The sequence below is a fragment of the Coptis chinensis genome, chromosome 1 (genome assembly GCF_015680905.1).
Source record: "Coptis chinensis isolate HL-2020 chromosome 1, ASM1568090v1, whole genome shotgun sequence".
Taxonomy (NCBI): Eukaryota; Viridiplantae; Streptophyta; class Magnoliopsida; order Ranunculales; family Ranunculaceae; genus Coptis; species Coptis chinensis.
This window is the reverse complement of record NC_141456.1, coordinates 2,067,593-2,330,822: the sequence shown is the minus strand read 5'-3', so window position 1 is coordinate 2,330,822 and position 263,230 is coordinate 2,067,593. Positions and strand designations below refer to the sequence as shown.

Here is a 263,230-nt window from a genome sequence, read left to right as displayed (position 1 = left end):
GAAAAGAAAGCTCATCAGGCCAGAATATTTCAGGCCTATAGAGGAGGGTGTAATAGTAGGTAAATCTGATGGGGAATCAAAGCTGTCTTATCTTTTCAGACGAAATACTATTCTTTCCCATCATCTCAAAAAATTTCAATGTAGCTCGTTTTCATCATGTCATTCGTAGGTTTGGCAGCAGCAAATGGGCTAGCTAACCAAGTACTTAACGAGTTTTAACTTTTAAGACGGTGCCGACTTTTGAAAATCAAAACATTAAGTTTCACAGCTAAGACTACGGCTGAGTCCTATATTCTTATTCTTTTTCTCTCTCTTCGGATTCTAATATATCTTTGTTTAGTCTTTTTGTGAAACTGTCTGAAAATACCTGTAAAAATATCGCTGAAACGTCTATCTGTCTCCTCTGTCCCTATTCAAAGATCATCATCTCCTGCAGACGTTTCAGAACACTCCAAAGCAAGGGTCTAGTTTGTAATTAAGCATCAACATTAGAAGACAAGACTTAATTGATTGTGTTGTTTGTTGTACAATGCATTCCACGTCATCAAAGATTCATAAAAACCTAAGTGTTTTTATGTTTACACAATTCAAAAACACATTATTCAATATTGGCAAACCAATTTAAAACAAATTGGTAAGTAGCATAATTCTAAATTTGTATATATATATATTGAGAGTAATTTTCATGGACAAAAATGCTGAAAAAGTAACTATTAATAACACTTTTTTATTTTTGTAACTCACAAAGACCGGGTAGATGAAAGGTCAAGTATACTCTTGACGCGAAATAAAAACGGATCGGATAAATGAAATGTCAAGTATACCCCTAACGCAAAATAATTAACATTTCGCCCGAATTTAAATGAGTATTTAGTATGAACATTGAATGTTCCTCTTTGGATATGAGCGTTGTATTTAACATTCAATGTCCATAATCTTTGGATATGAACATTCATGTTTTCATGAACATTCAATGTTCAATAACATATGAACATTGATTGGATATGAACATTCAATGTTCAATCTTTGGGTATGAATATTGATTGGGTATGAACATTGAATGTTCACAGTCCATTTTGGTATGAACATTCATACATCAATATATTGTATAAGGTACATTCACCTATTTGAATATGAACAATCATTGTTATATGCTGCCAGGTATGAACACTCATTGTTCATAGTAAAATGACAAAAAAAGTAAAATCTGAAAATATTTATTTTAAATCCGGATCATTTGTCCTTGAGGGTTATTTTCACGGAAGGATATAGCTGACATTTAAAAAAAATGTAAAAAAGCGAGGCCAACTTATTTTGTCCTTGAGAGTTACTAATTTTGAAATAGTGAGTTCGTGAGTTATTTTTCTCCAAAATTTGTCCTTGTGAGATACTCATAAAAAACCGTGTCCTATAGACTTCATTTTTCCCAAAATTGACCATTGGACCAATTTCTTGTTCTATATATTATTGCATGACTTTAGATATAAAATATGGGATTATAATCTCAGCGTGCCCCTCACGTGTGGTTGAATCTTGAACCTAACGTGTAAACAATTTTTAAACGGATGGTGTTTTGCTAAGAAATATAGGGCCTTTTGACTATGGATTTTTGAAGTTTTGACTATGGATTTGTGTTTAGAAATTGCATATGTGAATTTGTTGGTGTGGTGTGCAAAAATATTGGACTCCATACAAATTATATTGTTGAGTGCATTGGTGGACCCAGTATATAGGCAGGGTATTCAAGTGAATACCCAAGTTTCTCTCAAAAAAAAAAAAAAAAAGTAGGCTTAAATGTTTAATATTTAACTTAATCCATTAGTATTTAGCCAAAAAAATAAATTGGTTCATTAGTTAATGATTTTTAACATTTTGGATTATGGACTCTGTAAAGACTGTAACGTAGACCAAGTCCACACTTTTACTTTTACTCTAATGAATAATTCATTTTGTTTTTTTTCTAGTAAATTTCTCAAATATTTTTGATTTCTCAATTACTTTCTCTATTATTTTGACATTTTCTCAGATTCATTTATCAAACCATCTCGAATTCTCAATTCAATTTCTCGCGGGTATCATTTTGCTTTTTGAAATCATCTGTTTATACTCGTTAATTTTTATGTATTTATTTATTTTACATAACACTAAAAAAAAATCATTGTTGAATTTCCGACTTAGCTTGAATACCCTCGACGAAACTCCTGGATCCGCCACTAGCCGAGTGTTTCGCAATTTTAGAAAATATGGAAATATGCTTGCAAAGAGATTGGAAATAGTTGTGGGTAGAATTTGACTCGGCAGCTACCATAACATGACTTCGGTAGGTCGCAAATTCCACGGTGGACGCAACAAAGATGAGAAATTTGTAAGAAATGTCTAAAAGCTACTATAAGTTAACTCCAACTTCGAGAGAATCTAATTTCACAGCAGATCAAGTGGCTAAACATTAAGTGAGCACAGTTTTTCTTGACAACCCCCTATAGATCACCAAATTGGAGGTCCATGAGCAAATATATTATAGAATCGATCTTTAAGCACCACATGTACTTTCGTATCCCCCACCACATTTTCATTAATACAAAATTTACTTGGGCTGGAGAAATAGTCTAATCTGATAACATGATGAATATGAGCATTCAACATAAAACTGAATGGTGATAAATGGATCAGCCCTACGATTTTATGTATTTGATATTTTGATCGCCAAAGCTTTAGACATCAACAAATTTGGGATAGGTGGAATCATAGAAGGAAGTATCACAATAGGGGGATTTAATGAACCCCGAAATGCCAATATATATCTTCAATAAATCGCTTGCTGTGTCGATATTTTACATATAGGCATATGTAATAATCAATGATATATCACGATATACTATAAAATATCAACAATTATTAAATATCATGATATGCATTAAAATATCAACATGTAAAAAAAACAATTAGATCCAACGAATCTTAAAATTCTTTAGAAGAATTTACTTTAAAAAAAATGATAAATTATAAGAAAGTGATTGATTCAAAGGAATTCAAATTAAGAAAAACTAAAAACTAAAATGAAGAAAAATAAAGTTTTTAATGATTAGCATATGTGAATCGATTGATCCGAATTTTTTGAAAGGAAGATAAAAATGAATAAATTCTATTGAATCTAATAATATCATAAAAAGGGGGGAAATGAAATATGAGAATGGGAATATGGGGTTCAATGAAATATTATCTCTTTATCAACAAACCTTAAATCCTATCATTATCAAACCAAAAATACAAACTCCAACTTTAAAAATACGAGTATATGAGTTGGGGGTTTTGAACCTTTGAGGTGAAAATGTTGATAAAGAATAAAGTTTGATGAGTTTTTTCAAGTAACTGTGTGGGATAAAAAGTCGGTAACTATTGTAATATTTATAAAATATCCATATATCCTGATTATATCGCGATATTTGGGGATGTTGTTGACGATAATTACACTTGAATAATTTGAATGTATCAAATTGATATCTTGGATATTATTATATTTTTTTTCTAAAACACTTGGTATATATTACGATATTTTGTACTATGGGTGGAATAATCTAAACACTCTTCCTTAGCATGACACACTAGAAATAAGCCTGGGTGAATATTTATTATATATATATTTTTGTGCAACTTCACTTGGTAAGAATTAAATCTGAAAACCTCTTAGAAACTTGAACTCTGATACTAAGTGTTCATTATTTTGAACGGAATATTGGAATTCTATTCAATATTTCGGTTTTTCAAAAAACCATAAAAAACAGTACAGAGTCGAAATATTAATAACTAGGGTATGTCCGTGCCTATGGCCCACAAAATCTCGACGCGCCTACGGCACTACCCCGACAACTCATCGCGCCAACAAAGCCAACCCAATTGCCAATTATCCATAAGCCCAATAACATCAATTGGGTTAGCCAATTGTGCAATATCATGTCAAATTTGGAGGCCCAACAGTTTATAAGCCTTGTCGCAATTGTTGACTTTTGACTGATTTTTGATAGATTCTATGGCATTGATTGCACCTAACAAAATTGCACAAACCCTTTAAACACTCTGATTTGCCAAGTCATATTTTGGTGAGAATGATTACCTATTATTGGATCGGGTTTTTTTGGGCTTCACACTTAGGACAGGGATCGGGTCGGGTTCGGGACGGATATGACTATATCCGAATCCGAATAATTTCATAGTATCCGAACCCGAACCCAATTATATATGAACCCGACTGACCCGATCGGATAACACTAAAAATTCAAAAAAAACAAAAAAAAAAATATCCGAATCCGAACCTGAATACATAAACGGATATAAAAATAAACTCGAACCCAATATATTCAATAGTCGGGCCAAATCGAATTTGGGTCTACCCGACCCGATTCCATGCCCTATCCACACTTTCCTATTTTGTTAGATAACTTACGAAATTAGTCGAAATTCCAAATATAACATGGATAGAAATATTATGAATTTCAGTTTTTGAATTTATCAGAATTCCGATAATTCTGAAATCCCAAACTATGGATACAATGTCAAATTGCCAATTTATCTATAAATTTGAGCTCGAGAAATTGACAATTTGACACATACTACTACTGTCTGTCGATCATTGGACATATATGATATATCAATGCAATTTATTATCTAAAATAAATAAATAATAATGCAATCTTGATTTTGTATTGATACAACATATTCACGTTCAACCGAATTTCCGAGATGCTCTATCAATGTTGCACTGAACTTTTAGTATAACGATTATCTAGAGACGCAACATTAATGGTTGAAAATTGGGTTCAAACAAACAACGTACGTACACAATTGACATTTTGTCATGTCCAAAAAATGAATGTACCTATATAAAATATATATAAAATTAAGTTCCTTCTCCATACGTGATTAATCAGACACAAGAGATGTTTTGCATAATTAATTTATGAAATTGGTTTCCGTAATGTCACGTATTGGTAATTGGTCTGGATATATGGCAGCCGGCAGGTGCAACTCTTGAAATCTAGAACCAGTGTGATTTGGAATTTTGGATATTAGTGCCGTTGAGGTTTTCCATTGATTTAGCAGTTTAATTAGGGATCTTCTCCTGATCAAACAAGTCCACGATCAAATTGTACTTGGAATCCAACAACAAGATATAGCCAAATTCAAACCGCATGCATGCAGCTGTATTTTGGTAGCTGTGAAAGGTTGAAAGATCATGATTTCAAGTGTTAAATTAGCACTGTAATGGCAAGTTATGTATGCGACGACTAATGAACAGAGATTTCATCGGTCTGGGCAAAGGTTTTAAGTTTTAACAGCGAAAACGGCTTAATGTCAGGAGAAAAAGACCGTACGATATGATGGGACTTAACAACAGAAGAAGAAGAATGCCCAAAGTTAAACTCACAAACCTTCTTTTTGCCCCCCATATCCAAACCACGTAAGATTTGAGAAGACAGCGTACAGTACTACCTAGATTAATTAAGCTGCACGTATATCTACGAACTAACAGTGTCTCTTTCTATAGTTGAGGCAAAATCGTCCTTGTAGTCGATGACAATAGTTGTGATCTAAGTATCCAACTAGTGACTTCTTAAGTCAAGATTATTTTTTTGATGGGTAAGTTAGATATACTAGTTAACTGGTACTTGTCTAGACCATGTGTGCGGTAAGCTGGTCAGTGACAATCTCACAATTGTTTATAAAATAGAAAGCAATAAATCCAGAGAAAAATGTCTAAATTTTACTGTACAAATAGACAGTTTTATCCTTTTATTTATTACATAATATTTTTTTAATAGTGATCGTAACAATTAAAATTATATAAAAATATAATTAGAAAATACCACTGTTCACCAAATCATTTTCTTTAAAGTAATAAGATTAAAAAGATAAAAAAAGAGAAGAAAATACAAAAGAATTGATGAGTATTTGAACCCCCCAAAACTCAAATACAAGTTTTCTCTCAATAGTGGACATCCAAACAGGTGGATCCAGGATTCAAGAGCTCTTTCAAATTGAGCGTTAGATCACCCAAGCTAGTAGAATTGTAGACCCAAACACCTTTGTGAAATTTCCCAAAACATTTTGATTTAACAGATTGGAAAATGGTAGGAGACATACCCAAACGGTCAAACAAATTAAACATCGAGATTTCTTCAATTCTTCACATGCCTTTAGCCGTTTGGGACAATATTTATTTTTCTCAACCCCTCAAAATTTTCGTTATGTATGCATAGGTTTTTCCCTAGACTGTTCTATAGGCTATAGGATATAGTTCGGGATTTCAGAATTATAGGAATTCTAACAATCTAAAAACTGAAATTTATAATATTTCAACTCATATTATATTTGAAATTTTAACTAATTTTGAAATTATCAATATTTCAACTCTATATTGTTTTTTTCCAGTTTTTTAAAAACCAAAATATTAAATAGAATTCCGATATTCCCTTCGGAATAATAAACCCACATCCCACACCTCCATACCTGTTTTGTAAAGAGTCTGGTTCCTCTATAACCGGGTACAGAGATTTTGATCTCTGTACCACACACACGTACATTTCGTATCTCGGTGCACACACACATCTTGGATTCGGTCAACGGCGAGATAACACGGTTACAAAGATGATCTCTGTACCCAATTGTAGAGATCTCGAGTCCTTTGTAAAACGAACATCCTGCAATTTTGACTGGAGTCTCCTTCTCAGGACCGCTTTGAAAGTGCATTCTAAATTTCTTAGGTATTTGTTATTGACAGACTCCATATTGTGTTGTGCATTTGTGCTAAAAGGTTTAGTTATGTTTCCTTTTTTTCTTAATTTTTTTTTCCATACATCTCGTTATTGCCCTCCATATTTGCAAGTTTTGACCAACTGACCAAAAATTTCATCTTTGCTTTACGTTACGTTTTCTGCTTTCAACATTTTAGTTTGGGATAACACCAAAATACTAATACAACGTCTCACCAGATTTGTCTCCTGGCATGTTGTGAGTTCTCATAGTTTCCTTAACATGAAAACACTACCCATTGTCCCATTTCATTGTATCTTTTAGTTTGTAATAAAATGTAAAAAAAATGCCAAAATATTTGTCTTATGTGAGAGCATTAACGAGAGAAGGAGAGAGAGTGGCAGAAGAGGACAGTTGGAAAGGAATGATGAAAATTCCAGACAGAAGGAATGATGATTGATGAGTCAAAACAAAAACTCAAATAAAATTCAAAGAAAAAACAAAAGAAAAGAGCTTCGAGGACGCCGGTTTTTTTGGCGTGTGAGCAGAAGCACCAGCGGTACAGGAGGAACTGCAGCAGCAGCCCACTGCCTCGGGGACCGCGTTTTAATAGTGAAGATCCCTATCGCATCCATTCATCATCTTTTGTTTTCTGCTCTTTAATCCTTTATCCTTGTATTTCTCCTAAATTCAGTACAAGTCCTTTAACAGTGTCATGATTCCGAGCACAGTCTAAAAATCTCAACTCTAAATGCCCTCAATACATGGCGATATGTGTCCATCGAGGAATAATGGTGTTACTTTATTGTGTCGGTATCTTCAGCATGGCGATATTAATCAGAACGTTTAATCCTTGAATGTGTATGCATCATGAATGGCACATGAAAATGACATGTATGTTTTTTTCACTTGTCCATGGAGGACAACGTATAGAAGTAAATCGAGCAAAAGTGGTCCTATTGGCCTGTGTCTATCGGCTCTTATTGAAATGGGCATTGGCACCTTGGCAGTAAGATATTCTTTTAAGTAGATAGAGAGAGTGAGTAAAAGTCAACATTCTCATTCTGTCAAACTCCACAAACTACTGTTTCCCTAGTTGTACCTGTACCTGTTTTCAATTTACAAGTTAAGAAAGGGCGAGGGAGGGGTGAAAATTAATTATAAATCCGGTTGAGCACTCTATATATGGCCTTAGAGAATGAAGTTGTGAGCCCAAGTAGCGTCGTCACACTTGCAATTTACAAAATAGTACGCGATACTTGCATGGCTGCATTCATTTTCTCACAGTTGTACACTTCCACCACCATTGCTCAATCCTGCAAGGCGGAATGCTTCAACCTTGTTTTCAACATAAAGGATTTAAGTAATAGTCGGCAATACGTAGGTACATATGGCAAGTTGGCAACCACCAAACACAGAATTTGGAGAAAGATAAAAGAAAACATTATTTGGTTAGAGGCAACCATACGTAATCTCTTCATAATTTTGATCCTTTCCCAAGGTCTCTCTTTGACTATGCTTTGGCTAAAACTCCAGAAATATGTAGATGAGGTAGAGTTGTAGAAATTCATTTTATATTATCAAATGTGTCTTTCAATTAGGGCGTACGAGACGAGAAAGTCATTGTTTTAGGTGGGGGTTCACGTATGGATTAAGTCAAAGACGAGCTCTCTGCTATCATTTGGTCATCATTATTCACTAAATCAAATATATTATACATGGCATCACACCAAACACGTTGATTTAAATTTAAATCATGTCACAAGCTTGTCTGTGTGTATACAAGCGAGTTTGAATTTTTAGAAGGATTACAAATTGAGCAAATCAGGCTCGGCATGTTTCTGGCTCGTACATGAAAAGTATATTAGCTGAGCAAGAAATATTTAAAGGTCCGGTTACCGACCACCTAGAAATGATGCAGGCACATTTCGGTACCATTTGATGGTAGACAGTAGACACTAGAAATATACAGGCTCAACGCCCCAGCCTACTCCCTCGAAGATCTTATGGCATCACAAGCTCACACGACTCCCTCCAGAATCTTGTGGTACCATAACTCTTATTTTTATAATTTTATTCATTCTATATGTTACGGGTAAGGGGCACATGCCCTTGTAGACAAAAATGAGGGAGTTGATCACTTGATTGACACTAATAACATTGACTAAGACGTCTCTCATTAAATTATCCAACGACTATCATTCTCTTGTCTAAGAGAATGAAGAGATCTTCTCCAGTCTCTATTACCAAAGGCCTATATTAAATTCTTATGAGGGGCCTCTTCCTTGACATTTCTCACATGTTAAGAGTTAGTAGGTGAAAAGGCCTCATTCTCAGAGAAATAATTCTTCTTTAAGCGGATTCTGTGTGCTATAATCTTCTGCACGCAATTGTACACGCTATGCTATTCCACGCAACATGAGCGCATCAGTTTGAGTTATCAAAAAGCTCCCCCACCTTGATGAAAAAGCTTTTGAATTCTTGGAAAATATCTTAAAAGTTCAACAATGCAAAATCATGCAATGCACCTAGAAGTTTTACAACAGTGCTTTGAACCTTCTGGATGTAATAAGCTAGAACCTCTTCTTTTTTCAAATCATTCTAGAACATCAATATCGACAAAAACACTCAATCGCCAATAAAATGAGATGGATTATTTTTCCACTACGTATTGACTGACGGGATAGATCAATTTTTCCACACGTTATAACTCTCTGTAAATTTCGATTTTACTTCCTCCACATCGTTTTTATGGGGGAAAGACGAACAAGCACTTGTAAATTGTCATTTAACTCTGCGAAAAGCCAAAACAGACAACCACATGTAAACGTGTTCCATTCCCACCTTAACTGAAATTTTCTAGACACAGTTTCCGCCCTTTGGCCAAATTACTTGTGTCAATCCACTTTAAAATTTTGTTGTTATTTTGGACAAAAAACATTTTCAGGGCATGCAAATTAGCAAGGAATAAACAGATTGACTTCGAAGAAAATACTAGTCAAGACAACCTCTAAAAGCAATCTTAATGCTCCAAAATTGTATTATAAAAGAAAGCAGGTACAAAAAGTTGCAATAATTAGATTTCAAGACCATTGCTAGGCTTAGATGGTCCACTATTCCTGCTACTCATTCTATGGCAACATTACGTGCCTCTGCTTCCATATCAATGTCAACATTAATGCAGCAAATTCCCTTAAGAAATCTTTTCAAAGTTGAATGTGTTCAACACAAAGAAGCATAAGTTATTTGAGTCCGAGCATATAATATATCCATATGCATGAGTAAGTTTATTCAAATATTTGAGCAGAAAGTTGTAGAAGCAAAAGACAACAGCAAAAGAAATTCTGTACCAAATAATCCAAAATACAAACCATTCAGATAATAACCACAGTGCTGGAAACACAGACCAGACGCTTCCTCAGTTTCGGTTGTATATCCCAAGCTTCCTGTTGAGATTATATACAAACAGATTGAGGACCGAAAAGGCAACCTTAAAGTCCATTATATACAAACAAATAACTATGACTATCTAAAATAAATAAGAATCCAGGACACTACTGCCTAAATATTATGGGCTCACAAGTCCCAAAAGTATGTGTACTAGCAAGGCTGTGGTTTCTAGGTCAGGTATAAAACAGATTTAGCCATTTTAATAACGACAGTTTGGTGATGGGAGTTACTCCCAACTTTCTTCGTTTCAAGAAATAATGTACATCATTGATAGCGAAGATGGCTAAAAAGTCAAGAAGAAGAAACATTCCAAAGCAAATGTTGCAATTTTGTTGAATCAGGCACTGACTGAGAGAGTTAACAACCTGTCAGTACCTAATGGAGAACCTTGCATGGTTCCAATTATTTTATAGACTTTGACAACATTCATAATAAATCACGTAGGTGACTGAACCACACAAATAGATAAACACCTTGTACCACACATTGTAAGAACAAGTTGTCAAGTGACCTCCCACAACACCTTGTTTTCTCCATCCACGTTTCTGACCTCTCCTACAAAATTTTCCATCCTAAACATATTACAAGCATCTTACACAATTCTGAGAACATGTACACTGACAAGCATTTGTACAGTTAATGACGCAAAGATATTAAAATCTGTCTTGTCCTGCTCATCTGCGGAGTCATCACAAGGTCTTCATTTGGGTATAGGCATACAGGGCAGCTGTTTCGGAAACTGAATGACAATGAGACCATGGGTTGTCCTTCATTATGTTGTTTAGTCGTAAGTACGTCTTACAAGAGATCACCAACAACGCAAGACAAAGACGGGGAGAATTTCAATTACTGGATTCATGATCTTTTAGGGAGTATCCACCCTCCTAGGGTAAGATGAACAAAAATGTAAAAGCATACAACAAGAACGAGAACTTGATAAACTAAAAAAAAACGACAAATGGAGTCAACGAGAAGAATTTAACAGGGTTCAGCGATATTGCTTCCGTCCTCAGAATGCACCAATTTCACTATGAATTAAAGATGAAATCTTACACTTTGGTCTGTCTCTCCCACTCTAAACCAATTTCCTTATTGAAACCAAGCACACTAACACTCTTAAAATCACTCTAATTCTTTCTACCCAAATTGTACACTCTCCAATTCTCCAAATGAAAAGAGCCCAACTTATCAAAATAGTAAAGAGACTAGTTTAAAAAAATGAAGTTGAGAGAATGAGAATAAACTAGTTCTCATCTCTTATTTATATTAGTGACAAATCCTAGTGGGCTCACTTATATAAACGTGAGGCCCAGATACACATAAAAGCGAAGTAAATACATAATACTAAAAATACTCTCTTACACTCCCCCTCAAGCTGGAGCATATATATAAATCATACCCAACTTGTTACAAAACGAGGAAAACATATTCCTGCTCAAGGCTTTGGTAAGAATATCACCAAGCTGATTAGACGACGACAAGCACGGTGTGACAATCCTCTTAGACATAACCAAATCATGAATATAATGGCAGTCCACTTCAATATGCTTTGTCCGCTCATGGAAGACTGGATTACTAACAATGAAGATGGTAGCTTGGTTATCACAGTACATGGTCATAGGCTTGGAGGAAGAAACACCCATCTCAGATAGTAATAATTGTATCCAAACCATCTTAGCTGACGTATGGGCCATAGCACGGTACTAAACCTCAGCACTAGAACGTGGAACGTGCAACAACAGACTGCTTCTTACTACGCCAAGTTACTAAATTACCTCCAACAAACGTACAATAACCGGATGTAGACTGTCTATCAGATCTACTACCAGTCCAATCTGCATCGGAAAAGCCAACAACTGATAATGACAATGACGGGCGATAAAGCAAGCCACGACCAGGAGAATGCTTCAAGTAGCGAAGGATGCGACAAACTAAATCCCAGTGAGGTTGTCAAGGTGCATGCATAAACCGACTGACGATTCCAACAGCAAAAAAATATATGGTCGAGTGACAGTAAGATAAATTAGCTTGCCAACCAATCGACAATAGCGACCGGGATCTTCAAATATACTACCTGAAGTGGCATCTAACTTGGTAATAGGATCCATAGGAGTATCAACGGGTCTATAACCGAGCATACCGGTCTCACTTAGCAAATCAAGGACATACTTTCTTTGTGATAAACTAAGGCCTTGGTGAGAACGAGCTACCTCAATGCCAAGAAAGTAGCGAAGAGAACCCAAGTCCTTTGTGTGAAAATGTTTACTAAGATGAGATTTTAATTGGGCAATGCCGGAGGAATCACTTCCAGAGATAATGATATCGTCGACGTAAACAATGAGAACTATAACACCATGTGAACTTGTGAAGATTGTCTAACAAATACAGAGTGGTCTAACGAGGAGCGTTGGAACCCAAAGGTAACAACCACAGAACTAAACTTATCAAACCATGCTCGGGGAGACTGTTTTAGGCCATAAATAGCTTTCTTAAGATGACATACCATTCCTGGACGACCAGATACAATGTAATCAGGAGGTTACTCCATATAAACTTCTTGTAAGTCCCCATGCAAAAAACATTCTTTACATCTAGTTGATATAAGGGCCATCCCAAACAAACAACAACATATAAAAGAATCCGAACAAAATTCAGTCGAGCAACGAGAGAAAAAGTCTCAAAATAGTCAACTCCATACACTTGGGTAAACCCTTTAGCTACTAACCGTGCCTTTAGACACTCAACAGTCCCATCTGGATGGTATTTAACTGTGTACACCCATCGACATCCCACAAACTGTTTTCCATTGGGTAAAAATGTCAACTCCCAAGTACAATTTTGTTGCAAGGCCTTAATTTCCTCAGTCATAACTTGTTTCCAACCCGGAGAAGATAATACATGCTTATAAGAAGAGAGAACATAAACAACAGAGAAAGCCATTGCAAACGACCGAAACGCAGGAGTAAGTTTATCATAACAAACAAAATTAGCGACAGGATGAGTGGTACAAGATCTGGTACCTTTCCTATGAGCAATAGGAAGATCAATGGAAGGATCCTCATGAGTGGAAGGCATTGATGTCGGGGGCACTTGAGGTTGAAGCTCTGAATGAGTGGTACCCTTTCGAAGAGCAATAGGGCGATCAACAGAATGCACAGATGCCGAGAACACTTGAGGTGGATGAACCTGAGTTGCTTTTGGACGACGGTTATACACCTTAATCTCCTTGTTTGATGAAGTTTTAGACTGCCCTTGACTACTAGATAAGGGCGAGGGATCGGATGTGGGAACCTGAATAGGATCAGATGGAAGGACAACTAATGGAGACTCCCCCTTTACTAGTAGCAATCAGATCAGGTGTAAATGATTGTTCTGATAGTGAAAAAAAAGATGTTGACTCAAAGAATGTAACATCTGCACAAACATAGTATCGACGACAAGCGGGAGAGTAACAACGATATCCTTTCTGGGTACGTGAGTAACCAAGAAACACACATTTGACTGCACGAGGAGAGAGTTTATCTTGGCCAAGACCCAATACATGAACAAAAGCGACGCACCCAAACACTCTTGGTGGAAGTGAAAATGGCAACACATTAAAATGTAACAATGAAAAAAGTGTTTTTCCGGTTAAAATGGAGGATGGCATACGGTTGATTAAATAAACAGCTGTGAGAACTGTATCTGCCCAGTATGGCTTAGGCATGTGCATGTGAAACATAAGAGTACGGGCGATGTCAAGGATATGGCGATGCTTGCGCTCTGCCACACCATTCTGTTGTGAGGTATGGGCGTAAGTAGTCTGATGAATTATACCATTATCAGCACAAAAAGTTTGGACGATATCTTGGGTACACTCATGAGCATTGTCTGAACGAATAACACGGATAGAAATACCATCTTGCAAAGAAATTTCCTTACAAAAAGTTAAAAGCACACGTGGTAGTTCAGAACAATCTTTAAGTAAATAAATCCATGTCATACAGGAATAATCATCAACAAAGATAACAAAGTATGAAAAACCAGACAAGCTTTTAATTCGACTCGGACCCCAAATATCCCTGTGAACCACATAAAAAAGACACAACTTATGACGCTCGACACGACTAGGAAATGAACTACGGTGGTGTTTCCCTAATTGACACGCTTCACATTCTAGTTTATAATTAGAACTCAGATTAGGAACAGCTTGACGCAACTTCGACAATGACGGATGTCCTAAGCAATAATGCAGTTGGAGAGGAGAAATACTAGCAGCAATGGCAGAGTGAGAAGATGGGTGATTTTGATTAAGATAGTATAGACCGTTCCTCTCATGCCCTGAAGCAATCATCTTCTTCGTCTAAAGGTCCTAAAAAAACACAAGAATTAGGAGAGAAGGTTACCGAACAATTCAAGACTTTCGTAAACTGACTAACTGATAATAGATTGAATGAGAACTTGGGAACTTGGGAACTAATAATGCAGATGACAAAGACAAGGCACCAATATTACAAACATCACCTCGACCAGAAACTTGACGGGTAGATCCATCAGCTAAAACAATACTAGACTTACAAGGGTGAAATGAAGAGAGTAGAGAAGGGGTACCCGTCATATGAGAGATGGCACCTGAGTCAATGACCCAAGAGGAAGAAGAATGAGCAATTAGCCCAACCGGATTACCTAAATTGGCATGTGTGGTAGTGTGGGTAGATGATGAGGCAGGGGTCATAGCTTGTAATGAACGCAATAACTGATTAAACTCCTCGCGGGTGACATGAGATGAGGACCCATTACAAGTGAGAGGATGACTAGTGGAGTCTAACTGCCTGGTTGGCCCAGGCAAGTTTCCCCCATTTGTCCCAACAATACTCCTCACTTCCTCAGTGTGATTAAATCTACCATAATGTGTACACTGTGAGTCACGATCTCCACTGGACCCACGACCTCCATAACTAGAAGTACAATCTCCACCCCCAAAATTGCGGCCTGTACCACGATCTCCACGGCCTGAACCATGACCTCCCTCAACTCAACCAGAAACAAGGGCAGAAGACTCGGTAGGGATAGTGCTAGTGGTGTTAGATACCACTCCCGTAGCACGTAGAACACGAGAGTATGCAATAGAAGCACTAGGTAGGCTTTCACCAGCCAGAATCTGCGTTTTAATCGCAGCAAAATCAGGACCCAAACCAGATAAAAACAATGCTGTCTAAAATTCTTCCCTTTGCTTCTTCAATATGTTAATATCAGTAGATAATGGCTGATACACTTGGAGTTTCTCCATCATTCCTTTCAACAAACTATAATACTCACTGACTGATTTATCCCCTCTTTTAGTGGAGAACATTTTCTCAACAAATCATAAACATGAGAGACATTCTACTCTTGCCCATACATCTCCTTTACGGAATTCCAAATTGCCTTAGCAGTCTTCATATACATAACATTTGCAGAGACGGATGGCTCCATACTGTTCCACAACCAAGTCATGACTGTAGAATTTTGACTTTGCCAATCCTCATATTTGGCATCTTGGGCAGGAGGTGGATCTTCAGACAAAACCTTTAATTTTTTTCTTTGCAGTTAAAAACACACTAACAGCATTTGCCCACATATGATAGTTTCTATCACTGTTTAACTTAACAGTGGTGATCTGAGCACCAAAGCTATCACTAAAAGTGATCTCAGGGCCGGCTCAACCCCCTAGCAAAATAGGCAGCTGCTTAGGGCCCCGCAGCCCAAGGGGCCCCAATATAATTCAGCCCAATGCTTTCTTTTCAGCCTACAATCGTTTTTCTGGCCCTTATTTAAGGGTTAGATAACGTACATTGGAATCTATGAAATAACTTTAGATAACCATTTGTTTCCCTCGCTTCTCAAATGTTTCTCTCGCGTTCTCTGACCAAAAAAATTCCTCGCATCTATTGGCATTTGGCGTTCTCTGACCAAAAAAATCCTCGCATCCATTGGCATTTGGCGTTCTCTGACCAAAAAAATTCCTCGCATCCATTGGCATTTGAACTTTGCCTAGGGCCCCTGACTGTCTTGAGCCGCCCCTGAGTGATCTGGTTAGCCGTGAAGCCACTATCCAAGTAATAAGTCGCAAACACCAAAGCAACTGACTAGCAAAAATAACAAACTGAAACAACAAAACAAGAGCAGCAAACTTATTTAACCCTAACAAACTTATTCTATTCATCGCAATAATTATTGTCCAATTCTCATCTAATCAAGACCATCAAAACCCTAGAAACAAAAATAAACAAAATTGACTAACCAGATGGAGCATCAAGTATTAGCAGTAGAAGGAATGAGAGGAATTCCAGCACCTTGTTTCTGCAACATAAGTTTCTCTTCTTGGGCCTCACGAATTTTTTCATCATCAACATACGTTCCATAACGAGTTCATATTCACACTTTTCATAAACATGACGTTCGTCTTCACACTTCCACGGAAGGAAAAATTCCTTGGATCTACATTTGTTAAGTGGGATTAAAAGGTGGGCACATTGGTCTCGGTATGGAATTGGTACTTTTGCTTCCACCATTTCTTCTTGTGTTGCTATCATTTTCTTTGATGATCCTTCTACCTCCATTTCTCTTCTAACGATTTCTTTTTTTTTTTCTTTTTTTTTTTGGAAGGAGAAATTGGGTTTTAACTGTACTAGGCCCAATAATGGATTAATTGGGCCTGTATTTTGGGCTTTATTATGAAAAATTTATAAAATCCGATTAAAATGAAAAGGAACTTAAGAGCATATCTATAGGTGGTGGTAGTATACTCTTCATATTTGAATAATGCGAATGAAGAAGTTGGTCAAATTTCGATTACTCTAGGTGGTCGTAAATTCAACCCAACCACATTACATTAGCACTAGCCGCGACGATAGATTGTAATGTCGCCCGATGTATAATTTGAAAACAACCCACGCGACATTAGGAGTAGCGCGCAAGTGAAAAAAAAAAAAACTGCGACATTAGGAGTGGCGCGATGACGGCAGGTAACGGGCGCCACAGCTTGGTCAAAGTCAAAAAGTTGTGGGGCTTACATTTGCAATGGTGCATTACATTACTAATGTCGCGCCGCATCCCAATCCAAATTGTCAAAATTTGCAAACAAGGTGAATCGTTTCACAAGAGAGTTGAATTCCGGCGATTTCTTCAAATTTGAATCGTCCACCTACCTAGATGTTCTAAATTTTAAACATTCGTATTACAAACCCAACACAAAAACATAAAAAACCCAATTAATAGGACAAGTTAACATAAAGGTCCAGTTGCTGGCTAAAATAGATGGTGGTGTTCTTCTTGGCTCCCTCCCATTTTTGTTGCTGCTGCTTGTTCTCTCATCTCTCTTGGCTTAGATAATTTAAATAAATAAAACCACCTAGCATCTAGCCTGGTTGAAAACTGTGATTAGTTAATAGCAACCAATCAATCAAATTTCATAAATAACAAAGAAAAGAATTGTCGCGAGAAAGACGAGAAGAGCAGCGTGGGATTTGGTGGTCACTGATCACAAGAAAGCCCCAAAACATTGGGACAGAGTATTTTGGCATTGTAAGAATTGGGACAGCCATTTGGTCCGTCTCTCCCTTGTAACATCGGTCAACAAACCCAAAATCGAGTTTGTAGTTCAAAGCAATTAGAATCTAGTCGAGCTTTATTTCTACTAGAGTTGAGTATGAAGTACGAACATACTAAAACTCGACTGACTCGACTCGACTTGACAACCAGCTATAGTGGATAGTGGAGACCAACGTTAGTGTCCCACGGGAAGACAATAGAGCAAAACAATGAAGAAGAAGCTACTGATTGTCGAGTATTAGCTGGAAGTAGGGCTGGAAATTGTACAGGATGCGACCTAAATCCGACCATATCTGAATCCATTTTAATGGATATGGTTTTTATGTTTGTAACTAGCATCCAACTGGAATATCCGAAAACCCGAAATATTTTAACAATATTTATATTTTGATGCCTAAAAATTAATTTATATTTTACGTTTATATATGAAAATCAATAAAATAGTATATTTTTTAATAGATATGAATATCCAAAATCCGACCCGAATCCAGATAGATCCAAATATGGTAAAGAATTTTAAGTGAGAATTCGACCCGAACCCGCTCTATTTCCAGCCCTACCTGGTAGGGCTGGTCATCGAGCAAGTCGAGTCGAGCTTTAGCGAGTTCGAGTCGAGCACGTGTGTCTCTCAAGTCGAGCTCAAATTCTTTCGAGCCGAGCTCGAGTTAGCTCATCAAGTATCCAAGTAGCTCTCGAGTCTGGATCTTGATGGTTTAGAACTATATGTTCGAACTCCATCACAAGTTTTCAATATTTATTTGATTTGTTTTGTTCATAAGTTTGAATTCGAACATATTCTAGATACAAATGAGCAAAAATAGATATATAATACTTACTAAATATCAAAATAATATGCAGAGACAATCTCACGATATACGAGAGTGTGATTACAATTCACTGAAATAACAATGAACCTCTATCTAACAAGTATTATAAGGTGAACACATTATCGTTGCAATCAATATGTGATAAGCTATTAAAATTCAACACACTATTATAACAATTATCCTGTGTTTTAACAAAATTATCTAAAATATGAGTAGTTTCGAGTAGCTCGCGAGCTACTTGATTTCGAGCTCGAGCTGTAAAACGTGCTCATATTTGACTAATATTTTAAAATGAGCGAGCTCGAGCCGAGCCCAAAACGAGTCGAGCACCGAGTTGCTCACGAGCATCGAGCCTGATGACCAGCCCTACTACCTGGAACATCTATATCTGCAATATTGGGCCCAGTCTAAACAAACGCCCACAATGACGATATATTCAACAGTTATGGTTCAAAATATCCGCGACATTTTAAAAACATCAAATTTGACATTCCGGCTGTGGAATGTGCGCGCCCCAATTACTGAAACAGAAGATTCATGGACACTGTCCAAGAAGAAGAAGAAGAACGCCTGCAAACATTTTTAAAATGGGCAACGAACTTGGGAATCACTGATTCCCCTAACTCTTCTTCTTCTTCATGTTTGGGTCAATCTCTTTACGTTTCACACTTTCCAGACGCAGGAGGGTACGTCCATTTTTCTCTATGTCAATGCTATTAGTTGTTCTGTTTAACCTTGTGTGTATTATTCTTCTTCGCAGAAGAGGTTTAAGTGCTGCTCGTGATCTTAGAAAAAATGAAGTGATTTTAAGAGTGCCTAAGTCTGCTCTACTGACTAGAGAAAGTCTTACTGCAAATGATCACAAACTTACTCGTTGCGTCCAAAGACATACCCGTCTTTCATCTACTCAGGTAACTGTGTTTTATTTTTTAATTGTTACTAATTTTGTAACCTGAATTTGAATGTCCAAACAAATGCAGATATTGAGTGTGTGTTTATTAGCTGAAATGAGTAAAGGGAAGACTTCTTGGTGGTATCCTTATTTAACGCAATTGCCTCGCCATTACGATACACTAGCGAGCTTTACGGAGTTTGAGACTCGAGCTTTACAAGTATGTTTTATGATTCTGGTTTGGCTGCTAGTTTTTAGCTATGAAATGTCCTTTAATGTGTAAGCTTCTGTTAGGTGGATGGCGCAATTTGGGCTACGGAAAGGGCGATATCAAAGGCTGAATTAGATTGGGAACAAGTGCTTCCTCTTATGAGAGAACTAGAGCTCAGACCTCAACTTTTGACTCTTAAGTCATGGCTATGGGCATCTGCAACTGTGAGTGTTTTTACCTCTCTTTTACTTCCTATACATTATCATATAGTTGTGTCTAAAGTATTTGATGTGTTTGAACAATTAGAAAGATTTCACCATTTTGTTTTGGTTTTTTGGAAAAGTTCTTCTATTTTAGGTAAAGTCATTGGATTTCATTTCATTTGCTTTAACAAGATCATGATCATATTGAGATTGACTCTTCATTGCATTTAGGATCATTACAACATATTCCATCCGATTGGACGGCGTATTCTGTAGGATACCCAGCATTTATGTCTGTTTCAGATGGGAAGAATTCCAAATTCTAGTTGTCTCTAAAGATTGGTAAAACAGTAGATCTTTTACCGATCATTTTTTTCTCTCTTAGTAAGCATGCATGCAGTGATGAGTAGTTATGTGGCATTTTCCTTCTCTTGTTTATAGCTTGTGATAACTAAAGATCAGTAATTCACTAGATACTTTTCCTTTGAAGGTATCTTCTCGTACAATGCATGTTCCCTGGGATGATGCTGGGTGCTTATGCCCTGTAGGTGACTTCTTTAATTATGCTGCACCTGGCGAGGACTCATGTTGCTCAGAAGATGTAGAAACCTTAGGTTATCCCATGCAAAACAATTCACTGTGTCAAGATAAGGAAGATGTCAAGCAACTTGATGGGCGGTTGACAGATGCGGGTTTTGAGGAGGATGTTGATGCATATTGCTTCTATGCAAGGGTAGATTATTGGAAAGGAGAGCAGGTGCATTTTAACATCCTTCACCTTCTCATATTTGAATTTTGGACTTTTGTCTCGTGAAAGAAAAAAAAGAGTTGGCTATCTTGACACATTGATGCTTCCCATCTTGTAACTCATGTGGTCTTGATCTCTACATAATTTTGCAGGTTCTTTTGAGTTATGGAACATACACAAATCTGGAGCTCCTTGAGCACTATGGATTTCACTTAAATGTGAATCCTAATGAGAAGGCCTTCCTTCCATTGGAATCAGACATCCATTCTAATTCATGGCCAAAGGATTCCTTGTATATCCAGTGGGATGGGAGGCCGTCATTTGCTCTTCTGTCTGCTTTACGCTTGTGGGCTACCCCACAAAACCAAAGAAAGTCTATTACCCACCTTGCTTATTCAGGATTGCAACTCTCAGCAGAGAATGAGATTGTTGTCATGAAATGGTTGGTGACAAACTGCAACACTTTTTTGGATAGATTGCCAAGCTCAATTGAACAAGATGTTTTGCTGCTAGACTCCATTGACAGTATGTATGATTGTCCTGTTCACGAGGTTGAGCAGATTTTGTTGGCTTGTGGGGATGAGTTGGGTGCTTTCTTTGAAGGCAACAAGATGCAGAAGAAATGCAATGCTCTCAAGTTCCCTTTGTCAATGAAGGCCAGAAGGTCTATAGAGCGATGGAAATTGGCAGTTCAGTGGAGGCTCAGGTACAAGCAAATCCTTGTTAGTTGTGTATCTGATTGTGAAGAAATTATCAAGAATATTTCTTCTCAAAATCTTTCATCAGAGAAAACTTATCGGACGTGATTTATTATGTACTATAAGGCACAACAAGCCTTGTGTGAGTGCGGGCATGTGTGATGTCCTAAGAGTTCAGCATATTTCATCTTTTTGCTTGCAACCAACATAGTACAGTAACTGGTAAACCCAAGCCTCTTAAAGTATCATAGAGGAAGGAAATGTATGAGCAGAATTGCCCTATACGAGAGTTATTCCATGGAAAGTGTCTGGATGATCGACTGCAATGGGTTGCGCATGAAATGGCAACACCATTCCATGCTTTTACGAGCAGTTGTTTTAATAAGTGTATTCATCAAACTATACTGATAATCTTATGTCTCTGTCCTGAAGCCAGAACGCGGTTTAACTTCTCAATAATACCCTTTGTAATCCAGGCCTCACGAATCAATTTCACAATACGTTGGGTTGGGATTAGTAGATCAACTTTTAACCCTTTACTTGGATATCGAGCATTTACCTTTGGCCACAACTGGGTTGGGCTTGTCTGGTCCTGAGTTTGCATCTTAATCAAGTGAGCGGAGTGAACGTTCTGGGTAGAGGGGGGTGTAAAAATGTGTTTGGTTGGTTTATGTCTTCTCTTCTCTTCATTCCCTCTCCCTTTTCGTCTCTCCTTTTCCCTCTCCACGCACTCTCAATCTCCACTCCTTCTCCGTTCGCGCCCCACTGCTTAGCAGTATACTAGTAAATATTTGTGGAAGCGGTGACCTATCCATTTGTTTTGAATTTTGAGTTTCAATGGAGCGTAAAAACCAGACAAGCTCATAGATGACAAATAAACAAAATTATGGACTACACTATCTAGTTAAGATCAAGTAACTATATATCTAAAATGCTGTAAAAGGAGAGTGCATTTTCAGTTGATATCACCGTTTACAAAAACAAGAAAATTCCAAGATATATGATTGATTTTAGTGTTGTCTTAAAAATTGGACACAGTGGTGGCAAATCCATGGTAAAAAACGGTGGAAGCTATCAAACTACACTATATGACTATAAAACCAGGACTACCTGAACGTTTTGGCGGGTAATACTACAGAAACAAAAGCATAACAAAGAAGCAACGAATAATAGCTGTTGTTCCGCAAATACATTTTCCCATTTTAGAAATTTCAAAAGTTGGGAACAGAAAGTATCTCGTTGATGAATTCCTTTCTTGATTTCTTTAATGTGCTTTCTCCTCTTCTTATTGCTTTCACAACAACAAAGTTTGGATTCCATTTTCATCCCATGATATCTTTTCCAAGCTGTTCTATCAAAGGGTAAGCAACACCTTTTTAACTCTATAAATACTCATCCTCATTTGACACAAACATATCAAAGTTTTTATCATTAATGACTTCTACATTGTCGTTTAAACGATCAGATTCTATTGCTGATAGCATGCCCGAAGGGTTGAGGCAGAGCCGGTACCATATGAAGCGATGCTTCGCAAGGTATGCTTGAAGGTTAAATATAATTTTGTTTTGTTTGAACTAGTTTTGGTTTCTCATTGAAGTGACATTTGAAAAACAGATTTGTCGAGAAGGGGAAATGGTTGATGAAAAGGAAAGATATAATGGAGGAACTTGAGAGGTCGATTGAGGACAAAGCCGAGCGAACTAAAGTAGTGGAGAGTGTACTTGGTTACATCCTGTCTTCGACTCAGGTGCTTATAATCATATATTTTTACTCTGTCAATATTCTTTATATACTCGGAAAATGTCGCTAATGTGAAGAAATCGTTTATTTAAAACTCGCAGGAGGCAGCCGTTGTTCCTCCTTATATTGCGTTTTCAGTACGACCCAATCCTGGATTCTGGGAATATGTTAAGGTGTGCGCCGATGATTTGAAAGTAGAGGGCATTACCGTTACGGAGTACTTGAAATTCAAAGATACAATATATGATGAGAAATGGTATTTTTTTTTCAATATTATATTTATCAATTTGAGTACTTGAGTTGAGGCTAATGTGATGGTTGATGGAACTTCTTATGGTTTCGTTTAAAATGAAATATGTTTTCTATTATTCTTTGTTATCATTAATTAATATTTTGTAAATTTAGATGTGGTTTAGCTTAAGGCAGATGTAAGAGTGCATGTTAACATTAAAGATTCTCAGGGCGAGAGATGAAAATGCACTGGAAGTAGACTTTGGAGCATTTGATGTTTCATTGCCTCGTTTGGCTTTGTCTTCGTCAATTGGAAATGGAGTCAGCTATATCTCTAAGTTCATGTCCTCGAAACTGAACAGGGACTCGGAGAGTGCCAAACCTTTGCTAGACTACTTACTTGCCCTTAATCATGTTGGAGAGGTATTTACTTCTGAAATCCAACTATGAACTAGATGATGATTCTCCTATGAAGTACAAATGATTGTGTCTCCATTTCAATTTGAATAATTATCCATTTCTTGGTATTTGAATTTACAGAGTCTTATGATCAATGAGACTCTCAGTACCATTGACAAGCTTCAGGCCGCACTGATTGTGGCAGATGTATACCTCAGTTCACTCCCAAAAGATACACCGTATCAGAACTTCGAGCAAAGGTGAGTATTTTCACTATGTTTCACTGTATATATTATTGTCAAGCAGGCGTCCTTACACCCTTACTTTTGTTGCCCTGTTGTCGCATATATGCAGGTTCACGGAGTGGGGTTTGGATAAAGGATGGGGGGATAATGCAGAAACTGTTAAGGAAACAATGGGATCACTCTCAGAGGTACTCCAAGCACCGGATCCACTGAATATCGAGAAATTCTTTAGCAGGCTTCCGACTACATTCAACATTGTCATCTTCTCCATACATGGCTACTTCGGGCAAGCAGATGTCCTTGGCTTGCCTGATACTGGTGGTCAGGTATGTTTAAGTCTAGTAGTTTATTAGTAGTAGTTAATAATCTTCCATTGGGTAAGTTGAAATGTGCCATGAAAACAGGTTGTCTATATTTTGGATCAAGTGAGGGCAATGGAGGAGGAATTACTATTCAGGATTAAGAAGCAGGGGTTGAGTGTGAAGCCTCAAATTCTTGTGGTAAGTTGAATACTTACAGAAAAGGCCATCTGACTTCTATAAGGATTCAGTTGATCAAATGAATATGTTCTGTTTTCAACAGGTTACAAGACTGATACCAGATGCTCGGGGGACTAAATGCAATCAGGAGTTGGAGCCTGTTCTCTATACTAAGCATTCCCATATCCTCCGTGTCCCATTTAAGACAGAGAATGGCATCCTTCGCCAGTGGGTTTCTCGTTTTGATATCTACCCCTATCTTGAGAGGTTTACTCAGGCATGTGATCTGTTTTACTAGTCAGAATGACACTCATCTTCAGCTTTGCTTCACTGAAATAATTATGTCAATGTTTTATTAATCCATGACTGTTTTTATCTTAATTTCTTAGGATGCCACTGCCAAAATTCTTGAACACATGGATGGGAAACCTAATCTGATCATTGGGAACTACACTGATGGAAACCTGGTAGCATCTTTAATGGCAAGCAGACTCGGAATAACTCAGGTTTGTTCATTCTCAATACAACTTATTAGTGCTACATATATCTGTTTATTCGGTTCTTACCAATCTGCTACTGTCCAAATCTAGGGAACGATTGCACATGCTTTAGAGAAGACAAAGTATGAAGACTCAGATGCCAAATGGAAGGAATTGGATCCAAAGTATCACTTCTCTTGCCAATTCACAGCTGATATGATTTCAATGAATGCCACCGATTTCATTATCACAAGCACATACCAAGAAATTGCAGGAAGGTTAGTCACTAAAGCACATTTCAGAATTTATATAATGTTCAGATATCTCATTCTACGTGGTGCCTTTTTGTGTTTGAAAACTCATGCATCTGAGTTCGCAATCTTCAAATCATGTTGAAGGTTGCTTGTGATAATGTTACTTAAATGCTTTTGTCTGCAGCAAGGAAAGGCCTGGACAGTACGAGAGCCATACCGCATTCACATTACCAGGCCTATCTCGAGTCGTCTCTGGCATCGATGTCTTTGATCCTAAGTTCAACATTGCTGCACCTGGTGCCGACCAAACTGTTTATTTTCCCTACACACAGAAACAGAAGCGATTAACCTCATTTCATCCTGCCATTGAAGAATTACTCTACAATAAACAGGACAACAGCGAGCACATGTGAGTCCTTAATTTTGTGCTTGATTATGTATTCCACTTGTATATCTTTAAATTTCTAAAATATAAACTGGAATGTTCTTGGAACAGGGGATTTCTCACAGACAGGAAGAAACCTATCATCTTTTCGATGGCAAGACTTGATACAGTGAAGAATATTTCAGGACTAACTGAGTGGTATGGAAAGAATAAACGTCTGAGAAGTTTGGTTAATCTTGTTGTTGTTGCTGGTTTCTTTGACCCGGCTAAATCAAAAGATAGAGAAGAAATAGCTGAGATAAAAAAAATGCATAGCCTGATAGAGAAATACCAACTTAAGGGTCAAATTAGATGGATAGCAGCTCAGAATGACAGATATCGAAATGGAGAACTCTACCGCTGTATGGCAGATACAAAGGGAGCTTTTGTGCAGCCTGCTCTATATGAAGCATTCGGTCTTACAGTCATCGAGGCAATGAATTGTGGTTTACCAACCTTTGCAACTAATCAAGGAGGTCCTGCTGAAATCATTGTTGATGGGGTCTCAGGATTTCATATAGATCCCAACAATGGAGACGAAGCCAGCAACAAGATAGCTGATTTCTTTGAGAAGTGCAAGGAGGACCCAGAACACTGGAACAAAATGTCCATGGAGGGTCTGAGACGTATTTACGAATGGTAATCTACAATCCTCTCTCTAGTTCATATCTTTGTATCCAGTACTACTATTTCTTAAATCAAAGCGGTGCGGTATTGGATTCTGTGTGTATCCAATGCTATTAATATACAGCTAACAAGAAACAAGGTATGAGCATATGAGCTCTGGAACTTGATAAAATAACTCATAAGCTATTACGAAAAGAAAAAATTGATAAAATCTTATAAAAATTTTAATTTTCTTCTTCTGAATCTTATATTTCATTACTTAAATGGGCACGTTTTTCAGCTATACTTGGAAGATCTACGCAAACAAAGTGTTGAACATGGGATCTATTTACAGCTTCCAGAAACAGCTGTATAAAGATCAGAAGCAAGCCAAACAAAGATACATTCAAACTTTGTACAATCTCCAATTCAGGAGCTTGGTTAGTTTCTTGAACTGCACTATAAGATGGACTAAGATTTAATTATTTAAAGCAACTCTTGGTAATTGCTTATTTTTCCTTGCATAAATTTGCAGGCAAAGAATGTGCCAGTCCCAACTGAGGTAACTAAGGAATTGGTTTCTCCTCAGCCAACACTAAAACCTCAGCCAACACAAAGGCATGTTATGTAACTCTTTTCTAGTGCCATTATCATACTGATGGTTATTTCCTCTTATTAATTCTGATACTAATTTGTTTACTTCTTTTCTTTTTCTATGTAAATCCAGACGCACACAATCACGATTGCAAAGGTAATTTTGTGTAGCCAATTTTTTGTTAGTAATAGAAAGGTTTTACTTCAATTTTAATTGGATTGTCACTTATTTAAACCATTTAATTTATTCTTAGGCTGTTCGGTTAAATTCCCCAGGCATGGAGGTCCAGATGAGGATGCTTCCACTCAAACAGACCTGACACCCAGCCATGAGGGAGGTCAAGAGGAGATGGAGCTGCATTTCTCAGAGACTAGTTTCACTTGGAATTCCTGGTTCATATTGTTTCTTTGTCTTTCGTTGCTTATTTATGCAACTGTGAAATTGTATTATGTGTAAAGCTGGGCTGAGTGGCTGATTTGATGATGTTAAATAAAATGCCGAGTGGCTGGGTTGTAAAAGTGTTTCATTATAAGAAAGAAAATGGAAGATTTATATGATTCAAGGAGCATATCTTTATGCTATGGGAACTATTATGGTTTGGTTTGGCTGCCTGAAGATTTAAAGTTTCTTCCTAGAAGGCAAGAAATGACCCCAAAGTAAATCTGTGTAAAGTCACCTGGCTGGTTTCTTTCAGCCTGTAACCTGCCAAAATTGCAATGTGCAAGACTTGTGAATTGAAAGTTACTAATTTTTCATATTTAAGCAGAGTGAATTGAAATTGGCAGTCTAGACAGCCATTTTAACTTTTATATATCTTTGGTGTTAAGTAAGAAAATGGGCATAGTACCTAGGCATCAATTCTCGCCGGATTTATTGAGAATAGACAAATTAATTTGGAAAGGTGATGTGAATATTCATTACTCGTCTCTTTCATTCCGCCCTGGCCATGAGGCAAAGCAACCCAAGCGTTAGTTTCGGCCACGAAACCAAAACAAAAAACAAAGGCCACTATTATTATGATGACACAAAACTATAATAAGGAGGTATTTGGATTATATTTATTTATTGTCAATAGGAGTGAAAAAACTTTTTTTTTAAAAAATAAACATATTTGGTCTCTATTTTTGTAGAAAATAGTTTTTCATTCAAAAAACAAGTTTTATGATAAATAGCAAAAACTTGTTTTTCAAATTAAAAAACATTTTTCACTTTCTCATCAAGCTCCAAAATATCAATATATGCTATGATATTTCGAGAAATATCACGAAATTTACTAGTTTGATAAAATAATTTTTAAGAAAAAATCTCAGTCAAACATGTTTATTTAAAATTTGTTAATTATTTTTCCAGAAAAATACTTTTTGAGAAAAACTATTTTTTTTTTAAATGAGATCTAAACACCCACTAAACCTTATAATAAAGAGTTCAGTTAGGACATCTCCAATAGAGGGTGTAAATCGTATAGAGTGTAAAATTTACACTCAAAATATCAAAAAACTTTTTCCAATAGAGGTGATATACCGTAGATAATAGAGTATTAGTTGATAGAGGAGGTGAGGAATTCTCTATGTCGCTATCAGTTGATAAATAACTCGGGCAACACTTTAACCAACGTCCGAACAAAAAAAATTTCGAACGTCACTTTAAGTAACGTCCCCGTCTAATTCTAAAGTAATTTTTTAACTCGGACGTCACTTTAAGTGATGTCCGAGTCTAAAATCCAATTTTTTTTACACTTCTCCATTAGGGAGTATAGAGTGAGGATATTTATAAAGCTATATCTGATAGTATTGATTAGAGTAAAAATCCTAATGGCATCTACGTGGAGTGTAGGTGGAGGTGTAAAATCCTAATGGCATCTACCGTCCCTTCCATTGGAGATCCCTTTCGGTGCGACTTATTTAGGATTTTTTTTTTGGATTATATTGAATAACACAAGTAAAAAAAAATTAATAACATTAACGCATATAGGACATATTCTATTGTTTTGATTTATGCTACCAAAATATTAGGGCCCGCACTAGTTCCATGGGCAGCTTTTGTTTAGGTCCATTATTATCTCCTGTCACCGCGGGCCGTTCCGGGTCTTGACAAACTATCCAAGAGAATCAATTAATAGTTTTGATTGTAACTTTGAAAACGACAGTGTTGTTTCAATTCTGCTATTGATTTTGATTTAAAAGTTAGAATTACCTCTTATAAGTTACAAAGGGAAAGAACATCTATTGCCTTTTTGGATTTTCATATCCGACTAATTATTGTTTATTCTATCTTTCTTTCACTTGAAAAACACTATTTGTTTTTGGGAAAGATAATTTAAAAAAAAAAAAAAAAAAAAAAAAAGGAAGAAATGCAACCACACTTCCAAGAAAAGAAGACAATATTTCAAAACATGTGTGCTTTTCTGAACCGGATTAATATTCTTGATTCTTTGTGAGGGTACCATCTAATCATTTAAATTATCAAACATCACCTAAATTGTCTGATTGTCCTGCAGCGTGAAGTAGGGGTGGGAATTTGGCCCTAACGACCCTAACCCAGCCCTGACCGACCCGACCCTAAGCCCTATAAAGCCCACAAACAACTAAAAGCCCTCTCACAGTTTAGAGGCAGTAGGGCCGCCCTAATGCCTTCTAAGGCGGCGGGGGTTAAGAACTAAGGTTCAAACATAGGCCCAACCCTAACCAAGCCCTAGTTATAATTTCACTATAAAATACACAACTAAAACTATCCAACTCCTTATTACATATTTTCAATTAAAATAACACTGCCCTTTCTGAATTTATCACTTACCGTATGGAGTCTAATAACTTGTCTTATATCATAAAACTTGTAAACCTAATTGTTTATATCTCACAACTCACGTCACTTCCCACACTCTCCCCCTCGCCTAACCTAGTGTAAGAACAATAATGAGCAGACCTGGCACTAAAATTTAATGAAAAATAGGTTGACGTCGGTAAAACTCATTCCATACTCTTATTTGTCTTTGTGTTATTCAATATTAAATGTAATTTTGGTGAGATTTGAGTCTGAAAATAACGGGTTTATGTCGATGAAAGCTCATTCCAAAATGTGTCTTGCATTTTAATTGTAATTTTTCAAATATAAATATGAGTCTCTATGTCTTGATTTATTAGATTGTGGATATCGATTTTAAATTGTTGAACTTATCGAGAATTATTACTTAGATTGGTTGTTATTCAAATTTCAAAGTGGTGGGACTTTGAGTTTGCAAATCTTTGAATTTTTTTGTATATAAATGAGTTTTAAAACCGACGCAAGAAAAGAAAAAAAATATATATAATATATAGGCCGATCCGCCCCTAAACCTGATTAAAGAGGGCTTAGGGTAGGGTCGGGGAAATTTTAGACTTTATGACCCCCAGGCCGCCCTATGGGGGACTTTAGGGCCCGACCCTAATAATTGAAAGACTTTAAATGTTTAGGGCCGGGCTAGCCCGACCCGGTCCATTGCCTACCCCTAATATGAAGCAGGACGGGACATTCCTAGGCTCCTAGCCTAACTAAATTGTGAGTCCCACTAACTTTATTCTTTGTGCTTTAACGCAACAACCTCGGCTACTGTCTTGTTATGAATTATGAATTATCTTTAGATTAAACCAGTTTAGGGGCTATTTGTTTTTTTAGGTTAAGTTATAAGAGGGTCTTATAAGACCATGTGTTATAAGATGGTCTTATAAAGTGGTTTGTTTTTCATTTTAAGTTCCTCTTATAAGCACTTGTAAAAATAGAAAAAACAAATACATTACATCCTATAGATGGTTATTTGACAAATATAACCTTGTTTTACATCACATTTAACTTGAATAGATTAATTTGAAACAAGCGTATAGTTTGATTTTCGGTTTAAATCAATTTTGATAATTAGAATATCGATTTTAGGAAACTATTTTAATTGGCGGCAATGGTGGTAGTGGTCTTAATAGCACGGTAGTGGTGATAGTAGAAGTGATGATATTGGTCTTAATAGTACGGTGGTGGTGGTAGTAATAGAAGTGGTGGATGTCTTAATAGCATAGTGGTGGTGGTGGTGATATTTTTAATAGTACGGTGATAGTGGTGGTGGTGGTGGTGATAGTCTTAATAGTACGGTAGTAGTGGTGGTGGAGGTGATGATGGTGGTGGTAGTGGCGACAGTGGTGGTGATAGTGGAAGTGGTGGTGGTAGTGGTGATGATAGTATTAATAGTACGGTGGTAGTGGTGGTAGATGTGATGATGGTGGTGGTGGTGGTAGCCAGTGGTGGTTAGGACAATGGAGTTATTTAGAAAAAAGATAATGAAAAGGGAAAAAGAGAGAAATGATGCTAGGGGTATATGGAAGGTGGTGTTTGAGTCATTTTTCAAGTTATAAGATTTATAGAATTGAAGTAGATCCAATTTTGGTACTTATAGAATTGGAGCCTTTTATAAGACATTTCTAGTAGAATGCCTCTTATAAGAGGCAAAAAACAAACAAAAAAAATGTCCAAAATTATTGGGTCACATCTTATAAGAGGTTATAAGACCTTGAGGTCTTATAAGAGGCAAAAACAAATGGCCCTTAATGTATTAGTCCTCTATATTAGCAAATATGTGGTTTTTGACTTGTCTAACAGTTTGATTTTCCATAAAAACAAAAACATGTGATCACAGTGGGCTTCATAGATAGCTGTCCATGTATTATTATTTTTTTGTTTCTTTTTGAATTTTTTTTTAAGTCACCACGACTTGATCCCACGACCAAACTAGCTAATAGTTAACCATGTATTATGCATAATAGTATGAAGTTGAACGTGATGAGCTAAATAATTGACTGAGTATCCTTAATCCCATGACCAAACTAGCTAATAGTCAACCATTTTACTATGCATAATAGTATGAAATTCAACGTGATGGCTGAATAATTCACTGAGTATCCTTGATTCGGTTCGATATTGAATGCTCCGCAACTCTACCGAGCTAGAGCCTAATAAATCAAGGAAAAATCGTTCAGTCATGACTCATGACTTTCGTTAATTTGTTATTTTTCTATATTTAGAAGCAAAAAACATATAAATTAATATGATCAGATTATTTAAAACTTCAGCTGTTTCTTTTTCCGAGGAATTTTAAGGCATTTGATGCATCTAGTATTTTCCAAAACTTGAGTCATGGTCAAATTATATAAATACTGTTTCTTCTTAAGCATGGTCAAATTTGGCATTTTTTTGTCGTTCCTTCGAGGCTTCGACAGTATAATTGAAAAAGGTGGAAAGCAGGGTGGATTGGAGACATTTGAGAACGCGTTTGATAAAATTATAAAGTGGGCCACACGGTCACATAACAGTTCTCTATATAAATGCAGCATCCTTCTATTCCACTTTCATCACCAAGCGTTATCACTAATTAGAACTTGAAATTATTCTCTACATCTTTCTCATCTATTACTTATTTTTTCCCTTGAGTTACAACCATGGTTCTTTCGAAGGCAGCTTCAGAATCTGATGTTTCCATTCATTCCACTTTTGCTTCAAGATATGTTAGAACTAGTCTGCCAAGGTAAGATCTATATATACATCTCTTATTGTCATATTTCGTATTGTCATATTTCTATGGCTTAGAGGCATATTAACAATGGTTGTAATATGTTTTTTTAGGTACAAGATGCCAGATAATTCGATCCCAAAGGAAGCAGCCTACCAGATCATCAACGATGAGTTGATGTTGGATGGAAATCCAAGGCTTAATTTAGCGTCGTTTGTGACAACTTGGATGGAACCGGAGTGCGATAAACTTATGATGTCTTCCATCAACAAGAATTACGTTGACATGGATGAATACCCTGTTACCACTGAGCTCCAGGTAATTACACCTATCTCATTTGATATGGAAAATAAATTGTGTACACTACCACAGCCACAAGTGTTTTCATGGCTTCAATATTACCTTCCCTAGGATAACAAAGTAAGTATTAAGGTTTACATGATCTAATTTTAAAATGCACATATTATGAGAATATACTGGATTATGATACGATAAGATTTGATTAAATTGGTGCCTCTCATTGCGTCCAGGAATAGAATTCTCCTTATATATATATATCAATCATAGATATTTCAACAAAAGATATGTTTAGAGATAGTACAAAATATCTATATTTCAACAAAAGATATATAAATATTACAATATGTTTAGAGATATATAAGATTGTAAATATTTACGATATTTCAACGATATTTTGTAATATTTTGTGATATTTTGATATATTTGATGATATTTTGTGTAGATAATAATTTTATTTAATATTTATTATTATATATATAAAAAATATCCATAATATTTATGATATTTATCGATATTTTATATATATCTACGATATTTACATATGAAACAATGTCAAATATCTCCAAAGAGAAAAATATATTTACGATACATATCTATAAATCAGAAATCAATATTTTGTCATATCTTGATATTTTGTAGTATGTATACAACTACTATACTAAAAGTGAAGCTTAAATTAAGAAACGGAAAACTGAATTTGACAGATAAGATGAGGCGTCATTACCACAAGAGAATGATAGGCTGCTTCTGTTCTGACTTATGTAAAAAGCTTGGTATAAGAGTTGAGATGTGGATCTAATATTTCAACTTGTCAGTTGTTACTTTATTAATGGGTTGGTTGCACGGTTGCACGTAGCTGTTGGAGTCTTTGATACTTACAGCTTTATATGAACCATGTATGAAATTCTATTAAAGATAATTACCTAATTAGGTTTCATTTTTGCTGAGATTTTTGCATATACTTTATAAGTCAAGACTCTAAAACGAAATTTTGCCATATGCTGAACTGGCGGCAATTTGTAGCGAAAAACATTTTAGGTCCGTGTTTGGACCTCCAAAGTTTCAATGAAAAATAGCTCCAACTATCCCGAGAATATCTTTATAGGGATGAGAGTCTGCGAACTGTTGGATGTGTGATCCATTGGTCTGAAAACAAAAAAAATGAGAAGATGTTGTATTTTTAAACCATTGGATCACACATTGATCGCGGACCTCGTCTCTATGAGAACATTCTTGGGGTAGACAACCTCATTGATTGATTTTAGCCAGTAATTGGATTTTGGAACTAGTGGGTCAGTGGGTACGTTGTGGTGGGCCTGTCCACTGTCCACTGTCCCTTTTAATAAGTGGCAATGGCCATTAGAAAGAATACATACACCACAAATTCATAATTGTGGTAACCAGTACTTCTAAGTTCTAAATATTGACCTGAAAGTGTGGAAGGGAAGCATAGATATTGTGGACGGAGATGTAAACGGTCGCGTACCTAGTACCTACAAAGGGCTTTTATCAACTTTCATTTCATGGTTTGGTCCACTGGTCCCTTGTCGGCTTGTCCCTACCGAGCTTGAAGAATTGTAATCACCTAAAGACCAAAATAATTTCGTCAGTCACCTTTTATTTACCTATTTTCCTTCAATCAATGACCGAGAAAGAAGGAAGAGACATACATGAATAACATATAGGACTACGTATGTGCCTGATCAAGAGACATACATAAAATGTATACGGGGAAGGTTTATTTGCAATGTTCTGAGTGAACAAATTATTATTTGTTATTCATTGAATCTCGGATAAACCAGAACTTGGACTAAGCATTATTGATATATTGTTAGAGGATAAGAGTAGGTATGCTAATGCTATACATGTAGGAAAATTTGTCAATCACCTTTTCTTTACCTATTTTCCTTCAATCATTGACCGAGAAAGAAGGAAGAAGAATACCGATTTGACAATTGTCTTGAATAACCATATAGGACTATGTATGTGCCTGATCAAGAGACACACATCGAATGTATACGAGGAAGGTTTATTTGCAATGTCCTGAGTGAGCAGCGCAAGCAAGATTTACATCGAACAAATTATTATTTGTTATTTATGGAATCTCTTTGGATAAACCAAAACACCAGGACTCAGGAGTTAAGTAATTATAGTTGGACTAAGCATTATTGCCATATTGTTAGACGATAAGAGTAGGTATGCTAATGCTATAGCTTCCCACGTAGAAGGCAGATATATTATGCACTTTGACACTGACCTCCCTAGTTTTTAACCGAATCTCTGGCTCTCTGCTAATTATTTTTTGCTTCAAGATTAAAGAATTGACCCTGAGGCCAGAGCTATACATCTTTTTTCGGCTTTTATGTTTTAATGTCATGATCAAAGATTTACTGTAAAAGAATATGCAGAACAGCAAGCCAGCACCTCACATCACTTATGGATGGGATATTAATATATTTAACATCATTATAGCCATAAACACCCTCAGCCTTTGTCGGCCACAAAAAAAAAACCGATAGTGAGTTGAGAATAATTAAAAGGTCGATAATTAAAAACTAAGAAAACTAGTGTGATATTGATAGGCAGCTGCTAAGGGACTTTTGCTGATTGCATTATTAGGTTAAGTCCAATGGTGCGGAAAAACACTAAATATCACAAAAATTTTAATTTAATGGTGTGTCAAAATGCTAATCCGCCAACGTTATTCAAGTCTACACGCCAGTATGAGTGGCGGGTAGAAGAAATCTAATTCACACGCCACATTGTGTGGCGGATAGATTTTTTTTTTAAATCTTTTTTCCCACAGGCCTTTGGAAAAGGGGAGAGTGGAGAGTCCAAAAAAAATAAAATTCCTTCCTATACGCCATTGGTATTGGCTACTGTCAAAAAAACCATCGGTTTTGGAAATGCACCATCGGTTTTGGAAACGCAACGCTAACCCGCTATCACTATCCAGTGTACTATTGTAGTTTCGTGGGATAGCGCACCAAACCATTAGACTTAGCCTTAAAGGAATAACGCCAAGGGCTGAAATAGAAAGCAACCTTTTCTTTGCCCCTAATTTAAGAAAACTCAACTATATGCACTTTGGGTTTATTCAGGATTAGTCAAGCTTGAAATGATTGCAAAAACGATAGTTGCGATAAACAAAAATACAGGTTAAACCGATTAAGATGCTAATTTTGATTCCTTCATATTTGTTTTCAATCAACACAGAACCGATGCGTAAACATGATAGCCCATCTATTCAATGCTCCACTTGGAGACTCCGAGACAGCAGTTGGAGTAGGGACGGTAGGGTCATCAGAGGCCATAATGTTGGCTGGATTAGCATTCAAAAGGAAGTGGCAAAACAAGAGAAGGGCTGAGGGCAAACCCGTTGACAAGCCTAATATCGTCACTGGAGCCAACGTTCAGGTATGCATTTGGGCTTTTTTCTCTAGTATTTCTTCAGCCTTCTATTGCTGTCCAAGTTGTGTTGGGCTGGGTTCTCTAAATGGGCTTACTCCAGAACGACTAGAGTAAAATAAGCCCGTTTGACGTAATAATCAGAATCGAACCCAGCCCAATTACGTTAGCAATTCCGTGCGACCGTGCACCTATAATTGTATTCAAGGTGATATTGTTTAATCCTCCACATGTGATGTGATGGTATGCAGGTTTGTTGGGAGAAATTTGCTAGGTACTTCGAGGTGGAGCTGAAGGAAGTTAAATTGAGAGATGACTACTACGTAATGGACCCAGTGAAAGCAGTGGAAATGGTGGACGAGAACACCATCTGTGTTGCGGCAATCCTGGGTTCAACTCTCAATGGAGAATTCGAGGATGTTAAACTATTAAACGACCTCTTGGTCGAAAAGAACAAGGAAACTGGGTACGTAAGACTTATCATTAGTTCATTACTAACTTTATGTTCCCATTATTTGATCACGTTTCATATGCATGGCCCATATGGCCATACATCCTATATAGGATTTTAGTGTAGTTGAACTAAGTTCGGCTTAGTTAGCTGGTGAACATGATATCATAACCTTATTCAATCTTTCATGTTAATTCATTCTTTCCTTCTAATTTATGCAGATGGGATACTCCCATTCATGTCGATGCTGCTAGCGGTGGATTCATCGCACCATTTATTTACCCAGAACTGGAATGGGATTTTAGATTGCCATTAGTTAAGAGCATCAATGTTAGTGGCCACAAATATGGACTAGTTTATGCTGGGATCGGGTGGGTTATCTGGAGGAGCAAAGAAGATTTGCCTGACGAACTCATTTTCCATATTAACTACTTGGGGGCTGATCAACCTACCTTCACCCTCAATTTCTCTAAAGGTACTTTCAAGAACGTCTAACACTATTTGATTGTGCTAATTGAAATGCATGACCTTAGCTCTTGAGGATTATTATGACTTAAGGCAATTAACGATTATATTCGTTACTTAAATTACAGGTTCGAGTCAAGTTATTGCCCAGTACTATCAACTTATTCGTTTGGGTTATGAGGTAAATCCAATTACCTGATCTGTCTATATATAGAACAATCGCATTAATGCATTAGCAATACCATGTAATAATGAGTAAATACCAAACTAGAATCATTAAAGTTCTAATTCATGTTTCTCGTTTCAGGGATACCGAAACATAATGGAAAACTGTAGAGAAAATGCAATGGTACTAAGGAAAGGATTGGAGAAGACGGGACGATTTAACATAGTCTCTAAGGACGAAGGGGTGCCACTAGTGGCCTTCTCTCTCAAGGACCATAGTCGCCATGACGAGTTTGAGGTGGCAGACATGCTCCGTCGATTTGGGTGGATCGTTCCAGCCTACACAATGCCAGCAGATGCACAGCATGTCACAGTGTTGCGTGTTGTTATTCGAGAAGACTTTTCTCATACCTTAGCCGAGCGCCTTGTGAATGACATTGAAAAGGTTCTACTAGAACTCGATCACCATCCCGCCAAGATTCAAGCGGTAACGAGCGCTGCTATTTTCAGTGACGAGAAGATAGGGGGCAATGGAACTACCGTTAAGAAGACTGCTCTGGAGACTCAAAGGGAGATCACTGATGCCTGGAAAAAGTTTGTCATGGACAGGAAGAAGACCACCAAAGTGTGCTAAAGTATCTTGTTCAGTTTATTTGATGGATTATTGCTTAATATTTTCGTTCCTCTAGTTATATCTAGACATATGAAGGTCATTTAAAGAGTATTGTTTTGTGGTGATTCAAGAAAAATACAGTTTAATACCATGTACTGGAAAATAGAATTTTCTCCAAGTTTTTTTTTCCCGATAACATTCTTCCTCTATGTTTTCACTATAGGGATAATCTTTAGATATATTCAAATAGAATTATCTTAAACTCGATCTAGCTTGTATAATAATTTTTTTAGATTTATAGTGATTTAGCGGCAAATTTTCGAATCAGAATATATTTTTATTGAAAATAAATCGAAATACGTTAATAAGTAGCGATTATGGTGGATAAGTACGTAGTCGGAAACTAAGGAATCAAATTGAGATAACCTCTTCACTTTGTAGTTTAGGATATTAATCCGTAATTTTTTTTGAAATAAATTATCTTAAACTCAATCTAGCTAAAAGGTTAGATAATAGTTTTATTAGATTTATGGTGATTTAATGCGGTAAATCATCACCGGGCGTCGTAATCCTACATTACTACTAATGCCCGCACAAAATCACTAAAACAAATTGATTGTTTCCATATCCCCGAAAGAATACTCACCCTAGAGTTCTACTCCCAAAGTTGAAAAATTTTGTCACATCACATGAGCGTGTCCTACGGGAATTAGACGGGTTGTTGTCGTTATATTAAATTATTCTAAAATTATTATTAAGAACTATGCGTAGTTATGAGATATAAAAATTATATTAATTACTCATTAAAATTTCTTTTGGAATTAACAAAATTGCACTCTCTAAAAAAAAGCATCAAACCTCGATAAAACTCATTAACTTCTTTTTATTGTTAGGTTTAACAATTGAAGTTTGATTGAAGTTTTGTAAGAATCCCCAATGTGGCGAAGATAATATTGAAGCTACTTGAATAACAAGACATTCTTAATCACAATAAAACCAAATTGGGGCATTCAATGATTCTCTGGAAAATAAATTTATAGAAATCATTCAAAAGAATTATGATAAACATTACTTAAAATGCAAAACTATATATGTCGAGACATTTATTCTCCCTATATATAATACAAATATGTTTTAGGGTTATTAGTTCAATGCATTTGCATCAAGTTTATGATTTTCCATTAATTATTCTTTGAAGTTAGTTTAATGTAGTACATTGCATCCAGTTTCCAATTTTTTTATTAATTATTCTTTGAGGTTAGTTCAATGCAGTTGCATCAAGTTTCCGATTTTCCGTTAATTATTATTTGAGGTTAGTTCAGTGCAATTGCATCAACTTTATGATTTCTCGTTAGTTATTCATTAAGGTTAATTCAGTACAGTTGCATCCAGTTTTCGATGTTTCGTTAATTATTATTTGAGATTAGTTCATTGCATTTGCATCCAGGTTCTAATATCTCGTTAATTACTCTTTGAGGTTAGTTCAATACATCTGCATCCAGTTTCTGATTTCCCGTTAATTGTTTTTCTATGTTAGTTCGATAATTTATAATTTCTATACAGTTTGCATACATGTTAGAGTCTATTTTTATAAACTAACTTTCGTTTTGGGTTCCTAATTACTCGCAATTACTCATGTGATAATGCTAAAAAAGTGGACATTTATGCTTTGAAGGTCAGTGCGATGTAGTTACATTTGACTTTTGATTTCCAGTTAACTATTTTTTGAGATTATTTCAATGCATTTGCATCCAATTTCTGATTTCCCGTTAGTTAATCTCTGATTTTAGTTTAATGCAGTTGCATCCAGTTTTTGGTTTTCCGTTAATTATTCTATGAGGTTAGTTCAATGCAGTTGCATCCAATTTCCGATTTTATGTTAATTGTTCTTTGAGGTTAGTTCAATACATTTGCATCAAGTTTCCAATTTCTTGTTAATTATTTTTTGAGGTTAGTTCAATGCAATTATATCAAATTTATAATTTTCCGTTAATTATTCATTTGGGTTAGTTCAGTGCAGTTTCATCAATTTTTCAATGTTTCATTAATTAGTCTTTGAGATTAGTTCATTGCATTTGGATCCAGTTTCCGATTTCCCATTAATAACTCTTTAAGGTTAGTTCAATACATCTGCATCTAGTTTATGATTATTTATGCTTTTAGGTTAGTTCAATGCAATTATATCCGGTTTCTGATTTTCCGTTAATTATTCTTTGAGATTATTTCAATGCATTTGCATTTAGTTTTGATTTCTTACCAATTATTCTATGAGGTTAGTTCAATGCAGTTGCATTCAATTTTTGATTTTATGTTAATTATTTTTTGAGTTTAGTTCAATGCATTTGCATATAGTTTCCAGTTTTCCATTAATTATTATTTGAGGTTTGTTTGATGTATTTGTATATCATTTTCGATTTCCCGTTAAATATTTTTAAAGGATTTGCATCCAATTTTTAATTTCCCGTTAGTTATTATCTGATGTTAGTTTAATGCAATTGCATTCAGTTTTCGATTTCTAGTTAATTACTTTTTGAATTTAGTTTATTGCATTTGCATAAAGTTTCCAATTTCCGTTAATTACTCTTTAAGCTCAGTTATGTATTTGAATCCAGTTTTTGATTTCCTTTTAATTATCTAATGTGGTGTGTACTATCAATTTCTACTGATCCATATGTAGTGTTCTTGCAAACATAACATAAAAAGTAAATTATGCTTGATTTACAATGTGGGAGCATCGAAGATTATCTAGTTCCCGATTTTCCATTAATTATTGTTTAAATTATGCATGACTCACTATGTGGAATCTTCTAAGATTATCTACAAACGGGTGTTGTTATATTAATTATTCTGAAAAATATTTGCAAATATGCATAACTATTATATATTAATATTATATTGATCACTCAACTAAATTTCTTATAACGTGAAAATCTCACTCTCCACTAAAAAAAAGAACTCACCTTTGATAAAACTCTTCAATTTCATTTTGTTGTTTAATAATAGAAGTTTGATTGAAGTTTTGTGAGATTGCCTAATAAAGTGAAGTTCATATATATTGAAGTTACTTGAATAGCAAGGAGTTCCCAATCATATGGAAAGAGATAAGATAAACTATTTTAAATGCAAAACTATACTTATCGAGACATTCCCACAACATATAACCCAATTATATTTTGAGGTTAGTTTAATGCATTTTCATCCAGTTTTTGATTTTCCGTTATTTATATTTTGAGGTTAATTCAATGCAGTTGCATCCAATTTTCAATTTCCGTTATTTATTTTTTGAGATCAGTTCAATACAGTTGCATCCAGTTTCTGATTTCTTGTTAATTATTCTTTTCGGTTAGTTCAATACATTTGTATCCAATTTCCAATTTCCTATTAATTGTTCTTTGAGATCAGTTCAATGCATTTGCATCCAGTTTATGATTTTCCGTTGATTATTCTTTGAGATTAGTTTAATGCAATGCATCCAGTTTCCGATTTCTCGTTTATTATTTGATAAAGTTGCATTTGCATCTAGTTTCGATTTTTTGTTAATTATTATTTGAGGTTAGTTCAATGAATTTGCATCCAATTTTCGATTTTCCGTTAATTATTTTTTGAGGTCAGTTCAATGCATTTGCATCCAGTTTATTTTTTGAGATTAGTTCAGTGCAGTTGCATCTGATTTCCGATTTCCAATTATTTTTTAAGATTAGTTCTGCACATTTGCATCATGTTTCCAATTTATAATTAATTTTTCTTTAAGGTTAGTTCAATGCAGTTGCAATCAATTTCCAATTTCCCGTCAATTTAATCTTTGAGGGTTAACTCAATGCATTTGCATCCAGTTTCTGATTTTTCGACAATTTTTTTTTATGTTAGTTTGATGTATTTGCATCCAAGTTTTGATCTTTGAGGTTAGTTTAATGCAGTTGTATCCATATTCCAATTTTCTATTAATTACTTTTTAAGATTAGTTTAATGTTTGCATTTGCATTCGGTTTCCGATTTCCGATTTCCCATTAAATATTATTAGAGGTTAATTCGATGCATTTGCATCTAGTTTTCGATTCCTCATTAATTGTTTTTTGACGTTAGTTTCATTCAGTATTATATATTTTTTAAAATATTTGTCATTATTGCTTTGCCGTTATTTTATTTTTTTCATTTTATATTATATATTTTGTGATGTTATTTTTTGTATAATTGTTTTTAACTATGTTTTGAGATCGTGTTAAGGATATATTCGAAATAAGTCAGTGTTTTATCATAGACACTAAAATTGTATGATTTGTAATAGGGAATTAGTTTATACAAATCACCTATTTTTTAGCAATTTTTTTTTATTTGATCAAATATATAAGAATTAGAACACTAAAAGTATTTGATTAGTAATAGGAAATTACATTTTACAAATCACCTATTTTTAGTATTTTTTTTTATTTGATCAAATTTAAATAATTGGAAATACACTCAAACTCTCTAAATATAAGAATTAGAAATACACTCAAACTCTCCAAAGAGGGTCCATGTACGTAGGATTGTAGGATATTAGAAAAGACTATATTTCATATTAGAATGCCACATAGGAGAGAAAAAAAAACTAACTCTCATATTAGAGTGCCACATCGGAGAGAGAAAATCCTCCATTAGAGGTCTCTGCTTTAGTATATAGATAGTAGATTATAGTTGTACTCTCTTGGTTTGAGCCTTCACACTCCAATATTTGTAAAACTCTTTGGCTAATTACGAAAAAGTAGGAAACAATAAAATTAGACAAATAAGAAATTTCCAACTTTGGGGCTCGACTTTTATACTATTTTTCTTTCCTTGATTTTCAAGATGGTTAAGATGTCAAAGTTAAGAGAGTATCTTTTTTTTTACCAAGGCAAGCAGCAAAGTACTTTTCAAGACAAAAAAAAACATGTTCTAAGCTAGGCTATCCTATGTTTAAGGCCCTTCTAAGAGAATATGATTTGAAAGAACTCATAGAACTCTATAATCTTCATCAGTAGATTTAAGGGAAGGCATGTCCCACAACAAAAGTAGCAAGTAAGAACTTTTCTCCATGCCCTTATGCTACAACGTGAAATAGACTACATATGTACATAAATTAATACTGGATATTTAGCCAAAAAAAAATAAAAATAAAAAAATACTGGAGGAGACAAAAAAAATCCTCTACTGAGGGTTTGATTACCAAGATATCAAATCACGACAACAACAAACATTCTGCAGTAGTAGTCTTATGGAAAACATGTTGAATTGTACATATGCCTACATGGGATGATGAAAAACCCCATTTCATATACAAAACACAAATTGTGGTTCAAGAGGCCAGTGACGATTCATCATCTGCATTTTCAACCTCTGTAGTTTCTACACTCTTCTCTTCCATAATAAATCCATCCCTGAACCTATCGTTTAATTTGTCTACTCATCTGACTTCCAAGGATGTTCCCCCAGTACTCTAATCATGTCCTCTTGGTGTAAAACCTCCTTCTCCAGCAACACCTCAGCAATCTGAGCCACATGCTCTTTATGCTCGCTCCTCTATTAGTCTACATCAATAAGAAACCATTGAAAAGAAAATTTCACTGAAAAACTTTTATGAAGTTTTCAATCCTCTTTAGTTTTCTTTAAGAGGAGATGGTTGATTGGGCTGATTGCTTTTACATGACCATTGACTTTTTCGGATTTCGCATTGGCTGATTGCTTTTATGAAATAACGTTTATCACAGAGATAGGATTTGGTTGAATTTCATGAGTAATCACCTCCCTGAATGTTCCATGTGCTTTTTAAAAATATTTATTATGAACGTATCCTACAACCATTGAGCTCCAAGAAATCGCATCTTGGTATGTAATATCTTCAAAGACAGAAGCAACATATTGAATTGAATCACATTTGGTGTAAACAGATACAAGAGCATTTCTAATCCTTCTTTCATAATCCAATATGTTCCTGTAGGAGTAGCCATGGATTTTTGTATCATTTCTCTACAATTATCAAGCTAAACTAAAGATATTGCTGGCAAGGAGGACACTTGCTAAGGTTACGACATTCGGCTTCAAGCCCATATCCAACATGTCAATGAAAATGCTCACGACATTAGTAGACATAGTATATTGAGCAAGAGAAGAAACAACCCCACTATATATAACTACATCTGTGTTTAACTTGGCATGCTTCATGTCCCGTATGAGATGTATGCTATCCTAAAAAAAAATCGTTTTGGGCATAACTACAAATTAGAGCATTCCACACCTTATTTTCTCTTCGGGCTTGAGATTTTTAGCACTAAATGTTGGTCTTCTCCTCTTATAGAAGGCATCACAAGTACACATAATTTGGTTCTAAAATTTAGTTAATAGTGAAAATGATTCATGTTTGTCATCTTTACCGCTGGCCATGACTTTGCATTTGATGGGATTTGCTTGCTATGGTTTGAACATGTTTAATGATAGTTTGGGATATCTAAATAGGGCTAACAATATATTGTCAAAGTTAGAATCAGAACCCACCCTTGACTTGCTTCAGCATGAGCTAGCAGCTTAAATGAATACCACGACTTAGTGTGCCTGATAGGAAATTAGCTAAAGATATTGAATAATAAAAACACACGTTTATGTTGCATTGTTGACTAGTAAAGAGGTTTTGCCACATTGTTTATAGACATTGGAAATACATAAAGCTCAATAAGGAGATGATGATTCAGTTGAGGTTGTCCATTTATGTGTCTTCTTAAAGTTGTATATAAGAATCGGGGACTGAGTGCTAATGTGCAGAAATTGACGTTGTTAAGTTGGGGAGGTTTTATGACGCCATTAGTATAATTCTTATTAGCAAAACACATGAGGAGAGTATGGCTAGAGTCTAGAGCTATGACACTTATTGCTACTTTAGAGTCCCTTTATAACCACAAAAAGTTTCGAGCTTCTAAAAAGTGTCATACAAAGGGTTTGATTTATTTGGAGTGGTTTACTTACATGGTTTTAATCATACTAATATTTGTGCTGCAAGACATTGAATTAACCTAAAAAAATAATTAAGTAAAAAATTATAAAATGGATTCAAATGCATTTAACTAATATCAAAGAATAATTAACTGAAAATCGAAAACTGGATGCAACTACACTGAAATAACCTAAAAAAAAAAATTAACGGAAAATCGGAAACTGGATGCAAATTCATTGAACTATGTAACCTCAAAGAATAATTAACATAAAATCGAAAACTGGATGGAATTGTAGTAAACCTCAAAAAATAATTAATGAGAATTTGGAAATTGTATGTAAATGCATTGAACTAACGTGAAATAATAATTAATGGAAAATCGGAAACTGGATGCAAATGCATTGAACTAACCTAATTAACGGAAAATCGGAAACTGGATGCAAACACAACGAACTAACCTCAGAGAACAATTAACGGGAAATCGAAAACTGGATGCAACTGCATTGAACTAACATAATTAATGAAAAATCGAAAACTGGATGCAAACGCAACAAACTAACCTTAGAGAACAATTAACGGAAATCGAAAACTGTAAGCAAACACATTAAACTAACATCAAAGAATAATTAACAAAAAATCGAAAACTTGAAGAAACTATATTTAACTAACCTCAAAAAATAATTAACGGGAACTCGGTATCTATATGCAAATGCAATGAATTAACCTCAAATAATAATTAAAGGAAAATCGGGAACTAGATGCCATTGTATTGAATTAATTTCAAAATATTACTCACATGAAATAAGAAATTTGATGCAACTGCATTGAACTAACTTCAAATAATATTTATCGGGCAATCGAAAACTGGATGCAAATGCATTTAACTAACCTCAAAAATTAATTAACGTGAAATCGAAAACTGGATGCAAATGTATTGAACTAATCTCTAAAAATAATTAATTGGAAACCGGGTTTGATTTGGTCGCAAATGTATTGAACTAAACTCAAAGAATAATTAAAGAGAATCAATAATTGGATGAAATTGCATGAAACTATTTTTTTTTTTTTTGCATAGAACTAACCTCAAATAATAATTAACGAGAAATCGAAAACTAGATGCAAATGCATTGAACTAACCACAAAAAATATATAATAGAAAATTTGAAATTGATTGCAACTGCATTGAACCAAACTCAAATAATAAATAATGTAAATTATGAAACTAGACGCAACTGCACTGAACTAAGCTAAAAAAATAATTAACGAAAAATCGGTTTGGATGCAAATGAATTGAACTAACCTCAAAGAATAATTAATGAGAAATCGGAAATTGGATGTAATTCAAGTGTATCAAACTAACCTCAAAGAAAGTCAAAATTGGATGCAAATGCATTGAACTAACCTCGAATAATAATTTACGGGAAAGCAAAAACTGGAGGCAAATGCATTGAATTAACCTAAAAAAATAAATAACGGGAAATCATATTTCTTAAAGAATAATTAACGGAAAATCAGAAATTGGATGAAACTGTATGGAACTAACCTTTTTTTTTTCTTGTATAGAACTAACCCCAAATAATAATTAACGTTAAATTGAAAACTGGATGCAAAGCATCGAATTAACCACAAATAGCAATTAACAAGAAATTGAAAACTGGATGTAAATGCATTGAACTAACCTCAAAGAATAATTAATAGGACATCAGAAACTGAATGCAAGTGTATTGGACTAACCTCAAAGAATAATTAACGGAAAATTGAAAATTAGACACAACTGCATTGTACTAACCTTAGAGAATAATAAGTAACCTAGAAATCGTGATTGGATTCAAATTCATTAAACTAACCTCAAATAATAATTAACGGAAAATTAGATACTAGATGCAAACACAATGAATTAATCTCAAGGAATAATTAACGGGAAGTCAGAATCCTGATGCAAATGAAACGAACAAACATCAAAAAATAATTAGTGAGAAATCGAAAACGGAATACTAATGCGTTAAACTAACCACAAAGAATAATTAATTAACGAGAAATTGAAAATTAGATACAAATACATTGAAATAACCTCAAATAATAGTTAACAAGAAATCGAAAACTGGGTGCAAATTCTTTGAATTAACCCTAAAGAATAATTAAAAGAAAATCAGAAACTCGATGCAACTGCACTAACTTAACCTAAAAAATAATTAACATAAAATCGGAAACTGGATGCAAGTATGCAACTGCATTGAATTAATCTAAAAAATAATCAACGGAAAATCGGAAACTAGATGCAATTGCGTTTAGCTAAACTCAAAGAATAATCAACATGAAACCAGAAACTGTATGCAATTGCATTGACCTAACTCTCAAAGAATAACTAATGATAAATTAGGAACTGGAAGCAATTGCATTAAACTAACCTAAAAAAAATCACCGGGAATTCTCATAAATTGGATGCAAATGCATTGAATGAACTAACCCTATTTATTTATTATTATTATTTGCATGAAACTAACCTAAAAAATAGTTAATGTGAAGTCGGAAACTGGATGCAAATACATCGAACTAACCTCAAAGAATAATTAACGTGAAATCGAAACTGGAGGCAAATACATTGAATTAACCGAAAAGAATAATTAACGGAAATCGAAAACTGGATGCAACTGCATTGAACTAACTCAAAGTATAATTAAGGAAAAATTAGAATGGATGCAAATGCATTGAACTAACCTCAATGAATAATTAACAGAAAATTAAAAAATTGGATACAATTGCATTGGACTAACCTAAAAACATAGTTGTATTATATGTAGTTGAAATGCTCGACAAGTATAGTTTTGCATTTAAAATAGTGTTTATCATATCTATTTTCGTATGACTGGGAATGATTTGGTATTCAAGTAGCTTAAGTATGATTTTCACTTTATTTGACATTCTAACAAAATTTTAATCAAACTTCTATTATTTAACAACAAATAGAAATCGAACGGTTTTATAAAGGTTGTGTTCTATCTTTTTATGGAGCATGGGGTTTTAAAGTTATAAGAAATTTGGATGTGTGATCAATATAACATTTATATATTATAACTCTGCAAAGTTACAAATATTTTTCAGAATAATTTAATATAGCGGCACCCGTTTGTAGAATGGGTTCGAAAGCTAGTATTTCTGATAGTTAACACTACATTTTAAGAGTTTTATTGTTAAGATTCAAGGGCTGCTATCATGGCTTTTGGCACCTCAAAACTACCATGGGAAGTGCGACCATGGTGGGAAAGGTGTAAGTCGAAGGTAAGCTATGTGGTGGTATCAAGTGCTTGGCGTAAAGTCAACTTTGCCGCTGCTCAAGCTGCAAGTCATTGCCTAATAATGGAGAATCAAGTGGTATATATAGGCAAACCCAATTGGATCTCCAAATGGAAATTTCCTTATGTCTATTATAGATATGAAACAGGTTAATTAGAAAACATGCTCTCCTAATGAAGCTAACCTCTTGTAACACTTATTTCATACTAGTATTTTGGGCACGCTCTATGAGCGTGAAATTGAGAGTTGCACAATCAACCAAACTATGAAAGCAAGCCCACCAAAAGCCCAATCCATGTGGCAATGTTGATTTAAAAAAATTGCAACCGAATCTCAGTCAAAATAAGCCAACCAACCAAATTGCAACCGATGTGCCTGTTTTTTTCGCATTTATTTTATGCTACTTATCCGAAACTGAAATCAATCGGGTTAATAAAAAAACTCCGATTCCAAAATTCAAATTTGAATTGATCATAAAAAATTTAATTCCCGACCCGATTTGTTGCTCTAGATGTAAAGAGATCCCACTAACTAATTTAGACTAAATGTGTTAAATTTGTCGGAATAAAAAAATGAAATAATTTCCGAATTTTAAAACATATTGGAATTTTATGGAATTGTCGAAATTTAATTGTCTTCTGGCGTGCGTGATGCGACTGTTTTTTTTTTTTTTTTTGCACTTACTTTATACTACCTATCCGAAACCGAAATCAATCGGGATAATAAAAAAACCCGATTCCAAAATTCAAATTTGAATCGAACATAAAAATCTAATTTCCTGGCCCGATTTGTTGCTCTAGATGTAAAAAGGTCCCACTAAGGGCACTAACACACTAATTTAGACTAAATGTGTTCGGGATAAAAAAAATAAAAAATAAAAAATAAGTTCTAAATTTTAAAGTATATTGAAATTTTGTGTGGAATTTCGATGGAATTGTAATGAAATTTGAAGGATGAGAAAGAGAGAGATGAGATAATGAGGATAAAAAATGAAGAGATGAAATGAGATGAGATATTAAGGAGAGAGAGAGATTAGAGATATGAGATATTGAGGAGAAATAGTGAAGAAAAGAGAGATAATAAGATGTGATAATAAAAGAAAATGAGAAAGAAAACGAAAGCCCTTTTCCAAACACAAATATTACAGCTCATGCCATTTGTTTGTTTTATTTTTTTATTTTGTCTTTTGGGAAAATGGTAAAGATAAATTAGAAAAATGATGTTAACGATATGAGATATAATATGTTTACGTTTTAATCCTTCCATACCATCTATTATTACACCCTTTTGTTTTTAGAATATTTGAAATAATCGAAAATTATTAGGAGAAAAATTGGAATTAAAAAATCCAATTGACCGGACAAAATATGTAATTACAGCAATAAAATAAGGACAAAAAAGGCAAATAAAATTAATGACGTGATGAAAAATTACTGTAGAATTGGACGTTTTCTTTAAAGAAGTTAGATGAATACGAATTGCTAACTTCGGTGTCACATCATTCCGTTGAAGATTTTGAGATTGCATAAAGAAAAGAGTACAAGCCCAACATAAACAAATAAAGCCCACATAATAGCCTACAGGCCTAAAAGAGGATTGCAATGGTGTACAGGCCCAAATTCGGAATCAGCGCACAGGGCCCAACGAGACTATTTTTTTTTTCGATACAGGGCCAAATGAGACTAAAGCCCAACTAAAGATAAAATATTAGCAGTGGAGGCCCAATGTTTAAGCTGCAGGTGAATTGTATAAAAAATTATCCAATAACTTCAGAGGGCTGACAAAGCATCCATCCGTGTGAAATACATTAGAAAAGAACGCTGTGTTCATTAAAAATCTCATAAACCTAAATTTTGGTGAATAGGGAATATGAGTAGTTGAGAACAAAACAACAAACTATCATAAGTTCAAAACACAGTCCGCTTTGCACCGTGCACTGATTCAGGGATTACATTCCAATTTGTCAAGAAAATAACAAGAAACAACCACCATCTAGTATGCTCTTAGCAACTACTCCTTCAAAGAGTTGGACCACCCAAACTCCAAATTACAATAGCAGGTACGAGTATCGACGTATATGACCGTGTAGATCATACATCTACACCCCAAAAACTTTTTTTGCCATAAATGATTTTTGAGGTATTTTGACTCGAAATTGAAGTACATTGATGATGAATGAATCCAATAGTTACAACTTACAAGTAGGGGTGTGTACGGGTCAGGTTTGGGGCTAAACCAACTACCAAACCGACTCTATCAATTTATATGTTACACTAACCATATCGAACTGACTATGTTATAGTAACTGAACTAAATCGAACCGAACCGATTGAGTTACAATTTGATTGATATTAACCGAACCGGACCAGTTATCACATGTTCTTAAATTAATTATGTATGTATATTCTAATATATCATATATAACGGGTCAGGTTTGGAATTAAATGGACAACCGAACCCACTCTACCAGTTTTCACATATTCTTAACCGAGCCGAGCCGAGCTGACCTAACTGATAAGCATAACCAACCCAAAATTGATCGGTTTAGTTCGGTTCGGTATGTTTTATGCACCCCCTAGTTGCAAGGTACGACTTAAAACTTACACACAATGTTTTGGAGTGGTTAATTATGGAACACAACTACGTAAGTGAGACGTGGCATACAATAGTAGGGTTGTCGGTATGAATCTTTAATTCTTGTGTCCTGCTCTTTATTGTATTCGTCTCAAAATTGTGTTTGTAATATGGGTTGAAAATTGGAATCACTAATGTATAGATTGAGAAGAAATTTTAACTGTGGATGATTTTGGAAAGTTGGAATGGAAAATTTTAAAATTGTTTAAAATCAGTTTTTAAATTTTTTTTTTTCTTTCCTTTCCTAAAAAATATAGAAAAAACCATTTCCATAATAGTTTTGTTTCCGCATGTAATTGGTTAAAAACAAACAACAAAAAACTAGGAAAAGGATTTCCTCGCAAAGGAGATTTGAGGGGATGATTTTCGTGAAAATACGGAAATAAGGAATATAGAAAAAAGATAGATAATAGTGGTAATTGGTTAAAAAGAGTAGGAAGGAGCGCAAGGAGATTTGAGGGTGTTGTGAGGAGGAAGAAAATAGAAAAAGGCTCTTGTTCAACACTCACAAATTGATTTATTTCATAGTATCTTGGTAAATTTAATAAAAACTTTATATTTCACGATTCATCACGATAAATTTCCGATAAGAGGAGTTTCTCATATTAGATTACTAGGGGCTTAGGGGCATTAAATCCTAATATTTCACAGCCAGTTAGCTTGAAAACCGATATATATTGTGATATATTCAGATGTCTCGCGGCATTTTGTACTGTGATTACAAGTCAAGAACACTACTGTTAAATTCCCTGGGCACATCGGAGTCATATTTTGTAGTGTGGGACAATCCTGGTAGCCTTTGTCTCCCTACCATTGACCAAATTACGTAACTGTATGTTTTGTAACATCCACCCAAGTGAAGGTGGGCATGGAGTCATCTGTTATAAGGAGACCAGCATTACATGCTAAGAACCTTTATCACACCTTATATATAGGTGAAGCTTTCTAGCCAATAATGCATGATACCTATACGCAAGGGTTCCCACACATTCCAAAATCCATTGGAGTTCCAGAAGACACAAACATATATATACGGCAAATCCCCTTTTCCATGAAAAGACGACTCACTCTATGAACTTGTCCCACTGATATATATGTCTACTCCTTTTCTTACCCTTTATCTCTCTATTTTCCATCGTCTAATCTAATCATTAGTTTTGTTTTTTGTTTTGTTTTGTTTTGTTTTTTTTTAATATAGAAATTTTATTGATAATGATAACAAATTTTACAAATAATTAGGACAAACGTGCAACAAGCTGCGCCGCAAGTCTTTTCTGAATAGCAAATCATATCCTCCTAAAGACAAACTCGTTAGAACCAATTGTCATTATGTTGCAGTCCATAACTTTATGCAATCTCTTAAGGAGCTCAACAAACTGTTGTGCAAAGAAACCAAAAGTATCAAAACTGAACGGAATGAAATAATGCTGGTTAGCTCTACAAGCTTCCTTGTGTTTCTCAATTTTCCCTGCTGCTGCTCTATTAGTTGCTTCTCCCACCTCAAAGACTCCATTCCCAAGCCCTACCAACAGGGGCGGATGCAGGATTCAACAAATGGGGCTACTAAACACTAATTCTCACTATTTTTTTTTTTTTTGAGTGAACAGTTACCACTGTACTTTTGGGTTTTGAGCAAAGTTAGGGGGGGGGCTACAGTCCGGGTCAGCCAACTCATAGATCCGCCCCTGCCTACCAACGACGAGGCTCCAGTTACATCAACACATGCATGTCTCCCCTCAGACCAACTGTAGATCAATACATCTGCAGACCGAAGTGTCGATTTTTCCTCATTTGGATTAGTGAGAAAATTCATGGAGCCTCATTCTTTACTTGTACCCTAGCCCTCCAAAATGCATCACATAAAATATCTCTTACATGATCATGTCGGTATTTGAAACCTGGAAAATGTCTATAATGTGCTGCATGGTTCCCGAAAGCATCTAGTCTACTCTTTTTGCAAACAGGGCATAGACCACCATCAGAGTACAAAGGAATCATGAGACGGTACCGGAGAATAGAACGATACTCCACCGGCGACATACGCCGTCAAAGTCTCTCCATCGGAATAGCAAGTAGAAAATTATTTGTGTGTTATGACTGCAAGCATCTAATAATAACTACTTTCTAACAAGCAGATAATACAAACTCCCTCTCAAGACCAGCAATAATCTTACCATAGAACGCTTCTCGCCAAAACTTTTTGTGGTTTTGAGGGGACGGTAGCAATCACAGCCATAGAACTGAGGTCAAAATCAGGTAGACAAAGACTCAATGCACTGCTAGCAACATAAAAAATCTCATCCAAAGGCACTAAGCCACAACTCTTAATAATGTAGTTCTGAATCTCAGAAGTTTGACAATAGGAGGCCACAAAAGCAAAAGTAGAGATATCAGTGGCACAATAAATGCTTAACCCACCAAAACATAATGGGAGTGTCGATAAACGCTATTGCAAACCACCGTAGTCAGGACCATCAGAAACCACAATACCCTGGAGAACACTGCGGAGATGTCGATCAAAAGTCTTAGCTACCTCTCTAAAAAGGGATGGTGGACAAGTACGAATTGCAAATAACAACTTATAGAGCCTAGCACAAGCACGTAAGAGAGCTAACTCACACAATGGATCTTCCAATATAGCTAAACTGTCCATCAAAGTCACAACCTTTTCAACATACTTGCGAGCAAGGTCCATGACAAAGGATGAATCAGCGCTAATCCGCACCTCCAAGCAACTTGACTCCCTGTTGAGGACGGGACAAATCTGAAGGAAAGAGACCAGGAGTGGAGTGATGTTGATCCAGTGACGGCCAAAATATCTCAGTTTTAGCCACATTAAGAACCAGCCCGCAAGAAGGTCCTTCTTCCTGAATCATATCCAAAGCGGTCGCTACCTGTTATGTATCTCTGATCAGACTTATCAGAGTCTCATCATCTAGATACCAAGCCTGTAGCAATAACTGACAACTGGACTGGATCTGTAAAATTAGGGGATGCAACACCAAGTTTTTCAACCACAGAATCGTCAAGAATGTCGTTTTGGTACTAGAAAAAACCTTCAACAGAAACAGATTCTCCTTGCTTTGACAACATGGAATGAGCCTGGTGGGATGTTTCATCTCTTAATGTCTGTGTAATAGAGCCTCATTCAATCCAACCACCCCAGAGATCTGTCCCCTCTCAGAATGTGCGTCGATGCTTGCAGAAAGTTGCTGATGGATATTTTGTTGCAGCGTTAAAAGTGTTGTCATCATCAGGAGTTGCCTCCAATACTGCGTAGACTATATGTGCATTAGAGGAGAAACACCTGATGCGACAACCACCTGTAAGACCAACTGTTCATTTTGCTGAGCCCCCTTTAGTGGTAGAGAGAGACGCCCTATTTGTCATGTATTAGGTCATTTCCGAAAGGTACTTCTTGTGGTCGTGATGGTCTTCGAGCTCAGCATTTGTTGGATTCCATGAGTGGTGTTGCATGCAGCAGCTATATCGTCTGATTTGCTAGATGCATTGACCCCTGTGGTGAATCTTTGGTTACAGGGACGATGTCTACAGCCGTTAGCGGAATTCATTGCGAGTGCTCCACTTACTCCACTTCTCAAGCCAGATAATAATATCCGTCTTATAGCTGTGGGGATGGTTTGGCGTCGTCTGGTTTCCAAGATTGCAATAAAAAGAGTTTCCAAAGATGTGGTAGGATACTTATAGGATTTTCAGTATGGGGTTGGTATTTCTGGTGGAGCAGAAGCGATTTTGCACGCTGTCAACCGCATAGTGTATGTTAACAGCGACAATACCTCTCTTTTGATGCTGCTTGTAGATTTTCATAATGCTTTTAACATGGTTGATTGAACTACCATGTTAAGAGAGATTCATATCCGTTGCCCAGCTATTGCCCCTTGGGTCGAGTACTTGTATTGTCAACCTGTGATGTTATATTTGGGGGATGGCTATATATGGTCTGCTACTGGGGTCCAGCAAGGCGATCCTTTGGGTCCTCACCAGAAAAAGCCAAACGACAAGCACGTGGTATACTTTTCACAGTATGAAAAGGTATACGGAATGCACTATCAAGTAACGTCTCATCAAGATGCGAAACAATACCAAGCAGATTAGGGGTATCACCGTCACCCCTATGTGTCGTGAGTGTAAGATCTGTAGTGTTGGGCTTAGGGGGCGGCTGTGGTATGCCTACAATGACACATACGGGTTCTCCACTCTCCATCAAAACAGGTGGTTCTATGGTATCATCTGGATGACGACATGGTATACCAAGTGCATGGATGCAAAGACAAATGCCAGAAATCCATTTATCTAAGAACTTTAGGGAGTTCTCTAGTGACAAATATAGTTCACGATCATCCTTAATTTCATTTCGTACCCTTTCGATACTCAACTGGCAATCCAAGTGTTGTTTATCGAAATGTGTGAAAATATAGGGAACAGTAAACCCATTACCGTTCACCCCATTATTAGAGTATCCGTGACGATCCCAGAAAGGACAATGAACACGCTTTTTAGAGGGTGGGGCACATAACCCCGAAGAAGTAATTGAGAGGTGAGACCTTTCTTCTCTCTCATAGCCAAATTCCGTCGGCAGCTGAACAATTCCCCAAACATACACATCTAAAACCTCAAAACCCGTCGAACAAAACCCAAAACATCCAATACAAACAAATCTCAAAACTAGTCAAAACAAATCCGAACCCATCCAAAACCAAATCTCCTCGAAAGTTCAGATTTTTTTTTAATCACACAAGTGTGGTGATTAAAACTTAAAGGGTCTCAGGTGGCGGGTTTTGGTTTTGGGGGTATGTTTTTGGAAGTTGGTGGTCGGGTTTTATGAGAGTCGGTGGTTGAAGGATGGTGGTCAGTGGTTGAAGGAGATAATGGCCGGGTTTATTGAGGGGAGATGATGGTTGGGTTTAGGGGGAGAGACGGTGGTTGAGAAGAAGGTGGTGGCTGTAGGCAGTGAATACAGACGGTGGTCGGGTTGTTTTTGGATATGGGGATTAAGGGTGGCGGTGGTGGTGGCAGCAGTGCAGTTACAAGGTCGGGGGTATTATGGGGGCGGCGGTGGGAGGTGGTGACGAGGGTGTAGGCAGCACGAGTGGTGCTGCAAGTTTTGGGGGAAGAAGAAGGTCGGGGAAGAAGAAGGCGGGGGTAGTAGCGAAAGTTTTTTTTTTTCATAATGATAACGAGTTTTACAAATAATTAGTACAAACCTGTAACAAGCTGCTATAAATTATTTCTGAATAGCAAATTATATCCATCTAAAAACAAACTCATTAGACCCAGCTGTCATAACGTTACTGTCCATAACTTTCTGAAGTCTTTGGAGGAGCTCAACAGACTGTTGTCCCAATAACCCAAACGTGTCGAAACTGAACGGAATAAAATAATGCTGATTAGCCATTCAAACTTCCTCGTGCTTCTCTATCTTCTCTGTTGCTGCTCTCTTAGCTGCTCCTCCCACCTCAAAATCACCATTCCCCAGCCCTACCAATGAAGAGACTCCAGTTACATCAACACATGCATCTTGTAATTTTATTATTATTATTATTATTTTCGGTAATAGTACATATAACTAAGGTTGTTAATTCATAATATCTAACTACTTTAAAGAGACTGGTTCGGTGAACAGTGAATCTTTCTAATTATATCCCCATCCGGTTTCAAATATTATTATCATTGTTTTAAAGATAATTGTATAATAATATATATGAGGGAGGGGTAAAACCGCCCATTTGTACGCGTCTCCCTTGATTTATCACATTGTCCTTAAATTTACAAACAATTACGAGATTGCCATTGATCGAAAATTATATTTTTGTGCTGCCGGTCCAAACCAACTGATCGCACACGTGGCGTAGACATATGCCAGTTAACTAGTTTATTTTAATGGGTTATTTTGACTTGCTCCCACCCACCCAAAATTAAGGGAAATTAGACTTGCCCCCTGACTAACTCACCGTCATCTCGTGGTCAAGGCAGTTGAAATGTCTTAAATACCCTTTTTATTGAAAAATTACCAAAATGACAGTGAGGGCAAGTCTAATTCCCTTGAATTTAGGGGGGCAAGTCTAATTCTGTTTTCAAATTTTGGGGGGGGGGGGGGGCGGGGGCAAGTCAAAGTAACCCTTTAAACTAGAAAATGTACATGGCACATGTCAAAATCTAATTACCCACATCCAATGACTCACAGAACTCATTGGTAATTAAGCCCGAAACCTTGAGTTCATTACTAGAGATTATTCAATTGTAATGGCGATTTGGGTGGGGGGCATGTCTAATAACACATATAACAGTGATATACATGACATGTGTCAAAATCTAATTACTCACACCCAACGACTCACATCACTCATTGGTAATTAAGTCCTAATGGAGATTATTCAATTGTAATGGCGATTTGGGGGGTATGTCTAATAACACATATAACTGGGGGCATGTCTAATTTCTAACTTAAGATTTAGTTTTTAATTGTTTTTTCTTGCTACTTACACCCCTTCTTGTCGACATTTGTCTAATGTATTAAATATTTGTGACCGTTAGATTAGATAGGACGAGATGTCGATATGTGTCTCTTTCTTTCTCAAACATGAAAATGTGTCTTGAATTACAAGACCAATATGTCATTTTGACTTGCCCCTATTTGAAAACAGAATTAGACTTGCCCCTCAGACTAACTCACCGTCATAGGGGGCATGTCTAATTTCTAACTTAAGATTTATTTTTTAATTGTTTTTTCTTACTACTTACACCCCTTCTTGTTGACACTTGTCTAATGTATTTAATGTTTGTGACTGTTAGATTAGATAGGACGAGATGTCGACACGTGTCTCTTTCTTTCTCAAACATGAAAATGTGTCTTGAATTGAATTGCAAGACCAATATGTAATTTTGACTTGCTCTTCTATTTGAAAACGGAATTGGACTTGCCTCCCAGACTAACTCACCGTCATTTTGGTAATTTTTCAATGAAAAGGATATTGAAGACATTTCAACTGCCTTGACCACGAGATGACGGTCAATGACAGTTGACTATAACGGTGAGTTAGTATGGGGGTAACTCTAATTCCCTTGAAATTGGGGGGCCTGAAATTGAGGACAAGTCTAATGCCGTTTTCAAATGGGGCAAGTCAAAATAACCCTATTTTAATTTAAGTTGTTTTCACTTCCTAATGTGTAATATTAATGACGTGCGGCATCTTATCAAACTAAATGAGTACTCAAACTAAATTATATATACGGATACATCTTATCATGTTGTTGGCTTGTTGCTTTAAAAGCATACACTTACAAGTTTACAACAAAGTGCGTAGTTGTTCTTTTTGGAAGGAAGCAATGAAGCATAAGGTGAGGCATGTGAGGTGTTGATTGTCCTAGGAGAAAAACAAACAAAAATGTAGTTAAACAAAGCATGTGATTGCCTTCCCAGCTGTTTAGATGTCCATTTATTATCACTGCGCAGCATTTGATGTAGTCTTGTAGATAGTCTAATACTCTAATAGTCCATGATCTATCCATACAACTGTTGAGGACATGCAAGATTAGGGTACAATTATCTTGATGATTTGGCCGCTAGAGCACTTAGCAGGGCAAGAAGCAAAAATATATTTGAATTTTTTTACAATGGGGCAAACATCAAAAGATATTTGATTGATCAAAATTGTTAGGACATTTAGAAATTTAAAATTATTATAATTTTTTTGTATATATGGTCTCCTAACTATTTTAAACATTGTCACAAAAAAATTTAAAAAAAAAAAAAATCTAAACTTATCAAATATAATATAAAAAATCGTGAAAATGAAAAAATTAGCCAAATCTAAACTTTAAAAATGCCATAACAATCATCAATTTTATTTACGTGTGCTATTTAAATATATGTCCTTAGAATCCCTCTCTATGTTAATTAGGCTTAACAGATGAAGTATATATCGTTTTGCATGTGTGTGCAAGTGTGCAACTTTATAACTCAATTTGAGTGTATGTATGCAGGTCACACAGTGGATTGACCTATGGTTTAACCCACCCTCAACATGCATGGCCTATTGAAACTGATATGGACTGAGTTTTGCTTCTATCTATATAGACACATATGGCTAGAAAGATGCAATGTCTTATATACCAAATTGCTTTAGCTTAACATGTTTAAAATGCAGTTGCTAGTTAACAAGTTATTTTAGTCTCCACACCACTATGCAGGAAAACCTTCCACTGATGCACTGACAGACCAAGTTATTACTTCACACATATGGACTCCACCAACTACCAACTTTCTCAAACTCAACGCTGATGCTTCCTTCATACCAGGAAAACAATTAGTTATGGTTATGTACTTAGAAATTCTAATGGTGAACTTGTTGTTGCAAGACTTGGGCATGAAAGAGATCTCACAACAGAAGATGCCGAAAGCAAAAGAATGCTCCGAGGAATCAAATGGAGTAATGAAACTAGAAATTGAAACTGACTGAAGAATAACACTTTTTTGAAGAAGGGAAATGCAAACATCTCATGGACTTCTCAAACCTACCTAAATGACGCACTATCTATATTGCATGTCATTACTAGACAAAGTTTGTATTAAGTGGGTCAGTAAGACATGAAACAAAACTGCTTACACCATAGCTGTTTTTGGTAAACTTTGGGATATAGGGTTTAGGGACATTCTGCAAGAGGATTGAGTATTTGAGTATCTGTAAATAACTCCTCTGTAAATGTTCTTTTTAATGTATGATTGATGATGATGATGATGAAAAAAAAAACGTGTGGAACTCTGAATATGAACAAATTCATTTCATTCTGAGTGATGAATGCAAGAGAATAAGTCAAGTTTGGCTATTGCCTAGGATTAATTAGGTGGGAAGCACAAGTACTCAACAGTCAACATTGCCTGACATTGTTTACGATTTAAGTTTGGCAGTATCACATTGCGGTCATTGCCCATGCTCAGCGGTCTCGATCACATAGCTTGCCTAGAATCCTAGAGTCCTATACCACTCAATTGCGTCACTGACTCATTTGCAGAGCTTATAGAATTTTAGATGGTTGACAAATTGCCAATTAAGTTGGGACTAATCTAAAATAATTGCAAATCAAGTATCAAGCATTAGAGTTTGGACTAACTTGCTTCCTTTAAAGAACATGTAGCTCGTACAGACGTTTCAAACTACGCATTACTAATTAGTTAATCATAAGGTTGGTGTATCTTTTCCCTTATTAAGTTGAAATCTACTATGTTCAAATTCTATCGATCTTCATAATTGTCATTAGCGAAAAAAAAAAATCTTCACAAGTTGTCTCACAAAAGAAAGGCTCAATGATTGATACAAAATAATTGACTGATGAAAATGTGAAGAAATAATGAAATTGATAATAATTTGTGGCAGGACAGGACAAAATATAATAAATTACAGAATAAAATGAGGAAAACGCCTAGTTTGTTAGGTTGTTACATGAGTTAATTCTAATTTACTTTTGTGAAGTACATTGTAGAACAAATCTATATATTTCTAGAGTCCTTCCTACTAGTGAAGTAATAATCACAAAAATTTATTTGGTTGGTTTCTCCTGTCCGTTTTCATTCTTGGTCCTTCTTCTCTCTAGTATTGGAATAAGCAAACTAAGCACACGTGTGAGTTTAATATTTAAAAAATGAGAACCTGTCTGTCATTTGTGGATCCACGAAACACGATAAAAATTGTAGGGAATGGAAGAACGGATTCACTAAAACGGAAAGAAAAAGTAACACAAATTCCCCCCACACACTCTCATTAGTCATTCCTCATTTCTCTCTCTCTCTCTTTTTAAACACTGCAAAAGCTGCAGAACACACAGGAATCAATAATACATTAACATTAGTTCTCAGTTCTAACACATTCTCTGTTACTTAGTAAAACATTTGTCTGTTTCTCTCTGCTTCACTTGTCTGCTGTTTTTGCTCTTCTACTTGTGTTTGTTTTCTTTAAAAACACAAGACAAGTAGAAGAAAGAGCAAACAAACAAAATGGTTGAAGTTTCCTTAAAAAAACCACCAATGGGAACTCCTTCAGAGAGAAGAGTGGAACAGGTTTCATCTTTTTCATGTTTTACATAATGCCCATCTTCTCAATTTTACTTACTCTTGTTTATTCCAAGTTTTGTTATTTATATCTTATGTGTATATCTGTGGGATTTTCATTTTAATATTTTCGTTTGAGTCATGCATTACTATAAATCTGTTAAAGTTTGTAGTTTCATGAAGATTGTTTGACTAAATTTTCAGTAATTTTAGTACATTGTAGAATGCAGGTGATGATGGTTGTAATTGCTGCAAAATTTTGATTGAAACTTTATCATTTTATAAGTAACCCAGTGGCCTGAACACCTAGCAAGACAACTGAAACATTTTGATTGCGTACTACACTTTAATGACAACTGACAAGCACTTCCCCGACTGAAGATAGAGCTCTAATTTGAAGAAACAGAGAGGTTGAAGAGTTATAGCTCTATAGGTTTGCCTAAAAGAACATGAATTGCAGTATGATTGAATAGTTTTGGTTGTACATGTGCAATATTGCTGTTAGAAACCGATAGGAGATGTTTTTAATTGTAAAAGCTTAACATTCACCGATTTGCGTAGGCGATCGTGGCCTTGAAGAAAGGTGCACAACTTTTGAAGTATAGACGAAGAGGGAAGCCTAAGTTCTGCCCTTTTCGGGTATCCACGGTATGTTAATAATATAAGAGGAGATGATGTGGATGAGTACTTTCTCTTCTTTGAAAAACAGTTTATGTTTCTTCACATATGTTAAACTAATTTTGTCTAGGATTTCAGGATGAAAAGCTTTTAATATGGTATTCTGGAAAGGATGAAAAGCACTTGATGTTGGACTCAATTACAAAGATTATTCCAGGAACCGTATGTCAACGTTTATTCATGTGAAAGTGGTTTAAAATTAACTGGCTATGCTGAAACTCTCAACTGCTTCACAGTTTACATAATTGTTGTATACTAACATGTGCGACGTTCCACACTGTAGGTAAATTTTCAGAGGCAGCCTGAACCTGGAAAGGAGAGTCAATCTTTCTCAATCATTTCCGCAAATGGTGAACGCTCACTTGATTTGGTAACTTTTTTTTGTGTTCCTGCTTATGTTTCAGGCTTCACCATTCAGACTTTTGACTACACCACATTTTTATTTGGAATTGTGGCTCTACTTTCTTCTTTCTCTTGTAGTTTGACCATATCTCTCTGTTTTTATCTGTTAGATATGCAAGGATGAGGCACAAGCTGAATCTTGGTTGGTTGGCTTGAGAGCTGTGGTCTCCAAGTCCCACGTTCATAAGTCATATGCTACTATGAGAAGTTGCAGAGGTGCAAAAAGCTGCATCAATAGCCCAGTGGGTTATAGCCGAAGAAAGCGTAATCTAGGACTTTCCGAGGATTTGACAAAGCTACCACAGGTTGATATTGCAACATTTCTTCTTGTTCATACAAAAAGAACTTCCCTTCTCAACAAAAACTTAATGATTACCTGTTTTTCTACATGTTACCTACAGTGTGTGATGTTCCACACTGTAGGTAAACTTCCCTTCACTATGGTTTTTATTATGAACCTGTTTTCTGTTTGTTTCATCATAATGATTGCCTAATCTCTCAATTCTAACTTTTAAGGTGCAAAGCTTGTGTGGTAGTCCTCCCCGATTACTTGCACAGGGATGTGTTTCAGATGGTTTATCATGTTCCTCTGATAGTTTGTATACATCAGGAAGAAAAGCTTTTTCACGCATACAAACTGTAAGAGATATGGTTATCCCACAGTTAAGCCTTTGGGAACCAGAAGATCTCGAGAAGAAGAAAGAAACATTTGCTATCTCAGAATGTCAAACGGATTTTCTTTTCCCCGCAAGTCGTGGACTTCCTGTTGTTGAAGAAAATGATGTTCTGAGGGACGTGTTCATGTGGGGAGAAGGGATAGAAGCGGGAAAGTTAAGATGTGGGGATCAAACTGGTGATCCTAACGATACATGGATTGATGCTTTATCACCCAAATTACTAGAATCTACTGCACTGTTAGATATAAAAAACATTTCCTTTGGAGGAAAACATGCTGCCTTAGTTACAAGACAGGGAGAAGTCTTTTCATGGGGAGAAGAGAATGGAGGAAGGCTTGGGCATAAAATTAATATGGACTTGTCATGCCCGAAACTTGTTGAATCCCTGAATGGGATCCATATGGAATCTGTTTCCTGTGGTGAATATCACACGTGTGCTGTGACATTTGATGGTGAGCTTTACACGTGGGGTGACAGTGGTCGTGGTGCTGGTCTGGGTGATCTAAGAAATAAATGTCAGTGGTTGCCACATAAAGTTTTGGGTCCTCTTGACGGTATACATGTTTCTGGTGTTGCTTGTGGAGAGTGGCATACAGCAGTTGTATCCTCATCCGGACAGTTGTTTACTTATGGGGAAGGAACATTTGGAGTCCTAGGGCATGGAAATGTTAAAAGTATGTATCAAGCAAAAGAAGTTGACTCTCTAAAAGGATTAAGGGTAAAGTCAGTTGCATGTGGCCCATGGCACACTGCCGCTATAGTGGATGTCATGGTTAATCATACAAATGAAAATGCTTTTAGTGGAAAATTGTTTACATGGGGTGATGGAGATGAAGGAAAGCTTGGGCATGTGGATCGGGAAAGTAAACTTTTTCCAACATGTGTTGCACGACTTGTTAAACATGATTTTGTTCAAGTGTCTTGTGGGAAAATGCTGACTGTTGGGCTCACAAGTACAGGTAATGTATGTACTATGGGAAGTGCAGTTCATGGGCAACTTGGGAATCCACAGGCTGAAGATAAATCATTAGCATATGTTGAAGGGAAACTTACAGGGGAATTCGTTAAGAATATATCATCTGGTTCATCTCATATAGCTGCCTTGACATCAAGGGGCAAAGTGTATACTTGGGGAAAGGGTGCCAATGGTCAGCTAGGTCTGGGAGACATTAAAGATAGAAACTCTCCAACTTTAGTAGAGGCTGTAAGAGATAGGCAGGTGGAGAGTGTTGCTTGTGGATCCAGTTTCACTGCTGCAATTTGTTTACACAAGTCCATCTTTTCTAGTGATCAATCAAGTTGTAGTGGATGTAAAATGGTTTTTGGATTTACCAGGAAGAAACGCAACTGCTATAACTGCGGGTTTTTGTTCTGCCGTGCTTGTAGCAGTAAGAAGGTTCTGAATGCGTCATTAGCTCCGAACAAAAGCAAGCCCTGTCACGTGTGTGATACATGCTTTAATAAATTGACAAAATATTCAGATTCACATTGGCTAATAAAGAATGAAGAACCATGTCCAAGACAGCCCTTGATATCACGGAACTCATTTCCAGATTTAAAAATACAAAGAGGAGAAGCAGCACTTACCCAAAGTTTGTTATTTTCTCCCAAACTATCTAGCCATGAAGTAACCAAAATCATTGGAGAAGGAGAACAGACCTTGAACAAGGAACGAAGAAAGCAGCAAACACTAGACCATGTCTTGCCTTTGTCAAGCAGACCAACTTGGGGGCAGGTTCAATGCCCTGTGCTATTTAGTACAAGTGGACTGTCCAAATCTGAGCCATATGCAATTTTTCCTGTGGCTGAACAACATAATTTTCCTGGATTTAATATTGAAGATTCTCATACCATGAGTTCTGCTGAAGGCTCCGCAGAACCAGATAATTTGCTAACTACAGAAGTTCAAAGATTGCAAGTTGAGGTAATTACCGATGCTTATTTAGTGAAGATGTCTTGAGGAAAAGTAACACAATCAATGTCAACCCTTAGGAACTCCTGACATATACACATCATTTCTCGCTTCTGCTATTACCATCAAACTGTATGCATTTTCAGGTAATGTCATTGCATATGAAGAAAACAAAATATTGGGCTTCTTGCAACTTGTCGAAATCCGTTGCTTGTATAGTCCTGTAGGATGCCCACGCTGTTGCTTTATTACGATAAAGATGTCCAATAATGTTGGCTTACACTGTTTTAACCTGCTATGAAAGGCTTTACATTGTATTTTGCATATGTTAAAGGAGATATATCATTAGAGATCACCTTCAATTTTCAAATGGTCTTACTTTTCCAAAATCATATTATTTACGCTTGTCTCTCCAGTTTCCTAATTGATCATTCTACATTACCTCTCTTCTAGTTCTTGATTTTAAGAGTATCATTTGTCTATGTATACAGGCTAAAAGCCTTGAAAAGCAATGCCAAATGAAAAGTGAGAGACTCCAACAGTACGAACAAAGAATCGAGGAGACATGGTCATTTGCAAGGGAGGAAGCCACTAAATCTAAAATGGCAAAGGAGATCATAAAGGCCTTGACAATAAGAGTACCTCCTCCTCATTTGTTTTAATAAATAAGCTTGTGGATTGAGATTTTCATTAATAGTAATTCTCATTGTTTACCACTTACAACCATTAACGCTATGAATTGAGTTTAAGTTGGGAAAAGATTTATCTGAGGATTTTCAATGCATGGCATTCTGAAAAGTCTTACCAAAAAAATGTTATCAGCTTTGTTTTACCTGCGAATTAGTGTCACATAGCATACTTTCTTGATCCAACTGACTCTAATAATGGTTGACCAACTCTGCTGAATCTGCATGTTGTATCCACATTAGAGGACCCCTAGGTGGCCATGTTGCATGGATCAATAGATCATGAGGAAGCTGTTGCACAACTTTAAGATTCCACGCCTCTATTTTCTCTAGGAATACTATTTTTTTGGTAGATATTAATAATTGTTTCTCTCAGATTGTGTTTTCTTCCCTTTCCATTTCATGTTTTACTTTTGGCAATACTGTTTTCTTCTTCTTCTTCTTCTTTTGGTTTTTAAAGTTATATATAAGGAATGTTATACATTTTATATAGAAAAGTCATGTAAGTAAAACTTCTTGAAGTGGTTCTATGGGTTTCCTTCCAAGTTGATCGTATTAAATTCATGCCGGCCTCAATGGCCAAACCTGTTGGCCATGTAACATACTTCTGAGCGATTGCGGTTAGAGTGGTCTTTTTACACGGTTGAAACAAATTATTGGTATCTGTAGACTTGTTCATGAAGGCCATGATGATAATTGATAAACTGGTAATCCAACCAGACATGTTCCTTCATGACTTGATTGTTTAAATCTGGTTTTCCATTTTTATGGCAGTAAACTATGATAAAATTTATACTATGCATCAATTGTGGATTTGTAGTGCAAACCTTGAATTGAATTGTCTAACCATTTATTATTACTATTATTTTGTGGTATAGCTATATGCTTTGGCTGAGAAACATTCTTCTCTGAAAGAAGCAAATGGCACCACTAAACCTGCTGAGGAACTTGACTTGTATCTACCTGAAATCACACCAATCTCAACATGCACTGCTTTAGATGATGTGAATCCCACGCTTTCTAGTGCCCGACTTTCACCTGAAGCTGCTGAACCTGATCATAGGCAACTAAATGATTCATGTACCTTACCTATCCCATTTGATGGTCCAATATCACATACATATGCAAGAGACCTTCATAACGGGGGTGCTAGAATGTCAGATAAGTCACCTGTAGCAGAAGCAGATTTTGAACAAAATGTTGCCAAGACATTGAAATCAGAATGGGCAGAGCAAGATGAGCCAGGTGTATACCTCACATTTATGACTTTGCCTAATGGAGGGAGGGGCCTTAAACGCGTTAGATTCAGGTATTTTCTGCTCTAAATATACTTTTTCATTTCAGTGGTGTATCTCTATATATCACACTAAACACATCAAAGGTGATCCAAACGGTTCAATAGCAAGGTACAAAGTTACGTGATCGTTTTTTTTTTTTTTTTTCCCAATTCCTAACTAATTAGAGTTTCTGCAAACAGAAAACTAGGTCATGCGGTTGATTTTTTATTTTTTCCATTGCAGTCGAAAGCGGTTCAGTGAGAAGGAAGCCGAGCGATGGTGGCAAGAGAACCACCTGAGGATACATGAGAAGTATGAAATAGAAGGAATTATCGGCCAAAACAAAAAATAAGATAAGAAGCTGACAGTGCTTATCAAATTTTATTTACAAGCCAATTTCTGTATTGGGTCAGCAGTGAACAGTGTCGGAAGGCAGGTGCATCAAAGTTACTGCTGGACAGAGTTAGTTCTCATGCCCCATTGCAGATAGTTTGCTGTTCATAGTTAGCAGTCCTGCACCTTGTGGAAGGAGGGGATCTTAAAGTCGGATGCCAGTGAACAACCTGTTTATACTGAAGGATAGAAAAGTCTTACTTTCTTGCCAGATCTTCCATGTACAGTTCATTAATAAGGAAAATAATTCTTCGGTCTGATTTCAAATCGTGTTATTGGTTCCATTTCAAATCGTAGGTTTTCCTTTAACTGAGATTATGAATTATTTATGCTCAAAGTAGGAACATCATTGCCTGGTTGACAATTTGTACTCGTTACAGGCTTGGTTAACGAGTGGTAAAAAGAACATAAATTCTTATATATTATGTGATAGTCTGTTAGGTACAAATTTACGAGAAATTGTAGCAGCTTGTCTATTTATGTGACAAAATAAACCTTGCGGAAAGAATTATTCGTCCGTTGTATGCGGAGTGTAGACGTAGAAGTTCTTCATATATCACCACAATAGCTACGCTACATGCCTACATTGCCATAAGAATGTTATATCATTTCCTAAAGCAATAACATCCTAGATTCTTTTCCTAACAGTGTAAGTGTCTAACACCGCCTTAACAATTAATTATTCTAAAAAAAAAATAGAACTTATTTTTCACGACAATGGCTCGAAATGTTGGCATTACGGTCAGCTGTTCAATGTAGTTTAAACTTGTATTTCAATTCTAAATGAAATTAAGTCAGATTATTAAAATACATTATATCTGCAAGAATAACTTTAAGTACACTCTCAAGTCTGAACACTAATCGGAGTAACTGCAAGTTTCTGTGACCGACCAATAAACTGTAACAAAAACAAAAGGGAGTGCTTGATCAATTGGCCCATTTTGAGTCAAAGCGACAAGCTTTTACAAATCAATCTCGAACTATGAAACTAACAAATGATCATCAAACTAACTTTAAATTAATTTAAATTAGTCTGACAGGTATTAAATAATCATAGGAACAGTATTTAAAAATGTTGGTTATAAGTGAAGAAGTGGCATAAACTAGTAAAGGAGGTAAAGAACCTAAAGATGGATTGATGAAAAGGAAAAGATGGAATAAATGGATTCGCACCACTTCCTAAAGTATGAGGGGCCAACACAAGTTATCCCACTGTGCCACGTGGGATCATTCTATCACGTGTCAAAAGCAGGACCCACCAGGAGCCTATTGATCTTCCTTGGCAAGTATATGACAAAATTTTGTAATAAGATATAAAGTTTTGTAGCTAATTCATGATTGGGACAGGGGGTGACTCGTTCTTTTTGACTGAAAATACAAACAAGCTCAATGTGTTGAGAACTTGAAATGAGTTCACGTTTTACAAAAAAAAAAAAAGAGGATGAGTTCACTTTTCGAATAGTTTTGGTTAGCTTTAGCAGTCATGTGAATGACTATGGAGCCATAATCGGCTCTAGAAAAACCAGCTCGAAGGCTATCAGTTTATCACCAGCACACTGTGTGCTCAAAAGAACTTAATAAACGAGCGAAAACTCCATACGTGACGCTAGTCTTTTTGGTACTAATAACGTAGAGGTGCACTATTGTTGAGCCACTGCCTTATGTGCATGTAGTTCTGGGAAAATACGAATTCTTTACCATGGTATTTCCTTCTTCTTTTCCCCCTAATTTCGTGGATGGATGTCATGAATTCATGATTATGGTTATGAAAAATGTTTCAATTATGGTATTTTGCAAAGTGAGTGTAACTCTACTTTTAAAACTAAAGCAGAAAAATGGAAACAAGTTCAGTTTTTCAATAGTGCGATATGCTGACGTCCTTGTGTATGTATATCAGTATATATGTGAACCTTAGAGCATCTATAGGTGGTGGTATCATTTCTCAAATTCTTCAAATTTGCTTTCAAAACTCAGAATTTTCTAGAATTTCAACTCTAGGTGAAAGCAAATTCGGTTGCATCACTGCTCAAATTTATTTTTGTTCCTATAAATTTGGCATTTTGGATCGCGGATCTTGCGATCTTGGCGGACGGCAATGGTAATGTCGCGCACCATTGCAAATGTTACCACAATTTTTTTTTTTTTTTTACTTTGACTAGCACCACGCGCTAGCCATTGCTAATGTTGCGCGAGTTATTTTTTTTTACTTTTTCAATTTGGTGCGACAGTGGAAATGTCACGTGAGTTTTTTTTTCCAACTTGGGGGCGATAGTGGTAATGTAGCGCGTAATGTATGTCGCAAGGTAGCCCTATTCCAAATTTGTAAATGATATTTGCGATCATTTAGATTTGGTCAAAATCTGAGTTCAATTTATCCAAATTTCGCCTTCAAATTTGGAAAAAATACTACCACCACTTAGAAATGCTATTATGATCAAATATTAAGCATAACTAATACAATACAAAACCTTATGCTAGCATTAATCAATGATGATTCTCTAAGACAAAAACAAATAAAGAAGTATCATAGTTTAAACTCCCCATGTAATAAGGACGAAAGGTACATATGATGAAACAAAAATATTTCTCGAGAAAACAGAGAACGAGATGATCATTTAATTAAGCAAATATCACTGGAAAGCATAAGATTAGCATGTGAAATACATTCTAAAGGGGGTTAAGGACAAGCTGTGAAGGAGTTTAATACAAAAAAGAGAGAAATCATTTTAACTGATTAATGTGGCACTCTCATTGAAGAGCTAGGAAACCAAGGTGAGAGAAAGTAGGACCACTTGGAAACTCTATAAAAAAAAAGGTATTCCTACGTAATAACAGCTTCCACACTATGGACTGATCGAATGCAATCTGTTCACAATCATAACATTTTTTTCAGACTTTCTTGAACGATTTCATGACATTCTTAATTGAAAAAGATTTAAAGTCTATTTCGTTGTTGTTACAGATTGAACACAATTGAAAATATATAAGATTATTATCAATTCCGAGTAATTCTTGGAGAAAGTAAATTGAAATATTGAATGATGCCAATGATGCCAATGATTGGCATGTGAAAGGAACAACTGAACAAGAGCCGCCACCCCAAGAACAAGTAAACAAAGGAGCATACAAGAACTTTTCTCTCTAATTATTATTAACACTGAGAGACACCAGAGTTAAGATTAAGAAAAAGGAAATTGTTGATACTAGTTTTGTCATTTCTAAGTTCTAACAACTATTACGCCATGTGGACAGTCTTGATTCGATACATTTCCATACTTCAAGAAAGAACAATAGATCAAGAATGGGATATTTTAGAGACGGGGCTTAAAGGGAACGATAACAAGTATCAAAATGGAAAAGATAAAGAGGCAAAGGTGGGGTGGCAGGGGTGGCAGCCAACCTTGCTTTCTCACCTCTTTTTGTTCTCTTATTAAAACTCCTCATATAACACCAAAACCAACCTCTTCCCCTCTCTCTCTCTCTCTCTCAACGCACTTCTCATTTGGACCTTCTTCTAGTTCTGCCAAGGTTTCTCTCTCTTCTCTTGTACTTTATATTCCCAACTGTTCCATTTCTCCATCTTTCCTATTATACTTCCTTTTGTTCCCTGACTTGTTTCCTCATACGGGTTTTATATGTTCTTTGTTCTCTATTTCAGGATATCCTACATATATTAACAGCATATAGTACGTGTACAGTTGGTGATAGACAAAGCTGTTCTCACTTACTTGGATATCCTAGGCTGGTCTAATTTCTCTAAACAACTTAGAACATTAGAAGGTCTGACATAAATGGCACCAGTAACTTTGCCTCCTGGTTTCCGTTTCCATCCGACAGATGAAGAACTTGTTGCATACTACCTCAAGAGAAAGATCAACGGCCGCAAAATTGAGCTTGAAGTCATACCTGAAGTCGATTTATATAAATGCGAGCCTTGGGAGTTACCAGGTTTTCCTCTTTTCATCTCTTTAATTTACATTTTGATAGAAATAGTTATTAGCATTGTCATAGAATGCTAAGTTTATGGTGTTTCGATGTGTGTAATTCACATGTAGAATAAATCAAACGTTCTAAGCCATGGTGTTCCATGGTACAATAGCATTGTTATTTGGTCAAATAATGCAATTTAGATAGGGATAATAGTTGCATTCATTAAATTATCAAGAAAAAATATCATATAACATAAGTACTTTAACACTTCGTTTGTAATGTGAAATGTCTTTGCCTTACTTGCCCTGTCTCTTTACTTTATTTTTATTATTCTTTTCGTAAGGACAAGCGTGTTAGAATAATGTAGCTGCTATAAGGGCTTAGTCCTTAACTGAATATATATGTATTTTTGTATTGAGGTCACATCTCATTATATTGTCGTAGTCAATATATTTTTCTCCTTTTGTTCATCGTTGTCTACCTCTCTTCTGTAATATACTTTCCAATTTAACTGTTACAATTAGTTCTTAAGCACAAAAGTACCGTAGAATATGAATACACGTTTATCCTGTACTAAAGGAACTCGTTTATGTAATCAAACTCCATATCTCTTCAAGCAGCAGATGGTAGACTGAAATGGTGGGTCACATATTTATGAGTTAGTGATCCCATAAAAAAGTAGACCTCTCTATGAGAGTGACATGAACATTGCAACAACCCAACTCCCTGTTCTACTGGATGTGGAATCCTTAAGAGTCAAAAAAGCAAGAAAGAAAGGGATTGCATGGTCTCCAAGAGATACGAGTTTGTCCACATAACGTGCTGCTTTTATGTTGAGAATATATGTAGGGCTTCAAGTTTTATCTACTCTTATCAATAGGTACTTTTCTAGGTCTGAGTACTAAACTTTTACCTAACACGCATTGGAATCACTAAACTAAGTACTAAATATGCCATAAGCCACTAATTATATCATAATCTCATTAATACCCATTACTTTTATATAGTTCACTTAATCTACGTGTCGATCACTGTCGTTGTTTTAATATGTTCTGGTAATGCTATTGTTACAGAAAAGTCGTTCTTGCCAAGCAAAGATCTCGAGTGGTACTTTTTTAGCCCCCGAGATCGTAAATACCCAAATGGATCAAGGACTAACCGTGCAACTCAAGCTGGCTACTGGAAGGCCACAGGTAAAGGACCGAAAGGTGAATTCTCAAATGCGATCAGTAGGCATGAAGAAGACCTTAGTATACTACAGAGGGCGAGCACCTCATGGTACTAGAACTGGTTGGGTAATGCATGAATATCGACTTGATGAGAAAGAATGTGAAACTGCCTCAGGCTTACAGGTGCAACTTCTTTTTAGTTTTGAGCCTCAGGTTAAGGTGCAAAAGATCAGTTCTAAGTTCTAATCAAGTTTTCTTCGTCGTGATTTTCTTTAGGATGCTTATGCACTCTGTCGGATCTTTAAGAAGAGTATGGTAGGCCCCAAGACTACAGAGCAATACAATGCTCCATCTGTCAACGTAAGTCATTACCAATGGACACCTAACGATCACTCGTCTAACATTGAAGTATCTTCAGAGGGAGGAGGAACAGATATGGAGATTACTAGTTATCCTTTCACAACAGGAACATGTTCGTCTAGCATGAATCAAGGCGCATTATACGACATTAATGGTACAAGAGATGAGAAGTGGATGCAATACTTAACAGAAGAAGCATTTGGACCCACCACACCAGCATTTCCAAGCCAAGGAAGCAACCTGACTTATGTCCCTTCTAAGGTAACGTAACTCTGAGCTCACAAGTACAGGGACGACACTTGAACACGTAAACTACACTTCCAATTCTTGGACTGTTCAAGAAATTTTTTTACAAAAAAACGATTAAAAAAGTATTGAACTTTACAAGTTTTGACAACATGGGACCTAATTTTGTTTTTTTGGTCAATTTGGGGACCAAATTTTTTAATTTTTGCAATGTGGAGACATGTTTAACATGACATCTAAATTTCTCACATAGTGTTTCACAATTCGAATTAATTTCTATGGTCATGAGGTTATAGCATGGTCGTGAGGTTGTAGAATGTTAGCAGGGTGTATGACAATGTATGTAACTTGTGAATTATGAAACACTGTAGAAGAAATTTAGACTACATGTATAACTAGTCCCCACATTGCAAAAATTAAGAAAAAAAATTTAGTCCCTATATTGTCAAAATTTGTAAAGTTCGATAGTTCGATACCCTTTTTAATCGTTTTTCGAAAATTTTAAGTTAATTTATGTTAGACTCTTACTTGAGATACTTGGTGCCTTTTCAGGTCGATATTGCATTAGAGTGTGCAAGGTTGCAGCATAGGTTATCCTTACCGCCACTAGAGGTGGACGATTTTCCTCAAGTTGACTTCAGCGAGTCGCAGTTTCCCCAAGCTGGATTCCTTCATGAAAGAAGTGGGGGAGGCATACTGGAGGAAATCCTTTCAGTTGCATCGGCCTCTCAAGAGCTAATCAATCCATCAAATTATCATGATACATGGCAAGGAAGTTATTCTTACTTTAATGAACTCTCTCATCAAAATGAGGACATTGGTTCTTCGAAACCAATAGAGAAACCATGGGGAGTAGAACAACGCAGGTTTATACAAATTGGTGATATGGAAGAGGAGTTTATGAACGAGAAGGCTGTAGAGAACCTTCGAGGAGTGGGAATGTCAAACAAAGAGCTGGAAAAGGTAAGGAAAAAAATATATGAACAAGCTCGAATTTGTTTTCTTTTCATTGCTGTGTAGAATAACCATCTATTGCACGTACAGCAATTCCACACAATTTGTGATTTTTAGGACTGTCATATTTCAATACCCTTTACTGCTTTAGTAGTTTACATTATCCACATACATAATTGGCACTTGTATTCTGTTTGTAGATTGCACCTCTAAGTGAGAAACTTATGTTTTCACCAGGGCATGTTTGAAGATCACAACATTGTTTCTATTGAAAATATCTCAAATTATCGGACAAGGAATGAACAAAAAAATGAAGGTACTTTTTCTTTTCCCGATAATACTATGGTAGGACCTCTCTTTTCATTTATATCACCCCATAGCGGCCTAAAAGCTTTTATTTAGATATTCCACTTATCAAAATTTGGTCATCAGGAGAGCTCAACAACTTCAAGGACTTCAACGATACAGATGAAAATGACTTTTCACTTGGATTTGTCGACGACTATCAAGATGGGAGTGTCCAAGAAGATGGAGACATCGCTGGTACACCAACATTTGAACTGTATGAGAAAGTTGAAGTGAACCATGGAATGTTTATTGCAAACCATCAGGTAGCAGAGACATTCTTCTACCAAATCGAGCCCTCAAAGACTCTGAAGGTGAACTTAAATCAAGTGTTGGCCCAGAACTTCTCAATATCAAAAGCTAACAACAACAATCCGTCCAAGGTGAAAAACAGAAGTTCTTTCTTTGGGAAGTTCAAAGCATTTGCAAGAGAAAAGTTTAGGGGGGTCATAAGGTCCATGGAGCCATGGAGGGAATCATGCATATTGCACCAAAAAGGGAGCAAAACAGTTTTAGTAATTTCACTCCTACTCACGTCTTGCATTTATTTCGGTGAACCTTCTGAAAGTGTTGAATTGTGGCATGAGCTCTCTGCTAATAGCAAAACCATCGACGATAGGACTATGGAAGATTGCTCTCCAGCCTCTCCTCGACTAAAGAAGATGAAGAAAGTGGGAAGAGAGAAATGGAATGGTACAACAAATAATGACTGGTTAGCTAACTTTGGAGGACACATTTCGAGTATGTTTTTAAACAAGAAGTGGTCCTTCTACGCCATTATTTTGGCTCTCTTCTCTTTGGCGTTTCACCAAAGTTTAAGTCGACTGTAACACTGATCGATGATATCTGTTTGAACTATAGAATATCTAGGAATCATACTTGTTAACATCCTTATGACAAAAAATATGTACCTTAATTGACTTTGTAATATTGGTTGAACTATTTAATAAAGAACCCTTCAAGTAAAAAACAGCTTGAGGGTTCCCATCATTTTATTATTATTATTTCAGTCATCAGGAAGAATTGATTTGTCTTTGTTATACTCGTTGCTACAAAAGATCATTCCATTACGGTTTTCACAATCTTTAATTTCGCAGTGTTTGATAAGATTTTCAGTAATCGGATCAATCTAAGGATGTACCAATTTAATAAACAAAACTGTCAAATATGCAGCGGATGACACATAAAAAATCAAATGGTAATGCAAGTAATCAATAAAACGGCTTAAAATGGAGAGTTCCAAATAGATTGCTATATTTTCTTAAAATTTTAAAAGTTTACAAAACTTTAAAAAAAAATTACTTGTAGTCCACACATTGTGTTAGAATATGTCAGTATTAGAATATGTCCAATATGGAAAGTCTCATGTTTCTATAAGTGTGGACATCCATATCTAGTAGTTTATATTATCATGTTTTAGTTTTAATGTAAGTATATAACTCTGAGTAGAGAACATTATCTAAAATACAAGAACTCTCTAACCCTAATCAATCTCTAGTCTTCTCTGTTTTTCTTCTTGGTTTCTCTAATATACCAATGTCACAACTCTTCTAGCATCACCACTAACATAGAATTTAACATGCTATCGGAGCGAGGTTCAGTGGTATGCTAGGAGAGAATCCCTCATCAAGAAAAAATCAAATTTCTTTAAGTTTTTCAGTATAGTATTCAAGTCAAGTTTCAAGAAGAAGAATGATTTCTCATAAGAAGAAGTTCTTATATCTCAATTCAAGTTTCAATCTTTCTCTGGAAGGATTTATTGTTCACTGGTACTGTTCATCGACATGTTTAAGTATTCTAAGTTTCGAAATCTCTCATCTCATTATTCTCTATGGTTCGAAGTAAGTTTTCAAGATTCCACTAATGTTTAAAGTTTGTTTGAATAAAGCTAGGAGAGAGATCCGAAGTTTCTCAGTATTGGTTTCTTAGTATTGTCGCAATCTACATCTTCCGAAATCTCTCTGTTTTAGTACTGATATGAGGGGCACAACCTCTCTATATCCCGGAGTCTTTGAAGTTAGTATTGGACGAGAGACGCGCACGCGCTCACTCTGCACGCCAAAAGTTGTTTTCAGTATTGTCCGTTTTGTATTCAGAGAAGAGGGTGAGCGTGCCCTCAAGTACATCCTTGCCCAAGGGGTGCACGCGCTCTAAGTATTGGAAGTTGGAAAAGTAGAGGGCGCACACGCCTTCAATATGTCTTGCCCAAGACGCACATGCGCTCTAGCCTCCACTCATCAGTTTCCGAGATTTTTGAAATATCAAGCCTTTGGAAGGTAGTTTACACTCTCATCCAGGATTGGAGGGATAGTATTGTTTGTATGCCATTATGGATGTTTGGGTTTCTAGCTTTCGCGTAGTTAGTATTGATGCCGTCTTCTGTCTCAGTTTCTAGAACATGATTAAGTTGTTTGTTTGAAGTATTATAGGGGAACATGACCTCTATCTCACGAGGAATTATTCTTTCCATCTTCCACTATTCCAAAAGTTCGTAGTCATAAAAAGGCGCGACCCACCCTCCACCCTCTATAGTGAGTATTGTTTGATGCATGTTCTGTTAGAATTTTTTTATGTATTGGAGTATGAAGTATTGTTTTTTGAAGTGGGCATTGATTGGTTGTATAAGTTAGTATTTGGTTTTCTCTGTTTCAAGTTCAAGTCGAAATAGACAAGTCTTTGTATGTTCCTACTCAGCTCTTGTATATTCCAACTTGAAAGGGGGAATAAAGAGATATAAAGATATTCAGTAGTATATGAGGGAAGGAGAATATGGAGACGTATGAGAAAAATACTTATGTCTCCATATTCCGACATGCCTTGACGAACTCTTCATGACAAGGCATATCCACTATTTAGTCTTCAGTATTCAGGTAGCAGTCAAACCTAAACTGCAATATTCGGTATTTAGTATTCAAGTAGCAGTCAAGCCTAAACTACACTCATCAGGATTCAGGTAGCAGTCAAGCCTAAACTACACTCATCGATTCAGGTAACAGTCAAGTTATAACTACACCAGTATTCAGTATTAAGTATTCAGGAGTACCCACAATAGTATTTTGTTAACATTAACAGTAATATTGATAGTAGCAGCCAAGAAGCGCACATCAAGTCAGTGTTATTGTTTTCAATTTATATTATGACAGCCATAACAGCGAATGGAGTGAGTAGTAGCCAAGCAGCGCGCCACTAAACCGGTGTTATGATTTCAGTTTATGATTGTGGTACACCTTCAGTATTCAGGTTAGGTCATTGCCTACGCCGACAGTTTCACCTGCAGAACGTCTCAACAGTTGTTCGAGTTCTTCAACTAAAGACAATTCTATGTGAAAGGGGGAGCAATATTCTTATCTTTTGTTTTTTGTAATCCAAGTTGTAATTTACATAGTTTGCGTAATTACAGCTTGAGGGGGAGTGTTAGAATATGTCCAATATGAAAAGTCCTATGTTTCTATAAGTGTGGACATCCATATCTAGTAGTTTCTATTATCATGTTTTAGTTTTAGTATAAGTATGTAACTCCGGGTAAATAACACTATCTTAAATACAAGAACTCTCTAACCCTAATCAATCTCTAGTCTTTTTTGTTCTTCTTCTTGATTTCTCTAATATATCAATGTTACAACTCTCCTTGCATCACCAACATAACATAGAATTCAACACATTGCATGGATATGACTTATGAGTTATGAGACAATGGTACTAACAAGATATGTCTTGTTCCACTCCTCGTGAAACGCCTTCCCTAAAAAATGTTCTCATTTCTGCTTCAGACTTACGTACTCCCATTTATCGCAACAATTAAGAAAGTCACTATGCTAATGAGCAAAAGGTGACTTATCATTATCACCTTTCACAAATAAAAACTTCTTTTGTTACAAAATGAAGTGCATCTTTTGGAATCTAAGAGGCATTGCAAATGCCAAAACAAAAAATAGGCTCTCCAAGCTTATTAAGGAGTGGGATCTGATCTTATTAGGAATTTCTGAACCCAAAATAGACTCCAATGCCATCTCTAAGAGCTACATTCAGTCCTTAGGGCTCTGTGTTACCTTTTTTTGCAATAGTAATAATTAGTAATTGCCAAACATCTGGCTGCTATGGAAGGAAGGGTTTTCTGCTCCTAATCTCATTCACTATTCTAATCAGCAGCTGACTATTGAATGTAATGGTTCTATTATTACTACACGCTAGTACTCTATATGTGCAACGAAGATCTTTATGGCAGGAACTGGCGCATCTTAACCCCTTAAACATTCCTTGGCTAATCATGGGAGACTTCAATGCATATTTAAGCCCATCTGAGAAGAAAGGTGGCTTAAGGCCCACTTCTGCATCTATGGAGGACTTCAGAGACGCAGTGAATATGAATCAACTTATTAAAGCTCCAAGTACTGGTTATATGCTCACTTAGACTAATAATTAGAAGGTTCATAGAAGGATCAGGGGCAAGATTGATAGAGTTTTTTTCAATTCTCACTGGTGTGATAGGTATCTTGGATGGAACTACAAAGTACTCAATAGGCTTTGCTCGGATCACTCTCCTCTAGTAGGGTGGTATGACAGAATTCCAAAACCTACAAATGCTCCATTCAGATTTTTAACATGTGGACTTTTCACCCTGATTTTTTGGAAGTGGTTAAAGAAAATTGGAAGGTGCCTATTGAGGGACACTCCTTTTTCATTCTATCACAGAAACTAAAAAGACTTAAACAAAAACTAAAGCAATGAAACAAATATGTCTTTGGTAACCTGGGCACAAAGATCACAGAGGCAACTCACAATCTTGAGGCACTTCAATATCAATTTGAGTAGGATGAAAATGAGATGCTAGCTATGGAAATTGCAGAATAGGAACTACAAGTTGAAAATCTCCTACAACAAGAAGCTGACTACTGGAAGCAAAGATCCAGAACTAGATGGGATAAAGAAGTGGATAGAAGCACCAAGTATTTTCACATCTTAGTAAACATGAGGAAGCCAAAAGCAATGATAAGAGAAATACAAGATGCATATGGTGTCACTTTGAAAGATCAAGAAGATATCATCAGATTCATAGTCAGTCACTATACATAAAAGTTCAAAGAGGAGGAGCTAGAATCAGATGTGAACCTACTGAACCTGAGACCAAAGCTAGTCACAGAAGAAGAGAATAAAGAGCTCTCATGTATACCTACATTCGGTGAGATCAAAAAGAGCTATCTTTGGTCTTTGTCCAGATAGTGCACCGGGGCCAGACAGATTTAATGGACACTTTTATCAAGTTTGCTAGAACATAGTTGGTGGAGATGTTTATAGAGCAGTGAGATATTTCTTTTTGAAAAGCAGACTACCAAAAAGCTACAATGCAAATTTTATTGTGCTAATACCAAAAGAGAGGAATGCAAACCAGCTTAATCGGTACAGACCAATATGCTTCTCAAATTTTGCTTACAAGATTATTACAAAGATCTTGGCATCTAGGATGCCTCCAGTAGCTTCAAAAATCATTTCAAAGGCTCAGTATGGTTTCATCTCCAATCGAAACTCACATCATGCCTTTGGGCTTGCTTCAAAAATGATTAATGAACTCAAAGTCAAGAGACATGGAGGCAATGCAACTATCAAACTTGACATCTCTCAAGCATTTGATACACTCGATTGGAAATTTCTTTAGTCTATCATAGAAAGATTTGGCTTCTCTGGCATCTGGCTTCATTGGCTTCAAGGAGCTACCACAAACAATTGCATATCAGTCATGATCAATGGAGGGCCAAGAGGCTATTTCACAACAAGCAAAGGTCTACGACAAGGAGATCCACTGTCACCTCTCCTCTTTGCCTTTGCAGAGGATTGTCTCAGCAGGGGAATAGAGTACCTAGTCTCCCAAAAGAAAGTCAAAAGAATGGTAACACATACAAATTATTGTAGCCCTTCTCACTTCATTTTTGCCGATGATATTTTTATGTTCTGTAATGTTGATAAAAGATGTCTAAGGTCTCTTATAGATTTGTTAAACAGGTATCAATGCTCAGCTGGTCAGTACATCAACAAATACAAGTGCAAAATCTTTCTAAGCCCCATGACCACATGCAGAAGGGAATCTATTATGTCTTTTCCGGGTATAAATTATGGAGGGTGGCCTTCCAGAGAAGTATCTTGGTGTGCCAATCATCACAGGAAGGGTAACTAAAGCAAATCTAGCCCCTCTGGTCGACAAGATAAGGAAGTTAGAAAGCAACTAGCTGGGCTGGCAAGATGATTTCATTTCAAGGAAGAGTTGTTCTTGCAAGGTATGTTCTCAATAACATACCCGTTCATAACTTGGCTATTTACAAATGGTCTGCTTCAGTCATAAAGGAGTGTGAGAAAATTATTAGAGACTTCATTTGGTCTGGAAATCCTACAGAAAAGAAATTCATGACTCTGAACTGGGAGAAAACATGTAAGCCACAGGAAGAGGGTGGACTTAGGCTTAGGAGACTCAAAGACATTAATCTAGCTATGCTGATGAAGTTGTCTTGGAGCTTAGAAAATGATAATAATGATTGGGCAATGTACATGAAGGGGAAATATGGTGCAAGAAGTGATGAGTGGACAAAATACAAGACTTCTACTATATGGCCAGGCATCAAATGGGCGCTCAAGGAATCAAAATTGCGTACGACCTGGGTCATTGGTACTGGAGAAGCTATAAACACATGGAAGGAAAACTGGATAGGAACCGCAGCTTTCACTCATGTATTTCAGATGACCGATGATTTTTGGGGGCATTGTAGTCAAACCTTAGTGAATGCATACGCAATGGACAATGGAGTTTCCCTACTAAAATGATTCAGATATTGGATGCCACTGGTGTCAATGCTAATGACCTACAAGCCCCAAATCCCACACAAGATGATTATAGATTTGGATGCCATCTACCAATGGCAAATTCTCAATTTCTACAGCACATGAAGCAATTAGAAAGAAGGTAGAAAAGGTGAGCTGGCATACATTCATTTGGAAGGCCAAGCTACACCCAAGTACTCAAGCCATTGGCTAGAAAATCTTTCAGGGGATTATTTACACTGATGACATGCTTAAAAAGAGGAATTTTAAAATTTCCTCTAGGTGTTGCATGTGCTTGCAGCATGAAGAGGCACAGGAACACATTCTCTTCATATGCACTTTTGCACAAGAACAATGGAACTACCTAAAGGAATCATTCAAGTTGCAGTCTGACATCTACTTGAGGACAGATGTTCTTAACTCTTGTAAGTCCAGGAGCCCACTCACAAAAGACATCTGGTCTGACCGTACCCATAGCTTGCCTTGTACATATTTGTAAGACAAGAAACCGAGTTCTTTATGATGGTGGGAAGGTTGAGAAGGGACAAGTCAGAATACATATCAAAATGGCTATTCTAAGAGTACATGAGCTCTCTGGTGGCACCATGGACAACACCTTTCTGGAATTGGAAGCACTTTATGCCTTGGGACTGAGGAACAAACTGAGATGAGCACCAAGAATTCTTGAGTGTTATTGGATTGCTCCATCACCTGAATACTTAAAAATCAATGCAGATGGTTGTGCTCGAGGCAACCCTGGTCCAGCAGGTTGGGGAACACTATTTAGGAAGCATACATGCAAAGTTGTTGGAGTTTACATTGGGGGAATAGGCTCATATACAAACTATATGGCTGAATCAAAAGCTATTGTTGAAGGTATAACTAAGGCAATTGAGATTTGGGGTTCACAAAAGTATGGGTTGAGTCGGACTCCACGGCCACAATTAAAGCATTCCAAACTAACTCAGTGCACACTGGAAAGTTAGAGCAGATTGGGAAAGGACTAAAGGGAAGACAAATATAGTTCTAACAAACACATGGAGGCAGGCAAATTTTGGAGCAGACTTGTGTGCAAAGAAAGGAGAAACCCTAGCAAAAGGCCAGAAGCAATGGTGGGAGAATAAACCTAATTTTGTTTATAGGGTAAAGAATCAACACTCTATTTATTTTAGATTTATTTCTTAAAAATTTCGGAAATGTATGTTTGAGTGGTCTACCCAGGGCCCTTACAAAATGTATATTGTTTTTTCTTTGCTATCTAATATAATTACCCTTTAGAAAAAAAAATGACACTATATGTTAATGATCAACAATCAAACATGGAAAGAGTTTTAGGGTTTGTAAATTCAAAAATTCACCAGTTGCGTTCAAATTCATTTCAAGCATCAAACTCGACGATGAAGGGTAACAAACAACTTGCAAAATATAAGATAGAGGAGATGATGACGAAAACTCCTTTCACTCACAAGAGTTGTGTTTGAAGTTTGAAGTTTGAAGTTTGAACTTTAAAGACTGAAAGATAGGCCTTTCTATGGACCATATTTGAATCGGACCTATGTTTGTCTAGGTCGGGCCCATATCGTATTGCATGGTCCAAGCCCGTGTTTTTTATAGAACTTTTCGGACTCGGCTCACGTCCAATAGCCCTACCTTTGAAATTCATAAGATGTCCAAGGCTCCAAGGCCCCAAGTTATATTGTTATTCCGATGCCCGTTTCAAAATTGAGTCGCGATACTAAAAATCAATCTCTTAACATTATGGTACCTGTTGCATCTAAACCGTTAGATTGCATAGTGATGCTTGATAAGCACATAAATGATACACGTGTATGCCTATATTTATGTTATATTGTCTAGTTAATTAATATAAGTTCCTTTGATTAGTCTATTTCCTTGGTTTTATAGAAATCAACACAAATACGAAGAAATGGGCTGAGACTGAGGGCGTTACGAAGTTGTGAGATTCTCACGTCTTGATTACAGATAGACTACACAAAACGAGATATGAAATAACACGTGTATGACATTATAAAGCTACTACAAAAAGTTGAGGTACTATTGTCAAGAGGTCAAAGCGCGCTCTAGCCTAAAGAAACTTATGTCAAAGCGCGCCCGCGCTCCCTTCTAATTTCGCAGAATAACAGTGTTTTTTCAGACCCTTCGCAGCGCGCAACTCAACGCTTGAAATCAATTTGGATAGTTCCAAAAGTGATTTAAACACGAAAGGAGAGGTTCCAAAAGGGATTCCAAGGCTTGTATGCCCTAATGGACCTTTATATAAACAAAGGAGGTGGAGAGCTCTCTCTCTCTCGCCCCAACACACAGAATCACAAACCTGAAGACCGAAACTGCTGAAGAAGAAGAAGAAGTTCTGTTGGAGAATAGGCTACCATACAAAACGACGGTTTTGTCAATGACTCCTCTCCTTTATTGTCTTGCTTCTTTCATCATGTTTAAGAGTAGTTAAACTCAAAGTTAGGGCTTTAGAGGAAGCCCTAGACTCGTGTATGATTTTTTTGATTATTGTTTATTGTTCTCAACTTGATTTTTAATGATTAGCTTGTTTAATTTCACTGATTATAGTAGCACTACTTTCATGGATTATATCTCTCTTGATAGTCTTCATGTATTGACTAGTCCATAGTTAAATTAAGTGTTGTTATTATCGAAGTTTTGCCTTTACTATTATTATAAGCTTGTGAAGAGTTGTGCTGTAAGAAGACAGTTCTTGCTAGGAGTTAATACTTATGTGCTGAAAATTCAAGAAACCTCATACATAGATTGATATAAGACATACACGATCATATCTTCAAGCAAGCTAGGGTTACCTTTCCCTCATGCTACTCGTACAATAAAAGAAAACTTTAAATTAGATGATTAAGAGAACATACAAGAGTCTAGGGTGGAATCAAACACCTTAGTGTTTCCACCATTCATAGTTAAGACAAGTTTCATAATTTTCCTAGTATAATTAAAATAGAAGTAGTTAACCACTCTTTCAATCCACAACCATAATATTTGGATTAGGTTAAATAGTATTTTAGAATTGAGTTATTCCTAGATCACAATCCCTGTGGGTTCGACCTTGTTCTCACACACCTACTACAATAGACCTTGTGCACTTGCAAGTAGTAATAGTAATAGGAGTTAATTAATCTATTTATTTAGGTTAATTAAATTTCTATCAATGCTAAGCCCAACACGTGCTTTAGCTTGGGAGAAAAAACGTCATTCGGCCTGCTTTCGTCACTCTTTTTCTTCTTTTCCAAATTAAAAACGAAATAAACCAAAAACCAAAACCAAAAGAAAAAGAAAATTAACTGAGAAACCAAAAACAAAACAAAAAAAGCTAGGGTGGGGAAGATGATGAACAGTGTAGCTGATAAGCATCCAAAACTGTATTATTAAACCCCGTAGAGACGTAACATTTTGGTTAATTTTGTGCTTAATAATTATGAAATAATCGTATTTTTGTGCTTTTGCAAGTTAGAGCAACTAACGTAAAAATGATGATAAAGCCAACATTTAAGCATGGAATAAGAAAGCTTTCCGATTAAGCCCATGTGAAACCTAACAAATCCGGACTAAAACCCAAAGACTCAAACAGTATAGAATCAAGTCAAAATAGGATTACGTGCACAGAAACATCCAAACTTCCGAAGCTCATATCTCTTGAACCAGGACTCCGAATGCAACAAGTGAGCTGCTCAGATGATCAGTGCGACGAACTCTACGTATAGGCGGAAAGTTATAAAAATGTCAAAAGACCGGACCACCACTGGACAATGAACATGGACCCACTATGCGGGCCCGTAAGATTTGATGAGTCATCATGCAAGCCATGACAAAAGTGCAAATAATTGGCACAAAGTTGACACTTTGCATGTAATTGATGAAATTGGTTGGATTTAGGTGATAATTATGGAAAAGAATGCAAGGTGTCAAAATGGGGCTTAGGTTTGGATAAGAATGGAGTGAATGAGGGGGGTGTTTCACATGGGAGAAGGGAGAAAGCTCTCTTATGTATTAGGGGGGCTGATCTTGGAGCATTAACTTCTCCTAGTTGGATTCCCTTTTTCCATTCCTTATCTTGTTTTAGTTTTTAGTTTTAGTTTTTATGAAAAAACTTGTAATAGTGTTAATGGAGAACATTAGTAGTTCATAAATAAAAGTTCAACATTTTATTTAGGTAATCATTTTTTTATGCATTCCTTTCTTCTTTCTTTTTCTCATTAACAAATATACTTTGTAGGAGTCAAACAATCCAAGGATCATGAGCTAAAACCCTCCAAGGTGGAGGGTTAATGATGCTCATGTGAGGATTTGTAGAAATTTCTTAGAAGTAGGATTCACTGCCTAGACTTAAGGACACATATAGCACACTACCCCAAAATGGTAGTCCCCGACCAAACTTGAGGCCTAGAAATTAAGAAGGACTCGCGTGTGCCTCCCTTTTTATGCCTGGGCTAGCCACAAGCGCGAGTCTTCTTTAACCTCTTATTTTCATAGTTGACAGGAATATGTCGTATGAGTCCAGGAGTTGAGATGGGATTTCAGAGATGAAATCCTAGTTCAACTCCTTATGCTAGGGAAATGGACTTAGAGATGAGTTCATCTCGCTAGGGATCGACGTTCTATCCATTTCGGGTTTGATAATGAACCCAAAACGGTTTAGAGATTGTAGTAATTTGAATTTTATGGAGTATAACGAGTTCTTGCATGAAAATCATGATCCTTTACTCTTTCTTTCTCTTTAAATTACAAGTTAATTAAAAAATTTAGTTTTTCCGGGTTTTTTTTGTATTTTGTATTTTAAGTATCCGTTAGGATTTAAACAAAGCACATCTTAGCTAGCAAATCCACAATAAAAACTTACTCACCAGTTTTCTAAGGAGCATAATAAAGTTGTAAGCGGTCCTAGACTTTAGGTTGGTTCAATTCTATTCGAGCTAAACGCACGAAGACACGTGAGTAAGGACTTGAGTCTACACCGAACGGAGTAGAGAATCCAAATCTTTATACCACAAAGTGTGGATATCAGTAACCAATATTACGAATTCCTTTAGCTTCAACACCCATATAATCGAATATAAGATTGACTTTAACCCAAGCTAATTGCATGTTCCCAAACATTTGTTCTTGTTCTTTTGGTACCTTTCTCGAAGACCAAAGCTTGTGTTGTTTGCTTGGAATTGCAAGGTTGTGATTATGCTATTCAATAACTCGAGTGACAACATTTTTGTTTCTTCTTATCGACATGACAGCCTTGCACCCAATTCTTGTATCAAATTTTTTTCTTTGCCTCTACTCAATCGGTTTTGATCTAGTAGCGTTGCGAAAACTCTTGGAGGGAACAACAGTATGATCGAGCTATGATTTCATTGTTACGCTGAGATTTACCTGTAGCGTATTTTCTAACGCTGAATCCTGTCCTCCTTGCAAAATAATTATAAAAATCTGGAGAATTGAATTTCAAGCCAACACAAGGTCGTATGTTATTTAACATGTCTTTGTTGTCCTCATCCATTTCAATGCCTCCACTACCATTTTTGACGCTTTCAACATTATCAGCATTGTCTTCGACAGTATTTTCCCATTCAAGATGCTCATCTCCTTCAAATAAACCATGGTCTTCCTGATTCTCAGTAACAAATTTGAGCATGTCTTCCTCATTAGAACTATTACAATAGTCCTCAACAACATCACAAGAAATTTTTGGACAATCACTATTTTGATGTGGTTGCTCCATAAATAGATCTAGGGTGAAATAAAATAGTGACAAGTTTATAAAAGAAATGAACTCACTAGCAGAAAAAGAACAAATTATGAACTAATGCTCGAAATCACATCTGTTGAGAAACGTCTCTTCGAAAGATGGTTGATATATATGGTTTTTTTTTTTCTATTTTTGTTCAATAGCAACGGCAACACAAATGAGTTTCAATTCTAAGGCGGTAGTAGTAACACATCTTGAAGAGGGATTAAGGGGGGAGAACAAGAAAAACCATCGAGGGAGAAAGGGATGATGTAACATCTCTTTTTCTCTTTTGTTTTTGTTTATCTTTTTTCTTTGTTTGGGAAAAAAAAAGTTAAATGATGACACCAAGGGGCATGATGTTTTTCTTCAACTTATAGAGCACGTGCTGGTGAACATCACCATGTTATCTAACGGTTTAGATGGCAGCATGTACCATAATGCCAAGAGATTGATCTTTTAAGATTGGGACTCTTCAAAATTTTCAAACACCAAAATATTCAACGAAACTCCAAGATTCCGTTCGAAATCACGAAATGATTTTGAATAATTTATAATCACCTCCCACACATTACTGGAGTTATTTAATTTGTCTCCAGTGTTTGCATACTACTTATAGAATGAGAAATAGAATCCAATAAGCAAACTACCTATATTATTATAATAATAGATAATAGATGTTAGACGACTCGTTTGAAAAAAAAAATCTCATACATGACTAGTGGGGAGCAGCTTTTTGTGTGTTTGTCTTAATTATTTGTAAAACGCGTTATCAGTCAAATATCCAATTGGCGGAAAAAAAAAAAAAAAAAAAAAAACAACAACAAAACACACACACACACACAAAACATATTCACTTTTTGTCCGTAGTGTAAAATGAGACTAAACAATCCATGATTTTTTTTTTTGATAAAACCTTTGTACATTATATTAAAATAGGTAAAATAGCCCTAGGATAGTACAAATAAAACTATTTAGGACCATCAGAACTAGCCCATTCATTCCTAAATCCATGGTGAAAGGTGTAAGACCGGGAATACAATAAAGTATTCAAATGTAATTAGTGCTAGCATTGGCCAGTCACACTTATCTAGAGCCCTTAATGTTGGAATGAAAGCTTGCAACTATTCTACATTCTAAAAAAAAAAGTAACTATTAAAATATAGATAAATATGATTATATGAGAGCCAAACGTTGTTTCATGTTGGGCAGGGAATCGGGTCGGGTAGACCCGAATTTGACCCGACCCGATTACCAAATACATCAGGTTCGGATCGATTTTCATATATGTTTAAGTATTCGGGTCGGATTTGGATTCAGGTATGTCGGATTCGGATATAATTTTTGGGCTTTTTTTTTAATTTTTAGTGTTATCTGATAGGGTTAGTCGGATTCGAATATTAAATTTCGAATATAATCGGGTTCGGGTTCGGATTCGGATATTATAAAATTATTCGAATTCGGATATAGCCATATCCGAACCGAACCCGACCCGATCCCTGCCGTAGTTTTATGCCTTGTGTGAGAGCAAATGCTAGCTGCAACAAATTTCGTGTAAGAATCAAACGCATATTCGTGTGGGCATTAGAATCAACCGCTAATATGAGAGATAAATCCACATAATACTCTTTTTTGGCTAAATAAACACACTCAACCAAGTAATTAACCAACCTAAGTGCCACAGACCACAGTAACTACAGACTATACAAGGATTGAATTTGAATTTGATACAAGTCCTTAACAAAATTAAACCACCAATTCAATAGGGAATACATGTCTTTAAAAGTTACACCAGTTAGAAAAATACAGTGTCGTCAGGTACTCAGGTACCATGTATAAAAACGAAAAAATCAATTCTAGATAGCATAATTGACAATTCTGACATATTGAAATTTTACAAACCCCACCAAGATGATTATTACTTATATTACCCAAAGAAAAGGCCGGTTTAAACCAAAATCCCATTATTTACGACCATTCTTTAATTTGTGAATACCACACTTGATGAGTCATCTCCACCTATATTGGTAATGTTAGATGAACCCCATGCATCATCTGTGATGAATTGCATCCATGCATCATCCTTGTCATCCTCATCCATACATGGGCTTGATCCTATGGGCACATCTGGTGACATGGTTTCATAATCATTGATAATTCCTTGAGAACTCTCTCCAAAAGTTAAACTAGATCGATTTTGATCCTCAACTTCAGTACTGGCAGCATTCTTCTTAAAAACTCGACATAAAGCATAAGAATCCTGAAGTAAGTACATTTAGAGAGTCAGTCAAAAGGATATTGATTATGCTTTTACGTAACATAAATTCTTGATATAATCCTCTATGTTGTACAATAGGATTCATAATAAACTTTGTTAAGCTAAGCTTCAGAGTACAGACGACATGATAACAATGAAATATAAATATATAATTCAGTGGTTGACATATATAATTATATATATATAGACCATAAATAATTGGTCTAATAACGCATTACTTTCCAGTATAATTCTTATTGAAAGTAGTTGTTTAGGCAATATATGATTTCAGATAATCTAGTCAAATCAGATGCCTTGGGCTGAGCCTCAATGAACAAAAATCGAGTACCATTCGATTTGGCTCATGAAACGCACTTCAAGAATAGAAAAATCAAAGCAAAGCAGTTCATAGTGAATCTGAATCAATCATTTAATAATGATCAAAATCTGTAATTTGGACAATGTGTTTGGTTTGCTATGGCAAACCGTCAATTCAAGGGTATACTCAGAATAAAGTGAAAGTAGCCGACACCATCTCTTACAATATAAAGTGAAGGATTGCTAAGGTTTTCGATATTAAAATTACAAGACAAGTAGATTGTGAGTGTGTCATAAGGAATGAAACTTTTGTCTTATTGGAACAAACAAAGTGAAGAAGATGTGACTCTTTTCATTTAGATCAAAGACCACAAGCAAAGAATATCTGTGCCCAATAAGATTTGTTTACAATAAAGCAATTAAAGTGATGAGCAAAGCCCTAACTTTCCATGCAATTCATGCATATAATCGACGTTCCTCGAGGCAATATTGTTGAAGTTCTTGACATCTAAAGGGTCTTTCCATGGTAAATAGGATGTGTTATTGACACCACACATATTACCTGTTTTGAAAGCTTTCTTTTGTGTATCCTCTAGTCAGTGAAAGTGAAAATGAAAAATGGCTGGGTCCGCTGACCAATCTTTTAATCTTTCGGTGTAACCTATTCCACCAAAAATTTCAGCTTGACAAGTTTCTTTGACCACTGGATTTGTAAACCACTTTTATCATGGGCTTTATTGTGGTGGGCCAAGCCCAATCTAAAACGGCTTTAATTTGCAAAACCGGATTTGTTTGCAATTAAAAAATTGATCATCCGTGAAACTATAACGACTAGCGGACTAGTTGCCCAGTCAGTTGGACGATGATGACTATAGCCATAGAACGAATAGCATTAAACTTATTGTCAAATAAGATGATGGAGATTACAATGACCATGGACGACGATCCCCATTATGTGAGATTTGAAGAATGTATTTTGCACCACATCGTGAATTGTTCCTTGAACACCATTAAGGAGGCATCCAAGTGCACCAGAATGACAATGTGCTTACAATTCTATGTCATTGTTATTGGTATTCATACGATATCGAAAAAAAAAAGTTATTGGTATTCATTCACAAATTAATTAAACTATCTGAATTGATAGGCATTTAGACATAATTTACCTGAATTCCTGATGGGTCTTCGCATTCCTTGTCGTCTAGTCGATATTCATGCATCACCCAATCCGTCCTGATCCCTTGAGGTGCCCGCCCTCTGTAATAAACCAATGTCTTCTTCATTCCAATGGCTCTATTCTGAGAACTAACACGCCGATCTTTCCCAGTTGATTTCCAATATCCAGCTCTAGTAGCTCGATTTGTTCTGAATCCATTTGGATACTTTCTATCCCTCGGTCCAAAAAAATACCACTCGGGATCTCTACTTGGCAAGAAAGATTTTTCTGCCAAAATAGAAACAATAGAAGAAGTTGGAGCGAATAACCTCAAAACTATTTCCTAACAAAATGTGGCATAGAGAAACATATATAGAACTTAAAGAAGCTTGTGTTTAGAGGGGGTGGTAGTGCGGGAGAACTGAAATTCTTATATACTATAATTTTAAAGTGCGTGTTTACGTCTCAGGTATCATTCTCAGTGAAAAATTCTACCCAAAATGATAGCATTGAAAAGTGGGCTCTTAGGAATGAAAAATCATCTAGAGACTACTATGAGAGAGTGTGAAACCAACCTGCTAAATCCCATGGCTCACATTTGTAAAGATCGACTTCGGGGATTATATCAAGTTCAAGCTTGAGGCCCAGAATTTTTCTCTTTAGATAGTAATTAACAAGCTCCTCGTCGGTCGGATGGAATCGAAAACCTGGTGGCAGTCCGACCGGCGACATTTTCTCCCCTTCTCTTCTTCTTCTGCCTTGAACTAGCCCCAGTAAAATTTGTTGTAGCACTATAAATCACCATCTCAATAAAAGGATTCAAAGTTCGCTGTCTTTGAGCTATTTTACACTTTCACTTTTATAGATTCTTGGACAAACGTTCCCTGCAAGCCCTTCCCAAATCGCATCACATTACCACCCTTCTCTTCTAAGTCTTAAAAATGTATATCAAGCCATGCATTCAGTTGTTAAAGCATAGGTGGGGTTCACCATCTGGCCTCAATAGTATATTGCCTCAGCTCCAAAGTGTAAAACAAAAAGAAAGCAAAATGCCAAAAAAGATATGTAATTTGCTATATGTTTCGATTTTTTTTTTAAATTTCGTTACCGGTATTTTTGCTCATTTGTGAGATTTGTGAAGTGTGTAATCTGCGGAGAAGGTGTGAGCAGGGACGGAGTTAGGATTCTGAGTTTGGGGTGGCGAGAGTATATCTGACCAATAAATTAACAAAGTGCATACTATCATATTGATTTATACTAAAATAAGACGCAATGACTTGAAAACATATGAAAATATAACCCGTAGTTAAATAAGTTCTTTAATTTTTTTTTTGTCATTAACTTAAAAACATGGTATATAATTCTCAATCCAGCCTTATTAGGCAAAGAAAATGTGCTCGCCGACCTTATTTCATAGCAAAAATTAACATCAATGATGGAGTCTGTATCGAATTTTCCAACGATATCTTTCTCAATGTATGTTTTCAGTGAACTTGCAAGAAAATCATCTTTTATCCTATTGTGCAACTTAGTCTTGACAATTTTCAATGATGTTATGTGCTTATGCATGATGAGAATGAACGTACGGTTAGAGACTTAGGGTTAAGTTAATCAGATTAAGAAAAAAATAAAAAAATAAAACTTTAGTTTAAGGGCCAAGTAGTTAAATTGGAGTTGGGTTAAATGCATAGATGGATAACGAAGTATATACAAAATCAAACATTGGTGTATACACTTTTTTTTTTAGCAAATTTGGGTAACGGAGTATACCACGTTTTGCAACATTGGGTTCTGTTTCACTTCCGTCCAATTTTCATACGTGTCAGATTGCAACTAGATCGCCACATAGAAAAATAAGTGACACATAATTAGAGGGGGAAAAAAAACTTAACACTTGTGAAAAAAATTGACAGAAGTGAAACATAACGTAACCCAACGTTGCAAATTAAACGTGGTACACTTCATGGGGGGGTGTGTGTGTGTGTGTGTGTGTGTGTGTGTGTGTGTGTGTGTCTTTTACTAGTTCGGTGATTCCGACATTCATACATCTACTATCTATATACTAAAGTAGAGACCTTTAAAAGAGATTTTTCTCTCTCCTAGCTATCACTCTAATATGAGAGATAACATTTTCTAATAACCTATATAATGCCATGTGGAACTTTTTTTTTGAGAGTTTGAGTATATTTCCATTTTTTTTTTATATTTTACCAAATACCTATTTTACCGGCCAAATAAAGAAATTTGCTAAAAAATAGGTGAAAATAGGTGATTTGTAGAAGTTATTAGTTTCATATTACGAATCAAACATTTTTAGTGTCTATTATAAAGCACCGGTTTATTTTGAAGTTGGCTAGATCTAAAGACTTGCTAAATTTTGATGAAATCAAGTTGTCCCTTTTTACTTTTGCCAAATGCCAAGTATTTAATATAAAATAGTACTTAACAACTCATTCTACTGTTCATATGTATATTCAATATGATTTTCCTTACAATTTTCCAAATCTGCCACTAAACTTACAATTTTCTTTTATTAGTAATAACAATTAGAAAAAGGGAGAAGAAGAGAAACAAATTAAATAGTCCATCATTCCGGCCAGTGTTTCACTCTATTGTGTTTATGAATTTTATGTTCTTTAATTTGATTGTGTAAGTACCCTCCGTTCTTAAGCATTCACTACATCACAAGTGTCAAAACTATCAGATCGTATATGCACAGCTCGTATATCACAAGGTCGTACTACGCCACCAAGACGTAACCACGACCCAAACTCAGGTCGTCCCAAATATCAAATACAACCATACATGGAAACAAATAATCTACCGCGATCTTGAAGCTCAGTCAACGCACCAATGAAGGAGACATTTACTTTGTAACAATATAAGTAATGGTGAATCATCAAGGGAGCACAAAATATGGATCTACACTTGACAACGACCTGAAGCAAATAAGAAAAGTCAGGTCAAACACCTATAAGTAGAGATAAATGAACTACGTAAGGCTTGATTCAAGTTTATCGGATAAACTTGATACGTAGGCAACTCTTATCCAAAGTAAGAGTGCAACCATTTCCAACCAATCCCATCATCAGGTAATAAGCAGAAACCTATACCTCTAAATATTGCAAAACCTCATCAATAATACTCAAACTTCTTCGACAAAATTGATAGTCTTTGGTGGATTGCTAACTTAACATGGTGAAAGAAACATATGTAAGCTCTTTGACATCTATGGACTAAAAGAGTCGGAGCATGTACCACTCAGGAACATTTCCCTTTGTGGCGGCAATTTTATTTCCATTAAATATTGTTGTGTGAGTTGGTGAACAAACAAACAATCCTAAAAAGTATTCTATCTATACCATGTACAAATAATATTTTATTTGTCTATTTCCTTACTTCTATTGTCATATATTTGTCACTTTTTAGTATATATTTTTATTTATTAAATATAAAAGGGATAAGATTTTTTATTATTTTTTTTTTTTGCTAAAAGGAGAAGAAGATAAACAATGAGTCTATCATTCCGGGTAGTGTTTCATTTATGTTTTTTTATTGCAAAAATTCATCAATAATATTCAAATTATTTAACGAAACTGATTGACTTTGGTGAATTGCTAACTCACCATGTTGAAAGAAACGCATCTATAGACTTAAGGGGTCGGAGCATTACTCTCAAGAGTGATTCCCTTTGTGGCGGAAATTTATTTCCGTTAAATACTGTTGTAGGATTTGTTAAATAAACAAACAATTCTAGAAAGTATTCTATTTATGTCTTGTACAAATAATATTTTATTTGTCTATTTCCTTACTTTATATATATATATATATATATATATATATATATTTTTTTTTTTTTTTTTTTATGCAAATGCAAATCTTAGAAAGCTTTTATTGTTGAAAACTTTTGGAGATTAATTATCAGAGGGGTCTTAACTCTTAACTAGCTAGGTTAATTGTATAAGCACACTGTAAGATAGTGTATAACTTATTTTTTACCTGCAGAACCGAAAACAAATTTTCCAAATATTAAATTTTTATGCGTTGCTCAGCGTTATATTGCTACTCAACAACGTTATGGGGAGAGGTTGCAAGTTCGAATCCCACCAAGTGTTGGTTGGGATTTCTTTATTGTGTAATTATGTGATGGGCCTTTAGGCCAGGTGAGTCTTCAGGCTAGTGACAAAGGTGTTGTTATGATAGGTGGACCAAGGAGCGAAAGCAAGTCTTCATAGACAAGGTGGAGGCAGTTGGGTCTACTCAAAATGGCGTATCGGCGAGAGCCTTCGGGTTAGGCTCCCTTCGGGGTTGATGAGCCTTCGAGCAATGTAAGCCTTTAGGCTAGTGTCCCTCCGAGGTTGATGAACTTTCGGGCTAGGGTACTTTGATGTAACCAGTGTGGATATGCCTTAATCCTCTAAATATTTCAACAACAACAACAATGACGTACAAAAAAAAAAAAAAAAAAAAAAACCTTATTAAAAGTGCCATGACAATGGGTCTCCCAAAAATGGGTGTGGGGAAGATGTCATCGATCTATTTAAATAGTTTAGAGAAATGGGACTAACATCCGATGCACAAATATTTATAGCGTATGGTGTCCTATTTGATGAGGGGATGTTGCAATTGGAATCAATGGGCAACCATGGAGCATTATCTAAGTGTAAAGAACATGTTGGGGAGTACAAAATATTTGAAAAAAGGTCATGGAGTTCATTGAAAAGATGTCGTTTGTCCCGAATGTAAAAGTTTGGGAATCCTTGGTGAATCTTTGCAGAATTCATAGTAACATAGAACTCGGGGATCATAGTGATGAGCTTGGTAGTATATTCAAATTACTCATGTACATAATTCACTTATATAGTTTTATGTATACTTTTATGACAAATAAGCACTAGCTATAGCTATTATTATAAAAGAAGTAAATCAAATGCCCTGTGCCATGTTATGAAAATACTTCAAATGTACAAATTTTATGTGCTTCTCTCATATTTTTATGAGTATCAGATTCAAAAGGGAATTGTTCGAATTATTAGCTTACCACAAACATAACTTATATGGGATTTTAATTTTGGAATCTAACTACGAAAAAATTTCGTGATTTTTCTATTTTACTAAAAGTGTTTTAGGCGAGTAAAATATCTAATAAGCCTCGAGCCCTGGATCCAAAATCTAGTAATGACTAGGGGTGATAAAAGGATTGGGTTGGGCTAGCCCGCCCCTCAAACCATAAATGCCCTCATGATTGAGGGTCGGGTCGGGTCAGCCCGCCCCTATTTTGTATTGAGGGCCTGGTCGAATAAGGTCAAACATGAAAACTCAACCCCTTAATCCCCCTTGACCCTCATTTTTGAGGGCCAAATGAGAGCCGGGTCGAGCCCGATCTAATTATACTTTACTAGTTTATTTATTTATTTATTTTTGTGATTATTTATTTATTTTTATCATACTTTGATTATGTATATCAATTGTAATATACAAAACTAATTCTTATGCCTTGGAAAAAAAAACAAAAAGAAAAAATAGATAGAGATGGTAAAAAATGTGATATTCTTAAAACTTCTACATTTTTCATACTTAACTATGTTGTTAGGTTGGATTTGTTTTTATGTATGACTTATATAGCTATCATTAAATCAATTACAAAAATTGTATATGTTATGTTATGTTATAATCTATCCCCTATTAAAAACTAATTTAGTGATTTTTTTTATGCAACTTAGATAATTAGAGTATAACACATAAATATAATATAAAATAACAAGAAAATGTATGAGGCCCAAGTGAGGGCTTAATGAGGATCGGGATCATGTTTATGCTTATAGGACCTAAGCCTTAGCCCGCCCCTTATAAGAATGAAGGCTGGCTCGGCCCTCCTCAAATCTGTGAGGGCCAACTTTTGAGGATTTGATCATGCAATTTTGAAAAATGGGTGGATCGGGGCGGGTTGAGGGCTTAAGGCCAAATTATCACCCCCAGTAATGACTGGTTTTGGCTACTATATATACTATGGGGCTTTTCAAAAGTTTGGGGTGGCAGTCGATCCATCACTCGTGGAGTCGTGGGAGGTACGCCGATATTTAAGGCACCATTAGTTCGGCCGATATCAAGATTTTGGACTTTGAATTGAACAACCATCCATACGTGGAACTAATTGGACCCAAGTTCATATATGGCACAAAAATTGTTCGGATCCCAACGATTTGAATAGCTTTGGGTCCACCTGAAGTCTCCAACAAATGACGGGGAGAGCCCAATCACAGTCGAGTGATTTTCTGCCAAAGTGATTTTGTCAGTTAGGTTACACCAAACTGTAGATTGGAGGCTCGAGGCTCATGAGGAGGACCAACAAGGAAAAGAAAGACAATCATAATTTTGGCACATGGTTTGGTGGAATTCAGCAAATCGTTTTCACATGATGATTAAAGAAAAGGAAAAGAGAAAGTATAAATGTGTAATGTTGATCAAAGATTTCGGTGTGCAAGTTTTTGGGAATGTGGGGTACAATGGCAATTTGGCATGCACGAAAGATCTTAATTCTATTAGATTATGATCAAAATTTTGGTACCATAGATTTTCTATATGGTATGTTCTATGTTCTAATGTGGACTAACCATATCGGATTTTTCAATCCCAAATGTGTGAGACGACTTGTATATGAACTTGTGAGTATAGATCATTCTTGAAAGAAAAGCAACATGAAGCTAGTCAACTTAAGAAGATCGAAGATGCCTATAGTTGGTTGAATATTTGGCTAGGTATAATTCTACATAAAAGTAACATTTTGACGAGATGTTAGAGATGTTAGATTCTTCACCTAGAGGTAAAAATTTCGGAAAATGCCACCGTTTTGGTGAGAATGAAACATTTCAAATTTTTTTTTTTTTTTTTTTTTTTTTAAAGGAAAAAAAGTCGAAAAATCATGCGAGATGGAATGAAACATTTCGAAAAAGAAAACCCCATTTTTTTTTTAAAAAAAACACACGAGACAAAATTCAACATCCCGTCCGAAGTTCACAACTCAACCATTATCTCGGTTGAAGGTTTCACCTTCATTTTGACTTGGAAAAATAGTCACCACCATATTCACATTTGCATTGGGCAAAAGTTTTGAACAAAAAAGTGGTGAATAAAGTCACAAATCCACCATATCCACATGCATTGAAAATGCTCTTAGGATTAAGTTTTGTTATCCTAAAGCAGTCTGCTGGATGTAATTTTAACAATAGATGACGTATAGTTTAACTCGACCAATCAATTTTTTTTTTTTTTTTTTTTTTAAAAGATACTGAAATTTTACAGAGCTCAAATAAATTTTTACTATGTATATTAGTATATAATGCTGCTTATATGAGCCAGTTTTGTTTGTCATGGTGTCCATTGACAATTTTGTGGTTTTAACGATTTTGAGATAGATGACCACCGATAGTTTATCCCTATAGGGATTTTTTTTTTTTTTTTTGAAAAGATTGATCCGAATCATTTTGCAAAACAAACCCATAAATTTTTTTTTTGTTTATTTTTAGTATAATGGATCTCTGGATCCATGAGCTCAAACAATTTTCCCATAGGGATATCCTCGCACAATTTTGATTTTTTTTAAAAAACAAACTGATTGATTACTAAGTTCCCACGTGCTCAAAGCTAGTAAATGAAATAATTGATTCATCATTCCACGGAGGCCTCGGCAACCCGAGGATATCCTCATAGGGATGAGACTCTCATCCCTATGAGAATATCCTCCGGGTAGCAAACCACGTCGGATTATATCTGCAACGCGCCGACTCTAACTTGAAACAAACAGAGAATGACAAAATGAAAAGCAACACCAAGATCTATCCCACATAAAGAAGACTGAAACTGAAACGATTTAGGCCTGAATTTCTTATTTTTCCACTCCCATAGATTGTTTAACCTGGAATCTTCAACCAATTTCTTTTTTTTAAACGGAAAACCAGATTCCAAGATCCATACGACCATACCCCAGCCTTATGTTTTAAACGAAAAACAGATTCAGAGTTCAGACAAACATATGTTTTAAATTTTCCGTTTTCTTGTATCACACACATATACATTAATTCCATCAAAGATATGAACTGTCTTCATAGTGTGTGTACTGTGGTGCACTGTGCACAGCTCATGGTTGAATATTTGATGGAGACATGGAGTGCATGAAGATGGACCACGGATTGGAGAGAGGAAGACAATGGCAAAAATATAGCAAGAACATGACAAGAGAGAGGACCATGGTCACGGGCCTGTTAAATACATATCACTTTGCCATTAAAAAATGGCACAAAATGCACAAGGCCACAACCGACCAAAACTGTCAAACAACGTTTTTCCATTCCACGGTTTCCACCCATTGAGATCATATCAAGGGTCTGACCCCACTCACCATTGTCACCAATTACCTCCAAAAAAAGCTGCGAAAATCCCACAATGTAGAGTGGGAATGAAAGAACTACTGATAGACAAAAAGTTTCATCACTTTTCAAGTCTTCGTAGAGTACTTTAGTCTGAACTAACCAAGTCATTTGGTTTATTTCTTCATTGTTTGCTTGAGCAATGTCTTCATTTTCTTCCTTAGTGCAACTTCTTTTGTTATGCTTGTTCTTCTGCTTCACTACATGCCTTCTTAGAGCTGGAGAGGCAGTTGCAGCTGTGAATGTAAGTAGCATTTCAAAGGTTCAAGATGCTAAGAACTTTCAAGTGTACTATGGGCAGACCTTCAAAGTCATCAAAAATCGCATGGATGGCAAGAGTTACCTTCTCATCCAGGTATTTCATACTTCTACCACTGGTAGTTGTAGTTTATCAAGTAACATGACTTCCACCCTTCAAATTCGATGCTTAGGTGGTCAAAAATGGGCTCCCATGACGCTGCCCAATTTTGATGTGAGCCTCGAATGTTAGGACATAATTTGATGGTCTAACTTGTGTGGTTCTGCGCTTCTGCCCAACTTTTTAAGTCTTTCATGGCCCGATTAGAACGCTCTGTAGAATTTTAGCCCATTATGTCAACTATGGCCTCTGGTTCTCTGATTGATACAGATTGTGGACTTAAATTCGTCATTGGTACAACAGGCGGAGAAAGTAAACTACAAGGATCTTGAACATTTTGATAAATCCGCCAATAAATCAATTGTTCTCACCGGTTTACTGTGATATTATTTTACTAAGCAGGTGTGGACTAGCAAAGTCGATAAAATTTTGGGTGATGATCAGGAGCGGGAGTGTGCTGCAGCACACCTAACTTTTGGATCAAAAAAAATACTAATTATAATAGTGTATATAATTCTCCCAAAAAAATATTTGTAGTGTATGTTAATTGTAGCAGCCCCCCTTGAGTAGCAATCCTAAATATTTGTGGTGTATGTTAGTTGTAGCAGCCCCTCTTGAGTGGCAATCTTGATCCGCCCCTAGTGATGATACTAGAGGTCAGATTCGAACTCCGCCAGTATCAAAGAGTTATTGATCTCATTTAAGACAAGCTTACCAATCAAAATAAAAATTTAAAAAAAAAATATATATATATATATATATATATACACACTAACAAATTGATGAATTATTTTGTGTGCTTTATTTATAGAATAATTCGAGAATGGCAACAAGGACAAAATATTGCACAGGAAGAATTAAATCATTTGTGGTACCACTATCCAACTACTCAGTCGATACAGAATTATTTCCAGGTATAAATGTTCTTACTTAAGTTTAATAGTTGAGATTACGCGTTTATACAATTTTGATCTTGTTTAATTGTTGTTCTTTCAGTGTCTTTCTTTGAGGTGAGAATTGCTTGGCTCTGTAAGTTGTCACATGTTTTCTGAAAATTGTAGCATTTTTCATGGGCTGACGAGTTAGTTGGACAATCGGGTCACGTACATTCGAAATTTGAATTACACCAACTAAGCCCAATCCAACGAATATCAGAGGCTTAACAATCGATCCAAAGTCCAAACCCGACCCATGTGAATTTCTATGGGTCATGTCCCAAAATTTTCTTTTGCAGAAAAAATTCCTGGGGATCAAGATGAGAACAAAAGAACATAAAATGTGATCCATAGATTTAAGTTTTTGCGACATACAAATTGTGTTTGATGTTTGTGTAATGTCTATCTCGAACAGCTTCTTGGTTTGTTAGGAAATCTTAAGGGCATTACTTCAAATAATGTGACTTCCCAATGTGTGTTGAAGTCAAGCATGGAAGGAGAGATCCAGTTGATAAACAAGACTGATGCCCAACAACTCAATCAGTTTGCAGCACACTTTATCAGCAATACTGATGAACAACAGGCTTGCAACTTTGCCACTTTTGCACCTTTTGATGAGTTCACTCCTCTACAAGTAAATGCTTAACCTCATTGTTATATGTACTGTATATACCACTACATGTGTACCCCTACATACGACCATCATTGGGCACCCCAATAGCATCACCTACTAGCGTGGCGCCGTGGCCTACTTGGGTGTCTATTAAGGTGCCCACATGCATTGCCTACTAATGCAGCCGATTTGCATTGCCCACTAGTGTGGGCTATTTTTATTGTTCAATAAAAAAATATTCAGACTATTATGGAAACTATATTTCTTAGGCAATAAGAAACCTCACTTATTGTTCACCTATAAATACCTCATTTCATTTCAACAAAGGACTACGCACATGAATACTTATTGTTCACCTATAAACCTCACTTCATTAGTTCACTAGCTAGTTTAGGTGAATCATTGCCCAAACATATACGTAATATTAATATACTAACAAAAGATACTTGCCAACATACGTACAAAACATATGGAATTTGAAAATCCAAATATTAATCATCACCTTAGAAACACATTGAGTAACATATTTGCATATTTTTCTCAGCGAGCAGAGTGGATCAAGTACTTGGGTGTTTTCGCAAACGTGGAAGCTAGAGCAAATCAAGTCTATGATGCAGTAAGTTCCTTTTCCTGCATACTATACAGAACGTTTTTTCGGTCTTTATACATATATTGTCGTGGAAAGATAGTATCCAATAAATACATCTAGGTGACTTGATTGGTTAAGGGTAGGATTCGGACTGTCTAGCATATTTGGTTAAAATTGCCAAGTTATTTATATTGCCTGTGTTGTAAGACCTGAATTTTCTATGGGATACATTATTTGTATCTAGCATTGCCTTATTTGACTGAAGGTAGGACTGAAAGCAGATTCTAATAGCAATATAGGATTCATGCTACTGTTTCATATATTGAAGAATGGCAGAAAGGAAAAGGAAGATGGTTGTAAAACTGTTCTCAATGATGAATATTAAGCAGTAACTGTTCTCATTACTGGTTGGCCTACGCTGAATTTATTAAGCCTTATAAGAGGTTATCACAAATCTAGCTAACTCTAGACCTTTTCAGGTGAAAGAAAACTACTTGTGCTTAACCAAGGCTGCTGAAAGCAAGACGACATCGTTTAAACCAGTTGCAGCTTGGCTAGAATACAGTGAGGTTAGAGAAATCTAAAGCTCTATTAGGTTTCTTTGTGTTAACAAGTTTAAGATTTTTATTTTGCCATTTTCATTGCACTTACAGGGTATCTGGTCTTTCGCAAAGGAATCATACAAAATGAAGGTACTACTGTAACCTTGGGAAAGAAACGCCATAAGCTGAACTCCATCTATCCTCTCTATACATTGCATCTTTTATATTACTTGGGGTGAAATGAGTCAGATGACAATTCCAGACTTTCTAATGTTTTCAATAGAATGTTATCACTGATTTTTTTTGAGGTGTCACATATATAAGCTCCTCTAGAAGCATCAGATCTTTGGCAAAGGACTCAAACATATTTAAAATAAATACATAATGTTTCTAATCTGTTTCGGAATGTACTAAAAGACAAACAGTATGTCGTAGATGCAGGTGGAGAGAACGTGGACGAGTCTATCAGTAAAAATACTTATAACATTTCGGTTCCTGATGATGTGGACGACTTACATGCAATCCTTTGTGTAAGTATAAAAGTCTGGTTGTTAGTCTAAATTTGAAAATACATGACCACTTCCCTCTAACTGGAAATCTCGAATATTGTCTTCAACTTTATGTTTCACAAGACGGTGGATGTAGTGTTCGATGAAACATATGTTGCTGATCCTCCTGAGTACAACATTTCAACATTTCTTCAAAACATCAATGTTGAAGACCAGTCTTGTTTTGCTTTCCTTTCAAACAAAAGTGTCTGGAGATACGACAAAAGGATTCACAACTCTACCACCTTCGGTGAGACATCCCTACTTCATTTATAAATGCCAAACATCCTAGCATAGACCCCTTTTGTTGCAAACTTTACTATTGTCAATTCAGTAGTTAAATGCATCCTTCAGTTAAGCTTTGGCATTGCTGCATTTTGCACAGAGGATTCTGTTCATTGTCTTTTACATCAGTATATTTCACACACAAATTCATTGATATAACAGTTAGCATCTTATTTATGTTGCATTTAAACACTTTGAAATGATCATCATTAACTACCATTTTTTGTACGGCCATAATCTTCATTTAGAATTACTTATCATCATCAGCATCCAGATGTTCACCAGTATACCATCTTCTGTTACCTCCCACAACCCACTCATCATCATGAACTTGTTTTTGCCTTCACCACAACACCTGTGCAACATTTGTAATTGATCTTCCCATGGTAATGACTATTAATTTTGAAGACTGGTTAGATGGGGGTATCTCCCAACCTCAGCTGGTGCTAGCAGACCTAATTGAGGCATTCTTCCCAACGGGGAACTACTCAACAACTTATTTAAGGAACCTTGCCAAAGTAAGTTGTCATTCCAAGACTGCACAAAATCTTCAGAAAGCTTTATCTGCATAGTTTGTTGGAAAGTAAGAAGCACCTTGTGATTTTGTATTCAGGAAGAAGGGGTTGTAAGCATTGACCCTCAGAAGTGCGACAGAGATAGCTCGACAGCTATGCAGCCCACCAAAATAGATTGCCAATGATGCATAAGTATGCTTCTGGAGACCAAGGCCCGGTGGTGGAGGAAAAAATTCTTGAAGGAATCCTGTGCAAGTTCAACAACCGTACAAGTTTGTTCATGTATAAAGAATTCCAACATCACGTAGGAAAATTCTAACATTCTAACTAAGCGCTGCATGCTATCAGGTGCCGTCAAGGACTTGTGTCCATTGATTTAGTCATGGTTATTCTTCTGTAAATTATTCTGGTATGTATAATTTGTCCCCGCCTCGCCGGAGGACCTATGTGAACTCAATTGGAAGTGTAAAAGTAAGAACAGTGTTATTATCTCAGGGCATTTATTAATACTAGATTTGAAAGATTTTCAAATTTTCCAGTAAATGTGTATCCTTGGGCTTTCGATGATATCATTTGATAGAGTTGGCATAATAATTTGGCATTCTATCTATATCGACTCTCCTGCTTGATACAATCTTGAGGTAGTGTAACTAGTCAACTCAAGGTAATGCCAAGTATGGAAGAGTGCTTAGTTTGTTCGCAAAGCAAAATGAACTTACTGCGTTTCTAATTCTGGTAAAACTGGTTATCCTGTTTTTCTCACTTATCTTACTCTGTTCAACTGACATAGACAGTAGCGCCAATGAAGGCAAAATGTATGTGTTCTTCAATGCTGATATTAGTCCAGAGTATCACATAAGGTTGTTCAAATAAGAGCCCTTGTTGAAGAACGAATTTGTCAGACATAAAAGCTACTACATTTCGAAAAAAAATGTTATTCTCTACAGAAAATTAAGAGGCAGGAAATAGTAGAATCCAATTTGTGGAAGGAGATGAGATGAGATGAAGTTACATAGAGGTAAAGTCGATTATATTCTTTACAGAAATATAGCGTTATTAAAATCACCTTCGTTTCCATATAAAAAGTAGTTATAGATCTCTTGCCTCATCATTGATGCAAGTCACCTAATTCAAAATGAAATATAAACGCTATTTTACAGTGTCGAAGTGGTTATTTGACATGAAAATTGTATGTGTTGGATGAATATTTATTTGGAATTGGTGTGTAGAAAGCATCTACAAACCTCCTAACCCAGCTTTTTCACCACATAAATCTCAATAAATATGAGAATATACAAGCTCTTGCACTTACGGACTCAGAAAAGCTGGATGAAATGGAAGTAAATGGTCATGTGCATTATGGACAGAGGTTAGTTATTCACTGATCATCTAGTATTTTGTGGTACAATGATTTCAGTATGAACTCTAGCTCTAGCCTTAAAAGGACAGCCAATTGTTATGGTATAGGATAAGGTGGATCACAAATCTTAACTCCTCCCAATTCGCATGATTTTCCTGTTAACTGTTAGGCATAGCTCAATAATTTCATACTGATGCCACATCTAAACATGGTTTCTATGGCATAGGCGTAACTGATTAAAGGGTTTCTTTTTTTATAATCTACTCGAGTTCTGCTTTGGAAGGTTGTTTTGGATATATATTTGTTGAGTAGAACATACATTTTACAAGACGTACAAAAAAGCATAGAAGTTTTACAAAAGAAAATCGAATTGCAGGTTGAAAGGCAAAGTTGCTATTATTACTGGTGGTGCAAGAGGAATTGGGGGAGCAACAGCCAAGTTGTTTGCGCAGAATGGGGCTCATGTCATAATAGCCGATATTCTTGATGAACTTGGTCTTACACTTGCCAATTCAATAGGAGGGCGCTACATACATTGCGACGTGACACAAGAATCCGATGTGGAATCCGCCGTCAACCTGGCACTACTGTGGAAAGGTCACTTAGATATCATGTTCAACAATGCCGGCGTTGCAGGGCACAATGGAAGTATTATTAACCTTGACATGGAAAAACTGAAGGACTTACTAGCAGTAAATGTTAGCGGGATGGTACATGGTATCAAGCATGCGGCACGAGCAATGATCAACAGCAAGGGAGGGTGTATAATTTGCACTTCTAGCTCGGCTGCTATCATGGGTGGTCTAGGATCACATGCCTATACTTTGTCTAAGGAGGCAATCCTCGGCTTGGCAAGGAGTACAGCTTGTGAACTAGGAGTTCACGGCATCCGTGTTAATTGCATTTCACCACATGGCGTGCCATCTGAGATGCTGGTGAGTGCTTTCAGGAACGTCCTTGGGAAGATGGACATGGGGCCGGAGGAAGTTGGTAAGATTGTTGGCAAGGAAGGGAGTCTACTGCATGGAAGGAGTGGGAGACTGGAAGACGTTGCACAGGCAGCATTGTTTTTGGCTAGTGATGACGCTGGATTCATAACAGGGCACAATCTTGTTGTAGATGGAGGATTTACGACTGCTTTTGTTGAAATGAGATTCATTTATCAATAGTTAGTTTATGCTAAGTTGCCCATGTTTGTTGTGTACAATATGACCAATACCATGATATAGCTCAAAGAGTGCAATAATCTGAAGTTCTGAACTGTCACATGATAAAAGCCTTCAAACTTCAAAGACTAACACATGCAGGATATCCCACTTTAGTTTTTGGCACGAGAAATAACTATCTCGCGAAACTTTTGCCAAAAAAGCATGAACAACCGTTACTCTGAGCCTAATAGTGTATCAAGAATTGCGTGAAGACATGATTCTCATACCCCCTGAATAGCCCACTATTGTTGTTTTAATGAAGATTATCAAGGTTAAGAAGACTTACATCAAAGACAAACTGATGATTGATAATGAGATGGAAATGGGTAGTTTTAGCTGCCTTGCCTTCTCTGTTTCTCTTCGTTCTCTTCTTCTTTGTCCTTCCCTTGTAGTCTTGTACAACAATACAACTCCTATTGAGTACGTGCCCCGCTCCTTGGCTAAATTCAGCATCTTGACCCGTCCTGATTCCTATGATCTTCGCCATTTTCTCCGTCTAGTATATGGAATTCAATCTTCTCCCATTGCCAAGACTGACATTAGGTTTGTCTTCTGCAATCTCACCAAAGAAGATCAGAAGATGTTTATCGCTCTTGAAATTCTACGGTTCAATGATATTATCATACTCAACTGCACTGAGAACATGAATTCCGGAAAGACGTACACCTACTTCTCATCACTACCAAGAATTCTTCTTCGCAGATATGACTACGACATGAAGGTGGACGATGACGTATTCCTAAGGCTAGTGCGGAAAACAATACCAATTGATCCCCGCTAAGAAAACTTGCACTTAGACAAACTACTACTCCATACAAAAATCTAAATTTTCACTACAACCAATAACAAAATCCAACCTTCCAAACAATCAACAACTATCACAAACAAGTAATAATAATACAAATAAAGTAAAGCATACCACAACACAATATGTAACGTGGTTCGGCAAATAATGCATATTTTCACAAAAGCTAATTATTTTATAAGTATGGGAAAGTAGATTACAATTATTCCTCTCAAGTCTTTCCACTTTACTAGATCATTCATCTCTCCTTACAAGTTTTTTCTCTTTACAAGAGTTTTTTCTCAATTTTGATTGTTCTCAAAATTGGTTTCCATTCAAGACTTGGTTTTCCAAAACCTAATTTCTGTTTTTATACTAAACTTGCAATTTCGCAGTTACTGTATAAATATAAATTGACAAATTTAGGCATGAGCGCGGGCGCGCTCTCAGTAAGGCAAAATCGAGCCCGTGCACACTCTCTTATTTTCCTCAAAGTCAAAAGTCCAGTAACTTTGTTTCGTGAGAGGCTGAAAAAAAAACCTGTCTATTCTTTTTCACGGCAAGGGCCCGGCGCACTTTGGTCACAAACACCCATATTGATATCTGTCTGATATTTCTGAAATGGATCAATGGATGACACTTTCAAAATTTAGGAAATCTCTATATCGTTTTATATCATCACAAACAAAAAAACTAGAAGCTACAAAGTGATCACCACACCCCCAAAGATTTGGAAAATTTACATAATCTGCTAGTAAGAAAAATTGTCAGATTTTGACAGAACAAGTTCAGGGACAGGGGTGACTTTTGCCAAAAATCCAAAAATTAAATTACTTCTCTCCCAAGCAACAACTAAAACAAATTTGGCGGCATAACTATAAAAATGGTATTCCTCCTTCTCAAAACTCCTATGTTCTCCTCAACTTTTCGACGACGTTTAATCTCTTCGATTAGCCAACAAATACCCAACAACACAAACAATCTCTCTCTCGAAACCCCACCACCAAGTTTACCCATAACCAACTTTAAAGAAGCTATTAAAGTATTAGAAACCTCTTCTATAAATTGGCAACTCCATACTTACCTTGAGCTTCTTCAAACTTGCATTGAATCCAAATCACTAAACGATGGAAAAATAATCCATCGTCATCTTATCAAGAATAATACTTATATTACCAAGTCAGTTATACTTGAAAAACTCACCTATATGTACCTTGCTTGTAATGAAGTTGATCTGGCCCGCAATGTTTTCGATCAAGTTCCACGCAGGAATATTATTTTATGGAATTCTATGATTAGAGCTTATGCTTGGAAAGGACCATTGGATGAAGCTATTGAGTTTTATTATAAAATGTTTGATTTGGGGATTACGCCGAATAAATTCACGTTTCCTTTTGTTTTAAAAGCGTGTTCGGGTTTAAAGGCGTTGGAGATTGGTAAAGAGATTCATAGTCATGTTAAGAGAAGTGGGTTAGATTCTGATGTGTATATATGTACAGCTTTAGTTGATTTTTATGCGAAATGTGGATGTTTATATGAGGCTAAAGATTTGTTTGATAAAATGTCGCATAAGGATGTTGTTGCGTGGAATGCAATGATTGCAGGGTCTTCTCTTCATGGGCGTTATGAAGACACGGTTCAGTTAATTTTTGAAATGCAAGATTCAGGTACTAGTCCAAACTCTTCAACACTTGTGGCAGTTTTACCGACAATTGGCCAAGCTAAGGCGTTGAGACAGGGGAAGAGCATTCATGGTTATTGTGTAAGGAAAGCTGTTTATAAGGACGTTGTCATGTTAACAGCCCTTCTGGATATGTATGCGAAATGTGACTCCCTAGAATATGCTAGGAGAATTTTTGGTACCATTAGTGTTATGAATGAGGTAACTTGGAGTGCAATGATTGGAGCGTATGTTCTACATGATCGTATGAGGGAGGGAATGAAAGCATTTGATCAGATGTTCCTTGAGGACAATGTGAGTCCTACACCGGCTACTATAGGGAGTGTTCTTCGAGCTTGTGCGAAGCTGACAGATATGAGTAGAGGAAGAAGGATACACGGTTACTCAGTTAAGACTGGATTAGTTGAGGATCTAATGGTAAAGAACTCTCTTCTTGCAATGTATTCAAAGGGTGGGGTTTTAGACGATGCAATCAGATTGTTTGACGAGATGAAGTTAAAGGACACGGTCTCTTATAGTGCTGTCATCTCTGGATGTGTTCAAAATGGTAATGGAGAAGAGGCTTTACGTTTTTTTAACAACATGCAAGTATCTGGGGTAAATGCAGATATAGCAACAATGGTTGGCGTCCTTCCAGCTTGTGCCCTTTTGACTGCTCTGCAGCATGGAAGATGCAGTCACGGCTATTTGACTGTTTGTGGGTTTGCATTAGATACCTCAATTTGTAATGCACTTATTGATATGTACTCAAAGTGTGGTAGGATATATTTTGCAAGGGAGGTTTTTAACAGGATGCCAAAGCGTGATATCATCTCGTGGAATGCTATGATAGCTGGATATGGAATTCATGGTCTTGGTAGGGAGGCACTCTTGTTATTCCACGATTTGCAGAATGAGGGTCCGAAGCCAGACTATGTTACTTTCATATGTCTCCTATCAGCTTGCAGCCATTCAGGCCTTGTTCCCGAAGGGAAACACTGGTTCCATGTGATGGCTCAAGATTTTAACATCTTCCCAAGGATGGAACATTACATCTGTATAGTTGATCTTTTAGGCCGGGGTGGACTTTTGGATGAAGCTTGCAATCTCATCCAATCAATGCCATTTGAGCCTGATGTTCGTGTTTGGGGAGCCTTGCTTAACGCTTGTAGGATTCATGGTAACATCAAACTTGCGGAAGAAGTGTCAAAGAAAATCCAGAGACTTGGACCAGAAGGTACTGGTAATTTTGTTCTGCTGTCCAACATATATAGTGCTGGAGGTAGATGGAATGATGCGGCAAATGTTAGAGTTGTGCAAAAGGACCAGGGCTTCAAGAAAAGTCCAGGATGCAGTTGGGTGGAGATTAGTGGAACTGTTCATGCATTTGTTGGTGGAGATCGGTCTCACCCACTATCAGCAAAGATATGTGATAAACTAGATGAACTTTTAGTGGAGATGAAAAAGCTGGGTTATCAAGCTGATATTGGCTTTGTGCTCCAAGATGTTGAAGAGGAAGAGAAGGAGATAAGTCTTCTCTACCACAGCGAGAAGCTGGCAATTGCGTTTGCAATCCTTAGTTTGAGTGCCGACAAACCCATTTATGTTACTAAGAATCTGCGGGTTTGTGGGGACTGCCATGCTGCCATAAAGTTAATATCTAAGATAACAAACAGAGTGATAAGTGTCAGAGATGCAAGTAGGTTTCATCATTTCAGTGGTGGAAATTGCAATTGCCAAGATTTCTGGTGAGGAAGAAGAAAGGGAAGGGAAATCATAAATTACTCCTATGCATGCTATTGCAGAATCAACCATGGTATTTGCACTAAAGCACTTGGGATGACTCTTCAATCACAGGGAAGGCGAGAACAACATGAATATATATGCTTTTCTTTTCCTAAAGTGTAAACACTTCTTGGTTGGGCATTGAGAGCATCTGGATACAGTACATCGGTACCTGAGCCACATCATGAGAGGAGGAACGCTTCCATCTCATCTAGAAGATATGCTAGACCAAAGAAACTAATCTGACATTCTGACTATCGTGCTTGCCTTCTCTTTCGAGTCTGTGAGATTGTGGATGTAGTGCCAAAGTACCATCTGACTGGGAAGTCCTTGTCCGTGGCCTTTCGTGCACTGTTTCAGCATTTTAAAGGTGAATATTGTCAAAGGACTCGCAATTTGTTCCCAAGGATGGAAAGCGACCCTGGCTTCAGGGTTGGGAGAGATTCAAATGGTCGTCGGATCACACAGTTGCTTTATGGATGCTTCATATAAGAAGATTATGTTGGATATGAACTGTATACCTGAAAGGCTCTTCAAGCTTTGGAAATATTCTTCAAATATTGGATATCAAGTTAGCCTATCTGGTCTCTAATCTCTTGGGATTGTCCTCTAGAGGTCAGAGATGAGCCTGTGCAGCCTTTGGATTGGTATGGCGGTAACTCTCAACCCTTGGGGGACTATGGACACCAGGATTTGTTTTGAAAATTTGAGTTCCTGGCCTCGCCTTCTTAATTGCATGTGATGGCCGGTTATTCTGTATCTGTGAAGAAGGCCAGTAAACGTTCCAATTGCTGGTATAAATTTCCATGAATTTTGGGCATTTCATTTGCTCGGCATTAGTTAGTGTCCCGGTCGGGTGGTCTCCAACGTTTTCATTTGCCACTAATCACACATCTTTGACATGCTCTCACTTGGGGGCAAAGGGTTTTTATTTAACACAATTTCATGAAACTATCTTGTATTCTTTCTCTTTATTTATTGTTCGCTGCAGGGAGATGATTTAACCATTGAACAAATGAAGGTAGCTTCAGCTAATTAGTTTGCATGTTTTGCCTTGGGGGGGCACTTAGCAAGATAGCTATTGTAGTTTAGTACTCTTTATATATATCTTCACCATTCAGTTGCGTGATGTCTAAGAACAACCTCTCTTAATTGTTCAAAGATTACTAAAATTAAATGATGGTTTGAGTGAAATTGAAGTAAGTTATAGATCTGATATGAAATAAATGAAACTCTTTTATTGAACAGTCATGAGGGTTTAACAATCATTCTGATTATCTCTCTCTTTCATGTTTCTAATAATTTTTGTGGGAACGATCGAATCAAAATTCTTTTATTTCATTCCGTTTTTATATATTATTCTCAATTAGCTTTGACCCAATCAACTTATGACACGTCTCCATTGTTTATTCTTTCTTTTCCTGCTCAATATCTGTAAATATTTGAAATAACTACGAAATATATTAAAATATTAATTCTCATGTTAATATCTCAAATTTTAAAATATCAAATAAAAATATTTAAAAGTCTTTATATATATCTTCACCATTTAAGTTGTATGATTCAAATCACAACCTCTCTTAATGTTCTTGTGTAGACAATTAAATGATTTTTGAAATGAACAAGTGAGAGTACATATAGCATAGTACAAAATATCCCAATATATCGAAACTTTTTGATGATATTTGGAGATTATCTATCCATATTTCTTTCTTTTCATATTTAAAATCATTTTGTTTAGATATAAATCAAAATTCTTTATATTTATCCCGATTTTTATATTGTTTTCAATTATATTTTAACCCTATATATATAACAATTTTATTTAATATTTATTTTTATATTTCAAATAAATATTTGAAATAATGTATCATGATATATCAAAATATTAATCCTCATGTTAATATCTCAAATTTTAAAATATCAAATAAAAATATTTAAAAGTACGATATTTGTCCACTACAAATTATATGATTCAAATCACATTTCCTCGCAAAGTTTTTATGTAGACATTACAGATTTTCAGCACCAGTTTCTCGAACAAGTGAGACTGTGAGAGTACAGATTAGCACTAACTGGCAACAATATCAATTCTTGAAATATTGCTAGCCTAATGAAAATGTCGAAATTTTGTTCACTTTCCCATCTCGGGTTGAGAAAAATGGTGTGGCTCCGAAATAGAAATTTCAATCGCCTAAATCCCTCCCTCCAAAAGAAACACAAAAACTTTAAATCGTCCGCCAAGATTTATCCACGTCATCGATCCGCTCCACCCTCTTAAAACCAAAATCTAACCATCAATTCCCCATCGCACGGACACAATTCCATTTTAAACCAATTCACACGGATCCAAGTCCTCAAAAAAATACAAAGACCCACTGAGTGAAATTGAAAGTTTCAAAACTCAAATCTCCCCATCTATAAATACCCCCCCTCAAACCTTCATCTCTCACACCCATCTCTCTCTCTTAATTATTTCTCTTTACTCGAAGTTGAAGAAGATGTCAGGGCGTGGGAAGGGAGGAAAGGGGTTGGGCAAAGGAGGAGCAAAGAGGCACAGGAAAGTTCTTCGAGACAACATTCAGGGAATCACAAAGCCAGCCATCAGAAGGTTGGCTAGGCGTGGTGGTGTGAAGCGTATCAGTGGTCTGATCTATGAAGAGACACGTGGCGTTCTCAAGATCTTTTTGGAGAATGTGATCCGTGATGCTGTCACTTACACTGAGCACGCTCGTCGCAAGACGGTGACTGCTATGGATGTGGTTTATGCTCTCAAGAGACAGGGCAGGACTCTTTATGGCTTCGGCGGTTGATTTTCAGATCTGACAAGTTTGGGTATATCAGTATTAGTATAAGTTGTACTGCAGAAGTAGATTTAGGGTTTTATGTTGTGCATGTTAAAAAACAAGGTCGTATCATTGATTTTGCTTCTCTGGGAGTCTGGGTATGTGTTTTGGATTCCCAATTGAAATGAAATTTTAGGGATATGTGAAATTGTGAACAAGATTCTGTGTTAAAAATTTACCAGTCTTTATGAATGTTTGTTATTACTGGTGCTTATTAGCCTCTGATTTGTGTTTTCTATTATTATCTTTCACAATAGATACTAAAAATGATTTAGTTTCAGTAAAATTCAAAATTAGATTCATTATTTGTATCGTCACTTTGTCAGTTATTATTTGAGGAATGCGCTACATAATCAGATTTCTATGTCAAAGTGTATTTGTATCGTCACTTTGTCAGTTATTTAGACTGCTGAATCATATTTCTAAATAAAGTTTCTACAAAGATAAGACCTGGAAATATGCCCTACATTTCTGCTTGAATGGTAATCTACTTCTCTAATCTTTGTGCTAGTCATTCTCTCAGAAGACATTGGTAGTAGTCTGCCAGTGAGAAAAAATTTAGCCATGGTTCATTCCGTATTGATTACGCAACTCATTGCTTAAAACCATCGTCACTATTAACACGAGCACATGGGTTGCACATTTTTTTTTTTGACACTCATAAAAATGATTTATCCTTGACCACCATTTGGTCATTAAAAGTTTTTTTGAAACTCGTATAAAAATGATTTATCCTTGACCATTTAACGATTGCCTTGAATTGGTTGCACTTTACAAGACACTGCACCATCATTGAATCCGTATACTACGGGGGCAGTTTAATCCCAAAAGCCGAATTGAATACCTTTCTATGTCCATGCAGTGGAAAATTTTTTTTTTTTCAGATATATTACATAAATTAAAACTCCCAGAAATCAAAAAAGAGTGAGAAATTATCTTTCGCACTAACAGTTATTTAATTCCATAAACCGCCCAAAATAATCAAAAACTAGGAAGCGGTTGCACGCATGTAGATACCAATTCCCTATTTTATGGAGAGAAAATTGATATTTGAATCCCAAATCACCAAAATAATACATATAACACAGTAAACACAAGTACGCTCAGTAAAATAGATCCATCTGCCAAGAGAAATGCACACTAAAAAGATAAATAGTTTGTTGTCATCCTCTGAAAGCAATTAGCATAAGAGATGATTCCAGAGGATGAAATGAAACTGTCCACAAAAGTGATATCTGAACAAAGTAATTTTGCCAATCAGAGACATCTAGCAGTAGAACATGACTCTCTTCACATTATCTTTCAGGGATGGTAGAGGTCTCACTGCTGCTGCATTCCCTCCCTGAGCCCTTGTAGGACGGACACCAGTACCAGCACCACGACCAGCTGCTGCACCACTGCTCAACGAACCACTATCTGAGTTATCGGGCTCCATATAAAAGCGTGCTCTAAAGGCAGCCAAATGGGCATAGTATGCTGGGGGTACTGCCATAGCACAACCATACAAACATTTAATAACAATTTAAAAGCACACTATTTATCCAAATATATTATCCAAATAAGAAGAAATCTACACTATCTCAATGAAGATTTAGGATAAAATCTTGGGTTGTGTAAAAAGCATTCTAGTTGTACATTTGTGTAAAAAACATTCATTTTTTCACTAAAACCTAACTCCAGACCATTAATGACAAAAGTACATAGAGTTTGTCATTCATACAGTTCTAACTCAAAATTCTAGTTGGTTTTTAGTCATTCAAGACTATAAGTACAACTAGAATAACTACACATGAATTACACTATTTACCAACTTTTTATTTAGACTTGCAACCCCAATATAAACCTATAATTAGAGAAACACCCCCAACATTACTATTTTATTTAGACTTGTCCCCCTAATACAAACCTGGAACAAGAGAAACACCCCCATTCTAAGATAACTAAGAAAAGGTAGTTAGGACATTTCACCACGAGATAATAGAGACATTCACGGTGTGTGACTTTGGGGGGGGGGGGGGATTCTAATTTCGTTTCAAAATAGGGGTGCAGATCTATAAAACCCTAAAATCTTCCAAAATTAATACTTCAGGAAGTAGACAATTCAGGAAGAGTAGACAAACCACTGTCACCAAATTTAGAAAACTAAAGTGATTTCAAATTCAAGAATAAACTTAACGAAAAAAAACAGCCACGACTGGTGATCAAACAAGGGTAAAATGGAACTCAAGGGAATATATATATATATATATAAAAGAGATAGAGAGAGCTAACCTATGGAGACCGATCGGGTGCACCTGGCGTATCTGCAAAGGGAGGAAAATATACCAAAAACAACTCAATGACAAAGTACCAAAGTTAATTATTTTGGAGAAAGTCCACCTCTAAAGTAGTAAACAAAGAGATTCATCAAGCGAAAGTTTCATACGTGTAGCATAGGTTGTTAGTAAGAGACTGCAGCCCATCAGCACTGAAGTTGTTCTCATCCCATAAAACATGATAATGAGCTGGACGGCTTGTTCCCTTCATAGTGTACCATAACAAAACTCATCAAAAATCAAATATCAAAACAGCGAAAATTTAAAGAAAAAAGAAGAGATGTGATACCTGTATACCCGCATGGCTGCAAAGATAAAAATCGAACTCAGTAGGATGGCAGATCTTGGAGTCCACAACCGTGCCTGCATATTACAATTAAAACATATATTTCATTATAAAAGGAACATGAAGAAAGAGTTATCTCAATAGCAATGATAAAAGTGAGTAATAACATACCAGGTAATATGTTCCCACTCCTATCAATTGTACGTCGATCGTTGTGATTATTAGCAAACAACCTTGTATGGTGGCGCTTTTGAACCACAACAAATGTGACTCTGGGCTGATAGTTTGGTTCTAGAGAGGCACATGCCTAACAAAGAAACAAGTAAGATGAGAAATACCGTTACGACATTTTGTTGCAACCAAAACATGTATTCTGCTTAATCAACATAAATTTAGTTCTTAATTACAAAAATACTAACAAATAGTGGAGCATCTGTTAGATTACTTTAGACACAGATCTTTCTTAACTGTTATTATTATTTACTTTGAGAGACACAACCGCTAGCATACCTACTTCAATGATATAAATCATACAAATCAAGTCATTCTTTGCAATACTCATTCCAGAGTCAAACCCCTAAGTGGGACCTAAGCAAAATAAAAGTTAAGCACCATATCCACATTAGAGAACTGTGTGAAACATATGAGTATATGACTTTACCTTACGAATTGCATCCAGTTCATAAAGCAAGACTTGATAAAATTGTCCCTCACTGACTCCATCCCTGCAGATATGGAGAGTGCATCATTAGCATGGCATAAACAAGAGCCAAAGCAAAAGAATGTAATAAGAGGAACATACCGGTAGAATATTATTCGGGAAGGTTTTTGACCAGTAGCCTTGTGAAAAGATCTCAAAAGATCCCTGAGAGAGGGAGAGAGCTTAATTAACTTCCTCAAGATTACACATGGTACATTTCAAGTCAATTACGGTATCGATGAACATACTTAACCATTCCTCCAGTCATTGTTCCTTTTTGAGGATCCTGCCAAACTTTGTACAGATCCTGGATCAATTCCTGGCGATGGGCTTGAGCACAAACCAAACCAGCATACTTGGTGATTTCAGGCCAATCTTGAGAAGCTACAACCTATAAAAAACAAAACAAAACAACTTTTAGACAAACAATTCGTAAGAATGATATAAACGATTCATCACTCAACCAATATGTAAGGCAAGCAAACAGAACATGTTTAATCAAACCCGTTCATGGACTAAACTCAGCATATATGCAGATACTTACAGCAGCAATAGAGGGACTTGAATCTTCCCCAGGATGAGGATGAGTTACATCAGCACCAAAGATGATTGTTGGTTCATCGCTGACCACAGGTATACGTCTTGAAAGTGCATCAATGAGCACTGTGTTTCGTCCCCCGACCTTCACATTTATCTTCAAGGCTACATTTGCCAGATACTGCTTATTCATCTTAAAAACATGTTTGGTCAAGCAACATTGGGATACGAGTCCAAGGTCTGTCTCGCATATCCGCTTTAAATCACCTGCAAATACAGAGAAGAAAACCGGTACTTCAACTTCTTTACAGAGAAAACAGTTTCAACAATAAAGCTTAAAAACACTTTCATCTTAAAAAGATCCAAGCTTAAAAACACTTTGTCAGGGCAAGCTTGATATGCTGCAAACAGTTTCATCTTAAAAACACTTTATTACATAGCGAGGGAAGGAAAAGAGGGGACCATACCATATAAAGGGCCATTGTTATCAGGCAAGATAACAATCAGAAGGTCAAGCTCCCTACCCTGAAGCCTGGTCAAGGCCTCTTGGTACCGAGTCTTCAAGGCCCGTTCAACCTGGTCAGGGCGAGCTTGATATGCTGGAAGCACAGGTTCAAGCCTAAATGCCTGTACATAATCCGAACAGCATGACTTAGTAGTACAAAATCTCATAGAAGCATGAGGCCATAAACAATATATAATGGAAGTTTCACTCTTTACCATGCCAGAGACAGCACACATTTGAGCAAGCTCGTGACAAAAACCACGTGCAACAGATTCTTGCACGTTTCGTGAAAAATTAATACACATCCAGTTGTTAACGGTTCCTCCATTAACCATTTTCTGCAATTTGCAAAATATGGAAAAAAAAAATCAGATTCAGGATATATTCCTTGTCATATAACATACATAATGGGCCAAACACTCAAACCCAAACAAAATATGCAGTACAAATACTGAAATACATTGTCTCCAGAAACGTTCTTTTTAAATTTATCACACATATATATTACATTTATATTCCTCCATCAACCATTTTCTGCAATTGGCAAAAAATGGAAAAGTTTCAGATTCAGGATATATTACATGTCATATTACATACATATTAGGTCAATCCTAAACAAAATATATGGTACAAATGCTTCGTCTCTATAAACATTCTTTTTACATTTGTCATACAGATATATACCATTTAAGATTTAACACTCTAAAGATCATTTTGCACAGTACACGGAACACAGCTTTCACAAATGTTCCTAAACACGGATCAAAAATCAATACCTTAGCAGTCAAATGTTTCTACTCGTAACGAAGATAATACCTTGTTCATCATGTTCCACTGCCCAACTTGTGGAAGGCAATCCTTCTCTTTTCCAGTTTCATGATATTTAAGCTGTGACAATATTGCAACAACCAATGAACACAAGAAAGCATGAATATAAGAACGCAAACCAAAAACAGAACTCTGTTCAGAGATACACTTACCCAGGGTGCAGGCAATACACGAGCTTCGACAGCAGCAAGTTTATCACTAATTTTGATGCCAAATTCCTTGGCATAATCATCCTTATCATAAGCATTTGCCCTAACAGTCTGATAAAAAAAATCAACAAACAAACAAAACCTTTTAGAAGACAACATCTCACTTATTATTAACCACATCATGACTCTTCCCTACTACCCTCCAATGCACACAGTTTCCTCACCATATAAGCGCATTACCATAGAGAACTGTTTAGGAGCACCAAAAAAAATATGCCATTTGCGCGCGCCCAAGACTACAATTTCAAGATGATAATTAACAATTACCCATGATAGTGTGTGTGTGTGTTTTGGGGGTGGGGGTGCACATGCAGACAGAAAAATGAGTAAGCATTACACACCTTCAAAATATCCATCTCTCTGTCATAAGGACGCTGGCAAGTCACTTTCAGTAAAGCAGTAATCTGCCTCTCATTCAACCTCTTGGAATACCTTTGGCCCTCCACAATTTTACAAACCTGAAATCAAATACAATCCATCACAAACAGATTCATACACCAAAATGGGAAAGCAATGACCTCCATATGCAGGAAAAAGTATTGACCTCCATAGGCAGAAAATTTGGCCTCTGCTGACTTCCCACTTGCAGACATGGCCAATGAGTATTTTGAATGACAAAACCATAAGTTTCTTGGAAGTATTGCACCACAGATTTGATAGTACCCCTCTCATCAACGGGAAATCTATTTAAGCCAAACATGCAAATGAAACACAATCATCATATCAGAAAGTATGAGAAAATCTAGTAAATCATAACCACCAAAGCTTACGTCAACTCTCTTGTTGCCTGTGACGTTAAACCAAATATACGATACTTCCTGCGCATGTTTCCACGGTGTGTGACTTCAACCTTCACACCTCGAAGTGCCTTTTTAATCTGCCAATACCAGATAATAGTATTACAAAAGAGTCTACGACCAATGCAACATATACACTTCTAGGTTAGAGGTTTTCAAATTAGATGAAATTTTGTGGAGATGATTTTTATAGCGAGTACATCATATCCACAAAAAATAAAGTTCAAATTCATTTTCTAGGTGAAATTTTATTTACGTACTTTACTAATAGCAAGATATATATATCATGATTTTTATGGGGAGGGATCCGTTTACCATAGTTTTTTATACCATGGTTTATACCACATCCCTTTACAAGATGAGTTAAAAGCTAATATTTTGTGGATATGATCTACTAACAATGGATGGATACCCCACAAAAATTCGGCTCATTTGAAAATATCTATCCTATCTAAAAATTATTGACAACTTTGAATTTTTTTTAACAGCCCTGATTTTTCAATCATCTTTTGACATTGTTAAACATCATCAAATGAGCTGAAATTTTGTGGAAGTTGATCTTCATGGTTTGTTGGTGGATATATCCACAAAAAATTAGGTTATAGTTCGTCTTGTGGGTGACTAGCAAAGTCGGCAAAACGTTTGGGTGATGATATCAGAGGCCTGGGGCTCGAGCCCCGCTAGCATCAAAGAGTTACTGATCTCATTTAAAACAAGCTTGCATAAAAATAAAAAAAAATTGTGGAGCATGGTATAAACCATGGTATGAAATAGGACTGTCAATAGATCGGTTTGGGTCGGGTTTTGAAAAATCCAAACCCAAACCGATAAGAAAATTGAGAACCCGAAACCGAACCGATAATATTATATTTAATCCGAAACCAAACCAAACCGATAAAATATATTGCAAACTGAACCCGACCCAAACCGAAAACTATAAAATCAATTAAATTTTAAATTAAATTAATTAATTTTAACAACACAATTGATAAACATATACAAAATTAATCATAAATATTACTAAAATGCTATCTTATCGGTTCGGGTTCATATCGGTTCGGTGGAGGGCAAACCCAAACCAAACCAATATCTTATCGGTTCAGTTTCGGGTTGGTAGAGGACAAACTAAATTATAAAACCCAAACCGTTTTTTATCGGTTTGGTTCGGATCAATGATCAGGTTATCAAAACCTATTGACAGTCCTAGTATGAAACCATGGTATATTTTTATGGCAAGTATATCATATCCACAAAAAATCAAGTTTGAATTCATTTTATAGGTGAAGTTTTACTTGCATATTTTACTTTACATATATATAGCCGGAAAAGGTATATGAAAAAACAGACCTTTACACGGTCGGAATCAGACAGAGGCCTTTGGACAGCATCCCGCATCAAAAGTTGTGACACGAATTCCACAACCGGTAGTGGCTCAATAAACGCAGTGGATGACATATCTGCATGATGAGAAATCTCTTAGTATCACAAACACAAGCATCCATTCAACCACCAGGATATAGAACTAAGCCTCATCATAGGCAGAGAGACGAGATCATCAATGAACAGGCCTAGAAAGTGCATTGTTTTCTCTCTTTTTTCGATAAACTAGAAAATACATTGTTGATAACAACTTGGTAGACAATTCAGAAGTGGCAGATATATGTAATATAGTGCTAAAACTACGGAAATTATTGAACCCATGAATACAACAAATAAGACGCACAAATATATACTTTTATACAATAACATACAAGGAACTACCACAAAACTGAAATCCGTATGCTTACCAATATTCAATGACAGGCCCATCTGGGTTGGACGGATACTCTGATAAAAACCACGCCAACTCTCTAACCCCTCTCCAAGGGTCTGTCTTTTCCCCAAACTGGGATTATAAAACGACCGGCCTACAGGTGTATAACTACACAACAGAGATATTGTATTGTATTTGTCAGCGTTGAAGATTGGATAACCTTAAACAAACAGGACTGATATTACAATGGAAACGTATAATACTTTTTAGTAGGCAGTTCCCGTAAGACAATATCAAGAACTTGAAGAGCTTCCTGGGGTGCATCAGCCTGTTTTCCTTGTAAAAACATCCCTAAATGGTGCAAATCAGCTCGGGCAGCAAACTTGATGACAACCCTGAATTGTCTTTCCCTCCTGTACCACGGATTAAACATGAACAAGGTTAGACACAAAAAGCAAGGAGGCATGAAAGATATTGATAATTCAAATGTAAATAAAGCAAACCCACCTAGGAGCACCTGTTCCATCATCTTCATCAATTAAAGTTATAGAGAATTCCCTTGTAGCAAAGGGCAGAGGGCCAGCAGTATAAAGACTCTTTCGGCCATCATAAGCAGGGAGACGATTTCCAAGATGAGAGAGTCTATACAGCTTTACAAGCTCTGCTATGACAGCACGATTCACTCCCCTCGAAGTGCCTTCAGGTGAAATTGAAACCTGATGAAGATAAAAATAAAAAATAAGTACGAAGTTCAGTTATTGAAACACTAGATATACAGAAAAAGGTTAACAAATGAGCCTTACATCATACTGGTGAAGGTCTTTGTCAGGCAGCTCAGCAAAGAAATGATTTGCTTTAACAACACATTTCGTCCCATTCTTCCCCTTTCCAGGACGAAGAGGGAATCTCAAAGATTTACTTGACACAGGGGCAATTGCCTGACTTGGGGCCTCCTGGGGTTCAATGGCAAGCTGCTGAAGTTGCTGTGCAACAGCAGGAGAGCTGAGTGCAGGTGCCTGGGAAGAAGATCCAGCTTCAGTAGTTGGTTCCAGCTGGAGTAACTACACCTTCAAGTGAAACCTTGGCTTGATGCAGCTCGGGAAGCGGTGGTCCACCAGGACCACCAGTAAAACCGCCACCAACACCAACAGCACGAGGTTGTGGAACTTGCATAGGAGGTGGCTGACCTCGGCCTTGATATCCAGTAGGAAGAGCTCCAAATTGAGGTGGTGCTGCCATTCCACCTTGTGGGCTGTACCCACCATGTCCTTGAGGACCGCCAGCGTATCCTCCTCGGCCCCCTTGCTGAGGTTGAAAAGGGGCACCGCCTTGAGGGCCACCACTGTATCCTCCTCGCCCCCCTTGTTGAGGTTGAGAAGGTCCCCAACCTCTTCCACCTTGTTGCCCTGCACCACGACCACCTCCTTGCTGGAGTGGTGGATACTGTTGCTGCACTGGTGGTCCTGGACGTCCACCACCGCTCGAGGGTGGTGCTTGGGCACCTCCACGTCCACCACCACTCGAGGGTGGTGCTTGGGCACCTCCACGTCCACCACCTCTTGAGGGTGGTGCTTGGGCACCTCCACGTCCACCACCGCTCGAGGATTGTCCCTCCGAGCTCTCCTCACCACCAGTAGCCTCACTCCTCTTCTTTCTCACCATGATTGCTGCACAAAATCAACAAGTTAATAATTTAAACAAAACAACCAAAACGACTTAATGCTTGTTAGCTCCCTAAGCCTACGTAACAAGAGATTCTGACCTACCAAATTCCAAACAACCAGTCAAAGTTAACAAACCAAAATGCTCAAGCCAAAAACCAACAACAACTCTAAATGCTATATATAAAACCCTAATACTCTAAAACCCTAAATAATTTAGATCAGTGTCCTCACAACTAAAAACTCAAAATTTCAAATATTAAAAATCAAATCAAAACCCATAAAATAATCTAACTACCAACTGACCTAAAAACAAAACCCTAATTTTCCTACTTTACTTTGTCCAGCAAATCATGATCAAAATCCAAAATCCAACAAATGAACCAACTAAATCATACATCACAGTGTAAAACGACTTCACTCAAAACACTACAATCATCACAGATCGAGTTAAAAACAACACTATACACAAATGAAACCAAATCAGATCACAGAAAAAAACAAGTAATTTATAAAAACAACTATTTTTTACCTCAAAACCGCTTTTGGGAGAACTAAAACCGCTTTTCAGACTAAAGATTGGAGTGCCCTGGTAAAAAAACATAAAACGAAGAGAGAGAAAAAAAAAAATAAATAAAAGACCAGAACTCTTGGGCTTTCAATTAACACTGCTGTATTTAAAGACGAGATCTCCTCGGTACACGACAAAACACAGACGTCGCTTTCTCAAACTCATTTATTGTCATACGTGGCATTTTCTAAACGTATTATTCGTTGACGTGAGTTACGTGGCTGCCTATGTGGAGTGGACTGGTTGATGTGGAATTTTTGAGAGGGAAATGAGGGTGGGGTATTTTTGACTTTCGACATGATTTGGGCCACGGTTGGTCTCGGTATCCTGGAAGGCTGGAATAATAGAAAATGGGAAAATATAAAAAAGTGTGGTTTGACTGATTGTTTGTGGTTTGGTGTGTTTCTTTTAACACTTGATTATGTGGTTTTTATCAGTTGATTATTAGTAGACTGATTATGTGATTAGTCATTTTGTGCATGTTTTTATTCTTTTGTTTCTGTAAGTAGAATATGCGAATTTTATAAATTTTTTGAGAAGAATAATAAGTTGATTGATTGTTGGCTAAAGAATGGTTGATATAGTAGCATCTCTAATGAGGGGTGTAAATCGTATAGAGTGGAAAGTTTACATTCGAAGTGTCAAAAAAACTCTATCTAATAGGAGTGTTAAACTATTAGTTGATAGAGAGAGCGGAGAATTTCACATCTCTCTATTAGTTAATAAATAGCCCGGGAACACTTGAACACACGTCTAAACAAAACAAAAAAGTCCTATCTATTTATAAAGTCACAATTTGAAATTTTTAAATTCAGACGACACTTGAAGTAACGTCTCTCTCAATTCAAGTGTCATTCGAGTTTAAAATTAAATTATTTTACACTTCTCCGTTGAGAATAATAGATAATAAAAATTTATGAACTATAAAATAATTTGCAATTGGAGTTGTAAAATCCTAATGACATCTAAGTGGAGCTATGTGGAGATGTAATTTTACACCCCCATTGAAAATGGTCATAACAAGCTCAGAGGAGACATGATCACAATTTACAACCATTAGAGGATATACGGCAAGACGCAAAACCCCTTCGAAAGTGTTTGGGGCGTGGTTTTTTTGGCCCAGGCAAACGAATAGGAAAATTGTTTGATTCATAATTTTAACCCTGTTCAATTGGCTTGCCAAAAAAATTGTGCACCAAAGTGGATATAAAACACGCCTTTCATAAAATGATATCCATGTTATTGTGGTTGTGTAGACTCATTGTTCCTTGTTATACACGCACATTTCCTTAACCCATATAAACATGGTGCTCTATGTATACTGTGCTGGGTAGATATTAAGCAATCACCACGAATCCACGGTAGTATGGAGCAAATGAATGTGGACGTTAAATACTAAATACTTTAAGTAAACAACTAGAGGAGCTAATGCAGACAATTAAGCACAATTGTCACGAAATAGACATGGATGTGATCCCGGTACGCAATATCTCACCGAGTGAGTGGAAAAAATCCGGCTAAAGCCATGTCTACTTACCAAACGACCAATTTTTTTTCAAGGTCCCGTCACAGCAAAGTCTAGTCTTCTAACGAAGATGCACCCCTTCCTACATGCTGGGACCCATAACTTATGAACTTGGAATAGTTGACCGGCTTCAAGCCCAAATCCACAATGGCTGTTCATTTAAAGTGTACCTTAGCCGCTACTAGGCTATGCGCGCCTATGCCATGATTGCCTAGCTATTTATCTGATTGTGTTTTTTTGCTGGAATTTATCTGACTATTTGTTTGGTTTGTTCATCACTTATTCACTTCATCCTCATATAAAAAATAATAATAAAATAATTAGTAGTTTTTTTTTTTAATAACAGTATAATTTGTTTTGTTCATTGTCAATTCGTAAGTGTAATTTTGTTTATTGTTTATATATATATATTTTTAAACACACAAATAATAATAATAATACTTCTAAGTAATTAAAAAAAATTAATATTTTTTAAATATTTAGAGGGTTTGGAGAAGTCCAAACTGGTTATATTGAATGACACTAGCCCGAAAACTTATATTGCTTAGAGATTCATCAAACTTGAAGTTTATATTGTCCAAAGACTCATCAAACTCGAAAAAAACTTATCTTAAATGCTCTCGCCGATACGATTTATTTCTAACTTCGAATTTTCTTAATTTCCATCGAGATAAAAAAGTTCATAAACTCGGCTATTTTTATAATACGTCTCTTTAAAGTGAAAGTTGAATTCATAATTTCTTTTTTCTTTTCCATTCAAATTCACTAGGATTTATTCTATTTCATTTATTTTGTCCAAATCCTCATTTTCTTCTGAACAAGGAGAGGTCTTTTTAGTTATATATCCATAGTTCAAGATTTCAAAATATCCGGAATTCTGACAAATCAAAAAATTGAAATTCTGATTTTTATTCCGTTATATTTTGAGAACATTTCGAAATTTAGATTTTTTCGACTCTTAATTTGGATTTGCGAATTTCTCAAAAATCAAAATATTTGGCAGAATGCCAAACATTTCATCAAAATAACAAGTTATGGTTATATCGCATATCTTTTAAATAAACCTCTTAAAGAATTAGAAAGCCTTGTATACCGGGGATGTATGATTTGATCCAAATTTTAATTTTACATGTTCGGAATGATTTTGAAATTTCAAAAATCTAAAAAACCGAAATTCACACTATTTTGACCCATATCATATTTTGATTTCGACTAATTTCATAATCATAAATATTTTGACCTTATGCTGTTTTTTTGAAAAACAAAAATATCCAGTTGAATTATAACATTTTGTTCATAATTGTGAACCCTATAAATGACTAAAACAATACGAGGGGCCAACTTTAAGATATCACCAAATGAGTTTGAAGAGGAATTACATGATGAACTTTAAAATAGTCACAAAAATCCAGTATTTTAAAACTTCACCAACACAATTTTTTGGTATGTGTTTGTGGGCTTTGCAAAATTCAAAGGTTTCCATTAACTAAACTCTATAATAGGGGGTGGGGCAATGGGTCGAGTCAGGCTAGTCCGGCCCTAAACATTTAAAGTATTTTAGTTATTAGGGCCAGCCCGGCCCTAAAGTCCCATTAGGGCCGGGTCATAAGTCTAAATTTCAAGCCCTTATCTTACCCTAAGCCTTCTTTAACAGTTTAGGGCCGGGCCTATATATTTGATTCTTTTTACTGCATTGGTTTTAAAACTCATTTATATTACAAATTTTTTTTAAAGATTTGCAAACTCAAAGTCTCACCACTTTGAAATTTGAATAACAACTAATCTAGTAATAATTATTGATAAGTCCAACAATTTAAAATGCATATCCACAATCTAATAAACTGAAGTACATAGAGACTCATATTTATATTTCAAAATTACAACTAAAATGCACAAGACACATTTTGGAATGAGCTTTCACTGACATAAATCTGTTATTTCTTGTACTCAAATCTCACCAAAATTACATTTAACATTGAAGAACACAAAGACAAATAAGAGTATGGAATGAATTTTTACTGACGTCAACCTATTTTTCATTAGGCTAGTGCCCAGTGCTCATTATTGTTCTTGGCGACTATGTTAGACTGGGAGTTGTGAGATGTACGTGAGTTGTGAGATAGAAACAATTAGGTTTACAAGTTTTTATGATATAAGACAAGTTATTATAAGTACACACATGGTAAGTGATAAATTACAAATGACAGTGTTATTTTAATTGAAAATATGTAACAAGGAGTTGGATAGTTTTAGTTGTGTATTTTACAGTGAAATTATAAACTAGGGCTTGGTTAGGGTCGGGCCTATGTTTCAGAATCTTAGCCCTGACCCTGCCTTAGAAGGCATTAGGGCTGGATCGGTCCTACCCTAAACTATGTGAGGACTTTATAGGGCTTAGAGTCGGGTCGGTCAAGACTGGGTTAGGGTCAAAACTTCAAAACACGTGAATGTTTTCAATTCCATCAGTAGGGGGCTGATGTGGAGAATAGGGAAATGCACCACCACCTCCATTCTGAAGGATCCCTGGCTTAAGTGTCTTAATAACCATGTGACACTGGAAGAGTTGGGGGTGGTGGATGACTCCCTAAATAATCTTCATGTATCTGACCTCTTTATGGCAGATGGTAGTAGCTGGGACCTTGCTAAGCTCAACCAATGTTTCCACCTTTTCTTAAGTCAGTTGATGCAGGAGATTGTGGTTAGACCTGATACTGCCCTAGCTGACAAAATGGTGTGGGCTATGGAAAAGTCTGGGAAGCGTACTGTCAAGTCTGCTTATGATTTCCTCAAAAACAATAAATGTGAGATGGGGCAAAGCTCTAATGTAAACTACAAAACTATCAAGCATATGTGGCCAGCTCCTCTGCCATATTCTCTGCAGATGTTTATCTGGAAAGTGTACATGCACGTGCTGCCTTTGGGAGATAGGTTAACTGAAAAGAACATGAAAGGGGACTTCTCTTGCCCCTTTTGCAGTAAGGAATTAGAAACAGCATAACATTTTTTTTTCACATGTGATTGGACTCAAATAGTTTGGTTCAGCTCCCAAGTGGGGCCGAGAATAACTCCAACACAGCAGCCTCATAGCTTGAGGGGCAGAATGGAGCTCTACCTATCTTGGTGCAATAGCAAGGACAGGGACCTATGTCTGGCTGGGACTCATATTATGTACCTGCTTCAACATATATGGAGGTCCAGAAATGAGATGAAATTTGAAAAAAGGACTGCTAATAGAGACCGCATCATCAGACATAGCAGAATACTAGCAGACAAATGCTATGAATCCTTAAGAGAATAATCCTTTATATCTCAAACTCTCATCAATTGTTCTAAGAACTCAATAGATAAGTTGTTTTATGAAATTCCAAATGACAGCATTGTGATTAGGTTTGATGCTTCTTATAATAGGAACTCATGATGGGCTGGAGCTGGAGCAATTGCTAGTAAATATGAATGGTTGGAGCAAAGGAGCCAAGGTTTAAGGCTCGTGGATATTGGGGAAGCGAGAAATGGGAGCAAATGGGGAGTCCGGAGGTGGCTATCTTACCGGCAAGGCAACTTAACTATGATAGATATGTTGTAGGGGATAACTTGGGAAGAATGAAGGCGCCCAAGGGGAAGATGTCCTTGGCACCGGAAGTGCCGAGTCCCACATTTTGTTCTTAGTTCAAGTTTTTAACTCTTAGGGGTGTTTGGATCCTATTTATTTATTGCTAAAAGTGTTTATTAGTGAAAAAACATTTTTTGAAAAATAAATGTGTTTGGTTTCTATTTAAAAAAAATAGTTTTTCATCCAAAAAAACACTTTTTGGTCCCAAAAACTTGTTTTATGATAATTAGGTAAAACTTGTTTTTAAGTTAAAAAACTATTTTTCTTTGAAGGAAACACTTTTTGAGCTAAAGGCAAATGAACTCCCCTGATGTTTTAGACTTTTAGTGATTTATCTTGAAGATATCTTAAAATATATCGGTAAACATAAAACTGAAATCGATTTGATAAAATAGTTTTTAAGAAAAGTCACAACCAAACACGTTTATTGAAAAACTGTTTTTAGAATAAATACTTTTTCATAAAAGTGTTTTTTAAGAAAAAATACTTTTTTGAAAAAATGAGAACCAAACACCCACTTATACTTTTAACTGGATCAGTCGGGTTTTTAATGGGGATGCAGACTCTCTAGCGAAATGGGCTTACCATCAGCCGGGAAGCTCTGCTCTTCTGAAGTGTATGGTCGACAACTTCTGTTTTCCTTTTCACCTTTAGGTGGGTTAATTTTAAGGCTAAATCTATGGTGCGCGAGATGTATGGTGCGCCATTACATCTCAGCCACTCATACTAAGAAGTGCGTGTGTATTTAATAGCAAAAGTACTGATCCAAAGGCCCATATTACCTGCGAACTGAAGACATGCTCTAATTTTAAGACAGTAAGTTTACATCGAAAAAAAAAAAAGGAATCAGTAAGCATCAAAAATTCAAAACACGTGAATGTGCTGGGTGCCTGGGTCACGAATGCCGATTGCCAGCCCAAGATTTCTGGGAGAGCGACTGAAATTTGTGCCTTTCAAGGATTGAATGACTGACGTGGAATCTTACACAGATGAGGTTACAAAAGGTTGATGTTGTGGGTCCCGTATGAGAGTGATACCTAACGGTTCCTCTCTTCCCTAGATGGTGTGTCTAATGATCACTGGTCAACCAAGTCTTTTTGAAAGTGTTGTCGCGTCATAAACCGTACGGGCGGTAATTGCAAAGTTTGCCACAATGTCACATCACTGTACAAGCAATCTGATTCGTCAATTGAACGGTGAGATGGGAAGTGAGCGTGATCGCACTTTGCTTGATGATAAGGTATGCAAAAAATGCAAAGTGCCCCTAAAATAATCAAATTGTCCGAAGTTAAATTTGCATCCTATTGCTTTCTAAATTACGTGCAACTTACAATCAAAGGCGCATTTTGGAAAAAATAACAAAAAACCAAACAAAGTAATATCCGTTTTGTCGGTCAAGAAATGATCCAAAAAGCCACATTCAAGCCAGAGTGCTAAACTGTGCGCCAAAGTTTTGTTAACACAATTGCACACCAATATCACTAATTATGTTGATTGATAGATACATTTTTTTTTTTGCTGAACAGTTGATGGATACACTGCATCCAACTTGTTTGCTAAATGATTTGAACCAACTGACCCTTCAAATAGGGGGTGGAAGTCGAGCTTATTGAGCCCAACGTTATTACAGTTAAGCACTTGGCTTGTTTATTAGACGAGTTGCTCAAGCTTGGTTAGTATACATGTTCACTTGGCACATACATAAGATGCCCTAAACTTTCATGTTGAGTTGGCCTTTTCTAATAGACCGAGATATGATATGACTAAATGCCACATCATTAAATTCGCAAAAAAATTATTTTGTTGTGGCAGTCTTGATTTTTTTTTCTTCCTGACAAAGGAAAGCAAAGAACCTCTTTGTAAAAAAGTTCATTTTCTTCACGACGAAGGAAAACATCGAATGGACACAATCCTTCGTGACAAAGGAAAACAAAGAACCTCTTTCTAAAATTAATTTTCTTCATGACCAAGGAATAAAATGGACACAAAATCCGTCCGTCGTGATTGGCTATCCCCTAAAGATTAAAGAAGCAAACCCAGGATCATTCTTCTTATTTTTTTTTAGTAGTTACCAATATAAAATATTATTTTTTGGTAACTAATAAAAATTATATATATATTAAATCGAAGAGTCCGGTTTTTCTATAACTGGATATAGAGATTTATCTCTATAACCGTGTTATTGCACTGTTAAATCTGTGCCGAGATACACGACACACAAATGTGGAGGTCAAAGTGTGTATTTCGAGACCATCAACGGGCAATAACCGGACTCTAAACCGACACTAACCATGTTTAAATAGCCATATTAATCATGACTCCAAAGCATACAAGGGGTATTAACGAGACATCAAGAAACAATAAACACTAGTTACCAAAGACAAACCCCCACTAATGCGATTCCGCGTCACTATCTTAACCATATGTAAATCAGTTACTAAACGATACGTATTCTCGACTTTTACGCTTCCTCATTCTAGAAAGTTCTTAATTTCGTTTTATAAACAGGCACAAACCATACTCCTCACTTCTTGCACTCAGTAGTGAAGAAAAACGAAAAACACTTTCTTGTTTTCATCTCTCTTTTTTTTCGTCATGTCTCACCAAGACCAGTTTCAACGCGGTGGTCGTAGTAGTAGTAGTGGTTATCAACATGGAAGAGGTCGTCACAGTTATGGAGATGATGGTCGTGGTAGTGGTAGTGGTAGTGGTAGTGGTAGTGGTTATCAACATGGAAGAGGTCGTCACAGTTATGGAGATGGTGGTCGTGGTAGTGGTAGTGGACGTGGTTATAACAACGATCGAGGTGGCTTCTCAAATGATCGCGGCGGTCGTAGTGGGCCCATGAACGATCGAGGTGGCTTCTCAAATGATCGTGGCGGGTCCATGCACAATCGGGGTGGCTTCTCAAGTGATCGCGGCGGGTCCATGCACAATCGGGGTGGCTTCTCAAATGATCGTGGCGGTCATAGTGGGCCCATAAACGATCGAGGTGGCTTCTCAAATGATCGTGGCGGGCCAATATACAATCGAGGTGGCTTCTCAAATGTTCGCGGCGGTCGTAGTGGGCCCATGAACGATCGAGGTGGCTTCTCAAATTATCACGGCGGTCGTGCAGGCCCCTCGAATTATGGTGGTCGTGGTTGGCCGTCAAATAATAGGGGCCGTGGAGGTGGCCGTGGTTGTTTTTGGATCAAGAATAATGATCCTCAATATGGAAGTAAGAAAGAAAGAATTTTGTCTAGTGGTACTACTATTACTAGTAATCCCGATCTGCACCAAGCGAATAAAACATCTTCATTTGAAGTTGGTTCTTCATCAAACTTGAAGTTGGTTCAAGAATTGAGCGGAGAAGAATCATCACAGATTCCTAGGCGACCTGGTTTTGGTACACTAGGAAGACGTTATAAAGTGAGAACAAATCATTTCATGCTAGAATTATGCCCACCACTCCCACAAATTTATCAGTACCATGTAAGTATCATTTTTCTTTAATGTTATATTTTCAGTTGATTGAGTTTTATATAAATGTTATTTTTTTAAAATAATTAGGTGGAAATTACTCCTGCAACAACGGTGAAAAAGCTTAATAGACTGGTGATGAGAAATTTGGAAGAAGCATATAAGCAAAGTGATATTGGGAATATATTGTTAGCTTATGATGGTCAGAAATGCATCTATACGGCGAAATTGCTTCCGTTTATATCTAAAGTTTTCAAGGTTGTTGTCCCTAATGAGAGAGGTGTTAGTAGAGAATTTCAAGTGACAATCCATTGGGTTTATGATATTGATTTGGTTGGCGAGAATAAGAAATCTCTTGTAGCTATTCGGGCCCTTGATATTGTTTTGAGTCAAACACCAAATGCTAGGTAATTCGCTGTTGTTGATTTATTTGTCAGAGTGTAGGATGTTTTTGCACATTTAGTTTGATTTAAAAGTTATATTGAATTCGGTTTGCAGATATATTCCTGTGAAGCGATCATTCTTTTCTGATGTTTTTATTGCGAATATCGGTGAGGGGTTGCAAGCCTGGAGGGGGTTTTTCCAAAGTGTACGCCCCATTCAAAACGGTTTATCAGTCAACGTTGGTAAGCTCAATTTCGTTCGGTAGCCCACATCACATAATCCATTAGTTTTCTTTCCCCTGTTTTCTTTCTATGTTCATCACTGGCCTCAGTTGAATTATATCATGAAAAAATGGATCAAAATAATGGCATTTTGAATTTGAACATAAGAAAATGCTATTGTTTTCTTTTCTTGAAGTGTCTGCCAAATTTGCTTTTCGCATGCTATGTGTTCACATTTTGCAGTAATCAACGAGAAGAGTGGCTTGGTGTACAAGCAACTTCATTTGTCATTTCATTTGTTATATGTTGAATTTGGTATAGATAATGGGCAGTCCCATTTTTTCTTAGGTTTGCAGAAGACATAGATTACTGATAATGTTATTTATCATTGTTTTTTCCAGATGTTTCATCTGCTGTCTTTGTTGAGCCACTCATGGTGACTGAATTTGTTAAAGAAGTATTGAACATCCACGTGTTGCCCAGGAATAGAACACTGTGTGATGAGGAAAGATTTAAGGTTAACTTCCTACCCAACCTTGAATTTGATTCTCTGGTGTATTCGGTATTACTATATGGTCATGAGTTTATGTATTGTGGAGCTTACAATTGGACTCACTCTTTTGTTTTGTTTATTTCATCCGGTTCTACATATGATGGGTTGATTAGTATTTGTAAGCTTGAATTTTACATTCCTCTCACTTCAAATTAGACTTCATAGATTATTAAACAATTCTTATTATCTTTGGTTTATATAATTGATATGTTTGTTGGTTATTGATTGATAGGTAAGAAAGGCTCTTAAAGGTCTAAAGATCGAAGTTACACATCGTGGGAACCTTCGTCGAAAATATACAGTATCTGGTGTAACAAGAGAGCCTACTAAAGAATTAATGTAAATAATCTTGTTATGATATCGAAATTTAATCTCATATGACTTTTTTTTGTATGAATATATGTGTTTTTCACATTACTTATTCATTTCTTTGCTTGACGAAACTTCACTGTTAACAGGTTCCCTGTGGGTGATGGTGGACATATGAAATATGTTGTTGAGCATTTCCGTGAGACGTACCATATAAATATTGAGTATGCCTCGTTGCCTTGTTTGCAAGTGGGCAGTAAAGCAACTTGGTTACCAATGGAGGTCAACACATGCGCACTATACTTTGCACATGCTTGAATTTTTCTTAACTCCTTGGTGATTTTGCTACAATGGCCATTTCAGGTTTGCAAGATTGTTGGTGGTCAAAGGTATACCAAGCGGTTGAATGCAAAGCAAACTGGTAATTTGGTTAAGTTAAACAGCCTGAAACCAATGAAGCGCGAGGAAGAAATTATAGAGGTAAACGCTTAAATCCTTGTACAATATTTTCCAACTTAATGTTTGTTACAATTCATTAAATACAGCATATTATCTGTCTGTAATTTTTTCAAAACCTTCTTGTAGTGTACTTTAACTAGTTTGTTGATCTCTTAGTGGCATTAGCTGTTGTCAGTTACTCTGTTTTACCATGTGAAAAAGAGAGAATATTGGAGTTTCTTTACTCTACGTAGTTGAACACATCATGGCTTGGGTTTTCTGAAGCTAAACGCTTTTCGTGTGTGTCCATCAAATTGGACACTACTTTTGCTAAAACTGAGTTTTTGATAACAAAGATTACAAATTTGGTAACAAAGCCTTAAACGTCTCTGCTCTTTGAGAAAATTCAACACCCATAGTGAGCTTTGGGCCTTGGGGCTAAGTGGGGTTGTGGAGGTGGATCTTTACAACTTACAGCCATTATAATCCAACTAAGGACGCTATAAGTATTCTGTGGGTGCAATCCAACTCTATATATCCGAGATGGATCTATTTACCTTTTTCTTTTTGGCCTTATTGGTCTTGATATCTTAGCCGGGTAACCTACGTCTGTCTTGGTTATTAGTAGTTTGTCTTTGCTATGTGAAACACCCAGTATTTGGTAAATGCATTTACCCATTTTGTTTAGATTTTTTTGGTGCTCAAATTTTACAATTGATTAAAAATTCCTAGTTTTGTTTCCATATGTGCTCAGTTGGTCCGTGATAGTAATTATCTCGAAGATGAATATGCCAAAGAATTTGGTATTAGAATAAGTGAGGATCCTACTTATGCGGAAGCGCGCCTACTGCCTCCACCACTGGTTAGTTGACTTATCTTTTCACCTCCAAATTTTTTCGCGATATAGAACGTAATTGTTCTATATCCATGTCTCATGAATCGTTGTATCACACAGCTAAATTACCATGATGGTACTTCATGTCGGCCAACATCAGGACAGTGGAACATGACGGGAAAGGTATTTTCCGATTATAAGCTAAAACCAAGTAATCATTTACATTAATGCGACTTGACTTTGAATGAAAGCGGATATCTCTCTTAGTGTAAAAGGGGATAATTAGTGCATATGTTTTGGCTTGTGTGTGTGTATGTGGTTCCTTCTGCTGATTGCTGTCTGTTTCTGTGCACATGTCTTTTGAACATGGTATCTGAGTGGTTGATCCACGCAAGGCACAAAGTATCCATACTGTCTGACATATTGTACAGTAAGATTTACATAATGGAAATCTGAAAAGATCTGCCATTATATCCTTGGTCTTGGGATATTTTGAAAAAACAGTGATATCACTGGGTTCCCAAATTTTTTATTAGACCTACGGTCCCATCGGTATAATGTTGCTACACCTCTCCATCATGCTTCGAAGTGAAGTGGCCCTCAGCAGTAATATTTGATAGGTGTTGGCTTGTGACATTCTTTTTAGGTTTTTAAGTTGCTCATGACATCAACCTACGATTGACTGAGTTTTTTTCCTTTTCTTATTTTTGGTCTATATATGTTGTATTATAATGTTTTTGGCTAATTAAAGGCATCAAAAATTTAATAGTGCATTTCTCCCCATTGCTGTGTATGCATTGTATCCTTCAGTTATTTAACAGTTTTTCATACTTCCTTTTCCTAAAGTTCGCAAACCATAGCTGCTTGTATCTCTTGCTTGGAGAGTTGATTTTATGAAAATATTTGATTGTTTAAATGATTGGTGGTGTAGCAATTAGATTTATGTTTCTTGTTAAATACAGAAATTGTTTGAAGGGGCAACTGTGAACTCCTGGACCTACCTTAACTTTGCCCCAAATGTCCGAAAGGAAGTTGCTGACGAATTTTGCAGGAAGCTTACAGATTCTTGCTGCACTCACGGCATGGTATGACTCATGTGGTTTCTTTTTTGTATTAATTTGTTTAAAATTCTTTTTCGGGGAATATTAATCTGTCCATCCATTGTTTCATTTAGGTATTCAATCATAATCCAGAAATTCCACCATACTCGGCTTCCCCGGTACGAGTGGCAGAAGAGCTGTACAAGCTGAAGGACAAAAAACAACTTGATTTACTGATTGTAATTTTACCCGAAGAGAATAATGGCCCTATTTATGGTACATACAATACTTGATTTGCTTCTGTAGCCAAGAAAAATAGTAACGTTACATGTTTTTTTTTTAAATGTTGTCATTGATATACCTGTGCCTTGATTGTCCGTTACTTTTGACATATGGCAATTTAAGTTTTTACAAGTTCCTTTGGGATGTTGGAGTTTTTGAAAATATATGATCATTCACATATTTCATTTTTTTTCCCCAACACTAAATCTTGTCCACTGATAATAAATGTATGCCAAACAACCTGACTAATTTGGCCACTCACTAGAACTGTGGAGTCTAGACAAGTGTCAGTGATTAACCAACAATAATTTTTTCTGAACTTGTCAAACTACTGTTATTTTTTTCGTAAATGTTGTCAAACTATTGTGGCCACTTTCATTTACTGTCTTTGTATTGAAGGGCCTGTACTCTAGATTTAGTGTAACATTTGTTATGTACAAAACTCGCTCCAAACAGGAAATTTATAGTTTCATTTTTTTGTCCTACCTTCTACGTCTGTGGCTAGTGAAAAATGCTCTACTTATTACCCAATTTTGCCCTTGTTCACCAAACTCTTGCTGAAATTTTCAGGAGAAGTTAAGAGGATTTGTGAGACAGAACTTGGACTTGTCTCACAGTGCCTCTTGGCTGGTACCGTGCAAAAAATGCATCCGCAAACTCTGGCAAACATTGTTCTGAAGATAAATGTGAAGGTTTGGAACACCACCCCCTCCCCCAACACTTCTATGTGTTTCTTTAGATTTTATTGCCTCCTTGATTTTTATGAGATCCCTACTGTTTCATGTGAAAGGTTGGTGGAGTTAACACGGTGATTAAGGATGAAATTGATAAGGTCACTGACATACGAACTATAATTTTTGGGGCTGATGTTACTCATCCTAATCCTGGCGACGATTCAAGCCCATCTATTGCAGCTGTAAGTTGTTTGATCTCCATCAGAACCCCAGCCTTTTTGTCCTTTTTCCTTTCCTTTGCAGTTAGGTTGATTCAAGCCCATCTATTGCAGCAGGAAGTTGTAGAATGGTGATTCTGCTATCTAAAAGTCTCATTTAATAGCCCTTGATGTGATTATCTGCAGGTCGTGGCTTCTCAAAACTGGCCACATGTCACAAACTATGTTCCTATATTTTCTACACAGCAGAAGGAAATTATCCTAGATCTGCGTAGAATGATCAGGTAGGTTTTGTTCTTTTGTCAAATTGGAGTATTACAAGTTTTTCAGGGTCAAGTGCTTCGTATTGACCATCTTCTTAGGGAACTTGTCTGACATACTTTAAATATGTAGGGAACATCTTCGCTCTTTTGTGGAAAATAACAAACAGATGAAGCCTGAACGGATCATTTTCTACAGGTACCTGGATTGAGCTGTTGTAAGATTTGCATTAGTTTCGTGCGACAGTTTACTTTTAATTGATACTTGATGAACAAGCTAGCATAAAAAATGCCAAGATTTTTTTAGCCTACAATGATTAAAAGTAGGAATGAATGATAATCATCGCATATTAGGTTTACATTTGACTGCATAGAAGGAATATAAGCATGTAAACACTTACAACTTTAAGTCCTGCATTCCATAATTACCGTATACAACTTGAAGTTAAGAGTCTGTTCAATGCTTGTCATTATTCTCTCACATTGGCCGCTTGCTTCCCGCTGCATGTTAAGCCTCGTTATTTTTCTTCACTGTAGAGATGGTGTTAGCGAAGGTCAGTTCAGTCAAGTCCGCAAGTATGAACTAACAGCTATTGAAGAGGTAAGGGCTAGACTTGATCTCTTTGAACATGTTCACTAGTGGTTCCTCAGTTAATGTTATTTAAGTACAGATTTGTATCAACTATTGGTTCCTCACCCGTTTCTTAATCTGGTCACAGGCATGGTTAGATGAATTTAAAAAGTTTGATGTGCCAGTGCCACCAATAACATTTGTGGTGGTGCAAAAACGCCATCATACAAAGTTGTTTCCAGCCAACCATAACGATGCTGATAAGAGTGGAAACGTACGTCCTGGTAAGATGTTCTTTTCTGTTTAGTTTCTACTTTGTCTTCAATTATAGATGGCTAACTTTTCTTCATTTTTACGATTATTCCCCGGCTGATTAGATCTGTAATGTTTATTTTTGTTGGAAATTTGAGAGTTAAGACTTGTGTCATTTCTTTTTGTACAGGAACCGTTGTGGATTCAGATATCTGTCATCCTCGTGACTTCGACTTCTACTTATGCAGCCATACTGGTATTCAGGTATTCATGTTTAGGTTAACGAGGAAATTGATGCATGATGTTCAATTTTAAGTTTGTATTCTTTATATTCATTGATGATGATGATGATATTGGTTTTGCGGTGCTGAAGGGTACAAGTCGTCCTGCTCACTACCATGTTTTGCGGGATGATAATGAGTTCACACCAGATCAGCTTTACACTTTGACAAATGGTCTATGTTACATGTATGTATTTGTTTCCCTGCATTCTGTTTGTTTTCTGGCTAGGCACTGTAGTCTCATAATATACAAATTTCTTGTTTTTGGTCAATAATTGTTTTTTCCGTTGTGTAGATATGCAAGGTGCACTCGATCTGTTTCATATGGTAAGCAGCTCATCCAGACTTTGTTAGGATCTGGGGTGTGTTTGTTACTTGTATGCAAAATCTGTAATGACTTTGGTTTGGGCTTGTTTTAATGGTTTAACAGCGGCACCAGCATATTATGCTCATCTAGCTGCTTATCGCGCACGATGTTACTTAACTGACGATTCAGTTTCCGATGAAACCTCAGTCAGGAGCAGCAGCACTAGTAATCCTGCCGACGTCAGACAGCTTCCAAGTCTCTGTAATAATTTGAAGAACTTGCTGTATTACTGTTGAGTGTCCAATCATTGGAATCAGTAATTCAGGCTATTCGTAACTCTGTTTTCATGTTAAACAGGTTTAAAAGCATCAGTGATGTTTTGCAGCTCTTTGGAGTCTATGCTAATCAGCTTATTGTATAACTATAATAAACCTTTCAATAATGGTCTGTTTTCGTCCTATGTAAATGGTTTGACTTAATAGGATCTTGGACTTAATGGATTTCTTGGAAGTTTGTGCGTAACTGGGACTCTTTTCGTTTTTGTTTTTGTACTGTAATTCCCAGCCATTTCTCCAGTGTCGTTGTAATTCGTCTCTCTTGTTTCTCAAATCCGACAAATGTAGGTTGATTGAGTACTGGAGCCCGTTACTTATTTGCATGAAGCCATCTCAAAGTGAACCTCATCACGGAAAACCATGAGTTGGCTGTGTTTCTTGGTGAATATCTCCCTGCAATGGAGTTCATTTCCCAAAAATCAACAGATTTGAATATATCTAATCTTCGAAGTAAACAGAGCGAACGTTTTGGGCCGGAACTATGTATAGAAAAAGTCATTTGGTTGGTTTCTGTCTGTCTTCGTCTCTTTTCTTCCTCCCCTCCTTTAATACGATAGCAGTATACTAGTTTAGAGATGTGTTTGAGATGGTTTTTTTTCTTAAACAACTTTTGACAAGGTTTTATATATATTATCTTCATTGTGGGAGAACGTCTTCACAAAATAATGACTCTCAATTCATTGGGTAGGTTTATAATACAAATAGAGTTATATATCTACTGTAGTCCTTATTATTTAAATAAAAGACAAAAGTCGAAACTCGAGATAACAGAATAACCGAAGATCTGACTCATCTGCTAAATGAGTAGTAATTCTGTCATGTCGCCCACAATTCTACGCCCTCTCAAAATTTCACTTCCAATTGTACACCAAAAAAGACTCCTCCTCCCATTCAAAACTTGTTCTCTCGGATTTCAACGCGGTCTATTATTCAAAACAACCAAATTATTTTGTACCAAATCCGTTTTATCTGGAACTCAATATGAGAAAAAACCATACCACCCCAAAGTTGGTGCCACTTCAGTTGGCCCAATCCCTCCTGAACAACTCCTTAAAGTCGTCGAACTCGCTGCAAAGACTGGCGCCGAGGTTTCGCTCTTGCTGACCTCTTTTATACTTCACTCAATGCATTGCCATTTGTTCTACTTTATGTATTCATGTGCCTCTTTTCTTCTTGTTTTTACTATTTCAGGTTGTGATGGAGGCAGTTAATAAACCTCGAAATATTAGTTACAAAGGACTCACAGATTTGGTGACTGAGTAAGCAACTTTTTTTTCTATGTAGATTGGTATCAGTACTTGTTTGAGTTCATCTACTTTTTTAAATTAATAATTCCGAGGCCAAGGCACAAAGTATGTATATGCAAGCATAACTAGTGGAAGCTTCATCTTGACTTTAGCTGCATTCTGGTTTTTGTGGTGAGTGTATTGAACCGTTTTTCGACTAATCAATAAGCAGAATAGCCTAGTCTGACTATTTTTCCCCACTCCTTCATCATATAGGATGTAAATCGATCATAAAATGCTACGATGTACTAGTTTTAATTCCAGTAAATACAAAGACACCTTATATAAAATGCTTCCTTTCACCTTTGAATCACTTGCAGCACAGATAAAATGAGTGAGGCTGCTATCCTAGAAGTTGTGGGGAAAAACTTCAGCGATCACCTTATTCTTGGGGAGGAGGGTGGGATTATAGGAGATTCTTCTTCTGATTATCTGTGGTGCATCGATCCTCTAGGTTTGCGTTCCTTGTTACTCCCATTCTTATGTTGCCACCAATTCTTAGTTTAATGACTTCAATATGTCTTTGACATACTCCAGACCACTGATTCAAATTTTTCTTTTTGGTTTATGTCAATCGTTCTAAATTTTTAGCTATCCTGCCTCTGGTAATTTTTAGATGGGACAACAAACTTTGCTCATGGCTATCCCAGCTTTGCTGTATCAGTGGGAGTTCTGTTCCGAGGAAAACCAGCAGCTGCTTCTGTGGTATTTAGAGTTCCCTATTTCAATAAAAATGCTTTTCAACTGGAACTCAATATACAGTAATGCCTGAAAACTATAGAAGTCAAAAACAAAACATATATTTACTATGACTCAGAGGAGTGGAATTCTCTTATATCAGATAGTAGACTTTAATACTTTATCCTTTCAACTCCTGGAAAATATCAGAAACGGAGTGAAGTCATAACCTTTTCATTCTGTTAACTTTTGAACAAACTCCCCAAAGTGTCACCATGTTCAATACCCAATATTTATTGATATTGCTTTTTATATGCAGCACGAATTTATGCCATAGACAACTACTGAAAACTAATTTCATTATTTTGTCATTTGTTAAAATTCACTATGTGCTATTACTTATTTTACATATCACTATTTGTAATAAATATTTAACAATGTTTTTTGCTGCATCTCAACAGACAATTATCATGATATTTATAAAGTCACTTTATGTCTCTAGGTTGAGTTTGTTGGCGGCCCCATGTGTTGGAATACTCGCACATTTTCTGCATTAGCAGGTAAACAAGGTTGCCAATACCAGATTGTAATATTGTATTTTCTTTATGTTGTGGTTCATTTGATATCACTCTTACTGAAGAGTGTCCAAATGTTGGTTAGGTGGCGGAGCTTTTTGTAATGGACAAAAGATTCATGTTAGTCAAACTGACCAGGTTAATATTTCTGCCAATTTTTTTTTTTCAAAATTAATTTTCTGTATCACTCGTTTACTAAAAGAATTGAAACTTCATTATAGGCATTAGAAAAACTGTACCTTGCTTTCCTACCAGAATAATAAGTATGTATGCATTTTCTTCCTTAAAAACAATTTCGGCTCTTTCAGATGAATTTTCCCATGGATTTATCTTCTACCACCTTTTCTTAGGTAGAGAGATCTCTTCTGGTTACTGGGTTTGGATATGAACATGATGATGCATGGGCGACAAACATAGAGTTATTCAAAGAATTTACTGATATCAGCAGGGTAAGTTGTAATTCATCTTTCGATAACACTTGCAAAGGTGTTTTTGGTTGCTTCATGAACTTATTTACTATTCGTTTTACAGGGCGTGAGGCGGCTAGGTGCAGCTGCGGTGGACATGTGTCATGTAGCTTTGGGAATCGTAGAAGCTTATTGGGAATACCGTCTAAAGCCATGGGACATGGCTGCAGGAGTTCTGGTAATGTCGTTTGCATAATTGCACAGTACTCCACATTAAGACAGTTAAAACCGTAATGAAAAACAGTCACATAACTCATTTTTTTAGTGTTCTGTGAGGATTTCTTGATAACCCTACATGTAAAGAATTGGGTAAAAAAACGGATGATGGACAATATTGTGTGAAACTGATTGCTTTTCTAATTTTTATTTTACTGAAAGAATTGAAAGCAAGTATTCCAAAAGTAAGATGTTCAACACTTAATTTGCCAACAAACCTCCTAGAATGAGGTTTGTGACATTTATTTGCTTGCTTTGACCCCCAAACTGTGGGAGTGCGGAAACTGATACTGAATTTATGGCAATGGGGAAGAAATCGGGAACCATCAAAGACATTCTTTTGACAATCTGAGTGGAAATGGATGGGGACGAGGGGTACATTAGAGATGCTCTCATACACTTGATTTATACTACTATTTTAATCAGTTTTGTCATGCAGAAATATAAAGGAGTCAGTATCTTACTATCTTTGTCTTTTTCCTCATTTCTTGTATCCACTGTACGAAATGCTATTGTCGCTGCAGAGAACCCAACTAGATGCACTATTCTATGTGTCAACAATAGGATACTATTTTTTTTTGTTTTATCGATAACATTTGAGTATTTTACAGATAGGATACTAGTAACAGATATTGTTGTTATCATTCTCTAGCTCTCTGTTTTGCTTGTCTAATTCTCTACGCATGCACAGATCGTTGAAGAAGCAGGCGGGGCTGTCTCTTGCATGGACGGTGAGAAGTTCTCTGTTTTTGATCGATCTGTGTTGGTATCAAATGGTGTTCTGCATGCCAAGGTAAGTCTTTGCAGTTTTGCTAAACATGTGAGGCATAAACACTGGATTAGCTCCTAAAGCAGAAACCTGATTGTTAGATAGTGGACTATATAGTATCATATAAAACTGTTTGATGCCCCTGTGATTTGGGTAAAATGACTTCGAATATAGAGACTCAGTGACCTCAAGAGAGTGCTCAATGAGTGACTTCATGTGTTCCATGAATCCATGCTGAAGCTGAAATCTAAAATTTGATCAGATTGCAATACCCGAGATATCGATGAATTAGTATTAGAGGTGCCCCATCCCTCTAAATATCTGATGAAATAACTGTCCGTGAATGTCTCAGGCTCTCAGCCAAGTATAGACATAGCGGTTCCTGTCATTACCAGGTCAACATTTACATATCTCATAAAATTGATCATCATAGAGTGGTTGGCACCAAGGAAACATAATTGCTTTGTTACAATGCTCAATTTCTTATAAATGAATGAATGACCAATATATGTAAAAACATTGGTTATTATTTTCCTTATAAAAAATAACATGAAGATAAGAAGCATTAAGATATTGCCCTAATGCTTGATATTTTTGTGGATCTCAGCTTTTGGAGAAAATAGGTCCTGCAACAGAGAAGCTGAAGAAAAATGGGCTTGATCTCTCCTTGTGGTTTAAGCCAGAAAACTACTACACAGATTTCTGAAGTGTATTTCTTCTGTTACATAGATTTTACTGGAGTAGTATACTTCTTGCAGTTTATCTTTTTACAATTCTTTGCTGTTAATTCATTGCAGTTTATGTGACGTAACTTGCGAAGGGGCTCGACCATTTGGTTATTCTACCAAGTTATGTAGCTTTAGACGGCTGCGTGTCTACCTCATTGGCTCTACAAAGTTTCATTCAATGATTTTGCATTGTGATCGACTTCACTCATTCACTGTACTATAGACCAAAAAAAAAACACGAGGGAAAAAAAATCTACAATGAAGTTAATTTAGCAGTGAGACCAGGAAGTGCAAATTTTGAGTGTACGACTGTTGCAGTGTGAAATTTCAGAGCATGGTGAAATAAACAAATAATAAAAAATAAAAATAAAATAAAAAAATAAAATAAAATTCCGTTTAGAACAAGTCCAATGGAGAGCTTTTAAATTTTAGGGCTAAAGGGGTATTTCTAGTTTTCCATTGCATTTTTTTTTTGTAATTTGTTCTTATGGAGGACATGTTGTTGATGATTTATATATTTGGTTGGTGCAGGTCCAAAATTTAAAACCAATTCAATCGAAAAGCTTTGTAGTGCAGTCGAAGATATGAGGCTTGACTCAATTTTGGTTGGAAGTCGTAAAAGGTTTCGTTACATAATTTATGCCTTGTTTATTATTTTTGAAATTTTTTTACTTGCGGATCTACAGAGTTTCTTGGTCTAAATCATTTAAATTTGTCATCCTATGCCGTCCAGCTCTCTCAAAAAATTTATTATGGTAACTTGCTTGGGAGCGTCAATATCTTGCTACTTTTCCAGGTTGGGTTTTTTAAGCCGTAAAGATGCCCTCTTTTTTGAATTTAAGACCTTTTAAAAATCAAATCCTATTAGAATGGACATTTTTTATTAGTTGGATATATATATTTCCGCCTTTTACATGGCGTCCCTCTGTAGTGCATATAGTCATTTGTTATTCTACCAAGTTATGTAGCTTTAGATGCGTGTATTTCTACAAAGCATTCAATGCACCGACTTCATTTCCACTATAACCACCCACGAAAAAAAATCTACAGTGTTTGCAGTAGACCAAAGTGCAAAATTGATGTACAACGACTGTTGATGCAACAAGTTGCAATTATATGCACTATATGGAAGTAGTTTCCAAAATATCGACATCCACTTGCAAAAAAAAAATATATCGGGTTTTTTGTGTAAAAAATAGATATAAACACAAATATATTAGTGGTTTCTATTTATATAAGATCTGAAAAAAAATAGTGGGATTATGTAACCAACTTTATAAGATGTGAAAAAAAAGTTGTGGGACAATGTAACCAACTTTACATTCTTTTGCTTTGGGTTTACCAAGCACAAACAAGTTGGATGCAATGCAATCAGATGCAATACAATCACATGCCATCTGCAACTATTTGTCATTTGCAACTCGGTGCACCGAACCAAACAGAGCTCTCTCATTGGACTGTTCTTACCGACAAATGATGCCTATCTTTGACGTCAAAACACGTTGGAATGCCATGATTAATGATTTGTTTTATGGGAAACTACTTTTATAACTTTATTCTAATTCCATTATTTCCATATATGTGTGCTAATTAAAGTAGTGGTTCCCACTTATCTTTCTAGTGGTTTCACGCACACCTACATTCCTACAAAGAATAACACATCACCGGGCCTATAAAAGGACTTGTAGTAGTACCCTATAAACTCAATTCTATAAAACACAAGAATAATACCAGAGACGAACAGAAGAAAAAAAATGACAGGGGCACTTAGAGTTGGTACTGGTATGGACAACTCTCCAAGCAGCAAATCAGCCCTTCAATGGGCAGTGGATAATCTTAATTTTGTCGATGGTAATGATCAAATTATTGCACTTTATGTCCTGTCTCCTAAGTTAGACCCTCCTCAAAAAAGGCTTTGGGAAGACACTGGTTCTCGTAAGTATATTATTATCACAAAAATTAAATACTTGCTCTTTTTTTCTAATCACTTTGCAAATTAATTATTGTGTTTGTGTTTTTTTTGTTCAGCTTTAATTCCTCTTGACGAATTTAGAGAGATAAACGTATCAAAGCAATATGGAATTACTCCTGATCCTGAAGTACTTGACATCCTTGATACAGTTCATAGGACCAAAGGGGTACACTCTAATTTAAATTTCTTTCTATAGTATGTTGGTCACCATATACAAAGGAGTTCCTGCTGTTTGATTTTGTACTTGAATGGGCAGGTTACTGTGGTGTTTAAGATTTATTGGGGCGATCCAAGGGATAAACTTTGTGATGCAGTTGATGACTTGAAGCTTGATTCTCTTGTGGTTGGAAGCCGAGGTTTAGGAGTGCTGAAAAGGTTCTACTCTTAACAGTCTAAAATGCTAGTATACTTCAATTTTTTTGTGATATCATGCATGTGGCAGAGCATATTATTCCAGATATATGATGGATGTGGTGATGGTCTATGTAGGTTATTTCTAGATATCATGCTTTAGACATTTGTTCTTGGTACACATGTCTACTAAAAACATTCCTTCAGAGTGAAAAACTCCCCCACTATGTAGTCTACCACTTGCTGATAAGCTTTTGTGTGCAGGGTCTTGCTTGGTAGCGTTAGCAACCACGTTGTGGCAAATGCTACTTGTCCGGTTACTGTTGTGAAAGGTGCAGCAATGTCCAAGCCCTAGGTTAGCTATATGGAACCATGGATAAGGGGTCTGTACTTAATTTGTTATGATGTCTGTGCTGTTAAAATTAAAGGAATTTGAGTGGGAAAATTATACTATTCTAGTGGAAAATTTCGACATTTGAATGTAATTTTTCTGTTGTTGTTAAGGCTTTATATATTTTGATCATGTTATTTACAATTATATTCTTATATTATATACAGCATCTGGTTCATTGAGAATGACGAAAATGAAGGTTAGCAAACCCCTTTCGTCTTTCCGTCTATCAGCACCTCCTTATGAGTTGTTTCGGGAGTTTCTTGCTCCCAATGCACAGAGGTTGCAGGTATATGGATGGTACCATCATCACCATAGCTCCCTTTCTCCTTAGTTGCTCTTATTTTAACTGTAAATGTAATCCTTGGAATGACACTAGGCGTGTCAATGAGCTCGTTCAGAGCACTTTCAGTGTGAGAAAGTAGCTTCTCAACGAGTTGTCGACCCAAATCCTCACGAACTACAACGCGAAGAATGGTGACGTGTTGAGCATTAGCCGGCATTGTATATGCAGGGACTATCCACCCATAGTGCCTCAGAGCTTTTGATAGCTTGAATGCCAATGCCTTGTTCTTGTTCTTCAATGCAAATGCCACCAGTGGTATCCCTTTTACCTTGGAAACTATCTCAAAGTGACCCGTTTTCTCTAGACCTTCTCTCAATTGTCTAGCAGTCTCCATGCAGTTGTGCATCACATTCTTGTAGCCCTGCATCCCACGGGATAGCTTAGTGGTAACTGGTAAAGGTGCATATGTGATATGTTCTCTTTTCTTCATTCACCTGTTCGTTATTTAATGAAATAACGATTGACATGAGAAGGGAATGACTGCATTACCTCAGATCCTAGGCGCAGAAATTGGTAATATTGCGCTATGATCTGACTTGACCCTGCCCAAAATAAAAGTCCAGCAAATAATCACTTGAATCCTAGTTATAAAATACCATATTATTGCGCAATATTATCATAAGTCCGAACTTGCCCATTGACTCCCCTAGTCCCTGGTCTATTTGTAACAACTCTTCGAAGAGTTGTGTTGTGCACGTCTTTGAATTATTCAAAAAAAAAACGTCTTTGAATTATTGCTTCCTAGCACTGTTGTAAATGCGTCAAGATGTATTAGCAATGTGACATATAGAAACGTTGTTCATTTATTTATTACCTTTAGAGAAGTTGAGAGTGAAGGTGGGTTGATCAGCACCAAGATAGTTGATATGAAAGATGAGTTCCTCAGGTAAATCTTCTTTGTTCCTCCAAATTACCCAACCAACTCCAGCATATACAAGGCCATATTTGTGACCACTGACATTGATGCTCTTAACTAACGGCAGCCGGAAATCCCACTCCAGTTCGGGGTAAATAAAAGGTGCTATGAATCCCCCACTTGCTGCGTCCACATGAATTGGCGTCTCCCACCTATCCAACATTGAGCACTCAGCTAAAAACTTATTACCGAACTTTGAATAAAATAAATCAATCCTGGGGTTCTAGAATCCTGCTAGAATATTCTTAATTAATAGATGTAGACTATAATGTGACTTTCAGTGAAGCAACATTTTTGTTGTGGATGTGGACTTGTGGAGTTGTGAACGTGTATCGCTCATGACCTCATGTACTAGGTGTTTAAGTAACACTGTTCTTGGATTAGATTTTGATCATACCCAGTTATCTTGTTTTTCTTGGCAAGAAGGTCATTTAAGAGCTTAACATCCTCAAATTCTCCATTAAGAGTAGAGCCAAGTATTGCAGCAACACATATTGTGTTCTCGTCCACCATTTCCACTGCTTTAACAGGGTCCATTACATAATAGTCCTGTCGTAATTTCACTTCTTTCAGCTCTACTTCGAAATATCTTGCGAATTTCTCCCAACAAACCTGCCAAATATTTACATGTTTACCGTGGAATTTTGTGGTTAGACTGATTTAAAAATTTCGAAACAACTGCATCTTAAAGCTAAACTTATTCTCATTGTCCACTTTCTGTTCTAACAAAAAGTTACAGATGAGGTTGAGAGCATACCTGGACATTGGCACCAGTAACAATATTTGGTTTGTCGTACGGCTTGCCCTCTTCCTTCATCCTGTTTTGCCATTTTTTCTTAAATGCCAATCCTGCTAACATAATAGCTTCTGATGAACCAACTGTACCTACTCCAACTGCGTTATCGGTTTCGCCCACAGGGGCATTGAACAGGTGTGCAACCATATTCACACACCGATTCTAATTTGTGAAATGTTAACAAGAACAGATACATGAATATTGGTCAGGCATAAATAAAACGAAGGTTGTATTGAGAGTTGAGACATAGCAGGGGTTCTTACCTGAAGCTCAGTGGTAATTGGATACTCATCCATGTCAACGTAGTTTTTGTTCATGGCTTCCAACATTAACTTGTCACATTCTGGTTCCATCCATGTTGTCACAAATGAAGCCAAGTTAAGCCTTGGGTTACCATCTAATAGCAATTCATCATGGATTATTTGATAAGCTGCATCTTTGGGAATGGATCTCTCAGGCATTCTATATCTGAAAGTCATTTTACCTTGTTTTAAACCAAAATTATTTACAAGGTGTGGCATGCTAAATCATATAATCCATGTAGTTCACACTTAACAGGTTATGCGAAAAAACGACAACAAAAACTGAACAACTTTTGTTACACTTGAACACGGCGCCTTAGATGTGGTCCATATTATGTGCCCATTTTTTGTGCTTTTCCCACGTCAATGTACATAAGCTATGGATTTATTAGTGTTTGGCGTATGTGTGTGTTTTAAGTGCAATCCCAATACAAGCAACAATTTGTTATCTCCATGGCGGCTCTACATAGATGTTATATGGGACTATTTCCCCTCATAGTTACCTCTTTGGTGAGAAGCTATTAAGAATTGTCTAATGCAAAAATGACTTTAAAATTTGAAATGTGTTTATTATGTCTGAATGTAAAAAATGAAAACATATCGAAAAAAATACACTGGACGAAATGAAACATTCTGTCAAAAAATAAAAAAAAAAACACAAGATTGAATAAAATGTTCAGTCCAAAAATCATAAGTGGACAACTATCTCAATAGCAAGTGTTACTCTCATTATAACTTAGTGAAAAACTACCCTAATTGTCACCCTTGTATTGGGTTATTATTTTTGGCTCATAAAGATGATAAATTGATTTTTCTCTAAAAGCTATTTGCATTAGAAATGCTCTAAAGCCCCTTGGGCCTACTTAAAGACTCTAACAGACGCCCAAGACAAATAAAAATTCATTTGAGATTTTTAGATGGCATGAAAAATTTCCAAACAAGTAGTACCTTGGTAGGGGATCTTGAACGTATCTGGACGCAAAAACGGAACTAACGGTGGAGAAGCTTTCTTCCAGGGGTTGAACAACAGATAGAACCATGATTATTACAAATTTTATTCTTAAAACTTAAACTAAGCAACTAAACTCGAGTGGTGGCCTAGACGGTAAGACATGAGGTCACATAAAATAGTAGTAGGTTAGGAACATTGACATTTCTTGACGTGCTTTACTTGCTTACTTCCTTGCTTTCTTTTAGAGTAAGCATGTTTAATTTCTGTGTCTCAACAAGGGGTGCCAATGGTACCCGATTATCCGAAACCGAAACCGAAACCGAATGGCATCCGAATGTTTTGGTTTTGGGTCTTAAAAAGTTAGATCCATTTAAAATTGGTCATTAAAAACTGAACGGATAAAACCAAAAATCGTCTTTATGTATCCGAAACTGTTATTATGATTTTGATATAAAATTTAATATTATATTACATTTAAGATAATCAAACTCATATCATAATATAAAATATTTTTTTTCGTTAAAAGTCTTTAAATATATATAACATAATAGTAAATGTGTGTTGTTAAATGTATATTTTATAATTATCACGAAAACAAGTGTATCATAGATTGTTAATAATAATGTCATTATATTATTTTTATATTTTATATTTATTAACTTATGCACGTTATTTAAATAAGATACATATGCTTGAATATTGTGGTACATGCACTTATTATAAATTAATATATAGTGTTCATGTTTTAGTTTTAATTGTAAGATGTTTTGCATGTTTGATTTAAAATGCGAGTTAATACATTTTATATATGTGTATGCACGTAAAAATTTATCAATATAACAAATATATGTGATTGCAAAAATAACAAAATTGAGTTAATACAAAGAAACAAATATATGTGTATGTACGTAAAAATCAAAATTATAATGTTAGATATTTGATTAGTTTAATTTCTATATCAAAGGTTTAAATTATCACATGAATAGTAAATGTTTTAACGTGTATGATTGATACATATTCATACATTGATGTAAATATGATTGTTGATACATCACTAATTATATATAAAATATTATCGTGTGGGAAAATAAAAACAATGCAAGTTTTAGTATTTAAATGATTGAAATTGTTTAATAATCATAATAAATAATAAAGACCCTAATTAGAATTGAAACCGATAAAAATCCATGAGTTTTTATGGTTTTGAATTGGGTTCTATATATAATTCTCATACTAAAACCGATGAGAACCGAAACCGATAAAACCACAAATAATAAATTCCAAACTGAAACCGCTAAGACCCGAACCAAAACCGACCGTTGGCACCTCCTAGTCTCAAGTCATCCGTTGCTTTCGAAAGCACTTGTGTAATTGTGTTGCCTCAAATGTTAGATTTCTTCTCGTGTAAAACCAAAACGTCTTTGTTAAACTGTTATTGTTTTGAAAATTGACGATGGGTATGGGCTCCAGGCCCATATAGGGTTAGTTAGTTAAAAATCTTATAATGACGATAAAAGCAAACCTTACGTCACGGTTTACCAATATAAGGCAGAAAATTGACACCAAAACTGTCACTATTGATCAGATTCCTTTTTCTTTGGTTGTTGGTACCAAATTTCGTCAAACCATATCTCGAATCTGTTGAGGCAAGATTCAATTCTGATCAAAATGGGTTCTCATGAGGAAGTAAGATTGCTCTTGGAAGGTGGTCTTTTACCAGAGGTTTGTTTTATTTTCAGTTCATAGCTTCTTTAATTTTTTTGATATTGTATTCTTGAAATCTATCAATAGATAGCTGCAAGTTTATATAGAACAACATCTAGTTTTGGCTGCATATTTTCAGAATGGAAACGTAGAATATACAGGAGATGGATCGGTTGACATTAATGGGAAGCCTGTTCTTAAGAATAAAACTGGAAACTGGAGAGCTTGCCCCTTCATTCTAGGTATAATATTTCCAGAGACAAATAAACTATGTCCATCAGCCACTTAAGATCAGAGTATAGTAACGGTTTCCAAACAAAATGCAGGCACGGAATGCTGCGAGAGGTTGGCTTACTATGGAATATCGACGAATCTTGTTACTTACCTAACCAACAAACTGCACCAAGGAAATGTTACTGCTGCGAGAAATGTTACCACTTGGTCGGGGACTTGTTACCTTACACCCCTCATTGGAGCAGTTCTTGCAGATGCATATTGGGGAAAATATTGGACAATTGCAGTGTTCTCTACGATTTACCTAATTGTAAGTATAATAAGAACTGTTTATATATCGTTGTTAGTTGTTCTTGGTGTTTTAAGCTATGTTACCGTGAGACTACATTTATGGAAATTTTCGAATCAACCACCATACTGTTGCACTTGGCAGGAGTAGTTGTTGTTGTGCTACCCTTTAGATATTCTTGAGTGGTTTATGAATATCTTTTTGTTTCTCATAGGGAATGGGTACGCTGACACTTTCAGCAGCAGTTCCTGCATTTAGGCCTCCTGCCTGTGTGGATTCTGTTTGTCCATCTGCATCTCCAGCTCAGGTCTCCATATTCTTTATTGGCCTCTACTTGATTGCATTAGGGACCGGTGGGATCAAACCTTGTGTGTCGTCGTTTGGGGCAGATCAGTTTGATGACACTGATTCCAAAGAGAGGGTTAAGAAGGGGTCCTTTTTCAATTGGTTTTATTTCTCTGTCAACATTGGCGCTCTCATATCAAGTAGTTTTCTTGTTTGGGTGCAAGACAACCTCGGGTGGGGCTTAGGGTTTGGAATTCCTACAGTGTTCATGGCCCTTGCTATTGGAAGTTTTTTTTTGGGAACCCCTCTTTATAGATTTCAGAAACCAGGAGGAAGCCCTCTTACCAGAATGTGCCAGGTTTTGTTTGCATCTTTCCACAAGAGGGATGTGGAGGTCCCTCTTGATAGTTCTCTCCTTTATGAACTACCCGACGGAACTTCTGCAATTGAAGGGAGTCGGAAGCTGGAACACACTGATGAGCTAAAGTAATATTTCTATTAACCTTCCCTGCTATCATATGCCAATTATCAATAGAAATTCCAATAGATTATGTGTGATGATTTTTCCTAATCTAGAAACACAAGTATTTTGTTGATAATCAATGAATAATGAGAAGTATTGAATCAAGAAGAAGAAGAGATCTAGAAGATGATGAGTTGAACCACGTTATTTAATGACTGCCTACGTATCTTGTGAAGAGGAATCAAACTCAAAATGTAGTTCAACTATTTTATTTATAAGAATAGATTAGGTTTCCATAATTATTTGTGAATTAAGTAATTAGTGTTTAACTAGGAAACAATCTCTTGGCAAGTCTTATATAGACTCTTTTAGAAGCTCATGTTTCCCAAATTAATAAGTCTTCTTTATTGACTTGAACAACAAAAAACATGTTCAGGTTCGGATTTGGGAGTTGGAGTTCCGAATTTGGTAGTTTCGGATTTGGAGTTCCTAGTCAGGAGTTAGCAATCCGAACCTACTACAACCAATTCCGAACCTCCTATTTTTATTTCACTCCCGAATCTAGGAAATGAGTTAGTCAGGACTTGGACTTAAAGTGTGTTATGATACTTCCTACCCATACTAAGACCATACCTGAGCATTAAAAGTAGGTGTATCAGCTTGCTATCTCATAGCAATTGATATTCTGTCTTTGTTCGTATTTCTCTTATTAACATCAATAACAAGGCTATGGTGAAATTGTAAGACAGTCTTGCATCTTGCATTCGTAAGCATTTTGCATGTACGCACATCTATCAATCAGTTAAGACGCAATTTAACATGAACTGTAGGCAGCTGATTCCTTAGTGTGCTGGTGGGGGTGGGTAACAGGTTTTCTAAAAATAAGATAGCTTGTATGTACACCGTATGGCAGAAGTACATATTTTCATATGAGTATGTAGGTCAAGTTGTAAAAAAATTTCATAGGCAGAAAAGTTTGAAATGAGGTAGCAATCTAATTTATACCGTGAAAATGAAAGTCATGTATAATTTGAAATTTTGAAATGGTATTCACCAGTAGACATGTTAGCCACAGTCCTAACATGCTCTTTCCTTTTTACTGCTTTAGGTGCCTTGATAAAGCTGCTGTGGTCTCAGATCTCGAGGTCAAAACTGGGGACTTCTCCAATCCATGGAGGCTCTGCACTGTAACCCAGGTGGAGGAGTTGAAGATTCTTATCCGCATGTTTCCAATCTGGGCCACTGGCATAGCCTTCTCTGCTGTCTATGCTCAGATGTCGACCATGTTTGTGGAACAAGGCATGACTATGGACACTGCCATTGGTTCGTTCACCATTCCCCCGGCATCTTTATCAACTTTTGATGTAATCAGTGTCATTGTATGGGTCCCATTGTATGACAGCATTCTAGTCCCGATTGCAAGAAAGTTCACAGGGAAGGAGAGAGGTTTCTCGGAGTTACAGAGGATGGGTATCGGCCTTTTCATATCAATACTATCTATGATGGCGGCTGCATTAGTAGAAATAAAGAGGGTGAATTTGGCTCATCAAGATGTTCCAGTACGCATGACTATTTTGTGGCAGATACCTCAGTATTTTCTGATCGGAGCTGGTGAGATCTTTACGTTCATTGGGCAGATTGAGTTTTTCTATGATCAGTCACCAGATGCAATGCGAAGCTTATGTAGTGCTCTGTCACTTCTCACGACTGCATTGGGAAATTATTTAAGCTCCCTGATCCTGACCATTGTTACTAGCTTAACAACCAAAGGCGGAAATCCTGGATGGATACCAAATAACCTTAACAAAGGGCATCTTGATTATTTCTTCTGGCTTTTGGCTGGCCTTAGCTTCTTAAACTTGGTGATCTATGTCTTCTTTGCCGCAAAGTACAAATCCAAGAAGGCTTCATAAATATTCTCAGTACATGTGTCTGTAAGTCATACATGAAATGTTATATTGAACTCTGTACATATGCTTCTACAGATTTGGAAATTCACTTGGTCTAGTTACTAATCTCTCAAATCTGTTGACGTTTCAACAGGACATTTTCCACATTGGCATGTAAATTGAATTTTTCTCAGTGTTTTACAAGTATTTTATGTTTTGTATATTTTTGGTCTAATCATTTTAATTTGATGAGAACTGTCTAGGGAAATGATTTATTTTCCATGGCCTAAGCCACGGATATAATTCTGCTATCTGCTGAAATCTAAAGAGTGGTTTCATATATATATATATATATATATATTAACACTTTCACCGTCTTGGTACAATTGCTATGTTGGTACGCTAATATTTTCAGTTCGTAGTGTCTGCATATCGCCCTATGGGTGTAGTGGTGTACCAGTGGCAGTATATACCTAGTTTCAAAACTTTCAATTGTAAGCATCAAGATTTTGAACACAGATATAAACATTTCCAGGCTTGACTTTGCAGAATTGCAGCCTACCAGCATCGTCATTGATTTTCTAGGTTTTACTATTCTAAGTTGCTAAACTAATTAATTCGTTAATCTCGACCGAAAACAGCTCCTGGAAATATGACAACAAAATTTTCCATTTTATATTTTATAGGTTAAAATAAGCCCATTTTCCAGATCTTTGTGAGCCGGGTTTGATTTTGTAAAATTAAAACCCGACTCGGTTTTGGGTTGGGCTCGGATTAGAATATCAAAAAATCTAAAAACTCGAGCCCGTGCTATTTGTTAGTCTTTCAATCTTTCTATTATTGTAAAAAATAAAGTTTAGAATATTTATTTTAGAGAGAATAATGTAATTAACAAAATTATTTTCTTTTTCAAACAATCAAATATTTTTGATTTCATTAGAATATTTTAATTTCGGTGTTTTTTATCTCCTAATTTCTAAAAAATACCCCAAGAAGTTTGACCAACCCAACATAACCCAATCTAATCTGAATTGGTCGGGCTAGGACTTAGACTGAAAATTTAAAGACCATTCCGGACTCGGGTTGAAACATTTGAAACTTGGATTAGGCTCAGGTTATGCCTCAACCCGACCCAATCTGTCCAAGTTCCACCCCTAGAGTCGGGACCAGAAAGTTTCTCATGCCAGTGATATTGTACGACATAAAACCCGGGCGGGAAAGAGACTCAACTGAGAGAGAGAGAGAGAGAGTGAAGAGAGTCAGGTATTATAATTATATATATTTGTAGGAAAAGTATTCGAGGGGCATACTGAAATGAAGCTGAGACACATATACAACAAGTTTCCCGCCAAAGCCACTCTTTTCCTCATAACCGCCACTGGAATCTCAGTAGCAGCAACAAACCCTAATTTAAGTGACAACGTCAGCGGGATCGTTCGTTCTTTTCGCGCTATTTACACGGTCCATTCAATTTCTCCTTCTTCTCACTTGCCATTTTCTGTACCTAATTCTACTGTTTCTTTTTAATTGCAGATCACCACTAATGTTGTCGATTACAAATATTCCTTACGTGGATTACCATTAGAATCTGATCAATATCACCGTAAATTATCCGAGGTAATGAGATTGCATTCAAGGATTTTAATTCACTGCTCTATATATAAAGATACTCATTATATTATAGGGATGAAATTTTAGGTTCATTTACGCTCTGCAAAGAGGCTATTGAGATTGTGTGAAACCAATAAAGGTTTCTATGTAAAAGCGGGTCAGTTTGTTGCTGCTATGCGACAGGTTCCACCAGAATACTCAACTACTCTGTCATCCTTGCAGGACAAGGTGAGAGCAGTTTTTCTCTTAATTATACTGTTAGCCGTAATTTAGGAATGCTTTACTGATATTTGTTTTACAATGCCTTAGGCGGTTCCTTGTGATTTCAAACCTATTAAAGAAGTAATAGTACGCAATCTGGGCCAGGAATTGTCAGACATGTGAGTTTTTTTTTGTTTATTTTAATTTCAAGGTCTTATGCAGCAATGTAAAATCATCGAGGACTTTTAGTTTAGTTTGTGGCTTGTCTCAATGAAAACCCTGCTTTGTAGTTTGTTGAATGTCTCATTCCTAAACATTAAGTCATTAGTTGGTTAGCACCACAAGACGTTTTGTCGGCATCTGCTTTGACTTTTGTTTCTGTTTTCTGTTTCCTATTTCTTATCATTAACTACTCAAGGGTCTTTGCATTAACATATCAGATTTTTGTCATTTGATGAGAAGCCAATTGCTGCTGCATCGATAGCTCAAGTACATCGTGCGGTCTTGAAGGATGATCAAGAAGTAGCAATTAAGGTTATACTGTTTGATGAGCAAGATGTTTATATGCATGTTTGCTTCGGTGTATACATATGCATGTGTTGTTCATAAGCATGGTATCAATATCTTATTATGTTACTGAACATTTTCCACGTGAACTGATATTGAGATACGTCTTCACGCCATGGTCTCTTTTTTGGTACTTTTGAGTCAAACTTCCACTGAGATTTTGTTAAACGCCCTACAAAATGTGATACCCATACTGTGTTTTAAAGGGAATTATTAATATCTTATTCCCTCTTAGGGATGTCATTGCGACACGGATGCTAAATTTTCATTGTAAGTACTATTGTTTCCCGAGCTTAAAATTGTGCCCAAGTGATGGCTTATGATAAATCTTGTTGGTAAATCTTGTTTGTACTTCATAAATCTTTGTTGGCTAGTTGGTAAATCTTGTTGGAGTTGAAACCACTGACCTGGATAACCTGTCAGCACCATAGGTATCTTACTTACAAGTTCTCAAATTTGATACTTGTAGCAATTATATGTAGAGTTGTAGACAATGATATTTCCCTTGTTGATTGGAGTATTGATAAAACTGCATAGTGGTACTTGATTCATTTATCGCCCACAAACTCAAGGTAATGGTTTCTTTGTTTTGTTGGGATTCACATTTTAAGACTACTGTAAGGGATTTTAGAGGAGCATCATGTTGGATCTAAGTATTCTTATTAGGTTATTAAGTATATTTTGCGTGTGGAAAACAGGTACAGTACCCTGGCTTACAGAAGCAGATGAAAATTGACATTACAACCATGGATTTCCTCTCAAACGCCATTGCTTGGGTAAAATGAATATTTATTTCTAACTGTTAGTATTTTTGAAGCATGTGGGCACTATATAAAGTTTCTGTCGACTTCTGAGTTCAAATAACAAAGGATGACTCGGAGTAGCGTTTTTTTCAAGGAAGACATAATGTTCAGTCAAAACTCTTATTTCTCTCATACTAGTTCAGAAACATTCTATTCATTTGATGATAATGATGTTGAGAACGAAGGTAATGTTCATTCCTTTCAACAGATTTTTCCTGAATACAGGTTTGGGTGGATGGTGTCAGAATTCGGAAGGACAATCTCCTTTGAACTTGGTGAGTGTTTGAGTAAATAGATGACTAGATAGATCGTACTTACTGTGTTACTTAAATGTACTTGAGGAACTTGAGAGGAAAAATAAGAACAAGTTTAATTGGGTAGTTCAACTTGAGGAATTAAAACCCTAATAACTAAACTAAATGAATATCTGCAGATTTTATTCAAGAGGCAAAGAATTCTGAGAGAACAGCAAAAGCCTTCAAACATAACAAAATGGTCAGGGTCCCGCATGTATTCTGGGTATGGTCTGTGACAAGTGTGCCATATCTTGATTTATGTTTATGTACTGAAGATATCGGGCATGATTCTTGGAGGGTCAGGTTGGGGACGCCAAGACTGAAGTTTTAAAAGGGAGAATTTGGCTGGGATGGTGCTCGGGAGGAAAAACATTTTCCTTTCTCCCACAGTTTGGTCTGCTCAAAGTCGGTACACACAGTTCACAGAACCGAAAATTAAGCAGTGGCACACACAATATTGGCTTAAATTTCTTGTCATCTTCCCAGATGTCCTAGCCGGCTAGCCTTATGTTTGAATATGAAATTTAGTGTATGAGATGTATAGGTTTATGCTCATGTATGTATCCTTCAGAAAAAGCTGATAACTGATAATAATATTCCAGGAATTAACTAGGAGTCAGGTACTGACGATGCAATTTTGCAGTGGGCATAAGGTATGGATTCTGAATTTAACTTGACAGATTAATGAGAATTCTTCTAATTATTTTGCTTACATTTGCATGTTATTAACAAGAAATTTCTCAACATTTAGGTTGATGATTTGGGTTGTCTGAAGGAGGCTGGAATAAATCCCACAAAGGTTGGTACACTTGTTAGTTACACACTAGAAAGCAATTGTTGGCTGTAAAGAGCAGAGTGCAGATAAATTTTGTACCTACAGTTTTCTAATAGTGTGCGACATATACCAGTATTGTTCAAATTAAAATCTCATTTACTATAAGCATAAAACTCTTATTCATCAGTACTGCTTCCTCCAGTTGACATGTTGAGACTTGAGAGTGAACCCAAAAGTGATGATGACATACAGGATCTTAATTAGCACATAGGATTTGTCTGGCGTGGTAATGATGCTTGGTTTTTTCTTATGTCAATACTAAGTTCCTGTTTTTTTTTCCTAGTTACATTGACATGGATACGAGTGTCTGACATGGAGAAATATAAAAACATAGGCATATCACATACAATGTGTACGTGTGTGGTCCCAACACGGGCACATAGATGCGTATCCAACACTGATTATTTTTTAAATATGGCGTGTCCATGTAACATAGTTTTTTTTTGGATATTTACTTACGGATAACTATTTGGGCAATCTTTTTGCTTGATTGCTACATGTAGGTTGCAAAAGCATTAGTGGAAGTTTTTGCAGAAATGATATTTGTCCATGGTTTTCTGCATGGAGATCCACATCCTGGTAACATATTAGTTTCTCCAGCAGGTCGTAATGGATTTTTCCTAGGTATGTTTTCGAAACAAAAAAACTGTGCCTGTGCTATACAACTTTGTTTATATATTTAATATTTACTTCATAGTATACTTGTGTTATTGTACATTTATATGCGGAATTTCTATCTTTCCCGACATTGTGAAAAGGACAAACAATAAAGATCCTCTCAAAATGCTTTTGTATCCATGGTGTATTTAATATTTAATATTATACATGGTGTATGTAGTTCTTTTGGATCATGGGATTTACAAAGAATTGAGTGAGGAATTCAGATTGGAGTATTGTCAGCTGTGGAATGCATTGATTCTTCTGGACTCCAAAAAGATAGAGATTCTTGGTGAACGATTCGGTGTCGGAAGATACTCGAGATACTTTCCTGTCATTTTTACTGGGAGAACTATTGATAGGTATTGATGCTTCTACTCTAAATAACATTCATTTTTACGCTCTCAGACTGAATTTTCAATTTTCAAAGAATGTAAGTGAGGTTGAGCAGTGGAAGCTATTCATTACCATTATATGAAATTATTTGCAGAGGTCTTTTTTATGTGCTAGAGTTATAATTTTCATGGAACTTTTTTTATTTTTTCGAAGTAAATCAGCTCTTGGAAGAGGAATGTCAGATGAAGAGAAAAAAAATCTTAAAATGGAAGTGAAATCCTTAAAGATGGAGGACATTTCTTCATTTATGGAATCCCTGCCTCCCGACTTTCTTACAATTCTACGAACAGAGTAAGAAATTTTTTCTCTTAGAGATAGTAGTCAGTGAGGATACACCTCTTAACTTGTTTTTAGTTAAGAGAAAAATTTCTTCTTCTTCTTCTCTAACTTGTTTTTCTTTTTTTTTTGGCTGCAGTGGACTATTGAGGTCTATAATAAGCAAGCTTGGTGCTCCGCAACGCATCCGCCTATTGGCCTATGCCAAATATTCTGTATATGGTCTGTGGACAAAGTCGAACCCAGAATCTGGTAAGTGATAACTAAACAGATATATTGCGAATTTGAAAGTACGCACTTAAACAAGTTGACTTGGACATAAAATGGCAACTACTTCTCATAAAATCATGTTGCCAAGTTTCTACCCCGTTTTGGGAAATATTTGGCATTTACACAAAATTATTTACTGAAGATTTTGCAAGTTAGGCCATATTATGTTCCTGAGGTCGGACTCTCGAGTTCATACTAGGTGATGCTTGATAAATAACTCGGTTTGGCCAAGTCAAAAGTCAACTTGTGAGGACTGGTAGCAAAGTGAAATTGACTGCATATACTGTCTACTCAAATTCTACAGATAAGTACGTGACCTCCAGATTCAAAAGCATTTTTAGTTATATCCAGTTGAAGTTGTTTCTTGGTAAGCCTCTAGAATTATTGTTTCTGTGTCTCCTTGAGAAGAACTGGTAATACTATTACTTAACAACTTTCTATTTGAAAATTGTCAGAATTTTTGGAGTTGACTTCTCAAATGAGAGATCTTCAATTCTTAGTGATGCATAAGTTGAAACAGTTTCTGTTTGGAGCTGTTCAGTTATTGAAAGGGGGTCACTTTCTTTCAGCTTTGTAAAACAATGGAACAGACTAGAGACGGATGCAAGATTTTGCTGCGAGGAGATAATATACATTCTGGAAAGTCTTGAATTTGATATAGAAAATGGGGGCTAAGGTATTGGTGATATGCTGCAAGGAGTTCTTGGCAGAGAAAAGCCTGGAGCAAAAGTGCTTATGTGGTTGATCAGTAGTACAAGTCTGGACAGGATTTTGCCCAGAGTAACTTCCTTTATTTTCTCCTTTTAAACTCAAGCAAGAGACATTAAGACCTCAAAAGATTTCAATTTTTTTTTATTAATTATTAGAACTAAATAGGCTTCGATGAAATTTGTGAGCAAGTATGCTATGCAGGGCCCGCTCAGTATGACACTGAAGTTCAGAGCCAAATGCATGTCAAGTACGTTAGATTAATTGGTCTTCTATATACTAGCAGAAGGCCCCTCTAGGCGAAATAAAAAAACTCGCTCCACAGTTTTGATATAATTGTGCAACTCATATATCATCTATATAAGAAAGGTATTCTCACTGATCTCTCTCTCTATAGAGTCTAGTATAACTAATGCACTGAAGTTATTTTGAGTGATTAGTTTGAGAACATTATAGGCAAAATTTGCACACTTCATACCTGTCTTCGAAAGAGCAATTTGTCAAAAATAGTTTACACTTCATAAATGTAATACTTATATTTTCTTAATGTAGCTATATTAATATAGGATTTGTTGAAAAAGTAACGAAATGCTACTTAAAGTTGTCGCAACTCAAATTCCGATTGAAATAGCTTTTCATGCACAAAAGCTACTTCAAATAACTTTCAGCTCATAGCCTCGTACACAAGTTGGAGCAGCTTCTCCCCCACTTGAATTTACTCCTTCACATTTATATTCTTCAATAAATATCGATAAATCTAGAATTAGATAAAGGAACAATATATATAATTCCCAGATAGTAATTACTAAATATTCAACATAGAGTGCGGGACGATATATGAAAACTTATGCGCCTTCGACCAAAAACTAAAATGTGACCACTTCTATCAATGAAGGATAGCAGCTTGACAATCTCAAACATAAAGGGTCATCGGTTTCTTAGCAAGCGCCAGTGGACTTTTTCTGCTCAACAAGCTTCTTCCAATAGTTAGCGACCTCCTCTGTGTTATTTCTTAGTGTCTTCGTCACAACACGCCCATCTGCATGGGTACCATTTCTTTCATCAACAACAGAAGTAATGTTGGCAGCTCTAGTTGAGATCATGCTGGGATATTTGTCAACGTCCTTCAAGACCTTTTCAATATCTGCTAAAAGTCTTTCTGCTAAACTACAGCTGAAGTCCTCCCTAATAACCACTCGAAGGACTGCAATGTGTTCAGCATCTGCTGGCATGGTGTATGCTGGTACTATCCAACCGAACTTCCTCAGATTATCGGCTATTTCAAAGACGGTATGCTGGCTGCTATCCTTTAAAGTGAAAGCCACAAGTGGGACACCTATATCCTTGGACACAATCGTGAATCGACCCATTTTCTCTAGACCTTGTTTCAGCACCTTGGCATTTTCCATGCAGTTCTCCATGATACTTTTGTACCCCTGCACCAGATCAAGAACAATTGATGAAATGTATTGAAAATGTAACATTATAAGTTGTACTAAATAAATAAAATATACAAGACAAGCATGCAAAGAGTAATAAGTATTACCTCAAATCCCAGTCGAAGGAACTGATAATACTGTGCGATTATTTGATTCGAACCTGCCATAGGAAAGGAACACCGACAACTTATTATTCATGCGGTCTACCATATGAAAATAAAATACACATTAATATGGTGTGATGCTGATGATGTAGTACTGGCACAAAATACTCTTCACTACAGAAGTACAAAAAGTACCTTTAGAGAAGTTGAGGGTGAAAGTGGGTTGATCAGCTCCAAGATAGTTGATGTGGAAGATGAGATCTTCCGGTAAGTCTCCTTTGGTCCTCCAAACGACCCATCCCACACCAGCATATACGAGACCGTACTTGTGGCCACTTACATTGATGCTCTTCACCAGTGGCAGGCGGAAATCCCACTCAAGGTCTGGGTAAAGGAAGGGAGCTATAAATCCTCCACTGGCAGCATCAACATGAATCGGTGTATCCCAACCAGTCTCCTTGTTCTTCCTGACAAGAAGATCATTTAGAAGCTTGACATCTTCAAACTCACCTGTCAGGGTTGAGCCCAGAATGGCTGCTACACATATGGTATTCTCATCTACCATCTCTACTGCTTTCACAGGATCCATTATGTAATATCCCTCTCTCAATTTGACCACCTTAAGGTCGACTTCAAAGTATCTAGCGAATTTCTCCCAGCAAACCTGTATAACAAATAATACAAGATCATCCAGAGAACGTTGGATCTATACTCTGATTCATGACATCCAAATTCAATCAGTTATGTTCATTTCTTATATTGAAGCTTCCCAATCTGGTACTTATAAATGTCCGTAATAGGAAAGCTACGACCTATGTAGGACAATGTATCGACTTCTGACATGAGTGTAAAAGAGGGTTACCAACATACAACAATATACTTATATAGATCTGATGCACAAACCAGACTGAGGTGTGTCAAGTGTCAACTTGTAAAAAACTAGGAGAACAACGTAACACGGTGCCTGGCAGAAACACTTACAAAGTAAATTCCATAAACAATTCAAAAGAACAAAGAGCAAGTCCAATTGTTCAATGAGAGTGATACCTGAACGTTAGCACCAGTGACGATATTGGGCTTGTCACAAGGTTTGCCCTCAGCTTTCCTTTTGTTTTGCCACTTCCTCTTGAATGCTAATCCAGCCAACATTATAGCCTCTGAGGATCCTACTGTTCCTACCCCGAGCGCTGTCTCATCTTTCCCAACCGGAGCATTAAATAGATGTGCTATCATATTTACGCATCGATTCTGCCAAATAGACATTTTTGTGACAGTTAATTATTTCCTTTTGTTTCTAGTCCACGATTAACACAGTGTTCGAACCAGTATATCAGGTTATTGGCAATAATAAGTCATGTTTTAAAATTTTCCTTGCCATTGGACACATAAGATAGATTCTCAAATCTTTGAACCACAGTCCTTAAATTTTGCTGTTTCCTTACCATTTCTAATAAGTTGTGTTTGTCATAAGTCTGAACTATGGAAGTGTAGAATGTAGTTACCTGGAACTCAGTGGTGACAGGGTACTCATCCATATCAACGTAGTTCTTGTTAATGGAAGCCAACATGAGTTTCTCACACTCTGGTTCCATCCATGTTGTCACAAACGACGCCAAATTAAGCCTTGGATTTCCATCCAACATCAACTCATCACTTATGATCTGATATGCCGCTTCTTTTGGTATCGAATTCTCCGGCATCTTGTACCTAACAAAATGACGAAACAGAAAACATGTACGTATCTTAGTATGTATAAGACTTGCATGTGATTGTTTGCCAAGGACAAGAAATGGAACTAGTTAGTTACCTTGGTAGAGACTCAAGAACATATCTTGAAGCGAAAGTGCAGTGTAGAGATGTGGATTCTGATGCTGTTGTAGACAACACCATTTTTCTTTTCTTTTCTTGATGTTTTTGTTGTTGTTAGTTAACAAGTGGATCAAGGAATTTATATGTTTATAGTTAAGAGTGTGACAAAGGAATGAGTACAATTGTTCCCTTATTAATTGATGCAACGTGGTGGATAAGTAGCATGACACATGTTGTAAGCACAGTTGTTACCGACCTCATGTTTGCTAAATAATGGATGAGATGGTCGAAATTAGAGTCCAGCTGCGGACTGAGAATGTGACACCAGTACATGGAGAGTTGGAGACAGACGTCGGTCGACTTGGTAGTTGAATGACGTGTGGGGTTAATAACGATCCCTACTACACAGATAATTTATAATATGAATGACGTGTGTTAGGTTCGACCAAAAATCCAAATTTTATATTGCAAACACGCAGTTTCGCAAAAATAGAAATTTGTAGAAAAATAGACATGGGGCGGTTTTCTCTCTCTTTTTTCCGTGTGTTAGGTTTGGCCAAAATCTAAACTTTATCGAAACAACACGCCCCTCAAACAAAAATAGACATGTCGTCGAACAACTTCCGTGACTTCCAAAGACAAGGGCATGGGCGCACCTTGGGTTTAGCCCAATCTGAACGCACGCGCACATTTTCATGCAGAACTGATTTCTCTTCTTCATTTTCATGTGAAGGATAACTCCAACAACATGATCAGTAGTTTGAAATTCCGATTAACATACTAGAAAATTAGGAAGCCTGAAAGTTTGACCGGTATGCTGTATGCACTTATAGCACAGAATGAACGTGAAAAATATAAGCGTTCCTCACCGAAACAGGGACCTGTCTTTAATAAGCGTTCTACTAACAAAATGGTTTCATATCATTTATTTCTATTTACATTGCCAAGCTATAACATGAATTTCCAAATCTTTATTCGACTGAATAATACAAGGATTTTTATTTTTATTATTTTTTTATCGGCAGTAAAACATATGCATTACCCAAATGGAACGCTCTAAAAATATTAAAATACACAGATCTACTTGCTTTCTTTAGAACATCTTCCCAACACCATCCTTTCGAGGAACGGATTCAGCAATATCCATTCTACGCCAATTTGCCATCATTGGTGTTATTTGTTCGGTTTTCTCATAGAGCCCAAGAAGACCACCGGTGTGTATAAATAGCACTTTTCTTCCTTCCCACATTGCTGGATTGTCATTCATGTCCTTCAACAAGCGGAAGGCTGCCTTGCCACTAAAGAAAGTAAAACAAAAGCAAAATTTGATGATGTCCAAAAAGATAATTTCAGTCTCAAAGATAAATCAGTCAATCGGCCTAATAGAGACTCAATCAGAGTGTCCCCTACTCCCCTTTTAATATTGCAACCTACGCAACAATTCATAATGTGGTTAGTCTCTCCTCTACCACAAGCAACGCTCCTTACAGCTTCATTAGTGAGTTTAGGTGATTTACTGCCCAAACATTAACTACAAGCAACATTAGTGATAGACTTGGACTAAGTGTTGATGGAGTGGCACTGCACAATTTCCATTATACATTATGGCTTATATACGCTTCTAGTCGACCCAATTATCGTCATCCCACTACCGTAAACACTAAGACAAAAGGTAACAACTCAAACAAGTTAATGGAGTGCACCTGTAAACTGGGTCAAGAACAATCCCTGTTGCTGCAGCAATTTCTTTTACAAATTCGAGCTCCTTAATAGTGTTCATGGCATAGCCCAGACCCTTTGCCTGCGGAGAAAAAGGAAAGTTAGATAAAAGTCATAAAGCAAAAACCTTTCTTCGGTCTTCACACATTTAGCAAAATAGAACATGCAAGTCAATGATACTTACATCTTGAATGTCAACAATATCGTGTGAGCTAACACCTGCGTTCAGTCCATCAAGTAGACCTTGAACATATTTATAGAAGTAATTGGGGTCATCACAAACAGAGAACGCATGAATCTGTATGACCAAGATCTCAATATCAAAGTGCTTTCTCAATTACAAACTTGGTAGACAGAACTATATAATAGCACATACTTTTGCCTTCAACTTACTGAGCCATGATCCCAGGGAAAGACCAGCAACGGTTCCTCCGCTAGAAATAACATAGGAAAGACACACATGGTTTAGATTATCACCACAAACATATACAAGAATGGATTGCGGAGAAACGACCTTACATTCTAGTTGCTCCAACCACTAGAGTACTTAAACGAGTTGTATGCTTCAATGATTCTGCGATTACAAACACCAGGATCTAGTCCTCTTGCAGGGATAGAATATTAAAAGCTCCACTAGACCGAATCCGTTTTTACAGTATAAACATTTGGAGCTTGTGAAGTACAACAAGTGTGTCGTAACATACTAACATGGTCAGGTCTATTTGAATCTATTCTTGTGTCTTTCGGGTGCGGTTTTCCCTTATTACTTTAAAGGCTGATTTGGAATTTTCTATCACTTTATTACCAGCTATAACCACCAAAATTGTTCTACTTAAGGGGCCCAAAAAAGTTTAAGAGGGAAACTTCAATTTCACTCTATTTTAAAGGATGATGATGATTCTAATCTGAAGGATCATAACCATGTAAATATTTCCAGGATTTTACACATGCATGTGATGTGCTAACCATGATATCAAAATGAGAAACATTAAATAGAGACAGATAGCGGGGGGAGGGGGTTGGAATCCAGTTGTATAAAGAAGAAAACCTTCCGCAGGCAACAACAATATCCTGGAATTCTATGCTAGTGCAACGTGAAGTTGTTCTTCAATCTCCCTCACTGCTTCTATGTACCCCCTGCATAAGGTGATAAGTTTGACATACTTTTCAAAACCAAAAACTGGGGAAAAGGAAAAATAGGGGGAAATATGTGAATATGAATATAAAAATAATCAACCGCTTCTTACCAAGTTCCTAGAGAGTTAGATCCACCAACTGGAATGACATAAGGTCTTTTTCCTTCCCTTATTAATCTCTCCTTTAGCAAATTAGTAAGCACCTGCAAAGAAAAGGATGATACCTTTTCAACTGTTCAAAAAGGAAAGAAGTCTAGTAATGCTGGACAAGGAAGACCAGATAGCAATAGTAATGGCATGGAGCAACAGTTCTGCCAGGTCCGGCCTAGTTGGTCCAAAACTCCAAAATGATTTACCTTAGATTGTAACTAAACAACAACAAAAATTCAATCAACATTTAATTGAACCTTTTGCAAAGGTATTTCCTTTTTCCTTTTTCAATTTCCAAATTATGGACTTTAGGGTCTTGAAGACTGTTAGATCCTCACGTATAGACTCAGATGGAAATGGTATCCAAACATACATTTCAATTTTTGCATGTAAAGGATGCACTTTCAGATGTAAAAAAAGCATTGGAACATGTTGCAAAGAGACAAACCTCACTCCCAGTATTGGCATACTCTTCCTTTGACACAAGATCAACATGAGCTCCCACTAAACGCTCAACAAGGAGGTTTCCAGTCAATCCAGGATCATTATCAACTAAAATCTGCGAAAAAAAAACGAAAAGAAAAGATGTGAACCAACTTAGCCATAAGTCACAATGAAAAATACATGAAATGTAAACGGAAAATACCTTTGAGGTGCGTAGTATAAGATAGCAATCAAGATTCAAGTACTTTGCAGCTACAGCGGTTGCACGGCAGTGATTGCTTTGGATGCCACCTATGGTTATAATACAGTCTGCACCCTGTGCAACAGCCTCTGCCATCAAGAACTCCAGTTTTCTAACTTTGTTACCACTCAATTGCATCCCTGAAAGATCATCACGCTGCATAACTCAAGATTCTTCTGTCAGCGTAACCCAAAAACAATGATCAGCACTCTTTAACACTTTAATAAATTAAGTAGATAGTTCATAGATGCATGGTGTCCACACTACCTTAATCCACAATTCCACATTTTTCGGCAAATTTGGAAGATTCCATCTGTGGATAGGTGTAGGCACCTGAAAACATTTTTTTCAAAACAAATACCAAAATCTCCGATATGAAAATTTGAATAAGAAAAAAAGCTTGCACTTACATGAGCAAGAGAGAAGACATGAGAAGGAATAGGATGAAGATGTTGAGCCCATGAGGGTGGACTGTAAGGCTTCTGAGTTAAGAAACCAAAGGTCTGTTCTGGGCCATTGTGTTTTGACATTGGAGAATAATAAAACAGGTTTCTTTGAGAGAGGTGATGTTTGTTTACAATTTTGATTCCGATGAAGAAACTTGTGTTTGGGCGGAGAAACAGAGTAGGAGGCACTGAACCTGTCAACTTCAGCATTTCGATTTAATCTTAAACTAATTTCTGTCTTTAACCATGGTTTAGTTATCACGAAATTAGGCCAAAATCTGTATGTATTCAAGTTTTCGGCCTATTAGTATAGTGGGCTTGGCCAGCATCAGTTGCCGGATTCAAACAACAGGGATTACGGCACAAAGACAAAGCCCAACAATAGTTTCACAATAAGTCTTGGACAAAACCCAATAAGTTTGGGCGATCGTAGATCGTAGTTCGTAGATTGGATTTGACTGATAATTAGGATTTGAGTGATAATTACAGTTGAATCAAACTTAACCCTGGCGTTGGTGTTAAGTTGATTGTATGCCTTTTGAGGGTGTTTTTGTTGATAGTTAGCTGGGGGCGTCACTATTGCTTATAGCTAGCCTTTTGGGGCATCACTATGGTTGATAGCTAGTCTTTTAGGAGCGTCACTATGATTGATAGTTAGCCTTTTGGGGGCGTCACTATAGTTGATAGCTAGTCTTTTAGGGGTATCACTATAGTTGATAGCTAGTCTTTTGTGGCGTCATTATAGTTGAATCAAACTTAACCCTGACATTGGTGTTAAGTTGATTGTACGCCTTTTGAGGGCGTTTTTGTTAATAGTTAGCTTTTTGGGGGCGTCACTATGGTTGATGGTTAGCCTTTTGGGGAGTCTATATGGTTGATAGCTAGCATTTTGGGGTGTCACTACGGTTGATAACTAGCATTTTGGGGGCGTCACTATAGTTTAATCAAGCTTAACCCTGGCATTGGTGTTAAGTTGATTGTACGCCTTTTGGGGGTGTCACTATGGTTGATAGCTAGCCTTTTGGGGGCGTTACTATGGTTGTTTTCCGTTGAGAGTCCTTGATTGCGATTTGACTTCGTAGTGCGTGGTTCGAAATTGATCCTTAGTAGGGCATCAAACTGATTGGTTGATAGCTAGCCTTTTGGGGGCGCTATTGTTGTCGTAGATGCCATTTGAGTTGGCTGATTAGTAAGCCTTTTAGGGACGTTACTATGATTGTAGATGCCAATTTGGTTGGCTGATAGTAAGCCTTTTTGGGGCATTACTATGATTAATCGTTAATCTTGAGCTGGCATGCTTCTCGCTAACCCCCAGTTCGTAGTAAAACAACCCTTTGTGAGTGTTAATGTTGTTTAGCCCCAGTGTTGGTGCTTGGTTGACATGGTTAGATAGCAATAACTTGTCCCAATTCAGAGATTGCTATGGTTAGCCCCCAGCTTGGTTAGCTTGCAATAAACTGCAAGGGAGTGAGCTTCCATTTTGCAATTCGAGCGACTCATTGGTTTGTAGTATATGCAAACTGTCGAGGAGGGAACAACGTGCTTTGAATCGTTATATTTGATTCGGGAACACTTGGATGCTTCTCGGTTTGGAATTGTTGATTTCTTGATTCGATAAAGTATTGTTTCCCCTTGATTTGTTATTTCAATTGATGATGGATATGCTGGCAACTTTTTGAGGGTGGTATAACTCCATGGCGAGCGAGCTTTTTTAGATTGATTGACATCATCGACGCGAGCTTTGCGGTGTGGTCAGTCTGGGACGACCTGAAATATTGATGTTTGTTAAAGCTCCAGTGCTAATGACAACCTGGGTACAAGCTGAACTGACAGTGATTGTGTTCGAGTTGCATTGATAGTTGGAATATTGGTTGCTTATTCCAGGTTGTAGACCTGCTTTGACCTGACTTGAAGATGACTTGATCCGGGACGACTGACCGAGGAAGACTGGAAATGAGAACGACTGATCGAGAGAATGAAATCGATCCGAGGATGACCTGACTTGAGGACGAGCTGCGCTAAGGACGAGCTGAGCTGAGGATGAGTTGACTTGAGGACGAGCTGAGCTGAGGATGAGCTGACTTGAGGACGACCTGACTTGAGGATGACTTGATGTGAGCTTGAGCTGACTTGAGGATAAGCTGACTTAAGGACGACCTGACTTGAGGACGACCTGAGCTGAGGATGACCTGATCTGAGGATGAGATGATCTAAAAATGAGCTAACCTGAGGATGAGCTAATCTAAGGATGAGCTGACTTAAGAATGACCTGAGCTGAGGATGACTTGATCTAAGGATGAGATGAGCTGATCTTTAGCTAATTATAGTAAGTTTGGATGTGTTTTGGTATTTTGGCTATAATTTTGCCTACAGTTGTCAGAATTACGTGTGTAAGCCCAATTCAAAAAGATCTAGGCGGCGCGAACGCTGTCACCATCTAGATTGCTCCATGGTGGCCATTTTCGAGGTCAAAATCCATTGTTTTCCCCTCCAAATGAACCTTTTTATGTTTTTGTCCAACCTGAGCTGATGATGCGCTGATCTAATGGACGACCTAGATGAGGATGACCTAGAGGAGGACGACCTGAGCTGAGGATAGTCTGACTTGATGATGTGCTGATCTGATGGATGGCCTGGCTGAGGGATGACTTGCCTTGATGATGTGCTGATCTGATGGATGACCTAGTTAAGGACGACCTGAGCTGATGGACGACCTGGCGGAGGTTTTTGCATGAGATATGACTGAGATTTTGATATAACTCTGTGATGAGTTGTGCTGGTGTGCTGCTTGAGATTGGTTGAACCAACACCTTAGTTGACCTGGTAAGGAGCGACATGTAAGCAAGATTCTTTGATCTGTATTGTCACCGATTCCTGGATCTATATTGAAGAAGACTGGATCTGGTGGTAGTTGCAGCCCTCGGGTTGGTACTGGATCGACTATAAGTGATATGTAAATATGAATTATATCTTTACAACATATAAGTGTGCACAGATTATCCAAATTGATCCAAAGTTTAAAGATTAGTATAAATGAAATATAGTTGAATGTATACTTATCTCTTAGAACGCTGACTTTTCACTTGCTGCCATTGATAGTTGAATGGAAGAATGCTGACTGTTCTTTCATGGTGGTTTTACCAACAATAGTTTCACAACAAGTCTGAGACCGAACTGAATTTCCGCTGGGTTGACGTTATTATATGTAAATTTACTTTACACAGTTTTCTTTATCTATATCTATACTAGGGTATGCCCGTGTCTACGGCCCGCGAGACCTCGACACGCCTGCGGCACTACCCCGACAATTCATCGCGCCTTTGTCGCAAGGCGTACATGCATTTTAGGCGAAAAATATTCGGCGCAAGACCAGCGAAACAACTCAATTTATAAGTCCATCCGCAAGGCTATCCCAATTACCCACTATCTATAAGCCCAAATCAATTGGAGGCCTAACAGTTTATAGGCTAGCCCAACAATTTACAATTTATAAGTCTAGCCGCAATTGTTGACTTTTGGTTGATTTTTGGACACATCCCATAGTATTGATTACACTTAACAAAATTACACAAACTCTCCAAACACTTGGATATGCCATGTCACAACTTACTAAAAGACAATGACAACCACTGGATGGAGGTCTTGCGGCCCCACACCATTGCTTTTTATTATATAGATAAATTAAAAATTTTATAATATGTTTTGCAATTGAAGAAGTCTGTCAAAATATATTTATTGATGTCTGCCCGTGTTTTTGTCCTAAATCTGTTACTAAAATTCAGGGTGGAATGTGAGAAAAAATTTGGTAAATTACTTAGTTCCAACTATTTGCTTCGCCTTCAAGTTATATCTCGATCGATTTGAACACTTTGAACACGTACATATTACTATATATATTAGTAAACCAGAACAAACCAAATCAGTGTTATGTCTCCATTATATCTATTCTATGTAGTTGAGTATTTATTAATGTGGGTACCAATTACATTATAAGTGTGCAGACCCAGAGATTACTCATCTATCTGTTGTAGATGACTTGCTAGTATTTATGTATGGGGACATCAGCACAACACAAAGCCTAAAGAATTCTTTGCACAAATTTAAAACATGTTCGGGACTCGAAGTGAATGAAGGGTAAATCTCTATCTTCTTTGATGGGGTATCTGATGTGTGTGAACATATTGTTGGAATCTCTTGTGTATTTCTAAATACTAGTGTGTGTGTGTGCAAAGTGGAGGAGATCAACAAAGAGTGTTCTCTTCACTTTAATGCATAGTAGATAGTCCCACATTGGTTATCCACCACATCGGGTGGTTCGGTTGACTGGGCTTACCGCTGCTGGGTAGTGGTTTGGACCAATTGCCTAAACTTGTTTTGCTTTTTTCTTCGAGCAGAAGTTTCGTGTTCTATTAGGAGTTGGTCTCTTCCCTTATCCGCTTAGGAGACCGACCTAACCTCTATAAATAGGATCGTGAGTCCATAGAGGGATGAACTTCAACAGATCGTAAATCCATCTCGAGAAACGAAAACCATAATTTGCCCTATTCTTCTTCTCTTCTTCTTGTCGCCGCCGAGAGAGAGTTATATTGTCGCTCTAGAGGGTAGTCCGTTTCTAGTGCAAAGTCGTCGCTGTTAACCATTGAATCTCGCGGAGGAAGACGCCACCGCCGCCTTTCTCGCACCATGGAAGAGGCTTAAATCTTTCCTTAAGCGACGTGACTAATAATCCGCCTTGGTTATTCCTGCCATCGTTGTCCTTGTTTCTTCATTGCTACTGTTCCTTCTGTTCTACTTTAGTTGCTGTCTTCATACAACTATTCTAACAATCTTAAGGAAAGAATTTTTTCGTAGTAGAACAAAGGAGAGTGATTTAATAGGGCAATTAAAAGATAAGTCTTTTACTTTGAGTTATTGTTTGTGTTATTGGGTTATGACTTTAGAAATTTTCTAATAATTTCGTTTTTGTTAGGGAAACCAATTAAAGATTGAATATTTATTGATCTTTTGTGGTTTATCAAACCCTATATGGTTGTAGACATTTCTCCTATGTTTGTGGGAGTCAAATATGAGATTTCTATCAAGAAAAACGTCAAAGTTCGTCTTTTTGACTGCTGCGTCACTCGTTACGTAAACTGCTATAACTTTCAGCTCAGAACTCAGTTTTGTAATCCGCTTCTTGGGTTGGAAAGCTGATTCAAAGAGCTTTCCAGTGGTATAAGGCTTGATACCCAATTCGTCCTGAGCTGGTTCAGAGTTACAGTTCTTTTGAACTGTTTTTCTGGAAGGAAGAAAATATGGCAATCCGGTTTTTCAATCGGTTAGGTATCGTATTCTTTCACTATTTGCAATTCTTTTGGTTTAATTATATGGTGATATTCTTGCCTTGAGTTGCATGCTAGTTTTCTCTTAGGAGGAAAATCCCTAAGCCTAAACTTCTTTAATAATTTAGTCAACAAATTATACGTGTTTCTCACTAAGATATTAATTGGTTTGACTAGAAGTAGTTTGATATTAATTTTCTTTGTACATATGTAGATGTATGTAGATGGTCTAAGAGAGACCTTAAGATAGTTAATATCAACCACACTCAAATTTTGGATAGTAATTATAATGTATTCAATGCATAATTGCTTACCTCTATTGAGTGTACGTGTTGTTAGACGATGGTTATAATTGTACTGTTGTGAAAATATATGTTAGATGAAGTAACTTGTAGCTTATATCCAATATAGCATATGTTAAAGTTGTGTAGCATGCTAGTTTTGGATATTAATCATTGTGGATTTACTTTAAACTTGATGATAGTTTATTGGTAAATTTTTTATAGTTTAAGACATTAATGGGTTGAGCCATTAGATGTTGTGGTAGTATTTGAGGTCTTGTTGATAGGGTATCCTATCTTGCTTGAGCTCATGTAAAAAGAGGAGGTGGAGTCCTCAGTTGTTTTGCATATTCAGTGGCTAGATTTGCTTAAATATCGTATAATTTTTGTTGTGAGGGGTACAGTTAAAATTTAATTTTTCTGAACCTATGATATGATATTTACCATGTTTGGCATGAATGCATTATTTAACATTGGCATGAAGCTTAACCATGTCATATATTATTAAGTAATGAGCATCGTTGTCTACGAGAGGAAACAATATGGGAAACAATCAATATCATCGATCTTAAACCTAATTTAGTCAAGGAGATGTAAGGTAATGAATTGTCTTCTTAGACAATATCCTCCAGTGACTATTTTAGACAAGGAGATGTAACGCTTGTAGATTGTCTTATTAGGCATTATCCTCCTATGACTATGAATAAATAGCCAAGGTGATGTACAAGTGCGTGGATTGTCTCCCTATGACAGTTGGAATGTTGAATGATGAAAATAAGGATGATAATGATATTATCTCGGGTAAAACCCTTTTCATCTAATTCTTCTATTTTTTAAGATTCATTAGAATCTTTTGTGGATTTCCTTTCATATAGATAACATTAACATAATATGACTATGTTTAATATGATCCAGAATCATAGACTTGAGTAAAGTATATTCTTGTCATAAGAGTGCATTTTATTGTTGTTGTTTTTTTTAGTGTTTGTAGCGGTATAATGTGTCTTGCATGTAAGTTTGATTAGGTTGAGTAACTATTGAACTGTGGGGGTGATGACCCATATGCATAACACTATTTTACCATAGTTCATCTCACAAGATAATTGGAAAGACACTAAACTACAAAGTATGGAAAGGTCTTGGGCCTATCCAAAAATGCTTCAAAATGTGGGGGGTGTCTTGCCAAGGCTATTGTGAATGAATCTAAAAGAAATATATATATATATTTTTTTTGAGACCTAGAACTATCTAGTAGATGTTCATTGGTGAAACTCATAATAGTGATGTTTGTTTTAGTTGTCATGCGTGATAACAATCTTATAGATACCACACTATTATTGAATGTCTTATATGCTACTTTTATTTCGAGGATGTGCTTTATGTAAAATTGGCATAGAGTGGTTGGATGTTCATAATGAACTACGTAAGAGGATCCCATAATTTCTGAATAAGAAATTTTGAAGACTATCAGTGAGTATATCCACCATTTACGGTGATAATGTTTATATGTTTCTTGAGGAAGATTCATTAACCTATAAGGAAGTTGTTTGTCTATGAGAAGTATCATTTTTGAAGGATACAACTCCTCTAAACTGGACTCTTGATTTATTGGGGGATCTATAGGTTGAATTGGATCTTCAAGAGAAAACTAAAACGTGATAGTTGTATTGCAAAATACAATGCTAATAATAATAGCCAAGAGGTTTCAATCAGAGACAAGATTTATACTATTTTGAAACCTTGCTCATATAACTAGAATTTCTTCTACAGAATTCTAAAGACTCTAGTTGAGTAGTTGCGGAACTACAATACCAAGTAGTACCGTGATGAGTCAAGGTATACAATTTAGTTAAATCTTTGTATAGGTTGATTCAAACGCCTATATAAATGGTATGAGCAATTCAACAACATATTAGTGTCATATGGATGTCAAAGTACCGTTGTTGATAAAGGTGTGTCTTTTCTTTAGAGTAAAGCAAGACATATGTGTTAATCTCTTTGTTTAGATGATTTAATATCATGAAGTGCTAGCATTGAGAATATGTATGAGACAGAGAATTTATTTGAAACACATAATAAACCGCCATTGAAAATGATAGTTTATTATGTTGTTAAACTCATTTCTCAGAATCGCTATATTCAGGTTGTCAAGATGTTGGCGTTTGAATATGGTTGAGCCCACAAATACATTTTAAACCGGACCGAATTTGGATGGTATAGGGAATTTCGGCACTTCTGAAATTGAATGACCGTGAATATAGGAATTAAAACTCATGTTGGTCTCATTATGTTGTTATAGCACTTAGTAGAAATATTTTTCATTGAAAAGTATGGGTATTATGATAGTAAGCATGTGTTAATACCTTTTGTGGAAAATATCCATCTTATGAAAAATAATCTCCTTTAAAGTTTTCTCATACTAAATATGTCAATATCATTGGTAGCCAATTGTACTTGATGGATAATGTATGTGAGACATGACATTGCCTACATTAATGGCATACTGAACTGATAACCCATTGTGTCCTTATAAGGAACTTTGATGTATATTATCAGATTATCCAAGTACTATAGCAGAGCCATTGATTATGGACTGATATTTAGTAGATTTCCATCATTGTTAGAAGGGTAATATGTTATAAACTGGATCCAATAATGTTTATGTGTTTACCTTTAGTGGAAATTGAGTGTCTTGGATATCATCCAAGCTAATCGCCTTAGAAAAGGCATGTGATGATGCTGAGTGGGTTAGCAACCTCTTGGCAAATCTTCCCATTGGCTCTAAACAACCTCCTGATGTGTATATGCTTTGCAACTGTCTCATTGCAATAGCTAAGACATGTTATCTTATGTGCAATGGGAAAAGAATACATGTAAGTTGAGATATAACTTAATCAAGCAGCTGCTAGAGATTATGTTAGGTTGGACTTAGTTTGGCCACATGTCTAACCGCACCACTTCTTTGGAGGCAAGTGGTTATACGCCGAGGGGATGGGACTTTTGCCTTAGATAGAGGGCTTACAATCGACGCAAACCCCACCCATGTGATTGGAGATCCCATGAATTAGGTTCAAAGGGGAAAACAAGTCACCTCGCCGCCTGGTATGCTATTGTCTTTCTTTGAGACGCCCCACCCTACGACTAGATAGCATTTTTGTATACTTTGTATAACTTGAATTGCAATGAGAAAGGATGAGTTATTTTACTCTTATTGGAATCCATAGTCCATTTTTTATGAGGTAGTGTATTTTAACCGCAATGTACACTTGATGGATATCCACCTACGTGAATGTAGAACTGGTCGGTTCTTATGAGTATTCGTGCAAGTACTCTAGAGCATTCATGGAACACAAAAAAACCATAAGGACCAAAAAAAAAAGCACACCACCGCTACGCACGCATATAATGAAAGAGCAATGTGGGTGCATGTCCTCTATTTTACTACAAGGGAATGTTGGTTCAAAGATTTTTTAATCCACCACTTTCACGTATTATAAGACATGTTACCCTATGACTGGCTCAAGCATGAAAAGCACCAGTATCTTATGCATTGTTTTTTCGATTCTCTCTGGCATTTCGTTAACCCATTTCTTTTGTAATATCCTATTCCAAAATAGTGGAGGACTATTAGTATTTTGAAATAGTGGGGGATTGTTGGAATCTCTTGTGTATTTCTAAATACTAGTGTGTGTGTGCAAAGTGGAGGAGATCAACAAAGAGTGTTCTCTTCACTTTAATGCATAGTAGATAGTCCCACATTGGTTATCCACCACATCGGGTAGGGTTCGGGCTTGGGCTTGAGCTTACTGTTGTGGGTAGTGGTTTGACCAATTGCCTAAACTTGTTTTGCTTTTTTCTCGAACAGCAAGTTTCGGTGTTCTATTAGGAGTTGGTCTCTCTTCCTTATCTGCTTAGGAGACCGGACCTAACCTCTATAAATAGGATCAGGAGTCCATAGAGGGATGAACTTCAACAGATCGAAATCCATCTCGAGAAAACAAAACCATAATCGCCCTATTATTCTTCTTTCTTACTACTATCACCTTGAGAGAGTTATATTTGTCGCTTCTAGAGGGTAGTATGTTTTAGTGCAAAGTCAGTCATTGTTAACCATTGAATCCTGTGAGGAAGACGCCATCGCTGCTTTTGCTTTCGCACCATGAAAGGGGCGAAATCTTTCCTTAAGGACAGCCTAATCCGCGTCTTGGTTATTCCCAGTTACTCCTGTCCTTGTTTCTTCATTGCTACTGTTCCTTCTGTTCTACTTTAGTTGCTGTCTTCATACAACTATTCTAACACATATTAGATGTATAGTGCAATTCCAATAGAGGGGTTCTTCCAGTAAAATATCTCGGTATACCGCTGATCACCACTAGACTCTCTTATTTGGATCGTGCCCCTTTAATTAGTAAGGTAGCATCTAGAGTTGAAAGCTGGAAAGGTAAGTTTTTATCATATATATGCTGGAAGGCTACAATTGATTAAATCTATACTTAACAGCTTGAGCATCTACTGAATGACATCTTTTATGCTGCCTGTAAAGACCATCGAGGATATTAATACAATATGCAGGAACTTCTTATGGAGTGGGCTAGACTGTGAAACTTCTCATGCTTTAATCAATTGATCCAATGTATGCTTTCCTTATGAGGAAGGGGGTTTGGGGATAAGAGAGCTGGAAGCTATGAACCACACTGCAAATTGAAGCAATTGTAGCACTTGATAAGCAACAAGGATATCTTATGGGTTCATTGGAGGATTAGAAAACACTTGGTGAAACAAAAAGACCTATGGCATATGAACATACCAAGTGACTACTCATGGAGCTGGAGGAACCTATTGAAGGAAAGGAATAAGGCATCATACATAACCTTGCATCATATAGGCGACGGGCTTAATTAACACAAGGTTCTGGCTAGACCTGTGGCACCCAGCAGGCATCTTGAAGGAGCAGTTCACTCAAGCATCCATGCATGTGTCCACTGTAGGTATGAATGCTACAGTTTCGAACTTTATAACTAACTGATGGCAAATGGCATGTCCCACACCATACCTGATATTGTGAATCAAATGGAACAAGTTAGATGTTCAAATAGGAGAAGAAGCAGGTAAGATTGTGTCGACAACATCTCTAACAGGGGAGTTTGTGCATAAAGACACCCATCGATCATTGTATAAGGCAGTCAAAGGTTCCAGTTAATTGGCATCAATGGGTTTGGTTCTCCAACAGAATACCACGACATTCTTTCATCACATGGATGGCCTTGAACCGTGGTTTGAAAACTCTAACGAAGTTGGTGCGATGGGGAACTGTTCGGAATGATATATACTTTCTTTGTTGGAGAGAACCAGAGGATGATCGAGGAGCACTTGTTTCATGGGTGTTATTACTCGAAGTCAGTATGGAGTATAGTGACCAAAATGGCTGGGTATGACATAACAAGAGCAACTTCATGGCATGAAGTTTTAGATTGGATCAATAAAGGACAAGACATCAGGCAAGGGGGTAAAGAAGGATGCACTACAGCTGATCGTAAATTGGTTATTTTATTGGATATGGGAAGAGAGAAATACTAGGATATTTGAAAATAAATAATGCACTGAACCACAGCTTGCATGTGTTAATCTTCAAGGATGCTAAGATCAAGTTAACTTCACTAAAGATCACTATGACCGAAGGACCAAAGAGCACTAGTTTTATGGCGACATGGAACATCAATTTATGGCTTTGAGAGAGGTGATGTTCGTTTACAATTTTGGCGATGAAGAAACTTGTGTTTGGGCGGAGAAACAGAGTACCTGTCAACGTCAGCATGGTTTAGTTATCACGAAATTAGGCCAAAATATATATGTATTCAAGTTTTCGGCTGAAAAGTAGGCCCATTAGTATAGTGGGCTTGGCCACCATCAGTTGCCGGATTCAAACAACAGGGATTACGGCACAAAGACAAAGCCCAACAATAGTTTCCAACAACAAGTCTGAGACCGAACTGAATTTCCGCTGTGTTGACGTTATTATATGTAAATTTACTTTACACAGTTTTCTTTATCTATATAAATTTAAATTTTTATAATATTTTTTGCAATTGAAGAAGTCTGTCAAATTATATTTATTGACTTCTGCCCGTGTTTTTTTTTGCAATATTCGTTTTTTTTTGTTTTTTTAAGTGGAAATTTTATTGATAATGAAAACGAATTTTACAAATAATTAGGACAAACGTGTAACAAGCTGTGTCGCAAGTCCTTTATGAATGGTAAATCTTATCTAATGCACGTGTAACAAATATAATTACAAATAATTAGGACAAACGTGTAAATCTTATTGTATGCTGTATTGACTGAGGTGGTTTTACTTTAGTTTAATTATTTTCATGTTCTGTCAATACAACATACAATATAATGTTGTTTTGTAGTATTTCTTCTTTATTTTGTCTCTGTGTGAGTGTTTTATTTTATCTAATGCAGCGCTATGCAAGTCATGGTATTAGTTAATACATATAACAGTACATTAAGTCTATTCCAAATATATCTCGGCCAGGATTTATCCAAAAATATTGGCAACTAAAACAACATCAGTTCAACCTGTTTATAGAATATTAAGTTCACCTGTTTCCTTGTAATATATAATACAGAGGTTGTAACATGAGGCAAGTGAGCAAGTCATCGAAGTTATATGAAGATTTACCTGGTTTGCAAATCCAACTCCAACCCCAAGGGACAACCTTCCAATAATAAGCATAAGGATATGAACAGCAAACCCAGTAAGACCAGCTCCGATGCAAAAACATACACCACCGCACACCATGGACACCTTCCGCCCATATTTTCGTGTTACATAAGAGGCGAAATAGGATCCAACCAATGTGGCGAGGTATAGAGATGAGGTGAACAAGGTCAGAATCTGACTGTCAAACATACATTATTGATTTGTTGACACGATACCTTCTTCTTTTCGATAAACATCAGGGAAAAATTTCTTCAAGAAAGGAGGCATCGATGTAACTCCACCTACATATAGAATAAGATCGATTACATTGAAGAAATCATAAAAAAAAAATCATAAACAAGATGAACACATAACAGGATTTGTACAATAAACTAACTCACCAGAAATTCCAAGGTCATACCCAAAGAGCATGCCACCAAAGCCAGCTATAATGCATGTGATCACCACGTACCATGTCAACTTCCCAGGGTATTGCTTATGATGATCAGTAGACGAGGATGAGAGAGCCCCACCCGCCATAGTGTACAATCTTCTTAACATATAGGCAGAGGCGGCTCAAGGCAATCGGGGGCCCGAAGCAAAGTCCCAATAAAATTGTTCATCTTATAGATCGATATGATTTGTTTACGTTATTTCATATGAATGCAAACGCTTAGTTTATTTAACAAAAAATTTAGAAGATAACAATTGTTGTAAAAATTGATCCTAACATTTTCATTTTTCTTTCTTGAATAGTCTCTCCCGCAAATTTTTTTTTATAACAAAAAATTTAGAAGATAACAATTATTGTAAAAATTGATCCTAACATTTTCTTTTTTCTTTCTTGAATAATAGTCATTTTTTTTATAAACATTTTTTTTATATAACAAAAATTTAAAAAGATAACAATTATTGTTCTTGAATAGATCCCCACAAACATTTTTTTATAACAAAAAATTTAGAAGGTAACAATTATTGTCAAAATTGATCCTAACATTTTCTTTATTCTTTATTGAATAGTCTTTCCACAAAAAATTTTAATTGAATTTTATTGATAAAAAAAACAAAAATACAAAGTGAAGTAAAAACATAAGAGTGTTGTGAGGGAGATCCTCACATACACAGAGATCTAAAACAAAACACCATAAATACATGAGGAAGAGTGGAAGAATAAAAAAATATCCTACACCTATAACATCGTAGCAGATCATGGCCAAACAACAATGTCACAAACTTGAAATTTCAATAGATTTATTTAACAAAGAATTACACAAGAGAGATAGAGAGATTCTACACTAAATTAAACAATATAGAAAAACCAAATAAGACAAAAGAATGATATAAATAATATTAAAGTGTTGGTTTCAATTTGATAAATTGTCATAGGGTGTTGAAGAAGTTTAATTAGTTATGGAAGCGTGCCTGTTTATTTATTGGAGAAAAGCGAAAATGCTAGGGAAACGAAGGGGTTTAATGAGATTTTATAATTTCCAATTTTCCAATGTAAAACCGTTTATCTAACAGATTAAAATAAATGAAAAATAAATAGTGAGTTTTTTTTTCAATAAAACAATAATGGACTTATGATTGTAGGTGGGCTAGGATATATTGGGTCCCTTGGACTGCGGGCCGGCTGCTTATTTTGCTATAGGGTAGAACCGGCCCTCCCTATGGCTAGAGAAAACTTAAAACTCCAAAATATATGTATATGGAGATAGACTACGTTCAATATTTATAGGCACCATCCAGTGTCCTGTATAAGTTCTTATCAGTTTATGTTGTATTACAACTCCAAGTCTCCAACCACCGCCAAGAATTGGACACTTAAAAACAAATTAATGCTGTCTGTGTGGCGAATTATTTGGAAGAAAACTTGGCTGTGCAAATCCTTGTGTATTTATGTATTTTCGGCTTCATGGGCCATGGATTAAGTTGGGCTGGATTTTAGATATATTTGTTTGGGGCCTTCCCTGGGTTGAGTTGGGAATGACCGGCGATTCTTCTTCCTTATTCGGAGAGGGAGAGAGAGGGTTGGGCAATGCATGGGAAATTTTACTTCAGGGACGCTTTAGCTTTTAGAAGCTAGCTCGCCTTACTTCGAGGAAGCTTATTTGGCAACTCAAAGGCAAGTGAAAACAAGTTTTGCTTAGGTGTCGTTTTCTAGACTTAACATTAGTATGTATGCTTTGTACTCTGAGAATATTCACAGTTACGCCAACCCATATATGTTATCCAACATAAATAGAAAGTTCAATGATACTTTAGACCTTTGCCATTGTTGAAAACTAATAGTGGTTATAATAGGCATGATAGTATAATACTAATTTGAATCCTAAAGCTATACTTCGTTTCACTCTTTGTGAGTTTATCTCTGTATACCTCTGTTTTTAGATCGAAACTTAGATTATCATTTAAGATTTATCTGTATTGAGTAACGAATTGTTCAGGTAGGGAAGACAGCTGACCCTTACTGACTACAATCTCCAACACATTGTCTTATTTATCAGTAGTTCATCAGCGGATAAAATTTGGAGAACCATTTTAAGATTTGATTATTTAGTGGAATACTTTACTTTTCTTTTTGCAAGGTAAGCTAAAAATGTATTAGAAATTGGGAGAGAATGTACAGGGTACAATGAACCACTAGGAAAGCTGCCTATGAGCTTCCCTTACAAAAACGTGGCTATGCTTCAAATCTAAAATAGGTCACCATAGGATCCTCCCATTTATATATGAAAAGGGGTTTTCCTAAAGTAAAACCATACTTGGCCATGGTGTCGGCTACAAAATTAGTTTCCCTCCAAGTCGTGGTCATGGCGATGTTACCTATCTTTTCCTTGCAGAAGTTCCATCTTGACTGAAGCTGCCACGGTAAGGAATTAGCTTTGAAAGCACAAATACCAGAGGTTGAGTCCGACTCAATCCACAGTTGATTCCAGCCCCTTTCCACTGCTATTTCCACACCTTCCACGATTGCCTTGCATTCAGCCATATAGCTTGTTTCTGCTAAAAACCAACACTACTTCATTTGCTGAATTTCTGAAAACACCTCCAATGGCTGTTGGTCCTGGGTTACCGAGAGAGAACCCGTCAGTGTTCAGCTTGAGAATGCTACCTTCGGGAGGGGGGGATTTACAATCTTTAATTCTTGGAGTCCTTCTTAGTCTTGTAGCAACCTGCCAAGTCGTTAAGATGTCACTCTCCTGTGCATTAGAGTATATGGCATATGTAACCCTGTGAAAGTACTGAAGTGTGATGCACCTCCGCTCTTACAATCTGTTTGCAGAAAACAATCGAAGACATGGCATCCTCAAACACCACCTTGTTTTGAGTTTTCCATAACACCATCATGCCACCTATTAAAGCAGCTATCCATAAGTTTCTGATCAAAGGGCTGCAACCCTTCATCATTTCAGCACTGTCTGACAGATTGTTGAAATTTCTGCTGCAGAAAAAACGCCCTCGAATCTAGTTCCATAGTTCCTGCACCAGTGGACAATCCCATAGCAGATGGTTCAAGTCTTCATTCGTATTGTGGCATATGTAACATCTTGAAACTAGTTTGACTCCTTTCTTTTGTACCACATCATCAGTTGCAGCACACTTACAAAGAAGTTTCCACACATTTCCAGCAACTCTAGGGTGGATATAGGAATTCCATAGGTATCGGTACCATCCAACCTTCTGTGTCTTCATTCTGATCACCTCACGAGCAGACTTAACCTTAAAGTTACCTTCAAGATCGGGTACCCACACTCTCCTATCCTCCACAGAGACATCAGGTCTTACAAGATTAGATATTGTGACTCCATTGTTAGCAAGGATGACTGCTAATGTATAGGGGATGTTCCATGTATCACCTTCTATGATAGAGCTGACCTTTGACTTACATGTATTCAGGCTGTATGCTGGGAGTCCTAGCATTGTCTGAATGGATTGATTGTTAATCCATCTATCTCTCGCAAATCGATCTTGTTCCCATTCCCAATGACCCATTGAAAAACAAGTTTTACCTCATTATCATAAAACAAGTTTTTGGGACCAAAAAAGTGTTTTTTTTTGGATAAAAACTATATTTTTTTTAAATAGAGACCAAACGCATTTATTTTTTCAAAAAAATTTTTTTTACTAATAAATGCTTTTTTTGGCAATAAATAAATAGGATCCAAACACCCCATAAACACTAATAACTCTTCTAAACATTTTGAAATCTGCCCAAACCAGAACAAGCAAAGAATTTAAAAGTTTGTGTCCTGATGGAGTTGTTGTGGAGAAGATTATATGGTCACTTATTAGATTGATGCAAGTAGTGTCATAACGACATGTTTTAGGCAAGTATTCGGGTCAGTCAAAGTCAGGAAAATATGTTCTGATACCATAACATTGTACGCTAAGCAATTCAAACCAAAAACCAAATTATCGAAAAAAAAAAGCAATTCAAACCTTGACAAACAATGAAGAATACAAAATACAAACAGAGTTTTGGTGAGAGCAAACTTTACATGTATATATATTGTCTACTTCCCGTGTCAAAGGCCTCACAGCTAGAATTACCAGCATTCAGACGCATCCTTAAGAGGAATGGACTCATTGATATCCATCCTTTTCCATCTACCCACCATGTTTGACATGACTTTGGTAGCTTTGTCATACAGCGCGAAGATTCCTCCAGTGTGTATAAAGAGCACTCTTTTGCCCTCCCACTTCTTAGGATTTTCCCTCATGTCCTTCACGAATCCATATGCCGCCTTTCCACTAAAACATAATGGTCAGTAAATATAAAATTTCAAAACTATCAGTTAGTTGGGTGCCATTATTCTCTCTTAAAACTGCAAAAGAGATAAGATGGATTGTTACCTGTACACAGGATCGAGTATGACTCCTGTTGCTTCAGCCACCTCTTTTATAAAGACCAACTCTTCAGTGCTACTAGAGGCGTATCCAAGGCCCTTTGCCTGTATAAAAGTTTAGAGCTAGAGTTACGTAAACACTTGGATAGCTACCAAAAGACAGTTTCCGGCCTATTCAATACTTGACATGGAAGTTATAAATCGTTCAACCATGGCCTTATTTTGCACATTTTCAGTTACAAGTCAAAAATATTATCTCACGTCTTGTATGTGTAGCAAATCACGCGACTTGAGACCGGCTTGAAGTCCATCAAGTATGCGTTGGGCATATGCATAGCAGTTGTCAGCCTCCTCTCCAACAGAGAACGCTTGAACCTAATATACAGTAAACTTGGGATCAGAATCAGGATATGCACACAAGGTTGTTTTCTAGGACTTTTGTTGCAGATATAACTTGCAAAACATGGTTTGGAGAAAATGGCAAAATCAAGGGTTCCACTTGTTTAGCCCTCTCATTGCCTCAAAGTTACAGCAAACTCAAGTCATGGCAAACCTTCCAGATGTCCAGCAACACCTAAGGAGCGAGAGCTTTAACCTGATAATTTTTTTGTAGTGGAGCATATGCATAGTAAAACAAATACCTCTGCCTTCAATGTACTAAGCCACGATCCTAGTGACAGGCCCACAACTGTCCCTGAACTGAACTTCACAAAAATAAACAATAATCAACTACAGAATGAATCTCTATTAAGATTCAGCAAGTTCAAGATGTGTCATGCTTTATTCATGATCATTTGTTTGCATAGAAACCTGTATGCTAGTACCATATGTTTGTGATAAATGTTATGTATATAGATCCCAACATATTGATAGACATATTTCAAGCCAATATGTTTAGCAAATCATATGGTGTTAAACTGTAAATTAGTACCAAAAATATTCAATAACCTGCCACAAGGAGCAACAATGCTATCAAATGTCATTTCATCAAACTCTGGCTGTTGAAGTTGCTGCTCTATTTCCCGAACTGCTTCAATGTAACCCCTGTAAAACAGTCAGCCTATTATCCGAGATCGACAGTTTGTACAATAAATTTCAAAGCACTACATTACTAAATGGATCACATCTTGTAGATGGCTCTTGTTAAAATTGACTCCTTATATGGTTCCTTACTTCCTTTGTCCTAGAAATTCTTTGTTCTTCAGTCATTTCTCTGTTCTTTAAGTTTTCGTTAACAGCCATATTGATGACAATAGCCAAGTAATAACCACATATAACAATTTTAATTCTTTCAGCATGTTCATCTGTAAAATAACTACTGTTATTAGATATTAAAATGTTGGCTCACCATGTCCCTAATGAATTTGATCCACCAACTGGGATGATATAAGGCCTTCTTCCATTTTTTTCTAGCTGCTTTTTCAATGAGTTCAACAGTCCCTGCAACAGAACAAAGATTGATATATTTGGTTATATCTGTTACACAACTTTTGTTTGGCTAGTCAAGTGTAAATTGTATTAATTAAAGACCTGATATGGATTGAAAATAAATCAGAATTGAAAAATGTGATGTGCTGTGCAAGTATATCACATACCGAGCTCCCGTATTTGGCAAAAGCTTCCCAAGATACTACTTCGACATGTGCTCCCACCAGCCTTTCAATTAGAAGGTTTCCTGCTAAACCTGGATCTCTTTCGGTTTGGGACTGTCATGGATTTGATAAACGAAATTGTCACACATATTCGTAACCAACATGGCTACATACGTTATACCTTAAGCTTGAATGAGCAAACTGTAGACTGACCTCGTACATGCACAATATGAGAAAACAATCTAAGTTCAAATATCTGGCTGCGACAGCAGTGGCGCGACAATGATTGCTTTGCATGCCTCCCATTGTAATAACACAATCTGAGCCATGTGAAACAGCGTCTGCCAACAAGAATTCCAGTTTCCTAGCTTTGTTTCCACTCAACTGAACTCCACAAAGATCTTCTCTCTACGATATCAATATATGCGATTCTGTCACTAAGAAAAGAAGTGACAATATTTTTCCAAGGAACGAAAATTTTACATTGTCATATGCAGTGTGTTTTCACTACAGAAAAGTACAGTACATTATTATGTATTAACCAAGTATTGCCTTGCTACCTTTATATAGACTTCTGTGTTAGCTGGTGTTCCAGGGACGTTCCATTTGTGAATGGGAGTAGGAACCTGCAGCACCAGTTATGAACATAAATATGGATTACACATATAAAATGATTCACCAAGCTGATTATAGTGAGTCCAATATTCTTCCACTGGAATGTGTACAACAAGAATGATGAAATCAGGTAGACATATGTCTGTGTTAAAAAATGGACTAACTAATGAGTTATGCATCGAAGTTTATCCTACATTTTGTTGTGTTGCGCAACAAAATGGAGAAACTATAAAAAAAACATATAAAAGCAGAATGCATGGCAATATTGTGTTAGCATCCCAAGCTGTTTCAATCTCTATTTCTAAAGCACTACTTTGAAGCGAGTACCCACTGTCAAAAACGTTAACAAAACCGTATTCACGATATGCATAGTGGCATAACGAGCCCAATAGAGCGTATAAGACGGTAACGCAATTTTTGATACTGGGTACTTGCTCCTAAGTAATTTGCCTCGTGTGCTTCCAGGCCAGTGGCTTGTTTTAAGTTCAAGACTTTATACGTGACATGAGAACAAAGATTTATAGACTGGAGAAATGAGGACTAACATGTGCGAGTGAGAAGACGTGAGAAGGAATTGGGTTGAGATGAAGGGCCCAACTTGGAGGTTTGTAAGGTCTCATTAATCCCAGAAACCCCTCTTCTACTTTCGCTACTGACTTCGCTACTTCACCCATCTCTCTCTCTCACGCACCAGCCACCAAGTTCTCTCACATTATATCGTACAATTTCTGTTAGACGTCGTCATGATAATAACAACGACATGAAGAAGAAAACCAGATGAATTTCATTGAGATGTCCGCCAACCAAAACAGCTGCCAAAGTGCCAAGCATGGAAGCAATAACGAGGGTATGCATAGGACAAAATTTCTTAAATTTGCATCAGGGCACTCAGTCAAGACGTTATTCGAAGTACTAATAAACAGAATATGAGGGTCCAAAAGACAACTTTTCGCCGTTTGTAGGAAATGGATATAGAGATGATTCACTTTAAAAGACATGAGATCAAAATTCTCTCAATACGGATTTGCACTATACTTGTCATTTCTACATATACAAACACAACCACCATACACTAACAGTCTAACACTAACATATATGACAAATATGGCCAACAACTCGGCATAAAATATTCTTCAGTGACCTCAATCTTCTTCTCTGACGTCAATATGACAAATATGCCTCCACATCTCTGTGGAATTGAATCCAAACCTTACAGAGTTACAGTTCCAACTTTTAATCTACAAATGCTGCATGGTCTATTGCAATGTATATATAAACATATTCAAGCCTGACCCAACCAATTTTCAAACCCATGGACTTCAAATTAGTGTCAAGTTCATAGACCCGGAACCACCAGTGTCCTCACTTATTTAAACCCTAAACCCTACCATCCTCCATTTCCCCCCCCTTCACTCATTTCCTCAAAATGCCACCTAAGAAAAATCGTAGGAGACCAAAGAAGAAAAACCTAACAATTGCAAACCTAAACCCAAGCACCAGCACTAGTACCAGTAGGAACAATGTCCCTAACCCAACCAACATTAACAACTTTGCTTTCCAACCAAATTTCTTCCAAGGCCCATTTATGGATGGTTCAGATGATGATCTACCTTTTGACCCTTACGAGTGTTACGACTACGACACGTATGATGATTACAGTAACCCCTTTGATCCTTCTTACCATAGCTTTGTTATAGAAGGAGATAATGTTGAGAAAAAATCTTCTTTTGCTTTCGAAATGGTCGAAGATCTTGATGCCTATGTGAAAGAAGGAGGGAAAAAAAGATGCCAAGCATTATTTCAATTTCCGTTGGATATCTTTTTAGATATCATTTCAAGACTCCCCATCAAACCCTTAGCGGTTTGCAGGTGCGTGTGTAAGACTTGGCGTACGATAGTTCACCACCCACGTTTCGTTAAAATGCACCATCACAAAGTAACTCAAGTTCAACGACAGCCCCACGCCTTGAACGACACTAGTCTTTTGATTCATGTTAGTGCATATCTTCTGTGTGAACTGAATGACATTTCCAATTTTAGTGAAATTGTGATACTGGAGCCTGAAAAGGATGATAATATTGAGAAGGGGAATCTTGTGAATCCCCCATTTATGCCACCTAAGCTTGATCTTAAGTGCTCTGATCTCAAATACGACGTTGTGGGCTCGTGTAATGGGTTGGTTTGTTTGGCAAGTCCAGTTTTCTGTGATCCAGCTTATGTTTGTAATCCAGTTATTGGAGAGTATATCACTTTGCCATTGTCGAACAAGGGGATGGGTTACCAAATTGCATCTGGGATTGGGTTTGATCAGAGTGCTAATGAGTATAAGGTGGTAAGAACCATATTCGATTTCATGTGTAATCGCGGATTAGAGGCTGAGGTGTATACAATTGGTTCCGGCAAATGGAGAAAACTGGGAAAAATTCCTTACCCTTGTCCTAGGAGAGCAACTCAGGTCTTTGTCGAAGGAGCTCTTCATTGGATGGCATCTGAATATGATGAATCTGAACTCATTATTGCTTTTGATGTGGGAAAAGAGGAGTTCCAAATCATCCAACTGCCTCCTGATTACAACCCAGATAGTGAGAGTTGTGAGGAATGTGAGCTGCAATTAGGGGAACTGGGAGGAAATTTGTGTTTGTTTTCTCATTTGTCTGATGATCGCTGCGAAGTTTGGGTAATGAAGGAATATGGGGTAAGGGACTCTTGGACAAAGGAATATGTCATTTCACGGAAAGTGTCGGGCTTTAGTGACGTGTTCTTTAAGCCTGTAAAATTGATGAAGAATGGAAATATTTTGCTGGTGGTTAATCGTAAAGCTATGGTTTATTATGAACCAACAAGGAAACGTTTTCGGAAGCTCAAGATTAGCCATATTCCACCACAGTTTGATGTGATCACTCATGTGGGGACCTTTATATCACTCAGGGGTATTGTTGAACCAGCAACCAGGTAAGGGAAACAACTTGCTTTTATTGCATGTCTTAGAAGATAAATTGCCAAGACTTCTGTTTAAGCTTGGCTAGCTTAACACATAATTCCTCTTATTATGTTCATTTGCAGCAAGAACTGCGTTAATTCTGGGAGATGGTATGGAACCATGAAGTCGGTTACTTCACGGTAAGTTTTTTGACTCAATTGTTGGTGTTCAATTCTGTATAATATCGCTGTAACTTACTTTACAAATACCTTGTGAATTTTGAGAGTTCTTATTTAATCTGGATTTACTTTGTGCAGCAACCCTGAGTTTGATATAGAAGGTTGGAAGTTGAACGAGCAGTTGAGACGACTTTGGTTTGAAGAACACTGATTATGCCAGTCTCTCATTGCTGTATGTTTCCCACAAGAGTTACATTTTTCTCGTTCCATTTTCGTATAAGAATTGTTCGTGCTTAAATGAGTACTTCTAGATTGACATAGGAAATTGTTATGTATTATAATTCCGTCAGCTTTTGGTTTAGTACGCATCTTTTGTATATATACATTGTAGGTGATAAGTAGAATGCATGTTCTGAATTATGATGTTTAGTGAAACCATTAGGCTAAATGCTGAAGAGCCTCGGCCCTGGCAGTGGCGGGGTTTGACTGGACATCAAGCTGATAGTTTTGGTTTATAAGAATCATTATGTGTTACGTTTTTTTGTTTTTATAGAATATAACCTAATGCTGTAATGGTTTAATTACCATCGATAACTTTGTGAAATTGCTCGATTGTATTACTTGTTATTTATATTTATATATTCATTTGCAGCAGTCTTTTGGGACCAGATGAAGAGTTTAAGAGACTGAAGAGATGATTCATTGGAGCTTTAGTGCCTGAGTGTAGTGTAGTTGGTGATGCAGTGCTTTTGTTTGTGTTCCACTCTGCATATTCCTATGTGATACATGTTTTGTTTGCGCAGTTCAACTTGCACATGAACATTACTAAAAACTGAGTTGTACTGCTATATCTATACAAATATGCAAACCATGCTGCGCATTGGGTTTTTTTTTTTTTTTCTAAAGTCTTAAAATCTTGAAACCGGTACCTCGAGTTCAATAGTTAACATGATTTTTTTGGATTCTAATTGTAATTATGTAGGAAAGGCTCATCTATTTTTTTAATAGGGAATAATTATGTTATTTAAGTGACATTAAAAAGGTTTTTCTAAATTATTAATAAAAGAGAGTTTGTTCTAATATTAGCGAGGGAAATTGGGGATAATTATATAATTTAAGTTATATTAGAGAGGTTTTTCTAAATTATTAATAAATAGGGGGTTTGTTCTAATTTTTGTGAGGGAGGTATTTCGAAATTGAGAAACTATGGAGATTACAAATTGCCTACTCGAAAGTGGAGAGGGGTTCCTAAATACCCGGCTATCATATAGTGTATTTGTAGTTTTGTAGGGATTTTGCATATATATATATTTATGCTTTCAATTATGATGGTAAAACTCCGGATCTTAAATATATTAGGACTAAAAATTATCTTAAATAAGGACCAAATATAAAACAACTCACAACTTCACCTACAAAATAATTTAAAACCTAATCTTTTGTGGATATGATCTACTAACCACAAATAATATTTCTATAAAAATTCAATTTGTTTGATAATTTTTAACATAGGCAAAAGATGATTGCAAAAACTATACATTTTTGGACTGTTAGATATTTTTTTTAAAGTAGACAACAATTTTTATCTAAGTTAGAGGATATCAAACGAGTTGAATTTTTGTAGAGATGTTATTTATGGTTAGTATATCATATGCACAAAAAATTAGGTTTTAAATTATTTTGTAGGTGAAGTTGATATATATATATATGGGTTAGGATAGAGGCACATTCACTGTAGCCACATTCTGGGCACAGTGAATCCACACCATCAATCTGTGGCCAATCCAACAGACATAGTCTATTCTAAATTACCAAATCGAAATAAACGAAATTTCGAAAAAAAAATTTTATGAAATATAAAACAAAAATAAACAAAAAATCGATACTTTCTTCTCCAAAATTAGATCGAGAATTTTCTCTTATCTCCAAAATTCACGAAAGGGGTTCTCTTTTTTTTGTGGTGCTTCTTTCGTTTGAGGTAATTTCTCTATTTCTCATTACCACATCGACTTCTCTATTTAATGCCTTCAAGTATTTAAATCATTGTAATTTTGCTTTTACTCATTTCAAATCTTCCTTTGAGCTTTCAAAGCATAGAACCTTCATTGGTCTCCAGGACCATCAGTAGCATCCGACTCTACTCGTACATTTTGCATATCGATTTTTCAGCCGAGTGAAAGTTTATTACCCGTGATTTTTGCCTATCGATTTTGCATATCGATGAGTGATCCCATTGTGAAGGAAGACTATCCGATCACCGCAGCCTATACTCGACCGATATAAGAGCTACCATAAGTCCATTATGACTACCCTCCATCTCCAGCAGAAAAAAAACAAAACTCTGCAATAGAAAAAAAAAAAAAAACCTAGCCTCCATCTCTAACAATGACTAAGCGGGCAAAGAAGGCAGGTATCGTCGGGAAATATGGTGCCCGTTATGGTGCAAGTTTGCGAAAGCAGATTAAGAAGATGGAAGTTAGTCAGCATGCAAAGTACTTCTGCAAGTTTTGCGGCAAATATGCTGTGAAGAGAAAGGTTGTTGGGATGCTATTAGAGAAAGGAGTACAATCCTGATATAGACTAGCTTGTTTTAATTAGTTTTGCTCTGTTGTTTTGGGATGCTATTAGACTAGCTTGATTTAAGCCGATTACCAAACTTGATATAATCCTATTGAACTGCTGTTGGTGGGTATTAATTGTAAGAGTTGTTTTTTGGATTATTTGACATGTGGTCAGTCATTTTACTGGTGATAGAGTTTTATATTGTTTCCTATTATTCTGAATATAGATTTGAATGTTTTAAGATTATTCAGGAGGCACATCATTTGATTTCTCCCAGTTTTTTGCCTAACATTTCGCCCGCCTTCTTGTCCTTATGTGGCTCCGCCTCAAGCATGTACATGGACATAACTTATGTGGCTCCATCTGCATATAGGGAACACATAGCTTCACAAGTTTCATTAACATACAGCCTGACGGGCAAAGATTTCTGACAGAAAAAATGAAAATTTCTGACAGGTTCCAAAATGAACTTCAAAATAAACTTCACAGAACAAAGTTCTGACAGGTTCCATTTAACATAAGGGCCCCCTTAACATAAACATGACTCTCAGACTAGAAAGAATACCACTGTACGTGAAGGATGACAGCTCTTAATCTAGCTGCCAAAAAATACCAATTGTGGAAGCCACTCTCTATAAATGTTAAATTTCCTTTGGAGAAGACAACCTTATTTATAGCTTCCACAGCTTCATGTTCTAATCTTCTACGCTTCAGTAGCTCAGAAAAAGCTTCCTTTTTTGTTGTCGCAGCTTCCGCCCAGGAATTTAACATCTGATTATAAAAAAAGCTCCCTCTAACACCGAACCGATCTCTAGTAACATTTCAATTCCGCCGAGGCATACACAGATCTGCCGGTTAAACTATTTGAACTTGATGCGCCTTTGAAACTCTCTCCGTAAAACTAGATCCATCGCCAGATAAAAAGCCGCCCAGTTCGGTTAACAAGACACTCAACCAAGTTCGAAGCTCCACTAGGTGGACAAGAGTTATATCGAGGAAAGGTGGGGTAAAGTACGAATCGACCTATCATTAGGAGATGATATTGACCTTAACCCTTTTCTTGCCTCTTTCACCGGATCGAAAGCGTGAAGTTATAAACACACCAAATTTTCGTAAGCCTCCCTCGTCTGCATGATTTCCTTTGTTGATAAAACCAAAACTCACGAATGGAGGGGCATATTTTCTAGCATAGTTTGCTTTATTGATGCCTTTCTGTCTTCACCTTCAAGCAACTGTATTCCACCCATCAGGATTATCTAATTGCATAAGGAATAATGTGTGCATTGAACTTTAAAAGGGAAAATGAGAAAACAAAGTTTCAGACTTTCATAGAAGAACAAGCAGGTGTTGAGCAATAAATTTTCACCGAGCCTGATCATACCATTGCAGCAGTGTCATATAGAAATCAACACTGCCAACATCACATCATGTTCAGTATTGATGTATCATATGATCTAAGCTATGTGGATATTCTTTTCTCTGGGTCCTCTATAAGCCAAATATTAGACATGATTACAGTGTATGTGATAAACAGGTGATGGTAACTATAAAAGTATAGAAATATAATGATGCAGGTCGACCGAAAGTGATCGTATGATCGCTTAGCCAATGCAAGTGTAAAGTAAACAAAAAATCAAAGAAATTAGAGAGACATAAGGTTCAAGAGTTACATTATTGGCAATTAAAGAGATACGGAGTTCTCTTGGAATACCACTGTGAATGATGACAGCTCTTAATCTAGTGCGCAAAATAGGATTTTTATATCTTGGCCTACCTAAGGCAGTTTAAGCTAAAACATCCAAATCAGATTCCAAAATTTGAAAATCTATCAAAACATATTCAAATTCTGATCTAACACACAATACTAACATGCAAATCAACAAACAAACAAACAGTCATGGATTAAGCTAAAAATGTAAAATATACCAACCCACTCGATGTGGCAATGAGAAATAGAGAAATTACCTCGAGCAAAAGAAGTACACAAATCGAAAAGAGAGAACCCACTCGTGAATTTTGGAGAGGAGAGAAAAATTATCGATCTAATTTTGGAGAAGAAGGTTCGATCGATTTTTTTTTATTTATTTCGTTTTTAGTTTAGCAAAATTTGTTTTTTCTGAAATTTCATTTATTTCGATTTGGTAATTTAGAATAGACTATGTCTGTTGGATTGGCCACAGATTGATGGTGTGGATTCACTGTGCCCAGAATGTGGCTACAGTGAATGTGCCTCTATCTCACCCCTATATATATATATATATATATATTTTAAAAGTACATACTTATTTTAAGTTAAAATAAGTACGTAAGTAAAACTTCACCTAAAAAATGAATTCAAACCTAATTTTTTGTGGATATCATCTACTCACCATAAACATCATCTCTACAAAATTTCAACTCATTTGGAAATCTCTAACTTAGGCAAAAGATAATTGTAAAAATACTATTTTCTGGACTGTTAGATTTCTTTTTTAATATGACAACAATTTTTAGCTAGGTTAGAGGTTTCCAAATGAGCTCAAATTTTGTGGAGTTGATCTTTATGGTATGTAGGTAATACCCACAAAAAATTAGAATTGAATTCATTTTCTAGGTGATGTTTTACTTACGTACTTATTTTAACTTTAAAATAAGTATGTACTTCTAAGATCGGGCCTATATATATATCATTCTCTAAAAAGTAGTTACTTAAGTTAACTTTAAAATAAGTATGTACTTCTAAGATCGGGCCTATATATATATCATTCTCTAAAAAGTAGTTACTTAAGTTAACTTTAAAATAAATCCGTAAGTAAAACTTCACCTACAAAATGAATTCAAACCTATTTTTTTGTGGATATAATATACTCAATATTAAGATTATTTCTACAAAATTTCAGCTCATTTGGAAACCTCTAACATTGGCAAAAAATGATTACAAAAACTCAACATTTATGGACCGTTAGATTTCTTTTTAAAGATGTTAACAATTTTTATCCATGTTAGAGATTTTCAAATTAGCTGAAATTTTGAGAAGATAATCATTATGGTGAGTACTTCATAACCACAAAAAATTAGTTTTGAATTCATTTTGTAGGTGAAGTTTTACGTACATACTTATTTTATGTTAACTTAAATAGCTATTTTTTTAAAAAATTATCTGATATATATATATATATATATATATATATATATATATATATATATATATATATATATATATATATATATATATATATATTTAAAACAACCTAACTTCACCTACAAAATGATTTAAAACCCAATCTTTTGTGCATATGATCTACTAACCATAAAGAACATCTCTACAAAAATTCAACTCGTTTAATATCTTCTAACTTAGATAAAAATTGTTGTCCATTTTTGAAAAATATATAACAGTCCAGAAATGTCTAGTTTTTGCAATGACATAATGACTTGAAAATACAACGTACTTTGCAGTTTTTTTATATTAAATACAATGTATTATTTTTCTTGCCTAAAAATAAAACATACTTTCAATTTTTTACAATTGGTACTATCTGTTAAATCGGATTCTACGAAGCTCGATTTAGCCGTTAAAAAGCAATCACGTGACTTGCACAGTTGCACCCACATCTTATTTTCGATTTTCATGTTTTGGAAAATTCAAAGAATGCTTAGGCAGACTTTATTACTTATGTGGCTAAGTTGAATGGTGGACTCGAAGAATTGAAGCACGTACCATAGAATGTTGTGATGAATGTTGATATTTTTCAAAAATGGACAATAATTTTTAGCTAAGTTAGAAGATATCAAACGAGTTGAATTTTTGCAGAGATGTTTTTTATGGTTAGTAGATCATATGCACAAAATATTAGGTTTTAAATCATTTTGTAGGTGAAGTTGCGGCTGTTTTAAATCATATATATATATATATATATATATAGTAATTCTCTAAAAAGTAACTACTTAAGTTAACATAAAATAAGTATGTAAAATAAGTTGGAGTTAATTTATAGTAGCTTTTAGACATTTCTTACAAATTTCTCATCTTTGTTACGTGCACCATGGGATTTGCGACCTACCGAAGTCATGTTATAGTAGTTGCCAAGTCAAATTTTACCCACAACTATTTCCAATCTCTTTGCAAGCATATTCCATATCTTCTAAAATGGCGAAACACTCAGCCAGAACGGACCCAGAGTTTCGTCGAGGGTATTCAAGCTAAGTCGGAAATTCAACAACGATTTTTTTTTAGTGTTATGTAAAATAAATAAATACATAAAAATTAATTAGTATAAACATATGATTTCAAAAAGCAAAATGATACCCGCGAGAAATTGAATTGAGAATTCGAGATGGTTTGATAAATGAATATGAGAAAATGTCCAAGTAATAGATAAAGTAATTGATAAATCGAAAATATTTGAGAAGTTTACTAGAAAAAAAAAAAAAATGAATTATTCATTGGAGTAAAAGTAAAAGTGTGGACTTGGCCTACGTTACAGTCTTACAGAGTCCATAATCCAAAATGTTAAAAATCATTAACTAATGAGCCTTTTTTTTTTTTTTTTTTTAGCTAAATACTAATGGGTTAAGTTAAATATTAAACATTTAAGCCCACTATTTTTTTTTATTTTTTTTTTGAGAAACTTGAGGGTATTCACTTGAATACCCTGCCTATACACTGGGTCCGCCTATGCACTCAACAATATAATTTGTATGGAGTCCAATATTTTTGCACACCACACCAACAAATTCACATATGCAATTTCTAAACACAAATCCATAGTCAAAATGTCAAAAATCCATAGTAAAAAACCCCTATATTTCTTAGCAAAACACCACCAACATTAAACTTAATAACATCATTATTTGCTTATGTAAAGAGTTTATGTTACTCCGCGTCATCCGTTTAAAAATTGTCTACACGTTAGGTTTAAGATTCATCCACACGTGAGGGGCACGCTGAGATTATAATCCCATATTGTATATCTAAAGTCATGCAATAATATATAAAACAAGAAATTTGTCAAATACCCAATTTTGGGAAAAATGAAGTCTAGAGGACACGGTTTTTTATGAGTAACTCACAAGGACAAATTTTGGAGAAAAGTAACTCATGAACCCACTATTTCAAAATTAGTAACTCTCAAGGACAAAATAAGTTGGCCCTGCCTTTTTACATTTTTTTAAATGTCAATTATATCCTTCCGTGAAAATAACCCTCTAGGACAAATGACCCGGATTTAAAATAAATATTTTCCGATTTTACCCTTTTTGTCATTTTACTATGAACAATGAGTGTTCATACCTTCTGCTGGTGTATGAACAATGATTGTTCATATCCAAATAGGTGAATGTACTTTATACAATATATTGATTGTTCATAGTCCTTCATACCAAAAGGACTGTGAACATTCAATGTTCATACCCAATCAATATCCATACCCAAAGACTGAACATTGAATGTTCATACCCAAAGGACCAAGGACTATGAACATCGAATGTTCATACCTCATTGAATGTTCATACCCAAGGACTATGAACATTCAATGTTCATACTAAATACACCGGGTCGTTTCGTCTGGGCCGGGAAGTTAATTATTTTGCATTAGGGATATACTTGACATTTCATTTATCCGATCCATTTTTATTTAACGTCAAAAGTATACTTGATCTTTCATCTACCTGGTCTTTATGAGTTACAAAAATAAAAAAGTGTCCTTGATAGTTACTTTTTCAACATTTTTGTCCATGAGAATTACTCTCTATATATACAAATTTAGAATTATGCTACTTATCACCAATTTGTTTTAAATTGGTTTGCCATATTGAATAATATGTGTTTTTGAATTGTGTAAACATAAAAACACTTTGGTGTTTATGAATCTTTGATGACGTGGAATGCATTGTCCAACAAACAACACAATCAATTAAGTCTTGTCTTCTAATGTTGATGCTTAATTACAAACAAGACCCTTGCTTTGGAGCACAGTACAAAATATCCTGATATATTCCGATATTTGGAGATATCTATCCATATTCCAGAAAAAGATATATAAATATCACGATATGTTCAGAGATATATAAACAATGTCAAATATCTTCAAAGAGGGGGATATATCCACGATACATATCCAGAAATTGAATATCGATAAATACCCATATCCTGATATTTTGTACTATGCTTTGGAGTGTTCTGAAACGTCTGCAGTAGATGATGATCTTTGAATAGGGACAGAGGAGACAGATAGACGTTTCAGCGATATTTTTACAGGTATTTTCAGACAGTTTCACAAAAAGACCAAACAAAGATATATTAGAAGAGTCCTGATGGAGAGATCGATCTCTCTTCGAGAAGGAGCGCACATGATTGACAACCGTTAGATCACATTCTAATCTCATCTGAAAAAGAAAACAAATACTTGACTGTGACGTGCCTGACAATGTCAAGATAAAGTGAGAAATAAAACAATTTAAAATGGAAAAAACATAAAAATAAAGGACAGAGACTTTGGCCCTCGTCTTCTTTGCTTCGTCTCTTTTCCAAAGCTGAAAATTTTGGACTACAAATCGATATGTCGCCAAAATATTTCGTTTTTTAACCAATCTGAAATTGAAATATTTGATATTTCGCAGCCGAATATTGATATAATTTCAAACCGATATATATCAGGTTTTCTGATATATCAATATATATCAACCGATATATCCGATTTTAACCGCCGACTTTGATCGATGTTTGACTAATTTTTTATTATTTTTTTGATGTTTCCGATATATATCGCTATATACCGACGATATTTTCTGATATATTCACACATTTTTTTACCAATCAACAAAAAAGATATATCATCCGATATTTAGACATTTCCGATATATTTCATTTTTTGAAGGGTTTGAAATATCGCCTAATTTCGAAATATTAGGCCTTGCTCTTCTCAACTTTTATTCCCGTTACAATCCGATGTTGAACAGTAAATTAAGACCGAGATTATTAAGACTTTATCACTGTGCAGTTTAAGCGCTAATCGGGAACAAGTCGCTCCAAGAGTTTATAGCGATTAATCGGATTAGTCGGAATTAATCGCCTTAGTTAACCTAAAATACATATGTCACATATAAGTGATATAACAACCTAAAACAAAATAAAGTAAAAACTATAAGCCTGAGTGGTGGAGTGCTAGCTGGTCTAAGAGTTTTATTTGGTGGTTTTTCACTTTTTTCAGCTTTTGATTATTTTTCCTCAGTGAAGCGAAATGTTTTTTGTGGGCTTTTCTTTTTTGGGTTTTTTTGTAGACTTAAATTTAATAAAAAAACAAACAAAACCTATAAACCTATTAATCAACGCTTTTTTTATACTAATTTTCCGATTAATCGTTGATTAAGCGGAAGAAATCGCCGCTTTATGGTACCCGCTCAAACTCAGATCAGCCATCAATATATATGAAATCACGACAATTGTTCGCTAATTTACTTGATCGAACTAATACCTTCAATAATATTAATCGGCGCATAAGCGCTATGCGCCCCTCGACCGATCCGATCAAGAAAAAAATTAGAGGTCTGAGCGGGTGCCATAAAACAGGCGATTTCTTCCGCTTAATTGACGATTAATCGGAAAATCAGTGTAAAAAAAGCGTCGATTAATAGGTTTATAGGTTTTGTTTGTTTTTTTTTTAAAATTTAAGTCTACAAAAAAACCCAAAAAAGAAAAGTCCACAAAAAACATTTCGCTTCACCGAGGAAAAATAATCAAAACTGTAAAAAGTGAAAAACCACCAAATAAAATTTTTAGACCAGCTAGCACTCCACCACTCAGGCTTATAGTTTTTTGACTTTATTTTGTTTTAGGTTGTTATATCACTTATATGTGACATATGTATTTTAGGTTAACTAAGGCGATTAATTCCGATTAATCCCCAATTAATTGCAATTAATTTGATTAATCGCTATAAGCTCTTCGAGCGACTTGCTCCCGATTAGCGCTTAAACTGCACAGTGATAAGGTCTTAATAATCTCGGTCTTAATTTACTGTTCAACATCGGATTGTAACGGGAATAAAAGTTGAGAAGAATGAGGCAATAAAAGTTGAGAAGAGCAAGGCCTAATATTTCAAAATCGGGCGATATTTCAGACCATTCAAAAAATGAAATATATCGGACGATATATTTTTTTGTTGATTGGTAAAAAAAATGTGTTAATATATCAGGAAATATCATCAATATATAGTGATATATATCGAAATATCGAAAAAATAATAAAAATTAGTCAAACATCGGGTCAAAGTTGGCGGTCAAAATTGTATATATCGGTCGATATATATCGATATATCGAAAAACCCGATATATATTAGTTTGAAATTATATCAATATTCGATCGTGAAATATCGAATATTTCAATTTCGATTGCTTAAAAATGAAATATCTTGACGACATATCGATTTGTCGTCCGAAATTTTCGGCCTTGGAAAAGAGACGGCAAAGAAGAGGAGGGCCAAAGTCTCTATCCTTTATTTTTAGGCTAAATCTATGGTGCAATGTGTCGTATGGTGTCTTTGTCAAATCTGGGCCACTCATACCAAGGGGTGCGTGTGTATTGCATGACAAAAAGTAATCGATCCAAAGGTTCACATTACATGCGCATTCATACATCTCAAGACTAAAGAAGTGCTCTTTTTTTAAGCTAAATCTATGGTGCACAAAATATGGTGTCTTTGTCAAATCTGGGCCACTCGGATTAAAAGCGGAAGAAATCGCCCGCTTTATGGTACCGCTCAAACTCGGATCGACCATCAATATATATGAAATCACGACAAACCGTTAAGCTAATTTACTTGATCGAACTAATACCTTCAATAATATTAATCGGCGATAAAGCTATATGCCTCGACCGATCCGATCAAGAAAAAAATTAGAGGTCTGAGCGGGTGCCATAAAACAGGCGATTTCTTCCGCTTAATCGACGATTAATCGGAAAATCAGTGTAAAAAAAGCGTCGATTAATAGGTTTATAGGTTTTGTTTGTTTTTTTAAAAATTTAAGTCTACAAAAAAACCCAAAAAAGAAAAGTCCACAAAAAACATTTCGCTTCACCGAGGAAAAATAATCAAAACTGTAAAAAGTGAAAAACCACCAAATAAAATTTTTAGACCAGCTAGCACTCCACCACTCAGGCTTATAGTTTTTTGACTTTATTTTGTTTTAGGTTGTTATATCACTTATATGTGACATATGTATTTTAGGTTAACTAAGGCGATTAATTCCGATTAATCCCCAATTAATTGCAATTAATTTGATTAATCGCTATAAACTCTTTAACTTGCTCCCCGATTAAGCTTAAACCGCATGATGATAAGGTCTTAATAATCTCGGTCTTAATTTACTGTTCAACATCGGATTGTAACGGGAATAAAAGTTGAGAAGAATGAGGCAATAAAAGTTGAGAAGAGCAAGGCCTAATATTTCAAAATCGGGCGATATTTCAGACCATTCAAAAAATGAAATATATCGAAAATGTCTATATATCGGACGATATATTTTTTTTTGTTGATTGGTAAAAAAAATGTGTCAATATATTAGGAAATATCATCAATATATAGTGATATATATCAGAAATATCATAAAAATAATAAAAAATTAGTCAAACATCGGTCAAAGTTGGCGGTCAAAATTGGATATATCGGTCGATATATATCGATATATCAGAAAACCCGATATATATTAGTTTGAAATTATATCAATATTCGACTGTGAAATATCGAATATTTCAATTTCAGATTGCTTAAAAAATGAAATATCTTGACGACATATCGATTTGTCGTCCGAAATTTTCGGCCTTGGAAAAGAGACGAAGCAAAGAAGAGGAGGGCCAAAGTCTCTATCCTTTATTTTTAGGCTAAATCTATGGTGCACAGGTCGTATGGTGTGCTGTCAAATCTGGGCCACTCATACCAAGGGGTGCGTGTGTATTGCATGACAAAAGTACTGATCCAAAGGTCTACATTACCTGCGCACCATACATCTCGCGCACTAAAGAAGTGCTTTTTTAGGCTAAATCTATGGTGCACAGGTCGTATGGTGTGCTCTTATTTTTATGTTTTTTTCCTTTTTAAATTGTTTTGTTTCTCACTTTAACTTGACATCGCAGGCACGTCACAGTCAAACATTTGTTTTCTTTTTCAGATGAGATTAGATTCTGATCTAACGGTTGTCAATTATGTGCGCTCCTTCTCGAGGAGAGATCTCTCCTCATCAGGACTCATATTAGAATACGAAGAGAGAGAAAAAGAATAAGAATATAGCCGTAGTCTTAGCTGTGAAACTTAATGTTTTGATTTTCAAAAGTCGGCACCGTCTTAAAAGTTAAAACTCGTTAAGTACTTGGTTAGCTAGCCCATTTGCTGCTGCCAAACCTATGAATGACATTAAGGGTGGAATTTGAGCCGAGGGCTCGGAGCTCGGCTTGGGCTTGGCTCGTTTAAGCTCGGCTCGAGCTCGCTCGTTTACTATATGAGCCGAGCTTGAACTCAAATAAAAGCTCGTGTAACAAATGAGCTTGATGAAACTCGGCTCGTTTAGTTCAAATAGCATATTTATAGTGTAAAATAACCGAGGGCTCGGAGCTCGGCTTGGGCTTGGCTCGTTTAAGCTCGGCTCGAGCTCGCTCGTTTACTATATGAGCCGAGCTCGAGCTCAATTTAAAGCTCGTGTAATTAGCGAGCCGAGCTTGAGTATGGTAAAGCTCGGCTTGTTTAGCTCGAATTCCACCCTTAAATGACATGATGAAAACGAGCTACATTGAATTTTTTTGAGATGATGGGAAAGAATAGTATTTCGTCTGAAAAGAGAAGACAGCTTTGATTCCCCATCAGATTTACCTACTATTACACCCTCCTCTCTATAGGCCTGAAATATTCTGGCCTGATGAGCTTTCTTTCTTGTTGGCTAATTTTTTTATCCTATCACGGAGTTGAGTTTTGTTTTTTTGACAAGAAATGAGGACTTGGACTGATTCCATGTAGTGAGAAATAAGCACAAACCAATGTTTTTACTTTTTTTACCTTTCACACCAGCTAAAAAGCAACTAGAATATGAACAGATCTGGGCTACCACGACAGTATCTCTATAGGGATGAGTGTTCGGATCCAACGGTCCGAAAATAAAAAACAAATCCATATTCTCTCTCTTCTTTTTTGTTTTTGATTTGTTGTTTTTAATTTTCGGACCGTTGGATCTCGAATCCAACAGTCTCAGCTGGGCTGGCGTCCCTATAAAGATATTTTCGGGATAGACGAACTCATATGAAAATTACTTTAATTTCCATTTAATGCCATGTCAATGACGCACAGAGCCTTGAGTTACTGTATACCAATTTGACCTGGGAGTTTGTCTACCCCGAGGATATCCTCATAGGGACGCCAGCCGAGACCGTTGTCCGAAAATAAAAAACAAACCCATATTCTCTCTCTTCCTTTTTGTTTTTGATTTTCAGACCGTTGAATTTCGGATCCAACGGTCTCGGAACACTCATCCCTATAGGGATATTCTTGTGGTAGCCCAGATCTTTGACTTGGTATAATATTTTGCTGATCTGTCATGGATAGTTTTACCTCTCATCTCCATTTTTTTGCTCTTTTTTTTCCTTCTTGTATAACAACCAATCATGACTTAATCAATTTAGTAAATTTGGTCGATATCCTGACTAGCTACAACTCGAAAACTATAACTTACTCAACATAAAAAAAACAAAAAAATCACAAAATTAGGGAAAATTTTGGTACTATAGAGCCCAAATGAGGACTAATAACTTGAGCGTTATTTCAGTTGCAATGCCAAAGATTACCAGAACGGTGTTGATAATTTTAAATTGTTTTGGGTTCACTTGGTCACAACCACATTATTGACATTGAATACTATTGCATTTGCATGGTAAAACACATTTACACAATGATGATAAAAAAAAAAATTACCGTTGTGTAAAAGGAAGGCATATACAGGGAACTTCTCTCTGCTGATTGTGCAGAGAAGTATATATATATATAATTAAAAACCAAAATTGCATAGACTTCATGGGCTTTTGTTTATCATAATAAGAAACAAAGACGTTGTTGGTTTGTGAGAACTTGACACGGCAGTGAGCAGACTTTTGAAGTCTCCACACTCACAAGTCACTTAGTTGGACTTGTCGCGAGGAAGTTCTAGAAATATAATAACAAAAATTCTATATGAACAAACTCTTTTGAACAAACTGACGTGGCACTCATCAAACAGTAATGCGTGTGTATTGCTCCAAAAAAATACTGCAATTAAAATCTCTCTGCTTGCTACGTCAGTTAATTCTCAAGAGTTTGTTGATATAGAAAGACATACAATAATAAATAATAGTCTCTCTAACTCTGTTTTCTCTCTTTCCAAACTTTCCATATTGCTAGTGTTCTTCTACATTTACAAACTTGAAACTGTTGTAAGCATCAAAGCCAGCAATAGCAACTACTTACTTATATATCAGTTCCAGAGTTTTCATGTTTTCTTGCTGAAATTCTATCTTCAAAGCTTCAAGCCTTTTAACTAACAAGAGAGGTCTGTCTTCTCTTTCTCTCCTACTTCTTCAAGTTTACGTAAACCATCCCTTTTTGACAATTTATAATCTTATATCAGAATCTTTGGTTAGAACATCTGCTACAGTTTTACTATTAGTTATACGAGTATGCAGTCTTGTTAACAATCATTGGATTCTTGATGGGATCTTATTGTAGGTTTGGTGCAAGAAAATGGCTCCTTCTGAAAACGAAGAAATCCCCATGCTATCAAGTATTCGTTCTCAGCTATCGGATGAACATATGGATAATGAACCACAAAGGCTTTCTTCTAGGACGCGGAGCGCATCGATGTCCATTCCAATGTACGCAATGGATTCTTATGGAAGTAGAAACCACTTCGTATCTCATACTGGTCCTTTGCGGAGTGAAAGCAGAGCTCCCATGAAACAACAAATGAGTGGTCCACTGAATAGTAATTGGAAATCTGGTGGTAATGTAGTGTGGCCTGTGACAGCTCTGAAGGGCCGCACATCAGCAACAGTCCAAGCATTAGAGTTTCCTTCTTTTAACGGAGCAGATAAAAAAACCTTGCCCGATGATAATCTTTCTGTCAAGAACGAACATTTGTTGAGGTCTGGGCAGTTAGGGAAGTGTAATGATCCTTATTGCACAACATGCCCAACATATTACAATTTCAATGCAACACAGCAAAAGAAGGATTCAACCCGCTTTGAATCGAAGGTTCTTTTCTAACTTTGAATACTTGATAAATTTGATAGCATCATTATTTCTGCAGTAATTATCTAGCTTCAGAAGTATTCTCATCTGCGGACTATGTAGCATTATTCCTATTTGTATTGTCCACTGTTCTCAAAAAATTTAGACTCATATATCTTGAAGCTTGCCTCGAGAAATGTTTACCAACAAAGCCCACACCTTTGCAAAAGGCACTTTTGTGCCAAATGGTTCGGTTTAACCTAAAGGTATTCATAAGGTATATCTAAGATTAGGGACACATCTTTCTCTAATCGGACTACGGAATGTGCCTTCTAAAGATTTTTTTCATTTCTCTAGTGTCTAGTTCAAGTAATGTATAACAGTCATTGTTAGAAAGAATGTTGAGTGACCCCATGGGTCATGCCTTATGGTATTGTCTTACATTTGTTTTTTTCCCATTTAAGTATTATGAGTGTATAATAGTCTTTATAACTGAACTGTTGATTTTGCCACCTTGGAAATGGAAGTGTTGTTCTTGCCGCAACATGTAATTTGCATGATCTTCTTATCTTTTACCATTCTATATTTCTCATTCTCCCTCTCTTGATGTTGTAGAATCTTCCCAAGCCTGTGATGAGAACTATCTAGCCAAATGTAAAATAATGATTATGGAATACTTAATGTAAATATTCTTCTTTGGGAACAAATACTATTTATTCTTGTGTTGTTCCACCATTAAATGACCATTGAGTAATCTAAGGAGTGGTTGATCGAGTTGTAAGTTATTGTTGTATCTTGATTATTCATTTATATGCATATGCCGTATGAGATAGTTCATATTGCTCTCGTTCTCCTCTCTATTGCTCTTTAATGAGATTGCTAGAATTTCCACTCACCATTATCGTTCTCTTATGATTCCTAATGTCTTAGTTTCATCCCAAGCTGATAAAGTGGAAGCAGTAAGGCTACTTATGCAGTTTTCTCATTATGGCGTGCTTTTTTTGTAGTTCCAAAATATTCTATCTGGAGATGCTAAAGGTTGGATGAGGAGATCCTTTTCCTTTCTAGGTTCATATTCCCCTGGTATCATGAACCCTCATGCTAAAGTTGTTCAACGGTGGAACAAATTCATTGTGATCTCCTGCTTGGTAGCAATATTTATAGATCCATTGTTTTTCTTCTTGTTGTCTTTAGACAAGGTATGGTTTCTATATTAATTTATATTGTACCATTAGAAGTTTATATGAAAGTATTTTTTTTTCCTACGGAGATGATACATCAATTTGTATTCTTATAGGTCTTCCTTTCAACTACTTGATGAATATAAAGACACATGCACACAAATTTATACTTTCAAGTTTTTTATTTAGAATGGGATTTACATCAAGAGGAGCTTAGAATAGTTTTAGTATGCTGTTTACATCAAAATGAGTATCAGTAAAAAAAAATGTCATCATATACTGGGCTTCCAACTTGTAGACTATACAATGGAAGTAATTAAAATTTTATTTCCACACTACTCATGCTGGTGTCTCATGGCTTGTAGGTATATTATAAATTTATATTGTACATTTAAGTATTAAGAGTACTTCATAGGCTACTATCTTTAAAAGAAAAAATGGAAGAAATCTAGGTTCATGAGCTACAAAACTAATCATGAAATCAACCTAGACCGGTCATTTGAAGATAAACAGAATAGGAGAAAGTGTTTGGGGAGATTGTGTGTAGTTAAAAGAGGTGTTGTTACTGATGTTTACTTGTTTGAAACTTTTCTTCTACTAATAGTGCATCATTATTTTGGTGCGTGTTAAGTGTTATCTTTGTTACGGGTGTGTCATAGTTATATTAGAATTATTGGTCATTCCTACTTTTATTTTTATTTTGTACTTTTGTGACAGGATAATCATTGCATAAAGTTTAATTGGAAAATGGCTAAAGCAATTGCAGTCGTGAGAAGTATAACTGACATAATTTTCATTTTGCACATACTTCTTCAGGTAATTTAATGATTTTCTATATGTATATGCCTTTTGTTTTTTTGTTTTTTTTTGTTTGTTTGTTTGTTTGTTTGTTTGTTTGTTTTTTTTTTTTTAACATTAGACATTGATTTATTATTCTATATGCTTTTGCTATGACACTTCATTTATATGATTTACATTTGGCACATACTTCTTTAAGTAATCCATTGGTTTTCATTATCCAAAATCCTTTGTATATCAATATTCTGTTTTACTGACTTTCAGTGACTTGTTCCTTATCTTTTTCATATGGATATTGATTTATTATTTTATACGTTTTTGCTGTGGCACTTCATGGGTAAATTTTTTGTTTTGGTGATACTTCTTCCGGCAATTTATTGATTTTCCATGTATCTACAAAATCTTTGTAATTCAAGACATTATATTGGAAGACTTTTGTCTTATCTTTGTTCATGTTGATATTGAATTTATTACGTTATATGCTTCTGTAATGGGTACTAATGGCTCTCTATGGACATAGTGTACGTTTCACATGGTAGTCTGTTGTTTTTCCATGTATTTACAAAAGCTTATTTTGTTCAGTACGCTATTTTATAAGGCGTCTGCCTAATGTTTTTCACATAAATATGGATTGATTGTTATATGCTATCGTTAAGACTTTTGCCTTATCAATTTAAATTGGATTTGATTTATTGTTTTTGATATGGAACTTCATAAAAGTAGTTTACATTTCACCCATACTTCTTCAGGTAACCTACTATTTTGTAGTTCAGTATATTAACTAATTAGACTTATCCTTTATCTTTTCTTCACGTCGATATTGATTTATTATCTTACATGCTTATGCTCTCGCACTTAATGGGTATAATTTATGTTTCGCACGTACTTTTTAAGGTAATGTATGAATGTTTTTAAGATAACACACTTCATGGTTGCCTAAGACATACATTCTATTAAACCAAATATTTGATTTTATTACTGTAGTGCTTATTATAGATTTTTTCTTTCATTTAATCATGAACTAATGCAAGTTATAAACATTTAATATAAATTTTTGTTGCAGTTCAGGTTGGCTTATGTTTCTCCTGAGTCTAGAGTTGTGGGTGCTGGAGAATTGGTTGACCAACCAAAGAAAATTGCTCTTCATTATTTCAGAGGATACTTTTTCATGGACGTGTTTGTTGCATTGCCACTACCTCAAGTAATGTTAACTCATATTGTTATAAGGTCCAAAAGCATTTTCGATATTATGCCTCGTTATTCCTCTAATGGTTTATTTATTTATTTTCTTATCATAGTAATCATACATAATACCTGTAAGTTGGAACATAAAAGAATCATTATGTTAGAGTACAATATCCTCCAATAAACCCTGAAAAGGTTTGGATATGCTCATTTGATGACAAGTACTATCAGGTTCACAGTGTTATTCTAAAATATGAAATAAGTCCTGTATCTGATCCTCGTAATGGATATCTTGAGGTGTGCGATTGGAAATATTTTTCTTTTTCTTTTTGTCTTCTTTTTTGCACAAGTCTTTGAATTTTCATATTTGATAACTATTAAAAATTAATCTCCACAAGTTGGAAACTGGACTGATTATGTCATTTCAATCTAGTTATTCTAAAATATGACACTTTTTTTCAACTAAATCAAAAAATTGTGTGTAGACAAACATTGGTGCTTTAAGAATGTATTGAATATATAGAGTTACTAAAATTACTGAAACAAACATAAGCATCACTTGTTGTTGTTGTTTTTTTTTGTGTTTGTGCAGATCATGATATTGTGCGTCATACCTCTTTTTTTGGGATCATCTGCTGCAAACTTTGCAAAGAATCTCCTACCGGTTACAGTTCTTCTTCATTATTTACCTAGATTCTGGAGGTTTCTGCCTTTGCTTGCAGGACGTTCAGCAAGTGGCTTTATATTTGAGACAGCATGGGCTAACTTTGTCATCAATCTCTTCATATTTGTGTTGGCTGGGCATGTTGTAGGTTCGTGTTGGTACCTTTTTGGGATACAGGTTTGTGAAGCCTTTTTACATTCGAAAATGATTAGTGAACCGTTGTCTTGCTAGAAAATGTCATTACATCCTATCAGCACCATGACATGTTTCTCCTATTAGGCCGTTGACCAATTGTCGTAGCTAACTCTATATTTTGGATGCATTGTAAAATATCTTATACATTTTATCTCTCATCACTACATTTTAGCTATATGTTTGTACTCAGTCACAGAGTGGCTAATCGAGTGCAAATAAAAGAACAAATGTAGCGGTTGGTAAATAAAAATGACTGATTTGACTTCTTAATTTCTTGATGACATTTTTCATTATCTTAACACGACTAATTTTGCACATATAATTTGTTCTTGATGTAAAGTTGCTACATGTGTTGTTACAGAGGGTAAATCAATGTCTTCGAGATGCTTGTGCTGACTCAGATTTGAAGATATATTGTAAAAAGCTCACAGACTGTGCGTATTCAATGACTCCTGATGACTTTAATAAAATACTTGGGTGGAAAGACTGGAAAGATAATATAATTGCTACTGACTGTTTTAAGAAAGATGGCCACTTTTCTTATGGCATCTACGCTCAAGCTGTTAAAATTACCACTATACCAAGTATTGTTACCAGATACATATATTCTCTTTTTTGGGGGTTCCAGGTACTTGATATCGCTTCTTTATTCTTCATTGATAATTTTGTACTAATTTTATATTCAAATAAGTTTTGTAAGAAAGCTGAGTTATATCTTATTGTTCACTTGAAATAAAAGAATAAATGATAGACGTGTACTGAGGTTTTAACTTAGTACGTCAAGGTTATTAATCACCCCCGAAGTTACTTCCTTTATTCGTTTAAGATCTTTTGAATGTTAATGAATTGTTGAATGGTATTTTCTATTGCTTTGATTCCCTTATAAACACTACCTCAATGAATTTGTTCTCAACGTTCATATAATCCATTTTAAGTTGTGAAGACTTGTACATAAGTGAAAGACTTTGATGGTGAAATATTTCGTTTCATAATTTGATTTGTGTATCGATATTATCTTTAAGGATATTCTTTTTTCTTTAAATTCTCCTCTTGATTGTTTCCTGGCGTATAACGTTATTCTTAACAAAGTTTCTTTTTGTATTATTATTGAGTAGCAAATAAGTACGCTGGCAGGAAATCAAGTTCCTAGTGATTTTGTATGGGAAGTTCTGTTCACTATGGGTATCGTGGGGCTTGGCCTTTTTCTCTTTGCTTTACTTATTGGTAATATGCAGAATTTTCTACAAGGTCTCGGACGGAGGTATGATGTGCTTTCAACATAATTTCTTGGTAAAATTTCTTTTTGTTCTGAGCATGAAATCTTATCCTTCCACTTCTTTCATTATGCTCTCGTAATATTTCCCAAGGAATATAAGAGTTTCTGTGTTTCTGTGCTTGTTTTATACCTCTAATCAAAGTCAAAAGTTTGAAGTTATTTGTTTCACTTGAGATATTATCTTCAAAACATATTAAAATAGAGTTTATACATTTTGACAGAAACTGATGATGCATGCACATGGAAGTTCCTTAAATCGTTTCAATTAAGTAATGCTATTAGACTCTAGATTTACTATGTTATTTAGTAGTTTCCTATTTAATTTTCAAATAAAATTATAACTATTATTATAACTAGTAATGTGGTTTTTAGTATAAACCAATGTAAACTAGAAACAAGTTAGAATTGAAGAAGTCATATATGTTTCAAACCCTGGTAGAATTGGGTATTTTTTCATCAACTTTAATTGGGGTTTAATATTGTTGGTTGCTTCTGTTGACGATCACATCTTAAATTTTATAAATATCACAATATTTTGACATTATATACATCATTTTTTTTCTTTTCTAGAGTGCAAGATTCACTTTAATGTTCTCATTTATTTGTATTTTCAGGAGGCTAGAGATGCAACTTAGGCACCGTGATGTTGAGCAATGGATGAGTTATCGACGACTTCCTGAAGAATTAAGAAGGTATTTAATGTTTTTCATATGGGTATTCCATTCCGTGTTTTTTTCTTCTCAGACTTGAAAAATTATTCTGTGTTTTTATCACAAATCATAAAGTTATGGTTTGGTTCACTTTTTATTTGGGTCAACCTGGAATTAGATTATTTACTTCATATTCATCCCATGGTGTGTTTGAAAAGTTGCCACTATAATCATGAAAGTGGTTTTTCCCTCTCATGAGACGGTCAAGTAGGATGGTCTCTTAATTTTTTGAACATTTATTTGTCATTTTCATATACATTTTTATTGTAGACAAGTTCGGCAATCTGAACGGTTTCATTGGGCTGCCACACGCGGTGTAAATGAAGAAGTGCTACTAGAAAATTTTCCAGAAGATCTTCAGAGAGAAATCCGTCGTCATCTCTTTAATTTTATCAAGAAAGTAAGCTACATGTTGCATTTCAATTATTATAGTTGAATTTGTTAAATTTCACTTGTTCATTGTAAGTTATGTACAATTTATGAAACTTTTCTGGTATTAAAAAAAATTAAACTTAAAATTAAAACCAAAAATTAAAATTAAAATTGTTTTGTCAAGTAAATGTTTTCGTGCTCTTACTCTTAGGGGAAGCATGTTATCATTAGTCCAAGAAATTTATTTGTTTTCTTGTGAATTGAATAACACCATTATCACATTAATTGTTGTTAGACAGAGTGAGTCAAGAGGGCATTCATAGGAAGGTGTACGCCCTTACCTTTCATTCAACTATATCTTTAGTCTTATTTTTGTAAGATATACATTATCAGATCATTTACTACTTCCATCCACGTCAGTTTAAAAATCTATCCCACCCTTGTCGATTCTCCAACCTGCTCCAATATTTTCTCAGTAATATGCATACCCAGTTTATACTTTTTGTCCAAGTGGAGCTACTGTGGACTAGAGAATGAGGGTGCTTCTATTCCTCCTAAGCAAAATTAAATGCTAGCACGTAGTTAGAGTATGGGAATGAACTCACTGACAAAGAAGCGTGAAAGACTTTAAGAAGTAGAATTTTTTTATTGAGATGTTGAGATTGTTCAAAGTTAAAGCTTGCCCGAGTGCATATAAATCATACCAAGACCCTTTACTTATTAGAGGCAGGTCTCCTCATATGCCACTTCTCAATACATCGTACATGCACTGATGTGAATCTGAACAAGAATGACGCTTGAGCTTTGTTTGTGTTTTTCTGCACAGCCAAGTCAGTATGTGGGCCTATTTTTGGGCTCGTTGTTAATCTCTTAAGTTTATATGTAAACTTTGACATTAACTGTTATTACTCATCACTTTTATGTAGGTTCATCGAATTTTGATAGCATAGACTAGGTTTCCTTGACCTTCAAATCTTAAATGTGACTTCGAACTCCCTCCTGTGGTGCTAGGAAAAAATGTCATAGGCTAATATGGCCTAACAAGGTGCCACATATTAAAGGAAGGCGTAGATAGTTTTTGTATTTATCTAGTTATTTTACTTTTCTAGCTCTTCACTTTGCTTGGAGTACAACATTTCTAGGGTACAAATTATATCAATGTTTTCTCTTTATCCATGTTTGGTGAAGCCAGTCATTGTTCTTTCAGCGATGTACTATAAGCATTATATTATCTCCATAACAATTTAACTCTTTTTGTAGATTCGAATTTTGGCACTAATGGATGAACCAATCCTAGATGCTATTTGTGAAAGATTAAGACAAAAACTATATATTAAAGAGAGCAAGATATTGTACTATGGAGGTGTTGTTGACAAGATGATTTTTATTGTGCGGGGGACGTTGGTGAGTGTTGATGCAGATGGGAATAATGCTCCCTTATCAGAAGGAGACATTTGTGGGGAGGAGCTTCTTACATGGTGTCTTGACCACTCTTCAACGAGCAAAGGTATGTCTTGCACTTGCCTAGTTGAGATCTCCCAAATATTAGAGCTCCAAAAGTGTATCATACATTCATATGTGCCTCTATTTCCCCTTCTCTGGTGGTAGTTTGAAGTGAGGGGGGGAGAGGTTAATCAAGATCATGAAGCAATCAGTTCTCTAGTTTTCATTTTCCTTTAAAGGTTGACTGTGGATGATTATATTATGTTGCATCCTCAATGTTTTGCAGATGGAAGAAAAATCAGAGTCCCAGGGCAACGGTTTCTTTCCAACAGGACAGTGACATGCTTAACAAACGTGGAAGCATTTTCTCTTCGAGCTTCTGATTTAGAACAAGTCACTGCTCTTTTCCCAAGATTCTTGCGGAGCCCACGTATTCAAGGCGCTATAAGGTAATACCATATATCTATCTTGCGTGAATACTTGGATAGGCATAACAAAAATAAAATGGCATGAATACGTGGATAGGCATAACAAAAAAAAAAATGTATGGTTACATTCACGTAAAACCTAATTATGTGCATCACATGTCTATATTTTAAGAAAACCAGTTGTTCTTTAGGTATTTAGCGTTCATTCAGCCAACATATAATATGAAAAGAAAATCAAACGATAGACAAATTCTTATTGGTTTTCAATAAGAATAGCCAAAGAAAATAATAATAAATAACAGAAAATCAAATGATATATTTATTGGTTTTCAGAAAAACATGTATAGGGTATATACATGTGGTAAATGCATATGTCTACAGGGTATCTTCTTCATGAACTTATTCCCAGCATATATTGCTACTGTTTGCTCTTGTCGGGACCTTGTGCTGGGACTTCTCACTTTTAGGCCTTTAGTAAAGCATAACCGAGTTTGGTACTAACCATGACTAATTCCTTTAGTGAGCTGATATACAATTTGAGGTTCCCATTTCGGTCCATGTTTCGTCACCCACAAATAGTGACTGTAAGTATAGTACCTTACAAGCTCACACAAGAAGGAATTGTTTATCACTCTTTCAGGATGGTGTGCTAAGTATGCATGTATGCAACTTTGATCACCTTTTCCATGTGAAGTTTTCTTGTTTATTGAGATGCTACTACTTTATGAAGTTTTCATAGCAGAATCCTCATAATTTTTGCATAACTGCAGAATTTTTTTATATTGTCTAAAACCATATAGACATTAATATTTCATATGGACACCATGACAGGTACGAATCACCCTATTGGAGAGGGCTCGCAGCAATTCGCATTCAAGTAGCATGGAGATACAGAAAGAGGTGTTTAAGTCGGGTGGAAACCTCTAAGAGTGAGTCTAAGTATTTATCAAGGTAGAGTGGATCCTTCTGTAAAATTCATAGGGAATATACATGCTCCCCTGTCAGTTATCAGGGAATCCCAGTAAAAGGCTCCAATAGAAAAGATGTAAATATCAATCATTGTAGGAAATTTGAATCTATGTGCATAGTTAGTTGTTTAAACAACTTTTTGGTTGGATATAAATACAGAATTTTCTGTATGAGATACAGTAATAGCTCATTAGTTATGTACTAGGTTGCCTTTTATTAACAGGAGCTAATTAATTACCAATGAAAATACTGTATAATTCTATGAATAATTCATTGTCATTTCGCTTCAGGGGTATTTGCAAGCTCTTTGTTGTTGATATATGTTAGATATTTGTGGCATTGGACCCCAGAAACTTTGTTATTTGAACATAAAGCTATTGTGCAGTGCTCCAGCACCAATATGCTGCTTTACACAAGCTTAAATGCTTAATGTGTTGTTGTTTATTCTGTTAGTTCTTGAAGTGTCAATCTACGCCTCTTAGTAGAGAATGGGACGCGGATAAAAGGGAGTAAGCTACAAATCTAAAGAAAAGGAACTCATTTCGAAGTACCAACTGTCCAAATGAACCTTGGTCTTTCCAAGCCAGATCACCGTTCCCATGGTACATGTATAAGAATTCATTTCTACACTTACAGCATTATATCTCACTACCTCAGCACATAATAAGGCTGCTTGCCTTTTGAGTTTTGACAAATTTATGTTTGCCTGCAGCCTCAGCTCCTCTGACTGGATATACACTTGCAAGGCCTGCAAGTATGTCCTCCGCATCCCATCCACTCAGGTACCTCAAGTCATTCACCACCCTGCAGATCCCCAACATGCTCTCAACCTTACAGCAACCCCTGCCTACCTACAAACCTTACTCGCCATCCACTCACAAACCCCTTACCTACTAAATAATTTTTGATAAGTCCAACAATTTACTACCCGTATGTAACGCATGTGGGGAAACAGTCATTGGATTCCGCTATAACTGCACCCCCTGCGATCTTGACTTCCATGTCATGTGCGCATCCATGCCTTTCTCACTCAAACATCAATCCCACCCTCATCCTCTTAACATTGCATTCAACCCTCCCTATCCAACCAAAGGCTTCTATTGTGACATGCCAGAGATTGGGGTCCAAATATTGAATCTACCGGTGCAACGCTTGCAAATTTGATGTTCATCTAGACTGTGCAACATCTAAGCCTAGAATTTCAGAGATATGATTCAAGATCAGATCAGGCTTTCATACACTAATAGATCTATTTGGGGTGTGAACAATGATTGTTAATACTCTAATAGATGTTCTTACAGATCATACATTATATTGAGGTATGAACAATGAGTGTTCATACCCCAAATAGGTATGAACAATGATTGTTCATACTCCAATAAGTGTTCATATTATTCATACATCACATAATGTATGATCAGTAAGAACAATGAGTGTTTATAACTTATGTTGAGATATGAACAATGATTGTTCATACACCAAATAGATATGAACAATGATTGTTCATACTCCAATAGGTGTTCTTACTGATCATACATTATATTGAGCTATGAACATTGATTGTTCATACCCCAAATAGATATGAACAATAATTGTTCATATGAATAATGAGTGTTCATAGTTCATATTGGGGTATGAACAGTCACTATTCATACTCCAATAAGTGTTTTTACTGATCATATATTATGTTGGTGTATGGACAGTATGAATAATGAGTGTTCATAACTCATGTTGAGGTATGAACAATGAACAATGATTGTTCATACTCCAATATATGTTCTTACTGATTTTACATTATATGGAGATATGAACATTGATTGTTTATACCCCAAATAGGTATGAACAATGATTGTTCATAACTCATGTTGAGGTTGAGGTATGATTCATTCGGTGATTATTCATACTCCGATAAGTGTTCATACTGTTCATACATCACATAATGTATTATCAGTAATAACAATGATTGTCCATATGAACAATGAGTGTTCATAACTCATATTGAGATATAAACAATGATTGTTCATACTCTAATAGGTGTTCTTACTGATCATACATTATACTGAGGTATGAACATTGATTGTTCATATTCCAATAAGTGTTCTTCAATGTATGTTCTTCTTGATTTTTACATGATCATACATTTTTGTTTCATACATACATTATATATGAGATATGAACATTGATTGTTCAAACTCCTAAATAGGTATGAACAATGATTGTTCATATGAACTTGATGATTATAGGTATGAACAACAATGATTGTTCATAATCATGAACAATTAAATATAGGTATTATCGGTAACAATCATTGTTCATACTATATATCTATAAATAATGATTGTTTACTCTAATAGGTGTTCTTACCGATCATACATTATAATTTGAGGTATGAACAATGATTGTTCATTAAATTGAACAATGATTGTTCATTATATATATCGGGTATACTTGATATTTCATCTACCCGAGCCGTTTTTAATTTCGCGTCAAGAGTATACTTGAACTTTCATCTACCCGGTCCTTGTGAGTGATTAAAAAAAAAAGGTGTCCTTACGAGTTACTAATCTTTCCCGATTTGTCCTGGAGAGTTTCTCCCTGCTTTGCAATATCGTTATGACTATATGGCGTATGCAAGGCAAGAGTTGTGTATCGAATACAGATGGGGTTGGAAACTTTAGAAATACTTGCTATTATTTTAGGATATATGGTTGGTGGTTAAAAAAAAGGCCCTCTTAAAACCCCTGGACATGATAGTTTCCGGGAGTTTTCTTCCAAACTGCTTGGGATGTGGTTGGACCAGTAATTATTGACTATGTCCAGGAGTTTTTCTGTAATGGTGTCTTAAACCCCAAGTTAACTTTTATTTCTTTAATTCCTAAAATTTCATCTCCTGAACATATTTCAAAATTTAGACTTGTTAGCCTTTGTAATTTTGTTTATAAAATTATTTCAAAACTTTTAGCTAATAGATTCAAGTGTCATATTTATAAGATAGTGTCCCCTTTCCAAGGATCTTTTGTTAAGGGTAGGAATATAAATGATAACATAGGCCTTGCTAGTGAAATATTTCACAACATGAAGAACAAGTATAAGAAGAAGGAAGGCTGGGTAGCTTTAAAATTTGATATGACTAAATCTTATGATAGAGTAGAGTGATCTTTTCTAAATAATATTTTTGAAAAGCTTGGTTTCTGTGAAAAATGGAAAACTTTTATTAATCAATGTTTATTTTCTGTTTATTTTGAAGTGCTCCTTAATGGCTCTCCTTTGGAACAGTTCTTCCCTCAAAGGGGATTGAGACAAAGGGATCATTTATCTCCTTATCTCTTTATTCTTATTTCTAAAGCTCTCTCTCTCATGATTAATAAAGCTGAAAATTATCATGCTATACATAGTATTAAAATTAGGAAGGATGCTCCTCCCATTGCTCATTTACTATATGTTGATGATTTACTGCTTTTCACTAAAGCTTCTTTAAGTGAAGCATGTGTTCTTAAAGATATTTTGCATGAGTATTATATGGTCTCTGGCCAAAAGATCAATTTTGATAAATCTAGTATCTATTTTAGTATGAATATGCATGCTAAACATAGAAATTTTTTGAGAAAATATTGACACACAAGAGAATTTTCAAATAAAGATAAGTACTTAGGGGTACCTACAATGGCGGAGCCTAGGTACACCTTGGCTCACCCTGAGTTTTGGTACAAAAAAAATTAGTCAATAACACACTCTTGAATAACTAACCAATGGTTGGACAACAAGTGACAATAAATGACAATACAAGAAATTGAATAAACACAAAACTGGAAATTTTCCCATTCCCTGAGGGCTTGAGCATATCACTATTATTTGTATTGTCAATTTTGCCTATAAAAAGGAAAATAGAGCAAGTGTCTCTATTCTCTAGTTAGATTTGCTAAGGGTCTAAAAGTAATTTTGTACTTTAATTTATTAGTTAGCTTTGAAAACACAAGTGCACATAGGTTATGATTGCACACTGCAGATGGTGTAGTTCTGTAAGTTTGTTCAGAATATGGTCTATAGCCTAACAAAAGAAAAACAATAAAAATGATAAAAAAAAAAAAAAAATAGAGAGTATAGACAATTAGATGCACCTTAACTACGGAAATTATCAATTAACAAAACAAACAAATTAATGAACTAATCTTTGCAATTCATGATCTTGTTTACTCCTATGAATTACAATAGGTGTGAGTTATATATGATCGTTCTTTCAAATTAAAAAAATTTCGTTACCTAAACTATAATATGATTTGATTTTAAAATTGACAAAATAAACTAGCAATTGTTTGTTTGCATTTAAAAAAAGCAAGAGACTAATAAATATTAAACTAAAGAGAAAAACAAGAAAAACACGTGTACCCTCTAATTGAGTTGCTTTGAAAATTTATAGTGCTAATCGGCTCACCCTGGAATAAATTCCTGGCTCCGCCACTGGGTACCTATTTTACTCACGGGCAGTAAGAAAGCTGATTTTGATTACTTGGTGGATATTGTACGTAATAAGATAAAAGGTTGGAGAGCCAGGCTTTTATCCCAAGCTGGCAGAACAATTTTGATCCAAGCTATAGCTCAAGCTACACCCCTTTATGCCATGACCTCGTATTCCCTCCCTATATCTGTTTGTGACAATACGGATAAAGTGTATAGAGAATTTTGGTGGCATGGGCATGATGAATCTAAGAGTATCTACACTATTGAGTGAGATAAACTTTGCAAACCTAAGTCCCTTGGAGGACTAGGTTTCAGGAAATTTTCTGATATAAACAAAGCTTTGTTAGCCAAACAAAGTTGGAGAGCTTTAAAGGATGAGAATTCCATCTGGTTTAAAACTTTTCATGCGGCTTATGGAAAAAAAGGTATGGGGACAGAACAAAAGTTACCACCTAATGCCTCTTACTTCTGGAGAAGGGTCAATAAAAGTTTTGATATGCTGCTCCAACCTTTCTATATGGACCATCGGGGATGATGCTCGTACCTCTGTGTTTAATGATTCTTGGCTTATGCTCCATGATCACCCTATACTGGTAAAGATTTGCACCCACCAGTGGGGATCCGAAAATACTGGAAAGTAAAAATCTCATGAATAAGGAAGGAGCAGCATGGAATGATCAACTTATTGACGAAGTTTTTGATCCTATAGTAGCAGGGTTTATCAAGGGAACACACATTATACCACATGATGGTGGGGAGGATGAGTTAACCTGGTGGCCCGCTACTAAAGAAAAATTATCTGTCAAATCTACTTTTCATATGCTTAAAGCAAAGGATTTAGAGGCAAGTTACTCTACTTTTCAAGAAAAAACTATCAGAAGAATTTGGAGAGCTCGTCTGGCAGCTAGGGAACAAGTTTTCATGTGGAAATTATACATGGATATATTGCCAACTGGAGAGAAGATACAAAGAGGATTAGAAACAATGATACTATGTGTTGCTTTTGCTTCAGGTAAAAAGAAATGGCGGAACACATCTTTTTTGAATGTGATTGGACTAAAGCTTTGTGGTTTGTTTCACCATTGGGTTTACGAACAGAGGTCAACAGAGGATGGTCCATTAGAAGATGGGTGGATGAGATCATGGAATGGTGTGAAAACAAGGTCCCTGACATAGCAAATTTGGGTGTGTATGCATGCACCATAATGGAAACTATGTGGGATAATAGGAATCTGGAGAAGTTTGACAAAGGAGCAGCGGATATGGGGTCTATACTAATTGCTACTATGATTAAATGGGAAAGAAGACTCAAAGTTTTTGACAGGGAGAATCCAAACCTTACTTCTTCTGTTAATACTAAATTTAGGAATATAAATTCAACCCATAGCCCACATGCTTCAACATCTATTAGTAATAATAATAAAATATCTACTTTACATTATCATATAAGTAACACCACTCACATGTCTGATTCTATAAATATTAGGTTTGACACTGCTTTTAATAAGAGATCTTTGTCAGGATCTGTTGCTGCTATGGCTTGGAATCAATAAGGAGCTTTACTTGCTGCTGTAGTGAGGAGATTCACAACAAAGTCAGTAGAGGAGAGTGAATTTCTTGTTGCCAAGGTAACAGTGAAGCTGGCGCAACACTTAGGAGGAGGAAAAATTCTTTTTGAGGGGGACAACATCAACGTTATCAAAAGTTTGAGCTCCCAGGAGTCTAGTATTGCTTGGTCTTTACAAAGCATTATAAAAGCAATTATCAGAACTGCTAATAATTTTAAATTTTCATGTTTTAGATGGTTAAGAAGATGTTTTAATGGTGAGGCTCATGATCTAGCTAAATGGGCTTACAGTTCCTCTGACATGAGTACTTTATCAAAATGTTGCTCAAATTTTCAATGTATCCCTTTAATTCTATAATATACAATTTAGGATAGTAATTAATTCTAAATATTATCTATGGTTTACTTGTCAGTTCTTTGGATTATTTCTTGAATATTAATAAAATGCTGTGAAATTATGTGATAATTTATGATTGTATTTTCGACTTTCATTCAAATCCAAATGTGGTTTTCTATTTCAATGGAAAATTTGACAATTTCATTGAAGTAATAATAAGAATATTGTTGAAGAAGAGAGAACATTTTTGAAAACAAAATAGTGGAGATTTTTTTTTTTCATTTTCCATCGAATCTTTTCTTTTTTGTAGTGATTTTTTATTGATTTTGTTTTTTGGTTTTAAATAACACCGTTATTTTGGGTGTTAAATAAGAGACACATGTCAAAAATATTTTGTAAGGTGTAATGGCTAATGTTTTCCACAATGGTGGAGAATATCCGGCCTCTAAGTTTATTAGTCAACAAAAACTAAAATTCGTAATCAGCTAAGACATTAGAAAAGACCATGCCAGTATATTCTCCTTGTCCTTTTTCTCCCTATCATATTTAGAACTTAAAAGTCAAGAATATAATCAATTCTTATTCATACAATTCCATATTATCCCAGAGCTCAAATCATTTTTTAACCACCCATTACCAAATACCAACACAACCAAGTCTAAGACGTCTAACCCATTGCAGCAGACTTTTGAAGTCACAAGTCATTTTGTTGGACTTGTCGCGGAAGTTTCGTAGATATAATAATAGTCTCTCTATCTCTGTTTTCTCTCTTTCCAAACTTTCCATATTGCTAGTGTTCTGCTACATTTACAAACTTGAACTGTTGAAAGCATCAAAGCCAGCAATAACAACTACTTACTTATATATATCAGTTCCAGAGTTTTCATGTTTTCTTGCTGAAATTCTATCTTCAAAGCTTCAAGCCTTTTAACTAACAAGAAAGAGGTCTGTCTTCTTTTTCTCTCCTACTTCTTCAAGTTTACGTAAACCATCCCTTTTTGACAATTGTTTAAGTCTAATCAGTTTTTTAGATTATTTTATAATCTTATATTAGAATCTTTGGTTAGAACATCTGCTACAGTTTTAGTATTAGTTATACGAGTAGCTTAGAATGACTATGCAGTCTTGTTAACAATCATTGGATTCTTGATGGGATCTTATTGTAGGTTTGGTGCAAGAAAATGGCTCCTTCTGAAAACGAAGGAATCCCCATGCTATCAAGTATTCGTTCTCAGCTATCGGATGAACATATGGATAATGAACCACAAAGGTTTTCTTCTAGGACGCGGAGCGCATCGATGTCCATTCCAATGTACGCAATGGATTCTTATGAAAGTAGAAACCGCTTCGTATCTCATACTGGTCCTTTGCGGAGTGAAAGCAGAGCTCCCTTGAAACAACATATGAGTGGTCCACTGAATAGTAATCGGAAATCTGGTGGTAATGTAGTGTGGCCTGTGACAGCTCTGAATGGCCGCACATCATCAACAGTCCAAGCATTAGAGTATCCTTCTTTTAATGGAGCAGATAAAAAAACCTGGCCCGATGATAATCTTTCTGTCAAGAACGAACATTTGTTGAGGTCTGGGCAGTTAGGGAAGTGTAATGATCCTTATTGCACAACATGCCCAACATATTACAATTTCAATGCAACACAGCAAAAGAAGGATTCAACCCGCTTTGAATCGAAGGTTCTTTTCTAACTTTGAATACTTGATAAATTTGATAGCATCATTATTTCTGCAGTAATTATCTAGCTTCAGAAGTATTCTCATCTGTGGACTATGTAGCATTATTCCTATTTGTATTGTCCACTGTTCTCAAAATATTTAGACTCATATATCTTGAAGCTTGCCTGGAGAAATGTTTACCAACAAAGCCCACACCTTTGCAAAAGGCACTTTTGTGCCAAATGATTCGGTTTAACCTAAAGGTATTCATAAGGTAAATCTAAGATTAGGGACACATCTTTCTCTAATCGGACTACAGAATGTGCCTTCTAAAGATTTTTTTCATTTCTCTAGTGTCTAGTTCAAGTAATGTATAACAGTCATTGTTAGAAAGAATGTTGAGTGACGCCATGGGTCATGCCTTATGGTATTGTCTTACATTTGTTTTTTTCCCATTTAAGTATTATGAGTGTATAATAGTCTTTATAACTGAACTGTTGATTTTGCCACCTTGGTAATGGAACTGTTGTTCTTGCCGCAACATGTAATTTGCATGATCTTCTTATCTTTTACCATTCTATATTTCTCATTCTCCCTCTCTTGATGTTGTAGAATCTTCCCAAGCCTGTGATGAGAACTATCTAGCCAAATGTAAAATAATGATTATGGAATACTTAATGTAAATATTCTTCTTTGTGAACAAATACTATTTATTCTTGTGTTGTTCCACCATTAAATGACCATTGAGTAATCTAAGGAGTGGTTGATCGAGTTGTAAGTTATTGTTGTATCTTGATTATTCATTTATATGCATATGCCGTATGAGATAGTTCATATTGCTCTCGTTCTCCTCTCTATTGCTCTTTAATAAGATTGATAGAATTTCCACTCACCATTATCGTTCTCTTATGATTCCTAATGTCTTAGTTTCATCCCAAGCTGATAAAGTGGAAGCAGTAAGGCTACTTATGCAGTTTTCTCATTATGGCGTGCTTTTTTTGTAGTTCCAAAATATTCTATCTGGAGATGCTAAAGGTTGGATGAGGAGATTCTTTTCCTTTCTAGGTTCATATGCCCCTGGTATCATGAACCCTCATGCTAAAGTTGTTCAACGGTGGAACAAATTCTTTGTGATCTCTTGCTTTGTAGCAATATTTATAGATCCGTTGTTTTTCTTCTTGTTGTATGTAGACAAGGTATGGTTTCTATATTAATTTATATTGTACCATTAGAAGTTTATATGAAAGTATTTTTTTTTCCTACAGAGATGATACATCAATTTGTATTCTTATAGGTTTTCCTTTCAACTACTTGATGAATATAAAGTCTTCAATTCCAGACACATGCACACAAATTTATACTTTTAAGTTTTTTCTTTAGAACGGGATTTACATTAAGAGGAGCTTAGAATAGTTTTAGTATGATATTTACATCAAAATGAGTATCAGTAAAAAAAATGTCATCGTATACTGGGCTTCTAACTTGTAGATTATACAATGGAAGTAATTAAAATTTTATTTCCACACTACTCATGCTGGTGTCTCATGGCTTGTAGGTATATTATAAATTTATATTGTACATTTAAGTAGTAAGAGTACTTCATAGGCTACTATCTTTAAAAGAAAAAATGGAAGAAATCTAGGTTCATGAGCTACAAAACTAATCATGAAATCAACCTAGACCGGTCATTTGAAGATAAATAGAATAGGAGAAAGTGTTTGGGGAGATTGTGTGTAGTTAAAAGGTGTTGTTACTGATGTTGACTTGTTTGAAACTTTTCTTCTACTAATATTGCATCATTATTTTGGTGCATGTTAAGTGTTATCTTTGTTACGGGTGTGTCATAGTTATGTTAGAATTATTGATCATTCCTACTTTTATTTTGTACTTTTGTGACAGGATAATAATTGCATAAAGTTTAATTGGAAAATGGCTAAAGCAATTGCAGTCGTGAGAAGTATAACTGACATAATTTACGTTTTGCACATACTTCTTCAGGTAATTTAACGATTTTCTATATGTATATGCCTTTTCTTTTTTTCTTTTTTTTTTAACATTAGACATTGATTTACTATTCTATATGCTTTTGCTATGACACTTCATTTATATGATTTACATTTGGCACATACTTCTTCAAGTAATCCATTGGTTTTCATTATCCAAAATCCTTTGTATATCAATATTTTGTTTTACTGACTTCAGTGACTTGTTCCTTATCTTTTTCATATGGATATTGATTTATTATTTTATACGTTTTTGTTGTGGCACTTCATGGGCAAAATTTTTGTTTTGGTGATACTTCTTCCAGCAATTTATTGATTTTCCATGTATCTACAAAATCTTTGTAATTCACTAATTCAAGACATTATAGTGGAAGACTTTTGTCTTATCTTTGTTCATGTTTATATTGAATTTATTACGTTATATGCTTCTGTAATGGGTCTGTAATGGCTCTCTATGGACATAGTGTACGTTTCACATGGTAGTCTGTTGTTTTTCCATGTATTTACAAAAGCTTCGTTTGTTCAGTATGCTATTTTATAAGGCGTCTGCCTAATGTTTTTCACATAAATATGGATTGATTGTTATATGCTATCGTTAAGACTTTTGCCTTATCAATTTAAATTGGATTTGATTTATTGTTTTTGATATGGAACTTCATAAAAGTAGTTTACATTTCACCCATACTTCTTCAGGTAACCTACTATTTTGTAGTTCATTATATTAACTAATTAGACTTATCCTTTATCTTTTCTTCACGTCGATATTGATTTATTATCTTACATGCTTATGCTCTCACACTTAATGGGTATAATTTATGTTTCGCACGTACTTTTTAAGGTAATGTATTAATGTTTTTAAGGTAACACACTTCATGGTTGCCTAAGACATACATTCTATTAAACCAAATATTTGATTTTATTACTGTAGTGCTTATTATAGATTTTTTCTTTCATTTAATCATGAACTAATGCAAGTTATAAACATTTAATATAAATTTTTGTTGCAGTTCAGGTTGGCTTATGTTGCTCCTGAGACTAGAGTTGTGGGTGCTGGAGAATTGGTTGACCAACCAAAGAAAATTGCTCTTCATTATCTCAGAGGATACTTTTTGATGGACGTGTTTGTTGCATTGCCACTACCTCAAGTAATGTTATCTCTTACACATTGTTGTATAACAACTAATATTGTTATAAGGTCCAAAAGCATTTTCGATATTATGCCTCGTTTTCCTCTAATGGTTTTTTATTTATTTTCTTATCATAGTAATCATACATAATACCTCTAAGTTGGAACATAAAAGAATCATTATGTTAGAGTACAATATCCTCCAATAAACCCTGAAAAGGTTTGGACATGCTCATTTGATGATGAGTACTATCAGGTTCACAGTGTTATTCTAAAATATGAAATAAGTCCCTGTATCTGATCCTCGTAAATGGATATCTTGAGGCGTGCGATTGGAAATATTTTTCTTTTTCTTTTTGTCTTCTTTTTTGCACAAGTCTTTGAATTTTCATATTTGATAACTATTAAAAATTAATCTCCACAAGTTGGAAACTAGACTGATTATGTCATTTCAATCTAGTTATTCTAAAATATGACATATTTTTTCAACTAAATCGAAGTTGAAAATTGAAGTGTGTAGACAATAAGACAAACATTGATGCTTTAAAAATGTATTGAATATATAGAGTGACTAAAATTACTAAAACAAACATAAGCATCACTTGTTGATTTATTTATTTATTTTTTTTTTTTGTTTTTTTTGTGTTTGTGCAGATCATGATATTGTGGGTCATACCTCGTTTTTTGGGATCATCTGCTGCAAACTTTGCAAAGAATCTCCTACGGGTTACAGTTCTTCTTCAATATTTACCTAGATTCTGGAGGTTTCTGCCTTTGCTTGCAGGACGTTCAGCTAGTGGCTTTATATTTGAGACAGCATGGGCTAACTTTGTCATCAATCTCTTCATATTTGTGTTGGCTGGGCATGTTGTAGGTTCGTGTTGGTACCTTTTTGGGCTACAGGTTTGTGAAGCCTTTTTACATTTGAAAATGATTAGTGAACCATTGTCTTGCTAGAAAATGTCATTACATCCTATCAGCACCATGACATGTTTCTCCTATTAGGCCATTGACCAATTGTCGTAGCTAACTCTATATTTTGGATGCATTGTAAAATATCTTGTACATTTTATCTCTCATCACTACATTTTAGCTATATGTTCGTACTCAGTCACAGAGTGGCTAATCGTGCAAATAAAAGAACAAATGTAGTGGTTGGTAAATAAAAATGACTGATTTGACTTCTTAATTTCTTGATGACTTTTTTCATTATCTTAACATGACTAATTTTGCACATGTAATTTGTTCTTGATGTAAAGTTGCTACATGTTTTGTTACAGAGGGTAAATCAATGTCTGCGAGATGCTTGTGCTGACTCAGATTTGAAGAAATATTGTAAAATGCTCACAGACTGTGGGTATTCAAAGACTCCTGATGACTTTAATAAAATACTTGTGCGGAAAGACTGGAAAGATAATAAAACTGCTATCGACTGTTTTGAGAAAGATGGCCACTTTTCTTATGGCATCTACCAGCAAGCTGTTAAAATTACCACTATACCAAGCATTGTTACCAGATACATATATTCTCTTTTTTGGGGGTTCCAGGTACTTGATATCGCTTCTTTATTCTTCATTGATAATTTTATACTAATTTTATATTCAAATAAGTTTTGTAAGAAAGCTGAGTTATATCTTATTGTTCACTTGAAATAAAAGAAAAAATAATAGACGTGTACTGAGGTTTTAACTTAGTACCTCAAGGTTATTATTCACCCTCCGAGTTACTTCCTTTATTCGCTTAAGATCTTTTGAATGTTAATGAGTTGTTGAATGGTATTTTCTATTGCTTTGATTCCCTTATAAGCACTACCTCAATGAATTTTTTCTCAACGTTCATATAATCCATTTTAAGTTGTGAAGACTTGTACATAAGTGAAAGACTTTGATGGTGAAATATTTCGTCTCATAATTTGATTTGTGTATTGATATTATTTTTAAGGATAATCTTTTTTTCTTTAAATTCTCCTCTTGATTGTTTCCTGGTGTATAACATTATTCTTAACAAAGTTTCTTTTTGTATTATTATTGAGTAGCAAATAAGTACGCTGGCGGGAAATCAAGTTCCTAGTGATTTTGTATGGGAAGTTCTATTCACTATGGGTATCGTGGGGCTTGGCCTTTTTCTCTTTGCTTTACTTATTGGTAATATGCAGAATTTTCTACAAGGTCTTGGACGGAGGTATGATGTGCTTTCAACATAGTTTCTTGGTAAAATTTCTTTTTGTTCTGAGCATGAAATCTTATCTTTCCACTTCTTTCATTATGCTCTCGTAATATATCCCGAGGAATATAAGAGTTTCTGTGTTTCTGTGCTTGTTTTATACCTCTAATCAAAGTCAAAAGTTTGAAGTTATTTGTTTCACATGAGATATTATCTTCAAAACATATTAAAATAGAGTTTATACATTTTGACAGAAACTGATGCATGCACATGGAAGTTCCTTAAATCGTTTCAATTAAGTAATGCTATTAGACTCTAGATTTACGATGTTATTTAGTAGTTTCCTATTTAATTTTCAAATAAAATTATAACTATTATTATAACTAGAAGTCATATATGTTTCAAACCCTGGTAGAATTGGGTATTTTTTTCATCAACTTTAATTGGGGTTTAATATTGTTGTTTGCTTCTGTTGACGATTGCATCTTAAATTTTATAAATATCACAATATTTTGACATTATATACATCATTTTTTTCCTTTTCTAGAGTGCAAGATTCACTTTAATGTTCTCATTTATTTGTATTTTCAGGAGGCTAGAGATGCAACTTAGGCACCGTGATGTTGAGCAATGGATGAGTTATCGACGACTTCCTGAAAAATTAAGAAGGTATCTGATGTTTTTCATATAGGCATTCCATTCCGTGTTTTTTTTCTTCTCAGATTTGAAAAATTATTCTGTGCTTTTATTCCAAATCATAAAGTTATGGTTTGGTTCACTTTTTATGGGTCAGCCTGGAATTAGATTATTTTCTTCATATTCATCCCATGGTGTGTTTGAAAAGTTGCCACTATAAGCTGTCTCATAATCATGAAAGTGGTTTTTCCCCTCTCATGAGACGGTCAAGTAGGATGGTCTCTTCATTTTTTGAACATTTATTTGTCATTTTCATATACATTTTTCTTGTAGACAAGTACGACAATCTGAACGGTTTCATTGGGCTGCCACACGCGGTGTAAATGAAGAAGTGCTACTAGAAAATTTTCCAGAAGATCTTCAGAGAGAAATCCGTCGTCATCTCTTTAATTTTATCAAGAAAGTAAGCTACACGTTGCGTTTCAATTATTAGAGTTGAATTTGTTAAATTTCACTTGTTCATTGTAAGTTATGTACAATTTATGAAACTTTTCTGGTATTAAAATTAAAATTGTTTTGTCAAGTAAATGTTTTCGTGCTCTTACTCTTAGGGGAATCATGTTATCATTAGTCCAATAGTCCAAGAAACTTATTTGTTTTCTTGTGAATTGAATAACCATTACCACATTAATTGTTCTTAGACAAAGTGAGTCAAGAGGGCATTCATAGGAAGGCGTACGCCCTTACCTTTCATTCAACTATATCTTTAGTCTTATTTTTGTAAGATATGCATTATCATATCATTTACTACTTCCAAGTTCCATCCATGTCAGTTTAAAAATCTATCCCACCCTTGTCGATTCTCCAACCTGCTCCAATATTTTCTCAGTAATATGCATACCCAGTTTATACTTTTTGTCCAAGTGGAGCTACTGTGGACTGGAGAATGAGGGTGCTTATATTCCTCCTAAGAAAAATTAAATGCTAGCACGTAGTTAGAGTATGGGAATGAAGTCACTGACGAAGAAGGGTGAGAGACTTTAAGAAGTAGAAATTTTTTAGTGAGATGTTGAGGTTGTGCAAAGTTAAAGCTTGCCCAAGTGCATATAAATCATACCAAGACCCTTTACTTATTAGCGGCAGGTCTCCCCATATGCCACTTCTCAATACATTGTACATGAACTGATGTGAATCTGAACAAGAATGATGCTTGAGCTTTGTTTGTGTTTTTCTGCACAGCCAAGTCAGTATGTGGGCCTATTTTTGGGCTCGTTGTTAATCTCTCAAGTTTATATGTAAACTTTGACATTAACTGTTATTACTCATCACTTTTATGTAAGTTCATCGAATTTTGATAGCATAGACTAGGTTTCCTTGGCCTTCAAATCTTAAATGTGACTTTGAACGCCCTACTGTGGTGCTAGGAAAAAATGCCATAGGCTAGTATGGCCTAACAAGGTGCCACATATTAAAGGAAGGCGTAGATAGGTTTTGTATTTATCTAGTTATTTTACTTTTCTAGCTCTTCACTTTGCTTGGAGTACAACCTTTCTAGGTCTAACCAGCCAAACCCATAACAAGAGTCAAATTATATCAATGTTTTCTCTTTATCCATGTTTGGTGAAGCCAGTCATTGTTCTTTCAGCGATGTACTATAAGCATTATATTATCTCCATAACAATTTAACTCTTTTTGTAGATACGAATTTTGGCACTAATGGATGAACCAATCCTAGATGCTATTTGTGAAAGATTAAGACAAAAACTATATATTAAAGAGAGCAAGATATTGTACTATGGAGGTGTTGTTGACAAGATGATTTTTATTGTGCGGGGGAAGTTGGTGAGTGTTGATGCAGATGGGAATAATGCTCCCTTATCAGAAGGAGACATTTGTGGGGAGGAGCTACTTACATGGTGTCTTGACCACTCTTCAACGAGCAAAGGTATGTCTTGCACTTGCCTAGTTGAGATCTCCCAAATATTAGAGCTCCAAAAGTGTATCATACATTCATACGTGCCTCTATTTCCCCTTCTCTGGTGGTAGTTTGAAGGGGGGGGGGGAGGTTAATCAAGATCATGAAGCAATCAGTTCTCTAGTTTTCATTTTCCTTTTAAGGTTGAATGTGGATGATTATATTATGTTGCATCCTCGATGTTTTGCAGATGGAAAAAAAATCAGAGTCCCAGGGCAACGGTTTCTTTCCAACAGGACAGTGACATGCTTAACAAATGTGGAAGCATTTTCTCTTCGAGCTTCTGATTTAGAACAAGTCACTGCTCTTTTCCCAAGATTCTTGCGGAGCCCACGTATTCAAGGCGCTATAAGGTAATACCATATATCTATCTTGCGTGAATACTTGGGTAGGCATAACAAAAATAAAATGGCATGAATACGTGGATAGGCATAACAAAAAAAAATGTATGGTTACATTCACTTAAAACGTAATTATGTGCATCACATGTCTATATTTTAAGAAAACCATTTGTTCTTTAGGTATTTAGCGTTCTTTCAGCCAACATATAATATGAAAAGAAAATCAAACGATAGACAAATTCTTATTGTTTTCAATAAGAATAACCAAAGAAAATAATAATAAGTAACAGAAAATCAAATGATATATTTATTGGTTTTCAGAAAAACATATATAGGGTATAAACATGTGGTAAATGCATATGTCTACAGGGTACCTTCTTCATGAACTTATTCCCAGCATATATTGCTACTGTTTGCTCTTGTCGGGACCTTGTGCAGGGACTTTTCACTTTTAGGCCTTTAGTAAAGCATAACCAAGTTTGGTACTAACCATGACGAATTCCTTTAGTGAGCTGATATACAATTTGAGGTTCCCATTTCGGTCCATGTTTCGTCACCCACGAATAGTGACTGTAAGTATAGTACCTTACAAGCTCGCACAAGAAGGAATTGTTTATCAGTGTTAATTTCGATATAAGTAGATGTTTGTTGGAGTGAAATGCAACTCTCTTTCAGGATGGTGCGCTAAGTATGCATGTATGCAACTTTGATCACCTTTTCCATGTAAAGTTTTCTTGTTTATTTAGATGCTACTACTTTATGAAGTTTTCATAGCAGAACCCTGATAATTTTTGCGCAAATGCAGAAATTTTTTATATTGCCTAAAACCATATAGACATGAATATTACACCATGACAGGTACGAATCACCCTATTGGAGAGGGCTCGCAGCAACTCGCATCCAAGTAGCATGGAGATACAGAAAGAAGTGTTTAAGTCGGGCGGAAACCTCTAAGAGCGAGTCTTAAGTATTTATCAAGGTAGAGTGGATCCTTCTGTAAAATTCATAGGGAACATACATGCTCCCCTGTCAGTTATCAGGAAATTTGAATCTTAATATGTTTATGTGCATAGTTACTTGTTTAAATAACTTTTTGGTTGGATATAAATACAGAATTTTCTGTATGAGATACAGTAATAGCTCATTAGTTATGTACTAGGTTGCCTTTTATTAACGGAGCTAATTAATTACCAATGAAAATACTGTATAATTCTATGAATAATTAATTTTTGTTTCGCTTCAGGGGCATTTGCAAGCTCTTTGTTATTGATATATGTTAGATATTTGTCGCATTGGACTCTGGAAACTTTGTTATTTGAACATAAAGCTATCGTGCAGTGCTCCAGCACCAATATGCTGCTTTTCACAAGCTTAAATGCTTAATGGGTTGTTGTTTATTCTAGTTCTTGAAGTGTCAATCTACGCCTCTTAGTAGAGAATGGGACGCGGATAAAAGGGAGTAAGCTACAAATCTAAAGAAAAGGAACTCATTTCGAAGTACCAACTGTCCAAATGAACCTTGGTCTTTCCCAGCCAGATCACCGTTCCCATGGTACATTTATAAGAATTCATTTCTACACATACAACATTAGAGTATCATCGGCAATTTTCGTCAGCAATGTGCTGTCAAAACATCATTTTCATTTTAACAATTGTCAAATCCGAAACCAAATTCGTCAAAAATATAGAAATGACTCGCACGGGACAAGTTGTCCCGTCCAAGAGTGGGACAGGACAAATTTTGACGTCCAACATTTTTTTTTTTTTTAATAAAAAATTCAAACGGCTCGATTTTGTACCATTGGAATTAACGGCTATATTTAGTTCCGTTGGACTGGACCTATATATATTGCATATTTGCTTAACTCATTTTTCACCAATTCACTTCATCTTCTTCTTTCTTCTTTTATTCTTCACCAAAATCACAAAATGTCTTCACAAAGGTCTAGAGGTGGTAGAAATAGTGAAAACCAAAACCAAGAAAATAGCCAACATATCTATGTTCAAGGTCGTTCAAAAAATTTCACAGCTGTAGAGATGAAATTTTATGTCATAGTTGAATTTTTACTTCAGAAGATGCAGTTGTTGGAACGGGCCAAAATAGCCATGTTTTTTCTTTGAGAAAATTGCTGATGAAATGAACAAGCGTATGAGCCAGCTTGGTCATGTAGGGCAACCACGAACTGGTGGATCGGTTCAAGCGCGTTTTCACATCATCCAACATGCGGTAAGTTTATTTCAAGATTATTATGATCAACAATTGAGAGTGAATGCTAGTGGTACTAATGCGGATGATACAATGTCACGAGCTCGTACTAATTTTTTAACTTTTCAAAAGGAACCATTTAAATTTGAGCATTGTTATTGGATTTTAATTTTAAGTCGAAAATGGAATCACTTCTATCAAGCTAGAAGTGATAGTAGTTCAAAAAAGCAGATAACCACTTCTAGTAGTGATGTTAGTGGTGGCATCAGTGGTGGATCAACCACTAACAATATTGGAATAACCAATATTTCGTTAGATGAAAAAAGTCAACCATCGAGGGAAGCGCTCGGATCAGAAAAACGGCCAAAGGGAAGAAAGTTTAAGAAAAGATATGCTGATGAAGTTGCGCACCAAATAGCACAAATTCTGGAGGAGGTCAGAAACAATCAACTTACAACTGCAAAATATCTGCAAGAACAAATAGAGCTAAAACGACAAATGTTCCTCTCAATAAAAAAGGAAAAAGAAGATGAAATATTGAAGCTTGAAGCACAGAAAGAACAAGATATCATGATGCTTGATCTAAGCAAGTTTAGCGGTATTCAACTGACATTTTGGGAAGCTAAGCAAGCATCTATCTATCGTAAGTGGGTTGAACAAGAACAAGGTATTCCTGATGCTCCTTCTATTCTTAATTATCCAACCTCTTCTACTCCATACATTCCAACCCCTCCTAGTCTATACATTCTAACCCATCATTCTCAACAGTTTGGGTATTTTTCTTTTTCTGGATAAACAAACAATGTTAGTCAGTCTCGTGGTAGGTGAGCACGCTCTCCCAATCCATTTCTGAGGGATGAAATAAAATGAAGAATATGAAGATGATGATTTTTAGTTATAACGTTTTTTAATTCCAAGTATATTGTAACGTTTTTAATTTCAAGTATGTTGTAACGTTTTTAATTTTAAGTATGTTGTAATGTTTTTAATTTCAAGTATGTGCAAATCTTATTCAACAAATCACAATCTTATTTAAACAAAACAAACTTGATGAAAGTACACTTAACAGAAAATACAGAAAACACACTTAAAAAACACAGTTAACAGAAAATTCAACTAAGACAAATCAAACTTAAACAAACTTATTAGTTGTTCCTTTGGTTGTGGCGTGCACCATAACGTGCCCAATAATGTTCAACGAGATCATTCTTCAATTGTTGATTAGTAGCTCCACAACGAATTCTTAATGTCTTGGCTACCATGTTTTGTACAAACAGATGGTCATTACTCTGCATTTCAACTTCATGCCGCAACCGTTCATCTGAAGGTGGTTTCCACTTTGGAAGTTGTACATTATGTTCATTCTTAACAATCATGTTGTGAAGTATAATACATGTCTTCATTATACGAGATAGAGCTCTTCTGTCCCACTGACGAGCAGGCCTGCTAACAATTGTAAATCTAGCCTGTAAAACACCAAAACAATGTTCCACATCTTTACGAGCTGTTTATTGCGCTTTTGCAAAGTTAGTATCCATGGGAGTAGCAGAAGATGAGATTGTTTGAATCAGTGTAGCCCATGGTCGATATATTCCATCAGCAAGGTAGTAGCCCATGTTGTAAGGATTGTTATTAACTTGATAAACACAAACTGGAGTTGTTCCTCTTACAAAATTATCAAATAAATGAGAATTATTTAATATATTAAGATCATTACACAATCCAGCCATTCTAAAGTATGCGTGCCAAAACCATAGCTTCTTGTCTACAACTGCTTCTAAAATCACAGTCGCTTTTCTAGCATGGCCCAAATGAGTTCCATGCCACGCAGTTGGACAATTTTTCCATACCCAATGCATACAGTCTAAACTACCCAACATACATGGCTAACCGCGTTTTTCACCTACTGCAAGCAAGCGTGTTACATCTTCTTCCGTTGGGCTTCTCAGGTACTGTTCTTCAAAACAATTGACAACCGCATTACAGAAATAATGAAGTGATTCTCAGGCCGTACTCTCAGCAAGTTTATCCAGTGATCCATTAAATCAGCTGGACAACCATAAGCAAGCATCTGTATTGCAGCTGTCATTTTTACCAAACCCGAAACCCCAGGCAAACCAAGAGCATCACAAGAAGGCTTAAAATATGGATCAAAATTAGTGACAACTTCCAATATACTGTTAAAAAGTGGTATTCTTATACGAAACCTACGACGAAACTTACCTGCTTTATAAGTTGGTCTAGCAGCAAAATAATCAGCCACCAACCGTTCAGGCGCACCAACACGATCGCGCTTAGTGTTTCTCTACTATCGACAGATCCACCCCATTTTGGTACAGATAAAACATTGAAAGCCGAAATCATTGACGCCAATACAATTGTATCACTTTGTATTTGTTGAATGATTGCGGCATTTTGAACCATGACAAAATATAAAAAGTTTATGACTGATGATAGGAGATGAAGAAATGAAAAAAATATATGGATGTTTCACCTGTGATTCATCTGATATATAGCGTAGAAAATGGAGGGAAACGATGGGTGCGAAAATGGTTTGGCGTCATAAAAATGGAGGAAAATGATGGACAGGACAATTTTTGCCGTTTATAAAAAAAAATTGTTTGGACGGGACAACTTATGCCGTGCGAAATTGAAGCAAGAAATTTTTGAATTTTGCGTTGGTACTTGACTCGTTTTTAACTATTTTTATCCACAAAAAAAAAATATTGAGCTGTCACAACAAAATTTAGAAATGAGGCTGCTTGCCTTTTGACAAATTTATGTTTGCCAAACCGTCATCAGGCAACAGCAATGGGCCAAAACGTGTGTTATGGGAAATACTCATACCGAACCCAGCAGCATGTGTTGTTGACTTTGGAACCGAACCTTTATACTCCGTACGACCAGATATCATTTGTAATTTTGAATCACCCACCAGTGCCTACATGGCTACATCCTACATATGTATGGGCCTTAGATTTCGGGGGAGCATGGGACCCACGATCTCCTTCCACCACATTTCCTTCCTGCGGAGTGGAATTATAATCTTGTGAAGTCAATGTCTCTCTCATTGTTAAGTCTTCATTAAATCAGAGAGAGAGATGGGAAAGCTAGAGTATGACCAGAGCATCCAACACTTCAGCCATGAGCATCCGTTAGAGCTGGTCAAGATCCAAGAACTGCCTCAAAACTACCCCTCAACATGTTCTGGCTGCAACCTCAGCTCGTCTGACTGGATATACACTTGCAAGGCCTGCAAGTATGTCCTCCACATCCCATGCACTCAGGTACCTCAAGTCATTCACCACCCTGCAGATCCCAAACATGCTCTCAACCTTACAGCAACCCCTGCCTACCTACAAACCTTACTCGCCATCCACTCACATACCTCTTACCTACTAAGCTTACTACCCATATGTAATGCATGTGGGGAAAAAGTCACTGGATTCCGCTATAACTGCACCACCTGCGATCTTGACTTCCATGTCATGTGCGCATCCATGCCTCTCTCACTCAAACATCAATCCCACCCTCATCCTCTTAGCCTTACATTCAACCCTCCCTATCCAACCAATGGCTTCTATTGTGATATATGCCAGAGGTTGGGGTCCAAATATTGGCTCTACCGGTGCAATGCTTGCGAATTCGATGTTCATCTAGACTGTGCAACATCTAAGCCTAGAATTTCAGAGATTCAACATCAGGTCAGGGTTTCACGGCCACAAGCACCTCTTCAACACAGTAATTCGGTTCCAGGTTCAAATCAACCACAGTTCAACCAGCCGAGGAATGTCTCTCAACAACCAAATTTCTATGCTAATATTCCTAGTGGGAGTTCTACTCACGGTGCTAAGGTTGAAAACATTGGGGACATAGCTGAGCGTCTGAGTATTGCAAATGCTGCCAATGTTGCAGAGATGGAGAGCATAGCTAAGCATGCGGTGCAACAGAATGAGGTTATGCTGCAACAGCTTCAAAGGACTGTTCAGGGTATCAGTGGAGGTAACCACAGTGGTGATAATTGTGCCGATACTACCATTCTTGAAAATCTGTTTAAGCATTCTTTTGGTTTATAGAACAAAAGGAAAAATCATATGCAGATTCTACTTTTAGACCGTTGGTTTGTGTGATTGCTTTACTTGTAGAATTGTTGTTGTAAAAGATGATTGTGATTTTAATGAGAATCAATATTTCAAATATGCTCACTATGTATCTTGAAGTGGTTGGAATTTATAGGAGAAGCACGAACGTGCAAGCTAGGGGTTCTTTCACCGTTTTGATACTGGCTGATATATATTATTGTGTGATTGTGTCTATGTAACCAGTCTAAGCGTCTTAGTGCGGACTCCAGAGAATGGGAATGACCAAGGGGTATAAACTTTAAGATGTACCAAAACCTGTATTTGCCAGCCAGACCTTGCGCCGGAACTAGGGGTGGGCAATGGGCCGGGTCGGGCTAGCCCGGCCCTAAACATTTAAAGCCTTTCAGTTATTAGGGCCGGGCTAAAGTCCCCATAGGGCCGGGTCATAAGTCTAAATTTCAATCCCTGACCTAAGCCCTCTTTAACAGTTTAGGACCGGGTCGGGCCGGACCTATATATTTTTTTCTTTTTACTGTATCGGTTTAAAACTCATTTATATTACAAAAAATTGAAAGATTTGCAAACTCAAAATCCCACCACTTTGAAATTTGAATAACAACCAATCTAGTAATAATTCTTGATAAGTCCAACAATTTAAAATCATATCCATAATCTAATAAACCAAGACATAGAGACTCATATTTATATTTCAAAATTATAGTTAAAATCATGAAGACACATTTTGGAATGAGCTTTCATTGACATAAATCAGTTATTTCTTGTCTTTCAAATCTCACCAAAATTACATTTAACATTGAAGAACACAAAAGACAAATAAGAGTATGGAATGAGTTTTTACTTGACATCAACCTATTTTTCATTAGGCTAGTGCCTGCTCATTATTGTTCTTGGCGACTAGGTTAGAAGGGGAGTTGTGAGGTGTCGTGAGTTGTGAGATAGAAACAATTAGGTTTTACAAGTTTTATGATATAAGACAAGTTATTAAAAATCTACCCATACGGTAAGTGATAAATTACAAAAAGAGAGTGTTATTTTAATTGAAAATATGTAACAAGGAGTTGGATAGTTTTAGTTGTGTATTTTATAGTGAAATTATAACTAGGGGGCTTAGTTAGGGTCGGGCCTATGTTTCAGAACCTTAGCCCTGACCCTGCCTTTTAGAAGGCATTAGGGCCGGGTCGGCCCTGCCCTAAACTCTGTGAGGGCTTTAGTTGTAAGGGCTTTATAGGGTTTAGGGTCGGGTCGGTCAGGGCCGGATTAGGATCGTTAGGGCCAAATTCCCACTTCCCACCCCTAGCCGGAACTCCTGAAACGCACCTACACTAGAATACTAGATCATTTCAAATAGTAAATGCAATATTGGTTGTTGTGAAAAGTAGTCAGAAATCATTGTTCCTAGTATGCATATATTGATATGTGAAAAATTGTCAGAAATCATTGTTACTACTATGCATGTATTGATATGTTTCATAAATCGAGCCCGTTAGTTATATGAACTCCAATTTATATGAACTCCAAATGATCTTCACCACAAAAAGTAGATTTATAAGATGAATTGAGGGCTGATTTTTAGTGAAGTTATAAGGCTGAGACCAATGGTGCGGCAAAATACCAAATATAACGGAAATTGTGATCCATTGGTGCGTCAAAACACTAACCCACCAACGATATCGGTATAAGTTTACCTATTTATACCGTCAGTTTTAACGATATAGCGTATTGTCTGCACGCCCAGGGAGGCTAGAAAATTTGTTTGACCAAATTTATTTTCAAAATATTTTATTTTGGTGAATTACATTTGTATCCCCATTATTTTGTACTTGTATAATAAAGAGAAAGGGCAAAATGGGAAGAAAATAAAAAATGATTTTCCATACGCCTTTGGGGGTGGCGGCTAAGGAGGTGTGAATATATATATATATATACACGTCATTGTCAATGGCGGCTGGAGAGTGTGATTGTTTTTTTTTCTTATGCAATTGGAGAAAACCATTGGCTGGCTAGAGAGTGTGATTGTTTTTTTTTTCTTATGCAATTGGAGAAAACTATTGGGTCTTCAAACACTAACCCACTAACCGTATACACTATTGTATTGTGGTTTGGTACGATGGCGTACCAAACTATTGGATTTAGCCTAATAGAGAATCTCCCTACAAAAAATCAGTCCAAACGAAAATGTTAAATTTTTTCAAAAGTTGTTTTGAAATTTAAAATTTTTGGACCGTTAGATAATTTTATAATATTGTAAGCTAATTTTTATACGTCTACACATCTTCAAATGTGCTGTTTTTTTCTATAAATAATTTATATTGTGGAAAGAATATCTCCTCTATAAATTAGTTTCTAATTCATTGTTTTCCATGGTAGAGTTAATTTGGACTTCATACGGGTATGCTCAGCAATATATCTAATTTTATTTCTTGATAATATTGCAACTCTAAAACAAAGAAATAGAAGCAATAAAAGTTGAAAACATAGCAATAGTAGCGGGCCTAACACGCTTTTAGAATTCTAGAAATCCGGTTTTTTCATGCGAAGGTGGGATCCCAGTTTCCTTAGGTTCAGCTGTCTTTCCGTAAGCATATAGTGAAGTCAACACGCTATTAGTCTTTCAACTTACATCAGGGAGGGAGTGAGAGAGAGAAAGAGAGGTGAGAAAAAAATATGGGAAAGCTAGAGCAGGACCAGAGCATCCAACATTTCAGCCATGATCATCCATTAGAGCTCTCCAAGATCCAAGAACTTCCTCAAAATTATCCTTCCACATGCTCAGGGTGCAACCTTAGATCCTCGGACTGGATCTACACTTGCAAAGCATGCAAGTATGTCCTGCATATCCCATGCTCTCAGGTGCCTCAAGTCATTCAGCACCCTGCAGATCCCAAGCATGCTCTCAACCTCGTCTCAAGACCTGCCTTCCCACAGGACTCCCTCGCCCTCCACTCACTAACGTCCTTCCCACAACGACTACAAGGCTTAGCAGTACCCTTATGTGATGCATGTGGAGAACAAGTCACTGGCTTTCGCTATAATTGCACCGCCTGTGATCTTGACTTCCATATACTCTGCGTTTCCATGCCTCTTTCACTCAAACACCAAGCGCACCCTCATACTCTTAACCTCGCATTCAACTCTCCCTATCAAACGAAAGGCTTCTCTTGTGACATATGTCAAAAGTTGGGATCTAACCGTTGGCTCTATCGCTGCAATGCGTGTGAATTCGATGTCCACCTAAACTGCGCAACATCCAATCCCAGAGTATCAGAGATTCGGCATCAGATAAGGGTGCCAAAGCCAGAAGTACCTCGTCATTATCATAATTCATTTCCAGGTTCAAGTCAACGACAGTTCTAACCAAACTACTATGCTAATATTCCGAGTTCGAGTTCCGCTCAGCCTGCATAGATGACCAAGAACCTGGTGGAGGGTGTGGCGCAACATGTTGACCTGAACTTCGCTCAGAGTTTCAGCGGCGGTGGCGAGAGTCATACATAGCATTCTCAAAAAAATAAGTCTAAATACTCTTATTCGCAGCCCTTTCTTGCTAGTTGGTGCGGTCTCGTGTGATGAAAGTTACTTAAATGTGTTTGCTTTACTTGTACTACAGTACTGGTCTACTAGCTGTATGCGGTGATTGTGTTTTCCATAAGATAAGAAGAATTAATCAACTTATTTCCATGGAAGATTTTGCATACTTTGGTGGGTGTATTTGTTAAATTTTAGCTCATGAAATGGGAAAATAAAAGAAATAAAATGGGTGGTCCAACTATGGAATGGAAATGAAATAATTCTAAATGGTATGTGTTTGGTAAAAACTAGGAAAAAGAAAACTAAAAACTAGAAAAAGAAATAATCATGTTTGTTTTTTAAAAATAAAAATAAATAATTATTTGTTGGGTATCTTAGTAGTAAGTACATAGCTATCTATTTCTTTTCATTTCAACAAAATTTGCAGGGATTAGTTAAGGACACAAAAACTTTTTTCATTTCCATAATTTTGTTTTCATATGGAAAGACCCATTTTCTTTCCATAGTTAAACAAACACTTTAAAAACTATGAAAAATATAGACCACTCTTATTTTCCTTTCCTTTCCTTTCTATAGTGTTTCCATTGTAACAAACATACTCTTTATTTGATTGTGAAATATACTCCTTGGCCACCACCTTGTGGCAGCCTCTTTCACATTGTACTCAAAAGTAAATTGCATTCAGATTGATTTAAACCTAATTTAATCCAGACTATATTGTTGTTAAATAATATATGAGAGACCATTACACACGACTGTGAAGGTAAACCTAATTTGATTTTGCGTTGTTAAATAACAAAGCAAAACCTTGAAGGTATGAATGGAATACTACCCGATCCAAAATATTCTGGCATGTGAATGCTTGCCAAAAAATATGGGAAGCCGTGACATAATGTAATAGGATACTTAACCAATAAATAGAAGAATCCTAAATTGATCTTTTGAATTGAAGATTAAACCACCCAATGACCATTTGATTGGAGATTACAAACCACTAAATTCTTATTGAATTAAATAACTGTTTGCCCAAAACCCATTACAATGATGCCTTTAAATAGATAAACAACCTCCTAATTTCACTAACACTCAACTTAAACAACTTTTCTAACTAGACACAACTCAATTAGAAATAACTAATTCTATTGGACTCCTAATAGTAATTAAGTATTGGGTTCCTAACATCCTACGCCCCGTGAAAGACGGCTTGTCCTCAAGCTGAAAAACTCGACTGTGCACCAGTAAATCACGTGACACCTTCATCTTGAGAAACAACAGCATCAAGAACTAAAACTTCAGGACCCTTTGCAACGGGTGACCGGGCTTGTAGAATTCATCACAATTAAAAGCACAACCTCCGTGGCTTTTTTCGGTCTTGTTGCTCTTTCCAAGAAAGACGTTTCAAATTGGAAGAGAGACAAAGAAGAAGATGAAGATTCTCGGCTTTGGCATTTCTAATTTTGTAGCGAGAATGGTCGACACCTTTGCAATAATCGCTTCCTCTTGACAAAGTTAATTCAAAAGCCACGCTTAAGTTTAACGCGGCTTAAATAAATGAACACCGGCTCTTATATCGGCCACATCGCGAATACCGGATAAGAAAATACTAACTTGATGGGATTCCGGAAAATTCGAATCATATTAACAATGCACTCAAACTTCGGAATGAATTCCCGAAACGATTACCGGTTTGATAGAGCTTAGCTAATGAACTGCTGCGGGGTCTATATGTTTTCGCAAACTAAAATGAGTGCATAATGCAAGAGAAAATTGCTCCCAAGTCAAATTACCTAGAGATTATTTCATTCGACGATACAATAGGATAAGCGTCCCCTTGAAGATGTACAACGACAAAGGAACCATCCGGGCGTTGGTAACTTTATTAAGATCTTGATATTGCTCCGCTTTGAAACAACCATCCTTCCGGGATCTTTACCATCGAATTTTGGAAAATCAATACAAAGAGTGCGACTTTGAATAATAGCTCCTTGTTGGTTGTCGTAAGTAGGATTTCCATAATGCTGAAATTGTTGAGTAATGCGATTCTGAATAAGGTCGTGTGTTGGACAAGTAGGGGTGCTTGAGGTCTTTGGTCATTTGTTTGCTAAAAGTTTTATGGAATCTTGTATCTCTTTGAGAATAGTATTAGTACTCGGCGATCCTGTATCAACTCTTGGACATTAAAATCGACGGTGCATCAACTTCGAGAGGTAAGAGCATCAAACTTCTCTTATAATTCCCTTATTGTCAACTTTAATAAAGTCAATTAACTACTTAAAAGGAGGGTTTTTTTTTTTTTTTTTTTGGATTGGGTGAATAGGAGGTGTCTTTTTTAATAAGGAAGACAACAACGTGATTGAGAGATGATAGATGAACTTGCTAACTACTGAAGATCGAACGCTCTGATACCAAATAATATGATCTTTAACCAATAAATTGAAGAATTCTAAATTGATATTTTGAATTAGAGATCAAACCATCTAATGACCATTTGATTGGAGATCACAAACCACCGAATTCTTATTGAATTAAATAACTACTTGCCCAAAACCCATTACAATGATGTCTTTAAATAGATAAACAACCTCTTAATTTCACTAGGACTCAATTTAAACAACTTTTCTAACTATACACAATTCAATTAGAAATAACCAATTCTATTGGACTCCTAATAGTACTTAAGTATTGGTTCCTAACATAATGGGAAAAGATAAACAAAACATTTTTGCACGTAACATTCTCCAAACTCCAAAGTCCAAACAAACAAGAAATACATAATTTAGGAGGGGTGCAAGTGTGCAACGCTTTAATAAATTACTAAGATGTATGCCATTCCACTAATTTTCAGTTCTATAAAAAAAAAAATGCGATAAATTTCCAATGTCAAGTAGAAACTTGATTTGATGCTAATATTCAATCTTTTGGGGATGATAGTTGTTTAGAGAATGCATGATGCTGAAATCTCGTTTATAATAAGATTTCAGAGAAGAAAGAAGAGCATTTTTTACCGTCCACTATCTTGATTACGGTCTACAAATGGGATTATAGTTTTGTACTCATCAATAGTTCAAGACTTCAAGTAACATCAATAGTTCAAGTAACGCAAAGTCACGATTGAGAAAATCAGACCTGTTGACGATGATTAATATACTCGCACATGGTCGGTGACTGGTTGTCTGCCTCTCACTGTCTCGCATGGTCACATATGAAATATTCTCTCCAACAATTTGCTTGATTAATTTCAGAAAAGATGTACAGTTTTTTACCGTCTAGTATCTTGATTACAAATGGGTACATACTTCACCGTTCACACACATCAGTAGTAGCTAACACAAAGTTAGTTGCTCAAATCCATGATTGAGCTTTATCAGAAAAATCGCTGATTGAGAAAATCATACCTGTCGACTATGACTAATGGACTCGCACATGGAGTGTCATGGACACATATGAAATATTCTTCTTCCAATAATTTGCAAGAGCCGTTAGAAAGTTTTGAAATTTCTGACATCCTCTTTGACTTATCCGATATTGGTTAACTCCTTTCTTTCCCGACTATATAAAATCCAGTTCGCTTCTCTCTCCAACATCAACTAATAGGTAGTGGTGAACCAGCTAAGATGTCACTTGAGGTAAGTATCACTTTTGACTCTTCAATTGTTATTATTAGAGTCCTTACTGTTATTGTTCTTGATTAGGTTCTTGATTATAGCTTCCTTCCTCGTTTTTTTTCGTCTGGTTTTTTGAAGGTTAATTACAAATTAGTTACAAAGAGTAAGGGTTAATAACATAATTTTAGCACATGATTTAAGGGTTATGTTTTTCTTTTTTTAGGCTACTGGTTGCTTTCAATGTGGTGATTTGAACCATTGGAAAGATATATGCCCTCACAGTTGTCCTTGGGGTTGTGGAAAAACTATGAAAATGTACAAAATACTTGGGGAATGGAGTTTTGGACAGAGATTTCTAACATGCAAGAGAGATGGATGTAAGGGTTTTATTTGGATAGACAAGGGACAACTAGACAAAGACAAGAACAAAGAAGTTGCTGCCAGTACTTCAAAGGCTTCAAAAGAGGATATGAAGTGTCAGGAGGAAAAACTACTGGTCACAATTGAGGGTCCTATTAAAATGAAGGTGAAAGGAAATGCTAGTGATGTAACTGAACTTGTGAAAAAGTTGTCACTTGGATGAATTGTGTATGAAAGAGAGGAATGGAAATGAAATAAATGTTATGTATAATCATGTCTTGACAACTCCATCATAGCAACATAGTAATCATTAAGAGATCATAGCAACATAGTAATTACGACAATTGATCATAGCAACATACTAATCACTAAATAAATCATAGCAACATAGTAATCCCGACAACTAATCATAGCAACATAGCAATCGACAAAACCGATCATAGCAACATACTAATCACTAAAATGGATCATAGCAACATAGTAATCATGTCTTGACAACCGAAAGAAAATTCCAACAAAACACATTTGAAAGCATTGTTTTGGGCAAAAATACAAAAACCACAAAACATACATGCAACACGACAACTAACACAAAATAAGCACCATCACCAAAAACATGACTATTTCCACTTTCTTTGTTGGTCTCTCATTAACCGAGCATGAGGCTTGGCTTGATATTACCTTTTCGTTGAAGTTTTTTTCGTTGCTATACCTTCTCTTTATTGTGGGTACGTATGGGAGGCATAGTAGGTATCACCAATGGAGGTCCTGACATTTGAAGTCTTTTGTCTTTGGAGGTTAAATTTGAGATGGTTGGTCAGGGTCGATGGTTGTGGATGGATCGACTTGGGAATAGGCAAATGAGGCCTCGGTTGCATTATTAGAAACACACATTCCTCCTCTATTGCCACTTCCCCTCTGCTGCCCCTTCCTCCTCTTCCACCTCTCAGCGCCCCTACTTCCTCTTCCTCTACTAATAGTTTCCTGGGGAGCCTCTCCTCTGCCTCCTCCATCTTGGGTTTGATCTCTCCCACCTCCTCCAAAGGAAATTTTGAGTTTCAGGTTGCCTCTCCACTACCTCTGTTCCCCTCGCCTCTACCTCTGCCTTTGCCCTCTTATTGGTGGAGCAACTTGAGCTCCATCTTCGGGGTTGATTGGTGCCCGCAAGAATGGATTTGGAAGTGGTCTTTTTCTTGGCCTACCTGGTCTTCCTCTAGTCCCTCTTCCTTTAACAACATTACCACCCACTTCACCTCCTTGACACCCTCTTATATTATGGCCAAGTACACCACATCTAGAACACCTAACTGAGTTCTCATTTTCATTTGCACTCCTTCTCCTGTTAACTCAAGGCTTTCCAGGTTGTCTATGCTTAATTGGAGGATAAACATAATCTGCAGCTACAAGCTGCATCAATTAAACAAAACACATGTCAATACTCAATCAATAAACTAGAAATTAAAAGAATTGAAAATTGGAATAAGAATTACCTTTGGCCAATCATCCTCATGAACCATTGGAGTTATGTGCTGACTATGTGCATTTCTATATGCTCTAATAGTGAAAAAAGGACTACAGAATCTAAAAACAAGTACAACAACAAATTACAATAAATAATGTAATTTAACACAACAAATTGCAATATAACATATCAAATTTAAACTTACTTTGTCCAAGTGTCTCTCATTGGCTTAATAACAGCCACAACATGAATGCAAGGAATTCCATACACTTGCCATTCTCTGCATGTACAACTTAATTGTACCAAATCAACAGTCCACCAATGTCCGACTTATGTGTCACCGGAGAATTTATCCTCATTTGAACCAGCAACTTCATAATCACCAATTGCATTCTCTCTTTTTGCTAAGATATTTTTCACCCTTGGTACTAGATCATTCTTATTCCAATCTACAAACTTCCCCTTTCTATCATAGATCAACTTCATTTGTAGCATCACTATCTTGGAAACCATCTTCACAATAGGCTTGTCTCTAGCATCCATTATAAAACTATTCCATGATTCAGAGAAGTTATTAGAGAGGTGGTCAGTCTTACATTCAGTGTCAAAGTGTGACCTTGCCCACAACCTAGGCTCCTCAGTCATCAAGTAGTCTTTGGCCTCACTACATCTTTTCTCAAGCAACTCCATATTTTTATTAAAGTCAGCTTCCCCAAATGTTTTTACTGCATTCCATGCTTCCACTTCAAGACCCTTAAACCTTGTCTTCATGTTCTGCACCATGTGTCTAAAACAATATCTTTGATTGCAATCAGGAAACACTGTGGCAACTGCATTACCTAAACCTTTTTGTCTATCAGAAATTATGGTTAGTCTAGATGGATGTAAGTTCAAGGATGGTGCCATAATATCTAGAAATTCAGTCCAATTCTCAGTGTTTTCTGAAATACAAATAAAGAAACCTAGTGGAAACAATCCATTATTTCCATCTAATGCTAGAAACAGGACAAACATACACCCCCATATTTCCCCTTAAAAAACATCCATCAAGACCTATTAAAGGCCTACACCCACTGAAAAACCATCTAAACATGATTTGAAAGCAATACAAACCCATTCAAAACTCATGTAGTTAGCATTTCTAGAGAATTTAGCAATAAAACACGGGTTGGAGCTCGAGAATATGCAAACAAAAGTCGATGAACCTTTGCATAAGACTCATCATAACTTCCATGAATCATTTCCATTGCTAAGTTCCTAGCATTCCAAGCTTGCCAAAACTTAATCTTAACTTGATATCTGTTCCAAATGATTTTCTTGATGTCACCGGTTTGTAGCTCTTGAAATGAAGTCTCATGTCTTTATCAATATCTTTTGCTATCCAAGCATTTTGCCATAGGGTTTCTATCTTTTCTATTAGCTGTACAAGTGTGAACATCATTCAACCTTCTTAATCTGAATGTACTCTTCTTAGTCATGCACCTACAATAAGCCCTCCATTTACAACCTTCCTCCTTACACACGACTTCAATCTGCTTGAGCATCATTTTTCTTGAACTTCATACTATATTTTCTTTTAATAGCACACAACCTCAGATAATCTCTACACAAGAATCTATCAACCCATTTCTGACCTACAAACAACCTAACTGATGTATCATCAGTTCTAGTCTCTCCCTCATCAGTTGGAATATTAAATGTGTTTTCAACCAACACATTTATTACATCATCATCCTCAACTGTTTGTGTCATAACAGTTGGTTGTATTGGTTCATCTTCTTCAGCAATTGAACCATTTCCATCCTCTTTTTCAGCAAACAAAGACTCCTCATCAAACAAAGACTCTTCACCACTTGAATTATTTTCATAAGGTACATACTCCTCATCAGATGAATCTTGACTGTAGTAATGCTCTGCTGCATCTATCTGGTCAATGTTGAATTCACATCTAGAACTTTGAGTTGCATCAGGACCTAAATCATTCAAGCAACATACAAGAATTATAAATGAAGTCTTTGGAAAAATTTGGATGTAGACAGCTATTAAAATAATTTGGATGTAATTACACATACCTGCAACTCCAGTAGATGTAGACAACTCCTCAACTTCAATGGATGTGGGTTGTTGATCTTGTTCTCGAACAACTCTCTTTCCCTTTACTTTATGACTAGGGCCACTATCTTTCTTGTCTTCAGAATAATATGACAATAGCAATGGTGGGGACCTCAAAATTACTTGTCTTTTTCATAACATAGTCAAAGTCTTCTATAGTGGGCGGTCATCCAAGTCAAACAACTTCCCCTTTCTACATCTTCTACCATATATATATATATATTCATCTTCACTATCACGGGGAAGAGTGCACAACATGTGGTATTTCACCTTGCCCCTCATTTTCATCATCACTTGAATCACTTGAAATGACATCCAACTCATGCCAATTTACAAAGACATGTGTGAACCCCTTGCATCAACTCTTGCATATTCCCACATGAACAACAAACACATCTTTATCTGTATCTAGACTTGTTTTGTTTCCACCATGCAACCAACATATTTCCAATACATTTCGGATGGGACACCAAATGCTAAAGTGATCCAAGCAACAAGGTCTATCAAATTTAAGGTAATCATAATCCCATTCCTCGGAATCTCATCATCGTCCCACCAACATATTTCATATATTGTCCATCCTCTACCCATTTACCCCAATGGTGACACCTAAAGATCCTAATTGAGGCCATTATCTGCAGCAACGTAACCAAGCCAAAACCAAAACAATAATCAGACACAACAACCAAACTTTAAAAATTGCTATTAATAAGGCATTGATTATATAATTTACCCTATAATTTAAACTTTAAACTTTATCGACATTGATTATATAATTTAAAAACCTTAGAATGAAAAACCCTAAATAAGGCACGTGAAAATTACCTTGACCGTGAGATTGTCGATTCGAGTTTGAGATTGTGGATTCGATTATAAGAAGTGAGTGAGAAGTAATGTAAGAACCCCAAGATCATGGATTCCACACTAAATAACCCTAAATTCAACAAAATTGCGATGAGATGAGAAATAGAGTGAGAAGCAAAATAAAACCCTAAGTTGGGGGTTTTAATCTAAGTTATTGGAGTGGGCCATGTTTAATTGGGGGGAAAAATAATTTGCTCCCCCAATTTTCTTAAAAGGGTAGTTTGGGCATTATGGAAAAAATGAACAGTGTTTTTAGAGGTCTGAGGCAGATTGAGGGTCTAATTGTGATGATTCAAATTTTGGGGGTTAAACACAAAACTCGACATAACTTTGGGGGGATAACTCAAAATCACTCTTAAATTTGGATACAAGCGTAATTCAACTTGTTAACACTTAAATTTAATTAGGTGAGTTGAACAAGCTGCTGGCGGTTTAAGGTAGTGATCTAGGAATAGTCTCCACCGCCATATGTGCTCAAAACCTTTTATTTGATGTTGTTTCGTTTTATTTTACGTAAAAAAAAAAATCAATTATGATATACTAATTTAACCCCCTCAACACAATTCTCTCTAGCGGCTGAGGCTTGAATTGAAAAAAAAAATGGGTTTAGGTCTTAATTATTGAATATCTTTAGTTGATAACTACAAACTTTTATATAGAGGTTCAAATCACTTACAAAGAGTTAGGAGCTATTTGTTTTTTGGGTTAAGTTATAAGAGGTCTTATAAAACCATGTGTTATTAGAGGGTCTTAAAAGATTGTCTTATAAAATGGTTTGTTTTTCATTTTAAGTTTCTCTTATAAGCATTTGTAAAAATAAAAAACAAATACATGACATCTTATAGATGGTTATTTAACAAATATAACCATACTTTACATCACATTTAACTTGAATAGATTAATTTGAAACAAGCATATAGTTTGATTTTCGGTTTCAAATCAATTTTGATAATTAGAATATCGATTTTAGGAAACTACTTTAATTGGCGGTGGTGGTGGTAGTGGTCTTAATAGCATGGTGGTGGTGGTAGTGGAGGTGATGATATTGGTCTTAATAGCATGGTGGTGGTGGTGGTAATAGAAATAGTGGATGTCTTAATAGCACGGTGGTGGTGGTGGTGATAGTTTTAATAGTACGGTGGTGGTGGTGATGATATTGGTCTTAATAGCACAGTGGTGGTAGTGGTAGTGGAAGTGGTGGTGGTTTTAATAGCACGGTGGTGGTGGTGGTGATAGTCTTAATAGTACGGTGGTAGTGGTGGTGGAGGTGATGATGGTAGTGGTGGTGGTGATGATGGTGGTGGTGGTAGTGGCGGTAGTGGTGGTGGTGGTTTTAATAGTTTGGTGGTGGTGGTAGTAGCCGGTGGTAGTTAGGGCAATGAAGTTATTTGGAGAAGAAGATAATGAAAAGATAAGAAGAGAAAAATGAGGCTAGGGGTATATGGACGGGGGTGTTTGAGTCATTTTTCAAGTTATAAGACTTACATAATTGAAGTAGATCCAATTTTGATACTTATAGAATTGGAGCCTCTTATAAGACATTTCTAGTAGAATGCCTCTTATAAAAAGCAAAAAACAAACAAAAAAAAAAAAATGTCCAAAATCACTAGGCCACATCTTATAAGAGGAAGCAAAAACAAATGGCCCCTTAACTAACCTGTAGGACTAAAATAATAATATATATTCTAAAATTGGTTTTCAAGAGTTTACCAACCAATGTGGGATCTATGGCAGTAAAACGTTAATCGGTAGCAAATCGCTCCAAGAGCTTATAGCAATTAATCCTACTAATTGGAAATTAATTTATTTACCATAGTATTTGATGACCACTTGATTAAATAGTAAATACAACAATCAATTTTTGATCCGTATTAAATTTATAAACATGAATAATGGAAAATAAGAAGAAAAAAAAACAATCAACTTAAAAATATTACAAGGCATGGAGAGGTGGTTTAACGCAATAACGCCCTTAACATACTTGCTTTTGCACTGTTTATAACAAGGTTATTGGCCTTCAGCAAGCACCATATTAATTATTTCCTTTTTGCAAGAAAAGTTAAATATGTTTGACTTTGACAGTTTGACCCATCTTCCTCAACTTTTAGAATCAGTACCGATCCGGTTTTCCTTCACTCTATATTTATTTTGATTTGTCATCGCCTATTGGTTAGAAAGTTTTTCTACCAATCATATCAATCAAGAGGTGTTCTAGAGACATATTTTATCTTGACACGTAAACAAATTCAAAATCGTTAGGACATTTATAAATTTGATTAGGCTAATATTTTGTAAATATGATTTCCTAATTATTTTAAACATTGTCATAAATAATCAAAAAAAATCAAAAATTCCAAACTTACCAAATATAGTTAACAATTTACTTTTATATTTGCTATGAAAATTATGTTTATCAGGTGTTATGTAATACAACTTAAATATATTATTTGCTTAATAAATGTGTTGACAGGGGCTATACTATGTCCGACGACTCGATGAAGAAGATATGATAATGCAAGCAAAGATGTGTTACTACCATGTTAACAAACCGGTTATTATCAATATTATGTCAAGAAAATTCCTTGCCGCACGACTTCGCTCTTAGTGGCGAGTGGGTTGAAGAAGTGCTTACATGACATGGTGCTTGTGTTAAGAAAAACTTCGTATGGAAAACACGTGTTCTTGCGATTGTGTGATATTTTACAAACGAAAGGTCTACTCACTCACTCGATACAAAGATAAAGGTTGAGGAACAACTAGCAATATTTATGTATACAATTGGTCATAACGAACGAATCGAACCATTCAAGAACGTTTTCAGCATTCTGGAGAAACTATTAGCCGCCACTTCAACAATGTCTTGAATGCAATAGTAGCACTATCTGAAGATTTTCTACAACCAGCAGGATCTAGTACTCCTCCTGAAATTCTTGACGGTGGTTATAGATTTTATCCGTATTTTAAGGTATTGACTACGTATGATTATAATTTTTTTTAAACTTAAATTGCATGATGCATTTTAAATAGTTTGTTTTTTTTTTATTACTTAAAATATACGTCTATTAGGATTGTGTTGGAGCAATAGATGGAACACATATCCCTGCATTGATTGGTTCAAAGGAGAGTTCCTTTTATAAATAGGAAAGGAATTGTTACATAAAATGTTTTGGTGGCATGTTCGCTTGACTTGCGCCAATATGTTCTTGCCGGGTTGGGAAGGTTCGCACAGATTCACGGTTTTAAATTCAGCACTAACAAGGGAAGAAATTACAAGTACCAAGGTACATAATGCTTATTATTATGTTAAATCTTGTGGATTCTTTTGTCATGCTTAATATTCCAAAACCCTTTATACTATTTGAACATGTTTATGATCATAATGCTTAATTTTATTTAATTTGAAATGTAGGTAAATATTATTTGGCTGATCTGGCTATGCCAATGCACCAAATTTTATTGCTCCATTTAAGTGGCACTCGTTATCATTTAAAAGAATTTGGAGTGTTGCATCCTACAAATTACAAAGAGTTATTCAATCTTCGCCATTCATCTTTGAGGAATCTTGTTGAACGTATCATTGGAATCTTGAAAAGCGGTTTGCTATTTTGGCTCTTCCACCTCCATATCCGTTTGAAACACAAGTAAAGATAGTAATAGCATGTTGCATTCTACACAATCACATACTGAAGAGAGAAACATAATGATGAATTTTTGATAAGGATCAAAGAGAGCAAGAAGAACTTGAAGGAGACTCGGAATGAGGAGACAAGATCTAGAAAACCTTAGTAGAAATAGAATAATGAAATTGCATCGACATAGAAAGTCTATTGCCATTGCAATGTGGAATGACTATTGTGACTATCACAATGCATTGATGTAATACTTTTGATTTTGCTTTGGATTTGTTTCATGTTAAGAATGAAATGACCGATTATACTTGTTTCAAATTAAATATTTTGTGGAATTGTTTTTTTTTTTTTGGTGAGAATATGGACATTGTATTTAAGTTATTATTTTCTTTGACTTATAATGTTCTATTATTTTTTCAAATATGTAACGTGTTATCGATTAACAGAGATACAATGTGAACCAAACGATGGGCATCTTGAACTTGTGATGAGAACAATTGGCAGCCAAACAACTTCCGTTAACCTGCTTTAAGTTGCACATCTACGAATTAGATCGACTAATCCAGGTTGGCTACTACAAATTTTTCTACTGCCAAAAGCGAGCCTTAAGATGTACCAAAACACATATTTGCCCAATGGACCTTTAGCGGAACTAGGGGGTGGGCAATGGGCGAGTCGGGCTAGCCCGGCCCTAAACATTTAAAGCCTTTCAGTTATTAGGGCCGGGCTAAAGTCCCCATAGGACCGGGTCGGGCCGGGTCATAAGTCTAAATTTCAATCCCTGACCTAAGCCCTCTTTAACAGTTTAGGACCGGGTCGGGCCGGACCTATATATTTTTTTCTTTTTACTGTATCAGTTTTAAAACTCATTTATATTACAAAAAAAATTCAAAGATTTGCAAACTCAAAATCCCACCACTTTGAAATTTGAATAACAACCAATCTAGTAATAATTCTTGATAAGTCCAACAATTTAAAATGCATATCCATAATCTAATAAACTGAAGTACATAGAGACTCATATTTATATTTCAAAATTATAGTTAAAATGCACAAGACACATTTTGGAATGAGCTTTCACTGACATAAATCCGTTATTTCTTGTACTCAAATCTCACCAAAATTACATTTAACATTGAAGAACACAAAGACAAATAAGAGTATGGAATGAGTTTTTACTGACATCAACCTATTTTTCATTAGGCTAGTGCCCAGTGCTCATTATTGTTCTTGGCGACTAGGTTAGAAGGGGAGTTGTGAGGTGTACGTGAGTTGTGAGATAGAAACAATTAGGTTTACAAGTTTTTATGATATAAGACAAGTTATTAAAAGTACCCATACGGTAAGTGATAAATTACAAAGAAGAGTGTTATTTTAATTGAAAATATGTAACAAGGAGTTGGATAGTTTTAGTTGTGTATTTTATAGTGAAATTATAACTAGGGCTTAGTTAGGGTCGGGCCTATGTTTGAACCTTAATACGACCACCGCTTTTAAGGCATTAGGGCCGGGTCGGCCCTGCCCTAAACTCTGTGAGGGCTTTAGTTGTAAGGGCTTTATAGGGCTTAGGGTCGGGTCGGTCAGGGCCGGATTAGGATCGTTAGGGCCAAATTCCCACTTCCCACCCCTAGCCTAACTCACGAACGCACCTACACTAGAATACTAGATCATTTCAAATAGTAAATGCAATATTGGTTGTTGTGAAAAGTAGTCAGAAATCATTGTTCCTAGTATGCATATATTGATATGTGAAAAATTGTCAGAAATCATTGTTACTACTATGCATGTATTGATATGTTTCATAAATCGAGCCGTTAGTTATATGAACTCCAATTTATATGAACTCCAAATGATCTTCACCACAAAAGTAGATTTATAAGATGAATTGAGGGCTGATTTTTAGTGAAGTTATAAATTTTGAGACCAATGGTGCGACAAAATACCAAATATAACGGAAATTGTGATCCATTGGTGCGTCAAAACACTAACCCACCAACGATATCGGTATAAGTTTACCTATTTATACCGTCGGTTTTAACGATATAAGCGTATTGTCTGCACGCCCAGGGGAGGCTAGAAAATTTGTTTGACCAAATTTATTTTCAAAATATTTTATTTTGGTGAATTACATTTGTATCCCCATTATTTTGTACTTGTATAATAAAAAGAAAGGGCAAAATGGGAAGAAAATAAAAATGATTTTCCATACGCCTTTGGGGGTGGCGGCTAAGGAGGTGTGAATATATATATATATATACACGTCATTGTCAATGGCGGCTGGAGAGTGTGATTGTTTTTTTTTTCTTATGCAATTGGAGAAAACCATTGGCTGGCTAGAGAGTGTGATTGTTTTTTTTTATGCAATTGGAGAAAACTATTGGGTCTTCTCAAACACTAACCCACTAACCGTATACACTATTGTATTGTGGTTTGGTACGATGGCGTACCAAACTATTGGATTTAGCCTAATAGAGAATCTCCCTACAAAAAATCAGTCCAAACGAAAATGTTAAATTTTTTCAAAAGTTGTTTTGAAATTTAAAATTTTTGGACCGTTAGATAATTTTATAATATTGTAAGCTAATTTTTATACGTCTACACATCTTCAAATGTGCTGTTTTTTTCTATAAATAATTTATATTGTGGAAAGAATATCTCCTCTATAAATTAGTTTCTAATTCATTGTTTTCCATGGTAGAGTTAATTTGGACTTCATACGGGTATGCTCAGCAATATATCTAATTTTATTTCTTGATAATATTGCAACTCTAAAACAAAGAAATAGAAGCAATAAAAGTTGAAAACATAGCAATAGTAGCGGGCCTAACACGCTTTTAGAATTCTAGAAATCCGGTTTTTTCATGCGAAGGTGGGATCCCAGTTTCCTTAGGTTCAGCTGTCTTTCCGTAAGCATATAGTGAAGTCAACACGCTATTAGTCTTTCAACTTACATCAGGGAGGGTGAGAGAGAGAAAGAGAGGTGAGAAAAAAAAAATATGGGAAAGCTAGAGCAGGACCAGAGCATCCAACATTTCAGCCATGATCATCCATTAGAGCTCTCCAAGATCCAAGAACTTCCTCAAAATTATCCTTCCACATGCTCAGGGTGCAACCTTAGATCCTCGGACTGGATCTACACTTGCAAAGCATGCAAGTATGTCCTGCATATCCCATGCTCTCAGGTGCCTCAAGTCATTCAGCACCCTGCAGATCCCAAGCATGCTCTCAACCTCGTCTCAAGACCTGCCTTCCCACAGGACTCCCTCGCCCTCCACTCACTAACGTCCTTCCCACAACGACTACAAGGCTTAGCAGTACCCTTATGTGATGCATGTGGAGAACAAGTCACTGGCTTTCGCTATAATTGCACCGCCTGTGATCTTGACTTCCATATACTCTGCGTTTCCATGCCTCTTTCACTCAAACACCAAGCGCACCCTCATACTCTTAACCTCGCATTCAATTCTCCCTATCAAACGAAAGGCTTCTCTTGTGACATATGTCAAAAGTTGGGATCTAACCGTTGGCTCTATCGCTGCAATGCGTGTGAATTCGATGTCCACCTAAACTGCGCAACATCCAATCCCAGAGTATCAGAGATTCGGCATCAGATAAGGGTGCCAAAGCCAGAAGTACCTCGTCATTATCATAATTCATTTCCAGGTTCAAGTCAACGACAGTTCTAACCAAACTACTATGCTAATATTCCGAGTTCGAGTTCCGCTCAGCCTGCATAGATGACCAAGAACCTGGTGGAGGGTGTGGCGCAACATGTTGACCTGAACTTCGCTCAGAGTTTCAGCGGCGGTGGCGAGAGTCATACATAGCATTCTCAAAAAATAAGTCTAAATACTCTTATTCGCAGCCCTTTCTTGCTAGTTGGTGCGGTCTCGTGTGATGAAAGTTACTTAAATGTGTTTGCTTTACTTGTACTACAGTACTGGTCTACTAGCTGTATGCGGTGATTGTGTTTTCCATAAGATAAGAAGAATTAATCAACTTCTTTCCATGGAAGATTTTGCATACTTTGGTGGGTGTATTTGTTAAATTTTAGCTCATGAAATGGGAAAATAAAAGAAATAAAATGGGTGGTCCAACTATGGAATGGAAATGAAATAATTCTAAATGGTATGTGTTTGGTAAACTAGGAAAAGAAAACTAAAAACTAGAAAAAGAAATAATCATGTTTGTTTGCAAAAACTATAAAAATAAATAATTATATTGTTGGGTATGCTAGTAGTAAGTACATAGCTATCTATTTCTTTTCATTTCAACAAAATTTGCAGGGATTAGTTAAGGACACAAAACTTTTTTCATTTCCATAATTTTGTTTTCATATGGAAAGACCCATTTTCTTTCCATAGTTAAACAAACACTTTAAAAACTATGAAAAATATAGACCACTCTTATTTTCCTTTCCTTTCCTTTCTATAGTGTTTCCATTGTAACAAACATACTCTTTATTTGATTGTGAAATATACTCCTTGGCCACCACCTTGTGGCAGCCTCTTTCACATTGTACTCAAAAGTAAATTGCATTCAGATTGATTTAAACCTAATTTTGTCAGACTATATTGTTGTTAAATAATATATGAGAGACCATTACACACGACTGTGAAGGTAAACCTAATTTGATTTTGCGTTGTTAAATAACAAAGCAAAACCTTGAAGGTATGAATGGAATACTACCCGATCCAAAATATTCTGGCATGTGAATGCTTGCCAAAAAATATGGGAAGCCGTGACATAATGTAATAGGATACTTAACCAATAAATAGAAGAATCCTAAATTGATCTTTTGAATTGAAGATTAAACCACCCAATGACCATTTGATTGGAGATTACAAACCACTAAATTCTTATTGAATTAAATAACCTGTTTGCCCAAAACCCATTACAATGATGCCTTTAAATAGATAAACAACCTCCTAATTTCACTAACACTCAACTTAAACAACTTTTCTAACTAGACACAACTCAATTAGAAATAACTAATTCTATTGGACTCCTAATAGTAATTAAGTATTGGGTTCCTAACATCCTACGCCCCGTGAAAGACGGCTTGTCCTCAAGCTGAAAAACTCGACTGTGCACCAGTAAATCACGTGACACCTTCATCTTGAGAAACAACAGCATCAAGAACTAAAACTTCAGGACCCTTGCAACGGTGACCAGGCTTGTAGAATTCATCACAATTAAAGCACAACCTGTGGCTTTTTTCAGTCTTGTTGCTCTTTCCAAGAAAGACGTTTCAAATTGGAAGAGAGAGACAAAGAAGAGGATGAAGATTCTGGCTTTGGCATTTCTAATTTTGTAGCAGAATGGTCAGACACTGCAATAATCGCTTCCTCTTGACAAAGTTAATTCAAAAGCCACAGTTAAGTTTAACGGGCGAAATAAATGAACACCAGCTCTTATATCAGCACGAATACCAGATAAGAAAATACTAACTTGATGGGATTCCAGCAAATTCAGAATCATATTAACAATGCACTCAAACTCAGCAATGAATTCCCGAACAGTACCAGTTTGATAGAGCTTAGCTAATGAACTGCAGGGGTCTATATGTTTTCGCAAACTAAAATGAGTGCATAATGCAAGAGAAAATTGCTCCCAAGTCAAATTACCTAGAGATTATTTCATTCGACGATACAATAGGATAGCGTCCCCTTGAAGATGTACAACAGCCAAAGGAACCATCTGGACATTGGTAACTTTATTAAGATCTTGATATTGCTCCGCTTGAAACAACCATCCTTCAGGATCTTTACCATCGAATTTTGGAAAATCAATACAAAGAGTGCGACTTTGAATAATAGCTCCTTGTTGGTTGTCGTAAGTAGGATTTCCATAATGCTGAAATTGTTGAGTACGATTACGAATAAGGTCGTGTTGGACAAGTAGGGGTGCTTGAGGTGCTGGTCCGCTGTTTGCTAAAAGTTTTATGGAATCTTGTATCTCTTTGAGAATAGTATTAGTACTCTGACGATCCTGTATCAACTCTTGGACATTCGTCGACAGTGCATCAACTCGAGAGGTAAGAGCATCAAACTTCTCTTATAATTCCCTTATTGTCAACTTTAATAAAGTCAATTAACTACTTAAAAAGGAGGGTTTTTTTTTTTTTTTTTTTTTTTTTTTTAGGTGGATTGGGTGAATAGGAGGTGTCTTTTTTAATAAGGAAGACAACAACGTGATTGAGAGATGATAGATGAACTTGCTAACTACTGAAGATCGAACGCTCTGATACCAAATAATATGATCTTTAACCAATAAATTGAAGAATTCTAAATTGATATTTTGAATTAGAGATCAAACCATCTAATGACCATTTGATTGGAGATCACAAACCACCGAATTCTTATTGAATTAAATAACTACTTGCCCAAAACCCATTACAATGATGTCTTTAAATAGATAAACAACCTCTTAATTTCACTAGGACTCAATTTAAACAACTTTTCTAACTATACACAATTCAATTAGAAATAACCAATTCTATTGGACTCCTAATAGTACTTAAGTATTGGTTCCTAACATAATGGGAAAAGATAAACAAAACATTTTTTGCACGTAACATTCTCCAAACTCCAAAGTCCAAACAAACAAGAAATACATAATTTAGGAGGGGGTGCAAGTGTGCAACGCGAATAAATTACTAAGATGTATGCCATTCCACTAATTTTCAGTTCTATAAAAAAAAAATTGCGATAAATTTCCAATGTCAAGTAGAAACTTGATTTGATGCTAATATTCAATCTTTTGGGGATGATAGTTGTTTAGAGAAATGCATGATGCTGAAATCTCGTTTATAATAAGATTTCAGAGAAGAAAGAAGAGCATTTTTTACCGTCCACTATCTTGATTACGGTCTACAAATGGGATTATAGTTTTGTACTCATCAATAGTTCAAGACTTCAAGTAACATCAATAGTTCAAGTAACGCAAAGTCACGATTGAGAAAATCAGACCTGTTGACGATGATTAATATACTCGCACATGGTCGGTGACTGGTTGTCTGCCTCTCACTGTCTCGCATGGTCACATATGAAATATTCTCTCCAACAATTTGCTTGATTAATTTCAGAAAAGATGTACAGTTTTTTACCGTCTAGTATCTTGATTACAAATGGGTACATACTTCACCGTTCACACACATCAGTAGTAGCTAACACAAAGTTAGTTGCTCAAATCCATGATTGAGCTTTATCAGAAAAATCGCTGATTGAGAAAATCATACCTGTCGACTATGACTAATGGACTCGCACATGGAGTGTCATGGACACATATGAAATATTCTTCTTCCAATAATTTGCAAGAGCCGTTAGAAAGTTTTGAAATTTCTGACATCCTCTTTGACTTATCCGATATTGGTTAACTCCTTTCTTTCCCGACTATATAAAATCCAGTTCGCTTCTCTCTCCAACATCAACTAATAGGTAGTGGTGAACCAGCTAAGATGTCACTTGAGGTAAGTATCACTTTTGACTCTTCAATTGTTATTATTAGAGTCCTTACTGTTATTGTTCTTGATTAGGTTCTTGATTATAGCTTCCTTCCTCGTTTTTTTTCGTCTGGTTTTTTGAAGGTTAATTACAAATTAGTTACAAAGAGTAAGGGTTAATAACATAATTTTAGCACATGATTTAAGGGTTATGTTTTTCTTTTTTTAGGCTACTGGTTGCTTTCAATGTGGTGATTTGAACCATTGGAAAGATATATGCCCTCACAGTTGTCCTTGGGGTTGTGGAAAAACTATGAAAATGTACAAGAGTACTAGGGAATGGAGTTTTGGACAGAGATTTCTAACATGCAAGAGAGATGGATGTAAGGGTTTTATTTGGATAGACAAGGGACAACTAGACAAAGACAAGAACAAAGAAGTTGCTGCCAGTACTTCAAAGGCTTCAAAAGAGGATATGAAGTGTCAGGAGGAAAAGCTACTGGTCACAATTGAGGGTCCTATTAAAATGAAGGTGAAAGGAAATGCTAGTGATGTAACTGAACTTGTGAAAAAGTTGTCACTTGGATGAATTGTGTATGAAAGAGAGGAATGGAAATGAAATAAATGTTATGTATAATCATGTCTTGACAACTGATCATAGCAACATAGTAATCATTAAGAGATCATAGCAACATAGTAATTCTGACAATTGATCATAGCAACATACTAATCACTAAATAAATCATAGCAACATAGTAATCCTGACAACTAATCATAGCAACATAGCAATCCTGACAACTGATCATAGCAACATACTAATCACTAAACAGATCATAGCAACATAGTAATCATGTCTTGACAACTGAAAGAAAATTCCAACAAAAAACACATTGAAAGCATTGTTTTGGGCAAAAATACAAAAACCACAAAACATACATGCAACACAGCAACTAACACAAAATAAGCACCATCACCAAAAACATGACTATTTCCCTTTCTTTGTTGGTCTCTCATTAACTGAGCATGAGGCTTGGCTTGATATTACCTTTTCTGTTGAAGTACTTTTTCTGTTGCTATACCTTCTCTGTTATTGTGGCTGTATGGGAGGCATAGTAGGTATCACCAATGGAGGTCTGACATTTGAAGTCCGTTTGTCTTTGGTTCCGACCGAGATGGTTGTGGGTTTGAGATGGTTGTGGATCGACCGGGTGGGAATAGGCAAATGAGGCCTCGCCAGCATTATTAGAAGCACACATTCCTCCTCTATTGCCACTTCCCCCTCTGCTGCCCCTTCCTCCTCTTCCACCTCTGCTGCCCCTACTTCCTCTTCCTCTACTAATAGTTTCAGTGGGAGCCTCTCCTCTGCCTCCTCCATCTTCAGTTTCAGTCTCTCCCCTGCCTCCTCCAGTGAAATTTTGAGTTTCAGTTGCCTCTCCACTACCTCTGTTCCCCCTGCCTCTACCTCTGCCTTTGCCTCTTATTGGTGGAGCAACTTGAGCTCCATCTTCAGGGTTGATTGGTGCCTGCAAGAATGGATTTGGAAGTGGTCTTTTTCTTGGCCTACCTGGTCTTCCTCTAGTCCCTCTTCCTTTAACAACATTACCACCCACTTCACCTCCTTGACACCCTCTTATATTATGGCCAAGTACACCACATCTAGAACACCTAACTGAGTTCTCATTTTCATTTGCACTCCTTCTCCTGTTAACTCAAGGCTTTCCAGGTTGTCTATGCTTAATTGGAGGATAAACATAATCTGCAGCTACAAGCTGCATCAATTAAACAAAACACATGTCAATACTCAATCAATAAACTAGAAATTAAAAGAATTGAAAATTGGAATAAGAATTACCTTTGGCCAATCATCCTCATGAACCATTGGAGTTATGTGCTGACTATGTGCATTTCTATATGCTCTAATAGTGAAAAAAGGACTACAGAATCTAAAAACAAGTACAACAACAAATTACAATAAATAATGTAATTTAACACAACAAATTACAATATAACATATCAAATTTAAACTTACTTTGTCCAAGTGTCTCTCATTGGCTTAATAACAGCCACAACATGAATGCAAGGAATTCCATACACTTGCCATTCTCTGCATGTACAACTTAATTGTACCAAATCAACAGTCCACCAATGTCCAAACTTATGTGTCACACAGAATTTATCCTCATTTGAACCAGCAACTTCATAATCACCAATTGCATTCTCTCTTTTTGCTAAGATATTTTTCACCCTTGGTACTAGATCATTCTTATTCCAGTCTACAAACTTCCCCTTTCTATCA

General features: G+C 36.0%; 29 protein-coding genes and 1 pseudogene across 37 annotated transcripts in view; 21 read left to right on the top strand and 9 right to left on the bottom strand.

Annotated features, from left to right (window-relative positions):
* Positions 1 to 10,008: 10,008 nt before the first annotated feature.
* On the bottom strand, positions 10,009 to 16,835 carry LOC147521240 (NADH-ubiquinone oxidoreductase B18 subunit). The gene is made up of 2 exons (XM_086600517.1): positions 16,460 to 16,835; positions 10,009 to 10,193 (listed from the first exon to the last, which is right to left on the bottom strand). Exons 1-2 carry the CDS (start codon positions 16,776 to 16,778, stop codon positions 10,039 to 10,041), a joined length of 474 nt encoding a protein of 157 aa, XP_086456643.1. The 5' UTR covers positions 16,779 to 16,835; the 3' UTR covers positions 10,009 to 10,038.
* Positions 16,836 to 19,057: 2,222 nt separating this feature from the next.
* On the top strand, positions 19,058 to 21,864 carry SDG40 (SET domain group 40). Its single transcript, XM_086600422.1, has 6 exons — positions 19,058 to 19,282; positions 19,357 to 19,507; positions 19,577 to 19,708; positions 19,783 to 19,923; positions 20,393 to 20,659; positions 20,803 to 21,864. The coding sequence occupies exons 1-6, from the start codon at positions 19,134 to 19,136 to the stop codon at positions 21,454 to 21,456; spliced, it is 1,494 nt and encodes a 497-aa protein (XP_086456548.1). The 5' UTR covers positions 19,058 to 19,133; the 3' UTR covers positions 21,457 to 21,864.
* A 776-nt stretch (positions 21,865 to 22,640) lies between these two features.
* On the top strand, positions 22,641 to 27,357 carry LOC147521238 (sucrose synthase 7-like). 3 transcript variants are annotated; one of them, XM_086600246.1, is made up of 17 exons: positions 22,641 to 22,709; positions 22,814 to 22,883; positions 22,963 to 23,095; positions 23,190 to 23,344; positions 23,550 to 23,742; positions 23,860 to 23,978; positions 24,073 to 24,289; positions 24,368 to 24,463; positions 24,546 to 24,719; positions 24,832 to 24,948; positions 25,033 to 25,199; positions 25,360 to 25,584; positions 25,672 to 26,238; positions 26,507 to 26,645; positions 26,741 to 26,823; positions 26,933 to 26,956; positions 27,076 to 27,357. In XM_086600246.1, exons 2-17 carry the CDS (start codon positions 22,831 to 22,833, stop codon positions 27,254 to 27,256), a joined length of 2,643 nt encoding a protein of 880 aa, XP_086456372.1. In that variant the 5' UTR covers positions 22,641 to 22,709; positions 22,814 to 22,830; the 3' UTR covers positions 27,257 to 27,357. The 3 variants fall into 3 exon arrangements, with proteins under 3 accessions (XP_086456372.1, XP_086456303.1, XP_086456450.1); XM_086600177.1 differs by lacking the exon at positions 22,641 to 22,709 and having other exon boundaries at positions 22,783 to 22,883; XM_086600324.1 differs by lacking the exon at positions 22,641 to 22,709 and having other exon boundaries at positions 22,783 to 22,883; positions 27,054 to 27,357.
* Positions 27,358 to 31,865: 4,508 nt separating this feature from the next.
* Positions 31,866 to 37,925, top strand: LOC147521237 (glutamate decarboxylase 1). The gene is made up of 7 exons (XM_086600088.1): positions 31,866 to 32,342; positions 32,441 to 32,645; positions 35,844 to 36,044; positions 36,287 to 36,501; positions 36,708 to 36,961; positions 37,080 to 37,132; positions 37,259 to 37,925. The coding sequence occupies exons 1-7, from the start codon at positions 32,257 to 32,259 to the stop codon at positions 37,748 to 37,750; spliced, it is 1,506 nt and encodes a 501-aa protein (XP_086456214.1). The 5' UTR covers positions 31,866 to 32,256; the 3' UTR covers positions 37,751 to 37,925.
* A 22,352-nt stretch (positions 37,926 to 60,277) lies between these two features.
* Positions 60,278 to 66,982, top strand: LOC147521236 (Regulator of chromosome condensation (RCC1) family with FYVE zinc finger domain-containing protein). Its single transcript, XM_086599870.1, has 9 exons — positions 60,278 to 60,675; positions 61,228 to 61,314; positions 61,423 to 61,506; positions 61,628 to 61,714; positions 61,857 to 62,051; positions 62,263 to 64,347; positions 64,827 to 64,973; positions 65,900 to 66,330; positions 66,542 to 66,982. Exons 1-9 carry the CDS (start codon positions 60,613 to 60,615, stop codon positions 66,648 to 66,650), a joined length of 3,288 nt encoding a protein of 1,095 aa, XP_086455996.1. The 5' UTR covers positions 60,278 to 60,612; the 3' UTR covers positions 66,651 to 66,982.
* Positions 66,983 to 70,079: 3,097 nt separating this feature from the next.
* Positions 70,080 to 74,693, top strand: LOC147521235 (NAC domain-containing protein 54-like). Its single transcript, XM_086599980.1, is given in 8 exon segments — positions 70,080 to 70,219; positions 70,350 to 70,639; positions 71,695 to 71,816; positions 71,818 to 71,973; positions 72,067 to 72,411; positions 72,949 to 73,359; positions 73,588 to 73,666; positions 73,783 to 74,693. Coding segments are annotated over 7 exon segments (2,013 nt in total). The 5' UTR covers positions 70,080 to 70,219; positions 70,350 to 70,482; the 3' UTR covers positions 74,526 to 74,693.
* A 13,301-nt stretch (positions 74,694 to 87,994) lies between these two features.
* On the bottom strand, positions 87,995 to 90,791 carry LOC147521234 (NAC domain-containing protein 54-like). The gene is made up of 3 exons (XM_086558721.1): positions 90,564 to 90,791; positions 89,999 to 90,276; positions 87,995 to 88,517 (listed from the first exon to the last, which is right to left on the bottom strand). The coding sequence occupies exons 1-3, from the start codon at positions 90,718 to 90,720 to the stop codon at positions 88,239 to 88,241; spliced, it is 714 nt and encodes a 237-aa protein (XP_086414847.1). The 5' UTR covers positions 90,721 to 90,791; the 3' UTR covers positions 87,995 to 88,238.
* A 7,548-nt stretch (positions 90,792 to 98,339) lies between these two features.
* Positions 98,340 to 103,330, top strand: LOC147521233 (uncharacterized). 2 transcript variants are annotated; one of them, XM_086599611.1, is made up of 11 exons: positions 98,340 to 98,769; positions 99,584 to 99,686; positions 99,769 to 99,782; positions 100,123 to 100,341; positions 100,865 to 100,936; positions 101,389 to 101,478; positions 101,563 to 101,601; positions 101,877 to 101,981; positions 102,084 to 102,249; positions 102,702 to 102,802; positions 102,898 to 103,330. In XM_086599611.1, the coding sequence occupies exons 1-11, from the start codon at positions 98,557 to 98,559 to the stop codon at positions 102,982 to 102,984; spliced, it is 1,209 nt and encodes a 402-aa protein (XP_086455737.1). In that variant the 5' UTR covers positions 98,340 to 98,556; the 3' UTR covers positions 102,985 to 103,330. The 2 variants fall into 2 exon arrangements, with proteins under 2 accessions (XP_086455737.1, XP_086455693.1); XM_086599567.1 differs by having other exon boundaries at positions 98,346 to 98,769; positions 102,693 to 102,802.
* A 90-nt stretch (positions 103,331 to 103,420) lies between these two features.
* On the top strand, positions 103,421 to 105,618 carry LOC147521232 (short-chain dehydrogenase reductase ATA1-like). The gene is made up of 2 exons (XM_086599665.1): positions 103,421 to 104,168; positions 104,536 to 105,618. The coding sequence occupies exons 1-2, from the start codon at positions 104,134 to 104,136 to the stop codon at positions 105,326 to 105,328; spliced, it is 828 nt and encodes a 275-aa protein (XP_086455791.1). The 5' UTR covers positions 103,421 to 104,133; the 3' UTR covers positions 105,329 to 105,618.
* A 1,290-nt stretch (positions 105,619 to 106,908) lies between these two features.
* LOC147521231 (pentatricopeptide (PPR) repeat-containing protein) lies at positions 106,909 to 110,754 on the top strand. Its single transcript, XM_086599516.1, has one exon. It carries the CDS (start codon positions 107,035 to 107,037, stop codon positions 109,561 to 109,563), a length of 2,529 nt encoding a protein of 842 aa, XP_086455642.1. The 5' UTR covers positions 106,909 to 107,034; the 3' UTR covers positions 109,564 to 110,754.
* Positions 110,755 to 112,000: 1,246 nt separating this feature from the next.
* Positions 112,001 to 112,654, top strand: LOC147521230 (histone H4). Its single transcript, XM_086599471.1, has one exon. The coding sequence runs from the start codon at positions 112,098 to 112,100 to the stop codon at positions 112,407 to 112,409; it is 312 nt and encodes a 103-aa protein (XP_086455597.1). The 5' UTR covers positions 112,001 to 112,097; the 3' UTR covers positions 112,410 to 112,654.
* An 800-nt stretch (positions 112,655 to 113,454) lies between these two features.
* On the bottom strand, positions 113,455 to 122,706 carry LOC147521229 (protein argonaute 1B-like). Its single transcript, XM_086599762.1, has 22 exons — positions 122,566 to 122,706; positions 121,176 to 122,039; positions 120,880 to 121,088; positions 120,636 to 120,785; positions 120,407 to 120,540; positions 119,967 to 120,076; positions 118,593 to 118,699; positions 118,367 to 118,505; positions 118,164 to 118,280; positions 117,766 to 117,873; positions 117,602 to 117,673; positions 117,001 to 117,123; positions 116,748 to 116,907; positions 116,288 to 116,547; positions 115,992 to 116,134; positions 115,846 to 115,908; positions 115,705 to 115,768; positions 115,215 to 115,350; positions 115,047 to 115,120; positions 114,868 to 114,962; positions 114,714 to 114,745; positions 113,455 to 113,927 (listed from the first exon to the last, which is right to left on the bottom strand). Exons 4-22 carry the CDS (start codon positions 120,719 to 120,721, stop codon positions 113,710 to 113,712), a joined length of 2,241 nt encoding a protein of 746 aa, XP_086455888.1. The 5' UTR covers positions 120,722 to 120,785; positions 120,880 to 121,088; positions 121,176 to 122,039; positions 122,566 to 122,706; the 3' UTR covers positions 113,455 to 113,709.
* Positions 122,707 to 130,291: 7,585 nt separating this feature from the next.
* On the top strand, positions 130,292 to 138,336 carry LOC147521228 (protein argonaute PNH1-like). 2 transcript variants are annotated; one of them, XM_086599280.1, is made up of 23 exons: positions 130,292 to 130,401; positions 130,480 to 130,680; positions 130,732 to 131,213; positions 131,292 to 131,608; positions 131,700 to 131,827; positions 132,208 to 132,323; positions 132,592 to 132,698; positions 132,818 to 132,950; positions 133,032 to 133,148; positions 133,861 to 133,968; positions 134,062 to 134,124; positions 134,904 to 135,026; positions 135,116 to 135,257; positions 135,834 to 135,955; positions 136,054 to 136,179; positions 136,342 to 136,439; positions 136,549 to 136,614; positions 136,953 to 137,016; positions 137,135 to 137,270; positions 137,429 to 137,502; positions 137,612 to 137,706; positions 137,815 to 137,846; positions 137,950 to 138,336. In XM_086599280.1, the coding sequence occupies exons 1-23, from the start codon at positions 130,335 to 130,337 to the stop codon at positions 138,120 to 138,122; spliced, it is 3,090 nt and encodes a 1,029-aa protein (XP_086455406.1). In that variant the 5' UTR covers positions 130,292 to 130,334; the 3' UTR covers positions 138,123 to 138,336. The 2 variants fall into 2 exon arrangements, with proteins under 2 accessions (XP_086455406.1, XP_086455376.1); XM_086599250.1 differs by having other exon boundaries at positions 130,480 to 131,213.
* Positions 138,337 to 138,896: 560 nt separating this feature from the next.
* IMPL1 (myo-inositol monophosphatase like 1) lies at positions 138,897 to 143,062 on the top strand. The gene is made up of 10 exons (XM_086599385.1): positions 138,897 to 139,249; positions 139,353 to 139,420; positions 139,768 to 139,901; positions 140,064 to 140,152; positions 140,628 to 140,685; positions 140,786 to 140,838; positions 141,051 to 141,149; positions 141,232 to 141,345; positions 142,075 to 142,176; positions 142,760 to 143,062. The coding sequence occupies exons 1-10, from the start codon at positions 138,962 to 138,964 to the stop codon at positions 142,856 to 142,858; spliced, it is 1,104 nt and encodes a 367-aa protein (XP_086455511.1). The 5' UTR covers positions 138,897 to 138,961; the 3' UTR covers positions 142,859 to 143,062.
* A 1,344-nt stretch (positions 143,063 to 144,406) lies between these two features.
* Positions 144,407 to 145,738, top strand: LOC147521226 (Adenine nucleotide alpha hydrolases-like superfamily protein). Its single transcript, XM_086599431.1, has 4 exons — positions 144,407 to 144,815; positions 144,909 to 145,018; positions 145,109 to 145,227; positions 145,468 to 145,738. Exons 1-4 carry the CDS (start codon positions 144,635 to 144,637, stop codon positions 145,556 to 145,558), a joined length of 501 nt encoding a protein of 166 aa, XP_086455557.1. The 5' UTR covers positions 144,407 to 144,634; the 3' UTR covers positions 145,559 to 145,738.
* LOC147521225 (glutamate decarboxylase 4-like) lies at positions 145,678 to 149,100 on the bottom strand. 2 transcript variants are annotated; one of them, XM_086599326.1, is made up of 7 exons: positions 148,903 to 149,100; positions 147,916 to 148,120; positions 147,614 to 147,814; positions 147,254 to 147,468; positions 146,755 to 147,008; positions 146,430 to 146,482; positions 145,678 to 146,301 (listed from the first exon to the last, which is right to left on the bottom strand). In XM_086599326.1, the coding sequence occupies exons 1-7, from the start codon at positions 148,992 to 148,994 to the stop codon at positions 145,795 to 145,797; spliced, it is 1,527 nt and encodes a 508-aa protein (XP_086455452.1). In that variant the 5' UTR covers positions 148,995 to 149,100; the 3' UTR covers positions 145,678 to 145,794. The 2 variants fall into 2 exon arrangements, with proteins under 2 accessions (XP_086455452.1, XP_086455476.1); XM_086599350.1 differs by having other exon boundaries at positions 147,916 to 147,995; positions 148,903 to 149,043.
* A 1,341-nt stretch (positions 149,101 to 150,441) lies between these two features.
* Positions 150,442 to 153,993, top strand: LOC147521224 (protein NRT1/ PTR FAMILY 8.3-like). The gene is made up of 5 exons (XM_086599111.1): positions 150,442 to 150,628; positions 150,750 to 150,852; positions 150,937 to 151,154; positions 151,348 to 151,904; positions 152,990 to 153,993. The coding sequence occupies exons 1-5, from the start codon at positions 150,575 to 150,577 to the stop codon at positions 153,792 to 153,794; spliced, it is 1,737 nt and encodes a 578-aa protein (XP_086455237.1). The 5' UTR covers positions 150,442 to 150,574; the 3' UTR covers positions 153,795 to 153,993.
* Positions 153,994 to 154,985: 992 nt separating this feature from the next.
* On the top strand, positions 154,986 to 160,570 carry LOC147521223 (Protein kinase superfamily protein). Its single transcript, XM_086599162.1, has 16 exons — positions 154,986 to 155,231; positions 155,304 to 155,387; positions 155,469 to 155,609; positions 155,691 to 155,761; positions 156,023 to 156,116; positions 156,848 to 156,925; positions 157,161 to 157,227; positions 157,386 to 157,471; positions 157,851 to 157,901; positions 158,000 to 158,047; positions 158,587 to 158,707; positions 158,922 to 159,102; positions 159,290 to 159,427; positions 159,552 to 159,664; positions 159,987 to 160,049; positions 160,138 to 160,570. The coding sequence occupies exons 1-16, from the start codon at positions 155,085 to 155,087 to the stop codon at positions 160,257 to 160,259; spliced, it is 1,605 nt and encodes a 534-aa protein (XP_086455288.1). The 5' UTR covers positions 154,986 to 155,084; the 3' UTR covers positions 160,260 to 160,570.
* Positions 160,571 to 161,153: 583 nt separating this feature from the next.
* LOC147521222 (glutamate decarboxylase 4-like) lies at positions 161,154 to 163,946 on the bottom strand. The gene is made up of 6 exons (XM_086599209.1): positions 163,741 to 163,946; positions 163,436 to 163,640; positions 162,981 to 163,181; positions 162,129 to 162,597; positions 161,937 to 161,989; positions 161,154 to 161,826 (listed from the first exon to the last, which is right to left on the bottom strand). Exons 1-6 carry the CDS (start codon positions 163,821 to 163,823, stop codon positions 161,329 to 161,331), a joined length of 1,509 nt encoding a protein of 502 aa, XP_086455335.1. The 5' UTR covers positions 163,824 to 163,946; the 3' UTR covers positions 161,154 to 161,328.
* Positions 163,947 to 164,693: 747 nt separating this feature from the next.
* On the bottom strand, positions 164,694 to 168,129 carry LOC147521221 (bifunctional D-cysteine desulfhydrase/1-aminocyclopropane-1-carboxylate deaminase, mitochondrial-like). Its single transcript, XM_086599062.1, is given in 11 exon segments — positions 164,694 to 165,040; positions 165,446 to 165,543; positions 165,646 to 165,759; positions 165,838 to 165,895; positions 166,510 to 166,558; positions 166,561 to 166,598; positions 166,709 to 166,800; positions 167,196 to 167,306; positions 167,394 to 167,588; positions 167,700 to 167,765; positions 167,843 to 168,129. Coding segments are annotated over 11 exon segments (1,272 nt in total). The 5' UTR covers positions 168,089 to 168,129; the 3' UTR covers positions 164,694 to 164,835.
* An 11,912-nt stretch (positions 168,130 to 180,041) lies between these two features.
* Positions 180,042 to 180,726, bottom strand: LOC147521220 (sugar transport protein MST8 pseudogene; annotated as a pseudogene).
* Positions 180,727 to 184,540: 3,814 nt separating this feature from the next.
* LOC147521219 (D-cysteine desulfhydrase 1, mitochondrial-like) lies at positions 184,541 to 187,959 on the bottom strand. The gene is made up of 10 exons (XM_086599002.1): positions 187,789 to 187,959; positions 187,189 to 187,254; positions 186,842 to 187,036; positions 186,632 to 186,742; positions 186,385 to 186,476; positions 185,985 to 186,080; positions 185,678 to 185,735; positions 185,298 to 185,411; positions 185,044 to 185,141; positions 184,541 to 184,941 (listed from the first exon to the last, which is right to left on the bottom strand). Exons 1-10 carry the CDS (start codon positions 187,915 to 187,917, stop codon positions 184,737 to 184,739), a joined length of 1,164 nt encoding a protein of 387 aa, XP_086455128.1. The 5' UTR covers positions 187,918 to 187,959; the 3' UTR covers positions 184,541 to 184,736.
* Positions 187,960 to 188,593: 634 nt separating this feature from the next.
* Positions 188,594 to 191,310, top strand: LOC147521218 (F-box protein At3g07870-like). Of its 2 annotated transcripts, none has more exons than XM_086598907.1 (4): positions 188,594 to 190,195; positions 190,307 to 190,363; positions 190,481 to 190,574; positions 190,995 to 191,310. In XM_086598907.1, the coding sequence occupies exons 1-3, from the start codon at positions 188,670 to 188,672 to the stop codon at positions 190,551 to 190,553; spliced, it is 1,656 nt and encodes a 551-aa protein (XP_086455033.1). In that variant the 5' UTR covers positions 188,594 to 188,669; the 3' UTR covers positions 190,554 to 190,574; positions 190,995 to 191,310. The 2 variants fall into 2 exon arrangements, with proteins under 2 accessions (XP_086455033.1, XP_086455069.1); XM_086598943.1 differs by having other exon boundaries at positions 190,998 to 191,132.
* A 13,996-nt stretch (positions 191,311 to 205,306) lies between these two features.
* LOC147521217 (putative cyclic nucleotide-gated ion channel 20, chloroplastic) lies at positions 205,307 to 215,834 on the top strand. Of its 2 annotated transcripts, none has more exons than XM_086598644.1 (14): positions 205,307 to 205,447; positions 205,624 to 206,148; positions 207,132 to 207,323; positions 208,023 to 208,121; positions 209,167 to 209,304; positions 209,881 to 210,129; positions 210,509 to 210,775; positions 211,263 to 211,408; positions 212,038 to 212,115; positions 212,404 to 212,533; positions 213,766 to 214,012; positions 214,235 to 214,397; positions 215,208 to 215,327; positions 215,799 to 215,834. In XM_086598644.1, exons 2-14 carry the CDS (start codon positions 205,639 to 205,641, stop codon positions 215,803 to 215,805), a joined length of 2,346 nt encoding a protein of 781 aa, XP_086454770.1. In that variant the 5' UTR covers positions 205,307 to 205,447; positions 205,624 to 205,638; the 3' UTR covers positions 215,806 to 215,834. The 2 variants fall into 2 exon arrangements, with proteins under 2 accessions (XP_086454770.1, XP_086454816.1); XM_086598690.1 differs by having other exon boundaries at positions 205,323 to 205,447; positions 205,636 to 206,148.
* On the top strand, positions 205,307 to 232,863 carry LOC147521216 (putative cyclic nucleotide-gated ion channel 20, chloroplastic). Of its 2 annotated transcripts, XM_086598740.1 has the most exons (14): positions 205,307 to 205,364; positions 222,572 to 222,652; positions 222,874 to 223,398; positions 224,382 to 224,573; positions 225,277 to 225,375; positions 226,388 to 226,525; positions 227,161 to 227,409; positions 227,787 to 228,053; positions 228,542 to 228,687; positions 229,261 to 229,338; positions 229,639 to 229,768; positions 231,004 to 231,250; positions 231,471 to 231,633; positions 232,480 to 232,863. In XM_086598740.1, the coding sequence occupies exons 3-14, from the start codon at positions 222,889 to 222,891 to the stop codon at positions 232,586 to 232,588; spliced, it is 2,328 nt and encodes a 775-aa protein (XP_086454866.1). In that variant the 5' UTR covers positions 205,307 to 205,364; positions 222,572 to 222,652; positions 222,874 to 222,888; the 3' UTR covers positions 232,589 to 232,863. The 2 variants fall into 2 exon arrangements, with proteins under 2 accessions (XP_086454866.1, XP_086454905.1); XM_086598779.1 differs by lacking the exon at positions 205,307 to 205,364 and having other exon boundaries at positions 222,477 to 222,652; positions 232,457 to 232,863.
* Positions 232,864 to 236,483: 3,620 nt separating this feature from the next.
* On the top strand, positions 236,484 to 238,026 carry LOC147521215 (uncharacterized). Its single transcript, XM_086598844.1, has one exon. The coding sequence runs from the start codon at positions 236,929 to 236,931 to the stop codon at positions 237,901 to 237,903; it is 975 nt and encodes a 324-aa protein (XP_086454970.1). The 5' UTR covers positions 236,484 to 236,928; the 3' UTR covers positions 237,904 to 238,026.
* A 2,511-nt stretch (positions 238,027 to 240,537) lies between these two features.
* LOC147521214 (protein VACUOLELESS GAMETOPHYTES-like) lies at positions 240,538 to 241,622 on the top strand. The gene has a single exon (XM_086598588.1). The coding sequence runs from the start codon at positions 240,595 to 240,597 to the stop codon at positions 241,282 to 241,284; it is 690 nt and encodes a 229-aa protein (XP_086454714.1). The 5' UTR covers positions 240,538 to 240,594; the 3' UTR covers positions 241,285 to 241,622.
* A 14,837-nt stretch (positions 241,623 to 256,459) lies between these two features.
* Positions 256,460 to 257,513, top strand: LOC147521213 (protein VACUOLELESS GAMETOPHYTES-like). Its single transcript, XM_086598477.1, has one exon. It carries the CDS (start codon positions 256,487 to 256,489, stop codon positions 257,174 to 257,176), a length of 690 nt encoding a protein of 229 aa, XP_086454603.1. The 5' UTR covers positions 256,460 to 256,486; the 3' UTR covers positions 257,177 to 257,513.
* A 2,945-nt stretch (positions 257,514 to 260,458) lies between these two features.
* LOC147521212 (uncharacterized) lies at positions 260,459 to 261,594 on the top strand. Its single transcript, XM_086598531.1, has 2 exons — positions 260,459 to 260,961; positions 261,164 to 261,594. The coding sequence occupies exons 1-2, from the start codon at positions 260,950 to 260,952 to the stop codon at positions 261,521 to 261,523; spliced, it is 372 nt and encodes a 123-aa protein (XP_086454657.1). The 5' UTR covers positions 260,459 to 260,949; the 3' UTR covers positions 261,524 to 261,594.
* A 1,049-nt stretch (positions 261,595 to 262,643) lies between these two features.
* LOC147521211 (uncharacterized) overlaps positions 262,644 to 263,230 on the bottom strand; it is a 658-nt gene continuing 71 nt past the window's right edge. Inside the window, exons 1-3 of the mRNA XM_086558344.1 lie at positions 262,964 to 263,230; positions 262,787 to 262,877; positions 262,644 to 262,703 (exon numbers count right to left, since the gene is read on the bottom strand). The exon at positions 262,964 to 263,230 is cut by the window's right edge and continues 71 nt beyond it. Coding sequence (XP_086414470.1) covers positions 262,644 to 262,703; positions 262,787 to 262,877; positions 262,964 to 263,230 — 418 coding nt within the window. The remainder of the gene's footprint in view (positions 262,704 to 262,786; positions 262,878 to 262,963) is intronic.

Bases quoted from the DNA above. Each gene is read 5' to 3' on its own strand.
- LOC147521222 (XM_086599209.1), bottom strand. From the start codon at position 163,823: ATGGTGTTGTCTACAACAGCATCAGAATCCACATCTCTACACTGCACT. The intron at 163,641-163,740 runs GTAACTAACTAG...TCATTTTGTTAG, and splicing joins GTTCTTGAGTCTCTACCAAG to GTACAAGATGCCGGAGAATT. The intron at 161,827-161,936 runs GTAATACTTATT...GATCTGGTGCAG, and splicing joins TCCTTCGACTGGGATTTGAG to GGGTACAAAAGTATCATGGA.
- LOC147521213 (XM_086598477.1), top strand. From the start codon at position 256,487: ATGGGAAAGCTAGAGCAGGACCAGAGCATCCAACATTTCAGCCATGAT.
- LOC147521228 (XM_086599250.1), top strand. From the start codon at position 130,335: ATGTCTCACCAAGACCAGTTTCAACGCGGTGGTCGTAGTAGTAGTAGT. The intron at 137,017-137,134 runs GTAAGGGCTAGA...ATCTGGTCACAG, and splicing joins AACTAACAGCTATTGAAGAG to GCATGGTTAGATGAATTTAA. The intron at 137,503-137,611 runs GTATTCATGTTT...GCGGTGCTGAAG, and splicing joins GCAGCCATACTGGTATTCAG to GGTACAAGTCGTCCTGCTCA.
- IMPL1 (XM_086599385.1), top strand. From the start codon at position 138,962: ATGAGTAGTAATTCTGTCATGTCGCCCACAATTCTACGCCCTCTCAAA. The intron at 139,250-139,352 runs GTTTCGCTCTTG...TTACTATTTCAG, and splicing joins CTGCAAAGACTGGCGCCGAG to GTTGTGATGGAGGCAGTTAA. The intron at 140,153-140,627 runs GTATTTAGAGTT...TTATGTCTCTAG, and splicing joins AACCAGCAGCTGCTTCTGTG to GTTGAGTTTGTTGGCGGCCC.
- LOC147521217 (XM_086598644.1), top strand. From the start codon at position 205,639: ATGGCTCCTTCTGAAAACGAAGAAATCCCCATGCTATCAAGTATTCGT. The intron at 206,149-207,131 runs GTTCTTTTCTAA...CTTTTTTTGTAG, and splicing joins CAACCCGCTTTGAATCGAAG to TTCCAAAATATTCTATCTGG. The intron at 207,324-208,022 runs GTATGGTTTCTA...CTTTTGTGACAG, and splicing joins TCTTGTTGTCTTTAGACAAG to GATAATCATTGCATAAAGTT.
- LOC147521219 (XM_086599002.1), bottom strand. From the start codon at position 187,917: ATGGGTGAAGTAGCGAAGTCAGTAGCGAAAGTAGAAGAGGGGTTTCTG. The intron at 186,081-186,384 runs GTGAGCCAACAT...ACTGTTTTACAG, and splicing joins TCAAATTCATTAGGGACATG to GGGTTACATTGAAGCAGTTC. The intron at 185,412-185,677 runs GTATTTGTTTTA...ACTGTATATTAG, and splicing joins TTAGTACATTGAAGGCAGAG to GTTCAAGCGTTCTCTGTTGG.
- LOC147521214 (XM_086598588.1), top strand. From the start codon at position 240,595: ATGGGAAAGCTAGAGCAGGACCAGAGCATCCAACATTTCAGCCATGAT.
- LOC147521231 (XM_086599516.1), top strand. From the start codon at position 107,035: ATGGTATTCCTCCTTCTCAAAACTCCTATGTTCTCCTCAACTTTTCGA.
- LOC147521226 (XM_086599431.1), top strand. From the start codon at position 144,635: ATGACAGGGGCACTTAGAGTTGGTACTGGTATGGACAACTCTCCAAGC. The intron at 145,019-145,108 runs GTACACTCTAAT...TTGAATGGGCAG, and splicing joins CAGTTCATAGGACCAAAGGG to GTTACTGTGGTGTTTAAGAT. The intron at 145,228-145,467 runs GTTCTACTCTTA...TTTTGTGTGCAG, and splicing joins GGTTTAGGAGTGCTGAAAAG to GGTCTTGCTTGGTAGCGTTA.
- LOC147521230 (XM_086599471.1), top strand. From the start codon at position 112,098: ATGTCAGGGCGTGGGAAGGGAGGAAAGGGGTTGGGCAAAGGAGGAGCA.
- LOC147521229 (XM_086599762.1), bottom strand. From the start codon at position 120,721: ATGTTTTTACAAGGAAAACAGGCTGATGCACCCCAGGAAGCTCTTCAA. The intron at 117,874-118,163 runs GTGTGTAATGCT...TTTTTTTATCAG, and splicing joins GAGAGATGGATATTTTGAAG to ACTGTTAGGGCAAATGCTTA. The intron at 116,548-116,747 runs GTATGGTCCCCT...CTGTATTTGCAG, and splicing joins TAACAATGGCCCTTTATATG to GTGATTTAAAGCGGATATGC.
- LOC147521224 (XM_086599111.1), top strand. From the start codon at position 150,575: ATGGGTTCTCATGAGGAAGTAAGATTGCTCTTGGAAGGTGGTCTTTTA. The intron at 150,629-150,749 runs GTTTGTTTTATT...GCATATTTTCAG, and splicing joins AAGGTGGTCTTTTACCAGAG to AATGGAAACGTAGAATATAC. The intron at 150,853-150,936 runs GTATAATATTTC...AACAAAATGCAG, and splicing joins AGCTTGCCCCTTCATTCTAG to GCACGGAATGCTGCGAGAGG.
- LOC147521240 (XM_086600517.1), bottom strand. From the start codon at position 16,778: ATGGAGGTAGAAGGATCATCAAAGAAAATGATAGCAACACAAGAAGAA. The intron at 10,194-16,459 runs GTTAGTCAATTT...TAATCTCAACAG, and splicing joins AATACTTGATGCTCCATCTG to GAAGCTTGGGATATACAACC.
- LOC147521234 (XM_086558721.1), bottom strand. From the start codon at position 90,720: ATGTCGCCGGTCGGACTGCCACCAGGTTTTCGATTCCATCCGACCGAC. The intron at 90,277-90,563 runs GTTGGTTTCACA...CTATTTTGGCAG, and splicing joins TGAGCCATGGGATTTAGCAG to AAAAATCTTTCTTGCCAAGT. The intron at 88,518-89,998 runs GTAAATTATGTC...TACTTACTTCAG, and splicing joins AAGACCCATCAGGAATTCAG to GATTCTTATGCTTTATGTCG.
- LOC147521223 (XM_086599162.1), top strand. From the start codon at position 155,085: ATGAAGCTGAGACACATATACAACAAGTTTCCCGCCAAAGCCACTCTT. The intron at 155,610-155,690 runs GTGAGAGCAGTT...ACAATGCCTTAG, and splicing joins TGTCATCCTTGCAGGACAAG to GCGGTTCCTTGTGATTTCAA. The intron at 158,048-158,586 runs GTTGGTACACTT...TGCTACATGTAG, and splicing joins CTGGAATAAATCCCACAAAG to GTTGCAAAAGCATTAGTGGA.
- LOC147521237 (XM_086600088.1), top strand. From the start codon at position 32,257: ATGGTTCTTTCGAAGGCAGCTTCAGAATCTGATGTTTCCATTCATTCC. The intron at 32,343-32,440 runs GTAAGATCTATA...ATGTTTTTTTAG, and splicing joins GTTAGAACTAGTCTGCCAAG to GTACAAGATGCCAGATAATT. The intron at 36,045-36,286 runs GTATGCATTTGG...GATGGTATGCAG, and splicing joins TCACTGGAGCCAACGTTCAG to GTTTGTTGGGAGAAATTTGC.
- LOC147521233 (XM_086599567.1), top strand. From the start codon at position 98,557: ATGTCTTCATTTTCTTCCTTAGTGCAACTTCTTTTGTTATGCTTGTTC. The intron at 98,770-99,583 runs GTATTTCATACT...CTTTATTTATAG, and splicing joins AGAGTTACCTTCTCATCCAG to AATAATTCGAGAATGGCAAC. The intron at 101,602-101,876 runs GTACTACTGTAA...AAAGACAAACAG, and splicing joins AGGAATCATACAAAATGAAG to TATGTCGTAGATGCAGGTGG.
- LOC147521216 (XM_086598740.1), top strand. From the start codon at position 222,889: ATGGCTCCTTCTGAAAACGAAGGAATCCCCATGCTATCAAGTATTCGT. The intron at 224,574-225,276 runs GTATGGTTTCTA...CTTTTGTGACAG, and splicing joins TCTTGTTGTATGTAGACAAG to GATAATAATTGCATAAAGTT. The intron at 228,688-229,260 runs GTATGATGTGCT...TTGTATTTTCAG, and splicing joins CTACAAGGTCTTGGACGGAG to GAGGCTAGAGATGCAACTTA.
- LOC147521215 (XM_086598844.1), top strand. From the start codon at position 236,929: ATGGGAAAGCTAGAGTATGACCAGAGCATCCAACACTTCAGCCATGAG.
- SDG40 (XM_086600422.1), top strand. From the start codon at position 19,134: ATGGACACTGTCCAAGAAGAAGAAGAAGAACGCCTGCAAACATTTTTA. The intron at 19,283-19,356 runs GTACGTCCATTT...TCTTCTTCGCAG, and splicing joins CACTTTCCAGACGCAGGAGG to AAGAGGTTTAAGTGCTGCTC. The intron at 19,924-20,392 runs GTGAGTGTTTTT...TTTCCTTTGAAG, and splicing joins GGCTATGGGCATCTGCAACT to GTATCTTCTCGTACAATGCA.
- LOC147521238 (XM_086600177.1), top strand. From the start codon at position 22,783: ATGACTTCTACATTGTCGTTTAAACGATCAGATTCTATTGCTGATAGC. The intron at 23,096-23,189 runs GTGCTTATAATC...TAAAACTCGCAG, and splicing joins ACATCCTGTCTTCGACTCAG to GAGGCAGCCGTTGTTCCTCC. The intron at 26,824-26,932 runs GCATGTTATGTA...ATGTAAATCCAG, and splicing joins AAACCTCAGCCAACACAAAG to ACGCACACAATCACGATTGC.
- LOC147521236 (XM_086599870.1), top strand. From the start codon at position 60,613: ATGGTTGAAGTTTCCTTAAAAAAACCACCAATGGGAACTCCTTCAGAG. The intron at 61,507-61,627 runs GTATGTCAACGT...TCCACACTGTAG, and splicing joins CAAAGATTATTCCAGGAACC to GTAAATTTTCAGAGGCAGCC. The intron at 62,052-62,262 runs GTTGATATTGCA...CTAACTTTTAAG, and splicing joins ATTTGACAAAGCTACCACAG to GTGCAAAGCTTGTGTGGTAG.
- LOC147521218 (XM_086598907.1), top strand. From the start codon at position 188,670: ATGCCACCTAAGAAAAATCGTAGGAGACCAAAGAAGAAAAACCTAACA. The intron at 190,196-190,306 runs GTAAGGGAAACA...GTTCATTTGCAG, and splicing joins ATTGTTGAACCAGCAACCAG to CAAGAACTGCGTTAATTCTG. The intron at 190,364-190,480 runs GTAAGTTTTTTG...TACTTTGTGCAG, and splicing joins ATGAAGTCGGTTACTTCACG to CAACCCTGAGTTTGATATAG.
- LOC147521232 (XM_086599665.1), top strand. From the start codon at position 104,134: ATGGAAGTAAATGGTCATGTGCATTATGGACAGAG. The intron at 104,169-104,535 runs GTTAGTTATTCA...ATCGAATTGCAG, and splicing joins CATGTGCATTATGGACAGAG to GTTGAAAGGCAAAGTTGCTA.
- LOC147521225 (XM_086599326.1), bottom strand. From the start codon at position 148,994: ATGGTTCTATCTGTTGTTCAACCCCTGGAAGAAAGCTTCTCCACCGTT. The intron at 148,121-148,902 runs GTACTACTTGTT...AATGACTTTCAG, and splicing joins GTTCAAGATCCCCTACCAAG to ATATAGAATGCCTGAGAGAT. The intron at 147,815-147,915 runs GTAAGAACCCCT...TTCACAAATTAG, and splicing joins CAATTACCACTGAGCTTCAG to AATCGGTGTGTGAATATGGT.